The 277,448-nt window shown below is 38.4% G+C and overlaps 8 protein-coding genes and 1 long non-coding RNA gene across 33 annotated transcripts; 3 read left to right on the top strand and 6 right to left on the bottom strand.

The window, feature by feature from the left end:
- Nucleotides 1-46,564: 46,564 nt before the first annotated feature.
- Nucleotides 46,565-64,754, bottom strand: LOC309640874 (killer cell lectin-like receptor 2). Of its 7 annotated transcripts, none has more exons than XM_082420321.1 (8): nucleotides 63,655-64,715; nucleotides 62,029-62,145; nucleotides 60,051-60,140; nucleotides 58,375-58,617; nucleotides 55,601-55,743; nucleotides 53,604-53,710; nucleotides 50,787-50,935; nucleotides 46,565-46,677 (listed from the first exon to the last, which is right to left on the bottom strand). In XM_082420321.1, the coding sequence occupies exons 2-7, from the start codon at nucleotides 62,141-62,143 to the stop codon at nucleotides 50,803-50,805; spliced, it is 831 nt and encodes a 276-aa protein (XP_082276447.1). In that variant the 5' UTR covers nucleotides 62,144-62,145; nucleotides 63,655-64,715; the 3' UTR covers nucleotides 46,565-46,677; nucleotides 50,787-50,802. The 7 variants fall into 7 exon arrangements, with proteins under 7 accessions (XP_082276447.1, XP_082276444.1, XP_082276443.1 ...); XM_082420318.1 differs by lacking the exons at nucleotides 46,565-46,677; nucleotides 50,787-50,935 and adding exons at nucleotides 49,460-50,719; nucleotides 64,734-64,754 and having other exon boundaries at nucleotides 63,655-63,757; XM_082420319.1 differs by lacking the exon at nucleotides 46,565-46,677 and adding an exon at nucleotides 50,568-50,702.
- An 8-nt stretch (nucleotides 64,755-64,762) lies between these two features.
- Nucleotides 64,763-78,446, bottom strand: MAGOHB (mago homolog B, exon junction complex subunit). Of its 4 annotated transcripts, XM_082420405.1 has the most exons (6): nucleotides 78,269-78,407; nucleotides 77,663-77,870; nucleotides 76,045-76,103; nucleotides 75,252-75,362; nucleotides 72,890-72,972; nucleotides 71,089-71,448 (listed from the first exon to the last, which is right to left on the bottom strand). In XM_082420405.1, the coding sequence occupies exons 3-6, from the start codon at nucleotides 76,057-76,059 to the stop codon at nucleotides 71,349-71,351; spliced, it is 309 nt and encodes a 102-aa protein (XP_082276531.1). In that variant the 5' UTR covers nucleotides 76,060-76,103; nucleotides 77,663-77,870; nucleotides 78,269-78,407; the 3' UTR covers nucleotides 71,089-71,348. The 4 variants fall into 4 exon arrangements, with proteins under 4 accessions (XP_082276530.1, XP_082276531.1, XP_082276528.1 ...); XM_082420404.1 differs by lacking the exons at nucleotides 71,089-71,448; nucleotides 77,663-77,870 and adding an exon at nucleotides 64,763-64,805 and having other exon boundaries at nucleotides 78,269-78,445; XM_082420402.1 differs by lacking the exon at nucleotides 77,663-77,870 and having other exon boundaries at nucleotides 78,269-78,446.
- Nucleotides 78,421-96,096, top strand: LOC309640946. 2 transcript variants are annotated; one of them, XR_014252451.1, is made up of 3 exons: nucleotides 78,421-78,506; nucleotides 93,514-93,704; nucleotides 95,556-96,096. It is a non-coding gene; the product is annotated as an uncharacterized lncRNA (long non-coding RNA). The 2 variants fall into 2 exon arrangements; XR_014252452.1 differs by having other exon boundaries at nucleotides 95,510-96,096.
- STYK1 (serine/threonine/tyrosine kinase 1) lies at nucleotides 83,265-139,255 on the bottom strand. 6 transcript variants are annotated; one of them, XM_082420273.1, is made up of 12 exons: nucleotides 129,578-133,610; nucleotides 111,089-111,211; nucleotides 110,446-110,580; nucleotides 102,434-102,580; nucleotides 101,888-102,022; nucleotides 98,874-99,140; nucleotides 97,948-98,129; nucleotides 96,103-96,186; nucleotides 91,635-91,843; nucleotides 89,496-89,536; nucleotides 88,722-88,818; nucleotides 83,265-86,198 (listed from the first exon to the last, which is right to left on the bottom strand). In XM_082420273.1, exons 3-12 carry the CDS (start codon nucleotides 110,468-110,470, stop codon nucleotides 85,994-85,996), a joined length of 1,392 nt encoding a protein of 463 aa, XP_082276399.1. In that variant the 5' UTR covers nucleotides 110,471-110,580; nucleotides 111,089-111,211; nucleotides 129,578-133,610; the 3' UTR covers nucleotides 83,265-85,993. The 6 variants fall into 6 exon arrangements, with proteins under 6 accessions (XP_082276399.1, XP_082276400.1, XP_082276402.1 ...); XM_082420274.1 differs by lacking the exon at nucleotides 111,089-111,211; XM_082420276.1 differs by lacking the exons at nucleotides 110,446-110,580; nucleotides 111,089-111,211; nucleotides 129,578-133,610 and adding an exon at nucleotides 133,622-139,255.
- Nucleotides 139,256-142,226: 2,971 nt separating this feature from the next.
- On the bottom strand, nucleotides 142,227-165,316 carry YBX3 (Y-box binding protein 3). Of its 4 annotated transcripts, XM_082420296.1 has the most exons (10): nucleotides 164,857-165,314; nucleotides 161,081-161,144; nucleotides 160,058-160,091; nucleotides 157,589-157,678; nucleotides 155,573-155,695; nucleotides 152,369-152,578; nucleotides 147,766-147,863; nucleotides 145,454-145,625; nucleotides 144,765-144,864; nucleotides 142,227-142,790 (listed from the first exon to the last, which is right to left on the bottom strand). In XM_082420296.1, the coding sequence occupies exons 1-9, from the start codon at nucleotides 165,116-165,118 to the stop codon at nucleotides 144,799-144,801; spliced, it is 1,119 nt and encodes a 372-aa protein (XP_082276422.1). In that variant the 5' UTR covers nucleotides 165,119-165,314; the 3' UTR covers nucleotides 142,227-142,790; nucleotides 144,765-144,798. The 4 variants fall into 4 exon arrangements, with proteins under 4 accessions (XP_082276422.1, XP_082276425.1, XP_082276424.1 ...); XM_082420299.1 differs by lacking the exon at nucleotides 152,369-152,578 and having other exon boundaries at nucleotides 164,857-165,316; XM_082420298.1 differs by lacking the exons at nucleotides 142,227-142,790; nucleotides 144,765-144,864; nucleotides 145,454-145,625 and adding an exon at nucleotides 146,733-146,846 and having other exon boundaries at nucleotides 164,857-165,316.
- LOC309640917 (uncharacterized protein) lies at nucleotides 164,147-245,915 on the top strand. 7 transcript variants are annotated; one of them, XM_082420408.1, is made up of 7 exons: nucleotides 165,480-165,779; nucleotides 188,410-188,525; nucleotides 232,571-232,692; nucleotides 234,368-234,400; nucleotides 235,206-235,244; nucleotides 236,957-237,278; nucleotides 237,699-245,915. In XM_082420408.1, exons 3-6 carry the CDS (start codon nucleotides 232,614-232,616, stop codon nucleotides 237,235-237,237), a joined length of 432 nt encoding a protein of 143 aa, XP_082276534.1. In that variant the 5' UTR covers nucleotides 165,480-165,779; nucleotides 188,410-188,525; nucleotides 232,571-232,613; the 3' UTR covers nucleotides 237,238-237,278; nucleotides 237,699-245,915. The 7 variants fall into 7 exon arrangements, 4 of the variants coding, with proteins under 4 accessions (XP_082276534.1, XP_082276533.1, XP_082276536.1 ...); XM_082420407.1 differs by having other exon boundaries at nucleotides 236,957-245,915; XM_082420410.1 differs by lacking the exons at nucleotides 165,480-165,779; nucleotides 188,410-188,525 and adding an exon at nucleotides 194,664-194,732 and having other exon boundaries at nucleotides 236,957-245,915.
- Nucleotides 245,916-246,935: 1,020 nt separating this feature from the next.
- On the bottom strand, nucleotides 246,936-248,905 carry LOC309640882 (taste receptor type 2 member 50-like). Its single transcript, XM_082420346.1, is given in 3 exon segments — nucleotides 246,936-248,357; nucleotides 248,359-248,452; nucleotides 248,455-248,905. Coding segments are annotated over 3 exon segments (831 nt in total). The 5' UTR covers nucleotides 248,894-248,905; the 3' UTR covers nucleotides 246,936-248,059.
- Nucleotides 248,906-264,702: 15,797 nt separating this feature from the next.
- SMIM10L1 (small integral membrane protein 10 like 1) lies at nucleotides 264,703-266,673 on the top strand (the record flags this gene model as incomplete). The annotated part of the gene is made up of 1 exon (XM_082420419.1): nucleotides 264,703-266,673. One exon carries the CDS (start codon nucleotides 264,703-264,705, stop codon nucleotides 264,907-264,909), a length of 207 nt encoding a protein of 68 aa, XP_082276545.1. The 3' UTR covers nucleotides 264,910-266,673.
- A 1,889-nt stretch (nucleotides 266,674-268,562) lies between these two features.
- Nucleotides 268,563-276,136, bottom strand: TAS2R42 (taste 2 receptor member 42). Its single transcript, XM_082420315.1, has one exon. It carries the CDS (start codon nucleotides 274,434-274,436, stop codon nucleotides 273,507-273,509), a length of 930 nt encoding a protein of 309 aa, XP_082276441.1. The 5' UTR covers nucleotides 274,437-276,136; the 3' UTR covers nucleotides 268,563-273,506.
- Nucleotides 276,137-277,448: the final 1,312 nt, after the last annotated feature.

The following is a 277,448-nucleotide window of genomic DNA, read 5'->3' as shown; positions in this document are numbered from 1 at the left end:
TAGATAAATAGACACTAAGAATCACTCAGTTTTCTGTACTAATCCAATTACCTATATCCTTGGCTTTTAACAACTCAGAAATAGCTATAAAAATATGAACTTGGAAACCATCAAGAAAACAAAGCAAATCTGAACCTGAAAAGAAGACATTCATAGAGTCTGAAATAACCTCCTTTTGACTCCAATAGAAAATGCATGTAGGTAATGAATGTTAACTAGACTTTTGTGGTAATCATTTTGCAATACATACAAATAGCAAGTCATTATATTGTACACCTGAAACTAATATAACCTTATGTCATTTATATCTCTAGTAAAAAAAAGAAAAGAAAACTGTTGTTGATAGGGTAAATTTAAAAATTTGACTTTATTTACAGACAGGTCAGAGAGCTTATATGAAAATATAACATATTTTAAAATAGCCAGGTAAGGGAGCAAATGTGAAATGTGTCTCTGTCCAACATAAATTAATAATCACATTTTAGTGAGAAAATCCCTTATAGTCTTCTTAGGTAAGAACTATAGAATTTATATGGATAATGACCAGATTTTCAGAAGTATTTATGCTGTACCACCCAGAATTATTATAGAAACATTAGGAAAGAGGTGAGAGGTGTTAGCCCATGGAACATTTGGCTTTTCCTATGAGTGTCTGTACCTTAACTTTGTTTACCCGAAGCCTTTTTATAGAATTTTACAGAATTTCAGAGGAACATTGTAAAATATGTGATATTCAATAATCCTCTTATTTTATCCACTGTATCTTTTGACATAAGAAATCTTAACTTGGTGTCCATAGATATACAGAGGGTCCAAGAATTAGTTTCAGAGTCTAGAAGCCCTGATCTTTCATGCAGGGTATCTTCATCAAGAAATAAAAGCATTGGGACTTCCCTAGAGGTCCAGTGGTTGAGACTCCACGCTTCCAATGCAGGGGGCACGTGTTCGATCTCTGGTTGGGGAACTAAGATCCCACATGCCGCATGGCATGGCCAAAAAAAAAAAAAAGAAAGAAAGAAAAGCATTTATGAAACCCTAAAACTGAATGCCAAATTTTATGTCTAGATGTATATATGTAACATTTTTCTAGGTAGATGGACTAAGTTTTTGTCATCTTCTCTATGGGGGAAGAAACAAAAGAAAATAAAAACTAAGGATGAAAATTAAAACAGAATAGGGAAACATAAAATTTACAGTCAGAAACCCTTGCTTTAACTCCCTTTCACACGTTATTTTGTTTGTAATAAAACTGGCTATATTTTCTTTCCAACATATTTAGGAAGATCATGTGAGATAATATATGTGCATACATGTAAAAATTAAGGTACAAGATGAGTATCAAGTAATTTCCAGCCAGCTATAAAAACACCTCATCTGATAGCATAGGGACCACTTCTTCAAGATGCCCACTGCACAAAAAATAAACAGAGTACTTGTGGAACAAAATATAAAACATTCATAGAAATCTCACAGCTATCACACCTGGACCTCAAAGTACAAATCAAACTTTGCTCAGAATTTGTCTTTGAGCTACAGGTATAAGTTTTGAAAGGAAATTTTTAAAATTTCAGTCTAAAGTCTAAATAAAGATAGGTAAACTAAGAGAGTGTTATTTTATGTCTCATTTATGCCACTATAGTTAATAAAATATAACTGAGATTCCATTATTTTATCATTTGAATGGAATCAGGATGAAGTTGATTTTTATACTTTTTGTTATTCAAAATAATAATATTAAGATTATTATTTCATTTCAGAAATATAAAAAGACTTTTTCTCACAGAATATATCCCTTTTTATTGCAGAACTTCATTCAAAGTCAACTATCCTATTTCTATTGGGTTGGATTGTCCCGTAAAGGAACCAGAAGTCCATGGAAGTGGGAAGATAACTTACCACTTTTCCTCAAATTGTAAGTCTCTAGAATAGATAGTAATTAATAAGTTCTGTAATCACAGAATCTGACTTACATTTCTGAAAATATATAGGAAAAATGCACATTCATATATAGACATATATGCATACATGTATAGGCATGTACATGTACATACAGACACACACACACACAAAGAATTTAAGTTCAGGAAATGAGTATATGGAGAGAGGGAGGCTTTTCAACTTCATTCCTGTAATCCTCATAAGGTACCCTTTGGGAAAGGCTAGGGTACCAAGGGATAGTTTCCTATAAGGAAAGAAAAAATATACCACCTTAACTTTGGGCCAATATTTCTTATTATGTCTGCATTAGTGAATGCATGTTTTACATTACTCATATACTTTTATTTTACGTTAAGTGATTGGAAAGAATCAAAGGATGGAAACTGTGCAAGTATAGCAGCGACGAGGATGGCTGTTTCTGACTGTTCCAAATTCATGTACTATATTTGTGAGAAGTAAATTGCTTGTCTTGCTACCTAATGAAACAACAATAACAGAAGACACAATAATTTTTTCTTATGAAAACTCTGACTCTTGGAGGTTCTAGACTATATCTCTCTAATTTCAGAATATCTTTGCTTTGTTATGGGCTGTACCTATATTCTAGCCGCTGAGATACATCGGACCCTCCACTTCTGCCCCTTTCACATGTAGATGCAAGATCACAGAGATTATGAGCACAGGCTGGTGGAGTGAGAGAGTATCAGTGCTTCTCATGAGTGTTAGGAAGCAAAGTTCTGTATACTCTATTTCTGCAAGTCACACAGAGTTAGTAAGTAATCTTGCAAACTTTGTCACTATCATGCACATTTTATCTGGCATTTAATGTCAACAATAATTAAAGTCATTATTATGTATTAATTGTGTACACATTTCCATTTGATTCCTTAATTTTTAGGAGAAAGACAGCATAGTGTACCAGAAAGAGAATAAACAGTATCTTGAATCGATCAGTGTTTGCGACCTGCACCACAACTAATAGCTTTCGTGCTCTCTGGCAAGTCCAAACTTCTGAGTCTGTTTCCTTATCAGTAGGTAGACTACCAACTGTTTTGCAAAGTGGCTGTACCATTTTGCATTCCATTAGCAGTGTGTGACAGTTCCATTTGCTTGTATCCTTCCAACATTTAATATTGTCAATTTTTAACACCATTTTAATAAAGGCATGGTATAAGTTAACTGTGGTTTAAATTTGTATTTCTCTAATGAATAAATGATGTGCACCATCTTTTCATATGTTTTTTGTTAACCGCATATCTCCTATGGTAAAGTATTAATAAAATCTTTTGCCTATTTTTATTGTATTGTTTGTTATTGAGTTCTGAGAGCTCTTTATATATTTTAGATACTGATATTTTATCCAACGTGTTTTATAAAAATTGTCTTCCAGTCTTACCTTGTATTCTCTTAACATTGTCTTTAGAAGTTTTTAGAAGTTTAGATGAGCAGAAGTTTGTAACTTGATGAAGTGCAGTTAATAATTTTTTAAATCATAATTTATGTTTTTGTATTTTAAGAAATCTTTAATTAACCTGAAGTTGAAATTTTTTTCCCTATGCATTCTTTTAGAAACTCTAAGCTTACATTGAATTTTGTACTCCATTTCAAGTTAATTTTTGTATATAGTGCAAGGTATGGATTGAGTTCCTTTCTAAAAATTTTTTGCATAGAGATGTCTGATTATGCCAGCACCACATTTTGAAAACTGTACTCTTCTGTTGAAATATCATGGCACTTTTGTCAAAAATAAATTGGCCAAATATGCATGGATCTATTTCCAAACTCTCTATCCTGTTTCATTGATCTGAATATCTGTCTTCTTTCACGAAAATCTTGATTATTGTGACTATATAGTAAGTCTTGAAGTAATGTGAGTTCTACTGCTTGTTCTTTTTCTAAATCGTTTTGACATTTTTTTGCAAAGAAAAAAATTTCACTTAGTGGGCATTTTTTAATTATAATTCCATTACCCAGTAAATGGAATCAGAGCTCCTTGGAAAAATGACTGATTCTAAGATCCGGGTAGGAAATATATAAGAAGAGCCTGGAGCTTTTCGTAGTTCTAGAAGATGGAGAAGTGTTTAAAACGATAGGGGTATGTCAACAGGATTGAGGAACTAGGTAAAAGAATTCCCAGTGGCCAAAGTTGGAATAGTTTAAGCAGCAAAAACAACAAAAAAAGGTAGTGTTGCATTATAACCCAAAATATAAAATAAATATCCATGAGTCCATAGTAGTATAAATGATTGAATACTTAAATAAATGAGGGAGATGAGACAAATCTCCAGTGCAGAATAATTCCAAATAAATTATGTACATGCTCCTGCCTGAAGGTGTTGGGACCTAACTCCTTACTCCTTTTAAGTGTTTACTGCACATAATGATTTCCTTCCAAAGAAATTGTTATAGAATCATATGGAAAGGGGAAAAAAGAGAAACTTTAGAGTGGAAAACCTGACAGACACCTCCTCAGTGAGCAAAGGTGACATCAACAGTTATGAGTCATATTCACAGTTTGTTCTCTTGATATGATGTGATAAAAATGGCACTCTGTGGTCCTGCTCAAAACTTATAACCCCATCCTACCCATGAGAAAAATGTCAGATAAATTGCAATTGAGGGATATTCGAAAATATACCTACCTAGCGCTCCTCAAAATTATCGGGATCATCAAAAACAAGGGAAGCCTGTAACAGCCACGGGGAGCCGAAGGAGACATGACAACTAAATGTAATATGGTAACCTGGATGGGATCCTGGAATAGAAAAAGGACATAGGTAAAAAATTAAGGAAGCATGAATAAATTATGGCTTGAGGTTAATAAAAATATATCAGTGTTGGTTTATTAATTATAACAAATGTGCAATACTAGTATAACATGTATTATAGAGGAACTGAGTGCAGAGTATATGGGAATTCTATACTACCTTCAAATTTTTCTGTAAATGTATATTGTTCTAAAAACTAAAGTTCATTTAAAAAAATTAATATCAGCATGTAAAATTCTACAAAATAAAACCGTACTGGGTTTCTGATTTTGATTGGCTTAAATTTATAGATCAATTAGGGGAGAAGAGGAATCATCATAATATTTAGACTTCCAGTTCAGGAACATGGTTTCTTTATCAATTTGTCTTCTTCAATTTTTTTTTTAAATTTTATTTATTTATTTATGGCTGTGTTGGGTCTTCGTTTCTGTGTGAGGGCTTTCTCTAGTTGCGGCAAGTGGAGGCCACTCTTCATCGCAGTGCGCGGGCCTCTCACTATCGCGGCCTCTCTTGTTGCGGAGCACAGGCTCCAGACGCGCAGGCTCAGCAGTTGTGGCGCACGGGCCTAGTCGCTCCGCGGCATGTGGGATCTTCCCAGACCAGGGCTCGAACCCGTGTCCCCTGCACCGGCAGGCAGACCCTCAACCACTGTGCCACCAGGGAAGCCCTGTCTTCTTCAATTTTTCTCACTAGTGTTTTATAATTTTCAGCATACAAATGGTGCACATATTTTGGTACATTTATACTATCAAATTAATATTTTTGATACTACTGTAAATGGTACTTTTGTTTATTGCAATTTCCAATAACTTAATTTTAGTATCTAGAAATATAATTGATTTTGATATACTGTTCTTGTATCTGAAACCATGCTTAACTTCCTGATTAGTTTTAGGAGGATTTTGGAGAGACTCTGTAATTTTCTATGCAGACAATTATGTCATTTTGCAAATAAACATAGCTTTGTTTTCTCTTTCCAATCTGTATGACTTTTTTTCTTGCCTTATTGCACTGAAATGACCTCCATTATGATGGTGAATAGGAACAGCGAGAGCAGATATCCTTGTCTTATAACCAATGTTAAGGGGAAAGTACTCATTCTTTCACTGCTTAATATATTATTAGCTGTAGGTTTTCTGATGATCATATGGTCTTTCTTCTTTAGTCAATCAGTTAGGCAAATCACATTGATTGATAAATTTTGCATATGCAGAATAAACCCCAATCAATCATGATGTATAATCTTTTTATAACTTGCTCAATTAGGTGTGTTACTATTTGTAACAAATAGTACAAAATGGGTTGGAACATGTTTGATTCTCTTCTGTCTCCTGGAAGAAGTTTTTTTTTTAATTTTATTCTTTATTCTTTAAATATTTGGTAGAATTCACCAGTGAAGCCATCTGGAATTTCCTCTGGAATATTTTAATTACAAGCTCAGTGTCTTTCTTTAGATATACAACAATTCAGGTTATCAAATTCTTCTTCTGTGTGTTTTGCAAGATCACGTTTTTTCAAGAAATTTCTCTGTCATCTAAGCTTTAGAATTTATTGGCAAAAACTTCTTCATAATATTCTCTTAATATCCTTTTAATACCAATATTATCTGTAGTAATGTTGCTCTTTCATTCCTGGTATTGGTCTTTTATGCCTATTTTTTTCTCTTGATCAGTCTGGCCAGAGGTTTATCAATGTTACTGATCTTTTCAAAACTTCTTGTTACATTTATTTTATTATTTTTATTTCAAATTTCACTAATTTCTGCTCTTAATTTATGATTTCCTCCCTTTACCTGATTTAGTTTTTAATTCCTTTTCTTAGTCTGTGTTCTCAAGGTGGAAGCTGAGATTATTGATTAGAAAAGTTTCTTCCAATATAAGCATTTTATGATACACATTTCCATCTACACACTGATTTAACTTTATCCCACACAGTTTGATCTCGTTTGTCTTCATTCATTTCAAAATATTTTTAAATATCTCTCATGATTTGTCTGACCTTTGCATTATTTCTAAAAGTGTTGTTTAGTTTTCAAATATTTGGAGATTTCTTAAATATTTTTCTATTATTGATTTCTAGATTAAATCCACTGAGGTCAAAAGAACATACTTTGTGTGATTTCATTCTTACACACTTTGTGTAAGTTTGTTGAGGTTTGTTTTATGAACTAAAATAAATTTGATGTTCAAAGTACATTTGATGGAATGTGTGGTCTGCTACTGTTGACTGTGGAATTCCATAAATATTTAGGACAGCTTGGTAGATAATATTGTGCAGGTCTTCAATATCCTTACTGATTTTATGACTATGTATTCTATTGATTACTAAGGGAGGAATGTTTAAGTCTCCAGCCATAACTGTGGTTTTGTTTATTATTTCAGTTCTATCAAGGTTATATTTTATATTTTAGGAATATTTCTAACATACAGAAATAATAAAGAGTAACACAGCCAACATAGGTACCAACTTTAAAGATGTAATAAATGCTGATATTTTATCTACTTGCTTTAGAACCAGATATAGTTGGATAGAATTTTGTACTCCTTCCCAAGCCCATTCCTCTCCTCTATATGGACACCTCCTATTTTGAAGTTTATGTGTATCATTGCCCATGATTTTATATTTGACTACATATTGACAACTTTAATTTTTTTCTTTTAGATTTATTTTGATTGAAATATAGTTGATTTACAATGTTGTGTTAATTTCTGCTATACAGCAAAGTGACTCAGCCATAAAAAAAGAATGAAATAATGCCATTTGCAGCAACATGGATGCAACTAGAGATTATCATGCTAAGTGAAGTAAGTCAGAAAGACAAATACCATATGATATCACTTATATGTAGAATCTAAAATATAGCACAAATGAACTTATCTATGAAACAGAAACAGACTCACAGACATAGAGAACAGACCTGTGGTTGCCAAGGGGGAGGGGTGGATGAGTGGGGGATAGACTGGGAGTTTGGGGTTAGTAAATACACACTATTACATACAGAATGGATAAATAACAAGGTCCTACTATATAGCACAGGGAACTTTATTCAATACCTTGTGATAAACCGTAATGGAAAAGAATATAAAAAGAGTGTGTATATGTGTATAGCTGAAGCTTGTGTCCGTTTTAGAATCAAAAAAGAAATAAAGTTATATTCATTGAAATAAAAGACTCTTCTACCTGCTGTCCCTCCCCACTCTTTCTGGCGAGTAAGGTCTAGTCCTGTAAGTCAGCTAGAGAAGAGATGTTTTTCTGTCTTCCATCTCATCATCTCCACTTCAGGAACCAGTGTGCAAATCCTGTCCTTCCTTCTTTAGAAAAACAAAAGTCCCTAAATGAATCTAGACTGGAAGCATACTGAAAGCTAATAAAATAGGTGAACATCATGTTTATTCGGCAAAGCCCAAAGACAAAATTAAATTGCACACAAGCAGCATCAATTTTAAACTAGGCCTATATCTCTCAGACCCATTCAGTCACCTTGTTCCTGGGTTCAGTTTCATATTTAGATTTCTGATTCCTGTCTTGTTAGGCTTCAATCGTATAACTGATTGGCTAATTATTCCTAGTTTGGAGTCAACTATAAACTTGGTACACTGAGTCTATATTTTCTTATATGCTGTTGATAAAAGTGTAGGTTGACATTTTAAAAAGTTAACAAAAAAAAAAGTGTAGGTCAGATTAAGTCTCTGAGTGACAACTTTAATTTTAATATAATTCTATATATTGACTTATATATTATAATTATGAGTGGACAATATACAGAATGGAAGTATAGCTAAATGGAACTATTATTATACATGATCTACACTGCTATTTTAGTCAGTATTGTGTCTTCCCGTTTCTACCCATATCGATATTAGTGGACCTAGAACTTCATTTTAACCTCAAAATTTTATTTTATGAAATTTTTACAGCTCATTCATTTATTTCTCTGTACTCAGACATCTCCAATATTTCCCATTTTTCTGTACCAATAGTGCTGCAATAAACATCCCTGTTATCAATATGTGGAATTTCCTATTTATACAATTAACCTTTTTTTGACATGCAGGTTATCTTTTTCTTATTATTATTCCAATGAAGTTATTTAAAAATCTGAATACAATCCTTTTATTGTTGTTTTTGTTATATATAATATATCTTCTTCAATTATTGGGGATTTTTTTAACTTTTTGTTTTGAAATAACCATACACTCACAGGAACTTAAAAAAACAGTGCAGAGAGATCCCATGTATCCTACACCCAGATTTCCACAAAGGTAGCATCTTATATAACTTTTTAGTCATTTGCATAACAACTTAAATAAAAATTATGCTACAATATAAAAGCCAGGAAATTGACACTGACATAATCAATAGACTTTATTCAGATTTCACCACTTTTGTTTGTTTATTTAATTTCTAATTGTGGTAAAATACACATAACACAAAATTCATCATCTTAAGTACTTTTAAGTATGTACTTCAGTAGTGTTAAGTATATTTGCATTGTTGGGCAACCAATCTCTAGAACTCTTATCTTGCAAAATGAAACTCTATACCAGTTAATTCCCCATTTCCCCCTCTCCACAAGCCCTGGCAACCACCATTCTACATTTTTTCTCTCTGAATTTGAGTACTTCAGGTACCACCTGTAAGTGGAACTCCTTGAGCTTCATTCATGTTGTAGCATGTGTCAGAATTTACTTTCTGTTTAAGGCTGCATAATATTCCATTGTATGTATATACTATACTTCACCTACCCATTCATCAATTGATGGACACCTGGGGTGCCTCCACCTCTTAGCTAATATGAGCAATGCTGCTATGAACATAGTGTACAAACATCTCTTCAGAACACTGCTTTCGATTCTTTTGGATTCATAGGATCCAGAAGGGAGTTTCTAGATCTATGGTAGTTCTGTTTTTACAGTTTTGAGGAATCACCATACTGTTTTCCACAACAACTTCACCAGTTCACATTCTACCAACAGTGCACAGTGGTTCCAATTTCTCGCCATCTCCGCCAACACTCATTGCTTTCTGGGTTTGTTTGTTTGATTTCCTGTTTTATTGAGATATGACTGATACACAGCTCTGTATAAGTTTAAGGCATACAGAATAATGATTTCACTTACATATACTGTGAAATGATTGCCACAATAAGTTTAGCTAACATCCATCATCTCATATAGATACCAAAAGAAAAAAGAAAAAATGTTTTATCCTTGTGATAAGAACTCAGGATCTAGTCTCTTAACAACTTTCAAATACACCACATATCAGTGTCAAGTGTAGTCATCATGTTGTACATTGTATCCCGAGTACTTATAAATGGAAGTATGTACCTTTGACCAGCTTTATCCAATTCCACCTCCCCCTCACTCCCACTTCTGTTTTTTTCTGTTGTTGTTGTTGTAGCGATCCTAACGTGTGCAAGATATGTTAAACAATATGTTACTGTAACTTTGATTTTTATTTCCCCAATGATTAGGGATGTTGAGTATCTTTTCATATACCTGTCAGGCATTTGTATATATTCCCTTGAGCTATTTCTATTCAATTTTTCTGCCCATTTTAAAATAAAGTTATTTGTTTTGTTGTTTTTGTTGAATTGTAGGAGTGCCCCATATATTCTGGATATAATTTCCTATCAGATATGTGACCTGTCACACTCTCCATTCTGTATATTGTCTTTTCATTCCATTGACTGTGTCTTTTGACAGAGAGAATTTTTCAATTTTGATGTAATCCAATTAACTTACTTTAACTTTTGTTGTCTGTGCTTTGGTAACATATCCAGTAAATCACTGCCAAGTCCAGCATCATGAATATTTTCCCCTATGTTTTCTCCTAAGATTTTTATAACATTATGTCTTACATTTAGGTCTCTGGTCCATTTTGAGTTAATTTTTTATGTGATGTAAGGAAAAGGTCAAATTTCATTCTTTTGCAGGTGAATATCCAGTTTTCCCAGCAACTCTTGTTGAAGAGACTGTCATTTTCCCATTTTATAAAGGTCTTGACATTTTTGTTGAAAATCATTTGACAGTATATGCAAGAATTTATTTCTGGGCTCTCTATTCTATTCCACTGGCCTTATATGTCTGTCTCTATGCCAGTACCACACTGTTCTGATTATTGTAACTTTGTAATAAGTTTTGAAATAAGGAAGTGGAAGACCTCCAATTTTTTCTTTTTCAAGATTGTTTTGACTATTATGGGTCCCTTGACATTCTGTGTTCTGTCCTGGAGAAAGTTCCATGTGTACTTGAGAAAACAGTGTTCTGCTCTTGTTGGGTAGCAGTTTCTTTCCATGCCTGTTAGGCGCAATTGGTCTATAGTGTTGTTTGAATCTTCTATTCCCTTATTGATCGTCTGTCTGGTTGTTCTATCCATTATTGAAAGTGGGGTAATGAAGTCTTCTGCTATTATTGTGGATCTATTTCTCTCTTCAATTTTGTAAATGTTTTCTTACCTATAGTAGCTCTGATATATTTATAATTTTATAATTGTGAATCACATACATCAATCAGTGAATTGACTCCTTTATCATTGTATAGTGTCCTTCTTTGTCTCTTGTACAGTGTTTGATTTTAAATCTATTTTTTTTGCTATTAGTATAACCATCCTTGCTCTCTTTTGGTTACTATTTGCATGGAATATTTTTCCATCTCTTCATTTTCAACATATGCATGTCCTTAGATCTAAAGTGAGTCTTGTAGACAGCATATATTTCAATCTTATTTTTTTCATCCGTTCAGGCAATCAACATACTGTCACTGGGGAGTATAATCCATTTACATTTAAAGTAAGAGCTGATAGGGAAGAACACACTATTATCATTTTGTTATTTGTTTTTTGTATGTGTTACAGCTTTTCTGTTCCTTATTTCCTCCATTACTGATATCCTGCATGTTTAATTGATTTTTTTGTAGTGATATGCTTTGATTCTCTTTTTGTTTTCTGTATACTGTATAGATATTTTATTTGTGGTTACCATACAATTACATAAAACAGCTTAAAGTTATAATAATCTATTTTAGTCTGAAAACAATTTCAATCATATAAAAAACTCTACACCTTTACAGCGCCATCTCTCCACTGTGTGTTACTGATGTCACTACATCTAAATCTATTGTGCACCAAATAACATAGTGTTATAGTTATTTTTATGCTTTTGGCCTATAAATCCTATGAAGGAATTAAAAGTGGAATTTAGGAACCAAATAACAATAAGTAGGTTTTCATATTTATCCATACCTTTATCTTTATCATAGAGCTGTATATTTTTTAGGGTACTGGGTTACTGTCTAGCAGCCTTTCATTTTAACTTGAAAGACTTCCTTTAGCATTTCTTGTTGGGCAGGTCTTATGGTAGTGGACTCCCTCAGCTCTTATTTATCTAGGAGAGCACAAGTTTCTCTATTTTTGAAGGACACTTTTGCAGATCAGTGTTCCTTGTTGACAGTATTTTCTTTCAGCACATGAAATATATAATCCTACTGCCTTCTAGCCTGTAAGGTTTCTGCTGAGAAGTCTACTGATAATCTTACAGAAGTTCCCTTGTATTTATCTGATTAGTCACTTTTCTCTTGTTGCTTCCAAGATTCTCTTTGTCTTTGACTTTAGACAGCTTGATTATAACATGTCTTGGTGTGGATCTTTTTGGATTATCTTACTTGGATTTTGTTGAGCTACTTGTATCTTATATTTATCTCTTTCCTTAAATTTGGGAATTTTTTGGCCATTATTTTTTCAGTTAAACTTTCTGTCCCTTTTTCTCTATCTTCTCTTTCTCGGACTCTCATAATCTATGTGTTGGTCTCATTGATGGTGTTCCATAAGTTCTTTAGGCTCTGTTCACTTTTCCTTATTTTTTTTCTGCCTCAGACTTAACTCTTTCAAATGACTTATCTTTAAGTTCAAGGATTCTTTCTTCTATATGATCAACTCTGTTATTGATTCCTCTTGTTCATTTTTTAATTTAGTTATTATATTTATAAGCTCTAGAATTTGTTACTTTTATGATTTCTGTATGTTTATTGATAATCTCATTTTGTTCATAAGCCCTTTCCTTGATTTTGTTTAGTTTTAGATATGTGTCACTATTCTCCGTTAGCTCACTGAGCAGCATCTTGTTTTTTAGTTTTCTTACATTTCTTGCAAGTAATCAGAGGCCTACCTTTCTTTAATTTCAGTCTCTGAATTTTTTGTTTTGTTATTTTGAGTGGACCATGATTCCCTGTTTCTTTGTATGCCTTGTGAACTATTACTGAGATTTGAGCCATGAAAAAACAATCACCTCTCCCCGTATTTACAGACTACTTTTGTTCAAAGGAAAACCTTCACTAATTAGTCAGACATAAAGGACCAGAGTTCTCTCAACCTTTTCTGGTAATGTGTCTTTTCTGGTTCTGTCTGTGTGTTTTTATTCTAGTTTTCTATATATGTGGCTGCTTTTTAAATGTCTTAATTTCCCTAAGAGTTTTACCACTGCATCTTCTCAGTTGCCTTGGATTTCTATAGCATTCTGCTGCCCATAATCACTTGTCCCCAGGAGCTCACAGCTTTGCAGAGCTCCTGTAGCTCTAAAGTACCACAATGCCTGCCACTATTATACCAACCAGGTGTCCAAACTGTGCGCAATTCTCATCATTGCTCTGAGTCAAGTGAGATGAAAACCAGTTCCTGCAGCAGCCTCCAGACAAACTAGGACTTTACAAGCAAGTGCCATGTTTTTCCTTCTGTCTCAAGGGAGAATCCAGGAATTTGTCAGTTTCCTTCTAACCATTCTGTGCTGCACTAGAGAGGAGGTGAAACAAACGCCATGAAATCTCCTATCATTTTGAATGAAGCTTTATCAGGTTACACATTGTTTGGTTGCTGCAGTTCCTTAACTGGTATCTAGAATCCTCAAAGGCTATTTTGGTTCATGTGTAGTTGTTTATTCAGTGGTTCCATGGGGGAAATTAGGGCCTGGAATTTCCTACCCAGCCATCTTTCTGACCTCATTCCCTCATTAGTTTTTACATGCACTCACTTATACGTGTGTGTGTGTGTGTGTGTGTGTGTGTGTGTGAGACCTTAGATTTCCTGATGATCACTTCCAGCCTCATAGTATTAACACTGTCCCTGCACTGATGCATGAACAGACCTCTCACTTGAACTTGATAAGCGTGTACCAAAATGCCCATGTGACATCCTGTGGATAACTAAATGTTTAATATATTTATCCACCGTATATCTAAAACTGAATTCCAGAAATACCCCATGAAAATTACTGACAACTATTCTTACAACTGCTGACCAAGAACCTTGAAATCTCTTCTTTTTACCTCCATACACAAAAAGGTATTTTGTGATACAGCAAAATGTGTTGGACTGCATATCACTCCATAGCATTTAGCATCCTCTAACATGCTATATAAATTACTTGGCATATTTGGTTTATTATCATTCGCTCCTACTGCCAAAGAATGCAGGAAGCAATAATGCTCTTTGGGTCTGATTATTTGGGGCCTGAGATTTGCATTTGGTTGCCAGTCTGAGGAGTGAGATCAGCTGGAATTAAAGATATTCCCTAAGTCCCCAAGGATCATTTCCTGGTCTTGACCTGTAATCTACGGATCAGGTACTGAGAATGAAAGGGAGGACGGAGACTATAAAATACAAACTTACAGATTCTTAGAAGCACTAGTGCCATCCAGCCACATCCAGGGATGATTAGCTCCTCTTCCCTCTAACCCAACCCAATGATTGTATTTTATTTTTGACTGAATGAAGGTCTGTGGGAAAATTAGAATCACTAGCATTATTCATAATAGCAACAATAACACTTTGCTACAGGAAACTCTCATAAAATACTGGGCATATTTGTCTTCAAATGCCCCTACGATAAATAGAGCTGGCACTAATTTCTTCATGGTGAAGAGAAGAAATGAAAGTGGAAAGGCCTCATGAACGAATCACTCAATTCTTCATGTCTGGATGAAAGATATAAAGGAAGGGACGTGATGGACTTTAAAAAAAAATCACCATGTATAACAGAATACATAGGTAAAGATGACTGCTCTAAACATAGAACTTCTCCTCATCAAAAGATACCTGAAAAAACATAAAAAGACAAGCCTGAAATCTGCAGATATCTGTAGTGATTTAGTTTGAAGAACAAATAAAATATCCCTATAAATCAATAAGAAAACAAAATTATGCAATAAGAAAAAAATGGGCAAAAATTAAGAACTTATATTTCAAATAAATAAAACATGTAGCCAATAAATGTGGAGAAGGGACAAGCTCACTAGAGATCAGGGAAATGCAAATCAAAACTACAAAGATATATTGACAGCTATTCAATTGGCAAAAAATAAGAATAACAACACCAAGTTTGTGGGATGGTAGAGAACAAAGGTATCTTTAAAACTGTTGCTAGGGACTTCCCTGGCGGTCCAGTGGTTAGGACTCCATGCTTCCACTGCAAGGTGCATGGGTTCAATCCCTGGTCAGGGAACTAAGATCCCACATGCGGCCAAAACAAAACAAAACAAAACAAAAAACCAAATAAAACTGTTGCTAAAATTATATTGAAAAATAATTTGGAATTATTATATAAAATTGAACTTTTACATACCCAATTACCCAATGATTCCACTCCTAGGGTGATTTGTGATAAAGAAAAGATAGGACACGTGGAAAAATCTTGCAGAGACATGCTTAAGAATGTTTAATGAAGGACAATTCATAACAACAAAAACTGGAAACAACTCAAATTCCCATCATCTAGACTATGGATAGAGTATATCTGCACTATGGAATATTATGCAGCAGTGAAAATGAAGAAACTATACCTACAAGTTTTAAAACAAGTCATCCCATTTACTTGCATGTAAACATAAGCAAATAAACTTTCTTAAGCATTTTCCTTGTCTATAAAATGGGAATCATACTATCTGTTTTGGAGATTTTGTGCACTAAAATAATTCATGCAGTGTCTGAAGCTCCTTTAACATAAAATATTGTTAATTATCTGTAATCATTATTCCAACTGGTATATTTTACTCACGTCAGTTATTTTCGTATGGATGCAAATGTGAAGCAATAAATTCTCTTTCCTAAAAGCAATGTCTCTGTCTCAGTCTCTCTCTCCGTCTCTCTCTCTCACACACACACACATCAATATTTTTACACCATAATTAAATTGTATAAGAGGACTATTATAATAGTTTATTTTTAATGCCTAGGAAAAATGTATGGGTATCATAGAGGCACATCAAAAATATACTTTATTGTTTCTAGGTCTCTGAAAAAGCACTAAAATTAAATGTCCATTAGGTCTTTCATTTATATATTTTTGCTAGTTGTTAGGTGTATACATAAATGTATAAAAGCCAATCTCTGTTTTCATATATCAGTGGATTTACGTCACTTCTCTAATTACATTCTTATGCTCTGTAATGCAGCAAAAGACTGAAAATCTTAAGCCATTATTGTGAGAGTAATGCTGTCCCAGGACAAAATCTGTCCCAGAGTTTGCAGAGTGTATAGTGTATAGTTTTAGATACTGACAGCAAGGCTATCATCAAATGAGGTAACAGAGTATGAAGCATGGCTTTCACTCTAAACAATGTCAAAAGTTTTCAGAAACTTCAAAGGAACTAAAATAGTTCATGGAAATACAGCGATAACAGCAATAAGCAGATTCATTGAAGCTCTAAGTCCAGAAACTTCAACGGCGGGAATAAAACTGAAGAGAACAGAATTGGAAATTACAAGAAAAAGGTGGATTAAAATAAAGTTAAACTCCTGAGAGTAAAATAAAACTCATATCACTTAGGAACTGATTGATCACAGCTGAGGTTTAAATTGATCAGGAACTTGTAATCTGTATCTGGATATTTGTATTTCTTTGACTTCATATTCTACTACTTAGTTCATTCAGTTTTTATAGTAAAGAATGACTCATTCATATTATTTTGATAATATAAATTTTATAAACAAGAAAACATAGGGCTTTAACCCATGCTTTATAAGACACTAATAGAAATAACATTGCTGGGACTAAATATCATAAATGAAGCTCAGGGCCTAAATTGAATCATTAGAAGGAAATCTACAAAATCTGTTAGATTGGCTTTATGTTCCCAAACCTTATAAGTGATGGCAAATGTGATCTAGATTTTCTCTTCCAGGAAGGAGAAGCTTCCTCTGTCATTCAGGATTACGAGTAAAACAAAAATCATTTTTGAAGAATCATTCCAGCTAAATTCATTCTCTTTATTTTTCATTCTATATTTTCTATGGTCATGAAAGTGAAAAACTCATCCTCCCTTAGAAATGTGATCCCTCCCAAATACTGAGGGTGGAAGAATAGAATTCAATACAATGAGATGTTGCCTCTTTTAGACTGCTCATATCATAGAAGGCAGTTTTTCTTTTGCCCCGAATTAGCCCCCAGAGTCTAAATACTGAACAGTCTGATGTATACTAAAATGTCAAGATGCAACACACATAATCAAAAGACTGAAAATCATTCCATGGCCCCAACACCCACAGAAAAGCTATTTCTCTTGGTTTCAAAAATCATTCTTCCAGGTCTCTGTTACACCTATGTCCCCTCCTCTGCAGGTAAATCTACACCAGTCTGTACAAGGGCTTCAAACCGAATTGGCCAAATAATATTGGAAGAAAGCCTACACAATCATCCTAACGCATATGAACTTCTCTTAAAGCACCTACTCAGGTTTAATAAACATACCTGCTCCTTTCGGTCATCAATCTTAATGCGATTAGAACCCAGGTCTTGGCATGACTTCTTACTCTCACTCCAACTTATCTCTTCTTTTGAAAAATAGTAACAGTTTTTTCCACAGCAGGACCATTTTCCTTGACATGTGTCAGAGCCTTTATTTTGAAAACAAAAACCACCATCATCCACAACCTCAAGACCATTTAGAGACCTGTACTTTTTCTGTACTTCATTGCTGAGACTGATTGATCAGACAATAGATGATTCCCCCGCATCCCCAAACTTATATGTTAGGAATAGCTCTCCTGCCAAATTCTGTAGGTAAGAATACTGTTGCGTCAGAGACTGTCTCTCACAGACCCAAAGCCATTTAAGATTGTGAAATCTTGACTTCTCAGACACAAATAAACTGCAGCAAAATGGAGCAGTTCTCCCTGAAGGAAGAAATCCATCAAAGTAAATATATGGAAATAGTATTAATGCCAAGGGATCAATTATATATTGGGAAAAATTCATCCACAAGCACAAAATACTCAGATCAATATAATAATCTAACAGAAGCTTCTGTAACGAAGCAAGACCCTATGGGGCCTACCCGGGACAGGCCTTCCCCCATGTCCTCTGCTTTAGCTCCTCTCTGAGTACCTAGATAATAGTATTTGATGCACATTTCCTGAGTTGTTTTGCAGATGTGAAACCCCCCACCAAATGGAAGATGTGAACTACTTGATGACCATGAGCATGTAGCCCCAGGCCTCCTGGAGCCCAAGGACTGATAAAGTTAACCCCGGTGACACCACCTGTTACCTCATCATCAGCCAATCAGAGAACTGTGCACGATCTGACCACGTACCCATCCCCCGCCCCGCACCTGGCTTTTAAAAATGCTTTGCCGAAACCCTTCGGGGAGCTCGAGGTTTTTTAGGGCATGAGCCACCTCGTCTGCTTGCATGGCCTTGCAATAAACCTTTCTCTGCTCCAAATTCCGAAGTTTCAGTTTGGCCTCGGTGTGCATCAGGTACATGAACTTGCATTAACACTTCTTATTTTGTAAATGTCGTGTTCAATTAACTATAATCAATAAAACTGACTCGATAAGAAAGGGTGATACTTACCTGTCCTAGGTGGTAAAACTGAGCCATCCTCAACTTCCGGTACAGAAGTATTTCTTTCTTTTGTGTCTTTCGTACCTTGTATATTGTACTTAAAATCTGTCTGAAAATCTTCAAGCCGTACTATAAAATTAAGATTGTGAATGGCTTTAATAGATCACTTTATTATGACCATTTACTCTATTTCAGAATTACAAAATAAACGATGTTGACTAAATGAAAGTACAATCAGAGAAAATGTAAGGTTAAAATATTTTGAAGTGTCAGAACCTAAAATGGATTTTTATATATAACCATAACTTGCTATACTTATGTTTTAAAGTGTGTAAAACAGTAATCAACATTTATGAAACAGAGCTCTAATATAAACTGGAAATAAAGAACATACTAACTGGTTTTTATGCCATCTACTCTTCAAATAAGGATTTCAAAGTTTGCGAAATTTAGTATTCACTATTTCATTTAGCATTTAGTATTTTCATTTAGGGCTAACCTAAAGGATTTGGCTCTTTTTAATATAATTTTATAATGGATTCACTGAATACCCAAGGGAAAAGAACTCAGAGTGCTACTTTTTTTTTAAACTGGAGTATAATTGCTTTACAATGTTGTGTTAGTTTCTGCTGTACAATGAAGTGAAACAGCTATATGTATACATATGTCCCCTCCTTCCCCACCCCCATCCCACCCATCTAGGTCATCACAGAGCACCAAGCTGAGCTCCCTGTGCTATACAGCAGGTGCCCACTAGCTACCTATTTTACACGTGGTAGTGTATTTATGTCAAACCTAATCTCCCCATTCATCCCACCCTCCCCTTCGCCCACTGTGTCCACATGTCCGTTCTCTACATGTACATCTCTATTCCTGCCCTGCAAATAGGTTCATCTGTACCATTTTTCTAGATTCCACATATATGTGTTAATATACAATATTTGTTTTTCTTTCTGACTTACTTCACTCTGTACGACAGTGTCTAGATCCATCCATGTCTCAACAAATGACTCAATTTCGTTCCTTTTTATGGCTGAGTAATACTCCATTATAGATAGATAGATAGATAGATAGATAGATAGATAGATAGATAGATGATAGATAGATAGATAGATAGATATAGATATAGATATAGATATAGATATAGATATAGATATAGATATAGATATAGATATAGATATATACCACGTCTTCTTTATCCATTCCTCTGCTGATGGACATTTAGGTTGCTTCCATGTCCTGGCTATTGTAAATAGTGCTGCAATGAACATTGGGATACATGTGACTTTTTGAATTACGGTTTTCTCAGGGTATATGCCCAGTAGTGGGATTGCTGGGTCATATGGTAGTTCTATTTTTAGTTTTTTAAGGAACCTCCATACTGTTCTCTGTAGTAGCTGTATCAATTTACATTCCCACCAACAGTGTAGGAGGGTTTCCTTTTCTCCACACCCTCTCCAGCATTTATTGTTTGTAGATTTTTTGATGATGGCCATCCTGGGCTACTTCTAATGTGCAAAAAGAAAGTAAAAAATCTCTGAGAGAAACAGTAATCTTTTCCAAAAATTCATGAACAAAAAAAATGTAAAAGCATGAAGTGTATGGCTCTTTGAGTGTACAAACATTTTTTCAAAACACGTGGAGAATTTGTTGCACAACTGAGAATCTACATTTCAAATTGTGCTACCACTCATCATCATTAAGCCAAATTCAATGTCTACTTGTAAAAATCTAAGAACATCAATTACATAGTCTGTTAATGTCCTCAGTTACAGTCAATATTACCATTGCTCCAAACTCTGCAATCCATTCTAATGTTTACATTCTGGACCTGAATTTAAAAGACACATCAAGACTTCTGGTTTCTAAATACTACCATTTCTTGTGATTAATAGACTCCCTCCTCCTTTCCTTTTTGTCTATCCAAGGCCACACAGTAGAGAACTAATTTGGGCAGGACTTCCAACAAGCTTGCAACATAGTCTTTAGGCACTTCTGAAAATAGCCAACTCTGAAAAACACTCTACCCCTCATCATCTCATTGCCTTCACTCAAACTTTTGAAAGTCACATGACATAAAGGCTCACAAAACTGTTCAGATACAGGTTAATGCTGACCAACATTTATGGTTCTCATCACCAGTCTGCCCCCCAATACTACACAATGTGCTTATTAAGTCACATCCTTTTCTCAGTTTCAACGGCTATTTAATCTTTTCCTAAAATATCTACTGGCACCTCCTGACTCTCCTTCTCAGGAGATGGCTTCATCTGCTACTTCACATAGAAACAGTCACCATCAAGCATAAACTCCCCTCACCTTCTTGCTTCTTCTTGTATAAATACACAGGTATCCATCAATCTATCTCAGAAAAAAAAAGTTTGCTTCCCCTAAACAAGTCTGAAACTCTCACCCTTAGTCTGTGTCAACTGAAAAAATATATATTCACAACCTAAAAGTTGAGAATTATGTTTTACTCAGGTGGAATTTTTAGGACCTCAAGCCCGGAAGGCAGCATCTCAAGGAATCCTGAGAAAACTGTTCCAAGGAGGCAAGGGGGGAGCCAGAATACACAGGACTTTTGCAACAAAGGGCAGGTAGTATGAATGTCAAAAGATTATTGTTAATTAAAGAAAACTATACATCAAGTTAAGGAATTTAACACTTTTCTGTGTGCGGGAAGATGCAAGATTCTGGGCTCACTGAAATCATTTCTTTGATATGCACCTCAGCTTTCTAGGGTCACTATCCTGTGTTTTCACATCCTGAGTTTCCTCAGGGCTCACCGTAGGGAGCCGGTGCAGTCTGATGGCTGCTAGATGGCAGATATTCTTTCCTTCCTGAGTTCCCTCAGGGCTCACCAGCTCACCATAGGCTGTGGCTGCAATCGCTGATGACTGTGACATCCTTTGTTTACTGATATGGCAGGTGTATCATGAAACACTTCCTTCGTGAAACACTCTCAATATTGCTCCAAGAACTTCTTTTCATTTATTTCATTAATTTGTTTGTTAGTTATCCCAAACTCTAGTTAGGTCTTTAACCACTACATTTATGTATTTTTATATTTCTCTCCATTTCATCCTCCTACCTCTTTCAAACAGTGTAGCTGAATCGCATAGCAATCACTCCCTGACACATTTTATATACAGTTTTATTACCACTCTATGTATTTCCTGAGTACAATTCCTGAAATTGTACTACTTATTTTATTGTTTGTAACTTGTTAACCTGATAAAAAGGTACCATAGTGTACAAAAAGGTTTGGAACTTACTCTTTTTCGATTCATATTATCTTGCTAAGATTCATACACATTGCTGCGCACCACTGTAGTTTGTTTGTTTTGACCATTGCATAAATTCCATTTTGTGAATAAATCACAGAGATTTCACTTACTCTCCCACTAATGGTCATTTGAGTAGTTTTGAGATGTTTGGTATTGTGAACAGCACTTCTGTGAGCACTCCTGCAGATGTGTATTGCTGTATATGTATGAATATTTCTGTTGGATATATACTTAACATTAGAATTGCTGAATCATGTTCAGCTTGCGAAGATAATACCAAACGGTTTTAGGAAGTGGTTGTATCAAGTTATACTCCCTTTAACAATGTATAAGAGATCGTGTGGACCCACACATTTTCAACACTTGGTAAATTTTTTGCTTAGCCATAATTTTAAAAAATAATTTTCTGTATTTACTGTCTCTGCCTCCTAATCTTTGAATAAATTTTAGCCATTGTAATCTGGCTTTGACCATACCCACCATTCCACTGAATCTACTTTAGCAAATATCATTAGTGGTCTCTCTCTTGCCAAATTTAATAAAAATACTTTTGACCATTATATTACTTGGGCTTCCTGTACTATTTGGAACAATTAGCTATCTTAACCCACTCTCTATGATGGCATACTGTTTTGGACTCCCTCTTATTTGTCTAACCAAAGCATCATTTTTTTTCACTGTTTGTTCATCTTTCACCTACTTCTAAATATTGATTTATCCTGACAATCATTCTCCCGACCCCTTCTCTTCTAACATAATCTATTCACCCTGGTTTTACAAGGCTTTCCACGGCTTTTCAAATACTTGTCATAATTGATGAATCTGTAATTCATATCGCTAATCTAAGCATCACTCTTTATCCCCAGACATTTAATCCATATGGTAATATGCATGCTGATGGTCTATGTCTACTTCCAAAACCTCACTCTGAAGACACAGACCCATCTAATTCTTTCTGGTCATCAACACTGATATGCCACAGCACCCCAAACTTTACCATTATTAAAAAACAAAAAACACACCCAAAGGATACCCTAATGTTCTTGTGTTTTCTATTACATTTGCTGGAATATAGTCACCAAGGTGTTTAAGCCTGATACTAAATGGTATCACCAATTCCCTTTTCTCCTTCACTCATTCAATCAAATGCACATCCTGGCGATTCTACATCTTAAATATTTCTCATATATTTTGCCTACACTTCATTTCCTCTTTCATGATGCTAATTCAGACAGTCCTTGCCACTAACCCTGGTTCCTGAAACAATCTTCTATCTTATCTCCCTACTCACTTTCCAGTCTACCTTGACTGGCCTTTCCAGAATCCATATCTGCTCATGTGACATGAGCCATATTTTTCCCTCATGTAAGATATTCCAATCATTTCCTTTGTTTTTAGGGCAAATTTAAGATTTCTTAACATGGTACAAAAGATTTTCATGAAGTTACATACCTAGCCAAACGTATTTCTAGCTCCTTTTTTTATTTGCTCAGAAACTGTAATTCTTCTAACATGTAAATGTGTCCTTTTTTCATGTTATTCTCTACCTGGATGAGTCTTCTCTACTCTGAGCCTCCTAATTAATTCTTACCTGCCCTTTGCATCTTATCAATTATTATCTCCTGCAGGAGTGCTTTCTTGACCTTAGCATGCTATATGCCATTCACCTGATATCTTCATGCCATTATCCTTACACTAATAATATTTCCTTTTAAACACTGGTCATTTTTTAAAATATGTCCCTTTAAACTGAGCTCATTGAGAAATTACTTTTTTTTAATTTCTGCATCTTTGGTGCCATACATAGTTCCTGATCCATAAAAGATACTCAAAAATTGTTTGTTGAATTAATGAACCAAAGAATTAATAATCATGAGGCAAAAGTTGTTGAAAGTAAGTGTTGTATACAAATTTTTGAAAATTGATAGGAACTATATGAAAACTGATAACATTTAATAACATAGAAAATAGATCAACTTTATTTTCCTTTGTGATTTAAGCTTTATCACACTATGATAAGAAATATAATATTCAAATAAATATTTTCCCAATTCTCTGGTCATATGGAAAACCCCATCTTACTTGAAAAATAAGTTCGACTATGTATGTAAACAGCACTGTATAATCAGCAAAATTTTTGTGCTATTTTGTGTGGCATAAAATTTTTGTCACACTATTTTATGTGGCATAAAAACTAAGTGATAGCAAAATGATAAAATCATCATCATCAATATTATCATCAACACCATCGTGATTACTAACATTTCTATACAACTTTATATCAGCAGAGGTTCAGTAGCTGTGATATCTCATTTTTCATCCTGGCTCATTGTTCTCATAAGAAACGTGTGTATCTGATACTCACACATATATCCTAAGCCTGTGATTGCCAGTAGGAGAAAAACACATACAATTCCCAGGATTATTGCAGTGATATGCCATGGACATTCTGTACAAAATCAAAAAGCAAAATATACATAATAAGCATCAAGCATAGCAAAACCCGCAGAAGTAGAACAAAATGGAAATTTGTTCTGGAGTTTAAAATTAATATCACTATTTACTGTGACCACAAATCTCATTACTATTACATTTAAATATACCCCTCGGTACATAAAGAACCAGGCATATAATATCAAATATATATGGATACAATTATCGTGATTTCATTTTTTTCTTACTTAGCATTATACAACATTTTCAGAAAACAGGAAAACAAACAGAAAAAACTTTACTTCTCCTTTTGTGAGTTTGATATCTTTTGTCCTTCCGTTTCTTTGAATACAGGAATTTTGGCTCCATATATATCACTTTCTCCTGACTCATTTCTGAGGGCTGAAGCCAAAGAACACAGCAAGAATCCTTTACAATGTTGAATAAGGCATAATTAATAGCACTGAAAAATGGCAACTTTCATCATGAAATAGTAGAGAGAGCTAAATGAATGATAAGCATGATAATCTGAAATAAGGGATTTCAAGTAACCATTGATCTGAGAATATCAGAAAAAAAGTATTTTTAAAATCTCTCTTTGTGATGACTTACAACAGAGGTTCAACACGATTAAATAATGGTCCATTAGAGTTCATAGGCATGTTATGTTAAGCTTGTACTGTTTTTAAAATAATTGAATTCATTGCAACAATTTAGGAATTCGTATGTTTCATACTTACATAAAAATCTAGATTTATAGCGTCTCTTGAAAATTTCTATTTGGTCACTTATTGCCTGTATCATGCCCAAATGGCAACTACATTCTGATACTAAATAGAGTAACCCCCCTTTAGGACAGACACACACGCTCAAATTTGACAAACTCCTCAAACTGCCACGTTGTCTTCAGTCGTTTATTATTACCCCTTGAATCTTATAATCACTGGATTAATGACTCCTCTCTTAGAGTGTGAGAAAAAGGCAGAAATTGTGGGATTCAAGGGAAGGCAGTTTAGGAAATAACATCAAACAACTGAGGCATAACTTGTAATTCTGACAACACTACACAGCCATGACTTTCTTCAATTTATAGACAAGAGACATGGAGCATCAAAGAGTATAAATAATATTCCCAAGGTCAGATAGGTAGTAAATAATAGTATTTAGTTCAAATAAATATATATAAATGTATATTAAAATATATATTTTATATGTAATGTATACTTAGTTCAAATATGTATATTATATAAATCATTTGTATTATTCCAAAAATATGATCCTTCACCTACAGTTAATTAATATAAACACTTCCACAAAAAATACATAATAACCCCTCTTCCCTAGAAATATAAATAAATAAATAATGACCAAAGAGGAGAAACACTTTTCACAAAATAATGTTTTTGGTAACTCTGTAGAAAGAACCAGGTAACTGGTCTTCCTAAATAGATTTGATTCTTGGTCCTTAAAAGATCGTAATATTTCACTATTTAATTACTTTATAATTTGAGGAAACTTGATTTGAACAATCATCAAATAAAGATACAATGTTTAAATACACTACCATTTGTTTTCCAATAAATATTCTTTCTACCACAGTGCCAAATTACAAGGTAAATCCTGTTTTAAGGACATATTTTCCTAGCTAACTGGTCTTTATTTAGTTACTTTTTAATTGAGTAACTGTATACCAAAATAACAAGAAAACACATTTTTAATATAAAACTGGATTTATTTTGATAGAAAAATAATCATATGATCCAAACACTCAAACTTTTTCTATCACATTTCACTTTAGGATAAGGCAATTTAAGCTTTGCATAATTCATTGCTAACCAGTTGGGTAGCACCCATAGGGGTGAGAGAAAAAAACACAGATTAATATTACCTAAAAAAGAATTAAATATTCCCCGAAACATTTGAGGATATTTAAAAACTCATACTCTGCATAGTAAATATTTTGACCCCTTCTCATCCTAATTCATTCTTGTCTTCACCTATAGAATAGGGTTGACATTGGATATTAATTAACATGGACCCCAAGGTGAATTATTTGCTGCAATAATCCAACACCCTTGCAACTTTCTACATAGCTTACCCCTAGCAAATTCTCCTTTATCCTTCTTTGTTCAACAGCGTGATGGTAAAGGCACACCCACACTGACTGATAATACCTGTGTCTGTGCCTTGAGATTTCACCAAGAGGAGAGCAAGCTTGGTCAAGAACGCTGCTTGGATGTGCTTGTTTTGCTGGCCTTTCGCTTCTGCTTTGAGACTAGGCGGTCCTTGCTGCAATGTATGACTGGCCTCAGAGAGACGATGTCAGAAAAAAGACAGCCAATGATCAAATGGCATTCAGTATTTCCACACAGAAAGTTTCCACTTCTGTCAGTATCACATACACTCCACACTCTGTCAGACCAGAGTCACAGAGAACTAAAGTGCCAAATTTTGTGGACATTTGCGCATCAATTCAAACCTGAACTTTAGCAGTTACCATAAATCTTGAATAAAATGGTCATCTCAGAATCTCATAAGATTAGGAAATGGTTAACAACAAAATAAAAAATTATAAAAATAAAAAGGGAAATATCCATATTCTACCTCACATGGTTCATACATTTTTTCTTTTTATAGAATAAAGGTAAATCCCCAATTGTTTTATATATATATATATATGCATATGGTAAAAATAGATAAATGTCAAAATGTGCATAAACAATCTATATTTTTAATACACATCCTAAGGATATCCAGATTGCTTGACAGATTACAGTAATATAAATACATACAATATTGGGTTGACCAATTTGTATAATAGTAAACTTATAGTTATCTCCTGTCTTCTCTTTAAATTGTCTAAACAGACTTTAAATAATAAAAATCAAGACAGAAACAAAGAGGCTTAAAATGTTGAATGAGGGGGGCGGAGTCAAGATGGTGGACCAGGAGGACACGCAATTTGTGTCTCCGCACAACTAGGGCCCCTACCAGGCACCGGTGGGGCCACGGACACCTAAGGGGACGGGAGGAACCCCCAGCGACCGGGTAGGACGTGAGGCGTGGGGGGAGTGAAGGGGGAGGAGAAGTGGAGGCGGGACGGGACTCGCCCCCTGAGTGGTGGCTGGGGGAGGGGAAGGGATCCCATGCCCAAAGGGGGAAATTGGGGAACCATTGGGAGGGCAGAGGCTCAAAAGGGAGTATGGCCAGGTTTCCCCTGCCCACATGGGCCCCCAGGAACCTGCTGAGATCCCAGGCCTGATCCTCTGCCCACCGAGGCCCCCTCCAGCCGCGTGGGTCCTGAGGGAGTGGGAGGGAGGTAAGGGGAAGCAAAAGTAAAGGCCGGACCTCCAGGACCAGCACCCCTGAGGGGCGGCTGGGGGAGGCGAGGTGTTCCTACACCCCGAAGGACCCACCCATGGTTAGGGGTCCAGCGGGGACGGGGGAGACCCTGGGGGTCCATGCAAAAAACATTCATTGAATGAATAAATGAATGATTAAATTAACAAATAAAAATTCATTTGAAAAATATTCATTGAGCACCTATTATGTACCAGACACTATCCTAAGTGCTGATGATAGATGAGTGAACAAATAGAAAATTATCTGGCCTTGTGGAGCTTATTTTGCAATGGGCATGTGATTAATTTTAAGACAATGGAATAGAAATGAGTCAGAGGAAGAGAGGCTTCAAAATGAATATCGATTCACATAACACTATTGCTCTCACACTCAACTTTCCTGTCTTGTTATCCTCCAGAATTAAATTTTGAAGAATAACAGGACTTCTCCATTTAAACCAGGACACTAAGGATATATATATTTTTGACAGGAGTTATATGAACAGAAACTCCAAAGTAAAGATCTTGCGAAGTCTGAAATATATGCAAATATTTACCTTCTCTTTTAGATATCTCAGGTCTCTCATCTGTCTGTGAATTAGGAGCAGTAAGTGCAAGCTTCACATAGGCCATCTTCTCGTCATTGTTTTCTGGGAAACAAAGTGGAACAAAGTTCATTCTCATCATAATAACTGCATAAAATAACAGTCTGTATTGTAATGTAAACAAAGGTTAATAACTAATTTTAAAAGATATCAATAATTTTAAAATATTATCTCTCAATAAAAGACTATAACAATTAATAACCATATAATGTCATGTTTTATGGACAAGAACTTCCTAAGTACTTACTGTTATATGTGTACAGAAAATGAATATTTCAATGCTTCTTTATAAATATAATATTCTGTAACTTCAATTTACCAATTGAATAAAGGTGTTAAAAGAAAGAAAGCTAGGCATATCATAGAGATAAAGAACATTTGAGCTGCTTCCCGTTTTTGGTGATAGTGAAGAAAGTCATAACATTCATGTTATAGGGCTTTGTGTGGATATGTGTTTTCATTTCTCTTGTGTAAATATCTAGGTGTGATTTCTGGGTCATATGGTAAGTGTATATTTAACTTCATAAGAAATTGCTAATTGTTTTCTAAAGTGGCTATACCACTTTACATTCATAGAGGGTTTTCAGATGTCCCACATCCTCATCAGCACTTGGTATTGTCCATATTTTTAATTTTAGCCATTATGGTAGGTGCATAATATCTCACTGTGGTTTTAATTTGCATTCACTAATAACCAATCATTTTTTACCATCTTTTTGCCATCTGTAGATCTTCTTTGGTGAAGTATCTATTCAAATCATTTAACCATTTTTAATTGAGATTTATATAAACATACCATCAGTTTCTTGTCATGTGAGCCTCTCCGTAGGACAGCTCACAACATGGCAGTTGGCTTCCCCCGAAGTGAGTGAGGTAGAGTGAGAGAGAGCACCTAAGATGGAAGCCTAACCACAGAAGTGACATATCATTACTTTTACCATATACTATACTTAGAAAATAATCACAAATCTACACTTGTGAGATTACACAAGGGCAAAAATAGAAGACAGGAATCACGAGAGGCTATTTTAGAGGCTGCATACCACACTCATATAGAAATACAATTATACATTGACTACATATCCTATAAACTAGATACAGTTACTTATTAGTTGTCATAGCTCTTTTGTAGATTCTTTGAGTAAATTCTTTATATACAATCAGCTCCTCTACAAATAAAGAAAATTTTCTTTCATTTTTTCTAATCTGTATGCATCGTATTTCTTATTGATTAACTACATGTGCTGGAGCCAGTACAACATTGAAAAAGGGAGTAAGAGTGGATATCCGGGCTTTGTTTCCAATCTTAGGAGTGAAGTATTCAGTCTTTCACCTTTAAGTATGATGTGGGATATAGCTTTTTTTTTGTATATACGTGTTAGCAGGTTATCTTTTATTCATAGTTTTCTAAGAGCTTTTGTCAAGAATGAATGTTGGATTTTGCCATGTATTTTTCCTGTGAGTATTTAGTTGAATATATGGTTATTCTTTTTTACTGTGTTGAAATAGTGAATTATTTTAATTGGTTTTCAAGTGTTGAAACAACATCGAATTCCTGGGATAAACCCTGATAGATCATGATGTATTAGTCATTTTTTATATTGCTGAATTTGATTTGCTAATATTTTGTTAAGAAATTTCGGTCTATATTCAGAAGGGATATTGGTCTGTTATTTTCTTTCTTTAAAATATCTTTGTTTTTTGTGTTAGACTAACGGTGGTAAATGTTCCATGGACACCTGAAAAAAATATGTTTTCTTCTACTGTTGAGTAGAGGGCTCTATATATGTCAGGTCAATTTGGTTACTAGTGCTCTTTCAGATTTTCCAAATCCTTACTGATTTTTTGTCTAAATATTCTGATAATTACTGATAGAAGTGTGTTGAAGAGTCCAAATGTAATTGAGGATTTTCCTATTTCTCCTTTAGATTCTATCAGTTTTGACTTTTATGTATTTTCAAGTTCTGTTGTTGGGTATATACACATTTAGAATTGTTAGGCATCTTATTGCATTGATTCCTTCAACATTATGTAATATTCTTCTTTATCCCCATACTAGTTAATGGAATTTTCTTTCAGTACTACAAAGATGGCACTTCATCATCTTCTGGTTTGCATACTTTCATATGGGAAATCTATGATTCTTACTGTCCCAAAGCTCTTGGATGATCTGTCAGTTTTCACTCTTTTTTATTCTTTGTGGTTCGGGATATTTCTGTTGATCTGTCTTCAAGTTTACTAGGATTTTTTTGTCTTTCTTGTGTCCAGTTTTCTGATAAGCCCAAGGAAGGAATGATTTATTTCTGATATCATAGTTTTTTCCATCTGATATTTCCATCTGACTCTTTTTTATATAATTCCCATCTCTCTGATGAAATTTCCCCATATGTTCATGTATGTTTTCCTAAGTTTCCACTAGTTTTTTAACACATTAAAAGTTATTTTTAATGTTTCTTGCTGATAATTCCAACATCTTGAACACACCTGAGTTTATTTCAGCTGATTATTTTATCTTTCAGCAAAGGGTCATCTTCTTCCTTTGTGTGCGTGTGTTTCTTAAAATGTTTATTGAAGGGCAAACATTGTATGTCTGTCCAGAAAAAGAGATACCTCTTATTCTGCAAGACTATTAGTATGTGGCCTTGGGCTGGTTTATATTTCATTGTTTCTGAGGTCATCTTCAGTACACTGCAGCCTTCAAATTCTTTCAGCAACGTGCTGCTGCTACTAGTATTTAGGGCGGGGTCTTGGTGGCTGAAGAGTTTTTCCCAGTGTTTTGATTCAACTCTACAATTTCAGCAGACCCTGTACACCTGCACCCAGAAGGGGTTCTCTCTCCAAACTCTCACCCTCCACCATGGTAAGCCCCTACAGCTTGTTACGTCAAGTATGATAGCGTGGGACACAGGAGAAATTCTAAGTTCTCTTGGTCTGTTCTCACTCTTGGACACTTACTGTCTGCCTTGGCCTCAGTGGTGTACTTTTCTCAGCATCCCTGCTCCTCCTCCTCAGTAGTGAAGCTCTTTCTTGTATCTGTCAGGGGTCTTAGGCAGAAAAGAATTTCTTTCTCTTCTATAGGCATGGTAGAACTCTGCTTTATATAAGTATGGGATCCTTGACCCCAGAGGGTTTCCTGCCCCGCTCCCAGGGTTAAAGTTCATTTTATACTATTCTCCCCTCAACAGCAGCAAGTTTTTTGTCTAGGACCAGCAATGGGAGAGTTTCCTGCCCCTCCTTGAGCAGTAGAGTGCTGCTGTTTGTTACTTGGTGCAAGGCTTGTGGTGGTATCAATGGTGGTTTCCTCCCCCTTTTATTAGCTACAAAGAGATTTTGCTTTTAGCCGTGTCCTAACATCACTTTATTTTCTGAGACCAGGAGAGAGAGGTTTATCTTACCTCTTCTAAAGTGGAAGAAAGCTTTTGCTAAATAGCCGTTCCTGGGAGTAGGAGAGTTTCCTGGCCCTCCCTTAGTATCTTAAAGCTTCTGCTCCATGTGAGAAGATCTGGGAAGCAGTGAGGTTTCATGCCTCTCCATCACGAAGGGGCTCGCCTTGCTCTCCTGCTCTGCCCCAGTCTTTCTCATGAGCTCCCACTGGAGGTCTGTTGAAAAGACCTGTTGAAAGAGAATGGACTCCTCTTATGTCTAGGGCTCTCAGGGATTCTAAACTGTCATGATAACCCACATTCATCCTTTAAGAGTTGTTAAAATATCAGCTGTTTTTATCTTATCCACTTTTATGGCAGCCACTGTTTCTCCTCTGCTGCAGATTAAACTCTTGAGTCCCATCTCTCCACAGAGGGGCTTGTCCCTCTTTGGCATTCAGTTTACCTGACTCCTTTTTGATTCTGCTTTGTTATTCTGTTGGGCTCAAATAAAGTTAAAATTTTGTAGATTATCTAGATTTTTCTTGTCAGAGTGAGAGTGACTTTTTCTTGTGGTCTTCTATTTTCTAAGCAAAAGGCTATGAAAGGTGATTTTTTAAAATTCAGCTGGCTCAGTTTCTTTAAAAATTTATTTCTGAGTTAGCATTATAATATTGTTCTCCTAAGATAAAAAACACTTTGTGGAAATAATTACATTTTTTGGATGATTTTTTCAATGATGGCAATCTACTAAGTGAATTGTAGGTTATACTTATATCCTTTACTTTATATATATAAATATTATAAAATAATAAAAAATTCCTGGCAACTTTGCTGAGTCACTGTGGCTCCCATAATAAAAAATTGAATCAAAATAAGGAAATCAAACATAGGAAATTAATTTGAAATAACAGATGGTGATCTTAAATTGACATAAATAAATAATTGATACCACACAAATCTAGAAATTATGATTACAGAATTCAATATGCATTTTCTTTATATATTGACAATCAACCATGTAGCATGTGCCTACTGTTATATGTTCATAGTTGTGTATTCACAATGATTATTTCTCAGTGGTATATAACATTTTTGTATCTTTAAAACTTTATTCTTTGTATTTATCTGCAATTTTAAGTTTTTTGTAAAGAATCTATGATTTTTTTTAAAACTGTCAGTTTAATTAAACAAGAAAATAAACAATAACTAGAGAGGAGTTTAAAAGACTCTTTAAGTGATTATGGATGGCGTAATTTTTCTTCCTTGTACTTTTATGTACTGTATCAATTTCTAATAATTTTAATTGTCATCCAGATTTTTTTTAAGTTATTTATTTTATTTATTTATTTTTGGCTGCATTGAGTCTGTTGCTGCGCACAGGCTTTCTCTAGTTGCGGCGAGCGGGGGCTACTCTTCATTGTGGTGCATGGTCTTCTCATTGCAGTGGCTTCTCTTGTTGCAGAGCACAGGCTCTAGGCGCACGGGCTTCAGTAGTTGTGGCTCACGGGCTCTAGAGCGCAGGCTCAGTAGCTGTGGCTCACGGGCTTAGTTGCTCCATGGCATGTGGGATCTTCCTGGACCAGGGCTCGAACCCGTGTCCCCTGCATTGGCAGGAGGGTTCTTAACCACTGCGCCACCAGGGAAGCCCCATTCAGATGTTTTAACTGTATATTATCATGCATTTAAGAATGTTGAACAAACTCTTTTTTAATTTCAGGTGTCATATTTGTTATCAAGCAGACACTGTAGAGGAATACATACAATAACTGGTGAACATTGTTAAGAAACTCCAGGAATATATTTAATAAAGTGTAGCACTTTAAAACAAAAAAAAATGTATTTTAACTCTTGGTTGATTATGAAATAAAATAAAACTGCATTTATACCAGAGATCACCAGTTCCGTATCATCTTCGATTAGAGAGTAAAAGTAAAACCTATGACACATATATGTTAAACACACTTGACACATATATTAAAATTGTATACATTTAAATATGTTTATTTGCATATACACATTTAATATATGGTTAAATGTACAGCATTTTAATTTAATTAGAAATTAACATGGGGAGGGGAACTAATCTCTTTTAAAAAGTGGTGGTTAGTGCTGATGACAAATGGAAATTATAATGGAGTAACCACTGTTCAGGCATAAAGAATGGAATTGGCAGTAGTTGAGGGTCTGGTCTCAGACACAGCCCTGCACCCCTGAGAACTTGTATTTCCTCTGAACTGAGTTGAACCCAAAGGCACCATCAAGCATATTTAGAACAACATCCGCCAGCTTCAACTTTATGGTCTCAAGGTCCCCCCTTGTAACTGTGCAACCATTTCAGACCCCAACCAATCCTTGTTTAACAAGCACCCTTACATCTTGCCAGCTCCAATTATAATTCTTGACAAACAACTTAAATAACTAACTGTGGCCTTGCAGTTTTTGCCTTTATAAGCTCCCTCCATTTTGTAGTCCAGAAGAACAGAATTCAAGTACTTCTTGAACCTGTGTCTCCTAGGCTGCAGTCCTAACAAACCCCAAATAAATGCCTCTTTATTTCAATCAGGTCTCCATTTCTGAAATTTTGGTGAACGGTGTTAACTGACGTCACACAGGACTCAAATATTTGCTGAATAAAGAATATATGAACGAACTAATGTATATATGATTGAATATACAAATATAAAAACACAGAGTTATAGGGCTATTACCTTGGTTGTTTTCTTGTTCTCTGAGTTTTCCCTCTCTCTCACTCACCCTGAAAGGTACTCTTTCTTGCCCAGCCTGGGTCAAAGCTGACACTACTTTGCAAAGTCCTCTAGGAGGCTGAAGTGAAGGTGTTTATTGAACCTGATGTGTTTCCCCAGCCATTGGGAAAGGGAAAAGGGGAAAAGCAGAGGACAAGACAAAGTGGGAATGGATACTAATAATAGAACCTTTCAACCTAATGGAATAGAAAACAAGAAATAACCCAATTGTCCTGAATCATGCATTTCCAACCACCTGTCTGTCTTCTTTGAGCAATTTACTATCTCAACAGTTCTGAACACTTTTAAGCTCAAGAGAAGGGGGGAAACTTGGATATCTTGTGTGGGGTTGGAATCACAAAGGGATAATTTTGACCCCTGACCAAGATGGAACTGAACTGAATTTCTTGTTTACAAGTGGGATTCCCATGTGAAGAAGAGAATAAGGGGTCTTCTGCTACAGAAGAAAGGAGTGAATCTTAATGAGAGAAAAAATATATACACCTTCCTTCTGAGGGCAGATTCTCCCAGGGAAATAACATTTAATCAGAAAATATGGCTCTGAAATGGAAAGGCTAACGGGGACTTCGAAGAAATATACAGCAGTTTCTCTTGTCAGAGAAAGCAGTTCCAAGGAAGGAATTCTCCGATTGACCAAAGGGTATTGGTAAGCATAATTAACACTTCCACTGTGAAATAACTGAAAATAAACAAGAGCAGAAGTTCTTCAAGCATGGTCCCCAGGGCCAGAAGCATACGCATCACCTGAGAACTGTTAAAAATGCAAATTCTTGGGCCCTACCCCAGAATCACCAAATCAGAAACTCTGCGGTAGGGCCCAACATACTGTATTTTCACAAGCTCTCCAGATGATTCTGATGCAAACTGAAGTTTGAAATCCACTGATACTAACATTGGAAGCAAATGAGTCCCAGCTATTATAAGTTCCTCACATTAAGCCCGTGGGTAGGATAAATAAAAAATGAGAAACTAAAAAGTTAAATAACCAGAGGTTAACCATAATTCAGAAGTAAGGATGTACCTAAAGATAAAATTCTTTCTTAACCTAGATACAAAATGGGAATATGTTGAATCATTTATGCGGCATCCCATTATGTTTTTATGGAATAAAAACCAGGCTGAATTGCACTGTATGTTTTTGCTTTCATCCCAGTTTTTGATACCTGGAAAAGGTCCTCTCCAGGTCCAGGCTAGTGGAGCATCATCCCTCACCTGATGGTAATACACCAAGAGCAGGCACAGTGCTAGCGAGATTCAATTCATAGCCTAGATAGAGATGTAGCCCTGAGCTCACCTTTCAGTGATACATCCTAATGACTTCTCCTCTTAGTGAATTTACGTTTGCAGTTTTTCATAGTCACCCAGTTTCCTGCCAGCACCTCACCCTTCTCGGCCCACCTTCACTGGTTATCAATTGGTTAAAGCTCGGGGAATGTCATCATTGGATATTGCTTTGTCAAAGTGTATGCGAACCAATAGTAAAATACAAAATACAATTAAGTAACACATAAGCGAGTTTTAGATCACCTGCTATTTGTCTATGCCAACTCAATCCTCCGCCATCATGAGGATAATTTAAAAGTCCGTTCCGAAAGGCACAGCAAAATGCTCTATGAAAATAAAACATAAAAATAGACCCAAAGACTTCCTGAGAGGTTGTCAACGTATCTAGCCCAGCAGAGGAAGAAAAGTAGCTAGAGGTACCTCGGGTATTTGAGCCAAAACCACACAGGAAGTCTCAACGTCAAGGAGCTCACTCTACTGCAGGGCTCGGGGTGATGTACCTTTCCCTGTGTGAGGGCAGGGTGACCCCGTCAAGGGCTTCCTCTCTTTTCTCACGTTCATGCAAGGTCTGGGAACAAAGCAAAAGGTAAACTTTTAAAATATTAATTTGAGATCTACCTTTAAATCCTTGGCTTACTTTAAATTTGGCCCCTTGGGCATGGATTCCCCCAGTGTGGTCACAGTAAGAAACATACACGTGAAAATCTGATATTGTATTAAAGCGTCTGATGATTGAAAATGTAGTGTTTGGTCCCAGAAGTTGTCTGTTGTTGTGTTTTTAGAGTATATTTTTTCCTCTTTTCAGAGATGAGTAAGTGTGGGCCAGTTCTTTGTGCTGTCATCTGTATTTTGTTGCTTACTAAGTGAGGCAAACTAACATTTAGAAAATCCACGTGCCAAGCACAGTTTTGGGGAAGTTGGGGAAGTTTTGGTGATTGTTGCTGTTCTACATTAAGTCACTTCATCGACTCCTCAACAAACTGGATAATAGGTTGTTACCTTCATTTTACTGATGAAGAAACTCAGATTTAGGAGCATTAGGTGACTTGCATAAGTGCATATATATATGACTTTGTGTAGTATATTTATATTTACTTTTACAGGTAGAGAATAAGTGAATTACGTGTACATTCTCATCCCACTTTTCTGTTAATAACAGAAAATGTTTTGTCAAATTCCAAAAAAAAAAAAATACTGGACTTTCCACAAAATCATTGTGTTTTTTACATTCGAGGGCTATCATGCACAAAATTTAATTATGAGAGATGGGGACAAAACCGAGGCAGGCTAGATTTTTGCCTCCAGATGGCCAGTGTGATCTCACAGCGATATCAGGAAATGAATGAAGAGCGAGGAAGTAGTTCAGGAGTCCAAAATTAGGTAGATTGGAAGTTTTCCGGAGAACAGTGTGGGGTGAGGAGAGAGCCACTAAGCTCCAGCACCATTTGCAGCCTAAATTAGTGCCAACTAAAACTTGTCGCTCGCCATCTGGTTCTACAAGGATGAAGTCACTAGCCACAGCAATCCCTGACCTTCAACACACCCTAAAAGGGGTTCAAGGTGGAGATCAGGAATGAGGGTCTCTGTGCTCTGGGGAAAGCTGGCAGAACAGGCCTTCAGATAGTTAGATATTTTCAGGAGGAGAGTTTATGAGCCCAATTTCTTGCATCTTCTGATATGTGGAAAAGCACTAAAATCACTCACGTAGGCATCTGCTCCTGGTGACCAGCAGTAACCCTGTGCCAAAATGTGAGCTTGACTGCACGTACCCCCTTCTCTAATATATGTATACTGACCTCCCCCCACCAACTGCCACCTCTTCGGAGCAGTTCCTCACAGTTATCTGAGGGGCTATCTCCCGGGCTATAGTACTCATTTGGCCCCAAATAAAACTTAACTCACAACTCTCACGTTGTGCATTTTTTTTTCAGTCAACATAAGGAAAGATGTGCACTCTCATTACCTTGTTGAAAGAATTTCCATTCACCTTTCTGCCTTCAAAATGATTGTTCAACGTCTCCTTCGTCAGGACTGCATCTTAAACGTTTAGCAAGCAGAGGGCCATGGACCAGACCTTCTGCTATTCTTAGGAAGAAAGATCCCATAATCTCCCTAACACACCCTTAGGTCTGCAGTCCAGCAATACCTTAGCGGGCTATGGGGCTCAGCACTCTTCAAGGCCCGGTGCTTGTCCATACTAATTCAATCCTCTGTTTCTAGAGAGAGGAAGAACTTCCCAAAAGGCAGTTTTTTGAAGAGTAACACCTCTCCAAAAAGAGCTGCCCACGTGTTTTCCTTCTTCACGCATGCACTCTGTTGTGCTAAAACACTGAGTTCCAGAGAAGAGGGAAAATCTTGTGGAAATCTCTTAGTAAAACTCATTTCGGCCTCACAATCCAAATGCTGGTAACCTCAAGCAACCAAGATTTTTTCATAGCATTCTACACCATAATCTACCTTAATACCAGCAGGAACAATCCACTTCTCACAGGTAGATAATATCTTTTCTAACAGAATAATACTTGTAACCACTGGATAGATAATGCAAGTATTATTTACTCATGTATCACGTTTGCTCTTGGAAATTCTTAAACAATGAAAAATATGTACAACGTTCAGTAAATCACAGTCACAAATCAAATATTGGAGAGTGCAAAGTGGAAGAATTAAGGGAATTCCCTGGCAGTCCAGTGGATAGAACTCCACGCTCTCACTGCCGAGGGCCCGGGTTCAATCCATCCCTGTTCTAGGAACTAGGATCCCACAAGCCTCATGCGATGAGGCCAAAAAACCCGAAAACAAAACAAAACAAAAAAACCAAAGAGGGAGAATTGAGACTATCAAATGGGATAAAGTAAACGTATCATACCGTTATTAGTCTTTATCATTGCATCTATCATATTACCTTACAAAATATCTGCTTATATATCTCTCTCTTCAAGTTGACCATATGTTCAGTAAAGACAGAAAATGTGTCTTATTTACTTTCGTGTAACCATCACCCACTTAGATGTCTGGAATATAAAAAACACTAGATAACTATTAAATAAATGGATATTTTTCTGGTTTAACATAGTAGAGGACAGAGAATTTTTAATGATAAGCACAAAAAGGTTTTATTCCCTTCCTTTGTTGTTCTCACACTTGATTTCTGCTTATTGAAAAATACATGATGTTATTTCCAGCTAGTCATTGATGAAAATTGGGGCAAGGAAAATATGAAGAAAAAAATCCTTAAAATCTCCTTATAAAATTATGCCAGTATGTTTCCTTTCCATATTTTCTATGTATATTTTGTGCATAGGAGGAATTACACACTATTTTACAATCCAATTTTTTCAAATAACATCATGTCAGAAGCATTTCTTATATCATTGGATACTTCATAAAAATAATTTTTAAATTTTCGTATTTTTAATTGTATGGTAATATTATATATATTTAACCCTTCTCCTATTGTTGGATACAAGATTTTCGCTAATATTTGTCAAGTCAAATAATGCTGAGGTAAAAATCTAAATGTGTAGCATCTTGTTCACATGTATTATTTCTTGAAGGTAGATCTCTAAAGTAGAATAATTAGCTCAAAAAGTACCACCATTTGTAAAACTACAGATATATTTTGCTAAAGCTATTTGCAGTAATGGTCTACTAACATTCCTAGTAGCAACTTATAAGAACATATTTATTACTTTATTCTTATGAGCAAGACATTTGCAAATTTAAGAACCTTAATTTCAGAGCTTGATTTGTGTGATGATGCCATCTGGTGGCCAAATTACAAAATTACAAAAACAGAAGTACAAAAGACCCGTTGAAAACTAATAAGCAAAATTAAATGTATAAAGAGGCGGCACGAAGTTAGACAGTGTCATAGACATATATACACTACCAAAGGTAAAATAGGTAGCTAGCGGGAAGCAGCCGCATAGCACAGGGAGATCAGCTCGGTGCTTTGTGACCACCTAGAGGGGTGGGGTAGGGAGGGCGGGAGGGAGACGAAGAGGGAAGAGATATGGGGATATATGTATATGTATAGCTGATTCACTTTGTTATACAGCAGAAACTAACACACCATTGTAAAGCAATTATACGCCAATAAAGATGTTAAATAAATAAATAAATAGGCTATAAGCATTCAAAAAAAAAAGAGGCGGCAACTATTATAGATAAGTTTTCAAAAAGCACTCTTGCTATTTGGATTCCTAATCATCCTCAGCAACCATATCAAATAAGGCTTACAAACTGTTTCAAATGATACTTATTAATTTATCTTATTCAACCTGGATTTCCGGAGCACTTTCCACGCTGTGACTAGTCTATCGCGTGCCGAAGACAGGTATGAGTCACAGTGCGTGACCGCAACGGGTTTATAGTTTAATGAGGATACACAAAAGCAAACTGACCATTACAAACCTGACCAAAGGCTTTTGCAAATGGAAAATAATATTTACTAATATTTGTATATTTGAATCATCCTTGTTTTATAAAATACATAATATCTCATTGTGTAAGCAGCCCCTAAAATGACACCCAATCATCATTCCCCACCCCCTGGTATTCATACCATTGTGGAATCCTCTTCCCAGGGGTGTGATCCCCTCTCCATCTCTCTCTCTCTCTCTGTCTCTCTCTGTCTCTCTGTCTCTCTCTGTCTCTCTCTGTCTCTCTCTCTGTCTCTCTCTCTGTCTCTCTCTCTGTCTCTCTCTCTGTCTCTCTCTCTCTCTCTCTCTCTCTCTCTCTCTCTCCCTCCCCACCCCCAGGGGAAACAGACTGCTGTGATGTGAAGAGCCCTATGAAAACGCCCACATGGCAAGGAAATGAGCCTCCAGTCAATACCCAGTGAGGACCTGAGACCAGCCAACACCCATGTGAGCGAGCTTGGAAGCCTTACCTCCCTAGTCAAGCCTTGACCCGAGGCCCCAGCACTGACCCACAACCTGAGGGCAGCTTCGTGAGAAACCCTGAGTCAAAGTCACCCAGCTTATCCATGCCTCGCTGCTGACCCACAAGAAGTGTGAGATTGGGGCTTCCCTGGTGGCGCAGTGGTTGAGAATCTGCCTGGCAATGCAGGGGACACGGGTTCGAGCCCTGGTCTGGGAAGATCCCACATGCCGCAGAGCGGCTAGGCCCGTGAGCCACAACTACTGAGCCTGCGCGTCTGGAGCCTGTGCTCCGCAACAAGAGAGGCCGCGATAGTGAGAGGCCCGCGCACCGCGATGAAGAGTGGCCCCCGCTTGCCGCAACTAGAGAAAGCCCTTGCACAGAAACGAAGACCCAACACAGCCATAAATAAATAAATAAATAAATAAATTTTTAAAACTTTAAAAAAAAAAAAAAACCCAATTGCTGTCCCATCCAATTTAAAAAAAAAAAAAGTGTGAGATAAGTTGTAGGGTAATTTATTACACAGAAATAGCTAGTTCCCTAATAAAGAGAATTTGAACCTATTGAAACATTTCAACATTAATTTCAACTTAAGTACTCAATTAAGTGCTATAAAAAATTTAAACTTCAATTAAAGAGTCTAGCTAAACGCAGTTTAACCACTTGGCAGGCAAGTTATAGAGAGAAATTTACAAATTCAGTGGATTTTTGGACATATAAGATCTTGTTCAAACCTATGACTTCTGATTCTGTGAATCTAGATGCTTACCATAATCATGTTTCCTGTCAGCAGTTCTGGACTGTGTTTTCTTCCTTTTGTCGGGAGATTTCACCTCTGTGTAAATATCCTTCTCAGTCATTTCTGGATAGTAGAGAAACATATGGAGATAATTTGTGGTTGAAAGAGAACTTTCTCCATAAGTTCAAGAAAAAAATCATTACAGTTCACACTTCCCATACAGCGTATGAGAAACAGTTCTCTATAACAATTATGTTTGAGGAGATCTTCTTCCTCTTTTAGGACAATTCCTCTGAAGGGCTGAATTAAGTGTATATTGGAATTTCCCACCATTTGTGGTCTTTTGTAGGTCTGAGGGAGGCTGCTGTGCCAATGATGAATGGAGAACTGGGGGCCGAGGAGCAAAACTGTAAGGTATTCAGACAAAAAACAAATTATCATTTTGAAGAGGCTTGCCTACTATGCTGAAACAGATTAAAGTAATAGGTCAGAATGCATAAAAGCAGAGCTGTCAGGAAAAAGGCAGGCTGAGAAGCTGCAGCTTTGGCTGCCTGAGAGATTTAAGACCCTTTTATTTTTAAACCACAAATCACAAGGGTTTCCTGTTTTGTTTTGCCTTGTTTTAATCTTAAGCGATCTTGCTTTGTAGCATAGCACATCCTCTATATACTGTAATGCTAGATTATAAGAACACAATTTATAGCTACAGTGATAATAAATCCAGAATTATTCTGATTTCTCCATTATTCTGATTTCTCCATCTTGCTTTTCCTAAGTCCATCCTCACTTGTCAAACAACCTGCTTATATTTTTAATTCAGTGTGAGTTCCTTCTTCTGTGTGATGAGGAACCCATTGAAATTGACAGCAACCATGAGTAAGTGGTTCTTAGACATATATCTGGACATACATAACAAAAAATCCAGAGATCAAGAGGCGAAGGACTGGTCCAACAGCTCAGCAACATCATCATCATGCCACTGGCTCTCTAAAGCTTTCAGATCTGCTCTTGGGCATGTTGACAACCTCATGGCCACAACATAGCTGCCACAGCTCCAGGTAACTTGTCAGTATCCAAGGCAACAAAAAGAGAGTAGAGGCAATGCAAGCCATATACCAGAAATCCTCTAGCCAAATTTGTCTTAAGTTTCAATGGCCAAAGGTGGGCCACATGGCCATTCTGGCTACAAGGGGAGCTGGGAAAGTGAGTAACTTGTGTGAAGACCAAGAGAAAAGGTGATTCAGAATGGCTCATGGATTGGTCAACAGTCTTTGGCACCCTAGGCTAGGGCTAACACAAGATTTAATGGACCTCAACAAATTTTTGAGGACTTACTACTTATACCCCCAAATTAATGTACAAGTGATGAATCCAAAAGGGCATTTTAATTCTCAGAAAAGAAAATAGGAGCTATATATACATATATATCACAGTATATAGTGAATTTTAAAAATCTTTTACTACATTACTTGTTTGGTATTGTTATTCTCTGATAGTTTACCTGTTGCAATTACTGGTATTAAAAAAAATAAGAACTTAAAAGCAGAGGAATCTGAATAACTTTTGCCTTTGAGGAAATACAAAAGGTTGAGTTAGAAGGATTCCACCCAAAGGATGTGTCTGGGTTAGTGATACTAAGGGATTCCATAGGTAGTAACAACTTTATATGGAGAAGAAAAGAGGGATGAGTCCCAGAAGGGATCTGCAATCAAAGAAGAAAAGAAAAATAGTTTGGGACTGAACAGAAATCTTCAGGTACTTTTTGATCTCTGTACAATATTCCTTCTTTCACTGATTCTTTAAACAACTGCTCTTTATCTGCCTACTCTGGCTAAATACTATGCTGGTTGTCCGCTTTCACAGCTCCTCCAGCAATGTCCAGTAGCCTACCTTCCATTAGCGCTAATATTCTATGGAAAGTGACACATCTGGGCTACAATCACCTTGAATGCAATGCCATTCTTCATTTTGTCCAACGGGCAAAATATATACTCTTCCTCCAAACCAAGCTGAATGCATTTGTTTGAGAAGTCTCCCCTGTGCCTGAGCAGAGTTACTCCATCCTTCCTATGGGTTCTCAGAGCATCTTCATTATGACCCAGTTACTTACGTTTTCACATTGCATTTTGATTATTTATAGATACTTCTGTCCCCTGAGGTTTGAGCTTCAAGGGGAAGGGTCTGTGACTTTAATTACCTTTAAAATTTCAGTACCAAATATAATGCCTTGGACATAGTGTTAAATAAACAGTTGTTGAACAGATGGATAAAGGAACAAATGAACGCTCTACTGAGGGAGACAATTATGAACAGGGAAAACTAAAAAGAAAGAGCCATTAATTCTCTTTTAAAGTATCTATGGTTCTGAAAAACCTAGGGGCAGGACAGGAATAAAGATGCAGATGTAGAAAATGGACTTGAGGACACGGGGAGGGGGAAGGGTAAGCTGAGATGAAGTGAGAGAGTGCCACGGACGTATATACACTACCAAATGTAAAATAGATAGCTAGTGGGAAGCAGGCACATAGCACAGGGAGATCAGCTCAGTGCTTTGTGACCACCTACAGGGGTGGGATAGGGAGGGTGGGAGGGAGACCCAAGAGGGAGGGGTATGGGGATATATGTATATGTATAGCTGATTCACTTTGTTATAAAGCAGAAACTAACACACCATTGTGAAGCAATTATACTGCAATAAAGATGTTAAAAAAAAAGTATCTATGACAGAACAATTTGATCTCCTTGAATGGCTTTGTCTCTAAACTTAAATACAAAGTGTTTATCTTCAAAAAATGTTCAACTTATAAGGAAAAAAAATCTCATATAGTCATTTGTTTGTATACTTCCTGAAAACAAAATATTCCCTATCTAAATTATTATAGTTTATAACCAAGAGTAAAAGCTAACTAAAAGGATGATACAAAACATTCACAAAAAATACTATTTCTAAAAAACCAAGAAAGGTAAACTTATATCTTCTCTACTTTTCTCAGTCTTCACAATTCACTTTATTCAGTTCTTAAAAAAAAAAAAAAAGAAAAGAAAAAATCTTTGGAGGGCCCAGCATTATTTCATTACCAGAATGGAAATTCTTTCACTCAAAAGACCTCCTTTTAATTCAATATAATTCTAATTGAAAATATTATAATTCAGGGGATTCACTCCCCTTCCCTAAAGTTTCATTACTCTGAGTTTACTCTAGTGTTCTTGAATTTCAAATATCAATCCCCATCAGATAGAATTAAGGATGTTAACAAGATCTCCAGAAACAGAAGCTGATGACACCTTTGACCTTACCAGAAAGTTGCACAGTTTGGTCAGAAATAGAGTTGAGAGGGGTTCACTTTCCCTTCTAAAGCCTGAACGGGAGGAAAAGATCTGATATCCAGAACAACTGAAAATACTCTCAGCAGTGGAATAGGAGATCTTGGCATTTTAGAGACATTCTGAAAGTTTCGGTTCTTGTCAGAATTCTTACATATGTTCACACTTTTTAAAGGACCCTGGCTTCTCTCTTCACCTACAGCATGCAAGCCAAAAATAAGTACCTATGAAGTAAAGAGTTTTGATTGATAAGTGGAGGGGAAAAAATAATACCATGGATGAGTAGACAGTGAAAGGAAGGAAGGGGGAAAAGAAAGGAGAGAGGGGGAAATCTTCTGGACAGGATTCACCATTCTAAATGCCATTAAGAACATTTGTGATTCATGAGAACAGGTCAAAATATCAAAACATACATAGGAATTTGGAAGAAGTTGATCTCAAGCCTCATGGATGACTTTGAGGGGGTTCAAGACTTCAGTGGAGGAAGTAATGGCAGATGTGGTGGAAACAGCAAGAGAGCTAGAATTAGAAGTGGAGCCTGAAGATGTGACTGAATTGCTGCCATCTCATGATAAAACTGTAATGGATGAGGAGTTGCTTCTTAGAGATGAGCAAAGAAAGTGGTTTCCTGAGATGGAATCTACTCCTGGTGAAGATGCAGTGATGATTACCGAAATGACAACAAAGGATTTAGAATATTACATAAACTTAGTTGATAAAGCAGCAGAAGGATTTGAGAAGATTGACTCCAACTTTGAAAGAAGTTCTACCGAGGGGAAAATGCTATCCAACAGCACTGCATGCTACAGAGAACTAATTCCTGAAAGGAAGAATCAATTGATGCGGCACACTTCACTGCTGTCTTAGTTTAAGAAACTGCCACTGCCACCCCAACCTTCAGCAACCATGACCCTGATCAGTCAGCAGCTGTCGTCAAATATCGAGGCAAGACCCTCCAGCAGCAAAAAGATTACAACGCACTGGAGGCTCATATGATGGTTAGCATTTTTTAGCAATGAAGCATTTTTAACTAAGGTATGCACATTGTTTTTTAAGACATAATACTATCGCACATTTAATAGACTACAGCAGAGTGTAAACATAACTTTTATATGCCCCCGGAAACCAAAAAAAGTGTGTGGTTCCCTTTATGGCAACATTCACTCTGTTGCAATTCTGACTTGACTGCAGTGTTCTGGAACCAAACCTGCGATGTCTCCGAGGTGTGCCTGTATTATCTCACAGGATGGTTATAATGAGAAAGTGAGAAAGTATATGTGTATCAACCAGAGTCCGGCAAGGAAAACAAATCTCTCTGAGTTTTTAAAACAGAGGGAATTTTATTCAAGGAACTGATTAAGAAGGTGACAGGGGCTTCCCTGGTGGCGCAGTGGTTAAGAATCTGCCTGCCAATGCAGAGGAGACGGGTTCAAGCCCTGGTCTGGGAAGATCCCACATGCCGCGGAGCAACTAGGCCCGTGAGCCACAGTTACTGAGCCTGCGCGTCTGGAGCCTGTGCGCCGCAACAAGAGAGGCCGCGATAGTGAGAGGCCCGCGCAGAGAGGCCCGCGCACTGCAATGAAGAGTGGCCCCCACTCGCCGCAACTAGAGAAAGCCCTCGCACAGAAATGAAGACCCAGCAGAGCCATAAATAAGTAAATAAATAAATAAATTTAAAAAAAAAAAAAGAAGGTGACAAAGATGCCAAGAAACCACTTAAGAATCAATAAGGAAACTCAGAGTTTAGCAATACCGGGAAGCTTCTACTACCCCCTAAACTAGGGTTAAAAGAAAGAGGTGATTTCCTGGAGTCAGGATCACTGGCAGAAGCTAGAACCATGTAGATCTGTCCAATGAGAGGTAGGAACATAGGAGTAACGTAGCTGTTGCTAGAGATACAACCTAAAGTAGAGAGGGGTTAAGACTACCCTGGCTTCTCCCTTCCTCTCATCCTCCAATTTCCTATCAGCATCTCTTATTGACAAAACCCGCCTAGAATCCGGCAGTCCGGTTGTACGGAACACATCTTGTGCACCTTCTCAGATTCTCAGCCTCAGCTTAACACGCCTCTCAGTTCTTAACGACTTGCTTTTACACAGTGGTCCCTGCAATGATCACGGACAGGTGAGACTGCATGTTTCTACTGTCTGAAGTCTACAACTGACGTGTCCAGCTTGGAACACTGTTTCCAGACTCATAAGCACCAAACCACAGGGTATGAGAGCAGGATATGAGAAGCTGTCCACGCTAGGAGTGCAGGTTATTTGTTTTTTGCTTGGGATGTACTATAACCATTGGGAAGCAAGAGCTAGAAAGAAATTGGCACATAAATTTTTTGTTCTCGTCTCCCTTCCCTTGACTGTTTACACTTCCGGTGTTTCTTTAGAGCCACATTCTCCATGGTCGAGTGACCAGTTTTGTCTCTTCGTGGAGCAGTGGCCATCTCACTTATGCATCATCTTGTATTTATTTCCCATCCTCCTTCACCTCACTTCCCCTTTCCCTCAGTTTCACTGCCCTGTAAAGCATTGATATCACTTAAGTTTTGCCTCAGGCTTTGTTTGGTTAAAGACACTGGGAAATGCAGCTTGGAGGGCTTAGCTTCCCAACACCTGTGCACAAACAGGCCCAGAGGGGCATATTCTAACCTCATTGTTCATTGCCATCTTTATATTCGTATTTAAATTTTATGTAACAACTTCATGCGTCCACCTAATATGAGGCTCCTCATTTCTCTAATAGGTCATGAAGCACAAGAGGAGTTATGCAGAGTCTGAACATCTGCAATGGGGGATGTCCCTCAGTGCAGTTGAGTCTTAGCTCCCTTATATGCCTAGTATGGCAGGATTCATTAATGGGGAGTTAAATAAGTGCAATAGCCCAGAGATCCTAAGGTAAAGGAGGACCTAAGGAAGAGAGGCTAATTAAATAAAACTTGTATGTAAAGTAAAGTAAGAAAGGAACAGTTGGAAGGGGTCATTACACTAGATAAGGGATCCCAATTAGCTGAGGCATTAGCTTCATGAGACAAATGAGTGGTAGAAGTAGAAAGTGATAAATATGAACTATGGCTTCATGACCTATTACAGAGGTGAGGCTATTGGTAGCTATTTTTTACAGGTATTTTTATAGCTATATTTTTTATAGTTATGTCAATATGAGAAGCAATTATATCTTTTTTCTTCTTCCTTTTCCACTGCCACTTTGTGTCAACGTAAGAAGTGATGGTGGAATTTATCATTGTAATTCAGTCTTCCAAACTATGAGGGGCCGCATCTAGAGCTGATGGGGAAGACTGTATCAATTGGAAGCCTGCTACTTGAGGTAGACATGATTAATGAGGCTTTGTGTCTCTCCTTTTGTGGAGAGGGTGAGACCCTCTCTCTTGGTATAGCAGATAGTTGCCTTATATGAGGATGGATACAATCCTTCCTTTCATTAGATGGCACCATCTTAGCCCAGAGTTCCTTGGAAAACAGAGCCTGAGGCAAAAGGCTCAACACCTAATGCCACAACACCTAATGGCGGGAAGAGGTAAAATCCAAAGGAAGCAAGAAGGAGAGGCAAAAGGAAAGGGAGACGATGAGTCAGGGAAAGAAGAAAAGGGAGTACAAGACGGCACATTTTCAGGCTGGCCACAGGTGCACAAGAAATCATTTTTTACTCATTCAAATGGAACATCTCTGAGGGGTCGTTACACAAACCCTGCATCTCCAAACAGTCCATCAGGTTGAAGGACATGGCTATCAACTCACTGGCAGCTTCTTTCCTATCTCCTTTTTCTGGTGAAAATTTGCCATATAGGGCCTCTATATCCCTGCATTTCTGGATTGTGTTAGCTGAAGGCTTCAAGCAACCTCTGGAAAGCCACAGCTTCTGAGGGGTCTGAGCACTGGATCTGCTGTGGCTCCTGCCACTGTAGACATGATGGAGGCCACGCCACAATCTGGCGGTTGTACACGTAATGATAACCTATTTTTACAACCATGGGTACAAAACAAGCATTGCTGGGGCTGCTTTGGCTAGGAAGTTAGGCAAGCATCCAGGAGAGTGAGATAGATGGGACTGAGAGATCAGGAAAAGCACCTAAGCTAGGTCCAGTATGTTGCCCTGTGATGGTAGATGCTTGAATCTTTATATTAAAAGCTTTACAAATGTTCTAGATTTAACTTTGATCTAACACAGGTAAAGACCTAAGTTTGACAAAAGGATATACAAGCCCTTGTTTAAGAAGCCAGGACAATAAAAGAAGTTAAATTCAAAATAAGTAGAAGAGAGGAAATAAGATAAAAATAAAAGATAAATAAGATGGAAAGTGGGCAAACTTTTAAAACTTCAATGAAACAAAAAGCTGATTTCATCAATAAGATTAATAAAGTTGATATAAATCTCTAGCTAGACTGGTCAAGAAAGAAAAACACAGATTCAGTAATATCAGAAATACAAACAATATCAGAAAAGAAAGGACATCATTACAGATCCTACAAACAGGAAACAGATAATAAGGGAATATTATTGTTATGGGTTGAATTGTGTCCTCCACAAAGATATGTTTAAGTCCTAACTCCTGCACCTATAAATGTGACCTTATTTGGAAATAGGGTCTTTGTAGATGTAATCAAGTTAAGATGAGGTCAGTAGAGTGGGCCCTAACACAATATGACTGGTGTCCTGGGCTTCCTTGGTGGCGCAGTGGTTAAGAATCTGCCTGCCAATGCAAGGGATGTGGAACTCTCATATTTTGCTAATGAGAAAGTAAAATGATACAACCACATTGGAAAACAATTTAGAAGTTTCTTATGAAATATGCACTTACCATAGGACTCAGCAATCAAACTCCTAAGTATTTAATAAAAAAGAAATGAAAACATGCGTTCACACAGAGGCTTGCACGTAAACGCTCATAGCAGGTTTATTCATAACAGCCAAAAACTGGAAACACGTCAAATGTCCAAACATGGATGAACAAACTGTGGTATATCTATACAACGGAATACTACTCAGTAACTGAAAGAATGAACTACTGATACATGAAAGAACATGGAATATGTCAAAAACTTGCTGAGCAAAACCAAGCCAGATACAAAGGAATATATGATGTACAAAAATTCTGTAACAAAGCAGACAAAATTAAATTATAGTCACAGAAAGCATATCACTGGTTGCCTGAGACCAGGTGGGTGGTGAGAGGGAGAAAGGAACTTCTGGAGGTGATGGAAATGTTCTGTGCCTTGATCTGATGGTGTTTGAGAGGTGTATATATTTGTTTAAAACCCATTGACCTCATGACTTAAAATGAATGCATTTTATTGCATGAAAATACAACTCAATAGAGTTGATTTTTAAAATGTCAAGGTCAAGAAAGACAAAGAAATCCTGAAGAAGTGTCCCAGATTAAAGGAGACTAAAGAGACCTCCCAACTAAATGTATCACATGATCCTGAACAAAGAGGAAAAACAGGTATAAATGACGTTAGAGCTACAGTTGAGAAAATTCGAATATGGGCTATAGATGAAATCATAGTACTGTATCAGTGCTAAATTTCCTGATTTTGACAATTGTACTATGGTTATAGAAGACAAAGTCCTTGTTCTTGTGAAATATTTAGACAAATAGATGTAATATCCTGAATTTATTATCAAATGAATCAGCAAGGAGAGAGACAGAGAGAAAAAAAAACTATAAAGGGCACACAGAGTAAAATATAAACAAATGGTAACTATGGGTAAAGGTTATATGAAGGTTCCTTGTACTATTGTTTCAACTATTCAGTAAGTTTGAAATTATAGCAAAATTATTTTTTTTTAATGAGAGTCAAGCATCTAGATGGGGTGGGAGGGAAGATAACTACTTTTTGGTTATTAACTGTGATCTCTCAAAGCCAGAGTCTATTGAAATGATTTATCCTATTGATAAGGAAAAGACCGAGGCTATTTATCAGAGCTCTTTAATTGATTCTGTGGGTGTTTCAGGGAAAGAGAGAGTAATTCCTCAAGGCCATTAAAGAGAGGGGTAACTGCTCTCCAAAGACAAAATGATTCTCTCTTCCCCAAGAAGACAGATGGCATCTGATGTCTTTAACCATAGTCCAAAAGAGCATTTTCTTCGTCCTCCATCTCATCTCTGTTTCTACAGTGGACAAAGTCCTGCAGTCAAAAACAAAATTACTACAGGAAACCAACAACAACAGAAAAAGACAAAATTCCATTTCACCTTTTCTCCTTAGTGTCTATTTGAAGCAATCAATTCTCTTCTCACAGATACAGTTATAGGTGTTAGAGCAATCAATATTTGCTATTCTTGTTGAGGTTAAAAATGCACATTCTCCTCTCCCAGAAGAAGAAGTCATTATTGCCAAATTACTGTAGAACAGAAAACATGCATGGCCAGCTGTTTAATTCTGAAGGTTACAATAACATAAATCATATTTTTAAGTCTGTTGCCTAAAGATCTGGAATATGGAAATATTAAACATAACTTTATCACTAAAGATTTTCTACTTCTCTTAGCCCACTGAATAGAATAACATACTCTTGATCACACCCATAACCTCCCGTTTTGTTCCACACTGGGAATTTTTGATCAGAGAGCAATATTGCTATGCTGGGATCATGATACAGCAACCTGCTTTCCTATGTTAATTATTTCAATAAAAGTGAGAGATTTAAAAGGAGAGGAGCTAAATTTCTGTGACACAGATAACAAGGTCTCATGTGCATACACTTTAAACAGAAAAAAGTAGAATTGGAATATAGTCAGAGATGAAGTTGTTTAATTGATGTTTTTATGTGTTTTATTTCTTTTCCTTCCCCACCCTATCGCTAACAGTTATTAACTAAAACACGAAAATTCACTGAAAAACATCTAAAGCAGGACCTCTATTTCAGCAAAGTGGTGGATTAGGTGAGAACTATCTTCCTACTGAAAATACTTTAAAATGCTGAATAAAAACAAATTTTAAAACCTCTTCAATAAGTTAATGAACTGGCAAAAAGCAGATTCACACTCAGGCTGAGGGTTAAGTAAAGATGGAAACCCAGAAGGGTAAGTGAGGCACTGAAGCCAGTTTTTCCCTTAATTGATGTAGCAGGCTGAATAATGAATTCAACCCCAGATGGGGATTCTATACAGAAAATAAGCTACAAAGTGTTGAGACCAAAGGGATATATCTCAGTATAAACCTTAGAACTGTCTTGGACATTGGATTTAAGTAGAAAAGAAAAAGAATAATCCCACCTAACAATCCAAAATCACAAACCACCCCTCATGCAATTTGCATTTGCTGTATTACTTAGGAATATTCGAATCTGCTATAGGTAAAAAGAGAAACAATTAAGGAAGATAAATGAAACTAAGTAGCTTGTGAGGCATAGGCAGAAAGTAGGAGATGTGTTAAGTACAGATAAGTAAGCTAGTAACCTATGTGACATGTTAGGTGTAGATACAGTAAGTAGAGCCCATGTGTGCTCAACACAGAAAAGGAGGAAAGAATCAAATAGATACAAAATATCGTACATAAAATATACATGATGCACATAGATACTCAACATTCATGAGGTCTTAAGTTAGCCACCCACTGGTGACACTCATTCTGGCCCTCTGCCTAAGAAACGCAAGTAAAATCCGTAGCTGCTCATCAGGTTAATTGGAAAGCTGCAACTCTACCCAGGCTTACATGCTCCTGTATCCGCCCAATAGAGAAAATGTGTGTGCTGGCCACGAGAACCTTCTGTCTGTTGAGCCCCCTTTACTCAGCCCCCAAGTCTGGTCCTAGAAACCTTACACCACCGTCAGGGAAGTGTGATGCCACAGAGCCAGGCCATATGAAGAGAGAATAACTCAGGATCCAGGTGATCCTTTTAACCCACTTGCCCCTCATCCTAAGTGTGACAACCTATCCCATCCCATCCAAGTATGATAAGCTATCCCGTGTCTTTCCCCTTGCATAGCGCTACGTGTTTAAAATGGATTTAATTAACTGTGCAATTTGAGCATCTTATTTTAGCCCTGAAAGTGTTCGCCTGAAAGTGTACTCACAGGCTACGGTCACATCAAGGTTATTTCCTGCATGACATCTCTTGTAGGTTTGCGGCCCAGAACTACACTACTGGCAGGGTCCAAATTTAGAATTAAAAATGGCTTAGATTCACAATGCTCCAAGGCATCCAACAAAAGCAAATTCTTTCTTGAGGAAGCCACCTTCATCTAAGTCCTCAAATAATTTCCACAGCAGCTCAAAAAAAAAAAAAATCACTGAACACTACAAAGAAAATGGCATCATGAACAAAAGTCAGTAGAAGTGATAGGTTAGACCCACAAAACTTCAAATATTAAAATTATCAGATACCAAATATAAAAGTAGTGTGATTAATATCTTTCAAGAAATAAAAGACAGCTTGAATATATGAGTAACTAGCAAGAAGATTTGAAAGTGTAAGAGAATTCTTAGAAATAAAAAATGTAACAGTTAAGATTTTTTAAAAAATCATTGAACAGTTCAACGGCAGATTATAACTACATGTAAACCCAAGAGTTTACAAAATACTGCACTTAACAGAAGGACTATAGTGAGGTGTGTGTGTGGGTACGCACGCACGTGTGTATGTTTGGACCTACATTTATGTATATTTATAATTAATATAAACTACTAATTTAAAGGAGTTTCAAATGAATTTTGGGGATACTCAAAACACTCATTCATGGTGGTGGGAGAGATCACCATGGCTAAGTCAGAATGGTCCAATCACATCATATCACCTTACTTTATGATTTGATTTTATTTTGCGTACCTCATAACACATACTTTTGATCATGTGTTTAGCATCATAATTTTATTATTAATAACTCTGTATGACACTTCTCGTCCTTTTTAACTGTACTTCCTGAAACATTTCTTTAATCATTCTCCTTATTCTTACTGATGACCTCTACTTGAAAATGAGTTAAGCCCTGTGAAGCAAGATTCATTTTAGAAACAATCCTTCCAGCCCAACACCAATATTAGAATTTGAATGCATCCCGGAAACTTACAGTCCAGAAGATATGCCATTGTCAATCCATTTCCACTTACTTTCCCTTTCATTAAATGATAAACCAATCCAGTAGGAACTTTGATAAGTCTGGGATTGAAGGAAGATCTATAAAGGAAACAAAACATATCATAGGACTAAATTCCCATCTGTTAGATGAATGAAAATAAGGACAGGTAAAAGACCCAGCTGTTTCTACGACCAGTAGGCTGCTACTTTCTACATGATCCTTCATCCCTCCTTCCTAAAAAAACCCTTCTCCCCTCAACCCCTGTATTTTCATTTTCCAAAGTAATTTTCTTCCAGTAGCTTATTCATTTATGTTACAAATGGCTGCCAGTCTCATAGATTATTTAAAATGTGGAAAAATTTAAAATCTAAATATCTAACAATAGGAGAGTTGTTAAATAATGTATGACACTTTATGAAACCATTCAAAATCATGCTCCAGAAAAAATTTAAAGGTAAAGAAAAATAATCATTACATATTCCAAGTGAAAGAAGGAATCCTCTAAACACATTTATTAAAATAACAAATGTTTGTGGGGACGTGTACATTAGAGCCTTCAGCTTCATAAGAGAAAGACTTGCTGTTGTTCAGTAGTAGGAAGGGGTAAAGGGAAACAGGGCAGTATTTGGAGATATTTACTATGTCCAAAAATGTAATATATCAAAGTGACATAGTACATAATGTCTGATTAAATGACTTAATATATTTTTAAATATAGGTTTAAATTTAACTGTGTTTTACTGCAACAAACATAAAAAATTATTTTATGACTTGACATCATAAATTCTTTTATGTTACAATTTAAAACATCTACTAGATTTGCATATAAATTTTGTGTTGTTTGTCTAAATGATAAGCAGAGATTTCAGAGATCGTTGCAAATATTTCTCTGTAAAAACACATTTTGTGTGTATGGACAGTTTTTATTAGTAATAAATTTAAAAGATAATTTCAATATTATTGTCACTGTATTTTCTCTTTTTTACAATTCTTTTTGAAAGATATACATCTTGATACAATAAATACAAATATTAATCAAGTAAATGTTACCTACAGATGCAATGAAAATCACCATGAAGCTAATTTGTAAAATCGTTACCACTTTTATGTTCCTCATTATTATCTACATTTTGCAAATGGGAAAATTGAGGCCCAGAGAGGTTAAGTAATTTGCCCAAGGTCACCCAGCAAGTAAGTGGCAGAAATGAATTCAGTCCCAGGCAGTTTGGCTCCTGAATTCCTAATAGTAACTACTAGACTATGTTGCCTTTGGGTTCTTAGTTACCGCCTTATAGGAAAAAATAACTGCTGGTTCCAGGCTGCAATTTACCAAAGGGTTAAGTACTTCATCCAAGGAAAGGCATACTTCTCTGTGAGGGGTTCTCCTGCAGAGTCCTAAGAAAAGGAGATGACTGCAAAGACCCCAACTGCATCTTCAAGGGGGTTTCCATTTTGGAAATAACAATGTTCATCATGATAGATAATATGTATTGAATGCTTAGTAAATAGCAAGATCACATGCCCATTAGCAGGCAAGGTCTCCTGGGAGACTTTTTTTTAAATTTTTTTATCTTTGATTCTATGGAAAACAGGAAGGTGTTTGAGAATAGCATTCACCAAGAGGGGAATATTTACTACAGATTTTGATGAAGTCATACTTAGCCCTTCAATTTCAGTGTTCCAGAAGCAATTCCCACTCCCACCCCCTCCAGGAGACAGGGCTTTCTGTATTACAGTCTTCATGTTCTTTGGTTCTTACTTTTAAGTACTTAGCTTAACGAAAGGAAAGACCAAAGATATTTCACCAGGAAAAACTTATTTTTTTTTTGAGACTCTTAACTATACAATTTTTGTTCACTCAACAGACATAACACAAAGAATAACTGAAGGTTCCTCTTTCTAAACTCCCCCATTTCCTCAGTATCTTGGGCCCAAGGGTGAGAGGCAGAGGCCAAGAGAATAAAAGTATGTGTAACCGTCCATGATACCAGTTCCTCTTTATCATCTATCTTCAGAAGAGATGAATTGTAACTTTGGCAAGTCTGTTTACATCCCTTCCAGTCTCTACTTTCAGTGGTAAAGTAGTAACAGTTTACTCCTGGACAGCACCAGTGGCCTTCATTGAGTTTGCCTACAATATACAAGGTGAAACTTTAAATGCCTTTTCATCTGGTATTTTGTTAAGTAGAGCAAGATACTTATCAACTCTCCATAACTAAAAAATCTTAACAGCTATCACTAATGATAATGTGAGGTTCACCAGAAGTTGGGAATGCCAAGAGATATCTGCATTCCCATATTCATCGCAGCACTATTCACAATAGTCGAGAAATGGAAACAACACAAGTGTCCACCGATGGATAAAGAAAATGTGGTCTATTCCTACAAGGGAATATTACTCAGCCTTAAGAAGGAAATCCTGCCATGGGTAACAGCATGGATGAAACTTGAAGATAATTATGCTCAGTGAAATAAGCCAATGACAAAGGGCAAATACTGCATGATTCCACTTATATGAGATATAAAAAGTAGTCAAACTCAGAGAAATAGAAAGTAGAAAAGCGGTAGCTGGGGGAGGGGAAATGGGTTGTTGTTCAATGGGTACACAGTTTCAGTTATGCAAGACGAATAAATTCTAGAGATCTGCTGTACACCATAGTGCTTATAGTCAACAGTACTGAATTGTACACTTAAAAACTTGTTAAAAGGGTAGACCTCACGCTAAGTGTTCTTACCACAAAGAAAAAAGGGACATAAGAAAACTTTTGGAGGTGATGGATATATCTATTACCCTAATTGTGGATAGTTTTACTCATATATACATATGTCTCAACTCATCAAATTGTATACACTAATTATATGCAGCTTTTTGCATATTAATAATACCTCAATAAAACTGTTTTTTAAATAATCAAATTAAATTTAAAAAATTTTTAGGATTCTGTAATGCCTTCTAGATAAAATTAAAATTATTCTTCGGAATTTTTTCTTTTCCTCATACATAATATACCAAATTAAAATATTATTAATCCTTCAAAGTATGTTTACGATTTTTTTTAAATAAATTTATTTATTTTTGGCTGTGTTGGGCCTTCGTTGCTGCACTTGGGTTTTCTCTAGTTGCAGCGAGCGGGGGCTACTCTTCATTGCGGTGCGTGGGCTTCTCATTGTGGTGGCTTCTCTTGTTGCAGAGCTCAGGCTCTAGGTGCACAGGCTTCAGTAGTTGTGGCACGCAGGCTCAGTAGTTGTGGTTCGCGGGCTCTAGAGCACAGGCTCAGTAGTTGCGGCATGCGGACTTAGTTGCTCTGCAGCATGTGGGATCTTCCCGGACCAGGGCTCGAACCCATGTCCTCTGCATTGGCAGGCGGATTGTTAACCACTGTACCACCAGGGAAGTCCCTGTTTATGATTATTTATAGAAGAGAAAAATTGAAAACAGTCTAACAGTCTAATAAAGAAAGCATTTAGGGCTTCCCTGGTGGCGCAGTAGTTGAGAATCTGCCTGCTAATGCAGGGGACACGGGTTCGAGTCCTGGTCTGGGAGGATCCCACATGCCGCGGAGCAACTGGGCCCCGTGCGCCACAGTTGCTGAGCCTGTGTGTCTGGAGCCTGTGCTCCACAACAAGAGAGGCCGCGATAGTGAAGAGGCCCGTGCACCGCGATGAGGAGTGGCCCCCGCTTGCCGCAACTAGAGAAAGCCCTCACGCAGAAACGAAGACCCAACACAGCCAAAAATAAAAAAATATAAAAATAAATAAATAAATAAATAAACATTAAAAAAAAAAAGAAAGCATTTAAATTGTTACAAATATAATGCAATAACACACAACCACTAACAGACATGTTTGTGAGGAGTATTTAAGACTATGGAAAAATGGTCACAGAAGTGAAAAAAACAAGATGTGAACCTTTCTACAGTATGATAACCAATTTTTTTATAGGTAGAGAAAAGTAAAGCTAAAGAAACTAAAAAATAAAATGTTATTAATTCTTCAATAATAGAGACAGTACATTTCTAGTAACTACCACACCTAAATGATATCAAATAAGCAAAATCTCTTTGTAAACGCTAAATACATATTTAGTAGTTGTTGATTAACCAGGGTGATTCATTGCATCTTATGCATGATAACAGAGTTTACTGTATGAGATTTAATATTATTATCTCTTGGATGTTTTTAATAGTATCATCACACAGAGTTGTACAAACATCAACACTCCGGCAGATCTTGCTGATGTACTGGAGGGAGTATATATTGATCACAAATAGACCAAATATCTGAAGTCAGTGCAGAATGGAAACACACACACATACAGTTATCTTTACAACAGCATCCACATGAAAGGCCTTGTGCCCATTTTAGCCTAAGTATATTTTTACTGATAGTCTCCATATTTCATGTCAGCAACAAAGCTGGAGAGCCTGATTTTCCTGCAGGTCCAAAACAATCCAAATTTTCAGGGGTGCTAATATACTATTTCACCTTCTGGGAGCAGAAAGAAAGCAAGAACTGCCATTGACTTTTGGGAAATATAGGGCTCTACTAATCCAAACATGACTCCTGGGGTCTCAATCCCATGTTTGAAATAAGCAAACCCAAATACCCATATTACACCTAAGAGGCACAAATTAAAAGTTATCTAGCAGACCTGGATCCCTAGCATATAACATAAGCCTGTATTAAGCCTCAAAGCTTTTGGAAGGGGAAGAAGTAATGGAAAATTGTGCCATCTTTCATTCAAGATTTCCTCCATACATACCTATATCTCGCCGAAACTTTGAAAAGATCTCCTTTTGTTTATGACATCCCTTCTTTTTTGTAGCAGGTAAGTCCAGTCCCTTTTCTTGCTGAAGGATTTTAGTTTTTAGCATATCATATTCTAAATTCTTATTTATCAAAAGTTGTTCTTTTAAGTAGCTCTCATTTTGCATAACATGGTACTTCTGACTGAGGTTCCGTAGAATTTCCTCCTGTTGATGTTTTTCTTGAATATACTGAAAAACTAAAATTAGTAGTATAGACACAATTTTTAAAGCACTCATAATGCTTAAATGTTGAACTTTAGGACAGGAAAATCTCACTTTGACAACCAACCCATTTCATTCCTTTAATTAGTAGTTTTACATTTAGAAAGTAACACCTCAATAACTTGACCATATAAATTGCAACATCAAATTTCTCACTATAAGCCACCTAAGTGTAGAATAAATAAAGCACGATTTCTGAATAAAATTATGATGGTAACATCTAACCATTCAGTTCAGTTTCTAAGTTAGCACAACATTTACAAATCGGTACCAAAGGACAAACCAGTCAACAGTTAGCAACACATCTTCTGAGTACGAAAATCTGCACTAAACAACATGAAGAAATAGCACCATTATCGTTGGAGCAGATGGAATATCCACAGGAGAAAAGTGAGGAAGATCCAAATAAGTAATTTTGTCTGAGTGCAACATATTGGTAATTTTCCCTAAAGATGTCAAGGAGCTCAAATAAAAGATAAAAGGTTGAATTCAAGGTCATCTAGCATCCATGCATAGAATCACTCTTTTTACTAAATCACTTCTTTATTATATATTTAGAAAAAATTAAGAGTAAGTCATAATTTCTTTTGAACAGTTGTTTCTCAAAGAATTTGTATCTGAGATTCACAGTGATCTAAACTTAGAAGGTGGAATACAATAGTAGTTCCCCCTTATCTGTGGTTTCACTTTCCACGGTTTTAGTTACCCTGTCAACCGCAATCTGAAAATGTTAAATGGAAAATTCCAGAAATAAGTAATTCATAAGTTTTAAATTGCATGCCATTCTGAGTAGTGTGATGAAATCTCGTGCCATCCCTCTTGTCCTCCCCAGGAAGGGGAATCATTCCTTTGTCGAGCATATCCTGCCCTTGTCAGTCACTTAGTAGCCATTATCAGATGACTCTCGAGGTATGCGGTGCTTGTACTCAAGTAACCCTTATTTCACTTAATAATGGTCCAAAAGCACAAGAGTAGTGATGCTGGCAATTCAGATATTCTCTTACTGTGCCTAAATTATAAATTAAACTTTATCATAGGTATGTATGAATAGGAAAAAACATAGTATATACAGGGTTCAGTGCTATCTGCAATTTCAGGCATCCACTGGGGGTCTTAGAAAGTATCTCCCATGGAAAAGGGGTCTACTGTACTAAGTCCTGTATCAGAAGGAATGTTACCATGTCTCATACAGAATGGGACAGCTCATTACAGCTTCAGAGATATTGGAATAGGTAAATAAAATGAAAATGACACTGTGATTATGTCTGGGGAAAAATCACTAAGAAAGAACCACCTGGAACATTCCCTGATTACAGCCATGGAATAATTGATGGAGCATGGTTAATACCTACTCAGTTAGTGGTTATTTCTATGACTAAGACTTGAAGGATGTATTTCAATTACTCACTCTTTGTCCCCAACACTGCGGTTGTCACCAATAGAAGTAAACAGAGGGTCCCAAGAGTCACTGCAATGCCACACCAGGGCACTGAAGACTCTTTAAATAAAGAAGGAAGAAAATGATCATTAGGGATACAGCCTGACCCACTACTCATCTTAACCTGAACACCATTAGAAACATAGAAACAATCGTCTCTGAAAATTTTACAAAAATACATTGTACAAACTGTTTTAATTTGCAATCTAGTAATTATAGTTTTAAAGTTTCAGATTTCTGACTTACAGTCACCCATTTTAGAAATCCTACACACAAGAACAGTCTTGTAAGATTTTTTAAATGCATTCCTTACAAAAGCTCAGATGGCAATAAACACAATACACATGTGAGAATCCACAGTGACATGCATACTTCTTGCTATGATCACAACCAATAATGAAGAGGAAGGAAAAAGCAGTCAATATTCTTGAGAAACTGGTAGCCAATAGTGGGTATTCTGAAGCTGCAAATGTGACTGGGGCCTATCCCTGAAGAACTTTCTAGAAATCGACTTTTCCTTCTTTTTCTTCAATTTTGTTTTTTTCTCTAGCAGTGCTCCATTTTTCCTCCTACTTTTAAGGTCCTCTATATCTGAAAATTGTATCTCTGATGGACACTACATTAAAACAGTAAAAAATTATTCTCAGTTTAGAGTTTGTGACACTATTTGAAGGTACAGAGAGAGAACGGAAAAATTAGAATGCCCCTTTTGATTTGAACATTTTTGTTTCTTCATTGCCATTAAGTTTTGGTAAATATTTAAGACACCTGAAATACCTTTTGTCTAAATAAAAACATTGTTTCTAACGCATATTTTTCATTTCTTCAACATTCTGTAAGACTTTTATTTCTCTAGGATCTGCAATTTTTTTTTTTTTTTTAAGGTTTTTTTAAAATTAATTTATTTATTTTGGCTGCGGACTCTCTCCAGTTGCAGCGAGCGGGAACCATTCCGCCTTGGGGTGCGCGGGCTTCTCACTGCGGTGGCCTCTCTCTTTGCAGAGCACGGGCTCCAGGCGCCAGGCTTCAGGAGTTGTGGCTCACAGGCTCCAGAGCGCAGGCCCAGCATTTGTGGCACACAGGCCCAGTTGCTCCGCGGCATGTGGGATCCTCCCGGACCAGGGCTCGAACCTGTGTCCCCTGCACTGGCAAGCAGATTCTCAACCACTGCACCACCCGGGAAGCCCCTGCAATGTTATCTTGAGACTCTAGTCTGTCTTTTACTTTTAAAATCCTCATGAGGGAATTCCCTGGCAGTCCAGTGGTTAGGACTCCACGCCTCCACTGCTGGGGGCCCAGGTTCCATCCCTGGTCGGGGAACTAAGATCCGGCAAGCCTTTTGGTCCGACCAAAAAAAAAAAAAAAGTCCTCATGAATTTCTCTTGACCAAATTTGAATGAAAACATTCTATTGGGACTTCCCTGGTGGCACAGTGGTTAAGAATCCACCTGCCAATGTAGGGGACACGGGTTCGAGCCCTGGTCTGGGAAGATCCCACATGCTGTGAAGCAACTAAGCCCGTGCGCCACAACTACTGAGCCTGCACTCTAGAGCCCGCGAGCCACATCTACTGAAGCCCACTACTGAAGCCCACGTGCCTAGAGCCCGTGCTCCGCAACAAGAGAAGCCACCGCAATGAGAAGCCCTCGCACGGCAACAAAGAGTAGCCTCCGCTCGCTGCAACCAGAGAAAGCCTACGCACAGCAACAAAGACCCAACATAGCCAAAAATAGATAAATTTATTTTTAAAAAAAATTCTATTACCTTCTCAAATTTAAAAGAATTAATTTCTCCATTCTCACAAAATTAAAAACAAAAAAGATATTAAAGACCATTATGGTTTCATATTACCAAGAACCTAGAATATAGATAGGAACTTTTTATTTCTAATGTCAGAAGTTTGACAATTCATAAGAGATGGGTGAATTTAGACGCTTCAAACATCTACCTTTTCCGTCAGTCTTGCCAGGGCTTTGAGTACTACCAGGCCTTAATCTGTTTTGTGACTCCGAAGGTGACCGAAGAAATCTCAGGACAGAATAAGTCACTTCTTGATCACTCATCTCTAAAGTAAAAAGAGGTATGTATTTTGCATTAAAACTTTGTAACAGAATGATTTCTATCCAAAGAAAAATTAAAAGGTTAGTCTATAGAAACACACCAGGATTAAGATGGATGTGTGTGTGTCTGTGTGTGTGTGTGGACGTGTGTTTATTAACTCCTTCAAGTGCCTAAAGCATGTAGACTGAGCCTGATTTATATAAGAAATGAAAAACTTTCAGTATTTTTGCTAAAGTCATTTGTACTCCTAGTAACTACAGCCATGATTATTAGAAAATACGGAAAGAATTTTTTTAAATTTACCAATAGATTAAATAGGCTGGGTCCTATTCAGTTCAGCTCAAAATGTTCAATGTACATATACACATATGTTAGACAAAGTGATTCCATCCCAAATTACTGAGACACTTTTAAAACTATTAATTCAAAAAACAAAAATTCTATTTTGGGGGGATTCTGAAAAAATATAAATATCTTGGCTTAAAACATATATATATATATACATATATGTGTGTATTCAGGACTACATATCAGTAGTAAAAAGTTCTTACAAGGATTTGAATAGTAAGTCAATGTCAGTTTGAGATAATTATTTCTTGACCCGAATAGATAAATACATTGCATTGTTCTTTTCAACTATAACATGACTCTACCACAGTGTTCCCCAACGTGTATCCCATACACCAGCTGCAAAAAAATTACTGAGGGTTAACACTGAAAATTGGTTAACATTTCAGATTCCAATGTCTCGTGGGAGATGTGCTGAGTAAAAATCTCTCAGGTTAGATCCCAGACACCTGTATTTTTAATCCCCAATGATTATGTGTATATTAAAAGTTTAGAAATAATCTTCTAGTTGCCAGAGAAGCCTATGTGAAAATAAAATTTGTCAGTAGGTAGTCTTTAGTTAATATCCATAAAGGGTTCAATCTATTAGTAGATATCAATATAAAAAATTATTAAATAGTAGATATTTTAAATATACCTTGCTTCTTATATTAATCACTATGAAAAGGTGCTATCCAAGAAACAGGAAATATGGAAAACATATGGCACATGTAACTATATTCTTTAAATTTTTTTAATTTCTAAAAGTTCCTGAACTTGATTATTCACATTTTCCCTAATTTCCTAAGGAAAATGAGTCTTTTCTATTATAGAACCCTCTACGATTGATGAGATATAATATGTAAATCATGAGACCCGAATAAAAAGTAATCCCCTAAATCCCTCTGCTTTATTTTGATAACACAAAGCAAAAATCATAACATATTTTAAAAACAGAAAAAAACCTTCCATGAATGCTGAACTAGTTTTCACATCCTTTAGAGTTAATGCAGTTCTAACCCAATCAATAAAGAATGCTTTCCTATCCATTCCATATTCATGCCAAGTCATTTATAATAAAATGCAATATTCCTAGAATCTTTTTTTCCCTAGAATCTTTTCTTTATAAGTCAGACAAATGAGATATTCAGGTACAAAGATCTGAGGGAATAAAAGCAAATGTTACCTGTATTTGTGCCATGCAGCAAGGCAGGCAGAGAAAGCTGACCCAAAAATTAGGTGAGAGAAGTTGGCCTTTCCAACGCCAGATCCCTTGGGTGCGTGAGTGGCTGAAAGATGGAAGGCAGAAATGAACTGTCTCTGAATGATACTCCAACTCAAAATTTTCTGCCCCTCCTCTTGACCAAAGTGATAAAAGGAAATTGTATGATAAAAGCTGATGTTGACAAGAAAGGAAAACTGGTCATGAGCCATATCTTCCTCCTTTTCAACCAACCAACCACTTGGGTACTCTGCAGAATAGCATTCGAAATCTACATTGGAGGACTGAAAAAATAAAGGAACACAGCTTTGGTGGAAACAAGAAGTAAGATCTTTAACAAAAACTAGCATACTTAAAAGAAACTACTAGCAAAAACTACTGATTAAAATGTATATGCATAAATATAGAGACATCTACACAAGAAATATTATGACTAAACAAATAACCTGTCTCTTAGAAACCTTCTCTTATAGATTGCTATTTGAAAAAAAAATGTTTCTTTTCCCATTGATGTTTAATGCAGATAAATGTATTTTAGAAAGTATTTTAAAACATCCATAATTCCACTATAAAATTTTGGCGTATATGTTTCTAGTTTTTTATCCGTATGTTTACTATCAAAGTTGGTGTCATTCCACACACAATGCTTTTGATCTATTATTTTCTAAGTGTTTCTTCATTTAAAAATATTCATCTAAAATATTATTTTAAAAACAATTGTATAGTTTTTATCCATATAGATTATACCATAATGTATTTAAGCAATCTCGTACTGCTGGACATTTAGGTTGTTTCCAATTTTTTGTGAATATAAAAAAAATTTGTCCTGTACTTACAAATATTTCCTTAGGAAAAAAATTTTTAACAAGAAATTATGGGGCCAAGGGATATATACATTAAAGAACTTTGATACGTATTACCAAATGCCCTCCAGAAAAGTTGTTCCTATTTATACAACACTAGTGTGAAAGTGTTCACATTTGATATTTTTAAGAGATACTGGTGAATTATTCTTCTACTTGAGTTTCATCCACGAATCTTACCTCACATGAAGACCTATAATCTTCCAGTGAAAAGAAATTCATTTCTATAAGTCTGTTCCTATGAGCCAGACCCTGTGGGGGAAGAGGAGTGAGGTGGGAAACACAGGTGAAATTGATTATGCACAGACAAACCCAGCCCTATTTCACCAGGTTCTAATCACATTCCTTGCTTATTCTTTTCTTCCCTTACCAACCTCCAGCCACAACTAACCATCACCCTTTAGAAGGCATCCCCATTCTTCACCTCCCACGTCTCTTCCAAACTACTTTACAAACACAGTCTACTGAATGTTCTGACCACTAGGACCCCCCTAGGTTATGCTGCCTGTTGTCCGGCTGTCAGCTGACCCACTCCTATCCTCCAATGCAATTCTTAATCTCAGAATCACCATTGAGTCTGCCACTTGTCATCACGGGCAGGCAGTCAGCTGAACTACCTCCCAGAGACTAATTTAATTCAGTTGCACAAAGTTTCATGAGTGGAGTCTGGACACTTCAGGAACACTGACTGCTGTGCATTTTCTTCTCTCTTTACCCTCATCCTGGATTGACTTTGTCAATCTCAAAACAGAAAGATCCCGAGCCCTCAATCCCAATGCCAGAAATGAATGAATGAAGTCTGCTGAGAGAACGTAGGGAGTAGGGGTGGGAGAAATAGTAATGGTTGTCAAAAGGTGGCAGAGAGAGATGCCATCATTTGCTGGAGGACTGCTGTGTGTATAACCATATTGAAACCTCCCAACGCTGACAGCTATTTATTGTCACCCCCTCTTACAAATGAAGAAACTAATGTTAAGAAGGTAACTGACTTACCAAAGAACACATTATTGCTAATTCTTGACCCATGTTTAAAATCAGGCCTGATTGAATACATAGAGCACAGATGGGCTTTGGATTCAGAAGAGCCTGGATTTTCAACTAATCTCTTGCCACCAAGCATGAATTCTAGAACCGGGCAGATCTGGCTTGAAATACCAGAAATACTTGAGGCAAGTCACTTCACTTCTTTAAACCTCAGATTCGACGAAAGTAAAATATTGCTTTTGCTTCCCAAGATTGTAGGGTATATAAAGCGCTAACCAGACCTAATGCTAACGTTCATTAAATGTTAAATACTATTATTTGAAGTCCAAGATTCAAATCCTTTCTAGCTGTAAAAATTTGAACTCGTCACTCCAAATCTTCAAGCCTGTTTCTTCACACGTTCAATAAGAATGTCACTCACTTTATGTATCTGGAAGAATTCAATTAGATTAGCACTGCAGCTAGGATTTCTTAGACTTCAAAAATAAGTAAATATTCATTTTTTTCTCTTTCTTCAAGGGGTCTATAAAGAGTGAAAGAGCCAGGACTGCAATCCAGAAATGCTGACACACTGAGCTAGGAGTGCAGATGCTTAGAAGGAAGCGGGGGTGGGCGGGGGGACCGGGGCGGGGGGGAGGCGGTGCGTATTAACACAATTTAGGAGCTGGGAAACATGGCAGCATCCCACTGCCTCTATAGAAAAAGGCATTCCATGACCTCAGATCTGGTTATTTTATATCTTACGCCCCATGGAGATATTGGTGATGTTGAGCTTTTTTTCTCTTTTGTTTTACATGCTCATAGCTGGAAAGAGGGTGGATAGCTCTCATGATGGAGGCTAAGACAGGGGCAGAACATATTTTTACACTTACATAGTCGTCTGTTTCCTCTGTATAAACTCCATACCATGAGAACATCGGTCCCATTCGTTATTCTAACTGTAGCACATGGAAGAGATATGAGGCCTACATGTGCCCTTGATGAACGAGGTGGTTAAAGGTAAGAACTGACTACAAAATCTAGAGTTTTCATAGTTTCGTAGAGAGACATCATGAGATTAATAACGGGAAAGCCAAATTATGTAGCTGCTCCCTCTAAGCTCTAGTTTCTTTTTATTACTAAGCTCTGATTTCTGGGAAAGGCAAATTTCTTCTTAAATGAGAAGACAAACCAGCATCAGAAGATAACAGCAGTAACTTCAGACAGGACTAACTGAAACTCTTAGCATTGTCGTTTGGTCAAAGCACAAAATGGAAGCACTAAACTTCATCTATCACACCCACTCCTTAAGAAAACAGAAAGATGAATAATTTGAAGAATGTTTTGAATGTTCTTGTACATTGTCTTCCGAATTCACCTTTGTGCAAAACACAGATAACATACACAACATGAATACATAAAGCATTCATTTACTTCCTGGCTGCTTAAAGGCGTTCTTCATTTAGGAAACCACACCTTTTACCCGTCCCTTCCTGATGATATTAACTTCGTCAGCCAGAAGCTTAGCACACAGCTTCTAGTCACACCTTCAAACCTCAATGGCTTATCATTTCACAGCAGCAGGCTGTTCTTCCTGTCGCAGCCTAAAGTGAAGGCTTCGAGAATAACCACCAGTTCCCAGGGAAAGATGGTCTTTACTCCTCTTATTGGGAGGAGTAACCTCACCTGGCCAGGTTCCCCCCTCCATGGCTATTTGTCCTAATGCCTCACCTTTATGCCACTGAGCCATATGAAATTTCCTGGCTCTTACAGTAAAAACTCAAAAGAACACCTTGTTTGAGGTTTCCTGTTTCCCTAATTAGCTACTTTATTTGTCCTTCTCTTGACCATAAAAGCTATTCTAATGCTCTAGAGAATTTCTCTATTGTCCCAGCTGGTCTCCAGCAGTCAATCAAACAGGAAGCATCCTTCCTCCAACTTCTAACTAAATGAGAGGAACACCTGAGGACATAAGAAAGCATGAAAAAATAATGGCAAAAAAAAGGATTTTGGATAACTATTCAGACTCTGTGCCACTAAGGGATAAAGCCTATTCACAGGTTGAAAGGGAAAATAGTTCTGTGAAGTAGTGCCATAATGAAGAATTTCAGTTCTTCAGTGTTCTTGCCACTGTATCACATGATTTGGACTCTAAGCTCCTCCTCAAATCATTCATTTACCTTTGTTATTTTTATTAATTTTTTTGGATTTTCAATCTAGCTCATTGCCATATAATGCTAGGAAACCAATTATTAAAATAATCAAAAAACTTAAGGTCCACACAAAAACCTGAACACACATGTTTATAGCAGCTTTATTTAGAATGGCCAAAACTTGGAAGCAACCAAGATGTCCTTCAGTAAGTGAATGGATAAACAAACTGTGGTACATCCAGACAATGGAATATTATTCAGCCTTAAAAAGAAATGAGCTATCAAGCCATGAAAAGACATGGAGGAATCTTAAATGTGTATTACTGAGTGAAAGAAGGCAGTCTGAAAAGGCTACAGACTGTATGATTCCAACTATATGACTTTATTGAAAAGGCAAAACTATGGAGACAGTAAATAGATTAGAAGTTGCTGGCGGTTAGGGGTAGAGAGAAACGAATAGACAGAGGATTTTTAGGGTAGTGAAAATACACTCTATGATACCATAATAATGGATACATCATTATACATTTTTTCCAAACCTACAGAATGTACACGGCCAAGAGTGAAACCTAATAATGTAGGTTCATCAGTTGTAACAAATGTACCACTCTGGTGGGAGATGTTGATAATGGGGGAAGCTATGCATGAGTTGGGGGGCAGGGAATATACAGGAAATCTCTGTACTTCCCTCTCAATTTTGCTGTGAACCTAAAACTGCTCTAAAAAAATAGTTTTAAAAAAAAAATCATATGGATCAGTCGTTGAACTTACAGCACAACCCATGTTCACAGGTTTCACACATTTCAAATGAAAACAAAGTAGTCTAACAATAGGATATATAAAATAATCTCATGTATATTCATATTTTAAATGCCCACATGAATAGACTCAGCCTGATATCAACGAAATATCTACCTGTACTTTTAACAGTAAGAAGAGGCACAAAACCTGGTTTTTCTTTCATATAAAGCACTTTTTTTTTTTTAATCTCTGCCTCATACGTTATTATGGCTAAGAGGAAACATTAAAGATTATTTAGCCCAACCCTTGACTTCAAAGACCAGAGGTTTAAACATTTGACAGCATTAAGCAACTCCTTCCACCATGCCCCGCTATCCTTGACCCTTAGAAAAAGTTCCAGATTTAGCATTGGTTTCATGGCAGAGATACCACCATTTACCCGACTGGTAGTCCTCCCCAGAAGGTCAAATTCCACTAGAGGTTGGTCAGCTTTCAGCTTTCCGTGGGTTATGTCACTCAAAGGCTTTCTTGACCTCAAGCCAAGTTAAGATGGTGTTACTAGGGCAATACTACAGATTTGCACTCCCCAATTTATAATATTAAATATCTATTTCTCTATCTACAATAATTATTGGGGCACAGTAGGAATAGGCACATGTAGGCACAATAGGAAAAGAGAAATATAATAATGCATAGTTTTTATTACATTCATGTAAAAGAGGGACATGTGGGAAACGGGGTGGGGGGCATGTGGGAATTCTTTGTGCTACCTTTTCAATTTTTTGTAAATCTATAATTTAAAAAATAAAGTATATTTTGTAAACAAACAAATATATATATATATATATAAATAAAATAGAATGGTAGAGCCTGGCGGATCATCCCGCTTCTCACCCGTCCTCTTTGCTGTGCTGTATTGGTTGCTTTGACTGAGGAACTCATACTGTACACAGAACTTAGGATCACAGTTGGGCCACATCCAAAAGACACATCCTTATCCACTGTGTTCGAACATACAACTCTGTGGTATGTGCATTTGAAAAATGCATGGTAATGAAAGGTATCCATAGCGACAGAAATGAATCTCTTACACCTCAGACTAAGTTACAAAGACAAATAATCTGAAGGCAGTAAATATAAAAGACAATAAAATGCTGAAAAAATTTTTACAAAGCACCTACTATATAGAAAAGACTGTGTTAGATGATGGGTAGTGACACTCCATCCCATGAAGGGGCAAATGAAGGGATGAGGCACAAAATCAACACTTGAAAAGTAAATTTAGGGCTTCCCTGGTGGTGCAGTGGTTAAGAATCCGCCTGCCAATGCAGGGGACATGAGTTCGAGCCCTGGTCCAGGAAGATCTCACATGCCGCGGAGCAACTAATCCCGTGCACCACAACTACTGAGCCTGCGCTCTACAGCCCACGAGCCACAACTACTGAAGCCCACGCACCTAGAGCCCGTGCTCCGCAACAAGAGAAGCCACCGCAATGAGAAGCCCTCGCACCGCAACGAAGAGTAGCCCCTGCTCGCCGCAACTAGAGAAAGCCCGCGTGCAGCAACAAAGACCCAGCGCAGCCAAAAATGATAAATAAATAAATTTATAAAAAAATAAAAATAAGTCTATTGGCACCAATTATACCAGTTTTTCCACCCATAAGTGAGAAATCAACATGATATGACTTATAATAGAATTATTACAGTAAATGAAAAATGTTAATTATAGAATCTAGATTGGCATATGGGTGTTCATTTTACAATTCTTTCAAGTTTTCTACGTTTGAAATTCTTCATAATAAAATGGTGGAAAATACTATTTTTAATTAAATAGGACTATAAATTCAGTTATATTAGCCACATCTCAAGTACTCAGTAGCCACATGTAGTATCCAGTGGCTACCCTATCGGACTGCTCAGATACAGAACATCTCTATTACCGCACAGAAGTTTACTGGACAGAGCTGCTCAGGAGCCCCGGTGAGCCTTCAGACACCAATTCTTCCACCCTAAGGTCCCTGGGCAAAGTAGATGATGACTAACAGGACTGCATACTTTGAGTGAAGGTTCAGATGGAAAAGTCACAGAATATCAGGGCATTAGCTACTAAGAGGAGAAGTAATCCAGTCTACCAGGAAGAGGTTGAAGGGAACTGAGAAATATGACTGGGACCTGTGTTCATTAGGAGTTAGGATATAAATACACACACACACACACACACACATATATACGTAAGTCTAAATTTTAAGTAATTTTTAGAGCTGAGAACTCACTTACTTCCCACAGATATACAAAATATATACATTGTGAAATAATGGAAAAAGGAGCATAATAAAAGATATGCCTAATTTGGGGTACTGACTTTTATCTTCGTAACCTTGAGGAAATCACTGCTTATACAAAAACATTTAAATGTGAATGACCCCTGAGGGGTTTGTGACAAATGTAAAAAATCCAAAACCTTCTATAAACAACTTCTATAAGCACCAAAAAATTAAATCCCATCAGGTATGGTACAAACAAGGGAAGATCTACAATTGCCTTTAAATGGATGGGAATCTGGCTACATGTTTCTACGTGAAAGACCCTCTGCCATAGAATGCACCTACTAGAACAATTTTCGTCTTTAAAATGAATCAGAGATACAGCCTCATGAAGGAAAAAATGCACTCTCCATCCAGGCTTTGATATATTTTATTGGAGCAAAACTTCAATAAAGGTGGCTTTTATTTAGAGAATTTAATGTGTGTGGGGACTATCCAATCCACTTGGACCCAAGTGAAGATAACCATTAAGCCTGTTTATGTATTTTCTTATTTTCAATTTGCATACAAAAGAAGCTTGCTTCACATTCATAAAAACCCCAACATCATAAATGACAAACCCTCCCTCACCCATCCCTTAATTAAATATAAACAAGTTTCAAAAAACACACACTTTAGATTGGTTTAATCTTGAAATGTAATCCAATAAGACTAAAAACTAAACATTTCAGGTCCTGTACCAAATAGTAAAATACTCGAAGGCCTTCAGGATCCCTAAAATTTAAAAAGATAAAAGTTACTTTTTTCTTCCTAAAATGAAACAACATAATAGTACAAATTAATTCCTAAAACAAAACAAAGACCAAAAACCTAAAACAATTAAGTTAAAGGAATTCTGAGGAGAAAGGAAGCATTTTCTGATAACTAAAATGGATATCCTGAACAATTCCCATCTCTATCTTTTCTGTAAGAAAAAAATACATAAATTTCTTCATCAGTATTCATTTCATATTTAAAGTGTTTATTTCCGTATAAAAAATAATATTTATGCATCACAAAAATGTTTAAGGCAAATAAAATTATAAAGATAGAAAAAAGAAACTCAATACTATATAATGTCATTCCTCATGGAATAATTATAAATATTTTGGTATTTCTCTAATTTTTTTTCATAATTAAAATCATTCACTGTGGCCTTTTAAACATTACTTTTTCCATTACATTAAAAAAAATTCACAAATAATTTTTAATTAATTTAGCAATTCTCTCCTTGTTAGCATTTGGATTGTTTTCCAATTATTAATAAGGTTTTAATGAACATCTTTATGAATAATAAAGTTTTTTCATTATTTCAGAGTATTTCCCAGGATAGATGGATGCTCAGAAATGAAATTAGCTGGACAAAGATAAAAGAAAAATACTAACAGCTTTTGATGCACATTATCAAATTGCTTTCCAAAAAACACTGTTATCAATTTACAATCCCAGTAGGAAACAAATGCCACAGCCTCTCCAACTACAGGAAAACAGATGTGATAGTTTACAAGCATCGCGCCAGTCTTTATGAGCACAGCCACTTGTATCCAGTCGTTATGCATTCATTCCTTTCTCCTTCCTCTATAAACTATAAAGCACCTATTGTGTGCCAGGCATTGCACTAACTCTGAGATACGGCAAGGTTCTCAGGGAGCTTACACTGAAGCCAGTTAAGCAAACAAATAAGTTATTACAATTTAGGGGGATAGGAAAAAGACACTATAAGAACATTTTGAGGGGAAAGAGTGGAAAGAAATAATTGGAGGCAGAGAGATTTTTCAGACAATGGTATATGGTACCGCACTTACAGAGCTTGGGAAGACACAGGTAGCTAAAGCCATACTTAAGCTATACTGGGGCTTTTTCCATTTCTTTCAAGTATTAAATCCAAGGAGGAGAATGATGTTATATGGGACTAATAAGGCTGATAAATCCAATACGGATTTCTTTTAAATTTTGTGACGCTGTGTCCAGATTAAGATTTTTTTTGGCAATCAGTAAAATATACCGCTAACTTCTTTGATAACAAGTCTTCACTACTATAAAAATGAGGATTACATATACATAATAAACTGATACAGGTTGCAATTAAAATAATCTTCCCAAACTGGCTATAGTTCTAAAATGAGCCCCTCTAATAAATTATGTCAATTTAGTCAAAATGCTTTAACATACTCACTTTGACTGATTAACATCAATAAGAGAACCTATTTTTGATGTGGTAAAAGAAATGTGTTCATCTCCAATTACAATTTCAAGCTCCTGAAAAAAATAAAACAGAGAAATGTAGTTAATAAAAAAATCCATCCCACAAGATATATGTATTCTTGCTACCAAGAAGTCCCAATTTTAGCTGCAAGTTTTCTAGCCATCATAGAGGAGGAAAAAAAAACGAAGCGACCTGTTAGCTATGAACTATGTAAAACAAAACCTCACCAGCTCCTCAGGTGTCCCCAGTATTAGGATGAATCAGGAATTGCTCTCCAGGGGCTTCTCTGGCGGCACAGGGGTTAAGAATCCACCTGCCAATGCAGGGGACACAGGTTCGAGTCCTGGTCCGGGAAGATCCCACATGCCGCGGAGCAACTAAGCCCGTGAGCCACAACTACTGAAGCCCATGCTCCGCAACAAGAGAAGCCACAGCAATGTGAAGCCCACGAACCACAACGAAAAGCAGCCCCTGCTCGCCGCAACTAGAGAAAGCCCATGCGCAGCAACGAAGACCCAGCGCAGTCATAAATAAATAAATAGAAAGAAATGTAGATGTTAAAAAAAAAAGGGAAATCACGAAAAAAAGAGAAAAAAAAAAAAGAACTGCTTTCCAGAGATCTCAAAAAGATGATGCTATCAAATGAATGATATGAGTGACACAGAAATGTTTCTTATAGTGTGAGTAAAACTAGTAATATGGGTATAAGCCTATTTTTAATATAATAAATACAAACACATTTATCCTTTCTACCAGGCTCTACAAATAAACTGCATAGTATTAATAATAGCACTACTTAGCACCCACTACGTGTCAGGCCCGGTGCTAGGGACTTTACAAACATTCTCTGTAATCCCTAAAATTGGGCTAATAAAGCCTACCCTTCTCAGGCCAGCTTTATTTGCCTAATTTTACAAATGTGAAATCCAAGACTCATAAAGCAGAGGAAAAAAACTGTTGATGTAGAACCACTAGTAAGTGATGGTACTAATATTTGAATCCTGGACTATAATACTGAAAGATTCATACTCTTTTGACTTCACCAAACAATTAAAATTAAGAACTAGTAAAACAAACATAACATAATATAGACATTTCTAGTGTGCCAAAATTAAGTATAAATTTTTCTCCATATTTTATCTGCAAATCTAAAATGAAAAAGTAAGAGGCTACGTCTGTAGTGATTTTTAAGTTTAAATTAACAGATGACCTTAAAGACACTCCTAGCTATGTATTTGAGCAGAAAATCTAATTATGCACAGTTTATGGCACACACAAAATGGAGAATTAAATAAGACTCTCAAACAATCACAAAATCTTTGACTTAAAGATCCAACAGACAATTTCTGGAGCATGAGTAATCCTCCCCACTAACCAAAACACACGAACACATCACCAAGTGGGTAGATGAAAGCACTGCCCTCTCCCTGAGTCTAAAAGAGAGAACAAAAGGCTTGTTGCTGGTTTTAATGCAAACGTATATATGTATAAAACAAACAGATCTAAATTTACTTCTTAAAAGTGTTTGCAGTGCATAAAATAAATACTGTTAACTATTACCTTTGCTTTCCTAAATAATATTTCTTTAAAGAGAAGTGTTAAGTTACTGCTACAGAGAGTCAGCATCTATTAGATTTCGCCACATTTTCTTCTAGTTAAAGAAGTTGTTATACAGTATAATCCTCGGGAATATACAAAAGCGAAATTAAATGTTTCTTCCTCCTGGGGTCATATCTCATTTCTCCAACAGGTGAAAAGACCCAATTCAGAAATCAAACTGGCTTTCTACAGAGTGAAATTAGGCCTTCAGAGCTCTTCAGCAGCCCATCGATTTTTCTGAAGGGAATATGAGAGGCAAAGGCAACAGTCAGTTGGAACAAAGAAACCAATCAAATCACTCTCTGGGGCATAAAGATGCAAGTAAGAACTTTCAAAGTTATAAATCTGGTGAAAGTGAATTTTACGTAGTCAATGAGAATGCTAATTCTCAAATTTAACAAACACTTGTGTTTTTTCCTATCTATTTTTATTTCCTAATAAAATTAACCAATAATAGCAATTATTCATAACATTGTGAAAACATCTTAACTTTAGCTGGGGTGGCTGCAGAGAAGACTGTTCAGAAAGATGTCTAAACTGATGCCTTCACTACTAGGCGGTAGCACAGAAAATGACGCAAAGTGAAATAAAATTATAGAGTATTTACCAGGTGCCTACTAAATGGAAAACCCAAGACTCAATGAGGAGCTATTCTAAATAAACAAGGAGAAACATAACAATTATATTAACAATTTTTAGTATTTACGCATTTCAAGAATTATTAAATACGAACCTGCCGGCCAACCCTGTCAGGGGGAGGCCACAAAGCATCATCTTCTTTTGTAATTTCACTGTCATCAATAATTCTCTTCAGTTCCTCCATTACACTCTTGTGTACATAAGCCTGAAAACAAGTTATAAAAATTTCAGTGTCTCTCTATTTCTCGACACAACTCAGAAGGAAATAATAAAACAGAGTTACAAACCCTGAGTATTCAAATAGAATATTAAAGAAAAATTTAATTCTGATTCTAAAAGTACAAGATGGGAGAGAATCATTCTTCCTTATGATGTTTCTTCACTCTCTTGCCCTTTCCTTTAAAACATATTTTTCCCTCTTCTCAACACCAGCCCCATCTTAAAACCTTGTATTCTGCCTTTGTAACACAGGACTCAAATACCTGTGGGTGGTCAACACAACATCTATGAGGTGAACAGTGACAAATACAAATACACATCACGGTTAGTGCTTTGAACTTTTTCTTATACCTAACTTTTGAGACTTTCATTTAAAATTCATACTGTGTTTAAAACATAATTATCAATTAGTTTTAAATAATGAATAGAGTAAAAACACAAAGTTAATTATAAAATGAATTAAATGATACACTCGAATGTGGGACTACAACTTAATATATTCAGATGGCTTCTTTTGTTGTTATAGATGCTACAATCAGAAGCCTTTTTCAATCTGTATGTCGGCTTCTTCTTTACAGCCTCAGATGTACTTTAAAGATGTAAATGAAAACATAGACATGAGGGAAACAGGCTTAATATAAAAACTTACACATCTGTAAAAAACTTACCTCCTTTCTGATCATGACATCATTTTTATAATTGCTGTTGTTAGCATATCTAAGTTTTCCTGTGGGAAGTGGAAAAAAATTCAATCTATAACAGCAAAAACTGCTAAAATATAAAGAAATGACATCGTAAGCAATTTTGAAGGTAAAAACCATTTTATACTACTACTTTTATTAATATTTCCTCCCTCCTGACATAAGATCAATGCTGAACATGTATTTGCTGTTAAGTTGGCTGAAGTTGAAGCCAGTCAACTTTTTAAACTCCATGCCTTCAATACAATTCCATATAATGGGAGGGCCATTTTCAAGGCCCATTTTCTTAAGCTATGTCATGATCTAGACAGGGAATCTGAAAAAGGAACTAACATTTCTTCTAAAGTTTACATTACATGTCTTATTGGTGCTGAGTTACCCAGAACATTTAATCTAATCTGTAAGACAACCTTAAAAAGTATGTTTTATTCTCTCACCTATTCACAGTTGAGAAAAGACAGAGTTAGGTAACTTGCCCAGGGTCACACAAGGTTCAGACCTAGATCTACCTTCTTCCAATACACATGCTTTCCCCACTACTCCAAAATGTTCTTTTAATTATTTTCCTTCAAATTAATGTACTATGGCAATGCTACTGTTTTAGAATTGTAATTAGGAAGCACACAAACTATATCTTCTGAATAAAAATTGACCAGTTTGTTACCTGATCTACATTTAATTTTGATGTATTCCCTAATGTATGCTTCTCCTCACGGCTAGTCAGTTGCCCAGATACAGATGTGATGCGATCCTGAGCCTCTAAAATGACAGGTTATCCTAATGAGGAGAACCCGTTAGGAATCACTGTCTTTGGGACTCATCATTACTTATGGAAAGGTTGTGGAATGGTGTGGTGGCAGATGAGAACCAGTGTTCTGGAATGAAATTTCCCTGATAATCTTAGACTACTTAATTTACGTGACTGGCTAAAAGTGACACGGACAAGCTAAAAGTTGTTCACAGGCAAAGGCCCTGAAAACAGTATCACACGAAGAAAGAACAGATGGAGAATTCAGGTAAATTTGGCTCCTTAGCTAAATTTAGAAAAGACTTGGGGAGAACCAGGGAGAGTAAGGTGATTAAGGTTTCTAAATAATTGCAGAGCCGAAGTTACCCTGGCTTCTACATGAAATGTGCGATGTTCTTCCCCTTTCCTAATATGTGATCCTCCCCTAATTTTTCTTTCATGCCTTCACAGAATTTTGTCCAAAGCATGAACACAGCACTTAATATCTATACTGCCTTACGGTTAGTTTCATGTCTATGTCACCCACCAAGGTATAACTCCTTGAGGGGAATTAAAGAGTCTTATGCACTACTGTCCCTTCAATTTTTGTTTTTACATGTTGCCCAGCACATAATATGCATTCAAAAAAGAAAAGTCTATGCAGTTGGACTGTCGTTGTTACAATAAGAATTCAATATACAGTACAACCATCTCAAGAGAATCAGAGCTGTCAAAAGACAGAATTTGCTGCACTTTCCTTGGGCAGCAGGCACTTTCACCTCATAGGGCTCTCAGCAGTCTGACTCCTTTTTTCCCCTCAGAGACCAAGAAAAAAACTACTCTCGTTTCAAGACTCACCTCAACTGTCACCTTCTCTAAAAAGACTGCGACTCTTTCATGTAGAACTAACCACGCCCCTTCTTTATAGTCTTAATGCATCCTATAGGGAACAACTGTATTTAGGCACCCCAAACACGTCATTACACTCATTTTTCTACACGTGGGGCTCCCCGCTTCAGAGCAGGCCTCATTCGTTTTTCTCGACATTTTGCCTTCCATACAGCGCCTGAATGAATAAAAAAGATGAATGGGCAGTCCGAAATTTACTGTTCACCGGAAGATTTTAAGCATCCATGCGCCCACCGCATGGTGGAGATGTTCTCACAAACGTTCAAGTATTAGGTCGATAAACAAGACGGCCTTTAAGGTCCCTTCCGGTGAACTGATGCTAGGTGAACTTTACTATCTGGCAGGATCGGCTTTTCTTAATTAACTGACACCAATTTGCTCTTTTATTCACAAAGCCAATGTACGCTTCCTATTTTCCTTAAGCTCCTCGGCCCTACTACACACTCGCGAGCCCGCGGAGGCTCGCCCACCCACCCCAACTCCTCCGCGGCCTCTCCACGTCGCTTCCCCCTGCTCAGCACCGCGCTTCGTTGCCGCGGCCGCTTTTCTGCTCACCGTCCGGCCGAAACTCAAATTCCAGAAACTCGTGTCCAAACTTGCCCTTGTGCCCTACATAGTAGCGCAGGTAGAAATCGCTGGCCATAGCCATCTTTGTCCCCGAAAAGCCCGCCGAAGGCCCAGCCGACGTGCCGCCGGGCGCCTGCCAGTGACGTCAGTCGCCCAGGATAAACGCGTCACTGCGGCCCTTCCACCTCCCACGACCCCAGAAGAAAGCGGCCGGGCGGAGACTCGAGTGAGAGACCCGGAGGCGCGCGGGGGTGCGGGGCGGGCGGCAGCGACCTAAACTTTGCTTTACTAGGGTTGGAAGCATATTATTTTCAAAATTCAGTAGATCATATTCTATTAGGAAAGCAAAGAAGTGTAGAAATATGAAAGCATTTGTTATGGGCTTGGAACTAAGGTTTGCCAGTCGCTCTGACTTTTCGGGTCTCCAATTCTCGCGGCCTCCGTGAGGTGGGTGTGGCCTTATTCCCCTGATTCGTGGAGTGAGTAAAGACAAAGCCCAGAATCAGAATGGCACATCGGGAAAACAAAACCCTTTTTCCGCTAGATTCCTAACACGGGCCTTTCCCCTTCGGATAATGATGGCTAGTTATCCGACACCTAGAAGCCGGTAATAGTAGAGGCAAAGTAAAAAGAATTCATCAGACATGAGGTCTGAAATTTTGAAAGGCACGTTGAAACTGAAAAATCTCTGGCAGTCATGATATAAAAGAATTCCTTTTAATAGTAAAATTTATTCAGTAAGGGTTACTCTCTAGTGGCCTGTGGAGTTTTGGCAACTTGACTTAAGATCAGATGGTTTAGCCCGCGTTTCTCACCAGATAGAATTACACGGGGGAAGGGAAGGAGTGCTCATCTAGAATAGGTTTTGAAGGATGGAGAAAGGCAAGGTGAGCTTTACACAAAGCCTATTGTTCCGATATTATTCATTACCTTTCTTTTACCAACACACAGAATAATACTGCCTGTTGGATGATATTTAACCTTCAGTGGGATTTGGTAGAAAGAGTGGCAGTCAGAAGACCTGGGATTCGTTCCCATCACGTATCTCTACCTAACCGTGGTTAAGACGCTATCTCTAAGCCTGTTTATTCGTCAGCCAAATGAATAGACTACAATCAACTTTGTCAAGCTCAAAGAACTGTTGAAAAGATCAGATGAGATAATGCATGTAAAATAAGATTTAGAATTTATAAAACATTATATAATGAGTTATAACGGGCATTTCCTACATGCCAGAAATTGTTGGGCACTGGTAATTAAAAAAGAGCCCTTTGCACTTGTAGTCCAGAAAACAAACATGTAGACACATATTAGCCCAAGGAAGCAAATGCTATAAGGAAAAAAAAATTTTTTTAATGCTGGTAATACAGCAGAGGACACAAACCACTTTATTGGGGAAGTTGAAGAAAGGGGAAGTACCAGGGAAGGCTTGTGACAAGACGTGCTATTTGAATTGGACCTTGTTGGATAAATTCAGTATATGTTCAGAGGGACGGAAAAGCAAATAGCCTGAGCAAATGTGCAGTCGTGTTACAATGCATGCCTTGGGAAAGCCAAGAATTTCAGTATAATTAGAACACAAAGTTCATGGAAGTGGAATAACCAGAAAAGCAGACTGGGCAGGTTATGTTGAGTCTGTATTAGCAATTGTATAACTGTCAATATAGAAAACTATATTAACCATTGTATAAATGTTAATATAGAAAAATTATTCAGTTCCAGTATAGGCGGCCATTATGGAAAATATACAAGAAACATAAAGCACCATCCCTCATCACTAGGGTGATGAACCATTCCAGTTTGCCCAGGACCAAGGAGTTTCCTAGGATGTGGGACTTTCAGTCTTAAAACCTGGAACTTCCCAGGCAAACTGGGATACGTCAGTCACTGTACTTACCACAAAAATAATCCACAGAAACTTGATCATAATATTCCATAGTATCTCTGAAAATATAGGCAGTAATCCATTTGTTTTTTGTAGGGAGCCTCATGCAATCTTTGGATTTCCTAATGCATTTCCTTCCCACTTTTGGCAAATGTGCCAAGTGTTCACGCTTACCTAAGTAGAGCTATAGGTACCAGATCTGTGACTGTGTAAATAGAGCTTATGGAATGCACAGAGTTAAGATTTTTATCTGTAACCAATTACTGTCTTTATCCCCTAAAAAGACATCTGAGCTCAAGACTAATCCTCTCTAACCCTATCTGTTTTTAAGATGAAATGTGAAAATATACTTACTTAATCCTTCCTATAATTAGCAGAAAAAAAAAAAGGCAAACTGTACGTCTCTTGTGTCACTGTAAAGATTGGAAAGTGATAAAGCATTTGTGTATTGTGGTCTTCTTGGATGTTATACACCAGAGCTATGGAAACTTTCTGAATGGCTACTGAGCACTTGAAATGTGGCTAGCGAGACTGAGGAACTGAGTTTTTATTTTTAAATATTATTTAATTTGTGTGAACTTAATATTTAAATAGCCAGACATGTCTAGTGGCTATCATTTTGGACAATAAAGTTATATAAGAACCATTTTATATGCTCTTACATGGGCTGGAAACAGAGAAAATATTTTTGGAACATTGAGAAATCTCAATCTCAATGGCTGTAAGCTTCAAATTAGGACATACTTACTGGCAACAGCATAGTTTATTTATAAAAATAAATGTTTGGGCTGCTTAAATGAAGCCAAATGAAGAACTATTTCTGCCTTTGCTAATGCAATCTCTGTGGTTAGCTTCAAAAACCCTTGTGAAGTAATTAAGAAATAAACATTTTATTTTCCAACTCCAGCTGAAATGAAGGCTTAATGATTTAATCAAATACACATTATTCATTGATAAAATAATGATTTCCCATTCAGGTTTTTAAGTTTATTGCTTTCAACTTCATGATGACGAATCAAGTCAGAGGGCTAGGGTCAGAGATGATTATTTCTTCTAAGTGTTAATTTCGTCTTTTAAAATATTCTGATGTTTCCTGTGTCTAAAATTCTCTCTTCCTTTGATCTCTCATGTCTGCTCTGTCCGCACACCTCTTTTGCCTCTTGCCCCGCTATTTAAAATTATCAAATCATTCCTACTTACAATTTCCAGAAATATGTTCTGATTTTCTTGTGATAACTAGAGAAGATAGTTTTGTTTTGTTTTTTCATTTTCATTTATTTATTTATTTGGTTGCATTTGCATTGGGTCTTCGTTGCTGTGCGCAGGCTTTCTCTAGTTGCGGCGAGCAGGGGCTACTCTTTGTTGCAGTGCGCGGACTTCTCATTGTGGTGACTTCTCTTGTTGTGGAGCACAGGCTCTAGGCGCACGGGCTTCAGTTGTTGTGGCATGTCGGCTCAGTAGTTGTGGCTCGCGGGCTCTAGAGTGCAGCCTCAGTAGTTGTGGCGCACAGGCTTAGTTGCTCCGCGGCATGTGGGATCTTCCCGGACCAGGGTTCGAACCCGTGTCCCCTGCATTGGCAGGCGGATTCTTAACCACTGCGCCACCAGGCAAGCCCAAAGATAGTTGTTGTTTTCATTATGTTATCAGTAGCTTTTGAATAGTTTTGATTTTGTATTTACAGACAAAAACTGTTAGGGCTAGCTTATTACATTAAACGGATCAGAGTAGTAAATCAAGAATATTATATGGTCTAACACAATATTCTAAGGTAATTGAAATGTTTTTAAATGTCAGAATGACTATGGTCTATTTCAGTCTTCATTCCATCCACCCACCTTTCTCTCTTCCCTTCTGTAGTAGACTTATCTGTTTTAACCATATATGTCTTTAAAACCAGGGGTCCCCAACCTTTCTGACACCAGGGACCGGTTTTGTGGAAGACAGCTTTTGCCCGGATGTGGGGTTAGGGGGATGGTCAGGCGGTAATGCGCGCAGTGGGGAGCGACGGGGAGCGGCACATGAAGCTTAGCTTGCTCTCCCGTTGCTCACCTCCTGCTGTGCGGCCTGGTTCTTAACAGGAACCGCCCCCCCCACCAGGGGTTGGGGACCCCTGTTTTAAACCACTCAGTGGAGTTACTTTTTTTAATGAGAAAACCACCATCATGCAGAAACACCAAAACTTCCACATCATTGTTTCTCAAATATGTTCATATATGGTGAGCACTTGAAGCTATTGCTAGATTATTATGACATGATATATTCAATTCCATTATTCAAACTAATAATTTATCGAGCATATGACAATATTATATGCTTTTAACACGTAGCATAACCACTAATCCTTATTTCCAATACAAGTAAAACCAGTCTGCTAAATTAAGCATAATAGGTGATTCTCCCAATCTTCTATTGTATTTGATACACATTTGTTTAAATGAGTCATGGTAGAGCAAAAATTTAACAACAGTTGTTACAGCAAGGTTAAGATTTAGAAGATTCTATTCACTAACTTTTTCTTTAGCATGGTGAAAAGTATTATTATTCAATTTTAATAGAAAATACCTAAAACTAGTGCACGAACATGATTTGAGAACTATTGGTTCAGACTATTCTAAGTTGAATTACATTGTCAAGTTTCAATGAGACGTGGTTTCCAGGTGGGCATTTGCTTAGTTCCTAGCTATTTTGCAATTTTTTTTTAACCATAAAGCATACATTGGAAAAGCAAGACTGGGAGAGGAGGGAATCAAAACAGTAAAACAAACCCTAACCCGGATTCAACTTGATTAAATGGTAAATATTTTCATTCTTTTTTCCATTCATTAGCTTGGGAATACCTGGTATGGCTGATAAGTCAAAGATGCCAGAAATATAATTCTCCTTTGGAGAAAGCCTGGCCAAGTGAGGGAAAGACCCAATTTCCTCTGAATAAACAATTACTGTATCCAATGTTCCAGACCTATATCCAGAAAAACAAAGTTTAAAACAGCAATTGTCTGCTTCTTTACCTCCTACCAAAACAAACATTAACATACAATGTGAAACAATTAGCAAAATATTTTAAAAATAAGATTTATTTGAAGCAACTATACTCCAATAAAAATTTAAAAATATTTCTTTATTTTACCAATTTTAATTTATATTGCATTTATTTTATACTGTGTATATTTTATATCTACATATAAATTATATAATTTTATTAGGGTTGAGTGCTCAAAATATTTTTCCTAATAAAGATATGTAATAAAAAAAAAAATGAGGGGCACCAATTTACTACCAAATAAGTGACTTGAGGGCTTGAGTCGTTCAGGATTTGTCTTTATTTCTTCCATAGAAGCTACTTTGAGCTTTGTATGTGGTATACAATGAATAACTATTTGTAGAATTAATATTTTTTTCTCTTACATATTTTAAAAGCTACTCTTTTCCATTGAGTCTCTTTTTGTACATGGCGGGGATTTTGAGAAGTATTCCCTCTTGGATCATCTGATCTATTCCCAGACTGTTGGTAGAGTTGATTTTCATTATTCCTAATTTACCCCTGATGGATGAGTGTCGAGTGCTACTTTGAATATTATTGGTAAAGGTGAATTCATTATTTCCCTTGCAAAAAAAAAATACAGCGTGAAAGAGCAATGCTCCGTTTCATCATGCACCACTCTCCTCCCGCTTCACTATACCTCCCTCCCACTAGCCTCCTTGCAGTTGCTCAAACTGAGTTTTTTCTTGCCTCAGAGTTTTCACATACATAATCCTTCAACTGGAAGGCTCTTCTCCTCACTGTCAGGCTTACTCACCCATCCCTAAGGTCTCAGTCTAAATGCCATTTTTTCAGGGAGGTCCCCATTTTATACTCCCTTCTACTACCCTATACTTTTTCTTCACAGCACTTATCACAATTGTAATTAACAAATACCTACATAAATGTGTATATAGTGTCTCTTGCTTTCTAGACTGTAAGCCAAAGCTCTCCGTTTCTTTTTATCCAACACCTAGCACGGTGTCTGGCACAGTTGGCCTTAACACCCTATTCTTCGAAAATAGTTGAATAAATAAATAAATATTTTGTAAATTTGACTTAAATGAACAGCTGAGAACAGTGAGATTCCATAGGACTTCATCATTTTGTGCTGAGCCATTCTTCCTCCCTTCTCCCTATTGCTGCTTACCACGCATTTAAATTCTGTCTAGTCATTGCGGTATTCCTCGAGGTGCAATAATCATTATTCAGTTGGGCGACTCATCATGACTCCATCAGGATTCTAACTTCTGCAAGTTTTTCAACTGCCAGTCATTTTCCTATAGCAGCCTTGGATGTCCCTTCTAGAGAATCCAAGGTATTGTTTAAAATCACAGACCGCATGTTCAACCGAACTGTCATTATCGTGGTATTTCCAGTATTTTGAACTAGTAGGAGATGACTGTCATCATCCAGACGCTCACACAACAATTATGACTTCCTCATTTTAGTCAAGTGGTATTTGCACCACACCATCATCTTTAAGCATGTCCTCCCTTGCAGTGTGACTGACAGACCGAGGTTCTCTTCTTGGCCACCGTAGGTGTTAAATGAAAAAGATATGAAAGATTCTAGGCTAGTAAGGATGAGAGTAAGGAAATTAACATTTATTGAGCACATAGTATGTGCCAGATACGGTACAAATATATACTCTCATTCAATCCTCATGACAACCCTGTGAGGTAGGTAGTATCCCCTTTTCACGCATGAGGAATCCCTTTTCTGACAACGTAGATTGCCTCTTGAATTTTTCTGTTGACATTAGCTTTCATTTATCTACTGTTATCCTCCCTATTGGAGAGATTTTGGCAACTGTATAACCTGAAAAGCCTACTTTCACTCAATAAATATGAATTTAATGAAATAACTTTCACAGTAGATCATTGGATGATTGAAAATGGGAACCCATCATCCTTCCATCTCAGGTTACATCCTCTTCTAGCCCTTGTTAAAGACGTCCTTGCCTACTAAGCACTTTTGCTTGATTTCCATATTTCCCATTTATTAAATACACAGTGTATTCATCATCGACCCAATTGACCCTCTGGGCTCAGTCTCCCTAGTCTCATAGGGGCCAGGAAGCCAGACTGTTGAAAAGTACAAGTTGAATGTTCTTAAACATGAAATGACCCCTCCAGCTTCTAGTTAAAATGGTACCAACAGGGTTCACCTACCTCAGAATTAGATCAAAGGGGACCATATTTCTCCTATATACACCTTAGGGGGAGCTCAGAAGTCTTCCTTAATGGTTCTCCTTCAGCCCTGCATGAACGGACCAGGAATGAAGTCCTGTATGTCCTTCCTCCCCCTTCTCTCTGAAGGATGACCTTGGTCCTCATCTATACTCCTGAGCAAGTAGAACCTTCAATTTTCTTCTCATCAACTTCTTTATCAGCTTTCTCTTCCCTCATTTGATTCCAATTTTCTGGACCTTATAATAGTCTAGATAAAAGCGTGTTTCAAAGGAAACCAGCCTGTGGTGGGAGGGACCAGCTTATCTGTGCCATGCTGCGACAAACACTGCAGACTTGTAAAACCTCCCTTGCATTGACACGGTCCATCCATCTACCCTGCATCTTCAGGACTGGGATAACAGAAATGAAACTGTACTTCTCAGTCTCGAGGGTGTATGGTGTGTGCAGCCTCATCTAGCATCATTTCAGGTTTCTAGGGAAATGTGTAGGGGAAGATGCAGGATCCATGTCCCGTACCTCCCTTTATGTCCCAGTAGAAAGTCTTTTCTCTGTTCTTGGAGGAATTGGTTCCAAGAGTATATAATCTCCCAAAAATGTGTGTTGCCCCAGGATCTTCAAAGGACGCTATAGCTATAGGAGAGACTCTCCACGCTGACGCCTGCCACAGCTGCGTACAATTCAGGCACCACCAACTCTGGTACTTGCAACACAGCCTTGTCATTTGCAGTTCGAGCGGCAGTTTCCAGGCGTGAGTGTAGCTCTCTAAGTGAGGGGCGGCTGTCCTCACTCCAGCGCCAGCAGGACTTCATGAGACCGTACCTGAAAGGGAAACAAGAGAAACAAGAGAAACTGTCTCCTCTCCTAACAAACCTTAACAAAAGAAACCTACGAGTCTTTAATCTACTTCTCATTGCTGTGTCCCATATGCTTCCCAGAGAATACTGTTCCTTCTCATCCTCCTAATGCTAAGTCTCTTAATAGCATCTTCTCAACAGGACCCTTTTTATAAAAGGAATGACTAAATATTTCTTAAACTACAATCAGTATGACAGAACAGTTGTTTTTTTCCATTAGATTACCAAAAACTCTTAAGTGTTTTCATCTTACATGTTATTAATTTGCATCATTCCAGACCATTGCTATAACTTATCTACCAGTATGAGCTACATTACAGCAAGGAAAATAAGAAGGTATGGAATAATACGATTCATACTAATTTCAGATAATGTAATTAGATGGTTCCTTCCTTTAATCCAGGTCATTTCCCCCCTTTATTACTTGGCTTCTCCAGGAAATTGCCTTAATCGAGATAGAAGTACTTAACCACCTTTAATCTGTCTTTGCTTCAATCCAGTTTCTAGAGAATTTACAACATAGCCTGTTTTCAAACACTCTTCATCAAGTCTCATTCCTGCCCAAGAACCTACCGTGATTTCCCACTGCTCACCATATAAAGTCAACATCCCACCCCCTAGCTTCTTACCACATAGTTCTTGCCTAACTGAAGCCCTCTCCTCCTGACAAGTCAGTGTCTTGCTATGCCCTAGATGTGGTTAGTAACACCCAACTCTGTCTTTGCTCGTGCTCTGCCCAATTCCTTGAATATCCTCTCCATGGTTATCCTTTCCCACAGGTTTAAGTCTCAATTCCTTTCCTTATAAACCTCAGCATGCACTGTGTTTCCCACACTCATTAATGTTGTACGATGAGACTTTGTATAAGATGCTACTTTAATAATACTGCTAACGTTTTACCAAGAACTTACTTATTATAAAAGGCATGGTAGGGAAACTTAACATGCATTATTTCATTGTAGCCTCACAATAATTTTGAGGTAGGATTATCATTATACCTATTTGAAGATAAGTAAACAACGCACAGTAAAGTAGTAGGACTAGGGCTGAACATGTGTCTTTTTGACTCTATGAGATGAATCTGAGCTTTTAACCATTCTACTTATTGCCTCAAACTTTATGTTGATTTTCTTTTTTTTTTTTTTTTTTTTTTTTTAAATCTATTTATTTATTTATTTATTTATGGCTGTGTTGGGTCTTCGTTTCTGTGCGAGGGCTCTCTCTAGTTGTGGCAAGCAGGGGCCACTCTTCATCACGGTGCGCGGGCCTCTCACTATCGCGGCCTCTCTTGTTGCGGAGCACGGGCTCCAGACGCGCAGGCTCAGCAATTGTGGCTCACGGGCCCAGTTGCTCTGCGGCATGTGGGATCTTCCCAGACCAGGGCTCGAACCCGTGTGCCCTGCATTGGCAGGCAGATTCTCAACCACTGCGCCACCAGGGAAGCCCTATGTTGATTTTCATGTTGTTTCTGATATCCTTCTTCAAGACCAGGTACTTTATCAGTTAAATGTCTCTCCCCAGTATCAAGGACAGCCTTTTATACACATAAAGCCTATGAGAAATATTTGTTAACAACTTCATTCTAGTATACCCAGCCAGTATCACTATACTGTGTGTATGTGTGTGTATATACACATAAAAATATATATCAACAGTTATGATATTTAACATTTTTTAACATGCTTGATGCTGTAACTGTTTAATGTTGGGAAACCCAGGTGCTGGAAATTTACCTTTTCAGTGCTGAAAAATTTACAAAATAGCAACAACTTTAATAGAAATGTATATTAATATATTAACTCCTGTCTTCTTAAAAATAATTTAACCTTTTCTTATGTTCTATAACAACCTTTTTTTGTACTTTATTGGTTATAAAATTCTGAGGGTAATTTTTAATTTTTCCATTTTCTGCCTCTACGTTAGTTCACCAACTGTCCCTTTCTGCTGACAATTTGATATCCTCCTTCTCCTGTCTAATTTCTTCTCACCCCCCCCCCTTTTGGTTGGCTTCCAACATGCTTAGAACTGGGAAAACAGATAATCAATATTTTTTTAAGTTAAATATTAAATAGGAACCAGTGAGTAACTGTAGTGCAATGGATTTTATGACAACTATATTAGAACTGAAGCTAGTAGTCTCTAACTGAGACTGACATTTAAATAGATAAAACACTACTGTATTTGCATTGGATTTGGTCTATTTTAAAAGCTTCCAGAAGAACTAAGCTTTAACAACGTTAGCAAACTTAAATTTCTAATATAGTACTCAGTGGTTGCCTCAATATTTTGTGTGTGTGTATGTATACACACATACATACATATGATATACATATACATGTACATCGTATATGTGAGCAGATGTGTTTTACTGCATAGGTTTGGTTTAGGGTTGTACATTAGCACATAAAGGACAGCTGAGGGTCATCTGAGCCACTTTGAAAGGGGCACGACTGATGAAGAGCAAAAAAAGATTTTAAAAACCATTTACATGGTGTGTGTGCAGCTACTGGGTCTCTTCATGATTTTCCTTCTTTGGAGATACTGTAGGACGCTGGTAGGAGGGACTTCAGGATATGGAGGTGCCCCTGTTGGTATGGAAAGAATGAGAGTAGTAAGAGAACTTAAGGGTCCTCTGGAATATAAAGTATAACTAACACTACTCTCCATCCACCTGGGCTAATTGCCTGCAAAAGTATAGCCATAGGAAAAATAATAGATATAATATAATTGCTCCCTGGTGATCAAGTAAGGATATAGCTTAGAGAATTTTGGAAAAAAAGAGACGGGGGGGGGGTGGGTACTGATAACTTATTAGCAGAACGTTGAGTCTTTAGGAAAATAACAAAATAAAGCAAAGTGAGAAATGAGATCTGCCCTCTACTTCCCAAACATGAGAAGGTGCTATAGTTTCTCCATCAAGTGGATTAATAAATCTAAAGACAATATTTTTATGTTTATGCAAGATCGTCCTTGGAATCATCCTTGGAATCATCCTTGGATTTTAAAACATCCCATGGAATTGGTAAAGTCTTAAGGGAAAGAAAGCAAAAGAAAGTTAAAAACAGAAAGAGGGAAGGAGAGAGAGAGGGAGGGAATCAAGACATTACAAGACTATCTCAAAAATCAGGATTCTGTGTCAACTCAGTTCAACCTTCAGAGATTGTACCGAAACCCCTTCCCATAGTAAATGTCATCCACCACCCAAATAAACATCTCTGTATATCTTTGTATAGGTGCACACTACTTTGGGGATCCTCCTTACCTAGCGTCACCATCTCGTAGAGCAGTATCCCAAAAGACCAGCTGTAAAAGAAACAAGGCCATGGATTTAACTTCTATTTCTGCCTTTCGTAAAGACAGCTCACTTAAATACCAGAGGCCTTCAGTAAGAACCCCATTACAAAGGCAATGAAAGGGAATCAAGGGTGACTGATACAATAAGCAATGAGGTAGTGCCATTAGAAAGCAGTTCTGGGCTTCCCTAGTGGCGCAGTGGTTGAGAATCTGCCTGCCAATGCAGGAGACGCGGGTTCAAGCCCTGGTCTGGGAAGATCCCACATGCCGCGGAGCAACTGGGCCCGTGAGCCACAACTACTGAGCCTGCGCGTCTGGAGCCTGTGCTCCGCAACAAGAGAGCCCGCGATAGTGAGAGGCCCGCGCACCGCGATGAGGAGTGGCCCCCGCTTGCCGCAACTAGAGAAAGCCCTCGCACAGAAACGAAGACCCAACACAGCCAAAAATAAAATAATTAATTAATTAATTAATTAATTTAAAAAAAAAAAGAAAGCATTTCTGTCCAATCCCCTTAGAATCTAATCTATTTGAGTACTGAATTTATGTCTCCTTTTTCTATATTACACATTAATAGATATTTACCATTATTTGCTAAATTGTGAGTGTTTGTGCAAACATGCAAAGATATTCACCCAAACATACAGAAATTCCCCTCTGCATCTTTTTCATCCTTTCCATTTCTCCCTGCTGAAATTCTAGCCTTTATTCTTAGCTCAAGGCCAAGCAAGTTTTATCATTTATCTACTATTTCCTCAGTAGATCTAATTGCCCAAACCTAGGAAAAATATTAACAGAACAAGTTTTATACATAATTGGGGTAGGCATTTGCCTAAGCAATATGATTCAAGAGATGTATATTTCACTATTCTATAATATCATCATTAAATGAGCAATATTTCCCAGTTAAGCTTATTATTCCCAGACCTCTATTCAAAAGCAGATGTCAGCGAAGCAGCAATGAAATAAAAAAGCAGTCTTCTGGGGACTTCCCTGGAGGTCCAGTGGTTAAGACTCTGCACTTCCACTGCAGGGGGGCATGGGTTCAATCCCTGGTCAGGGAACTAAGCCCCCCCATGCCACGCGGTGCAGCCAAAAAATAAATAAATAAAATAAAAAAGCAGTCTCTTAATTGACTCACCACATCAACTGATGTTCTAAATTTCCCCCACAACTCGTAACATTCATGGCTAGTAAGATATTCTATATTATGTTTATGTGCTCCTCCGAGCAGTTGAGTTATATGGCTACCAAAAGTCAATCGCAGTTCTTTACAATCCTGTTCATGCCAATCCTATATGTAACTGTAATTATGTAATCAATTAAATATTATGTAAGCTGATTAAATATACATGCCAAAAGCATTAGCTCCCTGAAAACTAGATTGAATGCTTTGAAAATATTCTATAAAACCAAGCTGCTAAAAAGAAAATGTTGTCAAATTGTGTGGGTGAGACAACTATAGAAAACTGGGAAAAAATTAACAATAAATGTCTGTAGTCAAATTGCGTCACAATTGTTTTCAAGTTTCTCTCTCTATTTAGAGTCATCCCAAACTGAAACTCAAAAATAATTCATTATGGGTGCTATTTATACAAGAAACACAACACGTAACTTCATTTAGCATAGCAGGTCTATCCCCTTGGCCCTCCTCCAAAAGATTGATAATTAAATATCTACTTATATGTTTTAAGTTAAAATAAATTGAGTATACACACACACATATGTATTTATTTTAATAAGTCCTAGTTCAACTAAACTTTTGATTAAGCGGACCTACCTCTTTCAGATAAAACTAGATAAACAGATAAAACTCCACAAGATTAAGTCCTCAGATACTAGCATGAATAATCTACTCACTTTTTTTCCGCTCCTAATTAAGGTTTCTAATCTAACACAGAGGGAATACTTCAAAAGGTACTACAAAGGATTGCAGGCAGATGTCAAATATGAGCTCTGCCACATAACACACATTTTTGCTTGAGAGTCCGACTTCTCAGTAGAGATTTCATGTGGAGACATAATTGACAATAGACCCAGTCATGTTCACGAGCTAGAGGACACCTGGGTCAAGAAAGGAAGAAATCCACAGGGCAGGAACAAACCATACATGTCTCCTTTGATGCCAGCCGGTCTCTGCAGAAGCCGTTCTGGCGCGAGCCACTTGAGAGGTACGATGCGAGTAGACGAGATGGCCCCTCGGGAGTGGACTTCATAAGCCAGGCCCAGTCCGCAGAGCTTAGCAGTGAGATCACACTGGATCAGGATATTCCTGGCTGCCACATCCCCATGGAACAGATGCTTATCCTGGAGAAATTCCTGTCAACATGAGATCAAAGATGGATCAGCTCTCTGAGGTCATGGCTTAGGTCACAGATAAAGAGAAACAAATCCTTGAAAAGACAAGGAGATTTTCTACTCTGAACAAGCCTCATTAATAATGACATATTGCTTCCAAGTATTTATTAATTTTTAAATTAATTTTTATTTATTTATTTTTGGCTGTGTTGGGTCTTCGTTGCTACATGAGGACTTTCTCTAGCTGCAGCAAGCAGGGGTTTATTGTGGTGGCTTCTCTTGTTGCAAAGCACGGGATCTAGGCGTGCAGGCTTCAGTAGTTGTGGCACGCGGGCTCAGTAGTTGTGGCTCTTGCGGCATGTGGGCTTAGTTGCTCCACAGTGTGTGGGATCTTCCTGCACCAGGGATCGAACCCGTGTTTCCTGCACTGGCAGGCAGATTCCTAACCACTGTGTCACCAGGGAAGTCCCACTTCCAAGTATTTATAATGAATCAGACATGTTTGCATTGTGTTTAAGATTAGCAAACTGATACCAATACTTCATTCCTCTTTTTAAAAAAATAAAACACTTTATTTTTTTAAGAGTTGTTTTAGGTTGACAGCAAAATTGAGTGGAAAATCCAGAGCACTCCCACATCCCTTCCCTCCCATTTCATAGTTTCCTCTATTATTAACAACTAGCATCAGTGTGATACATTTGTTACAACTGATGAACTGATACTGATACACTATTTTCAACTGAAGTCCAGAGTTTACATCAGGGTTCACTTTTCGCGTTGTACATTCTCTGGGGTTTGACAAATGATTTACACATTTTGGATACATTGATATACCCTTTATATTTTTGAAGACACATTTATTAGTAAATACACTAGCTTTGCTTTAAAACAAACAAAGCTTAGCAAACTGACCAAATAATCCAAATAACATTTGTACTGGGTTTGGAAATTATAATCCCCTACTCTGACCCTGACCCTGGCCTGATTTTCCTCTCAGATAGGACCCAGCTAGACAAGGGGAAGGAGAGTAGGTTTCAAGTTTCTAGCAGCAGTCTCCCAAACAGGGTAATATATACATAGCAAAATTGAGTGTCATAATAATAAATTTATATACAGTTTTACATCATCTCATTTTGTCCCTAAAATAACTAGATGAGGTGAATTAGGGAAGTAACTTTCAGATAAATCTAAATGATTATATAAGGTCACACTGGTACTAAGTAGTAGTGACCAGAACCCAGTATTCTAATTCATAGGAAGTACTACAAATTCTACTAATACTTTTCAGGCCAGGCTGCAAATCAGAATTGCCTGAGAGATTTATAAATTCATAAGGTTTTCTCTCCGGATTTACTTAACCAAAATCTAGGAAGAGGGACCTGATAATCTATATTTTTAAGAAGTATCAAAATGATTATAGCACAGCCAAGAAGACATTTGAGAACCACTGCACCTGAATGACACTGATGTGTTGAAATCATTTCCCCCAACATCAAGGTGTTCAAGGCATACAGAGATGCTGAAAAACTATATGTGACTGAAGTGCTAGAGACTGAGGTCTATGATTACTAAACAAGAATGGTGTGAAAAAATAAAAGGTGAAGGTGGTAACTTCCAGTCATTGATGGTGAAGCAAACAGTGACTAGCAGGGATTTTTTTGGTTTTTTTGTTTTTTGTTTTTTTGTCTCAGGTGGGGTCTCAGAACAAAGATATTATACTCTAATGAGAAGAATTGAAGAATGTACTGATCTTGAGGTTGTTAAGAGTTAGAAAAAATACTATGATGTTGCCTCATAAGTGGTAAACTAGGGCTCTGAGGAATGCTTCAGTGTGATCACTGCATCTCTATGGCACCCCTGCAATTATGGTTCAGAATACAAGGTAAGCTCTGTCCTGATACCCTAACTTTTTATTGAAGTATAGTTGATTTACAGTGTTGTGTTAGTTTCAGATGTACAGCAAAGTGATTCAGATATATATGTATATATATATATACATATACACATATATGTATATATATATCCTTTTTCAGTTTCTTTTCCATTATAGGTTATTACAAGATATTGAATATAGTTTCCTGTGCTATACAGTAGGTCCTTGTTGTTTATCTGTTTTATATATAGTAGTGTGTATCTGTTAATCCCAAACTCCTCACTTATCCCTCCTCTTCCCTTTCCCCTCTGGTAATCATAAGTTTGTTTTCAATGTTGTGAGTCTATTTCTGTTTTTTAAATAGTTCATTTGTCCTGATACCCTAACTTTATCAAGGAAATATACCAACTAGGCCATCCAAACACCATAGTTAACATTTATTTGTATGATGTGCTCTCTCCCTTGCTCCATGAGAACTTCAACTAACTTTTTCTCACTTCATCACCTCTTTTTTCCTAAGCTTTCTCTGATTCCATTTAGATCCTTTGTATATTTCATACCTCAAGGTGGCAAGATATATCAAATACTAAAATAGTAGCTTCACAGAGCCCTGATTTTCCGTAGCTAATTTTAAACACAATTATCTAAATAATTTCATAGGAATAGTCATCTAAATTTCCTGAGTAATTCTGGTAAAGGTAACTTTTTTTTTCTCTTAAACCTTGAGTTCTTTCTCTTCCCTGTTTATTTAGGTTAGTTTAAAATAAAGAAATACTCTCACCTTTTCCCTTTCTTATTCCTCCTCTTCCACTTGTTCCTTGTTCTTTTTAAAGTATCTGTAATTCCTATCACATTCAGTATCAAAGCAAATCTACAACCTAACATGTTCTGAACTAGTATTTCTTGTTTTACAGGTATAAATTATAAGCTTCCTTCTGGTTCTGTAGCCTTTCACCCATTCAGTTTCTATTCCCATTTCTTCTCCCAACTTGCTTCCCCTTTCCCCTTTTACATCTGTTAACATTAGTATATATCTGGAAGTATGTGGACATACAGCTGTTGGCCCTGGTTTTTTACCCTTAAGACTGAGAAACCTTTTAAAACCCTTCCTGTTCCTTCTTTTTTTAAAAAATATAAATTTATTTATTTTATTTATTTATTTTTGGCTGCTTTGGGTCTTCATTGCTGCGCCTGGGCTTTCCCTAGTTGCTGCAAGCGGGGGCTACTCTTCATTGTGGTGCACAGGCCTCTCATCGCAGTGGCGCCTCCGGTTGGGGAGCACAGGCTCGAGGCACACGGGCTTCAGTAGTTGTGGCAGGCAGGCTCAGTAGATGTGGCTCATGGGCTCTAAAACACAGGCTCAGCGATTGTGGCGCATGGGCTTAGTTGCTCCGTGGCATGTGGGATCTTCCCAGGGCTCGAACCTGTGTCCCCTGCATTGGCAAGCAGATTCCCAACCACTGCGCCACCAGGGAAGCCCCCCTGTTCCTTCTAAAAACCCTAAATTGAGACTTCCCTGGTGGCACAGTGGTTGAGACTCTGTGCTCCCAATGCAGGGGGCCTGGGTTTGATCCCTACTCCGGGAACTAGATCCCACATGCATGCTGCAACTAAGAGTTCGCATGCCGCAACTAAGATTTCGCATGCCACAACTAAGGAGCTGGCGAGCTGCAACTAAGGAGCCCGCCTGCTGCAATGAAGAAGCCCACGTAACGCAACTAAGAAGCCAGTGAGCTACAACTAAGGAGCCCGCCTGCCACAACTAAGACCCGATGCAACCAAATAAATAAATATTTTTTAAAAAAACACTTTAGGGCTTCCCTGGTGGCGCAGTGGCTAAGAAACTGCCTGCCAATGCAGGGGACACAGGTTCGAGCCCTGGTCCAGGAAGATCCCACATGCTGCGGAGCAACTAAGCCCGTGCGCCACAACTACTGAGCCTGCGCTCTGGAGCCCACAAGCCACAACTACTGAAACCTGCGTGCCACAACTACTGAAGCCCGGGGGCCTAGAGCCCATGCTCCACAACAAGAGAAGCCACCGCAATGAGAAGCCCACGTACCACAACGAAGAGTAGCCCCCGCTCACTGCAACTAGAGAAAGCCTGCACGCAGCAACGAAGACCCAACGCAGCCAAAAATAAATAAATAAATTTATTTAAAAAAAAACAACACTTCAAACTGACTACTTTCTTCCTAGAATTACCAATCCTGAATTATGTTATCTAAATAATTTCATGAAAGAATTGAAAACAATTTATTGGTGCTTGAGTTTCCGTCCCCTAGCTTCCATCTGATTTCCTTTATAATATATACCCCATTTGAGAGCATAACTGAGAAATATGACATTAAATACCAAGCTAACAAGAAAAATCACTGTCATCTGTTGTCATTTCTCCAAGCCTTACCACAGCCAAAAGGACCTGCTTCCCAATGTGATATATTTGTTTTTCTGTGAGGTCATAGGGAAGGCCATCCATGGTCATCACATCCTAAATAGATAGAGAAAAAAGAAGTATATCAAAATGACATGAACAGATCTGAAAGAAAAAATAGGGGCAGAGATATTCTTAAATGCAGTTATCAAAGCTAAAGAAAATACACAAAAATATAAGGACTATAAGATTCAAGGACAGATGTAATGAGAGATTCTCAGATATGCAGAGAAGTACCATGATTTATCAGACCAGGAAAACAGTAAAGAATGTAGATAAATAGCAGAATGAAGGAAGAACAGAATAGCAGGTAAGAAAGACAAGTATATATAAGACTATCCATTGGATAAAGCAGCAATTTTCCTAGGGCAGAATGTGTGTGTGTGTGTGTGTGTGTGTGTGTGTGTGTGTGTGAGAGAGAGAGAGAGAGATTAATTAAGCACATTAACTCAACACATCTTGACTGAATGCCTACTATGTGCCAGATTCCATCTTAGGAACTCAGAATACAAAAGTGAGCAAAATAAATATGTCTACTGCCTTCTGGAGCTTATACAGTGGCAAACATGTGAATCAAAATAAAATAATCATACATAAATACATGGTTACATATCTATAAGTGCCATGAAAGAAATGTAAAAGAGATCATATGATGGTGGAGGAAAGAGAGCTCATTCAGTTGGAGAAGAAAGGAAAGCTCTTGACGAGATCCGAAGAGTGAGTGGCCATTGACCCTACAAAGAAGGGAAAGGGAGAAGTCTGGTGTAATGAGAAAAGCATGCGAAAACAATCTGAAATAGAGAGGCATGCAGTCTGAAAAATAAAAAGAAACAAGTGAGGTTAGGGCACAGACCAAGTGACAGATGGATCACCTCTTGAAAAGGTTTAAAATCTCATGATGTGCACATTGACCTATTTGCATCACTGGATGGAAGAGGTCAACAAGGTCTCTTTTTCATAAACATTTAGTAATACGATGATCAGCCTACCTAGGAGGCTTGATTAATATTGAACTTTGTTCATCAGCAAGTGACGAGCTAACTAGGAAAACATGGAGCACTTCAAAAAGACGAGTAGATACAGAAGTGGTGAAATTGTAAGGAATAGGACTTGCACTTTAGCATGGAAATTTCTGAACATTAAAATTTTTTTAAATATGAATTGGAGATATACAAACTTGCAGGCTGAATTTCTCCTTAACTCAGCCTCGGCACACTAGGGTGGTGTTACGGAATGGAAAATGTACTTGACACTAACAACCAAATTATTACTAACAGTAGTTAGGTTGTTATGCAATTATCATTAAAGCAGCTACCATTTTGAGTGCTTAATATGTACCAATCACTATGTTTTTCCAGACATAATTTCCTTGAATTTTAATAAGTATTTATCATTACTCCCACTTTACAAATTCCAAAAACTCAGGCTCAGAGAGGTGATTTGCCCAAAGTCACATAGCTTGTAGGAGATAGAGCCCAAAGTCCATTCTCTAAATCTGCACTGCCCAATATGGTAGCCATCACCCACATATGCCTATTTAAACATATATTATTTAAAATTAAATAAATTTGAAAATTCAGTTTCTTAATCATATCAGCCTCATTTCAAGGGTTCTGTAGCCACATGTGATTAGTGGCTACCATATTGGACAGAGCAGATATTCCATCATCACTAAAAATTCTATTGGTTGGTGATAATCACTCTGTTATGCTATTATAATGTCTTTCTAATTTGTCATTTATCGGGCTAATTGACATGTGAACAGCTAATAAGCCAGGTCAAGCCTTTCCTTCCCAACACCTCTACCCTACCACTTACCCGGCGACAGGTCCAGAGAAAGCTGAGCAGGTCCCCCTGGGCCACATCCTCCAACACCATATAGAGCGGCAGCCCTTCTGTGCAGCAGCCTTCCAGCTGTACCAGGTTCTTGTGCTTCCCCAGGTACTGATAGAACCGGATTTGCCCTAAGAACTTCTGCACCTCTTGGAGCCCAGCTGGTTCTGTGGAGGACAGAAGAACCATGGGGAGTGAGCAGTCAGAGTGTCACCAATAAAATGGGGGTTCAAGTCAGGAAGCAACCTCAGATGATAAATTTCAAGGCTCCAAAGGGGAATGAGTATAGACAACAAGTAAAAAGAAAGAGAATCAATTAGAAGATGATCTTCAATGTCACTGATCTTTTGTCAAAGGTAACATAGAACCATAGGTCTTTAGAACTGGATGGGCCTAATAGACAAGTGTTCTGTTCACATTAAAATATTATCACACATTAAAATATTATCACACATTAAAATATTATCACACATTAAAATATTATCACTTCTAGACCTTTTGATTAATATTCTTGCTAATCCTATCCTTGTTCTGTTTTATGTATCCATCATTACTGGTCCATATCATGAGTATCAGCAAAAAGAAGAAAAATGCAGTAACTGGAAAAGATATCAAAACAGTGAAGAAAAATGAAGAAACAACCTCAAAATCCTCATTCAAGTAATATCTAATATGGAAAAATCGGTTTTAACAGCCTTGATAGGCAAGGTTGAGCTAGGGAAAGACCCAAAGAAGAACCTTTCTGTTGCGAGTTTTTACTTTCTATTCCCTTCTTATTCTGTGCCCAATTGTGACCACAACTATCTGTTGATTAACATCTTAATGTCTGCAAAGCCTGTTAGCATTCACTGTTGAGGGCTCACAGTAAACAAGTTAAAAGAGGAAAGGAAGTCCAACACTTCTCCTTTTACCTTTTAAAGCCTTGAGGACAACACTCTTGGGCTTATCAGGGTCCCCAGTATATATCTTGGTTCGGTAGATGGTCCCAAAACTACCATTGTGGATTTGCTCCAGAACTTCAGAGAGGTGCTCCCGGGGCACCTGCAGCTTAGCCAGGGCATGTGTGGAAGTTCGTAGAAGGCTTTCCACTGATGTCTCCTTAAGTGGTACAAACACACTTCCTTCAGGTCTTGCTGCTTCCCAGCTTAGGTCCCTAGATGGAGGCACGTGGGCAACACCTAAAACAAAGAGGTGGCACCAACAAGCTTTTTCCTAGCCTAGGGACTCCAAGAAAGCAGACCCTGGGACAAACCAGCAAGGAGTCCCTTCAGCAATTTTCTCTCTGGCCAATGTGACGATACCTTCTGATGCTTCTCTATGAACCAGCATCAATACAAACCTTGTAGAATTTATGTAATAATCCCATTACTTCTAAGACAACTGAAGATGGACCTCTGAAAATGGGTAATGACATTTCATTTCAGTCTTCCTCAGAATTACAGTTCAGTATGAGTATAGTATGAAGATAATTAAGGAAGTTACTGAATAGGTATTCAAACCACAGACATCTAAAGGTGGTGGTAACTGCCAGTGGAGACTATCATTAAAGTCAACCAAACGGCTTCCCAAGGTGGAGGGTAGGTATGGATAACTACTCAACTCTAAGCTAAAGTTATTCCTCCCTCAAGTTGTCCCCAAAGTCAAATTATTCCATATTTCCAAGAGTCTCAATCAAAAAATTCTTTTGGTACTTTCCCCCTTTCTAAACCAGCTTTTCTCCATTAGAGAAGAGAGATTCATTCTTTTTATTAAATCTTTATTCATTCATTAATTCATCCATTTATTCACCAAATATCACCTCCTCCATGCCAGGCACTGCTCTAGGTGATAGGAATAGGCAAAGTCCAGATTCTTATGAAGATTACCATCTAGTGGTAGGAGAGAGGAAGCAGATAATAATATACTAGATAAGGAGTGTTATGGAGGAAAAGAGGGGAATAAGAAGCATCAGTTATGCAATTTTATGTTTGAAGGTCAGGAAAGGTCTTTCTGAGAAGATGACTTTTGAGAAATACCTGGAAGCAATTAGAGAGCAAACCATACTGGTATCAGGAAGAAGTGCAGAGGTTGAGGAAGGAGCATTCTTGACATATTTGAGGAAGAGTAATGAAATCAGTGCCCCTGGAACCAAGGGGATAACTGGAGGGTTACAGGAGATGAGGCCAGAGAGGGCCCAGATCATGTAAGGCCATTAAAAGAAATTTGTCTTGGACTTCCCTGGCGGCGCAGTGGTTAAGAATCCGCCTGCCCATGCAGGGGACACAGGTTCGATCCCTGGTCCAAGAAGATCCCACATGCCGCGGAGCAACTAACCCTGTGAGCCACAACTACTGAGCCTGCGCTCTAGAGCCTGCGTGCCACGACTACTGAAGCCCGCGTGCCTAGAGCCCGTGCTCCGCAACAAGAGAAGCCACCGCAATGAGAAGCCCGCACACCGCAACAAAGAGTAGCCCCCGCTCACTGCAACTAGAGAAAGCCCACGCGCAGCAACGAAGACCCAACACAGCCAAAAAAATTAATTAATTAATGTTTTTAAAAAAGAATTTTGTCTTTTTTCATTCTAAGTTGAGAAGCAACTGGGAGTTTCATGCAGAGAATTGATAGGACTGACTTATGCCTTAAAAGAATCATTCTGCTGCTCTGAGGAGAATAGAGCATAAAAGGATACAGGCAGAAGCAGGGAAACCATTTAAGAGTGTATTACAGTTATCTATGAGAGGTGAGGGTGGCTTGAGTCTATTTTGAAGACATAGTTAACAGGATTTGCTAATGGATTAGAGACGGAGTGTGACAGAAAGAGGGGTCAAGGACATCTTCAAGATTTTAGACTGAACATATAGGGAGTTGGGCTTGCCATTTACTAAGATAGGGAAGGCTGTTGGGAGAGGACATTGTGAGGGAATTTCAGGACCTTTGTTTTACACACATTACGTATTAGATGTGTACTAGGTCCAAACTGCAAAGTAGGTGGTTTAGTATAAAAATCTGAGTTCAAGGGGACTATAGTCAGAATAGAGAAAGTAATTGAATCCATAAGACTGAAAATGAGATCATTTACGAAGTGACTGTAGATTTAAAAGGAAAGAAAAAAGTGTTTCAAGAAGGAGGAAGTGCAAAATAGTGTCAAATGCTTTTGACAGGTCAAGTAGGATGAAGACCCAACAGAGCTGACACTGGTGATCCTGGAAAGAGTTCTTTTGGTGGATTGGGGGTGGGGGTGGGGGAAGCCTTGTTTTAGTATGTTCAAAAGAGAATGTGACAAGTAGAAGTAGTGAGAGTGAGTTTAAACAAGTTCTTTGAGAAGTTTTTTGTAAGAGTGAATTATAAGAGAATTGGGATACAATTTAGAGAAGGATTAGGGATCAGCCACTGTAGAGTTTCATTTACTGTCAGGATATTGTTTTCCTTCTTTTTTCTCTGAGTTTCCTGTATGAGCTGATTCTCTTCCATTATATGCTCAGTGGTACTCCAGAATAGCACATTATCACCTCCTACCTAATGCTTCAAAGACTATTATGAAGGCTACCCCTTTACATCGTAAATTCCAGAAGCACAGGGTAGGGCTGTAATGCATTGTAGAGTAAAATGTCATCGTTCAAAGCTGGTTACAAAGCCTTGGGCTTTACCCAAGCCTTGCTCCCCAGTCCTTAGACACTCACATGGCCAAAGATTTGATAGTGCAATAGGACGAAGAAGACAGAAACAGGTTACAGGAGGCCTCTCTTGCCTACTCTTCTTTCAGCTAACAAGCATATATTACATTTCCTTGAGAAGAGCTCACCCCCCGCTCAACTACACAGGAGAGGGCCCATACCCACCATCTCATTGCAGGGTCCTCGAGACTTGGGCTCACTGAGGCTTGTGCCTTATTTTCTACAATCTCCATCTTCCCCGAGCCACTGCCCAGCCCCGGTTTGAACTTTACCTTGTAGTCCAGGAGACTGCTGGTGCTCTCTTTGTTCTCGGATGAAAAGCCACAGGATGACCCCAAGGAGAATGAGGAAGATCCCAACCAGAAGGGTTGGGATGATGATGATTTCATACTGCTGCTCCCGGACAACTAGGTAGGAAATCAGGCAAGTAGAGAAGAGACTGAAGAAGCAGCCTCACCTGACTTCCCCTACCCATCAGTCTTCAGCTCACCACACACGATCATCTCTTCCTCCTGGTCCCTCTACCACAACTGGCATCAACTCCCTACTCTGAAATCCCAATGTCCCTGTCTCTTAGCCCATGAAGTATGCTCTGTGCCTCGTCTCTCATTTTTCCTACTGCGATGGAGGATGCAGCACACCTGGATCTATGACTGCCCCTCTCCCCCCTCCGCCCAAAGCCACTAGTGCCAATTCAGTTATCACCATCGTCTTCATTTCTATTAGAAATCAAATGATCTTCCTTCCAGAATCTATTCAGATCTTAATCTCCATCATCCTAAACTCAGAGGGCAGATCTCTATATCATCTGTACTTACTACACAACTTGTCACTGAGACTGCATTCCAACAGCATCCGCGTCATGCGCCTCTCATCCCCCATTGCCACACAGCAGTCCACTTCAGCGCTTGACCACCAGAGGATGCACAGAACAAGAGAGAATAATCCCCAAGGGTTGAGTTGTTCTGAAAAAAATAAGATAAAATGGGCTTCCCTGGTGGCGCAGTGGTTGAGAGTCTGCCTGCCAATGCATGGGACACGGGTTCGAGTCCTGGTCTGGGAAGATCCCACATGCCGCGAAGCAACTGGGCCCGTGAGCCACAATTACTGAGCCTGCGCATCTGGAGCCTGTGCTCCGCAACAAGAGAGGCCGCGATAGTGAGAGGCCCGCGCACCGCGATTAAGAGTGGCCCCCGCTTGCCACAACTAGAGAAAGCCCTGGCACAGAAACGAAGACCCAACACAGCCATAAATAAATAAATAAATAAATAAATAAATAAATAAATAAATAAAAATAAAAATAAAATTCTTATTAAAAAAAAAATAAGATAAAATGGAGCACACAGAGAATTTTAAGACACCTCTCCAAATAACTAGTTATTAAGTACACAGGTACCTGGAACGCTCCAAGCCACCAATTCATCTCTATCCAACTATCTGACATTCAGACTGGAAGAACTTTTTTTTCCTGCCATTTTTCTTATACGGCTAATCCAGCCCTGATCTGGTCTTATCCTTTCATGCCATTGTTTGTTTCTCAAATTATTTTAAAGGCTCCCCTCCTACACTAGACTCCTGCTCCACTGGTCAAGTTCACGAATGGTGCACAATTGTGGTCCATGAGCTATGTAAGAAAGATCGATCTCTCTTACAGTCCTTAAGAAGGTCTAATTTTCTTTTTCTGTGTATCCCCTAATTTTTAAACAAAACACTTCATTTCATTTTTATACAAAACTAATTCAGACAATGAATCAATAGTTGGCAGATTTCAAGAGAGATGAGTTATGCATTTGCTTTCCTTCTCTGAAACATCCCTCTACCGCATTCTCACTACCAATGAGCAGATAGCAGTTATCAATAAAACTATTTAATTCTGCAACTCTTGGAGCTTTCCCTGCCCATCATATACAGATAGACACAGACACTCATTCTTACCAATATTTGGATGAAAGCAAGTGTCAGCACTAAGCCGTCTTCTCTTCCTCTCTTTTTTTTTTAACAAAAATGAAATATGTTCATATGATCCAAAAATAAAAATATAAAATAGTATACCATGAAAATCTTTTCCCCACCCCATCCTTCTCCATCTGTCCAGTTCCCAATTCTCCTCCAAGTAGACTATAGTTGCTAGTTTCTTGCTTACCTGGCCAGAGATTCTTTACAGGATTATATTCTATATCATCAGCATATATTTCTCTATACTTCTATATAATCAGCATATATTTCTATAGAATTCTATATAATCAGCTTATATTTCTATAGAATTCTATATAATCAGCATATATTTCCAAAAAGCCAATTCTTTCTTTCTGAAGAGAACTGGTGGTCATCACACTTCCATGTATATAAAAACTTTATTTTGCCCTTGGTTAACTTGATTCCATGGCCAGCAAAGCCAACTTCTTTAATTCTGATTGATCTGAAACAAATATGGTGATTTTTCACTGCCTAGGTTACTCTGAATATGTGCTCTAGTTCTGTAGTGATTTAATAACAAGGTAAATTTTAGAAAATCATAATTGTAGCTTATATGATATTATACTATATTGTACACATGTGACATTAGCCATATTATGGTCCCGTCTGTTACATTACATGTTGTGTTTTATTATTGATACTAATAACCACTAATACCTTATTGAGGCAGAGTGTCTCAGTGCCGGAAACACATATGTAAAGAAACCTCCCAGCCAGCTGAGTCTTCTTTTCACTATTCCTGGAGTTCCATGAGTTTGTCTGAGGGGATGAGAGTTAAACAATCCCCTGACAACTCAGAAGAGAGACAGGTGTGTGGCTGGTTGACAGAAACCTAAGTAAACAGAGGAGTAGCCAGGAGAAGGAACATCGCAGAGAGAAAGGGAAATTCTTATCTGTGGGCTTGCGCATAGGGAGGGAAGTATGAAGGCAATGAATGGTAAGATAGCAAAGTCCATCTCATCGAGTTTGTAAGCCAAAAAGGCAAGGTGAAAGTTCCCACAACTCCACAAGACTGCATGAAAGGGAAAACACTTGTAAAAGGGCAAGAAACAGAGAGCCTTGAGAGGGTGGAGTGAAGAAGGTCCTAAAAATAAAACATTAGCTCAGCCAGGAGAATTCAAACATAATTTGCAAATGTCATTCTGATTCTTATTTTCCTTTCCTCTTACTTCCTTTTCGGTGCATTATCAGATGTAATTATTTTCGTTCAGGGAGCAGCCAGTTAAACGAGTTTGGCTCTCCAGGGAGTCGGTTCTGTGAGCATAATCTCTCTCACCACAGTACAAAGAACCGAGCATAATCTCTCTCACCACAGTACAAGAGGAGAAAAGCGTCAGCCAGCAGCCAGCGCCAACTCGTGAGCTCTGCCCAGAAACCAAGCCACACACGTGCTGACGCGTACCTGAGCACGAAATGTAAAGCCCTGTGCACACGTCCCCGCGTAGAGCTGCTCAGGTGGCCGCCCACAGTGACAGCACATGGCCAAACATACCTGTGGCCAAGGACCCAAGTCCATGCCTATTCCCTTTCACCTGGGTAACACACTTACTACGGGGCACCCACCTTGGGATACAACATGACCTTCTATTGCGTTTCCTGAGCAAGGTTCTCACCATCAGTTTTAATTGTGCTTAGACAGTTTAAAGAGACTGGGCTTAACAACACGTAGCAGCCCGACGAAACTGGATGCTGAAGCAAGGAAATAAACCTAGAATGTGGCGAGGCCCACTCAATAAATTGCTTTCCAGATGTTTGTATGATAAGCCCTTTCCGATGATTACACTTTGGCTAGAGGCATCTATAATATACCAAATGAATGTAGAATTTTTAAGGAATACGCGCCAGGTATACCCCTATATCCATGAACGCCTACACGGGAAACTTACCACACAGAGCCCTCCAAAGCACTTAGGTCACAAAATTCTTATAATCACTTGTAAGAACAATATTTCTCTCCACATCATTTTTCTCTCTGCAATTAGTTGAATATTAACATTCAATGACCACATGACTTGGCCTGCCCACTCTGTGTCAAGCTAAGAAAAGCCATGGCTAGATGAAAAAACCTTCTGGGCTGACCGTTCTTATGGGTTTGATTCTAACCCATCTGATTATTAGAAGAATGTACCTGACCAGCATTTCTGTACAATATGACCAATACTCTGTCCCCTTCAACTATATCTCACTGGGTTAAAAGAAAAAAATATGTTTGCTACCGCCTGTCTCTTAATTGGACTGTAAAATCCTTAAGTATGCAAAACACAACCCTAGATGCCTTATCCTTTCATGCCATTGTTTCTCAGATTATTTTTAAAGGCTCCCCTCCCACCCAAGACTCCTGCTCCAGGGCCAAAGTAAATGTTCACAGCACCTGTCTGAACAATTGTGGTCCGTGTGTTATGTGGGAAAAGTCCACCTCCCCTATGGTCCTTAAGCAGGTCTAATTTTCTTTGTGTCTCACTTATTTTCTAAACAAAACATTTAATTTTCATTTTTATACAAAGCTAATTCAGACAGCGAATAAAGAGTTGGCAGATTTCAAGTTCTCTCTTTAGTGCCATGTATTGCTACACGCAGGGCACTGGAATCAAGGGTCCAGTGAGGTTGTGAAATTGTTAATTCTGATAACTATATTTGACAGTGGAAAATATGTACATAGCTTGCCTAAAGTTTACACATACGTATGGTGCCAAATCTCTCAGGCAGGGTTCTGATTAAAACAATATTATTGCCTCATTTGTGGTTATCCTTCCTTATTTTTTCTCTTTTCATTTGCTCCTGACTTTCTGTTAGCATATTAAAAGATTTAGTTCCCCCGCCCCCCGAATCGAGAATCTAGAGGGACACAGAGCACTGTGAAGGAGATACAAATAGGAAGAGAATGAGAGTAAAATGGGAGGAGAAATTCACCCCAGATTTTTGCAAGACTGCAGTCTAGAAACCATAGAAGTGAATGATCACAAGTGGAATTGAACTAAGTATTCATATTAGCTCTCCAAAATCTTACACATATTTACAATGTAAGTGCAATGCACACTGCATCTTTGCATCTGTTTTATTACACACAAAGAAAGATAGTTCTGTTTGCAATAATAACACAACTCTGATGAGTGACATTTCTGTTCAGTTAGCATAATAATGTCCCAGACATAAACAGCGATTTACTCGTGAGTGTCCAGAAGAAACTCTTCTTACCAAATTTCATCTACAAATAAAACTTTAAAAATTAGATGCAGGGACTTCCCTGGTGGTCCAGTGGTTAAGACTCCAAGCTTCCACTGCAGGGGACAGGGGTTCCATCCCTGGTCGGGGAACTAAGATCCTGCATGCCACAGGGTGAGGCCAAAAAAAAAAAAAAAAAAAAAAAATTTAGATGCATTCTCCTGTACTCTGTCTGCCTATGTGTTGTGAGAAATTCCTCGAAAGACTGTATGACACATGGTCCCGCTCCCATAAGGTGTGATTAAATCCGCTATGCCTGCCTCACCCTCAATCTTACCACCTGCATCTCTGCACAAGTGGATCTGCCAGCCATGTTCTCTTCATACAGACAAGTGCCCCGCTGCCTAGCTGGGCACGACAGTGGGTCGAGGGGGTTATTAATAGCTGTGGGCTATGGGGCAGAGGACACAAAGACCCAAAGTGAGGAAGATAAAATATATGGAGATGGCACCCCGAGACGGAGACCGTCTGCCTTCTGGCTCTGTCACTCAGCCTTCCCTTCTCTTCCCCCATCATCCTTACCCCTGAGCTGTCTAGCCAAAAAATTCACTTGATGGAGTGACGATGTTAAGTTGGAAGCAAGATAGAAAAGAACTGCTCAGATCTAGAGGATTCCAGAATTACTGATCTCCAACATTCTGAAAACCGAGCTGTCCTTCCTGTTTTCAGATCCAATAAACATATATTGATGAACTACAGTGTACATGTATCAGGCTAGGCTAGCCACTTTCACACACAGGAGGAAACTGAGGCTCAGAGAGATTAAGTTCTGAATTAGGGTTTAAAAAAAAAAAGGCAAGTAAATAAATGTCAGAGAAAGGTTTCATACCCCAGTCTTTTTGTTTTCTTTTGGCCATGCAGTTTGCGGGATCTTAATTTCCCGACCAGGGATTGAACCGGCACCCTCAGCAGTGAAAGCGCAGAGTCTTAACCACTGGAGCACCAGGTAATTTCCCATACCTCAGTCTTTTAACTACAAACCCAATGTTCTTTAAATTACTTCATTGGGACTTCCCTGGTGACGCAGTGGTTAAGAATCCGCCTGCCAATGCAGGGGACACGGATTCGAGCCCTGGTCCGGGAAGATCCCACATGCCGTGGAGCAACTAAGCTCATGCGCCACAACTACTGAGCCTGCACTCTAGAGCCTGCGAGCCACAACTACTGAGCCCACGAGCCACAACTACTGAAGCCTGCACGCCTAGAGCCCATGCAACAAGAGAAACCACTGCAATGAGAAGCCCGTGCACCGCAATGAAGTGTAGCCTCTGCTGGCTGCAACTAGAGAAAGCCCGCGCGCAGCAATGAAAACCCAATGCAGCCAAATAAATAAATAAATAAATAATAAACTACTTCGTTACATGTATGTCCTTGCCATTCAAATGGACAAGACACATAGTGTCAAGAAGGAATTATGTCAGAATCCAAAACAATCATGGAAACCACAATGCTGAAACTAAATTTCACCAAAAAATATACCATAAATTGGAAAGAACAGGTGAGTAGAATCTGTCTGTGTGTTCTCCAAGGTCACCTAGGGGCATGTCTGCATGTCTGTCTTCAAAATGCATTCTGAATATGAGTGTCGAATCAGAAGTGGTTTCCAGTACTCACCAGATGATGGAATCCAGGATCATTTTCTTTATCTGTTCATTTTCCTGGATCTGAGCCCAAGCCTATTTCTATCTTCCATTTTGGGGAAAAGGGCCTGGTTTCCAGGACTAGCAATCTTCCACTGTGAGACCGAGGGTCAGGAAGGGGCCAGAACCCCCAGGGGATAGAGCCCTGGCCTAAGCCTTAGAGTTTCCCTGCCGGGTCTCAGAGCGCCTCAGGCTCTACCCTTCTCCTGCAGGTGCACTCGTGAGAGGACGAGTAGATGAAAGGCCTTGCTCTTTAAACCCAGAGAGTCAGACTTGCACAGATAACTCACCTTATGCCCAGTGATATCTCCTGGTGCAGATAAGGCGGACAGGAGAGGAGGTAGCCAGAGAGAATCCCTCATCCTCCCGTTCTTCTCAGATATGGAACGATTGTGACTGTGCTGCTCTCCACCCTCTTCCACCTTCCCAGAGACCTAAGGCTTGAAATGCACTTTGAACCATAAAAAAAGAGGCCCTGCCATGCTGCCTGGGAGTCCTGGCCATGTTGAAACAAAATCTTTTGACAACAAGACAGAGTGTTACCAGCTCTTCTTGCTTATTTTTACCTGTCAGGAATTTTTACCTCTTTGAGAATTCCTGAAATATACGTGATACACAGTAGAGATGAGGAAGCCTAAATTGTATCCTGGCTTCTCCTGAAAAGCTTGCTCCGTAGGGGAGGACATGGAATGCAAGATAGGCAGCCCCAGGATTCCCAGGCACGAGATGCAGTGCTCACATCACAAACAGCATCAGATTTTAAATATCATTATAGACATGAACACATTTTATGTTCTCTGAGGTGTTATACAAATTCGAGACATTTTATTTTTATTATAATGATCATTTTACTTATCACGTTCCCGATTCCATAACCCTCCATCCACCACGTGCAAATCTCCAAAGCCCGGAAATAATATATATATAATTATATTCTCTCTTGCTGGCTATTTTCTCTTCCTGGGATTACTAACCAACAGCAATTTCCCAAGCCCATAATAAAGATTATTGATAGGAAGGAAAGGCCAATGGCTTTTTAGCTCCTTTGCTGCCTCCCAACATCAACTCCCTGCAAAGTGCTGTCCACTCCTGTATTCATTCATTGAATATCAGTGATATGCTGGGCACTGTGGGTTATTACAAAAAAAAAAAAAAAAAAGGAAAGGCCAAGAACATACAACCACCACCTGCTCTGAAAACAGAGTTGCCTCTGATCCATTTATTCTCTCCTACCTGATGGACACACCAAAGATGTCTGTATGTGCTGCTTGGGGCTTGTTTCAAATACTTTGTCAGTCACACTGCATTTCCAGGGATCAGTCCCCATCTTTATGATTCACCCCGCTTGGCTTTTCCTTCTAAGGGGGAGCTTCTGGTACTTTAAAAATCTTTTGACCATTTCCCCTATAAGCGAGGAGATCTATTTTGTTGTCCTGCCACGCCTCCAGCCTTTTCTAACACACAGCCCTCTGCAGAGAGGAGGGCGGAAAGAAGACAGTCTGATTAATTGCTGAACATGTCTACATTTAACTACTGTATCTTCTTATGAGAGAAAACCTGAAGATGTTTCTGTTCACTGGACAAACACCTTATACCACGTTGAAAGAAATTATGCAATGAGAAAATGTGTATTTGTAGAGGTTGTGGAATATGTTTATAAGCTTGCCAATCAGGAAATGCTAATATGACAAACAGTTCACCGTTAAAAAAAAAAAAGAAAGAAAGAAGGAAGACAGTCTGCAAAAGATTGCGGGAAACACACACACACACACACACACACAGAAGCACACTTTCTCGTTCTCTGATAAATGAGTCCCAGATGCAGGCAGGCAGAGAGACAAATAGACAGGAGACTCCACAATCAGGAAATCAGCTCAGCCTCCGTTCACCTCAGTGCTTTGTCATACAGGGTGTGTCCTTGTCAGGGCTCTATACACAGAAGGTAATTCCAGGTAAACAATAGCAAATGCCTGGCAAGATGAAAAAGGCACCTGTGGGAACACATCGCCACCTCATTCTGCACCTTCAGGAGCAAAGAGTAGATTCCCCGCCTCAGGAGTGGGCCAGCGTGCTTCTGAGCTGAGCCGTCTGGAGTCCGGGGAAGTAGGATCAGCGCTGACCTGGTGCTCGGATTACAGAGCAGAGGTTTGAAGTTCTAAGTCTGGGTTAGTAGGTGATTCACTGAGCATATCACTTGACCTTGTCATTCCTTCTCTTCCTAATTTCGGGACCAAGACACCTGCTTCTCTCCTGAGGGTAGTAAAGGAAATGAATGACACCAGAAAAGGGGCAGGCCGGCCAAGAAGTCCCCACAACCAGGAATTCCCCCTCGCCTCTCTCAAATTCTGAAGGCTCCCTTGGACCTGCATCTTCCTACCCACATCATGGCAGCCCCAGAACCTCACAAGTTTTCATTCCTATCCCTCCCCTGCCTGTAATTTCCTTTGGGGTAATAGTAAGAGAAGGAGCTCTGGAGTAGGGCTTCTATTTGAATCTCAGTTCTACTATTCACCATGACTGTGTATAAGTTATCCTAACTTTCTGAGCCTCTGTTTTTCCACCTGTAAAGTGGAGACAATAATATCTACCTTCCAAGGCTGTTGAAAATTATATGGGATAATTTATGTAAAATACCTGGTGTCGTGCCAGGTCCATTACAGGCAATCCATATACAGTATATTAGTCTCTCCCTTCTTCACCTGTTTTCCAGGTTGGGAGGTAGTCACACAGCTGTACCAATCAGGTAAGCATATACAACTACAAATAAAAAACCAAAACAAAAAAACCATTATCAAAATACTTATAATATTTGTGGATCTAAGTATATGTAGTCCTGTGTTTGAAGAGTGAGTTAAAGTAATCACAAATTAATGTGGGTTTTAAAAATCTGCATACAGGGACTTCCCTGGTGGCGAAGTGGATAAGGCTCCACGCTCCCAATGCAGGGGGCCCAGGTTCAATCCCTGCTCAGGGAACTAGATCCCACATGTATGCCTCAACTAAGAGTTCCCATGCCACAACTAAGTAACCTGTGAGCCACAGCTAAGGAGCCCACCTGCCGCAACTAAGACCCACTGCAACCAAATAAATAAATAAATATTTTTTTAAAATCTGCATACACCAACAAGGTGTGATTTGACAGCCTAAGTATTACACCTGCTAGGAGGCGTCTGAATTTAACAATCATGTTGGGCTTCCCTGGTGGCACAGTGGTTATGAATCCGCCTGCCAATGCAGGGGACACAGGTTTGAGCCCTGGTCCGGGAAGATCCCACATGCTGCGGAGCAACTAAGCCCGTGCGCCACAACTACTGAGCCTGCACTCTAGAGCCCAGAAGCCACAACTACTGAAGCCCACACGCCTAGAGCCCGTGAGCCACAACAAGAGAAGCCACCGCAGTGGGAAGCCTGCGCACCACAACCAGAGAAAGCCCACGCACCAGACGGAAGAGTAGCCCCCGCTCACCACAACCAGAGAAAGCCCGTGTGCAGCAACAAAGACCCAACACAGCCAAAAATAAATAAATAAAATAAATTTTTTAAAAAAAGAAAACACAATCATGTTGAGGAAGGGAGATTTAAACATGGTGGATCAAAGAGCATCATGCTGTGAACAAAGGTACAAAAACAGATAGAATGCTCTAATAAATAGTGATATAATTGACTAGTTAATTAATTAACCTCTGTCTCTAGATTCCTCAACTCCTTCTAGCTGGTTCCATTGATACCATCTATCTGCTGGCTCAATCTTCACCCAGGTCCTGAACCCATCTTGACAGAGGCAGTAAGGAGATCAATAGTGATCAATAGTCTCAGTTCCCTTCTCCCCTTCCTCTCACCATCCTCCCCAGTTTGAGAGGACGAAACCTCGATCCATTTTCACAAGGCATGTCTGGTCACCCGTGCCTTGGATCCAAGCACTGCGCAGCCCGGGGTCCCATCCTGAATCCATCCTCATGGGTGGGCAGGGTCTTACTGTCCTCTCTGCCTAAATGAATCCTCCTTCATGAGATCAGAACTTTGCTCTGTACTCTGGTTACTGAGGTTCTGCTATGAATGGGAAGACATCTCCCCCCAGATAAACACCCCTGCCGGCCTAGAGCCTGAGTCATGGCCAGCAGCCCATCCCTGCTCGATTTCATGTCTACCCACACACCCCGGGACCTCTGGCCCCTGTGTTCTGTTCACGCCACCAAAAACCCAAGTTGCTTATTCTTGCCTGCGTTTGACTCTATAACTGAACTGTCCATCTTTACCTACCGTCTACCTCTGCAACCTAGTTAGTTTATCTCACATCTCTTGCTCAGGCGTTTGGTCGTAAAGCTGATGAAAATTTAGAGAAAAAAGTCACCAGTGGATACAGGCAACATGGAGATCACTCTTGGCCATAGAAAGAGTAGTGTCAGGGCAGCAGCAGAGCCAGAGAGTGGTGTGGTTCAGGGAATAAATAGAAAGTGAGGATGTGGAGAAAATGTGTTTAGGCAGCTTTTTAAAGATGTTTAGCTATGAATGAGAAGACTAAGATAAGGAGTTCAGGGAGAGCTCTTATAGGTGGTTTGTTTGGAAACTTAGGGCTCCAGCAAGATGAGGAAGGGAACTAGCAACATCCCAGCATGAGGTAATCTTTTATTCTAAAAACAAAACAAATCCAACTTTGAGCCCGAGAGGCATGTTCTAAGCCTGAATATATGACAAAGCCTAACACACACATACACACACACACACCTTCCCATAGACACACTCACACACAATGACACCGAAAAATAGAGAGAAGATTAATAGAACATGTAAATATCCTATAAATAAAACACATATTTAGAAATTTAATATAAAGAAGTCAGCATGAGAAAAACAAGCAGATTCTCAAACTTGGGCTGTACACTAGAATCTTTTAGTGAGCTTTTTTAAAAAAATACTAGTACTAGTACTGGAGCTCACCACCTCCCAACTCTGGAAGAGATTATGATGATTATGAATCCAATAGATTATGATTTCACCTATCAGCATTGAAAAAAGGAAGAGTATCTCCATGTTTCCCAGGAGATACTAAACTATAGCTGGTATTGGAAGTACTGAGATAGATTACGCATTATATGAATTATGCATAATATGCATATTATGGGTTACTCATTTGGCAAAAATACTTTAGATCCTTGCTTCACCCCTATGTAAAAATAAATTTTAGTTGGAAAAATGACTGTATGTTTTAAGAAACATAAAAAATAACAGTATAAGTTATATTGGATTGGCAAGGACTTGCTAAATTTTAAAGAAAAGATTCTTTCCAATAGAAAAAAAAAAGAGATCAACCAATGAACAAATAAAAGCATAGAAATTTTATAGCAATAAATAAGAAAATCATTAAGGTGCCAATAAGTAAATGGCCATGGAAAATGAAAAACTGAAGAAAACAAATTCATCAAACCAAAATGTTTAACAAATATGGAACCACGGGGGAGTAAGATTAAAGATATTCAATTTAACTAGTAATTAAATAATACACATTAAAAGAAAAACAAGATGCAATTTTTTTTTTTTTTTTTTTTTTTTTTGCTTATCCACTTAAGAAAAAAATGAAAGAAAGAACTTTGATGCACTGAGGAGCTTTATTAAAAAGCTCACTCTTTTTTAGTTTTTTAAGGAGCCTCCATACTGTTCTCCATAGTGGCTGTATCAATTTACATTCCCACCAACAGTGCAAGAGGGTTTAAAAAAACAAACAAACAAAAGCTCACTCTTTTTTTTGACACGTTATCAAAATTTCAACATTTACAGAAACAAATTTGGCAATATGTAAATGAAGAGCCTTAAGGACATTTATAATTTTGACCCGATAATTTCTATCCTAGGAGTCAATTATAAGAAGATCTTTTTTAAATGGAAGATGTTTCTGAACACAGACAAACATTTTTATTGTACTGTCATCTATTTCTCTTGAAAGCAAAAATATACATTTACTTCAAAATAATCCCAGGACTTGAAGGAGAGTGGGTGGAGATGTAAAAAAAACAAGATTGACCATGTGTTGAAAAGTGTTGAATTAGGGTGATTAATACATCGGTAGCCGTCTTCCCATCCTACCTACTTTTTTCTGTTTTTGTATAGATTTGAAATTTTCTACAAAAAAAGATAAAGAAGATATCTTTTTTCTATAAAAAAGATAAAAATTTAAACAAATTGTCATCAAAAAGAGTGTAATGGTTAATTTTTGTGTCAACTTGGCTAGGCCATGCTACCAAGATATTTGGTCAAACATTATTCTAAATGTTTCTGTGAAGGAATTTTTAAAATGAGATTAACATTTAACTCAGTGAACTTTGAGTAAAACAGATTACCCTCCATAATGTGGGTGGGCTTCATCAAATCAGCTGAAAGTCTTCATAGAAAAAGACTGACCTGCCCAGAAGAAGAGGGAATTCTGCCAGCAGACTACCTTTGGATTCAAACGGCAAATCTTCCCTGGGTTTTCACCTACCCTGAAGATTTTGAACTTGCCAAGTATCCATGGATTTCATATATCTTCATAGATTGGATAGGTAGATATATTGATGACTGATAGATAGCTAGATAAATACACACACACACACACACACACACACACACACACACACTTCTTGCTGATTCTATTTCTCTGGAGAACCCTAACTAATACAAAGAGGGATGTTAAATTTTTCTATAGCTATAGAGTGGAATACTATAAATACATTAACTTTATGTTCATGAAAATTTTTAATAAATGGGGAATTTTAATGGTAGCACATTAAATGATAAAAGCAGATTTTTAAAATATACATATATAAGCGAAGACCACACCAGTACTGGTTAGGGGGAAACACCTGTGCAGGGGAACCCAAAAGAGAAATATATCAGAATGTTACAGCAACAATGGTGACCGTAAGATTGATATTTTTTCCTCCATTTTTTATTTTTCAGATAGTCTGAATTAAGCCTTCATTATTTTATAATAAAAAAATGAAAAGGAAGAAAGTCTGGAAGGCAGAAAAATTTGAAAGCAGAGACATCAAAAGAAAACTGGCTGAGGGTGACAGAAAAGACAGAAGAAAAACTCTTCTTTAAAATCTTCTTCTTAACTAGTGATCAGAATTAAAGATAAGGTAGAATCACTAAGTCAAGATTTATGGCTTCAAAGAGGGCTCTCTTGGCCTAAAGTCAAGGTGAAGCTCTGACGTTTATCAAGTCCTTTCTTATTGCTTGCTGGAGGCATTATCTTTCCTATCTGGGAAACAGACAAGTTGGAACTTTCGGGAACAAAGTTAATATATCATCTTCATCAAACTGTGGTATAGTAGAAAGAACACAGGCACCAGAGGTGGAGATGCAGAATGGATTTATCTCAACCTTGTAAAGCCTTGGTTTTCTAATTTTTACAACTGAGATCATCATGACCACTTAGAGGATTCTAGTGAGAATTAATAAGATTGTAAAAGTGTTCTTCAATGGTAGTAGTTACAAGTTCCTCTTCTAACAAGAATCCATGTGTGTAGCATAATTACTTTTCAGACCAAGGGGTCCAACGTACCGTTCCTGAATAATATACTCTACTTGACGGTCTCTAACACTGATTACTACTGGCCCACCATGATGATCTCAAGAGAGTGTGGCTTTCCTTCAAAGCACTGGCATAAATGTGGATAAAATCCCTTTCTTCTTAACACAGGCACAACATAATGAAAGTGCCAAAAGACTTGCTAAATGTTAAAGGAGAATAGTTGGAAAATAAATTCAGTGAGCAAAAAAACGCAGAACCACCGCGTGTGCGCACGCAAATATAGCGAATGTGGGTGTGGGTGAGTAGGGTGCGTAGGCGTGTATTTTCTTAAATAGAAGTGAGCGATTCTTCTATAGCCGGCCTGTTATCTTAATATAGCCCCAGTGCAGCCCAACAGCTGGCCCCATCTCAGCCATCTGCCTTTGTCCCTTTCTTCCCTGCTCTGAACTTATATGCATGAGGAAGATGCTTTGTTTTTAGATGCTTCTTTCTTTGAGGTCTTTTATATCTTCCACAACAAAGGCCAAAAAGGCATACTCCCAGGCTTCAGCTGCCTTTCAGTTTTTATTACAAGTCTCAGAAGTATAGCCCAATGCATTTCTGAAACCCAATATACCCATTTCTGCTACTAATTAGCTGTGTATTCTTGAGCAAATTACTTAATTTCTCTTAAACCTCATTTGTTTTCACCTGTTAAATTGGGTTTACAGTATTATCTAACTCCAAGAGTCGCTGTAAGAATTAAATGATCCTTAGAACAATACCTAGCACACAGCAAACAGTAGCTATTATTAATTATTCCTATAATAATTATAGAAATAAAAATATTCCTATAATAATAACTATTATTATTATTATTCAAATTATGATATCTTCAAATGACCTCTCCTTTTGGATAAGATTTCATACCAATGTCATGACATAATAGCACAATTAGAATACTCATGCATCTGTGTATCACAGGAATAAGAAAATTATTTCCTGAAATCTAAATTTAATGTATCCTTATAGTAAATATTACCAGGTTTCTACTACAATTTTCTCACCTTCCTTCTGTGAAGTATCTGATTTTTTTAAATCTTAAATTTTCAACTTTTGTGTTCTTTTTTATAAATTGCTTCATAGTTTTAAAATTTAAAACATCATATACTTACAATAAAAGTAGATAAAACTGATTGTAGATTTCCTTTCCCCAACTCTAACCCCCTCCCAGATTTAAACCAGTGTGGCTGAAGGAGCTTTTTGAAAGTTTCAGCGCCCAAGATGCATCAATTAAGTCAGAATCAGAGTCTCTGGGAATGGGAACAAAGTACTGGGATCTGCTAAAGCTCTGAAGGTTAATTCCAGTATGTAACCAAGTTTGGGAACTCTGCCTTAAACCCGCATTATCTTCCTTTCTTACTTAATACAGAGGAAATTCACCAGGCTCTAATTTAATAGATAAGGTTCTGGGACTTCCCTGGTGGCACAGTGGTTAAGAATCCGCCTGCCAATGCAGGGGACACGGGTTTGAGCCCTGGTCCGGGAAGATCCCACATGCCGTGAAGCAACTAAGCCCACAAGCCACAACTACTGAGCCTGTGCTCTAGAGCCCGCGAGCCACAACTACTGAAGACTGCGTGCTTAGAGCCCGTGCTCCACAACAAGAGAAGCCACCGCAATGAGTAGCCTGCGCACCGCAACTAGAGAAAGCTCGTGTGCAGCAACGAAGACCCAACGCAGCCAAAAATGAAAAATATATATTTATTTTTAAAAATACATAAGGTTCTTTTTATTTTTTCATCTTTAGTGGAGTATAATTGCTTTACAATGTTTATTAGCTTCTGCTGTACAACACAGTGAATCAGCTGTACGTATACATGTATCCCGATAGCCCTTCCCTCTTGAACCTCCCTTCCACTTTCCCTATCCAACCACTCTAGGTCATCACAGAGCACCGAGCTGATCACGCTGAATAGATAAGGCTCTAAATTGGCAGCTGTGTTTTAGTACTCTCTCTTTCTCTCTCTTTGGCCAAATATTATCATTCCCCTGTGTTTTAATTCCTAATCTATAACATAATGTATTGTCATTCTTACACTACCTAACCAGAGACATTCTGACAAATGACAAAACATATGAGAGGACATTTACAGTTTTAGAATAAAAGGATTTCAGAATCATGTTCCACCCTCCCGCACCCAACACACACACACACACACACACACACACACACACACACACACACACACCCCACACACGCCCACTGCCATCTCTTCTGAAGTTCCCTTGCTTCCCACAGGTAAAGCTTTTCTATAGTAATAACTTGGGGATCTGTTAAGCTTTGTTAAGGTATTCCAGAGAACTTCAAGCCAACTCTGCTCATTGCCCTATCATTTATTAGTCATACTTTTTCTCATGTATCACTACTAATAATCTTTAGGGAGACAAAGTTCAATGCATCTTAAAAAAGATGATATGAGATTCACCTAGGAGAAAAATCTGATATCGAATGAATTTTAAATAACGCTATACCTGTACCAGCGTGGGTGCCAGTATAATGAGGCCCTGGCATTAATCTTCAGGCTTCGGCTGCCTTCTGCCCTGGAATTCGCCATATTTTCCTCACCCAGATTATTTCTCAATAGAAAGTTCTAGGAGAAATGTACAGTAAAAGGGAAGAAACCTCTCCTAATACAGGCAAAGGAGTCACGAGATCTAAGTAATGATTCTGGGTCAGCAAGTTCTTGTGTGTGACCTTAAACAAGTCAATTAACATCTCTTTGGCAAAGGGTTGTATGTAAAGCACCAAGAAATAATATGTAAAGAGTAAGAATACAAGGCATTATAATTATTTATTGATATCCAATGGAGAATATTCAAGAAAGCAGAACTATGATGAAACCAAGTATGTATAAAACATATTTACATAGTAGAAGAGAATTCAGAAGTGTAAAACCAGAGAAAGATGGACAACAGGGTTTTTCTCTATCCTTCTAAGTAGGGAATTTAATACCTTATATCATTCCCTCAAAAGGGGTATGCAATCCAGTCCTTCTACTAGAATCTCTATTTGGTGTCTGTCAACAGACTGAGATCTACAGAAAAATCAATAACTGTAAAGGCACCCCTACAAAGATGCAGAAAGCAGTTTAAAGCAAAGGGATGCAAAGATTACCTGAAACTCCCGCCACCCTCCTGGGTTCTTGATTTGTCCTGGGAATAAAAATGTGGCAGGGACATGAACTTTAAAGGTTTGCTTGATCTTACATTTTGAAATGAAAGAGCAAAAAAGATCCCAACAAAGATAGGACAAGAGAACAACGATCATGAGGTTAGTGTCTAAATTCCAGAGGAAAACCCTCAGAATTGTTGCCTAACACATTCAACCGAACAACAAAACTATTAAGTACTGTTCACCATCTCTTGCTCTGGTTTTTTCTCTATATATCTCTCCTAACACATTTTGGACCTTTTTCCAGGACCCAGGTAGCAAGATTAAATTCAGGTACTGTATCCTTGGACCCACATTATCTTTCCCTCCTTTTCCACTAAACCCAGGCTCTTTTCACGAGTGAGCATGGAGCAGAGTTCAGACAATAAAGCAAATGAAGCAATCTGCTTTGGACTCCACCCTTAACTGATATTTATGCTCGGCACAGCTTCCTTGATACTGGTTTTTGCTTCCCGCTACTGCCTAGTACATTTTATGGCATATAGTTAACATGACAAACACTTATACAGTGCTCACCATGTGTTCGGCACTGTTCTAAGCACTTTACATATAGATAAAGAAACTGTGTCACAGAGAGGTTAAGTAACTTGCTCTAGATCACACAGCTAGTAAGCAGGGATTTGGAACTTCAACCCAGGTTGCGTGGCTTTAGAATCTGTGTTTCTACATTATACTATATACTGCTTCCATAGCAGATTCTCAAAAACTTTTTTTCTTTTTTGAAAATTAAAATTACCTTTAGGGACTTCCCTGGTGGTGCAGTGGTTAAGAATCCGCCTGCCAATGCAGGGGACATGGGTTCGAGCCCTGGTCCGGGAAGATCCCACATGCCGCGGAGCAACTAAGCCTGTGCCACAACTACTGAGCCTGTGCTGTAGAGCCCTCGAGCCACAACTACTGAGCCCGCGTGCTACAACTACTGAAGCTCACGTGCCTAGAGCCCATGCTTCGCAACAAGAGAAGCCACCGCAATGAGAAGCCCGCGCACCGCAACGAAGAGAAGCCCCCGCTTGCCGCAAGTAGAGAAAGCCTGCGTGCAGCAACAAAGACCCAACGCAGCCAAAAATAAATAAATAAATAAGTTTATATTTTTAAAAATTACCTTTAATATTGCTTTCGGGTTTTTTTTTTAATTGAGATATAATTCGCATACCATAAAATTCACCCTTTTAAAGTATACAATTCAGTGCTTTTTAGCATTTTCAGAAGGTTGTGCAACCACACTGCTAGACTATTTTAATCCCCCTCCACAAAAGAAACCCTGTGCCGGTAGCAGTCACTCCCCAATGCCCACCTTCCCGCTCCAAGTCCCTGGGCAATCACTAATCTATTTTCCGTCTTTAAAGGTTCGCCTATTTGGGATATTTCATATAAATTGAATCATACAATTTGTGACCTTCTGTGTCTGGCTTCTTTCACTCAGCAAGTTTTCAAGTTTCATCCATTGTATTAGTGGGGGTTCTCTGAGAAACAGAACCAACAGGATATATAGAGAAAGACATACATAAGAGGAGATTTATTATAGGAATTGGTTCACAAGGCTATGGAGGCCAAGAAGTCCCACAATTTGACATCTGCAAGCTGGAGAACCAGGAAGTCTGGGGCTAGAATTCAATCTGAGGCTGGAGGCCTGAAAACAGGGGTCCCAGAGTCTGAAGTCCATATTTCTCCTTATGCCAATAATGCATGGTCTTAATTACTGCAGCTGTGTAGTACGTTTTAAAATTATTAAGTCTGGGGAATTTCCCTGGCGGTCCAGTGGTTAGGACTCAGCGCTTTCACTTCTGAGGACCTGGGTTCAATTCAATCCCGGTTCGAGGAACTAAGATCCCACAAGCCGTGTAGCGTGGCCAAAAAAAAAAAAAAAAAAAAAATTAAAATTATTAAGTCTGAGTCCTACAACTTTGTTCTCTTTTTGAAGATTTTTTTGGATACTCTAAAGTCCCTTGCGTTCCCTCTTATATGAATTTTAGAATCAGCTTGACCATTTCTGAAAAAAAAATCTGGAATTTCAGCAGAGACTGCATTAACTGTGCCCATCAACTTGGGAGGACTGCCGTCTTAACAATATTAAGTCTTCCTACTTCCTACAGGATGTCTTTCTATTGATTCAGTTCTTTCATTTCTTTCAATGATATTTTGTAGTTTTCAGTGTACAAGTCTCATTTATTGTTAGCATTTGCAGGTCTATGGCCTCTAAAGGTTAAATCAGAATTTGTGTATGGTTTGGTGATACCACAGAATGTTCTGTGTCTGAGAAAACCAGTTCTAGAACAGGTTGCACAGTACATGTCTCCTAGAAGCTGGCCAGACATGCCTTATATAAGATAATAGAAGCCCACTACTGATCTCTCTCATATCTGGATAAGTACACAGACTATACAGCACCACATTCTGTAGCTCTCAGTGTCAGAAACCAGTTTATTTTCTTTGACCTCCTGAGTTGGTCTCAGTTTCTTAGGTTGCCATGAATTGGCAGGACTAGAGAATGTAACAAAAGAGTCACATCTCTAAATTGCTAGCAACATAAATGTTTCTATAAACCTAACGTACAAAAAAAAATCTGTTCCCTGGGCACCCAAAATTTGTTTGATTAAGGTTGAAATAAAAGCCACAGAGGTGCAGCCTCCAATACAGCTGTTAAACTCAGATATAAAGATATGGGGATTTCCATCTAGCACAGAGTTCTATCCCAAGGTTCAGTGAACTTTTTCAGAGTGATTGATCTCACACACTATCTAGCTCTCTATAAGCCCACAACCTGTGGCCTTGCTGATACTATCAAGTCTTTATTGCCCATCTGTTTGTAGATAACCTAAGCTCATACTTTTATTTGTAAGTCAGCTTGCCTCTAGTTCCCAGTGCATTAACTCAGTGAATTAAAAATAATCAATTTTAATATCAGCCCAAGAAAAGCAGACCTAGAAAGATAAAGGTGGTGGTGATGAAGGGGAGGTGCTTTACAGATAACTACAAAATAGCGTTTGGTTAATCTACATTTCTTTTTTTCCCAATCCTAAAAACTTGGAGTGTTCTTCAGAGTTATTTATTTATTTATTTTTGGCCATGCAGCATGTAGGATCTTAGTTCCCCGACCAGGGATTGAACCCGCGCCCCCTGCAGTGGAAGCGTGGAGTTTTAACCACTGGACCGCCAGGGAAGTCCCTTAAGTTATCTGCATTTTTATGATAGCAAGTCATTCAGAATAATCCATGGCTGTTTTAAGAACTTCCTACTGCATGGGGAAACTAAGATCTAAGTGAAAAGGTGACTCGCCTAGGGTCAGAAAATAAATCAGAGATCTAATCAGATGTGGGACCTTCTGATCATGAATCCATTATTAGACCATCTTAAGAGTGGAACATGGGTGAGGACAAGAAAGACAGGGCATGAAATCGAGGTCACTTGGTGTTAAGGGAGCTATTTGGGCTTCAAGAAGGGACGCAAACGCAGCAGTTTCACCTTTCAGTGCCAAAAAGCCATTCTACTCCCACACCATAAACCACCACTGTATCTCCTGTGCCACTACAGACACAGCTCCCTGCTAAAGAAACTATAAAAACAGCAACGCTGCCTTCCATTTCTTATTCTGCTTTACAGGTACACTGTGAGATGCAACATGAACTCCACAAATGCATTCTAAACATGTACAACCAGAAGGGCCCTTTGAAAGCAACCAAAAAAGCCCTAACCTCCATAAGTAGCAGGTAAGGAAACTGAGGCACAGGATTTCGGTGTCTCCCAACAGCTAATTAGAACTTAAGCTAAGACTAGCCTCGTGTGCCTTGAATGTCCATCTGGTGCTCTTTTACTATAATTTTCCACCCTTCAAGAGGCTGACTGGATATTTGATCTCTTCTTTAAGTTAAGTTTTGTACAGATGAGGATAAGGAGGAAGATCCTAGTTCTTAGAATTCATAATGTGCCTATAGTTTCATAGTTTCTTCTGCCTGCCAGGCCTTTGGGTTGTATATGTGTCTGGATTAACCTCTGGAAATCTACCCCATACGTTTCCAAGGTTTTAGAGACTTTACATTCCAGTTGTATTTTCCTTGCTGGCACTGCAGGGCTTTAAGAATATTCTTGTGAATATTCTGCTTATTTATCCCTCCCCCAAAACTCATTTTGATTCATACTAAGATATCAGCCCCAAGGAACACTCAAGGGGTGAGGCACTGGAACCTATGGGGAAAGACCACGGAGGTAGGAGGCAGGGCAGCTTTAGACCACACTGGTTGGATTTGTGGAATCTGCTTATAAATCCGGGAGAAAACAAGGCAGTCAAGACAGATTTTCAGCATTCCCAAGCTCCCCTCCCCCTTCCTTGAACCACAAGCCAAGCTTGTCACTTCTACTCAGATAAACAAGTCCTTTCCTGCTGCTGTAGCCTCTAACTAGCCAGAGGCAGCACTGACTTTGACTCTCAGCTGGAGGGGCATTGTACAGCACGTAGGCAAGGGTCAGCAGGCGATTTCCTTGTCTGGGTTAAGCTAACCCCATCTGACTTAAAAGGGACTTCGGAGAAGTTGATCCTAATGACACAAACTAGGGGTGGCTGGGTCTACAATTGGTCTTGAAAACTGATTATTCTCAGAAAAAAATAATGCTTAAGATCATCTTCTCTAAGCTCCAAATTATCATCTTTGGCAAATATTTTTCATCATTCAGGTGACAGCATAATATGACTATAACATAAATGGTGTCTCCCGGAGTTGTTCAACCCAACACCCCACATTTATCCAACAAAACAGTACATTTGGTTAAATCATTCAAAACGATGATCGGATGAAAACTAATAATTTTGAAGTCTTCTCCAGGAAGCTAACTGGCTTAACATATGAGTATTATATATGTATTATTGAGATTTTTCTATGGCTACAACATACACTTTGAAACACATTTTTTTCTTAAACTTTAGCATGTGCTACAATTTGTTCTTAGTAGAATTCCAACATAGCCTAGAATTATATACATATAATAATTTTAATTTAGATCAATGTTCTAGAAACAGCAGCATATATCTATGTATTTTGTCACCTGACAACTTTAAGAACCACTGTTAAGTATACAAAGATGGGGCAGTTTACTATGACTGAAGGTATAAGATGTTAACAGCTGTACAAGAAAACAATTGAAGCAGGTTTCCCTTTCATTTATCATTCTTGCCAGTAATTTAGTCCATGAAAGTATAAAAGTGTAGGTCCAAAAAATTCAATCACTATCTTCAAGTTGCTATGATCATGCAATTGTCAAGAATTGGTTTTATTGAGGTGGAGTGGCCAAGAGGGTGGAGTAAAAGACCCTGAGCTCACCTCTGCCCACCAGCACACAAAAATTACAACTGTTTACAGAGCAACTAGAGATGAGAATGACCTGAAGACTAGCAGAAAAGATTTTTCAGGATTAAAGATACAAAGAAGGAATCACAATGAGATGAGTAGGAGGAGCAGAGAAAGGTCTAATCAAGACCCACACCCGCAGCTGGGTGACCCACAAACTGGAGGATAATAACAATTGCAGAGGTTCTCATCAAGGAGTGAGGTTCTGAGTCCCACATTGTTCTCCCAAGCCTGGGGTTCCTGCACCAAGAAGTTGAGCCCCTAGAATGCCTGGCTTTGAAGGTCAGTAGGGCTTGCACAGGGAGAGTTAGAGGGCTTGCATAGGGCGAGTTGCATAGGGAGAGCTGCCTTGGAAAAAGAGACTCACTCTTAAAGGGCTCACACAAAATCTCACATGCTGCAAGACCCAGTGAAGAGTCAGTAGTTTTAAAGGAGCTTGGGTTAAACTCATGTGCTGATCTTGGAGAGCCTCCCAGAGAGGCAGGAAGAAACTGGGATTCCCTCTGGGGACATAGATGCTGACAGAAGCCATTTTGGGAACTCATTCTACTACAAGAACACTGGTGCTGGTGAAACCGAGTGGGGCCTGAGCACGGAGGCCTCCTTTTGTCCACCACTTCTTATAGGCAAGACTCCAGCCTCCATGACCTTCCCTGAGTTCCAAAGGGCAGATTTGAACAGTTGCTAATCTAGGGAGGAGCAGCCAGGAAACCACCTGAGGAAAGATTAAGGGGACCAGAGAAGCCCATCAAGATTAAGAGACGACCACCTGAGATGAGATTATGGGAGGGCAAGCCCTGCTCATACCCTAATCTTGTCAGAGACCCCACCTTTGAACCACTGCTGTAAAACCCTTCATCAAATCCTCTGGGGTTGAGACACACAGTTTTTTGAGGCAGAAGCCCAGTGTGTCTCCCTTTGCCTGGCAGAGTATTGAACAATAAAGCCATCCTTTTCTATTTCACCCAACACTCTGTCTCCAGGATTTGATTCGGCACCAGTGTACAGAGAGGCCGAGCTTTCGGTAACACTGGCAAGCACCGTTTTGGAATCCTCCCTCTAGCCTATTAGCACCAGGGGCTTACCTGCCCACCAGCCAGTAGACACCAGTCCTAGGACCCCACAGGCCAAGAAACCAGCCATATGGGGGGAACCAGCCCTGGGAACCCCCCCACCTAAAGCCCCACAAGCAGTCACCCAAGGACCCAGTTCCACCCTCCAGTGGGCCAGCATCCTCCACATGAGGCAGGGCCTGAGAGCCACTGGCTGGGGGCAAGCCCTGCCTACCAGCACACCTACAGTAGTCAGCTCACCACAACAGAAGGGTCCACACAGCCCACATAGGGGGTACCCTTAGAGCATATGGCTCTGGTGGCCAAAGGAGAGTGTGATGATGGGCCCTATAGGATGTCTCCTGTATAAGCCACTTCTCCAAGATCAGGATATATAACCAACCTAATATATGTGTGTATATATATATATATATATATATATATATATATATATATATATAGGGCTTCCTTGGTGGCGCAGTGGTTGAGAATCTGCCTGCCAATGCAGGGGACATGGGTTCGTAGCCCTGGTCTGGGAAGATCCCACATGCCGCGGAGCAACTAGGCCCGTGAGCCACAACTACTGAGCCTGCGCATTTGGAGCCTGTGCTCCACAACAGGAGAGGCCGCGATAGTGAGAGCGCCACACACCGCGATAAAGAGTGGCCCCCGCTTACTGCAACTAGAGAAAGCCCTCGCACAGAAACGAAGACCCAACACAGCCATAAATAAATAAATAATTAAAAAAAAAAAAGACTGCAAGAGGTAACTCTTCATAGAGCCCATACAGTCAGAGAAAGTTAAGCCAAAAAAAAAAAAAACCCTGAAAAAATAAATAACAAACAGAAATAAACAATTACCAGGTAAAGAATTCAAAGCATTAGTAATAAGGATGTTAACTAAATTAAGGAAAAGAATAGATGAACACCGTGGGAGTTTTAACAAAGAACTAGAATATATTTTTAAAAACTCAATCAAAAATGATGAACTCAATAACAAATAAAAAACACACTAGAAAGAATGAATAGCAGACTAAGTGATACAGAAGAACACATACGCGATCTGGAAGATAGAATAATGGAAATCACCAATCATAACAGCAAAAAGAAAAGCAAATTTTAATAAATGAAGTCAATCTAAGAGATCTCTGGGATAACATTAAGTGCACCAATATTTGCATTAAAGGGGTTATCAAAGGAGGAGACAGAGGGAAGGGCATCAAAACTCATTTATAATCACTTCAAAAAGAATAAAATACCTAGGAATAAACCTACCTAAGGAGGCAGAAGAACTGTACTCTGAAAACTATAAGACACTGATGAAAGAAATTGAAGATGACACAAACAGATGGAAAGATATATCCTGTTCCTGGACTGGAAGAATTAATATTGTTAAAATTACCAGGCTACCCAAGGCAATCTACAGATTCAATGTAACTTCTATTAAAATATCAATGGTATTTTTCACAGAACTAGAACAAATACTTAAGAAAGTTGTATGGAAACACAAAAGACTCCAAATAACCAAAACAATCTTGAGAAAGATGAGCAGAGCTGGAGGAATCACTCTCCCTGACTTCAGACTAGACTACAAAGCTACAGTAATCAAAATAGCACAGTACTGGCACAAAAACATACACACAGATCGATAGAACAGAATAGAAAGCAGAAATAAACCCATGCACTTATGGTCAATTAATCTACAACAAAGGAAGCGAGAATATGCAACAGAGAAAAGACAGTCTCTTCAACAAGTGGTGCTGGGAAAACTGGACAGCTACATAAAACAATGAGATTAGAACATTTCTTTACACCATATACAAGAATAAACTCAAAATGGTTAAAGGACCTAAATGTAAGACCTAAAACCATAAAATTCCTAAAAAAGACCATAGGCAGAACACTCTTTGACATAAATCATAGCAGTATTTTCTTGGATCAGTCTCCTAAGGCAAAAGAAATAAAAGTAAAAATAACCAAATGGGACCTAATTAAACTTAAATGCTTTTGCACAGCAAAGGAAACCACCAACAAAACAAAAAGACAACCTATGGAATGGGAGAAAGTGTTTGCAAATGACACAACCAACAGGGGCTTAATACACAAAATACACAAACAGTTCATCCAACTCAATATTAAAAAAACCCAAACAGGGCTTCCCTGGTGGCGCAGTGGTTGAGAATCTGCCTGCCAATGCAGGGGACACGGGTTCGAGCCCTGGTCTGGAAGATCCCACATGCCACGGAGCAACTGGGCCCGTGAGCCACAATTACTGAGCCTGCGCGTCTGGAGCCTGTGCTCCGCAACAAGAGAGCCGCGACAGTGAGAGGCCCGCGCAACGCGATGAAGAGTGGTCCCCGCTTGCCGCAACTAGAGAAAGCCCTCGCACAGAAACGAAGACCCAACACAGCAATCAATCAATCAATAAAATAAATAAATAAATAAGAACGTGAATTTCTTTAAAAAAAAAAAACCCAAACAACCCAATTAAAAAAATGGCCAGAAGACCTGAATAGACATTTTTCCAAAGAAGACATACAGATGGCTAACAGGCAAATGAAAAGATGCTCAACATCATTAATCAGCAAGGAAATGCAAATCAAAAGCACAATGAGCTATCATCTCACACCTGTCAGAATAGCTTTAAATAACAAATTTTGGAAGGGATGTAGAGATAAGGGAACTCTCGTACTCTAATTGTGGGAATGTAAATTGGTGCAGTTGCTATGGAAAACAGTATGGATGTTCCTCAGAAAATTAAACATAGGATTACCATATGACCCAGCAAATCCACTCCTGGGTGTATATCGGAAACATTAAAACACTTATTTGAAAAGATACATGCACACCAATGTTCAAAGCAGCATTATTTATAATAGCCAAAATATGGAAGCAACCCAAGTGGCCATCAACAGACAAATGGATAAAAAAAGACGTATATACATTATATATGTATATATAATGGAATATTACTCAGCCATAAAAAAAGAATGAAATTCTGCCATTTGCAGCAACATGGATGGACCTAGAGAACAGCATGCGTAGTAAAATAAGTCAGACAGAGAAAGACAAATACTGTATTCACACTTACTTGTGGAATATAAAAAATAAAACAAATGAATGTATATAGCAAAACAGAACAGACCCACAGATATAGAAAACAAATTAGTAGTTACCAGTGGGGAGAGGGAAGGGGGAAGGAGCAAGATACGGGTATGGGATTAAGAGATAACAAACTACTTTGTATAAAATACATAAGCAACAAGGATATATTGCACAGCACAGGGAATAATAGCCATTATTTTGTAATAACTTTTAACAGAGTAAAATCTATAAAAATACTGAATCACTATGCTGTACACCTGAAACTAATATAATATTGTAAATCAACTATACTTCAATAAAAAAGAAAAAGAGAAGACAAATTAAGAAGGAAACCGAAATTCGGTAAACGAAGAACAGCATTATCAGACTGCACAATTTTTAAGCGTGATTACAGATATTATCTCATCTCATTTAAATATCACAACAACCCCGTGAGGTAATTACGTTCTTAATTATGCATAAGAGATGAGGAACTGAAGCTGAGAGCAGGGAGCCCAAGGCGGCACTTCTGAACGACTGTATTGTCCTGTGACAAGTCCTATAATTCCTGTACATGCTTGTTTCTATATATCTCCCCTCTCCTGACGGCCTCCTCTCCAGTAATACACAGAGACCCCCTCATCACTTCGCTTTCTGGCTGCCTCTGTCCTTGCCAAAATTGCTGAGGCAAGTTTAGCCTCTCCTTAAAAAAAGACAGAAGCCAAAACCCACGAGATGCTTGTTCCAAAGAAATACAGATTCATTCACCTGGTGATCGCTGTTCACATAAAATAGAAACAGCCACTCGCAACCATCCCACTTTCGGCCGCCTCCCTTTTTTTCTTCCCAAACATCAAAGTCCACCCAGAGCTGCATCACTGCCATCCCCCTCCCACCCTTAGTACCCCCAAACCCTTTTTACTACCGTGTCCTTCCTCTGGTCACTCTGTATTTCAGATGAAACTGGCCCAGCCAGGAAAAAAAAAAAAAGAAGACTGTTTTGGGTAGGGCAAGCTGTGCCGTCCTCAAGGAAATGCTTTTCAGTCCCTCCTTCCCACTGTGGGGCGTGGCTGCCAGCAAAGGATGGAGTTTGGGCGGGTTCCCCACAAAGGAAAGTCTGCGGGCACTGAGGTTTCCGGGACTCACCACACATGAACCAGCAGGAAACCTCTGCCGAAACTGTAAAAGGTGGACTTGTTGCTGATCAACTTATTCATTTCCTTCACTAGCGATTGCTAGACAGGTATAAAGGAGACGCCTGTCCAGGTGAAATTATAGTCATGATAAAGCGCAACAGCGCCACCTCCTGTGAGACCCAATAACAGCTGCCTTCATTGGTGCTCAGAATGGTCAGGATTTGACTTTAGCTCCAGGGACAATCGCAACCCCAAGTCTTTACTGGGTGCACCAGATTATGTTGACCACTGCTATGATATGAGGCAATAGATATGGGACAAGTGAAAATAAAAATCCCAGGAGTAGGTAATCAATCATTCACAAATGCTTTTTACATAATCCGTGTGCTCGGTTCTCCTCTAGGGATATAGTGATGAACAACTAGTTAGGTTACTGGCCCATATGGAATTTATGTTAACTTTTTAAATTTTTTGTTTATTTATTTATCTATCTATTTATTTATTTATGGCCGTATTGGGTCTTTGTTGCTGCGCCTGGGCTTTCTCTAGTTGCAGCGAGCGGGGACTGTTCTTCGTTTCCGTGCGCGGGCTTCTCATTGCGGTGGCCTCTCTTGTTGCGGATCACGGGCTCTAGGCACACGGGCTCCAGTATTATTTGTGGAATGTGGGCTCATTAGTTGTGGCGCATGGGCTTAGTTGCTCTGCGGCATGTGGGATCTTTCCAGGTCTCGAACCCGTGTCCCCTGCATTGGCAGGCGGATTCTTAACCATTGAGCCACCAGGGAAGTCCCCCCACGTGGATTTTACAATCATAGGAGACACTGAAGAAAATACACAGCTGGGAGAATTCCAAATTAGATACTAACACCTAATACATGTTCTATTCAAGAAATATAGGTCATAGATTGAATAGATGACCAGTTTGCTCAGCATTGTTAACAAACTAAGCAGAAATTGGGCATCATTAGAACAGAAAGAATTTGGGTGCAATGTGATGTGGCACATTTAGAGACTGAGGTACTTCAGTTCTCTAGTCTTTGCTAGTAACAGTTTTATTTCCTTCGGATCTCTTTTAAAATAGGATGAATTGTACTGAATGCCACTGAATTGACATTTAAGAATGGCTGATGGTTAATTCTGTTATGGGAATTTTACCTCAATTTTTAAAAAAAGAATGGATGAAGTCTCATCAGTCAAATGTTCTTCCCATCCTTTATGTCATAATTGATGAATAAAAGACACATGAGGGGCTTCCCTGGTGGTGCAGCGGTTGAGAATCTGCCTGCCAATGCAGGAGACACAGGTTCGAGCCCTGGTCTGGGAAGATCCCACATGCCGCGGAGCAACTAGGCCCGTGAGTCACAACTACTGAGCCTGCGTGTCTGGAGCCTGTGCTCCACAACAGGAGAGGCCGCGATAGTGAGAGGCCCGCGCACCGCGATGAAGAGTGGCCCCCGCTTGCCGCAACTAGAGAAAGCCCTCGCACAGGAACGAAGACCCAACACAGCCAAAAATAAATATAAATAAATAAAAATTTAAAAAGATAGTCGCATTATTAAAAAAAAAAAAAAGGACACATGAACTGATCTGAGCTTTATATTATGTAATCTCCTACTCTACTTCCCCAAAAACCCTGATCTCCTTGAAGGCAGAGACCATGGCTTACTCATTTTTGTAATTCCTGCAGCATCCAACATACTGCTAGATACCCATTCTGATACACAGAATTGTGTTTAAAAATCTAGTTTTTGTAAAGGACCCACTACAGTCATAGAAGTAATAACCTCTAGGACCTAGACATTTTAAAAAATATATACAGATAGAACAAAGGGGGATTCAAAAGTTTATTCTCCAATTTTAATAAACAATTCAAATAAATGATGAATTTTTAAAATTTCTGAGATAGAGAAAACTCTGGAAATAACTGCACAGACACAGAAACACCTACATACATGCTAGATAGAGAATCTTAAACAGAAGCTATAAACAGGAGGCATATATGTATCACTGGTCCCACACATATATGCATGAATAAGGTGTCCAGATATCCCTTATTTCTCTTTTCTCTCCAAGTGTTCATTCCCTTATAATTTCAATTATTACCTCTGCCTCAAATTTCTGTCCCTCTTACTCATTTTCAGCAATGCTTCAGTCCATCCTTCCCTGCCAGATGGCTATTTCGGCCTCGCCATTCGTTCAATCAGCATTTATTGAATGCCCATTTTCCGCTCTGCCCATATTAAGTACTGAACAGCAAGAGGTCACACTGAAATATATACTGGGGACCTCTTCATTCTGCAGTTTAGTCCATACACACCTCTACCAGATCCTCTAAATTCCTACAACAACACTCGTTCCTGTGTTATTTAGTGTATTCTGTCGGATTCTACAAATGTGAGGAGGAATTCCAGCTTGAAGACTGGTGGGGTGGACCCTCCTGAAATCTGTTTACGTGAGGCATGGAGAAAGCCCTAGAAAATTGTTAAGTATAAGGAAAGAGTCAGAGCAAGAAGGTTTTGCCCAATGACAAGAATAGAATGATGTTCAGCGTTGTGTCTGTCTCTTAAAGTCCTTTGGCCTAGACCTCATAACATAACTGAGCCTCAGAAAAGGTGACCGTAAGTACAACTGGGAGAGTTATTTCACAAAACAGAAAAACAAAACAAAGCCAAAAAACTATGATAGACTTTGGGTAGCATTGCTTTGGAACTGTTTCAAAGGAAGTTAACACAAAAGCGAGGCAAATGGATTCTTCCAACTTTATCTGAAAACAATCCAACTTCACCATAGGAGGGCAGCAGGGGACCATACACAGCTTCACAGGCCCAGAGGCTTACAAAGGTTTGCATGGCACATGGAAACAGAACAATGATGCAAGCTGTAAACAGAGTCAGCAATAGACTCGCTGCAGCAATGCCCCCCACCTAAATGGAGCGTCTCAGGAATTGAAAGAACAGTAGATATTGCCAACTAAAAATTGTCACTCGCCATCTGGTTCTACAAGGATGAAGTCACTAGACACAGCAATCCCTGACCTTCAACACACCTTAAAAGGGGTTCAGGGTGGAGATCAGGAATGAGGCACTCTGTGCTCTGGGAAAAACTGGCAGAACAGGCCTTCAGATAGTTAGATATTTTCAGGAGGAGATTTTATGAGCCCAATTTCTTGCATCTTCTGATATGTGGAAAAGCACTAAAATCACTCACGTAGGCATCTGCTCCTGGTGACCAGCAGTAACCCTCTGCCAAAATGTGAGCTTGACTGCACGTACCCCCTTCTCTAATATCTTATATATACTGACATTTCCCCCTACCTCTTCAGAGCAGTGAGGACCATAGCCCAGGAGACATCTTCTCGTTTCCCTGTCTACTAGCTGGATGACAGCAGGACAAGCTGAAACCATGTATTAAAGACAACAGACCCATAGCAAGGAAAGAGATTTTATTCCTAAGAAGCCACTGGGAGGAAAATTGCCCATGGGAACCACTCAACCAAAAGCGTCCATAAGAAAAAAGTGTATTATAGTAAGCCACTGAAATTTACGATGGTTTGTTACAGCAGCTAGAATTAATTACCCTGAGAAATGCAGGCATACCACTTTTTCAGAGCCACTGTTCTCCACATAAATAAAAGGGAAATAAAAAGTCTTGCAGTAAAGGTAAAAGATAATCTATATAGTGCTCGGTACATAGGATACATTAGTGAGATATATGTAAATTGTGAGGAAAATACGAATGTTTGCTTATGTTTTTATCTTGAAGTATATGAAAGTAAGCTTTCTTACTAAAATTCACTGTATTTTTATATAAAAGAGTGACAGTGGAATACTCACTGAATCTGCATGTCAGAGGGTCACGTGTCACGTATGGAAGATGAGGTATCCTGAGAAAAGAAATGCAATTACATGAAAAAAGGGGTTGATAACTTACATTTGTTTATACATGTTTAACATAATGCAATCTATAATGATATCAATGTGGTTTATTTTGTAAAATCAAAACCATTAAATAGTATAATCCTGGCAATACCTTGAAATGAGAAGTAATAAATTGTCCTATATAGATGCACCTGTATACTTAAGAGAATTGTCACATTTAAAATATTATCCACTTTTCTTTTATATGAAGGCAGGTCTCCTAAATTTGCTATTTTTTCTGTGTTCAGTGACTGACAGGAGTATGCTAGCAGATAGTTGTAGAAAAGATGAACACCTTCAAGGTAAAAGTGATATTTTCACAATGTGTAAAAATTGAACTTTTTTGAAAAGAACCCTTGCTATGGGGTTTGAAAACGGGTTTTTGGAGATGTTATTATTCATTATCTTGTATATTTTTGTTGCTGAAATGATATATTTTTCACCTCTGAATTCTCTCATATTTACATATTTCTAAAACTTTTTAAAATTTCTAACCTCTCTAAAAATTATATAAATGAATAGTTTCCACTTACTTTGAAAGCAATTATTATGTAACAATTTCTAACTAGTTTACATAACTGTTTTGATACCAGATAGATGAAAATTTTCTATGCAAATTCCAACAAAACATTTAAATAGTTGGTAGATGGAATTGAAATATATCATGATAGAAGCAAAATGCTTTTCTTCCATTTGGACCCATACATTTTTTTCAGCTATTACAGCCACTGAAATCGACTATCAGGTCAAAGTGAACATATAAAACATATTTTCAAATCACATATCACAAAATATTAAGCCAATACTTTTACAAATAATAAAACAATTTAAATCACTTTACTAGTTATTATTAAAATATCATAGAAAGAAGTTTGTTACATTAATAAACATTTTCTGCATGATATCTTGTCTTTCATTTTTAATTTCTTTTTTATGTTTTATAACAGGTACTATAAGTACATACAAATACATACACAGAGTTTTTGTATTAAAAAACGCATGCATTGGGATACATACTCACTTTTATTTATTTATTTATTTTTAATTGAAGTTCAGTTGAGTTACAATGTGTTAGTTTCAGATGTACTGTAAAGTGACTTGCATACTCATTTTTAAAAATTGACTTAAATCAATTTTTTTAATTAGAATGAATGACTAAAAGAACAGAGACAACTATTCTCAATGGTACCTATAGTATCTGAAATTTAAATAACTTCATTTGAAACCACTAGCATAGTATCATGAGAAAAACTGTACAACTGAGTCTTTTCTTACTTCTTTATTAACATCAGGAAATTTATCCCTGAGGGTTGTGGTAGGGAAAAAAACAAACAAACCTCTGACCACTCTAAGTTATAAGTACACAAACTGGGACATTGTGATGAATAAGATTGGAAAGGGAATCCAGATTGAAAGCATTGGAAAACTCTTCCCGTGGTTCATCTGCAACCTCCCAACTACAGTCATATTTGTAAAGGATGTGACACCAGCAGTAATTGAACCTTAAAATGAATGTCTTAAAAGAAGGAAGAGGAGCGCAAGGACTAAGCAAAGGAAAAGTGGAGGAAAAAAGAAAAGTTCAGAGTCTGTCAAGAAAATGACTTCAGTAGTTCTTAACCGTCACTAGTACCTTTTAACTTCAGCGACTTTAGAGTTATCTCAAACTATACTTGTCAAAAATGGTCTCATATCACAGTTTAAACACACTTCTTTTTTTCCTTTTTTATTTTAAATGAATTTATTTATTTATTTATTTTTGGCTGTGTTGGGTCTTCGTTGCTGCGCGCGGGGTCCCTCTAGTTGTGGCGAGTGGGGGCTACTCTTCGTTTCGGTACGCAGGCTTCTCATTGTGGTGTCTTCTCTTGTTGCGGAGCATGGGCTCTATGTGCGTGGGCTTCAGTAGTTGTGGCACGCGGGCTCAGTAGTTGTAGCTCACGGGCTCTAGAACGCAGGCTCAGTAGCTGTGGTGCACGGGCTTAGTTGTTTCGGGGCATGTGGGATCTTCCTGGACCAGGGCTCAAACCCGTGTCCCCTGCATTGGCAGGCAGATTTTTAACCACTGTGCCACCAGGGAAGTTCCTAAACACACTTCTAAACTGACACTAAGTGAGCAAATTGTCCAATCCTCATTCAGCTTCTCCGTTGCCTGTTCCTGTTTGTTGCCACACGCTTGGAACACTCTACATTGGTTGTTGCCTCTGCTATCATTTCCCCTACAATTATGTGCAGACACAGATTACGAATATCAGCCAGTGAAATATAGTTCTTTGGTGCCATCCCTAGAAGTGATCTTGACAGAGGCACTTACAAAAGGACAATGGCACACTAAAGTTGAGGGAGAGCTGGGGAAAACTCTGCAATTACTTCACCCTGACCCCCAGTTGAAAACCACTGATCCACACAACGTTCTTCCTTTCAGCCAGACATGAAAACCCCACTGCTGAGTGAGTGGCTTGAGATTAAAGATGATGAGAACTTTGGATCTGAACCCAGATCTTCTGATTCCCAGACTCTGTCTCCTCCATTTCCATGGGTTTGAGCCTCCTAGTGAATCTGTGTGACCTGGATCCACAACTTTCTCATTTCCTAAATGGCAACAAAAGCTACTAGCCAGGGTTGGTGTGAAGGTTTAAAACAATGCTGAGAACATTGGCACTTAATGTATTTTTCATTTATGCAAGAAACCTTAAAGATTAAAGAGTCCCTAAGTTAATAATACCATATTTCTTTACTTTTTTTCCATACAATTTTTATCATCTTTGATTTGCCTAACCCAGTTTCTTAAATTTTTGAAGGAGTTAAGATAGGTTTAGCTTAGGTCTACATGAGTTCACAAGACAAGTTTCCAAGTGGGGAAGGTGCTAAGATCTTGCCCCTTCTTCACTCAGTCTGGCTGAAACCACATCTTTTTTTTTTTGAATTTCTGAATTTTACTTTATTTTTTTATACAACAGGTTCTTATTAGTTATCTATTTTATACATATTAGTGTATATATGTCAATCCCAATCTCCCAGTTTGAAACCACATCTTTTGATAAACTCAGTCAGTATATAGCTTTGAAGATTTCCTTTGTCTCCCCCAAAACTCAGCACTACATGTTGATGGAGGAGAAACCAGTGGGTCTAGATGGACAGATGGTCTGTTGGTGCAAGAAAATAGGAAAACTTGACAACAACATCAATCAACAGAATCTTGTTGACATTTATAGAACAGTCCACCCAACAAGAGCAGAAATATTTGTAAGAGCTCATAGAACATGCTATATGATAGACCATATCATGAGCCGTAAAACCAAAATAATACTCAACAAATTTTAAGGAAGTAAAATTATTCAGCATGTTCTCTGACAACAAGGGAATAAAATTAGAAATTAACATCAGGAAGATAACAGAAAAAGCACTAAACACTTGGAAATTAAGCACCACACTTCCAAATGGGTGAACGAGAAAGTCTCAAATTTTAAAATACATTAAACTGTATGAAAATGTAAATACAACATTTGAAATTTGTGGGGCACAGGTAAAGCAGTGCTGAGAGGGACATTTATAGCATTAAAATGCTTATCTTAGAATAGGAGAAAAGTCTCAAGTCAATAAACTAAGCTCCCATCTTAAAAAAAAACAGAAACTGAAGAGCAAAATAAACCCAAAGGAAATAATAATGTGCAGAAATCAATGAAATAAAAACAGAAGTCTTAGCCAACCAGCACAATGAGGCAAGGAGAGGAAATAAAAGGCACACAGACTGGAAAAAAAGGATAAAACTGTCCCTATATTCAGATAATATGATAAAAATCCTGTTTTGTAACTACGGAAAATTCCAATTTACCAAAAAAAAAAAAAATTCCTAGAACTGATAAATGAATTCAGTGAATTTATAGAATACATGGTCAACATATAAAAATCTATTGTATTTCTATATTTTAAGATTTACAGTAATCAAGACAATGTGTTGTTGGCAGAGGGACAGACAAGCTAGACCAATGGAACAGAATAGAGACCCCATAAATAAACCCACATGAGCAGGGCCAACTGGATTTTGGCAAAGGCATAAGCAGTGCAGCCAAGGAAGGATAGTCTTTTCAAGAAATGGTGCTGGGATAATCGGATATTCGTAGGCAAAAAAATGAACCTCAACCTATACCTCACATCCTATACAAAAATTATCTCAGAGGAAAACACAGAAGAAAATCTTCAAGACCTAGGCTACATGAAAAGTTCTTAGACACCACACCAAAAGCACAATTCATACAGGAAAAATAATCAATAAATTGGACTTTATCGAAATCAAAAACTTTTGCTCTAACAAAAGACACCGTTAAGAGGGTGAAAAGATAAGCCACTAACTGGAAGAAAATATTTACAAACCACATATTTGACAAAGGACTCATATCTAAATTATAATACATAAAGAACTGTTTTTTTTTTAATAAATTTTCCCACCAAGGGAGAAAAATAGACTTTATTTACAAGTAATAACATTTAGAAAAGATCCATCCCTGGCCCTTAAAAATCTTCCCAGCACTTTAAATTCAGGGTGTTCCCACAAGGTCAATGCCCAGTCTCAGACTTCAAGAGCAAGGGCCCTGTTCAGCCCAGCCACCAGGACAAAGAAGCAGGGACCAGGGTCTGTTCCTCCAACGGTCCCTTCTAGATCCAGAGGCTGAAAAGATTGGCTGAGCCCAAGGACTCAGCCACTCATAGCCAGCTTAAAAAAAAAAAAAAAAATTGTAAAAGACATGAATAGATGTTTCACCAGAGAATATACACACAACAGATGAGCATATGAAAATATATTCAACATTATTAGCCACTAGGGAAATGCAAATTAAAATCACAATAAATATCACCACACACATTATTTACAGAAGAGCTAAATTTTAAAAAGTGACAATACCAAATGCAGATAAGAACTCTCATACATGGCCGCTATGAATGTAAAATGATACAGCCACTGTATTAGATTGCTAGGGCTGCCACAAAAACACACCACAGACTGGATGGTTTAAACAATTTATTTTCTCAGAGTCCTGGAGCTGGAAGTCCAAGATCAAGGTGCTGGCTGGTTTGGTTTCTCCTGAGGCATCTCGGCTTGCAGATAGCTGCCCTATTGCCTGCCCCTTCACATGGTCATCCTTCAGCACATGTGAGCCCCTGGTGTCTCTTCCTGGTCTTATAAGGGCACCAATCCTATGGAATTGGTCCCCACCCTACTGGCCTCATTAACCTATCTCCAGATATGGTTATATTCTGAGGCACTGGGAGTTAGGGCTTCAACGTAAGAATTTGGAACTTAATTCAGCCCCCAACAACCATTCTGGCAAATAGTTTAGGAATTTCTTAAATAAAATACACACACACGCATGCAATTCCCAATGTTTTTATTGCTTGGTAAATCCTGTTCCCAGTGGTGCCATGTCAATGTAGCAGGTATAGGAGTCACCCAGAACTCCACAGGTGAAATCCTCCATGAATTAAAGTGAGAAGATCAGTGCATGAAAAGATGATACTATGGCAGTAACGAAGTAGCAATTTCTCATTTCTTACATGCTTCCATATGCATGTGAGAGAAGGGTATATGCTCTATACCCTTCTTAACGGAATACTGCCCAAACTACAGGGGCTGGGGGAATATTACATTATCAGTGTGGGTTTCAATTCCATTACAGCTTCCCATCCCCATTCTGAGAACCTGGGTGGCTCTGGAACTAGCTTATCAGTTAAAATGAAATGCTTTCACCCTGAGAAAGTCACAAAGCTGATGAAGTCTTCACCACTGCCACTGACAAGATCACCTAATTTTCAGAGATTTCTATCAGCACCTGCTTCCTTCCTAGACTTTTCCTATTAAACCAGACATTCATGCCATAATATATACAATTATTCCTCTAAAGTCAAGAGATTTTTTTCCCTCTTTTCAGCTGAAACCAAGTAAAAGCTCTTGGATTTAATGTGTCAGTTCTAAGATTCAAAGAACTTTATTACTTCAAAATTTCGAACTATTAGTCTTTATAAATACATTTCTTCAATCCACTAAGGGCAAAAGTACTTTCGAAAATTGCCTCTGTGCAATAAACGCAGGAAGCCCGATAATGCTGTTGCAATTGATATATTTGTGACGTGAAAACACCCAGCGTTACTTGGCACATAGCAGGCAGGCACTCTATCATTTTGAGTTGCATAGGGCTACATTCCCAATAGGTGCTGTTGCAAATATGCAAAACTCCAGAGCTTCAAATGAATACCGATCACAGCTAATGTGTAATCACGGTATAACTGGCTCTAGTTAATCTCTTTAGCTGTGCTCCCACCCAGGGACCGTGTGTCTCTTGGTAAAGTAATTCAAGTCCCTGATTTTGTGCTGTAAAAGAACTTACTTCAGGCCCATCCTCATATCACATCCAATTTGTATTTTCTCCTGTAGCTCCAACCAGTGTGTTTTAGGGTTGTAATTATATACACTACCAAAGTTAAGACTTTTTTTCCCCAACTCTATGCACTCATTGCTACATTTTTTTCTCTAGAAATAGAATAGCTGTAACCCTGATGGATGGTGGTATTTAGAGGTAAGGGTGTTGGAATGACAAAGTGTTTATAATTGCAATGTTGAAAAACCCTCAATACCCAGTAATAGAAGACTGACACAGGTATGGAAAGCTATGCAGTGCAAAGTTATGGAGCCAGTACAAAGGATAAGAGGACTCTACATACACTGATGATGGAACAAGAGGAAAGATATTAGGTGGAAAAAAATCTCAGGGCCCAAATGTATATGGTACATTTTTAAAAAAACATTTTAAAAAGTATGTTGGAGGGCTTCCCTGGTGGCGCAGTGGTTGAGAATCTGCCTGCCAATGCAGGGGACACGGGTTCGAGCCCTGGTCTGGGAAGATCCCACATGCCACGGAGCAACTGGGCCCGTGAGCCACAATTACTGAGCCTGCGCGTCTGGAGCCTGTGCTCCGCAACAAGAGAGGCCGCGATAGTGAGAGGCCCGCGCACCGCGATGAAGAGTGGTCCCCGCTCGCCGCAACTGGAGAAAGCCCTCACACAGAAACGATGACCCAACACAGCCAAGAATAAATAAATTAAAAAAAAAAAAAATCCGTGGACTCCCATATGCCTATGTAATAATCCACGAGATCATTCTATAAAAAAAAAAAAGTATGTTGGAAATACTCCATAATAATAAAATTGCTTTAAAATGAGCAGGGAAAAGGGGAAAGTTAGAAAAGAGAGCAAACAGCTGGGCGGTAAAGTTACCTACAGAATTATAACAACAGATGTATAAGTCTCGTTAGAGACAATTAAGACCCCATCTCCCCGAATTCACATTAGTTGGTCAGACATACACATGCACACAGACTCACGCACAAAAGATATCTGAAATAGATGTATGTTTTAAAAACATGCTAACCAGTTGCCTTGAGGGAACCAGGACTGAGATGGGAGACTTACTTCATAAAATACTTTTTTATACCTTTGAACATTTTTGCCTTGTATATATTACCAATTTTGATTTTTTTAAACTTGCAAAGCAATACAAGGTTCTTGAACAATCCAATTTCTCCAGCTTATGATTTCTCAAACAAGCCACGTATGCTCCCTGCTTAGAGTCTTTGCATCTGCTCCCTCTACCTGGAATGTTCTTCTCTCCAGATAGTCAAATGGTTATCCATCTGTCACCACAAGACTCCATTTATATATCCTCTTATCTTATAGGAAAGACACCCCCCTTTAAAATAAACATACCTCCCACAATTATGCCAATCTCTGCCCCTTACCAGGTTTTATTTTTCTTTATAACATATATTGCCATCTGATATTAAATTTCACATTTGTTTACATATTTGTTGATTCTCTATATTCACTCACTAAAACGCAAACTCAGCGGGACTCGGGTCTTTTGTGGGTTTGTGCCACTCGAACAGTGCTTTGCGCAAGCCTAGGCTCAAGTATGTACTTGATTTAGGGAATAAACAATTTGAAAGGTGCAGTGGATCTGAGAAGTAACTCAACAGAATTGACATATACTGTAGTGTCTCTCAACCTAGGGGCACCATCTGCTCCCTGGGGGAAGAAATTTGTAGTGCGGTTGCAAAGAGGCCCCCTTCCTCTTTTCTGAAAGACACACATATATAAGCACGACACAGCAGTTGGTGCTGAAAACCTCTGCGGTTAGAAGTTCAAGGATATTAGAACTACTAACCCCTTCATTAACCTAAAGGAAGCTGTTAACCGAAATGTAATCAACCATCTCAACCAGGATTAGTCAAGAGCTAAGAGCACCAAACCAAACATGCCTATTGCTGAACTCAGATGTGAACTTGTTCATTCCAAAAACAACCCCATTTCCTATGCTCTCAGCTCATACACCTACATTTACTAAAGAGCGCTATTCCACCTGTACCTTTGGCTCTGAGCTTACTATTCAGCGAACGAAGTGACGAAAAAAGACCAAAAAAAAAAAAGGACAAAACAACTCCAGCTGAGATAGGAAAACATACTTCAGCTATACATCTTTTCCTTTCAAGGGTAAAAATTTTATTTTTGAGGAATTTCATACTGCACATTTTCAAAGAGAGTCACATAAGAAAGCAAACTGTTATCCTCCCCTCATCCTCAAAATAAATAAGAAGGGCATAAAATTTCTTTTTAACTCATGAAAGTTTAGCACCAGCATCCAAAATGAACAAAAAAGGAAAAAAAAGCATTTACTACATATTTTAGATTTCTTTGGTTGGGGGGGGGGGTCTCCCCATGTGGTATTAATATTTCTTCTTTCAATTCATATTACCAAAACAGTAAAAACCAGGAAAAAAATATAAACCTAGTAGCTGCTGAAACCAGGGAGGTTGCTCTCTTGTTGCGTGCAGGCATTCCCAGGATCTCAGCTGCTGGAAAAACTGGCTGACGCTTTCCTTGTATAGCTGTTTGCTTCGTAAAGAATAGTAGTGAGCATTCTAATGTTCACGTCTTGGTTATTAGTCTTCCACTTTATTGCTTGGACGTTTCTTTGGTGTTGGTAAGGTTGCGGTCTGCTTTTTGCTTTATTTTTTGAATGGTCATTAATTCTTTAGGTCACCTGGAAAAAATTCAAATCAAACTTATGAAGAGTGACAAGATGACCAAGAGTTAAAGAATAAAAAGGCAAAAATTATCTGTTTTTTATGTAGTTCAAAAAATCAATTCTCAAAAGCTCTAAACAAAATCTTACACCGTGTATCTTTTATAGATTTGTAAACTGAAACATTAATTTAATGGAAAATTTTTAATAAAACATTTTTATAAACCAGAACAGTCAGTACACAATAGTAAAAATTCTAGAAAATTCTAGAAAATTATCATCATGAAGCCTTTTCAAATAAATGATACTATAGCATTGATAATTCTTCATAATCATTTTAGTGGCTGTACAATATCTCCTAATATGGATATACCACAGTATTTAACCACTTCTCCAACATTAGATTGTAAATAGAAATTTTTTCCCCCTATATTTTGGATTATTTCTTTAGGAACAATACCTAAAAATAATGTTACCAAGTAAAAGTTTATGGCCAAATGATTAATATATAATTCCGTCAGTTAATGTGAGCAAGTGTGAATACGGAATTTATTTCTATAATAAACTGTCCATGCTACCCAGAGATAAAACAGAATATTCTCAGCATAGCAATTGTCTACCTAGTGAAAGGATAATTGAAATCCCAAACCTCTGCATATAAAAGCAGATGGCATTTAAAAAGTAGAAACTTAAAATGATCTCAAAATTTTACAAAATCTGAACAATTTTTGGAAAAATAACACTGCTGCTATGAGCTTTACAACCTGTCTTTCAACTAAAAGCGAAGTCCTTATTTATGTAGTGAAAAGGGCAACAACCAAGAAATACTAAAAACTTAAACTTTCAGGACTTATTAGATGAAAAACCCAGAATGAAACCAACTATGGTTTATAAATTCTTGTAAGACTCGCTGAGCCAGTCTTTCTAGTATATTTCTACCTGTATAAATACAATTTCCAGGATCTTTAACAAGAAGACAGAAAAAAAGCAGGAAGCAACAATGAAGAAAAACAAGCTAACTTTTTTTTTTTCTTCTGGCTGCGTTGGGTCTTTGTTGCTGCACGCGGGCTTTCTCTAGTTGCGGCGAGGGGGGGCTACTCTTCGTTGCGGTGCGTGGGCTCTAGGCACACGGGCTCAGTAGTTGTGGCACACGGGCTCAGTAGTTGTGGCACACGGGCTCAGTAGTTGTGGCGCACGGGCTTAGTTGCTCTGCGGCATGTGGGATCTTCCGGGACCAGGGCTCAAACCCGTGTCCCCTGCATTGGCAGGCGGGTTCTTAACCACGGCGCCACCAGGAAAGCCCAAAACAAGCTAACTTTTATGGAGAGGTTACTCTTTGCCGCGTCCTGCTTAAGCACCTCATATGTGTTATCTCACTAAGTCTTTGCAGCAACCCTAGTGGGGAATCTAGCCAGTATCCTCATTTTACCAGCAGCCGACAGTACCGCTGCAGAGGATAAATCAACTGCTCAAGATCATTCAAGCAAATGACTACTAGCTCCTGCACTGGATATATAAACCCACTGGCTCTCACGTACTACACATACTGCCTCAAAATAATGTTGGTTATCAAAGGGAAAAGGGCAGGAAAAAAACACATTCTTGTTTACTCTACAGATCAGTCTCTGTTATTCAAATGAGGCCTTGTCAGGCACTTTAAAATTATCAAATTGGCCACGAGGTGTCACAAAAGTGAAACTTTCAAAAGTTTTCTGAGGTGGTGATAATAGTTAACAACTGTCTATCTAGAAAAATGAATTTGACTCTCATTAACTCTGTCTGCATATTTGCGTCCCCAATGCCTAGCAAAATAAGATCAGCCTCAGAGATATTTCACCACCAAAGCCGCTCTTTCTCCAGAATCCTGATGGAGATCAGAAAGTTGGCCCAGATGAATTACAGAACTAGTTGAGACTGATCTGTGCTACTGTTGAGAAATCAGTGCTATTTAAAGAGAATATCAGCTCCTGTGCCAGCCGCCCGAGCTCCTACCTGCTGATGGTGAAGGTGCCTGGGGAGCCGGATGTTACTCGACACTGCTCTGCTCGGGGGCTGGAGCCGGGTTCTCAGATGGTGCTTCACCTGCCTTGGTCTGAAACACACAACAAAACCACAAACCAGAAACTAATTGATTCATACGGCAGTGGAAAGTTCAAGACTGAAAGGTCTCACAAGTCGGGATCTGTGAAGGTAAGTCACTGTGCAAAATCTTAACTACTCTTAAAGTATGAGGAAAAAATTAGAACCACAGAAGAATGGCCTCCAGATGGCAACTAAACACCACCACTCTCCATAGCAAAAAGCCATAAAAAATATACAGTTGCTTCCAACATGTGCTGAGAAGCAGGTTCCTCTCTCTAAACGCTGTCTTTTGTTTGGAAAGCTCTAAACGTTCTAGCTAGAATGCTAACTGGTTGAATTCAAATATTTGGTTTGTGATATGTGCAGGGCATTCTCTCTCTCTGTCTCTCTCTATATATATTTATACACACACACACACACACACACACACATGCACACATATATAAATGAACAATGTTATACACAAAAATATATGATACATATTATACATATTTTAAGTCTCAGTTTTCAGATTATAAAACCACTCTTAGAAGGGAATACTAAAGCTTGACATGATTAAGGATGATCTGGCAGCATCCCCTCCAGCTGGCTGGACTCACCTCTTTGCCATCTTGTGCAGGAGCATTAGAAGGACGGGGGCGACGCCGATAGTTATAGGGGCGCCGGTATCCACGGCGAGCAGGTGGCTGGTTTGGACCATTGGCCGCTTGTTGATTCTCTTTATCTTCAGCCTCTCCAACCGCTGGGGCAGGTCGTGGGCGAGGAGGGCCCCTAGAGCAGAGAACACAGGAGAAAAGAGAACAGATGCCCTCAAGAACATCAGGTTTTATTTATTTATTTATTTATTTTTTGGCTGCGCTGCGCAGCTTGTGGGATCTTAGTTCCCCAACCAGGGACTGAACCCGGGCCCTCAGCAGTGAGAGGGCGGAGTCCTAACCACTGGACCGCCAGGAAATTCCCAGGTTTTATTTTTAAAGATTAAAAAGTGAAGGGATCAAGACTTACTGTTAGAATTATGCACAGGCAAGTGGAACAAAGATGTGGTGAAAAAACCCTATCTTTCTGTCATCTTCCCCCTTCACCTGAACACCGTGAACAAACATATACCGAACATACACTATGATCCTACCAGGCACTTTGACAGGCACTGAGGATGGAAAAATTAAAAAAGAAAAGCGCTCCCATATCTGCCCTCCATGGACAGCATGCAGTGGAGTCTAAGGGGATTCGACATGGGAGGCAAACGAACATCGCTCACTGTGTGCCAAAGCCTGTGCTGGTGTGTTTTCACGTTAATTATCTAATTTAATTTCAGGGCTAATTCTGTGAGTTTAAAATTTACAGTAAGAAAACCAAGGGGTTTAAAGAGGGTAAGTATTTGGTTGAACCATAAAGGACTGCTGCTTTTATAGGTCAAAAAAGGTCAAATGCAACTTTGATCACACAGCTAGAGATTGACAGAGCTGGGGTTCACATACACTACTGTCTTTTTTCTGTTTTTCTGAAGACATTTCTATGAAGCCTCTTTTATTTCCAAAGTCCCTTGTAATGAATCATTAGAATGACTATGTCTAACTCTGAAACAAATCTTGGGAGAAAAGAAGACGTAGAGTGTTACAAATCCTTCCCCAAATAATATACTTACTCGCCTCCCAACAAACCCATATTGCCACACTTCAGGGTGGTATGAACGTCATTCGGGAATGAAGCTCCTCAAGGACAGGGTAAAGCAACAGGAAGGCTTATAATATAAAAAGCTTAAAAAGAATCTTAGGGAGTCTAGCCCAATCCAGTCTTCACAAGGGATAAAGCAGCAATAAAATAACACTCCTGCACTAATCTTTTTTTTTTTTTTAAATAAATTTATTTATTTTATGTATTTATGTTTGGCTGCGTTGGGTCTTCATTGCTGCACGTGGATTTTCTCTAGTTGCTGAGAGCAGGGGCTACTCTTCGCTGTGGTGTGCAGGCTTCTCATGGCGGTGGCTTCTCCTGCTGCAGAGCACAGGCTTTAGGCACACAGGCTTCAGCAGTTGTGGCTCGTGGGCTCCAGTAGCTGTGGCTCGCAGGCTCTAGAGTGCGGGCTCAGTAGTTGTGGCGCACAGGTTTAGTTGCTCCGCGGCATGTGGGATCTTCCCGGACCAGGGCTCGAACCCATGTCCCCTGCATTGGCAGGCGGATTCTTAACCACTGCGCCACCGGGGAAGTCCCTCCTTCACTAACCTTAACAATGTTGGTAGTAGTACTAATCGATTGATTTATTGAGGGCTTACTATACCAGGCATCACACTGATTACCTGAAACGCCTTAGTATATCTAACCCTATGACAGCGGTAGGTAGAATATCCCTTACTGTCCACTGCATAAGCTGGTGACTAAGTCTAAGAGGAGTCCTGAAACTTGCCGGAGGAGATACAGCTACACAGGGGCTGCTAATCGTAGGGTGGGGATTTAAACACAGACGATATGATCTGTAGGCTGATTTAACCCCCGCATTAGACCGCCCCGGTTATCAGAATATTCAGTGTCCCAAACACTCGCTGGCAGCCAACTCTCCCTCCATTCATAGCACCACCACCGAATGAATGACCCATCAATTCATTTCCGCTTATCTCGTTCAATATAATAAAAATCCAGTATGACTTTACATCATGGGAAAGTACTCAGAAGTAAATGCTGCTCTGGTACAGGGATAACTAAAAATCCTAATTGTTAAGCAGGGGGAATGCCACACAGCCGTGTGAAAACACAGATCGCAGAGCCCCTCCCACAACTTGGACATACGGTCCAAACAGCCACATCTTCTCATTACATAAGAAATCCACAAAACAGACCTGCAACGTCCTCTTCCATCCTGCTGTCGCTCACAAGTTCTGCAATCGGTCATTAGCTCTTAGAAAACGTTACCTACCTACGGTACCTTGCGCGGTAAGTCGGATTTCGATGAACTGGTCCCTGAAGTTGTGCTCCCTCTGGGACTCCATCCTTCATCTCTCCAATCTCACCCGCCTAGGAGGAGGCAAGGAGAGCTGAAGATGAGTGTCAGGCTACAGGATATGAGACACGGCACACAGTTGCCTTCAGAAATTTTTTTAAAAGGAGAAAATGAAAGGCTTCATTACAGAGCTGGGAACTCTCAATTCTAACAGTGAACTATGTACTGATTAGATCTGTGTGAATGACAGGAAAGAAAGAAAGACTCATTCTCACTAGACAGTCTTTTGCCTTAGACAGTCTTTTGCCTTATCCCAGTACACCTAAATTTATTTTACAATATTAAAAATTTTGAAGTGTTCCATTCACCTCTTGAAAGAAAACCTCTATTACAAAAGGAAATGGAATGATGTACTACACTGGAGCAAAGAGAATCTTTTCAGTCTTTTCAAACTCAGATCCACTCATTCTACAGACTGGGTATCCCTTCAATACGGTAATGGTTTCTACATTCAAAGTTTCCACCACACCTTCACCTCTGATTTCTTCCTTTCACAATTTTTTCCTTTCATCTGTTTGCATTATTTATTGAAGTATAGCATTAAAAAAATAAAATATCCTTCCTTGAGAAATTTATTTTAAGCTGGGGAAATAATATATCGCAGAACTTCAAGGGAAGAAAGAGCTAAAAACTAACAAACAAAAAAACCCACCAACAATCTCTGAAATTCTTTATAATACAGCCACATCTCAATCTTTATTTTTCCCCCTCAAAAGTAATATCCCTTCCTTCTCCGTACTTCACTAAGAAAAGAGAAGCAATTAGAGAAGAATCTGCACGTTCTTTCACCATCAAATCTACCAACCTACTGCATTTGCTTTTTCTTCTCGCATTACACTGATTAAGTGGTCCATGCTCATAGCCAAAGCCAGCCCCTCTTTCTGGCCTGCTAGGGCACTTGAACTCTCAATCCCCCACCCCCTTCTCTCCTCCATCATTTCCTTCCAGGCATATAAACATGTTGAAATAGCACCCATCTTCTCCAACTTTTTTCTTTAAATAATCACAAACTTACAGGACAGCTGGAAGTATAGACTCTAATCCTCAGACTCCATTCGAGTTTCACCAGTTGTCCCAGTAACGTTCTTTACAGCAAAGGGACTCATTTGGAACCATGCCTTGAATCTAGTTGTCTCTTTATCTGAACAGTTCTTCAATCTTTACTTGGTTTTCACAACCTTGACACTTTTAAAGGTTACAGGAGCAGTTATTTTGTAAAACATCCCTCAGTTGGGGCTGTTTGGTGTCTTCTCATGATTTAGCTTATGCACCTTTGGAAGGGAAGCCACAAAAGTGGCACTGGATTCTTCTCACTGCATCCTGTCAGACGGCATATGGTTTCAATCCGTACCGTTACGGACAGTGTTCACTTTGAGAAGCAGTACGGCTCCTCCAGGGTAAGTTTACTCTATCCCCCTTTGTAATTTATGAGGATTTTGTGAAGAAGTACTTTCAAAGTCTATAAATATTTCACTCCTTATCAAATTCAATATATTTGTTTGTCTATATCTGTAAAGACTCATGGTTTTCTATGCTATTCAATGAGTTATAATCTGTTACTATCATTAGTGGCCAATGGGAACCCTTTCCAGCTGGCTCATGGCCTACTGGACGTGTCTCCAGCATTCTTTGAGCACTTCCTTGCTTTCTGGCACAGCAAGATGTTCCAGGCTCATATTGTACTCTCTCTGGCCTGGCTCTGAAATCAGCCGTTTCTCCAGAGGGGCTTCTTTTTATTGGAGAATGGTATTTATAAATGAAAAATCGAGGGCCAGACATGCTCAATGCTATTAACGTGTCATTGACTTCAGGCCATTTTAGTAGGCAGAAATAAGGAACACACACACACACACACACACACAAATACATAGGCACATACACACACTGTAAGTTACACATGCGTAAATGTGTGTATATGTGTGTGTGTGTGTGTGTGGCATATTTGATCTGCCCAAGAGAAGATCTCCAAATGACTTCTGTGTTTCCGCCCAAACCTGGCCTCTCTTCACAAAGGTACCCTTCACTCCTCACACCACACGTTCACTCCATCATCACATGTTGCCCCTTCCATGCTGAAAACATTTCCTAAATCTGACCACTCCTCACACCTCCACTGCTAGCACTCTAATCCGTGCCCGCCTGATCCCCTCTCCACGGGGGAAGTACGTTAGCTGGTCTCCCTACTTCTGCTGCTGCCCCCCGGGGTCTAGCCTCCTTAAACTGTCCAGTGATTCCTCAAATACGTTCCTCCCCTATTTAGATCCCTTAACTGGTTTTTCAGCACATTTGGGGTAGGTCAATAGTTCTTATCTTGGTCTACCCAGCATGCTTGACCTGCCCTAAGACAGCACCTTAATCTCACCTCACCCCTCTCTTCACTCACACCATCCCAAACACATGAGCCTCCCTTACTTCTCTGAACAAGCTGCTGCTTCCTCAGGAACTTTGATACACACACACACACGCACACACACACACACAGAAACAGCAACGAACATGTATAAAGGATAAGCCTTTACTGGAATGACAGAATGGGAAGAGACTGGACAGACAGACTGAGTTTAAACCAAGCTCTACCACTTCTTGCCCGTGTAACCTTAGGTAAAAGTTGCTAATTTTTTAAACTACTCAAATCCCTTCATTTGTAACAACAACAACAAAAATCTGGATACCACTGCCAACTCCAAAAAGCTGTAGGGAAAACTAAGAACTGATTTCAAACATCTGTCCCTTGGTGGATGCCAAACAATGTTGCTCCTTTTCCTCTGTCATATAATTCTTTTCTCACAGACTACAAACAGCTGATTTAGCTCAGTAACCAATTCGACTTATTTTTCAAATATCTAGAATTATTATCTTTAAAAAAATGGAAGTCATCTGGACACTGATATATCATGCTATATTACGTCCTCGGTACAGAAGGGAAATACTATTGGCCTTCATATTTTCATTTTTTTCCTGTTGTGTCCAATAAATTTCACAGTTTTGTATATACAATAGTAGAAAATGTTGGCAAAGACTTTTCCATTTGACCTCAACAATCTCTACCATCTCAGAGATCTCTCTATAGTTTTAAGCCATTACATGGACAACCTGGAAGTAGCCTAAACTATACAGAAGAAAGTTCTACAAATTTTTGTTTGGTGCTGTTGGTTGGCTTAAGCCGACTTCTGTCACTGAACCTTAAACATGGTATGTATTAGAAGGGTTCTAAGGAAAAACTGTTGAAGATTTCATGTTAGCTATTAAATGAGTAAGAATTTCAACCCAAGTTAAGAGAACTAAATGTGGTTACCAGAATATGCACATTTTCAAAATTAGTTTTCAACTTGCTCTTCTGCATCGCACCAAAGAACCCCTTTGCTCTGAACCTCCCATTCCTAAGGTGAAATATACTTTATTTCAAACGATCTAGAAGATAATCATCATATTCTCAAAAAAGTATGATACACACGTATATGCTAATACTAAGAAGGATTATTTCAGGAAGGTACTACTAATGCCCTAAAAATAAATGTGTATTCCAATCTCCCTGACTCTCCCTGTCCTCATTTCCTAGAGGCCCAGGGTGCTGCCCTCTAAAGAAACCTACTATGCCTCATGTACCCAATCTCTCCATATATGTAAGGCTACTTGTTATTTTTAGCACATTTGTCAGGGACAGCTGTTAAAGAGTAGAAGGGGAAAAAAAACAAGAAGCCATGTAGAAAGAACACAGTCATGCATGATAGGAAGGGAAAAGGGCAGCAAAGAACAGACTGAACATAATGTTCAGTCAAAACACTTAGTAAAAAAACAAAAACCAAGGATAGTAAGAGGAAGAAGTTGTAGCTGGTAGTAACTAACAAAAGTGATGTCCTATCCCGAGATTTCCAAGTTTCCTGGGAACTGCAAAGCTGTTAAAAGGCTTATTACTTACAGGTCAAGTTCATGATAGTTGTATCAATATTTTGCAGTAAAAAGGAGAACCAATCGAGAATCAACAATCTCTACTCTGTGTTAGGTTTTCTTAATAATCAACACTATTTCATCTAAATTAAGGACTTTATATAGACATTCTCCAACCTGAGGCATCACACTAAGGTCTTTACCTTTGATTTAATCATCACAACCCCACAGTGAGGCAATTATCTCCATTCAATGGATGGCCAAGTTAACCTCAAAAGCTCACACACGGAGGCAAGATTCAAATCCAGGCCCGCCTGGCTTCAGAGTTCAGTGCTTACACGTACCAGCTGTCTCTACTTTACGTCTCTCTTCCATAAACTAGAACTGTACCCTGTCCACCCAGCGTCCCCGGTTATAGGCACGGCCCAGGTGGTCGTGCTTGTAGAAGTGTGACTAGCATGACTGCTCTGAGAAGGCCGCCTAGTCTACTTTGGAAGCATCGGGAAGGCAAAAGCAAGGTTTGATTTCCGGCCACTGGTGCTGGAGGAGGAGGAGGAGGAGGAGGAGGAGGAGGAGGAGGAAGGACGGAGGGGCGAGGACTGCTGAAGAGGAGCCCCCGGTGCAAGTTTACCTGCGTTCCGTTGGGATGGGGAAAGACCCGGGAGCGGCGGTCAGAGGTCTGTCCCACGTGGTAAGGCGGGAAGCGCCGCGGGTACTGGGGGCGGTACTGGGGGCGGTACTGGGGGCGGCGCCGCTGACTCAGGGCCCCAGCGAGCTGCCCGTCAGCGGCGGAGGCGCCAAATCCTTCGCTGCCGCTCCCTTCCTCCTCCTCCCCAGCGCACTAGCGAGGCAAGGAAACAGAGGTTCAGAAGACTCTTCGGCAAGATGAGAACCAAAGAGTACCATGTAGGGTGAATGTCAACGGAAGAAAACAATCTCTCCCCCAAAGGGACAATCCCGTCTATTAGACGGACAAAAATGCATTTAACCCAGATTATCAGGTGATTACCTGGGATAAACCACATTTAGATTCAAGTAGATCTGCGCACATAAAATACCAAGAAGCAGAAAGGCAAGTGCAATCAATCTCTAACGAATTTAGTTCCCATCTAATTAGAATTGGTGAATACCAGTTGACCAGCCACCCAAAAAACATATACAAGTTTAGAATATTTAGTTCCACCAAATGTGTCTCCCCCAACATTGGCCATCCACTGGGGCAAAGGCAAGAAAAATATGTTTTGTGGTGTTATCAACAGGTTGGTCCTAAGTGGTTTGCTTCCTGGAGCAGTTCTCAAAGTAGGGATGGGGGGCTCTCTGAAACCCTTCCCAGGGGGTTATTGAGATCAAACTATTCTCATAATGCTGGTAAGATGCTATCTGTCTTTTCCCCTCTCATTCTCTCATGAGTTGGAGGGGGAGGGGAATCACCCAGAAACTACAGTGACACGTGGCTTCTTGGCAGCCCCAATGCAGAAGGAGCTGTGAGAATCCAGTTGTCTTCTATTAAACCGGAGCTCAGTGATTTACAAAAACATAAAGCAACACCACTCTTCTCAGTTAAAAAATATACTTTTCATGAAAAAAATGTTATTTATGTTTATAAACAATGAGCTTATTTTAAATAAACTAAATCTTTTAAATTTCTGCTTTACTTTCTAATACAATAAATATTAATAGGTATAAACACACATAAACAAAAACTCTGGGATCCCATATTTAAGCATATAAATGTGTCCAAAAACCAAAAGAGAACCACTGACTTATGGCATGATTCTCTTTATATGTTTAGGAATAAAGTTTTAATTGCACTTTAATAGACAGTAGTAAGTAATAAATACAGTTTCTGAATATAATAAACCTTATTAACAAAGGGAAGTACTGACTCATTTTATATTTTTTCCTGTATTTAAACTACCCTATCATATACTAATATTTTATATAAAAAAAAAAATAAGCAAACAGCTAAATATCCCTCAAAGAATTTTTTATTTCAAATCCTACTTTACAGGGGGATTGCTATGCCAAAGGTAGTCTTAAGGGAAGCAACTATAATTTTAAAAAATGAACAAATTTAAAATGAACAAAATAAAATGACTGACATTGGGGTTGAGGATATTTAAGATTTAGAGCCCTCCAGAACAAAGCTCACATGGGCAACCCAATTCCCAAAGAGGAAAAGCTTCAACTACGGCCTCAACTAGTCTAATTTCAGAAAAACCAAGCCATTCTACAATTTAGAAAGCCTGTATCAGGTACAATCCCCAAATATGTAAAGACATATTAGCATAGAAAATGTTCACCAAAATAGTAAGGTTTTCTCTTTAGGTTTTCTGTATCTCTTGAGTCTTCTATAGCCAGATCTTTTGTTAAGAGTTTTACAAAATAAGAACAATGGCACCACCACTACCAAACATACTCAATAAGCTGTTAGGACTTAAAGACAGCACAACAGAAAACCTTCATTTATGTTTACTTTCAGAATTTTGATAATTTTATTTCTAAATAACTTTCACATGCATGACTTCAGAATTTCCAGCTGAGGAGAAAAGCCTTCAAAGGAAAAGTTTTCACTAAAGGTTTTCGCCCACTTTTACTTCTGAATTAACCTAGAAATCAAAATAATTACAACTAGAACTCCGTGAATCTGGTGAACTTGAAAGACTAAATGCTATGGTAGCTCATTTCTACCACCCCCTACACAGCTTATTTTTAAAAATCACATAGGATAAGCAAAACATGGGTAAGAGAAATATAGAAATAGAAAAACAAGATGTCACAAGGAATCTGATAAAAATCAGTTTGGGCTGTGTGTGAAGATGACAGAATGAAGAGAGGAAGCATTTAGGTAAGCAGAAAGATATTAATCTATCAAAGTGTAGAGATAAATCATTCTCAATCTGCAAATACTTTCTTCCGGTGAGATTTTTCCAAAGTTTCCCTTGGATGTTATACATAGCCACAATCCTGTGCTCACAAAGCATCTTGTGATGCTAAACCTTCTTCTTATCCTTCAGACAGACTTAGCGTTCGGATTTCATTCCACAGTACCAATCCCAGGTACTAACTCTAGAAACATCAAAAAATGACTCGCATAAAATAGGATCCTCACGACCACAAACTGGACGGGAGTCTTTTTGGGTGCCTTGAGAATACTTTAAACTGAGCCTCCTAAGAAAACTCCAGCCGGACTTGGTTGTAAGCCCTTCCACCTGGATTGTTACCAATCTAAAGAACTAAAAATCCAGAGCATTACTTATTGCTTCTTTACTTTGAAATGATGGGAAATGCAATGCTAAATAAAATAGCTACGTAACTGAGGCAAATTACTTGATATTTCTGTGGCCAGCACTGTTCATCACTTATTCCCGAGCCATTCCCCATTCCTCCTTGCCAACCAAAGGCTGACTTTCTTAGACGTTAACAAGGTAGGAACAACAGATTCAAGCCAGTCACAGGAATCCCGGTCCCCTTTCCCAGTGAATGCTGCACGACGCGGTTCTGGCTGGGTAAAAGAGCCAAAGAAAGAGAAAACCTTTTTGACAACCTTGGCACAGCAACCTTCATTAAGCCTTCTTGTTACAAGATAATTAAATGACTGTTCCTTGCAGCCAAATACATACAAACTGATACAACTGCTGAATGGCAAGTTTCCCATAAGACCAGTAGATACAGATAAATTCTGGACATGAAAAATTTCCCGTCTCCGCCCCCCGGCCAAAAAAACCAGTGTGTCTCCAGGAGAAGATACAGCATTTATGTGCTCCAAGGATACACACTTGAGTTTAGATGTGTGCATTTCTTCAATCACTGATTAGGGAGACAGACAACGTACATTACGGGGCGGTCCACGGCGTCTGCCGTAGTAGCCGCGTCTGTAGCGGCGCCGATCTGCAGCATATCGGCTCCCTTCCACGGGAACACCGTCCGGGCCAGTCACGTTGGCTGCTTCTGCACCCTGAGAAAGGGAAGAAGCAAAGACAGCCTCGGAGTTAAAAAGAAGCCAAAAGCACAGCCTTAGATAGCCAGAGGGTTGAAGACTGGCAGAACATACTAGAGATTCCTTCGGTGACCTAAAAAACACACCCATGTTTTAATAAGGTGAGCAAGGTGCTTGACGTCCTGATTTAAATGGTATACAGCTTGACACCTGAAACTAACACGACACTGCTAATCAACTATACTCTAACATAAAATAAAAAGTTAAAGAAATAGTAATAATAAATGTATACAGCTTGTCTGCTTCCACAACCTTTGCCTTCTTGTTTGATTCAAGAGCAGTATATATCTGTTTAAGGAACACAAACTGGTAAATATAATGCAACTGTAACAAAGGAATGCTAGACCAGGAGGAATATTCCTCACTGGAAAATAACTGAGATAATGTTCTCTTCCTAGAAAATGTTGAAACCTGTGTTACTCTGCGAGGTACTAAGAGAATCCACTCGTGGGCTCACATGGCTCTGTCCAGCACTGAGCTACTGAGAGGGAAACTTCTCCCAGCTTGGCAGCAGCAGGAATGAACGGTCCTTGACTTAGCGTCCGCATATATACACAGTGTCCACAAATGTAGTCCCTCTCTAAACCTTCTTCTTATCCTTGAAACAGACTTAGCGTTCGGATTCTCATATGGACAAATGGATAAAGTAATGCTTCAAAAGTATAAAAAGTTCGGACAAAGGAGATTCAAAAGAGCGCATTTCCCACTCTACATCAATTTGTATAACCTCAAATTCTGAAAATATACAGAGGTAAAATTAACCTGGCAAAACAAAATTTTAAGAGTTGGGTGAGACATTAGAGATCATTACAGGCCAGCATTTGCAGGTAGATAATTTGAAACTCCAAGAGGTTTGCAAGATAACCTGGGGATCACATTGGTAAAGAAATCATTTAAATTTCTACATTAGGTGGAATAAAGTTGTTGTTCTTTCAAAGCAGAAAACAGTTTGAGAGCTGCGAAGAATATGGACTATGGAATGAATGGTGTATATGTGAAAACAGCACTCATTTGGGAGTGAACTAGTCATTCACTCAGCTTGTAGTTCAGCTGCCACGATCAGCCTCCATGGCAACAGTACCATATATGGCTTTAAAATGTTTTTATTCTTATCCTATATTGTTTTACTGATACCTAGAATATGCTGTTGATTAAAAACAAAGCATAAAGGACACTACTAATATTGGAATTAAGTATATAACAGTATAAAAAAAAAAATCTGTAGATGCGCATCAAGATGACCCATTAGCTTCTTGGCCTGTTCTTCATCTGAAGACGGTTGTTATACGCTCTCTCAAGATGCCTCTGGCTTTCCAAAACCCAAGCCAAAGAGAAAACACAATGATTATATTTGATTTGAATCTTCTTTTATTGAGATTAAAACATTCTTTACTGTGTATTATTTGTGCAGAAGTGCTTATAAATCACAGCCTAAAAACTTTACTCTTAGAAAAAGATATCCTTGTTTTTTGCTTCTTGTGTTTTTTGGTTTCCTATTATGCACATGTTAACTTTTAAGAAATAAATGTTATTTTAAAAACCCTAAAAAGAGATATCTTTTGCCCCAAAGCAGCTTTTATCTATTTTTAATACTATAAAACAGTTTAATTTTAAACTGCACTTGAATATACATTTGGTACCAAAATAAAATGTCATCTTATACCTTGAGAAATTAGCTTTTCCTTCCATGATTAAATAGGGTTCATCGTTTATTAAAATAGAAATTAAGATGTTCTTTTGTACTACATCAAACAATGCACATAATGACAAATTCATAAAGGGCTGAGAGACCGTTTACTATGCAAGAGAGTTGTGCCAGCACCCTGGATACCCAGCCACAATTCCTCTCACCTTCTCTCCTTCAACCACATCGAACTCCACAGTTTCTCCATCTCCTACACTGCGCAGATATTTCCGTGGGTTATTCTTCTTGATGGCAGTCTGTCAAGAGAACAGAAAATTTTAAATGAAGTATGTGTCAAAACTGGCCACAGATTTCATTGCTCTCAAGTTTACTGGCTATACCGAAGAAATTGTTGATCTAACATTACTTTTAAAAATTACTCTCCCAACTAACCTGGATCTCCAAAACAACAAAAACGAAACAAAAAACAGTATAAAACTATGTTCCACATTACTGTCTTGATTCATGTTAGCCTTCAAAATTCATCTTGGTAGTTGGGTTAAACAGAATGTGCAGTTGCAGCCTGATGAACTAGTCGTGATACTGGATAGATGAGCTCCCTCACTCTGTTAAGTGTCTTAGATTCAGACTATATCTCCATCAGTGCAGGGGGCTGGTGGCGGGATGCCTTCATGAAATCTTACATACACACATAAACACAAAAATACGGGGACACAGATCTCTGTACACAAGAGAAACTGCTAACCTCGAAGAAATTTTAAAAATGCCAAGGGGATAAATATTTCCGTCAGAATATACGAAATTACCTCAAGAACAAAACATTGCTGATCGCCTTCTCCCCTCCCATTTTACGGATGAGGAAACCAACTGGAGGCTGATAAGGGACTTATCTGAGGTTATAAAAATACAGCCCGGCGGAAGAGGAGGGGAGATGGGGGACATTTATACCCCTTGTACTGTAACTCTATGATATTTATTCAAATTTTTCTCATCACACCATTAGTATGTCAACTTATCCCTACACACTCCCTGATAATACATTAAAAGTTAATGAAGATGTTATCCTGCATTGAACATCTGCACCTAAATATCTGCTTATGACTAGGCCTCTCTTCTTCATTCAGTGGAGGGAAGAGAATAATTCCTGCAACGAATTCCCCATTTCTTTAGCTGGTATCTCTAAATAGTTAAAGGGGCTCTGAGTTTCTATGGAACTAGGTCAACCTTATTTTATAAAGCGATTAGGCATGTGTAATCCAGCCCTTCCCTTACTCTGAGTAGGAGGGAGGAAAAAAAAAAAAAAGAAATGAGCCAATAGGGCAGAGACCTCACCCAGAGAGGAAAAAGGCAGCTCAGGACAGGATATACTCGCAGGCCTTGAACCCTCAGCCGGTCCAAAAACAGCCCCTCCCTGCCGGCTCTTCCCTTTTTCCTGTTAAACTGGGCAAGCCTCAACACACTGAGGTGACTCACCGCCCAGCTTCACAGGGGGCTGGAATCAGGTCAGTGAAGCTGGCCGTGGGCACAGAAACTTGTGAGGTCCTTTTACTCCAGCAGTCACCAAAAGGCAGCGTTCTTACCCCAAAAGGTCTATTAACCCCTAGGTGTTATAAGCAACACTCCCCTTAGGTCTGTTATGACTTTAAAAGTCCTTGTGTCTGAACCAATCTACTCCAGTTACCCAGGAGCAACTGAAATATAACTGATAGAAACCACAACCAGAGAGCTTTTTCTTAGCTATCACTCTCGCCAGTCACCAAACTCCACCCCATTATGCACACGATCCTGAAAAGAAGGAAACAAAAACACAGAAAACCAGACGCTTGACAGAGCCCTGGAGGTGAACATGCTGGTATTGGTACCTGCCTCTGCACTTCTTTGTTGTTATACACTGAGAACTGCACACGTACGCGAGACAATTCACTGAACACTAAATATACAAAAAGAACAGTAAGTGCACATAATGCTTCTTTTAACCTATTTTTCCAAGCAAGTCCAGGATACAGAACAACAGAATAACATCCTAGGCTAAGAATGTAAAGAAAGACTGAGCTTCCTGTACAGAGAAGCCCATGTTTTCCATATTTTACCCATTTTCTACATTTCCTTTGAATCTAGGGGGCTGCGGGCCTTCCTGACCTGGACATGAGCTAAGCGTGTCTCGTTCTCGCAGGAGAGAGGACTATCCTGGGAGTTGGGAGTTTCCTAATGTCTTAGATACACACACCCTAACCATCTGCTTCACTGTGCTATTTACTTCAAGTTCAAGCTGCTCTGATGGAGGAGCCTTAACCAATACACAGCCAGGCGCAAGGAAGACGGGGTCCAGCCCAACACAAGGAAGAACCACAGTCAGGGAGCATAGGATGCTAACATGGAAACAGAAGGGCTTTAGCTAAAGACTCAAAGGCATTAAAAATTAGAAAGTGGTCTGATTATTACTTCATGAGACTGCAAAAATAAAAACTGTCTGGAAACAGTTAATATGATGGGACAGAAGAGCTTATGTGCAAATCTTAAAATGTAGAACTGGGCTCTCTTGCCAAAATAAAGTCCCAGAAAGAGTTTTGAGTAGAACAATAATGCGTAGGACTTCACTTTGGGAAAGGGATAATAGCACATTACAGACGCCCCTCTCCTCACAGAGCAAATGTCACACTTATCATCACTCTTACCTGATGTACGAATACATCTTCTTTGGTATCATTTCTGTTGGAAGACAAAAAGCTCACAATTAAAGGGACTAGGTATGTGGAAAAACTTAAAAGAACAGTTTAGATCCTAAGACCTCAAAACACAGCATAAATGTTTGTTTCTCCTCTAAACTCAACTCAGATGCCTCAGATCAATCCTCCTTAAAAACTTCTAAACCCAAAAGCTATCCATCTCACTCCTCCATACGACCACAGTGCTTGGACCCAAGCATACAGATTCAACCTACAGAAACATCCCTTTCCTCTCATCTCTCTCTAAATCACATGGTGTGTAACCAGAGCCCTAGATTTCCCTCCCAGCGAAAGCAAAGCAAGACAGCTAAAAGGACAGGGCACAGCTGTGAACTAGGCTCTCCTTACACTGAAACCTAAAACACCCCCCCCCCAAACTGCCACCACCCACCAAAACATACAAGGAAGAAACTGGAGGAATTTTTTTAAAAAGGGGGGCCTGGGAGGGGGAATAGAGAAAAGGATGGTATCATATAAAAACATCAGAATACCCCCATAGCTTACAGCTGTGTTCTCATTCCTATATGGTTAGAAGTTACCATGGTTTAAAGAAAACACTACGGTTTCTACAGGACTTGGACCAGACCTGGGTTACAGATCCAGCTCAGTTACTCACTAGTTGTGCGACCTTAGGAAAGTTGCTTACCCAGTCTAAGACTCCACTTCTCCATCTGTGAAACTGTGGATACCAACTCAATTATCCTGAGGCCCTTCCCATTTCCCATTCATCCTCCCCACCGCCACCTTTTTTTTCTTTTAATGACTAGATTGTATAAAATAAGTACTTAACAATGTTTTAGAAAGGTATTTTAATTAATGTTTAATGATCAGTAGCTTAGAAATGAGAATATTTACGGTGCTCAGAAATCTGAAAACTTACACAAGCCATTCATAAAGTATGGGAAAAGACACCAACAGCAGGTGCCACAGCATGAGTAGGTATTTAAAACATGTAGAGGTGCACACACCTACCGATTTATAAATCCGTATCCATTTCTGACGTTGAACCATTTGACAGTGCCAAGGACTTTGGTGGCTAAAATAGGATTAAACAGATAAATTAGTATCTGACCTACAAAAAGATAAAGCTCATACCACTAAGGTCTTGATAGCATTATTTAAAGCCTAAACATACCCGAGGAAACCATTAAAAGCTTAACTCAAAGTATACTGGGAGAAGAAAATGGAGCAAGTGAAGCTATCACAGGGAAATACTTTTCAGAAAGAATAAACCTTTCTTCCTCATGAAACTTTTCAATAAAGTCCTAAGATAAGGAGTGGTCATAAGTCTATACAATTCTGCCATAATTAAAACTGAAAAACACTGCTTAAAGAAAAACGAAGCAAAACACACTCTTTAAAGCTTTACAACAGAAAAATGTTCTAAGTGCAAAAGAAGGGTCACAACGAAAACAACTGTAGACACATGAACAAGGTAAGTACCGACCACCTAACACATCACTTTCATCACACTTTGAAATAGCCGGCAAACTACATAGTGAAATAGTAGCTCCTTGTTAATAGCTCATCTACAGGGACCTGAAGAAACTTGTCTGGGTGCCAGATGGGGGCCTATCAAAGAAGTGGAGAGTAATAATAGAACTGAGGCCGGCTCAGCCCAGTTCTGTACTTACCACCCTGAGACATGATGTAACAGGCCTCTTCAAACCAGTGATGAATTTGGGATTCTGTTTCATTGTTTACCCTACTCTCTCCATTTGGTGGGAATCAAACCCTCAGCATTTTCTTATCACCTCCTCCCCTTTAACTTGATTATTGTCTCTACTTTCCCTCATGAGTAGGACCATTTCTGTAGAATGCCAGATCTTAATAGAACTCAAGAGAAGGAATCTAAACAAACAGTATGGTCATAGAGTTTATACTTCGTAGATTCATATTTGTTTCAGCCATTTATTATTTTAGATGACTCCCCTGAATCAACTGTGAATACCAAATCCAGTACCTCTAGAAATGCCTATGCCTAAATTTAGGAAAGGCATAAAGCAATTATCAAAACTCAGTGCAACAGGAAATGTGACAATAGAGTACCTTTAAAGAAGAAAAAAGCTTAGTAGAAAATAAAAGTAACAATTAACATTAATGCATGCTACCTTTCTATGCGATATAGAGTGTTTAATTTCCAAGGATAAACAATGAAGATTTGGCTTTTAAATTCAAGACTAAAACAGTAATTAGGACTTACTTTGCTGTGGGCAGGGTTAGTTCTGAGTTTTGCTAGATTGATATGCTTGGGGAAGTATTTTAGCTCTTTGTAAAAAAAAAGAAAAACAAAAAACTCTTTATGCCTTCAAAGTCATTCAGCCCACCATTTACTGAGGAATCTCCAGCTCTTAGGCTAAGTAAGGAAGATCTCTCCAATGAAGAGATTAAACTATTAAAATCTTCAGTTTTAGGTCATTTAAATTAGAGCAGCAGGGCAAAGAGGAAAAAAACATTCTATGCTTTGGATCCAAATGTACACAGAAGACTGGTTTTGATAAATCATATGCTTTTAAATCGCACATTATTTCAAATGATATGCTTTTTGTGTCTCCCTTCATTTGCCCCAAAATTAATGACCTAGAAAAATATAAGGAAAATATAAAGTTAGGAACTCTTTTTGATTCATTTTCATATAGTTAATGTCTATAGGCACTGTCAAAGGCATAATCTTGATTAAAAAAGCAACACTAAGAGCGAGAAAGGTGAAAGTGATTTTCAAGTATAACTTCAATCCAGGCTGAAGGTTATTTTTACTCCCACTGTAGTTTTAAAAAATTTCCTAATTCCACAAATATTGCTAATGACTTCATAAGGCCAAACACATCCATGCATTCTTCTTGCTTTAAAACCATAAACTCACTTTATATACACAGAACGGGAAGTGGGGACGGAGGAAGACCATCAGGCTTCATTAGGAGGGAAGTTTTCCTTCAGTCCTGTCAACTACTTTCCCTGGCCTGTGGCTATGCACTGAAGTTTAGAACCATTTGTAAAAACTAGAATGTGAGAATCCCAAACCAGAATTCCATTTCAGTCAGCACTGTGCCTGGCACATTTTAGGTACCATGTGCTTGCTTGGCTAAGGAAAGGAGATGGCAGAACACACTGGACAGAGATAGTATTGAAATGTCATGCAGAAGGCTGTCCTTGCTTTTGAGAGTTGGAATGACAGTGGAAAGATCCAAGACCTCCAGACTCATCATCACCACGGATGTGCCTTAAGAGCAGTTGGTGGTTGAGGAAATTGATTGATCTGGTTCTTTCATCTTTAAAGATATCTTCTTCAGTTTAAAATTCAGGAGTTTAGTTAGATCCAGAAAGGTACAAGGATCAAGCGAAAAACTGCAAAATTTCCTTTATGCGAAAATCAGTCAAATTAAGAATATATCCTAACACTGCTTTGGATAAGCCAAGGTTGTCTCTCTGACATTTTGCATGGAAGTGTTCCAAGACACACTTGTTGCAAACAATATCACAATAGGACACGGACTGGACTGAAGCAACTTTTAGCCCAGCGAAATGAGGCTTATTTTGTTTCTTAACCTGCGCATGTTACATTTAGCACGTTGTTTGACAGTAACTGAGTAAAATTCAGCCCTGTGGGGAGGAGGAAAAAACAAAAAAACATGAAAACAGCCCTCTCAAGGCAGGAAACATGGAATCATATTAAACTTTCTTCACGTTATTCCCCCAATTTTCTTCCTAGAAAATTGCGCAGGCAAGGCTCAGAGAGATCAAACACGCCCCATCCAAAATACTGAAAATTTCTCGGAAGCATCCTACACCATCTCTGACCTTCCCCGTTTAATAAAAAGAGGGAGTGATAGAGCACACGCCCTCTGTGAGCTTGTTTTAAGGCCTCACACAGGGCGTTACTTAAGGAGAGAAGGCTGAAATACTCGACAAAACCAACAACGACCACAGCCATCCTTTGCGATGCTCTGCGCCCCCCACCCGACCTGAACACCTCAACTTCCGAGCTCCCTCCCTAAGTTACGAGTCCCAAGATAACGCTGTTGTGAACCAACGTCATACCCGCGCTTCCGACGAAGTTTTTTCAGCTGCTGCACCAAAGGCTTTCCCACAATCCAGGAAGAAGAGAGTGATTGGTAAACACTTCAGTGGTTCACTGCAGCAGCGGGCACAGAGAGGGAGGAGGACGCAGGACTAAGACCCAAGTTTCCCGGAGAGGATTGCAACACCTCTCCGCCGGCAAGTGGCCGACAGAAGCATGGCCTCGTTCCCGCGCCCCCGTGGGAAGGGCGTCAGGGACAGACACCTGAGCCTTCCCAGCAAGAAGCCTTTCCACTTTTCCCTCCCCCGTCTCCTCTGAGCGCCTTCCTCTCCCCGAAGGAAATGCTCTCCTCACCCAGATACTACGCGAAGACTCCAAAGTCCCCGTCCCACGTGGGTGCCTGTCCCATCCCTACATCCACATCCATCCCAACCCCGTGTCCTCTCTCTCGACTGCCGCTCCTCTCCCCGTCGCACCGACGGATGCTTCGCCGCGGGATGCGACAGGGCCCGCCTAAGGGGCCCGAGTTAAGAACCCAATCTCCGGGCCCAGGACCAGGAGGAACATGCTCGGGCGGCCGGGAGCGCAGGGCGCCGCGCGCTCGCTCAGCAGCGCCTGCGGGACCGCGGCCACCGGCGGCGGGGACCCGACGTCCCCGGGGACCCCGTGCTGTCAGCGATTCCCCCCCCCCCCGTCCCGGGCAGCCCCCACCCTCCCGGGCCTGACTCACCGAGAACTTTCTTCTCCGCGTCTTCACTGCCCGCGGCGGCCGAAGAGGCGGGGGCCGCGGTGCCCGGGGCCGCGGGGGCTGCGTCCCCGCCGGGGTTGCCCGCGACCAGGGCGGCGGGCGCCGGGGCCGGGGCCTGGGGCGCGCCGCCGCCGCCGCCCGCCGGGCTCTTGGGCGCGGGGTCCTGGGGGGCCGCGGCGGCCGCCTCCGCCGGAGCCTGCGGGAGGGTGGTAGTGGTGGTGGTGGCCTCGCCCGCCTCGCTCATGCCGCCTCCTCCGCTCTCCCTCGGGCGCCTCGGTGGCGGTTGGTCGGCGGTTAGCGCGGCTGGAGGTCGCGGCGGCCGGGGCTCGCTCTTCGGGAGGCCGGTGCGGATCTCGAGGCGCTGGCGGCGGAGGCGGCTCGAGCTCTCGGGCTGCGCGCTCGCTCTTGGGCTCCTCGTTGGATCTTACTGCCCCAAAAATGGCCCCGCTCAAGTTTTTCTAGGCGGCGCACGGGCCGGGGAGGGAAGAGGGTGGGGAGAGTTGGCTACGGAGTTGGGCATCGACTTCATTAGCATTTAAAGGCGCCCGCTGCCCTTTCCGCCCGCCTAGCGGCGCGGGAGGGAGCGCCGGGGCCGAGGGGCCGGGGAAAGGAAGGCAAGGGTGGATCTGAGCTTTGGCAGGCTGCTCTGGAGTCTTCTGCGGAGCACGCGCTGCCGTCCCTTTGTTGGAGCGAGGCAGCGGGGCTCTCCCTCCTCGCCACATCTTCCAGGAGGGGCAAACTAGGGCATCCAAATGACGGGGCGCTTGTCTCTCCCAAACGCTCGTTCTTAAATCCTTTCTAGTTACCCATTCAACGTTATGAAGCACCAGAAACCGTTTCTGATACAGCAATGAGGAGCTGGAATACTACAATCTTAAGGCTATTTGGCTACTTCCTCCTGAAAGGTAAGTTACGGATGATTTCGTCTATGAGCCACAGGTGAGGAAACTGAAGTTCAAACCTCCGAGAATTAATGTCAATATCAGTTTACGGCAATGTAACCGGCAGCAAGTAACGAGCTGTTAATATGCATATAAGAATATTAGGGGAAAAAATGAATAAATCCACATCCCACCTTCTGCTCTAATTACCTCTGCCAGCTGGTGAAAACTTAAGCAATTGAGCTCTCTGAGCCTCAGGGAGGAGAGCTACCGAGAAACAGATTACCCAATAAACGGTATCCTGAGTCTGAAGCGCCCACATGGCCTTTAGAGAATGGACTGGATTATGCTAAACACCGGCCAGAGGGACTGTGCCCTGCACTCAACAACTACTGTGATACAGGGCTGTTAAGTGCTGCTCTTAGTTAACGGAGTCAACTTGGACTAGGTGTTCAACGTCCCAACGTCAGTTTCCTCCTTTATGAGAGTTTCTCCAAGGTACCACGGAAAGTAGACGGGATTATCATATGTAACTCCAATGTCTGATCCAACAAAAGCTCCTTGTTTTCATTCCCTATTCTCCTAAACCATTTACCCTGTTTTTTCCCCCTGTAATTATGTGTTATGTGGCTACATCAGGAGGCTATCTACCAAGTGTATTTCCTCACTGTATCTACACTTGTTACCACTGTATCCATCACAGAGCTAGAACACAGTAAATGTTTCCAACACTTTCCAAACTCAATTACTTGTCAACAATTCATTATCAATAATTATAAAACTATCCTGCCTTATTACTTTCTTACTCCATCCATGAAAAATAAAACCTAAACAAAATTCTTAGGAAAAAATTAGCAAAATATGGAATATCTGACTTTTCCATGTAACTCATCTATATTTTTAAAATTACAAAGAGGTAAATGTTAGATTCATATTTTAGTTTGACTTCAATATGGACCATACAGTGAAAATTACATAGGTGTGTAAAAAAATTTTTTTTTAATTTAAAAATGCTGGTCCAGTTCTAAGTGTGATTAAATTATTTCTTAATTTTAAAGAGTGTAGTCTTAATTACGATTAAATAATATGCATGATTTATTCTGGTGAGGACTGGCCATTGACTTTCTTATCTAACAAAATGGTTATCATTGCTATGCAGAACTGGATTGCAAGGGGAAAAAATGAGAGGACTTGAATTCTTCAAACTCCAATCTAATAGCCAAGCCCTTAAAAAATATATGTATAAATCCCACTACTGGGCATATACCCTGAGAAAAACCATAATTCAAAGGAGTCATGTACCACAATGTTCATTGCAGCTCTATTTACAATAGCCAGAACATGGAAGCAACCTAAGTGTCCATCGAAAGATGACTGGATAAAGAAGATGTGGCACATATATACAATGGAATATTCCTCAGCCATAAAAAGAAATGAAATTGAGTTATTTGTAGTGAGGTGGATGGACCTAGAGTCTGTCCTACAGAGTGAAGTAAGTCAGAAAGAGAAAAACAAATACCGTATGCTAACACATATATATGGAATCTAAAAAAAAAAATTAAAATGGTTCTGAAGAACCTAGGGGCAGGACAGGAATAAAGACGCAGACGTAGAGGACACGGGGAGAGGGAAGGTTAAGCTGGGACGAAGTGAGAGGGTGGCATGGACATATATACACTACCAAATGTAAAATAGATAGCTAGTGGGAAGCAGCCACATAGCACAGGGATATCAGCTCGGTGCTTTGTGACCACCTAGAGGGGTGGGATAGGGAGGGTGGGAGGCAGACGCAAGAGGGAGGAGATATGGGGATATATGTATATGTATAGCTGATTCACTTTGTTATAATATATATATCCACACTTGGAAAATAATTCATAAGTAACAGGTGTGGTCTCCAACCTCTGGAAGACCCTAAAATAATTACAGATGCATCCTGGGATTTCCTAGAATTTTGTGCTGGAATGGCTCCCAAAACTAGTCATCATTTTCATCCAAAAAAAAAAGCAGTGAGCAGCTGGGAGTTCTTGGTACTGTGCTAAATAAATCTAGAGAGAATTAACTAGACCAAACATGATCTATGTTGTTTCAATAATCATAATCAAAGAGCAACTTTGATACAGATGCACACGAAGTCTTCCATCCCTTTGCTCACTCATTAGCACATATTTACTAAACTACACACTATGTGTGTCAAAGTGCTACATTATGAGTATCCGATGTTGATCAAAATGAAGCTTCCGCTAAGGTTTTTTTCCTGTGAAATCACTTTTTTCACATCATTTACACCGAAGGAAAGCATCATGTCTTAAATTTGAGATTAGGTGGAACAACAATGAAAAAGAATCATAATCTAATTGTTGACAGCTATCATTTTTAAGCTATGACTGGTTTGGGCATGAAAACAAAAGGCACTCTGTTCCTAGTATGAAAGAAGTTAGAGCTTCCGCAACTGTTGGAAGGGCTGTGGGAGAGCAAGTCAGAGAGCACCACTGAGGATCTCAGAGTCCAGCCCCATCAGGGCGGTACTTCTCAAGAGCTTTCCTGAAACCACCGGAGTCACAGGGTCCCTGGCAGTCTCCCAACTATTCAGGGCTAGAGCCAGGTTTCGTGAGACTTAAAGTTTACACGATTTAGAGAGCTGACTTTGAGAATAAATAAAAGTGTGAAAACAAAATTGCTAGCCACTTCCAGACTCTTAGAAAGAGCCCATGCAAGAAAGGAGCCCCAAAGTTTAAACTTCATTAGCTTCACCTTGAGTCCACCCGCACCAGCTATCCAAGTCGGCAATGAAGATGCTGGAGTTCCTCAATAAGTTTATCTGGAAGCAGCTTTGAACCTCCATCTGCCCATGCATCTTCCTGTAACTGACTGGAAAAAAAATGCTGTCCTCTTCTGCCTTCTAAATCTTGAACTGTTGACTCCCATTGAGTTTCCAACCTGGAACCATACAGGAAAGGAGATTCTGGGAAATGTAGTGCCTGCCTTTGAGGGGGCTTAAGGATGACGCTGAGTTGACAAGAGACTACCCAGCATATCACCCTAAGGAAGACAGTGCAATTAATTGACTAAAGAGATTAAGGAGAGTTTAAACCATTCAAGAGACTAAAGCTTAAGTATGGAAGCATTGCTATATGAGCATATCTAAAACTGGAAAACAGCGAAATATTAATCTACACCTGGTTGATTCTAAAACAACACAGAATTTGGAATAAAAAAAGTAGAGGAATAAGAGATCAAAGGTGTGTCATGGTCTCGAGCAACGTTCATGGGAGAAGGTACCCTGACAAGTCTCTGTCATTCACTAATAATGCATTCAATGCATTTATTGATTAGTCACATTAGGTGCCAAGGATATACAAATCAAGACCAGACTGGCCCTGTATTCAAGGAGCTTATGGTCTAGACAAGCACTGTCCAAAGGAAATATAACTTGAACCCCAAATATGATCCACATGTGTAATTTTAAAATTTCTGGCAGCCACAACACATAAAAATAAACAGATGAAATTAATTTTAATACATTTTACTTAACCCAATATATCCAAAATACATATTATCATTTCAACATTTAATCAATATAAAAATTATTAACAATGTATTTCATTCATTTTTTTTCTTTTGGTACCACCTTTAAACTCTGGTGTGTATTTTAAACTGATAGCATGTCTCAATTTGGACTTGCCACATTTAAAGTGCTCAATGTGGCTAGTGGCTACCGTATTGCCACTAGAAGAGTTATACAAGTCTTCTAGACAACTAGAAGTTTTAGCATGAATAATTCTCCAGAAGCCCATCATGGAAAACGTCCTGGCCCTTCAATCTGGACCATGCATCAGTCTGTGGTAACTCATCAGGGTAATGCTACCTATAACACACTTGAGCTTCCTCATGATGTATAATACCCAAAGAATTTACACGAATAATAATTCTGAAGAGCTGTAGAGTATGTATTGATAAAGTTAATCTACAGTATCCATTCCATGTCATCACTGCCTTTGCAAACATACACTCTCCTTCTTTAACTTTAATATATATTGGTACCAAAGTGAAGATATATTGTGGGCTTTCTTCATTTTCATTAAGAGAACTAAGAGTAGGTGTAAGATTGTGACTTATCTCTCTCCATTGGGAAACTGGATTTAGGATTTGGAAAATGTTGCACTTCTAGATCTGAGATTATTGAGAGAGGAGAAGCAATTACTGAGAACTTTCAAAAGCAGGTTTAAAAAAATCTGATTACTTCAGCATATGCTGATTTTATATAAAAATTCTGGCTTCTAAAAGACTTCGTTAATAAATTTTAAAAGTTCTCATCACAAGAAAAGAATTGTAACTTTGTACGGTGACAGATGTAACTAGACTTATTGTGGTGATTCTTTTACAATGTATACAAATATTGAATCATTATATCATACATGTAGAGCTAACATAATGTATGTCAATTATACTTTAATTAAAAAAGAAGCTAGTCAAAAAATAAATAAAAGACTTCGTTGCGTTGGTTTTGCTTTCGTTGGTTTTTCCTGAACTACTTAGCTAATGTTTCTCTAAAGACTAGCAAATTGGTGTACTTTTGGTTGAAGAACTTGAAAAGATTTTCTGATAGATAAATAAGAACCAGAAAGAAATCTTAGAAATTACCCATTTCAACCCCACTCATTTTACAAATGAGACTCAGAGAGATTAACCAACTTTCTCAAACTCATTCATCTATTTAATGGCAAAGCTAGAACCCAAACCTGAGTCTCCTTACACTCAATCCAGTGCTCTTTCTACTGTATATATAACTCTGGTTGAAAAAATCCTCCTGGTCTGGCACTGAGTCTAGTGGTGTTTCAACTCTCCTCTTTGATTAAGTACATAATAATCGGAATCTGGTAAAATGTAAGAAACATGCAGAGAAATCTGTAAACACTCTGAACTCACTTCAGAAATAGACTGAACTGAGCAGGTTCTCTGGATACTGGAAGATGTTCATATCTTCCCAATTAGGAGCCCTGGATAGGAAAACAAGCAGCTGTGTGCAATTTTATTTTATAGCATTTTGGAGCTAACTCTCTGAAACAATGAATAAAATGTATTCTCCTCTTCCTGAAAAAGCTTCCTTCTGTCTCTTTCTGCAGGTTACTTCTCTCTCTTTTTTTTTTCTTCCTGTTTTAATCTGCTTTCTCTATTTGTTTTCATCTTCTTCATTACTTCCCTATATGTCCTCACTTGTTTAGGAATTAAATCTCAAGGGATATCTAATCTAAATTCTTGTCTATGAAATCTAATGTCTTATGTTTCTTGGTGGATATGATAATTCTGGGAAATAAGTCTTCAACCAGCAAAGGGAAAAAGGAAAAGCTGCCAAAAGATCTCTTTTTCAATTTTTGCTCTTCAAAATTCTTTCCCCTCTCCTCTTTAATCTGAAATCTTCCTCTTAGTCAGACTTCCATTTTACCTCTATTAGCATCCCTAACTGCTCACTATAATGATCCATTTAGTACTCATTTTTTGGAGACATCTGTTTAGTTTGATTTTGATACTCCCCCCAACATGGGAACTTTAGGGTAGAAATTGAGAATGAGAAAATTTGGAAGAGTAAGGAAGAAACTAGCTCCTAATAAGACTGCAAGAGAGAAGGATAAGTCAAGTCCCATCAGAGTTTTGACTTCTGTATGACAAGGGCATAATATTGAAGGGAAAAAAAATATGTGTATATATATATATATATATATATATATATATGCAAAAAAATTACCATAAACTAGCAATATTTGCTAGTGTAGTTCTGAGTATGTACCTATTTTGATATTACGAACTAAATATAAACAAGGAGAGTAGTATCTACCTCTTCCAAGTACTTAGATCTCTAGAAATCTTACTGCACTCTGAGCAAATTTTTCTAGTCCTCTTTCTTTTATTCTGCCTTTGCTGAATCCCTTGCATCCATCACTATTGGCCTTGATCTTCTAATACATATAGGATGCTGGAGAGCAGAGTGTGAGCAAAAAGAAGTATAATAGTAGGACACCTGTGTCCTTACTAAGTTGTATTGTACTGCAATTTGTAATTACAGATAAGTTTGTTGCAAATTTCCAGAAACACATCCACCTAGTACTGTTTTGGATTAAGCCATGAAATACATTTTCAAAAATAGTTTTAGTAAAATAATCTTTCCTTTATTTGTATTCTTGCTTAGGCAATTTAGAGTAATTTTCAACATCATGACTCTCAAGCCAGTTTTTTCTTCTCTTTGGCTTATTATGCCATTTCAGGTGAAAAGGAGTAATAAATAAAATGGTTTAATTGATAAAGATGGAGCAATTTTAGAGCTTTTAAAGATGAAAGCAGAACGTTTAGAGTTTAAGCTATACCACAGTAGGAGTCCCTACAGCGAGAACTTACATGGATGGAAAATGAAAAAATCTAGGAGTTGTAAAATATCAACAGGGAAATTTAAATTTGGATAGGCTAATTTTTAAAAACAAGATTGCAAGAATCAAGTGGAGTGGTTTTGTTTGTTTTTTGAGAAGGTTACTTTATTTTGGTGGTGGTTAGGTGTGATGATTTTTTTGTGTGTATGTGTTACTATTATTATTATTTTGCCACTGTAAAAAAAAAACCAACTAAGCTAAAATCCTGTTTTCAGGATGATGGACCATATAAAGAAGTATTTTACAGTAAAGACATATATTACACTGTTTCACTGTGGCTACTCCTATTCTCCTGTATCTCAATTTCATGAGTTTCTATACAGATTCAAGGTCCATAATCTATAACTATAATAAAATGAAATATTGTCCTAAAGCTAAAGTATGGAGCCTGACATTTAAAAAGACCTGAAAGGTGTGTCAGGGTCTAAGAAAATAGAAGAATGCCATTTTCTTTGAATTTCACTAATGTATAATAATGCTAGCCAGCTATTTCTTTATCTTTAACAAGAGTAAACTAAAAGAACCCACATTAAGTTGTACCAAGAAGGATGTCAGTTTAATAACATCTGACAGTGAGGTGGTGAGAAATTCAGTCATGTGAAAAATGACTTTGAGGCAGCCCTGACTGGAAAGGTTCTAAAGTCAATCTTTGCGGGCAGGAGGTTGTTTGGTGTCTGGATGTAGTCTTGACTTACTGTGAAAAGCCCAGAGGGATGGCTTTTTATTTTTTTAATAATTTTTATTGGAGTATAGTTGATTTACAATGTTATGGTAGTTTCAGGTGTGGAGAAAAGTGAATCAGTTATACATGTACATATATCCACTCTTTTTTAGATTCTTTTCCCATTATAGGTCGTTATAGAGTATTGAGTAGAGTTCCCTGTGCTATACAGTAGGTCCTTATTAGTTATCTATATATAGTAGTGTGTATATGTCAATCCCAATCTTCCAATTTATCCCTCCCCCCCTTCCCACCTGGTTTTGTTTTCTATATCTGTGACTCCATTTCTGTTTTGTAAATAAGTTCATTTGTACCATTTTTTTTAGATTCCACATATAAATGACATCATATGATATTTGTCTTTCTCTGTCTGACTTACTTCACTCAGTATGACAATCTCTGGGTCCATCCATGTTGCTGCAAATGGTATTATTTCGTTCTTTTTTATGGCTGAGTAATATTCCATGGTATATATGCACCACATCTTCTTTATCCACTCCTCTGTCGATGGACATTTAGGTTGCTTCCAAGTCTTGGCTATTGTAAACAGTGCTGCAATGAACATTGGAGTGCATGTATCTTTTCAAATTATGGTTTTCTGCAGATATATGCCCAGAGTGGGATTGCTGGATCATATGGTAGTTCTAAATTTAGTTTTTTAAGGAACTTCCATACTATTCTCCATAATGGTTGTACAATTTTACATTCCCACCAACAGTGTAGGACAATTCCCTTTTCTCCACACCAGAGAGATGGTCTTAATTGGTATTTTAGTACCTGGATTTGACAGGAGCAGGAGTCTGCTCTGGAGGGTGATACTCACTTCAGTTCATCACTCAACTCTTCTTTACAGCTTAGGAAGATTTACTATGGCTGTTCAACGGGTATAACTGGGCACACTTTAGCCTTACTTTCTGATCTCAATGTATTCTGGTCCCTCAAGACTAGTTGATACTTTCTTGACCTCTTTTATGGCTGAAACTCTTAATCAAGCTGTACATACCTACAGAAATAGGCCATAGTGGTGTTTGAAATAGAAGTCTGTCAAGAAAGTGCTGGATTGGGATTACTGATGCCTTTTCCTCCAGATGGGGACCAAACTCATATTGAGAGCAAGTTCTGTAATCAGAGGATTCCCTGATTCCTCAAATAAAAACAGGAAAAAAGAGACAAAAATATCTCCTAGGTAAAGACTTCTTATTCTCTTCACTTGACCCTTTCCAGTTGCCATTGTTATAATTTCATTTGTCCTTAACTCTAGTCCAGTTCACATTTGAATCCATCAGATTCTAAGATCTTTCTCTCATTTGCTGTTTTCTATAGTACTGAGGGTGGCACAGCTACCTGAATACTAATAGAGGTATCATTTATCTGGTATCTCTCATGGTCTAGGTACTAAACAGGGGCCTCACAGTTATTATTTCTAACCCTTACCCCAGCTCTGCAAGATTAGTATCATGACCCTAATTTTACAGATGAAGAAACCAAAACTTAGAGTGGTTATGTGACTTGTCTAAGGTCATAGAGCCAGTAGATCACAGAACAGAGATTCAAACTCAGGTCTTTCAAGGTCCAAAGTCAGGACCATCTCCTCAACTCTACCCTGATGCTTCCTCCCACCCTTATCCATACACAGTATGTGAGGCTACCAACTCTATAAAATTATCTACCGTTCATTCAGAGAGTTAAGTTTGCTTGAAAATTATAGAGGAAGTCATCACTATTTGCTTACCTTTATCCTCCCAAGTCCCTCCATTTCTATCAAACTCAAAGGCTTAGACGCATGGAAGCAAAGTGAGGAAGAGGAAAGGAGAGATACGAGTAAAATAAATGGTGAGGCTATGGCTGTTTTCTGTCTTTTTATACACTAGTTTTCTTTTTTTTAGTATATTTTTTCTTGTTTCTGTCTTACATGCTAGAATTAATCTCAATTTCCCCTTTTCTGTAGTACCCCAACATCGTTTAAATTTCCAGTTTGATTTATGCAAATTAAGTTGCATTTATTTACGTCGCAATAAAAGAATTAGGAAGAATTCTGAACAACTGGGTTTGTTTCTGGGATTTTCTTTTGCCTTATTCCAAAAAGAAAGCCAAGATTTTGGCTGTTAGGTCTATAGGACCGAAGGCAGAAGCTGACCCAAGACCTCTCTTTCTATCATGAATATCCAAACTGACTAAAGATAATGCTCTAGAGTGTTCTGAATGGTAAGGGCAGAAGAGCTAGTGTCTTTGTCAGGAGATATGCAAAAGCAGAAGCCAAGACAAGAAGATTCTGAAGCCTGGGAGAGGGACGTTAGGTTACTGTGGGCGACTGGGACCGTGACCTGCTCCCTCTGGTGCCCCCGTAGGGACTTCATCATGTGGGGATGTCTGCATGGTGGGCACATTGGGGTTGCATCATGTTCCCTGGCATCTTCGACTCTGCTAAAGATTCCCATGGACACTGTGGCATAGAGCCAAGGGACCACCAGACTTGGACGTTCTCACAAGCTTGGACAATGCCCATCTCAGCAGCAAGCATGAATACACTTTGCTCTATGTAATATGTACGTAGGCTGAATATTTTTGTTTGTCTCTTACAGCTAGTCTCCACCTTTCTCTTCCCTGCTCTGTGCCTAGGGGGGTTAACTTTCTGGATCGTTTCTACAGACTTCTTTGACCTCTGGATTCCAATTGTGTCCAGCCATTGAGAGGCACTGGCAGGAGATCAGAGAAAGGGAGGAGAATAAATTGGGACATTTATTTCCAAAGATCTTTCCCTATGGGTTGACTGGGTCCCTTTACTGAAGACAGCAGATCCTTTCTCGCTGTATCTGGAGGTCGTGGGCAGGTCCCTCGGATACATGAGCTCTGCAACTTTTGCATTATGAGCTCTCAGACTTAGAGTATTTCTTTTACCAGACTGGGTCCAGAGTTGGACTGCATCCCTCCTAAATCAGACTGGGTCTGGGGTCGAACTGGATCTAGTTTAAACCAGACTGGGTCCAGTTTTAGGTCTCAGGTTAATAAGAAAAATTTAAAGGGGAAAAAAAGAGAAAAAGCGTTCCTTCAAGTCCAGAGAATCTGGGACTCCTCCATCTGGGACTCTGGCTAACTATATGTATGAAAATTATGGGCCCAGAAGTTGCGTTTCTTTGAACAAGTAGGTTAATCTTATGAAACATAATCTTGAATTACAGTGGCCAGAGTGGAAAACTTTTAACCTAGATAAGCTTACCCATTTATGAGGTGCCCTAGAGGAAAAGGAGTCTCGGCCAAGAACTCAAAAGGGCAGAGGGAAAATTATTTTTCTTCCCCTACAGTTTCTGATCATCCAGATGGGACCTGCTGGGACACCCTTCTCACTCTGGAGCCTGCAGATGGGATCCTAGGAAAACTGGTGGAAGCTGACAAAGGGCAAGAATTCTTACCAAAGTCAGCTTTCTGGATCTCTGTCTGTAGTGCTTGGTCGAGAAAGAGACGTAAAGTCTCATATTGTTCCTTCCTTTCCAAATTCAGACTCTTGTGAATTTAGTTTTGGAGTACCTATTGATTATCAATTCTTTCCCTCCCAGGGACCGCTATTGCTTTCATTTGTCTTGTTTTGTGTCCCGGCTTTCCTCCCTTTAGGGCATGCAGGTGGTCAGTTCTTGTGTGTGCAGGCAGCTCAACCATCAGGTTTGGGACCCCAATATGGCTGGATAGGAATGTGGGTTGCACTCCATTTGCAGTAGCATCCTACTGACTGTTGCCAGGTCTCATGAGAATTGTCTAAACCTTTCTTCCTTTTGGTTATCTTTGGGAGTGGTTCTGGATCTTGGGAGGGGTATCTTTCAAACCCTCTTTGGAGACACATCTTGTGTCCATGGTTAAGCCATAAAAGGCTTATTGGTTTTGGTTCTGAGTCACTTTATAGGTATGCCTTTGGTTTAAAAGGAAAAAGGAAAAAAAAATTTAAGGTGTTCAATACAGCCAGAAATATTTACTGTTTGTCCTGGTTAAACCAGATAATAAGATATTTGAAAGCATTTTTAATTTTTTATATTTTCTACAGTACTGTACTGTATTTATTGATACCATAAGTTTACATCATCTGTTTACAAGATGAATCATCTGTCAGCACCTATATCAGTATTGTCTTATCTGACACAAAACATGGTAGATGTTATATGTATTACTAACACTGAACATCAAAAAATGAAAAGGTAATGTGAAAAATAAATTGACAGACTTTTTAAAATGAGCTCTATGATCAGATGATGGAAGCTGATATTCAGAGCTTGATAGAAACTTTTCTTAAGGCCTTCTTTTCTAAGCTAAAATGGAACAATGTACTCAGAAGGAAAGAAAATATCCTGAAGCTATTGTGGAAGGACTTAGTAAAACAGTCCAAAGACACACAGCTCCACATCTAGAACACAGGATTCTTTTGATTTCCATCTTTATTGGAAATCTTCTCCCTAATATAAAGCAACAAGTTAAAAGGCTGCATCAGTTCCTTGATATCTTTGAGGTTGCAACTCAATTCTTTCAGGAATTAGAAACAACTGTATTTTGTTTTACAATAATAGAAATGCAGCACTAGAAGCAATTCAAAGTCCACCAATCCTTTTTAACAATCCTCAAACCTTTCACATTCATCTCAAAAGGCTTACAGACATTGTAAAAGATCAGGACACTGGAAACAAAACTCCTTCTTGGAGAAAAACTTAACCTCTATTCTCTGTGCCTTTGAGGTATAAATTTTTGACCCTCTCTTCTCTAGGAACCCAGGGCCATCTTTTTGAAATACAAACTTCAGGGAGATAATCCTTTCCAGAAGAAAAATAAAAGTACCTATCTCATGGCTGAAATTTTTTAATTTTAATTTTAATTTTTTTGAATTTTATTTATTTTTTTATACAGCAGGTTCTTATTATTTATTTATTTTATACATATTAGTGTATACATGTCAATCCCAATCTCCCAATTCATCCCACCACCACCACCTCCACCGCCACTTTCCCCCCTTGGTGTCCATACATTTGTTCTCTACGTCTGTATCTCTATTTCTGCCCTGCAAACCAGTGCATCTGTACAACTTTTCTAGATTCCACATATATGCGTTAATATACGATATCTCTTTTTCTCTTTCTGACTTACTTCACTCTGTATGACAGTCTCTAGATCCATCCACGTCTCTACAAATGACCCGATTTTGTTCCTTTTTATGGCTGAGTAATATTCCATTGTATATATGTACCACATCTTCTTTATCCATTCGTCTGTCGATTGGCATTTAGGGTGCTTCCATGACCTGGCTATTGTAAATAGTGCTGCAATGAACATTGGGCTGCATGTGTATTTTTGAATTATGGTTTTCTCTGGGTATATGCCCAGTAGTAGGATTGCTAGGTCATACAGTAATTCTATTTTTTGTTTTTTAAGGAACCTACTACTGTTCTCCATAGTGGCTATATCAATTTACATTCCCACCAACAGTGCAAGAGGGTTCCCTTTTCTCCACACCCTCTCCAGCATTTGTTGTTTGTAGATTTTCTGGTGATGCCCATTCTACCTGGTGTGAGGTGATACCTCGTTGTAGTTTTGATTTACATTTCTCTAATAATTAGTGATGTTGAGCAGCTTTTCACGTGCCTCTTGGCCATCTGTATGTCTTCTTTGGAGAAATGTCTATTTAGGTCTTCTGCCCATTTTTTGATTGGGTTGTTTGTTTTTTAATATTGAGCAGCATGAGCTGTTTATATATTTTGGAGATTAATCCTTTGTCCGTTGATTCGTTTGCAAATATTTTCTCCCATTCTGAGGGTTGTCTTTTCGTCTTGTTTGTAGTCTGCTTTGCAAAAGCTTTGAAGTTTCATTAGATCCCATTTGTTTATTTTTGTTTTTATTTCCGTTTCTCTGGGAGGTGGGTCAAAAAGGATCTTGCTGTGATTTATGTCAAAGAGTGTTCCTCCTATGTTTTCCTCTAAGAGTTTTATAGTGTCTGGTCTTTTACATTTAGGTCTCTAATCCATTTTGAGTTTATTTTTGTGTATGGTGTTAAGGAGTGTTCTAATTTCACTCTTTCACATGTAGCTGTCCAGTTTTCCCAGCACCATTTACTGAAGAGACTGTCTTTTCTCCATTGTATATCCTTGACTCCTTTGTCATAGATTAGTTGACCATAGGTGCGTGGGTTTATCTCTGGGCTTTCTATCCTGTTCCACTGATCTATATTTCTGTTTTTGTGCCAGTACCATATTGTCTTGATTACTGTAGCTTTGTAGTGTAGTCTGAAGTCAGGGAGTCTGATTACTCCAGCTCCGTTTTTTTCCCTCAAGACTGCTTTGGCTATTCAGGGTCTTTTTTGTCTCCACACAAATTTTAAGATTTTTTTGTTCTAGTTCTGTAAAAAATGCCACTGGTAATTTGATAGGGATTGCATTGAATCTGTAGATTGCTTTGGGTATATAGCCATTTTCACAATATTGATTCTTCCAATACAAGAACATTGTATATCTCTACATCTGTTTGTGTCATCTTTGATTTATTTCATCAGTGTCTTATAGTTTTCTGAGTACAGGTCTCTTACCTCCTTAGGTAGGTTTATTCCTAGGTATTTTATTCTTTTTGTTGCAATGGTGAATGGGAATGTTTCCTTAATTTCTCTGTCTGATCTTTTGTTGTTAGTGTATAGGAATGCAAGAGATTTCATTTTTTTTCCCCACACACACACACACTATATTTTATTTTTACGAGAGATAAATAAACTGACACCAAACATTGTAAATGGATGACCACAACAGAAGCAACAGTGATTGTAATTACCAAACATGAAAGAATGCAAGAGATTTCTGTGCATTAATTTTGTACCCTGCAACTTTATCAAATTCATTGATTAGCTCTAGTAGTTTTCTGGTGGCATCTTTAGGATTTCTATACATAGTATCATGTCATCTGCAAACAGTGACAGTTTTACTTCTTCTTTTCCAATTTGTATTCCTTTTATTTCTTTTTCTTCTCTGATTGCCGTGGCTAGGACTTCCAAAACTATGTTGAATAACAGTGGTGAGAGTGGACATCCTTTTCTTGTTCCTGATCTTAGAGGAAATGCTTTCAGTTTTTCACCATTGAGAATGACGTTTGCTGTGGGTTTGTCGTATATGGCCTTTATTATGTTGAGGTAGCGTGCCTCTATGCCCACTTTCTGGAAAGTTTTTATCATAAATGGGTGTTGAATTTTGTCAAAAGCTTTTTCTGCATCTATTGAGATGATCACATGGTTTTTCATCTTCAATTTGTTAATATGGTGTATCATGTTGATTGATTTGCATATATTGAAGAATCCTTGCATCCCTGGGATGTCTCACTTGATCATGGTGTATGATCCTTTTAATGTGTTACTGGATTCTGTTTGCTAGTATTTTGTTGAGGATTTTTGCATCTATATTCATCAGTGATATTGGTCTGTAATTTTCTTTTTTTTTTGTAGTATCTCAATCTGGTTTTGGTATCAGGTGGCTTCATAGAATGAGTTTGGGAGTGTTCCTTCCTCTGCAATATTTTGGAAGAGTTTGAGAAGGATGGGTGTTAGCTCTTCTCTAAATGTTTGATGAATTCACCTGTGAAGCTATCTGGTCCTGGACTTTTGTTTGTTGGAAGATTTTTAATCACAGTTTCAATTTTATTACTTGTGATTGGTCTGTTCATGTTTTCTATTTCTTCATTCAGTCTTGGAAGGTTATACCTTTCTAAGAGTTTGTCCATTTCTTCCAGGTTGTCCATTTTATTGGCATAGAGTTGCTTGTAGTAGTCTCTTAGGACTCTTTGTATTTCTGCGATGTCCATTGTAACATCTCCTTTTTCAATTCTAATTTTATTGATTTGAGTCCTCTCCCTCTTTTTTTTTTTTTTTTTTAAAGATTTATTTATTTTTTATTGATTGCTTGATTGCTATGTTGGGTCTTCGTTTCTGTGTTAGGGCTTTCTCTAGTTGTGGCAAGCGGGGGCCACTCTTCATCGCGGTGCGCGGGCCTCTCACCATCGTGGCCTCTCTTGCTGCGGAGCACAGGCTCCAGACGCGCAGGCTCCGTAGTTGTGGCTCACGGGCCTAGTTGCTCCGCGGCATGTGGGATCTTCCCAGAGCAGGGCTTGAACCCGTGTCCCCTGCATTAGCAGGCAGATTCTCAACCACTGCGCCACCAGGGAAGCCCCCTCCCTCTTTTTCTTGATGAGTCTGGCTAAAGGTTTATCAATTTTGTTTATCTTCTCAAAGAACCAGCTTTTAGTTTTATTGATCTTTGCTATTGTTTTCTTTGTTTCTATTTCATTTATTTCTGCTCTGATCTTTATGATTTCTTTCCTTCTACTAACTTTGGGTTTTGTTTGTTCTTCTTTCTCTAGTTCCTTTAGATGTAAGGTTAGATTGTTTATTTGAGATTTTTCTTGTTTACTGAGGTAGGCTTGTATTGCTATAAACTTCCCTCTTAGAACTGCTTTTGCTGCATCCCATAGGTTTTGGATTGTCATGTTTTCATTGTCATCTGTCTCTAGGTATTTTATATATATATATATATATAAATTTATTTATTTATTTATTTTTGGCTGCATGGGGTCTTCGCTGCTGTGCACGGGCTTTCTCTATTTGCAGCGAGCAGGGGCTACTCTTCATTGCGGTGCATGGGTTTCTCATTGCGGCGGCTTCTACTGCCATGGAGCATGGGCTCTAGGTGCATGGGCTTCAGTAGTTGTGGCACGTGGGCTCAGTAGTTGTGGTGCATGGGCTTAGCTGCTCCACGGCATGTGGGATCTTCCCAGACCAGGGCTTGAACCCGTGTCCCCTGCATTGGCAGTCGGATTCTTAACCACTGTGCCAGCAGGGAAGTCCCTCTAGGTATTTTTTGATTTCCTCTTTGATTTCTTCAGTGATCTCTTGGTTACTTAGTAACATATTGTTTAGCATCCATGTGTTTGTGTTTTTTACATTTTTTTTCCCTGTAATTCATTTCTAATCTCATAGCAATGTGGTCGGAAAAGATGCCTGACATGATTTCAACTTTCTTAAATTTACCGAGGGTTGATTTGTGATCCAAGATGTGATCAATCCTGGAGAATGTTCCGTGTGCACTTGAGAAGAAAGTGTAATCTGCTGTTTTGGATGGAATGTCCTATCAATATCAATTAAATCAATCTGGTCTATTGTGTCATTAAAAGCTTCTGTTTCCTTATTTATTTTCATTTCGGATGATCTGTCCATTGGTGTAAGTGAGGTGTTAAAGTCTCCCACTATTATGGTGTTACTGTCGATTTCCTCTTTTATAGCTGTTAGCAGTTGCCTTATGTATTGAGGTGCTCCTATGTTTGGGGCATATATATTTATAATTACTATATCTTCTTCTCAGATTGATACCTTGATTATTATGTAGTGTCCTTCCTTGTCTCTTATAACATTCTTTATTTTAAATTCTTTTATCTGATATGAGTATTGCTACTCCGGCTTTCTTTTGATTTGCATGGAGTATCTTTTTCCATCCCCTCACTTTCAGTCTGTATGTGTCCCTAGGTCTGAAGTGGGTCTCTTGTAGACAACATATATATGGGTCTTGTTTTTATATCCATTCAGCAAGCCTGTGTCTTTTGGTTGGAGCATTTAATCCATTCACATTTACAGTAATTATTGCTATGTATGTTCCTATCAACATTTTCTTAATTGTTATGGGTTTGTTTTTTAGGTCCTTTTCTTCTCTTGTGTCTCCCACTTAGAGAAGTTCCTTTAGCATTTACTGTAGAGTTGGTTTGGTGGTGCTGAATTCTCTTAGCTTTTGCTTGTCTGTAAAGCTTTTGATTTCTCCATCGAATCTGAATGAGATCCTTGCCGGGTAGAGTAATCTTGGTTGTAGGTTCTTCCCTTTCATGACTTTAAATATATCATTCCACTCCCTTCTGGCTTGTAGAGTTTCTGCTGAGAAATCAGCGGTTAACCTTATGGGAGTTTCCTTTTATGTCATTTGTCATTTTTCCCTTGTTGCTTTCAATAATTTTTCTTTGTCTTTAATTTTTGTCAATTTGATTACTATGTGTCTCAGCATGTTTCTCCGTGGGTTTATCCTGCCTGGAACTCTCTGTGCTTCCTGGACTTGGGTGGCTATTTACTTAGCCATGTTAGGAAAGTTTTCGACTATAATCTCTTCAAATATTTTCTCGGGTCCTTTCTCTCTCTCTTCTCCTTCTGGGACCCCTATAAGGCGAATGTTGATGTATTTAATGTTGTCCCAGAGGTCTCTTAGGCTGTCTTCATTTCTTTTCATTCTTTTTTCTTTATTCTGTTCCATGGCAGTGAATTCCACCATTATGTCTTCCAGGTCATTTATCCATTCTTCTGCCTCAGTTATTCTGCTATTGATTCCTTCTAGTGTATTTTTCATTTCAGTTATTGTATTGTTCATCTCTGTTTGTTTGTTCTTTAATTCTTCTAGGTCTTTGTTAAACATTTCTTGCATCTTCTTGATCTTTGCCTCCATTCTTTTTCCGAGGTCCTGGATCATCTTCATTATCATTATTCTGAATTCTTTTTCTGGAAGGTTGCCTATCTCCACTTCATTTAGTTGTTTTTCTGGGGTTTTATTTTGTTCTTTCATCTGGTACAAAGTCCTCTGCCTTTTCATTTTGTCTATCTTTCTGTGAATGTGGTTTTCCTTCTACAGGCTGCAGGATTGTAGTTTTTCTTGCTTCTGCTGTCTGCCCTCTGGTGGATGAGGCTATCTAAGAGGCTTGTGCAAGCTTCCTGATGGGAGAGACTGGTGGTGGGTAGAGCTGGGTGTTGCTCTGGTGGGCAGAGCTCAGTAAAACTTTAATCTGCTTGTCTGCTGATGGGTGGGGCTCGGTAACCACCCTGTTGGTTTTTTGGTCTGAGGCGACCCAGCACTGAGCCTTTCCAGCTCTTTGGTGGGGCTAATGGCGGTCTCTGGGAGGGCTCACGCCAAGGAGTACTTCCCAGAACTTCTGCTGCCACGGTCCTTGTCACCACGGTGAGCCACAGCCACCGCCCACCCCTGCAGGAGACCCTCCAACACTAGCAGGTAGGTCCTGTTCAGTCTCCTATGGGGTCACTGCTCCCTCCCCTGGGTCCTGATGCGCACACTACCTTGTGTGTGCCGTCCAAGAGTGGAGTCCCTGTTTCCCCAAGTACCGTCAAAGTCCTGCAGTCAAATCCCACTAGCCTTCAAAGTCTGATACTCTACGAATTCCTCCTCCCATTGCCGGACCCCCAGGTTGGGAAGCCTGATGTGGGGCTCAGAACCTTCACTCCAGTGGATGGACTTCTGTGGTATAAGTGTTCTCCAGTTTGTGAGTCACCCACCCAGCAGTTATGGGACCTGATTTTATTGTGATTGCACCTCTCCTACCATCTCATTGTGGCTTCTCCTTTGTCTTTGGATGTGGGGTATCTTTTTTTGGTGAGTTCCAGAGTCTTAATGTTGATGATTGTTCAGCAGTTGTGATTCTGGTGCTCTCACAAAAGGGAGTGAGCGCACGTCCTTCTACTCTGCCATCTTGAACCAATCCTCTCCCATGGCTGTAATTTAAAAATTAAAACTATAAGATCTCTGGGACTTCCCTGGTGGCACAGTGGTTAAGAATCCACCTGCTAGTGCAGAGGACATGGGTTTGAGCCCTGGTCCGGGAAGATCCCACATGCTGTGGAGCAACTAAGCCTGTGTGCCACAACTACTGAGCCTGCGCTCTAGAGCCCATGAGCCACAACTACTGAGCCCATGTGCCACAACTACTGAAGCCGTGCGCCTAGAGCCCATGATCTGCAACAAGAGAAGCCACCACAATTAGAAGCCCATGCACCGCAACGAAGAGTAGCCACCGTTCGCCGCAATGATAGAAAGCCTGCGCGCAGCAACGAAGACCCAATACAGAAAAAAATAAATAATAAAATAAAATAAATAAATTAAAAAAAACTATAAGATCTCTGTATCTGTCTGTATGTTTATGTATATTTATATACATATGGATAGATGTGTGATTTTTCTACCGTAGAGGGTATTGCCAAAATTAATTTGTTAAAGAGCTCTATTTAATTAGCTTGATGAAAAATAAGTGTTTATACAAATCAAGTATTCTCTCAGAAATATAGAAACTAACCCAAAAGTGTTTCAAGTTCAAGTGATACAGGATAATCTTCAATAAATAAAAGCTACTTGAAGTTTTGTTGGTTTAGTTAAAATGAACATGTCTTCAGAACTATTCACATTAAATGTAATGCAAACATACAACTTTTATTCTACCTAGGTTTACTAAAAGTCAAATAAGCCCATGTTATCACTGTTCCAGAATCTGTCAGCAAGAAAAATAACTTAAGAAGATGGCTAGCTGTTTAATGTCTTGTGAAATTTTCATGAGTAATCTAAACATAATTGTTTAAAAATAGTTTCCAAAATCTTTTTGTTAGCTTGAAACCTTAAAGTTAAGTTAAATGATGGATAGTCATTGAATATCTAGATCATTTCCAAATAAAATATAACACTGAAGTGTTAATAACTGAATATAAGTTCATCTACTTTTGGATTCTTATTACAGAGGAATTAAAGATGTTTGGGTCTAATAGTAAACATGTCTTCTGCCACATTAAAAAGTTGACTGAGAAAGAGTGTACTTCTAGAAATTACTGAGCATTTATAAATTTGCTGGTGCACAGAATGCTGGTGTAACAACCAGCCCATAATTGCTTACCTCTCAGTTTTCACTAGAAACTAAGGCTTCTAAGGGTTAAGAATTCTAATCAATACATTTAATTAAAAACTCTAGAAGTAATAAGAGTGAAAGAAAACAACTGTGTATAAAAAGTAGGTAAGGAAAGTAGAATTTTTTTTATAGATTCTTATTTTATTCAAGGAGTTATATTGCATTACTGTCATTAATTATTATTTATTTTTTTAACATCTTTATTGGAAAATAATTGCTTTACAATGGTGTGTTAGTTTCTGCTGTATAACAGCATGAGTCAGCTATACGTATACATATATCTCATATCTCCTCCCTCTTTGTCTCCCTCCCACCCTCCCTATCCCACCCTTCTAGGTGGCCACAAAGCACTGAGCTGATCTCCCTGTGCTATGCGGCTGCTTCCCACTAGCTATCTATTTTATGTTTGGTAGTGTATATATGTCCATGCCACTCTCTCACTTCGTCCCAGCTTACCCTTCTCCCTCCCCGTGTCCTCAAGTCCATTCTCTATGTCTGCATCTTTATTCCTGTCCTGCCCCTAGGTTCTTCAGAACCATTTTTATTTTTTATTTTTAGATTCCATATATATGTGTTAGCATACGGTATTTGTTTTTCTCTTTCTGACTTACTTCACTCTGTAGGACAGACTCTAGGTCCATCCACCTCACTACAAATAACTCAATTTCGTTTCTTTTTATGGCTGAGTAATATTCCATTGTATATATGTGCCACATCTTCTTTATCCAGTCATCTGTCAATGGACACTTAGGTTGCTTCCATGTCCTGGCTATTGTAAATAGAGCTGCAATGAACATTGTGGTACATGACTCTTTTTGAATTATGGTTCTCTCAGGGTATATGCCCAGTAGTGGGATTGCTGAGTCGTATGGTAGTTCTAAGAATATGTTTTTAGGATAAGGAAAGGTATAAAGAACATACTTCTGTTAAGAGGAAAAGAAAGTAATTTTGTCCAGAAGTGGAATGACTGGCTGATGAAGAATGAGTAAGGACAAATATAAGACAAAACCTGAGGGGATACAAAAAAACCTTGTAGAAGGTTTGTGGAAAAGGAATCCTGGAAATGAATTTTATGTGTGGTCAAGCTGGCTATGATCGGAATTATATTTTTAAAGAATGAGCCTTAATATCAAAAGTACACTGGTGCAGAATTAGAATATGTTTTTGTTTCTGTTAAAAAGACAGTTTTATTGGACTATTAGTCTGCTCTTGATAGGAGATGGGGAAAGCTTTTTGTTTTTGTTTTTGTTTTGTTGCCTTTTGGGTAATCTGCCAGGAAAGCAAAGATTTTGTGTCTTACCAAAATAATTTCCTGTGCTTCATGTTTTATTTATTAGATCTTTGATTACCTTGGAGAACTGAGTCTTCTCAATACTAAAAGAGCTAAATTTTGTTCACAACAATGTAACCTTCCGTATTTGCTTTTAATATCTTCTATTGTCACTCCTGCTAAATAAGCATTATTTCATAATGACATGTGATCCTACTTAGTCAAATGTTCAAACCTTTTGACATTTTTTACAACTTCCCAGATCAAATCTAAATGGAGTCTTTTTGACCTCAAACTAACTTTGAGATTTCCCAGAGGGCCCCTGGAAATTCCCAAAAGATTTGTCTCTCACCTTATACAGGAGATGTTAAACTAATTAAGTTTATTTGGCATGTTAAATTACATGGGAAACATTGTCAAATAAGAAGTGATAATAAACCTTCTTAGGTTATATATATATGGATATAAGTTTTCTGATATAGGTATTCCAGAAATTGAAGTTCAGAGAAATTTATCAATATCCTCATTATCCAATTATTGTCTTAAATTGTTGTATGCCACAAAAATAACTGAATTTCTTATCAAATGAACTCTTATCAGATCTTGAACCACAGCCATTTTAAAAGTCTTTTGGTGACTTCCCTGGTGGCACAGTGGTTAAGAATCCACCTGCCAATGCAAGGGACATGGGTTAGAGCACTGGTCCGGGAAGATCCCATGTGCTGTGGAGCAACTAAGCCCATGCGCCACAAATACTGAGCCTGTGCTCTAGAGCCCGTGAGCCACAGCTACTGAGCCTGCGTGCCACAACTACTGAAGCCCGAGCTCCTAGAGCCTGTGCTCTGCAACAAGAGAAGCCACCGTAATGAGAAGCCCGTGCACCACAACAAAGAGTAGCCCCTGCTTGTCGCAACTAGAGAAAGTCCGTGCACAGCAATGAAGACCCAACACAGCCAAAAATAAATAAATAAATTAACTAATTTTAAAAAATAAAAGGAGGCTAAAGAGACATGAAATACAGCACTAGACTGGTTATGTGTGCTAGAGGGGGCAAAAAATGCTGTAAAACACACTGTTGGTTTAATTCACGACATTGGAATTCGGACAGTAGATTAGATAAGTACTGTGTCAGTGTTAGATGTCCTGAAGTTGATAATTGAGTTGTCGTTATGTAAGAGACTGTTGTGATTCTTAGGAAAGACACACTGAAAAGTTTAGGGGTAAAAGGCCATAATGGGTGTAACTTACCCTCAAACGGTTCAGGCAAAAAGAGAGAGAGTGACAAAGCAAATGGGGTAAAATGTTATTAAGCAAACCTGAGTAAAGGTATGTGGATTTTTTTTGCATTATTCTTATAGTTGCAGCCTTTCTGAATGTTTGAAATTATCTACTTAAAAAAAGTTAAAATAATTTTTAAGACATGCTTTTTATCCTTTCTGGCTTTTTATATACATTTACAATGTTTGTATATGTATATGTATACCATACACTCAAATACACTTTTCTGTCATTACAAATCAAATACAGGTTTTAAAATTTATTCAACTATCAACTGCTATGGAAGAAAATCACAGAGATAGGCACCGCTGAAGAGGACTTGGAGCAGAAGGAGAAGGCCTAGAAGCAGACCCTGTGGCATCTTTGTAATTGATTATGATTATTATGGTCATGGGGCAGGGCGGGGAAGGGATCAAAATGACATTGATGAAGAGAAGAGCCTGATGTGAATATCTTACCACACCTAAGCACCCAAATTAAAATCTACAACACACTATAGACAATATACATGGGCCGTTATACATTTGACATATTGTGTCACTTATCCATCTTACTATGTGTCAGAGTTGTAATCTGTGTAACAACTGACATATTGTGGAGATTTAATAAAAGTCCAAGCAATTCCAAGATCACTAAGAAAATAACATTATTTTATCAACGCCTGCTGGCCGATTACAATGTTCATGACCAAAAGGCAAAAGAGATTCTAGATTCTGTTTATAAGAAAGACTTTGCATTGATTGTCAGTCCTTCAGAAAATAACCTGTAAACTGAGACCTCTTCTTTCAATCTGTAAAATCCATGACAATGCTGACCCGTTTCTCAGTGTTGCTCCGAGAGCAGCTTGCAAACGAGTGTAAAAGACTTCAATAACTTAGGAGTACCTCATAAAACTAAGGTAATAATGACAGGGTGTCTCTGCTCCACACAGCACAGTAGTCTCTGAATGTCAAGTGTGGAGTAAAGGGGTGTTCTGAAGACCCACCTACCAGAGACAATAAAGAGCTTTATGCAATATTGTATGTGAACATTGTGACAGTAAAGATGTAAGTTACTGTTATTATTTAGGGACATAATTGCTGGAGCAACTGTACAATGTATCTAAGCAGAATCAAATGAATAATGCAACAAAAAAATCAAAACAGTTATTCAAAGGCAGGTGATCAAATAGCCCAGAAAGGTTGTTATCATTTATATCACTGACAGTACCATACAAACTAGTTTATGCCATAAAACAGACTCCTTTGTACCGCATAGTCAGAGAGGATGAGCAACTATATGCTGTAGAAGTACAGGGTCAGATTTTTCCCGACTGGTAGCAGACTCTAATAGCAGATAGACTAAAGAGTTACTCAAGCAATGTAGGAAAAAGCTGGAGACTAGATTATGAAAAATAAAATTTCCTCACATCTTAGTTTTCCCTAATTAGGTCTGCCAACAAGATCTTGATGAATTAAGATATGAGAGTAGTGAACATTACTTAGAGAGAGGAAAGTTAAAGGCAAGGTATGGGAAATCAACTAAATGAGGAAATTGTTCTCGCATAAGAACATCTGGTTCATAACTGCAGCCAGGGAACTTGGGAAGAGAATGATAAGGGGGATTAGACAACTCATCTTTGTAGAAAGGCAAGCATTGGGGACTTCCCTGGTGGTCCAATGGTTAAGACTCCACGCTTCCACTGCAGGGGGCCTGGGTTCGATCCCTGGTCAGGGAAGATCCCGCATGCCACGTAGCCAAAAAATAAAATAAAATTTAAAAAGTTTAAGACATCTTTGGGAAATAAAGGTGGAGATATTAAAAAATAAAAAAGCTTAAAAAAAAAAAAGGTAAGCATTTGGTCTCAAGCTGTTGGGGGTTTGCTTTGACTTTTTGCCTAAGTGACTTGGGATTCTGTTTTCTTGTTTGCGAAGTGGGAATGATGATGGTGATGATGATGATGACAACTCAAGGGGCTCTTATGAGGATTAGACAAGCTAATGCACCTAGTTGAGTGCCTTGCACATAATAGGACTCTAATATATGGTGGCTGTTATTTTTGAATGCCTACTATGTGCTAGACATTTTAATATATGTTACCTGATAGTGTTCTCAACATCACTTTTAATAGGTATTATGAAAACCAGTATACCAGATTGCATACTTGGTAAATGGCAGATCTAGGTCTTAAACTCTGGATAGCCTGACAACAAAATCTGTAATGATTCCATTATACCATGATCCTTCACAAACATGTGACAATCTGAACACATATTTCTTTGTCTTTCATTTTGTCTAGTACTAGCCTTGACTACAGCTTTTGAGCTTTCATTCATCTTTGAGAGCTTATGAGATGTCATTTGTGAACGCGTCTATAGATTTAACTCTCCCAACCACCGTTATCTACATCTGCAATTGGGATAAACCAGGACCCTGAGAAGTAAGCCAGTAAAGTATTTTCCTGTTTTTTTTTGTTTGTTTACAGTTTTTGGTGCCTTTGGTTGTGTTTGGTATAACTCTGCATGAACCCAGAAAAATATTAGTTAGAGATGGGTCTTCTGTTCTGAGCTTAGAACAAGAGTTCTTAAAGTTCTCAAAGCTTCTTGACATCAGTCTTGGCAATAAATTTTTGGATTTGACACCAAAAGCAAAGGCAAAAATAAATCAGTGGGACTACACCGAACTAAAAAGCTTCTGCACAGCAAAGGAAACCATCAAAATGAAAAGGCAACCTATGGAAGAGAAAACAGAGTAGAAAAGTGGTTGACAGGGGCTGGGCATGGGGGAAATAGGGAGAGGTTGGTAAAAGGGTGCAAGCTTTCAGCTATAACTGAATAAGGTCTGAGGATCTAATGTATAACATGGTGACTATAGTGACAACACCTGTATCGGATGGTTGAAATTTGCTAAGGGAGGAAAACTTACATGTTCTCACATACACCAAAAAATATGTGAGAAGGAAAGGAAGGAAGGAAGGAAGGAAGGAGGCAGGGAGGGAAGAAGGGAGGGAGGGAGGGAGGAAGGAAGGAAAGGAGAAAGAAAGAAAAGAAGGAAAGAAAGAAAGAAACAGAAAGAAAAGAAGGGAGGAAGGAAGGAAGAAGAAATGGTTCTTCTGTCCTGAGTTTAGAGCAGGAAGTTTCAAAGCGCAATCCCTAAACCAGCAGCATCAATGCCATCTGGGAACTTTTAGAAATGCAAATTATAAATTATCAGACCCTAGACAGACCTAGACAATCGGAAACTGGAGGAGGAGGGACAGGCAGCAATTCTTGTTTTAACAAGACTTCCAGGCAATTCTGAAGTGCACTACACTTTGAAAATCACTGATGTAGAGTATAAACAGCATTTAATTTAGCTTTTGATAATAGTGCACATTTGTAACGTATTGATTAACTTTTACATTCTCTTTTGCTAAATAGACTAAATGTTGGTTGTTAAAACTTAAGGGTGTCACTTAAAAATTTTTTTTCACTGACTTGGTTCTAATCAGGATATTAAATACCCTTGCTAGATCCACTTTATTATTTGAGGGTCATTCTCCAGGAAAGATGTGTTTGCTGTAAATGACAACCTATTTCAGTGACGCACCCTTAGACAGAAGTCTTTCTGTACGTCAAATTTAAATTACTCTTTTGTCATTTTAAGTGTATTGCTACTTGATCTATCATCAAAGTACATCTTAATTTTTACAATCCATTTTTAAATGGGTAGGCTGAGGTATAGATGTTGTAAGTGAAAATTTTCAAATTTTCTAATTTTGATCTAACTTTAAATATCCTGAAAAATTATCAAAATCTGTATCCTAAATTATGGTTTGAGAGTTATCACCATTAGCATAGGGGGACGTGTGGAAATGCCAAATGGCTTAGAATTTCATCCTGATATTCTTTCAAATTCCCCAGAAAGTTACTTAGCCACTGGTAACATACATTTTCTAGGGTGGCTGCTTGGCTCAGAACATCCCTCTTAGATAATCATCACCCTTGTTTGTGCTTAATTACTTACGCCATAGCCATAGCCCAACCAAGTTGGATTCTTTCTCTCAGAGGTTAGGAATCTGGATTGAAAGATGTGGGCCAGTCTCTGCTAGCCACTGGAGCTGAGGGTGTGTGAACCCAGGAGCTGTGGCATCTAGAGAAGAAGACAAAGCCAGTCATTAGAAAGAGGCAATAGCCCAGACATGCCAAGAAATCCATGGGCTAGAGAACCTGGAGAGAAAGAGAGAATGAGTATGACGGCAATTGCCATAATTCCTAATGGTTTTCTGGTTCTTGATTCTAAACCTTCTGTATCACCTAAAGAAACTTCTCGTCTTTGGATTCTTTGAAATGCACCTTTATTCCACTGAAAAATTATCCTTTTTTTCCCCTTTAGCCAAGTTTGAATGAAATTCTGTTATGTGTAACTCACAGTGCCTTGATTAAATTTATGGCCAATGAAAAAAAGTGTTCCTGCTCCATCTAAGTGGCAGGAAAGAAATATGAGTGATTCAAATAAACCCTAAAGTTGAAAATTGCTATAGCAATCACTACACTATTTAATAGTGTCTGGGAAAGTTATATGTATTGTCCTGTGCTCAGACGGAATCAAATATTTTAAGTGCCCCTTAGTTATAAAGAAAAGAGCAAACATCTCATTTCTGTATCAGTGAAGGGTGGTTAGGAAGGAAGGTCCCTTTGTCAATCAAATCGGTTTTCTTCAGCTCCCCCAGCAAGTGTGGCGAAGGGACCATGGACTTTGACCATGGTCAAATTTTGAATTTTGAATTCTGGCTGGATCACTTACTATCTCTGCTACCTTAGATAATATTTCTCTCTTCCTAGTTTCTTATGTAAAATGAGGATGAGGACGGTAAAGTCTCCTTCGTAGGACTGGGACAGCCTTTGTTCTCCCAGCTTCTCTGGCCTTGGTGACATCATAAAGGCGGGGGAAGAGAACTGTGTCAACATTAGCCACTGAAGAAGCCTGTTAGAATTCAACTGTGAATTTACTTTTCACTCAGTGTTATTGCCACCCCGTGGATTTCTTGGGTAATGAAGCTCAGTCTGAGCCAGCGAAAGAGGGGGATTACAGTTACTTTAGTAAATTTCAGTTGTCAGTGTGAGTGCCCTCTTCTGGGCATTGAAGGAAATACCACACTCATCATTCCATTTGTAGAGTTGTGGCGTTTGTAGGTTTGCAGAGTTGAAGGTAGTGCTGCAGCATGAATAAGATCGTGCATTAACCTGCCCTCCTCCATGGACACACCCCCTCCCCCAATTTTCAAATATTAAAGCTGAATCCCAAATAATCTGAATTTCAAGGCTGGGCAGTAGTAAAGCTAGGAAGAGAATTTTGGGTCTTCACTTCCAACTGACCGTTCTTCCCACTTACACAGTTGGATAACAGAGCCTTGTTTTTACAATTAGCTGGTGGTCATTTTTTCATTATTTACTTATTTTATAAGCAGGCTTTAATTGATCAATTAATTAGTTTGCTTTATAGCACTGTATATACATGTGTTTTTCCTCTCTTCTAGTCTGTTTCCTGGGTGCTGCCGATTTTCTTCCTTTAGAAGCATTTTCTTGCCATTCTTTTCTGTGGAAGTATCTGGTGATAGTTTAAGAGCCTATCTGTATTCGCTGTAGAATTTCCATCTTTGTGTTTCCTCCTACTTCCTGAAAAATCTCTCCACTTCTCTGATACTATGCAAATCCTATTTCTTCTGGGCACAACTGAAGTTCCTCAACCTGCTTCTTCTGAGCCTTGCAGGCCACAGTGGTCCATGCTACATCTTTTTGGGGCTCATATCTCTGACTTATATGTTATTTTAACACGTGCATTATTATTTCTTTAGCTCGACTATGATCTCTTTGAAAGCAAAGATGTCTTCATTGTATTACTCAGGGCACCTGAATTCCCAACGGATATGTAATTAATACATATTTCTTGATCCATCCTAGGTGTCCCTGCTTCCATTTCCCTTTTCTATCATGTTTCCATATTTCCAAGCACAGGAAAACAAAAACAAAACAAAAACACTACATACTAGCAGATTATTGCCTTTTGTTTCCACTGGGTTTTACTTGTGGCAACCAGGTTCCTCATTTGTACGTGCATGGTGTGTGTGTGTGTGTGTGTGTGTGTGTGTGTGTGTGTGTGTGTGTGTGTGTGATTTCTCCCATAACTTCCAGTGCCGAGCAATTTATCTATGGGTCTTCTCTGGCATCTGTGTTCAAGTTACTTTCTTCCACAGAGGTTCTCTTTTTTGTTTATTAGAGGCAACTGATGTTATTGCTTTAAAACAAATTCTCGGTTTGAGGTTTTGAGGACTAACTGTAGCAAATGTGTTTGAAAGCTGGTTTATGGTTATGAATTCTCAGTGGAGATTATTTTCCCTCTCTCCTCTCATTTCCTATAATAAGTCATTCTTTTTCTGAGGAGGGGTTTTTTTGTCTTTGTTTTGTTTGCTTTTTAATTTGTTTGTTTTTTGCAGTTCACCCTCATAATGAGAGTGTAGCCTTCCTGTATTTCAGATGCATGTATGTGTGGAGGGGTTGGTTTCCGTTAACTCATCTCCAACTTGACTCCTGATTTTTCACTAGTGAATTTAAGTGAGTACTTGCTTTTGTGTCGGTCCTTTTCTCTCATGGGCTATAAAATGGAAGCTCAAGTTTCTCCTGGTTGGACAGATCCCCTTAGGGCAGACACCAATTTCAGGCTTTACTTCTCTCCATGGAGTATTGCTTTCACTTTATTTGGTTAAATCTCTGAGCATATCCTTTGATTTTTTGCTAGCTCAGCAAGGCACTGAAATCGATTTTTTCATGTCCTATCTAGAATTCTCAGTTCTTTGAACTGGGGTGGCTGTTCTTGATGGGCCCCATGACCACTCACTTAATCTCTTAGATACATTTTGGGCTTAATTTGTAAATTTCAAGGAACAATTCTGGTATGATTTTGGATTGAGATTTCACCGAATTTATAGAAGAATTCAGGAAGACAATATCTTTACAATATTTGTTCTTCTCATTCTTAAACATGGTTTATCATTCCATTTATTACATCTTCATTATGTCCTTCGGTAACACTTATGTTTTTCTTTTAAAGATCTTACACTGAGGTTTTGTAAACAGTTTTTTTAACTTGCATTTTCTATTGGTCACTGCTGTATAAAAGGGTAAGATTTACATAGTACTTACCATGTACAGGGTGTTATTTTAAATCCTTTAGTAATCTTTTATCTGGTGAACTTGTTTATTAACTCGGCTGGTCTGTCGCTTAACTGCTCTTGAATTTTCAATAAAAGCAATCATATCACCTATAGTTAATGATCCTTTCCTTGCTTTCTTTTCAATATCTGTGCTTTTTATTTGTTCGTTTTTCCTTATTGCTGTCCTATTTGGACCCTCTCTGTAACAAAATTGTTTTTTCCCTGTGTGTTTTGTTAGTCTTGGTTGCAGGCTTATCTTTCCATTTGCGAATTCCTCTTTCCCTGACTGTGGACACTTTTTAAATTTATTCCTGAGTGCTTCCACTGTTGCAGTGGAGAGGGTTGGAATCTGCTAGCACAGAATCTTCCAGCTGTCTCTATTAGGATTTTTCCATTCCTTTTGGGTGTTGCCAGCCACCTGCAAGGCTGTATTGCCTCTGTGACCCAGTTATTCATACTGACTTCTTCAGTCTGAAAGCAGATGCCGAACTGTTTACTGCTTGGCTCTGTGTGTGTGTGGGTGTGTGGGTGTGTGAATGTTTGTGTTTGTTTGTGTAGAAGGGGTGGAAGCAGGACCAACCTGCTTGACTGTTTTACATTCCATCTCTAAGCAGTCACCCTAATCCTTGGCTCCTTATTCCTTATTATTTTCATTGATTATGAGATAGAAGAGTCTCCAGAACTAATCTCACCATATCAGCCATTATATCTAGTGTCTACCTTTCAGCCAATTTTCCTTCCTCAATTCAATCCTGTCAGATTTCTATCTTTTAGATGTATGTAAACATTTCTGTTTTCCTAATGACATCTTTTTTTCCAGTATGGCTAAGGATTTATTCCTTATTTCTAAATTCATTTTCAAAAATTTGTTGGGAGGTCAGGTTTGTTGCATTCGCCCATTCTGTTAGTAATGCCCACTAATTAATTGTTTTCGTTATTTCAAGCTATTTCTTATTGGCTCGACTGATAGTAAAACACGTATTAACAATACCAGTAATGGAAGAATATTTGTATTCAGCAACTTCTGATCAATAGATAGATCAGTGAAGCACTGAACTGAGTAAACATGAATAATTATCATAGGCTACCCTGTATAAACTGACATCATTTTGCAATCTCCAAAAAGTTTATAAATTATATCACCAAATTCTCTCCACAAGTCTGAGATAATCATTATAATTTCAAGTTGAGAAAACTATGTCCAAGGATTAACTGAGATTCACACCATTAGCGTGAAGCAGAGAAAGATTCAACGCCCAGGGAGGGATAGCTGTTAAAGGTACAAAATCTACACTGGGTGCAAATTTCACCTCAATTACCAACTAGTTGTGTCACATTTGAAAAAGTTTTAATTTTCCCATCTTTTAGTTTCTCATCTGCAAATGTTATCAATTACAGTACTGCTCTCAAAATATTATAGTGAGAATTACATTTAAAGAGCTTAGAACTGTTCCAGTCACATAATATGCACTCAATAAATAGTAATTGTTGTTGTTATTATTATTATTGCTACTATTTTGAACTCGTGTCCAGCATCTTTTACTACAGTATATCATTATATGTAAGACCAATTTTTAAAGTCCTACTGAATTTAGGGATAAGCTCAGAAAAAAAGAAGAGAACTCTCCAAAAATGCAAACACACACACACACACACACACACACACACACACACACACACACACACATGCTCACACATATATATAAGTACTGTCTAACCATTTGCAGTGGTAACTCCACATGATGCTTTCTAGGTTCTAGAGAACACAAAATGTGTCAGGAAATAGTGTTGAACAAAACAGATACAATCCTCTCTCGTGGAGCTTACAAACCAGAAGAGGAGACAGATGTTAAAGGAGTGATTATACTAAAACAAAGTCATTTCAACTGTACTAAGGGCTTTAAAGCAAGAAATCACTTGGCAACTATAGCTCAAAAGACTTAGAAATACTCAAGTTCAACTACAATGACTGGAATTTTATCTCCCTGAAGACATGAATGAAAAATAACTGTTTTTTAAATTGTTGAAAAAATGTTGTGGTAGAATATCCATGACTTTTATTAAAAGAATTGAAAACAAAACTTTAATCATTTTCATCTTTTACTATTCAAGTGCAGGAAACAAAGAATCTGACAGGCAGAATAATTCAGTTCTTTGGAGACATGTACTCTATTATGAAGAGAAGGACAGATCTTCTGTTGTTACAAGGTTCTCCGGGGAGGTGGCTAAAACAGAAAAAAAGAGCATCAATGGGTTCATTGAATTGTAAGTAGTACGTTAGGAAATTGCTACGGTCTGAATGTTTGTGTCCCCCCAAATTTCATATGTTAAAATTCTAACCCCAAAGAGGATGGTATTAGGAGGTGGAGCCTTTGGGAGGTGCTTGGGCCATGAGGGTAGAGCCTTCAGGAATGGGATTAATGTTATAAAAGAGACCCATCAGAGATCCCTCGACCCTTCCATCCCATGAGCACACAGTGAGATACTGGCAGTCTGCAATCTGGAAGAGGGCCTTCGCCCAACCATGCTGGCACCACCCTCCGGAACTGTGAAAAACAAATTTCTGTTGCCTGTAAGTTACCCAGTCTGTGATTTTTTGTTAGAGCAGCCTGAACAAACTAAGACAAAATAAATAATCCAAAGTAAAAACTGCCTCTGTACTGATCAGAGATCACTGAATAAAAAAATTCTTTCGTTATTTTTGCCGTTAATCTATGTTTTATTCCCAGTCGAACCAGTAAGAAATAGCCTTCAAGTTCTAATGATTAACATTACATAAAACTATCAGATACATACTGACTGCTCACTGTGTCCCAGGAACATTTCTAGGCATTTGGGGCATATTAGTGAGCAAAACAGGTAGAGATCTCTGACCTTGGGGTCCTTTAAATAATTCAATAGAAAGTATCCACCTACCCTGTCTTTGTGGGAGGAGACAAGGAGGACAGGAGCCTTCTTCTGACAATAGAACTGAGGGCAAACTAAAACTAACTGAGTTCCAGTCAAGGAAAGAGACAGCTGAGATGCTCCTCTTGCTTGTCTTCATGATGTTTGATGACCCCAGGTATCTTCACAGTTTACCCCTCACAAGCAACTACAGCTGTGGGCCCATTTGCAGCTAGGTGTTTTGTTCAGGCAGTCAGTATCCATCCCAAGCATCACAGGTCATCTTTATTTCCAGGCGGAATATTCATGGCATGCAGAGAGGATGGATCCAGAGTAATGTTGTAGAGTAATGGGAGTCGAAGCCAGTACAATAGATTGAAAAGGGAAAGATTGTTAAGGAAGTCTTCTTAAATAATGCTATTTGCAGCAACATGGATGGACCTAGAGACTGTCATACTGAGTGAAGTGAGTCAGACAGAGAAACACAAATATCATATGATATTGTTTATATGTGGAATCTAAAAAAAGGTACAAATGAACTTATTTACAAAACAGAAATAGAGTCAGATGTAGAAAACAAACATGGTTACCAAGGGGGAAAGGGGGAAGATAAATTGGAAGACTGGGATTGACATATACACTCTATTATATATAAAATAGATAACTGATAAGAACCTAGTGTACAGCACAAGGAACTCTACTCAATACTCTGTAATGATCTATATAGGAAAAGAATGTAAAAAAGAGTGGATATATGTATATGTATAACTGATTCATTTTGCTGTGCAGTAGAAACTAACACAACATTGTAAATCAACTATACTCCAATAAAAATTAATTTTAAAAAAACAGAACAAAAAGGAAGTCTTCTTAGAAGGCAGAGTGAGATTTGGTGGCTTTGGATGTCCTTCAACAGTTATCCTGGATCCTGCCACTCAGATTTTTGCCTCAGGGTTCCTGACTAAGGAGTTTACATGAAAGGAACAGTGGAAAAAAGAAAAACACACTGCAGTGGAGCGGCATCTGACACCAAGTTAAGAACCAAAGTTGGAACACAAGGTGAAAAATCATGTATTGCCAGAATTACCCATGGAAATACCCTAATCAGCCCAAGTTAAAGTGCTTGGCCCCTGTTTTTGTTTTTATAACTAGATATCAGGTCCTATAACCCTTTGTTAGTCTATGCTTTTTTATGCCCTTAGTTAATTCTTCCATCTCTCCTTCAAAAATGTTGACACATCCATCACTAGTCACGTGTCTGGCCACATGAACTGTGCATTTCTTTTTTTTTTTTTTTAATTTATTTATTTATTTTTGACTGCATTGGGTCTTCTTTGCTGTGCACAGGATTTCTCTAGTTGCAGCGAGCAGGGGCTGCTCTTCATTGCAGTGGGCGGGCTTCTCACTGCAGTGGCTTCTCTTGTTATGAAGCACGGGCTCTAGGCGCACGGGCTTCAGTAGTTGTGACACACAGGCTCAGTAGTTGTGGCTTGCGCACCGTGGCATATGGGATCTTCCCGGCCCAGGGCTCGAACCCATGTCCCCTGCATTAGCAGGTGGATTCTTAACTACTACCAGGGAAGTCCCTGTGCATTTCTTTTTCTCTTTCTTTCTATCTCAAAAATCCTTTGAATCCGTTGTGTATTATTTCCTCAGGTTTGCTTACACATGTCAACTCTTTTCAGCTTAACCAAACTTAGTGTAAGTGATGACCAATGTATACACAATATTTCAGTAAGTTAAACGGATGGAAAGCTTTCATTGTAATATTTGAAATTATCTGGGTAGGCACAGGGTTATGTAGCACTATTTGGTATAAACTGGATTGGAAGTACAGAAGTGGGGCCTCTGACTCTCTGTTTCTCTCTCAAGAAGGCTGAGCACAGAGGGGACCCTTACCTACTTACTGACTTAACCAAGTGACTTAGTGTCCTAGCCAAATGGTGGGGAGAGAAGGGGCAGTCAGCTGCCTCAAGAGAGCGAGCCTGGCTAGGGTTTACTCCAGGAGGCGGATGGACAAGAGCGTCCTCTCCTGGATTCTGACACAGCAAACCTGCCCTAAAATAGAGCACAGTTAATAGCCTCATATCCTTGGTTCTGAACAAGCAGATTAGCAAATTCTCCTCTCCTGAGAGGAAGCAGAAAGGAAAGTGGGAAGAAAGGAGAAAGGATGGGGAAAAGGACTGGAAACATGGGAAGGAGGTCAAAAGTGTATGGAGAAGGGTAAAGATGCCTCTCTCCCCATAAGTCCCCCATTGCAAATCCACTGTCCTATAGTTACAAAATGAACCCAAAAGTTACAATGAAAAACACCACCAAAGGAAATGCCTCCTATTATTAATTTTTCAAAGAAATATTCCTATCCTTTACAAATTAAAATCCTAAAAAAACTAAATTCCAAAATGCTCTGCTCTCCAATTTCATCTTCTGTTCACCTTTCTTAAGCCATTCAGATACCTCGTTAGATTCTATTTGCCTTTAGCTGTAACAGAGCTTAAGCCATTTTTCACTTGAGTAATTATAGGTCCTTGACTCTCCAAAGTCGAAAAAATATCCCCTTGCTTTCCACCCACAGTGTCTTATATGTCCCATTTTCCAAAGAATGAAAAGGATAATTGCATATAAAAGAATATTACAAAAATATCTCTATACATAAGTTTAGAAAATTTGCCCAGAGCAATAACATTTAAAGAGCAAAAGCAATGTGCCTGCATTACTATTGCAAGCCACCGAGGTAGGGAAATGGAAAAAGAAAAACAAAAACAAGGAGAAAATTATTGTTTTCAACTTAGACTATCAGTGAATTTCTACCAGATGTCTATAGTCCACGAATTGTGAGCTAAAAACTCAACTAGAAGAAATATCTCCTTTAAGAAGTTAATAGTGATTTTATGCCTTATGTAAATATTCTCTGTCATAGGGTGGAACGTGAAACTCTCTGTCTGAAGTGTTATAAACATTGTCTAAAGTTTACTTAAGGAATTCTTCCCATTGGTTGATGAGAAACCTCTAAATTTCCTTTTCTTTTTTTGAACCCCATGTTCCTAGCATCACAAATAAATGGAGTCTTTCTTCTACAACACTTTTTAAGCAGGGTACCATTATTTGTAATAGGCAATTCTAGACACCTTGACCTTCACTCAAGTCTTCTGCTCTGGAAGATGTATGTTTTCATCCCCAGCAGGAGCCTCAGACCTTTTATCCTTACATTAAAGTCTGTCACTGTGACCTCCTGTAGTGACATTCTTGATGCCTATGAATCTTGTCTCCTAGAGGAGGTTTCTTTCTTGCTCCCAAGATCATTTCACCTGGAGAATTACTCTTACCTTATGCTTTTAACAAATTAAGGGTTTTTTGCGAGCCTAACTATACATACTGTATAGTGCACAGATCTTAATTCTATAGCTTAATGAAATTTTACGTATAAATATAATTGTATGTATATTTGTATGTATGTACATACAAATCTACTTCCCAGATTGAGATAAAGAACATTTCAGTTAACTTGTTCTTGAGTTGGGCTCTTGATGTTTTGGGAGCAACTGCCCTTAGGTCCTGGTAAGGAACAGTGTACCCCTTTTCATCAACTTGCTCTTTTCCACAAGCATCCTTTTTTTTCAGCTTCTGAATTTTTCAGGCCATAAGTAAACTGCACTATTTCAAGAGCAGCAAAAATATCTCTCTATTCCAAATCCTATCCTGAAGAAGTGGACTAGGTGTCTCAATGAAAAACATGTTGCCTGCCATGTCAGTAAACAAAGGATGTTGCAGCCATCAAGCCATCACGTTACAGCTGCCCTGACTGTGAGCTCTGAGGGAACTCAGGATAGAAACAGGATGCCCGCCACCTAGCAGTCAACTGCGGCGCCCTCCCCCAACAGCGCACCCTGAGGAGACTCAGGATGAGAAAGCGTCAGATACTAGCCCCAGATAACTGAGATCCATATCAAAGGAACGATTTCAGTGAGCCCAGACTTCTGTATCTTCCCATATATAAAAAAGCACTAAATTCCTTGAGATATCTGACTTTCTTTAATTAACAGTAAACTTTTGATGTTCCGACTACCTGGTCTTTGTTGCAAAAACTCCTATGTATCCTGGCTTCTCCCTTACCTCTCAGAGCTATCTGAGATGCTGTGTCCCAGGCTTAAGTCCTTGATTTTGTCCGACAAGTAAAACATAATTCTCAGCTTTTAGGTTGTGCCCTTTTTTCAGTTGACAGGTGTCTAGTGTTTCTTTTTTTTTTTCACATGTGCTTCTATTTTTTCTCTAACGTAATAGTTTCCATTGCATTTTCATGATGACTAATGAAGTTGAGCATCCTTTCTTATGTTTTTGGCCATTTACTATTTCATACAGAGTCTGTTCAAATTCTACGTATTATTGTATGGGTTTTCTCATTTTTTTGTATTGATTTGCAGGAGTTTTTTCTAACTTCTGGATACAAGCCCTTATCAAAGACTTGTGTTGCAAATATCTTTATTTTTTCTTTCTTGGTTAATACTTTTGGTGTCAATTGCTGGCTTTATGATTTCCTGTCATACTTTGAATAATTTCTGAAACCAGCTACTACTGGGAAAATGATTCCCCTTTGTTATGTAGGCTCTTGCTTTTCATTCTCCGTTAAGTCAGTCTTGAGTCTCTCTCTCTCCTTTTTAGCCCAGCCTTTAAAAGCCATAGGTACAGGTATAAAGCTCCTTTTCTGTTGTATATCTGTTTCAACTTGCTTCTAAGTTCTCGAATTTTTCTTGCAAGTAAGTTTTCTTGGGTTTATTCTGCAGCAAGCCTCAAATCTTAAGAGAATAGGTTTTCTTCTTCTTTTTTTTTGGTTTGTTTTTTCCCTCCTCACATAAAGCTCATTGTGGGTCTGAAAGCTTCTCTGCTCTGCATGCAGCTGCTCAGTGATCCTGGCTGCTTTGGTCTTATGGTCCCACCAACTGACCCTGAGGCCGGCACATTTGCCTGGAGACTCACAAAAGGCTTTTCGCTGCCTCAAACCAGAAATGACACATGTCACTTGTTCTCATATTCATTGCCCAGGATTGGTCACATGGCTCCAGCCAACTACTTGGGGGACTGGGAAGTAGTTTTCCTTGTTCCAAGGGAGGACAAGCACTAGAAGGGATTTGGTGAACTCACAGCATTATCTCCGTCAGAGCAAGAATGCCTCCTTCTTCTCATTTCTTACTTTTTAAAGTTTGAACAAACCTGATTCTTAGAGACAAGGTGTTCCAAATAAAAGTCTTTTAAATTTCTTTGCTGGCCTTCATTTTTGAATCATTCTGTTAAATAGCCAGTACTTCACTCCAACACCAGGCTCTCCCTCTTTCTCAACATATGTAAATGGTCACTGCTACTATGTCAGATAAGCTGATTCGGTTCTCTCAGTGAAAAATAACAAGAAACAAAACCAAATAAAGCTGAGACAAGATCCCTCTGCTATCAAAGTAAGCAAAGTTCTACTTAAAATGTAATATAGGAACACTGCACATAATTTTTAAAATAAAATGTCATAGTGGCATCATGAAGAATTAATGATAAATAAAAGAATCTGACAATTGTGCCATAATGAAGGTTGTTCATTCTAGAATACAAAAGGGTGAAGAATCTATGTGTTTGTATGTCATAAATAAGAATAAATATATCTGAGTCAGCATGAAGGAGTATAATGATTTTAAGGCAAGGGAACAGACCACAAGAAGCTATTGCATTGTTCCTTTATATCTTTGATGCTAAGTGTCTTCATTCAAAGAGGAACTATAACTCCCTAGAAATAAGACTTGAGACCTTTAGATTAAGAAGTTGTTGAAACAACAACAGCAACAAAACTGGGAAGACATACATATCTAACTTAAATGGATATTGGCCTCAGTAAAAGAATTGCATTTGCTCTTAAAATTCTAATCCCTTTAAACAACAAATTTTGTTAATCAGCAAAAATAATCACAGTCCCTTTACTTTCTTTTTTAAAAAATGTTATTGAAGTGTAGTTGATTTACAATGTTGTGTTAATTTCTGCTGCACAGCAAAGTGATTCAGTTATACATACATATATTCTTTTTCATATTCTTTTCCATTATGGTTTATCACAGGATATTGAATATAGTTCCCTGTGCTATACAGTAAGACCTTGTTGTTTATCCATCCTATATATAATAGTTTGCATCTGCTAATCCCAACTCCCAATCTTCCCCCTCCACCATAGTCCCTTTATTTTCTATTTGCTTGTTGGAGGAATATGATGGTTAGCTCTGAAGCTCTGAAGAAACTCACAGAAGCTCTGTGTGGTCTAAGCACAAAGTGATGAAAATACAAGATGAACTTGGATAGCTACCTCATGTATGCAGGGACAGAAGCCTAACACAGATCATCAACTAAGTGAAGGCTTATTATGCCCTTTAGAACATTCCTCTCTCAACTAGGAATATCAGACTGCCTAGAGTGGCTGTTAGTGGCTGTCTTTCTGTTCCACCTGGTGTTATTGACTCTTGTACTTTATTCTTTCCTGACATATTTATCTTTCCTGCCAATCTCAACAACCATTCAGGAAATCTGAATGAGGAACCCTTTCTAAATCCTGAGTTGGAAAACTTTCATAATGAGGAGGCATCACACATCATTGAGAATGAGACCATCTAGCATAATTGATCCACGACAGCAAAAGTACAAGGATGATTACTCTTTGCCTTCATCTCAGCCTTCTCGTGTTTTGAGACACTTTGCTGGACTCAATTCAGTGTCCAGAAATAGGTAATAGTTCACGGATTATTTCTGTGTACCCACAAATTCCGTAAGGCCTGTGATGGAGACAACATTTTTAAATGAAAGACAGAGCAAAGGTTTTTTTTAAAAATAAATTTATTTATTTTATTTATTTATTTTTGGCTGCTTGGGTCTTCGTTGCTGCCCGCGGGCTTTCTCTAGTTGCGATGAGCAGGGGCTACTCTTCAGTGTGGTGCGCGGGCTTCTCATTGTCGTGGCTTCTCTTGTTGCAGAGCACGGGCTTTTGGCACACGGGCTTCAGTAGTTGTGGCGCACGGGCTTAGTTGCTCCGTGGCATGTGGGCTCTTCCCGGACCAGGGTTCGAACCCGTGTCCCCTGCATTGTCAGGTGGATTCCCAACCACTGTGCCATCACGGAACTCCCGGCAGGATAAGCATTTTATATTTGTAATTTTACTTAGTTCCCACAAAATGTTACGTTAGTTACTACTATTTCTCTTTTATAGATAAAGAGGCTTAGAGAGGTTAATTAGTTTGCCCAAATTACACAACCAATAAGTGATAAAGACAGATTTTGAAACCACATCTGACTTCAGGACACAAACACTTAACTTCTATAGTTTATTGCTTAGAACCAACGGAAAGTTTTCGTTTTTAGGTGTACTCTTTCAAGCAGGCATTTTCCTACTGCCTATAAAATGGCCTTTCTTTTGGTAATTTTTCAGAGAATTGATAAAATAGCAGTTTCTATCCTTAAAACTCTGTTCAGACTCCCTGCATGAAGACAAGCATGGCTTTAGAGAACATTTAGTTCAGCTGTTTCAGTTTTAATGTTCAAGGTCAAAGAGATAATAAAAGGAAGAGTCAAGTCCTGAGTTCCCGGAAATCATTTGACTTGACCTTTCATGTTTGTACAAGAAAGCCAATTCTTTCTTAACTCCCTGATTCCCCTCCACTGAGGCCAGTTTGTCTTAAATTCCCTTCCAAGTTGCAGCGGCAAGTGCCGTTCCCACCAAATCACTCTCCAAATCCTTCCCACAGCTTCTAGCTCCTCACTTGCAGTATTTCTGCTAAGGGAATCTGATGTTGTAAATTTTATCTTCACTTCTTGTCAATTTTCTGTGAACTAAATCAACCCTAAAGCAGCTATAGTATATTAAAGTGGGTCTCTTCTTTGTAGACTTTCCCCTGGCACTACCTAGCAATTCCTCTGGTTCTGCCAACAAATCAGAAAGTTCTTTCTAAACCCTCTCCCAAGTAGTTCCTGTGTCATCAAGCAATTACATTTGTGCTTTCTTAATCATTCCTTCTTCTATTTGTCATTCTCATAACAGTTGCGGAAGACAGCAGAAGCTGTACTATCGTGTGACAACTTTAATAACATAGGACACAATGAGATCAGTGATAAATCATGGAAGAAATATTCTGGTTCAAGCAACCTCACAAGAGAAAAGACTGGAGGTCCTTCTTGTGTAGCAGCATAGCTTTTATTGTTCTTTGTAAACTACGCAAGTGAGAAATCCCAAATTTCTCTAGAAGAAAGGGAAGAATAACTGTGATTTAAAGATGCTTTCCTTCTTCCTTTAGCTACCCTGCTGCCTCTGAAAAAAGCCCAGCAAATAGATAAAGACCCAGAGTGGTAAGTCCGATATGATGACAAGTGTGATAAGGTTTTGATGAGCAGACATGTGAGCATTAAGACTATCCTCTAAACACCCAGACCTGGCCCCTTCACTGGGTCTTTGTTTCCTTGGGGGTGCCCATGTCCATGGAACAATCTGTGTGGGTTTCTCCTGTTAATCTGCCTTAGATCGATTTAATTCTCACGCCCAGCTGGAGACCCTAAGAGGGCAGGGGAAAAGTTAGGCCCCCCTAAAATTTGATCTCTTTTCCACTGTCCTTCTCTGAGGCCTTCCTGACCTCCCTGTTTAAAACTGAACCCCCAATGTTCCTTGTCAGCTTCATGTTCCTAGCATTTAAAAGTGGCTGACATCTCCTCCAAAACTTGAAGGCTCATGGTGTGCTCAAAACAAATGTCACTAAAATGCACGCTCCCCCAGGGCCAAGGTCCGTGCTGTGTTTTCTTCTGCTGTTTGTTCCTTCCCAGTACTAGATCGGGCCTGCCACGTGCGAGGCACTCGACAAATGTCTGTTGAATGAATGGACCTGAATGAATAGTTGTGCAACCATTTTACACAATAATCTTACTGGGTTCTGAGAGCCGAATGTTCAAAATAAATGCATAGTGGGTTCCATTTACCTTAAAAAAAAAAAGACTGTCTATTCTCAGTCTTTTTTTTTTTTTTTTTGCTTTCCTTTTCTTTAGAGCAAACAGAGAGCAAAGGGCTTAGGTACAGAGAGGAGAATAATATACGGTATTCCTCTCCCTGATCACAATTATTCAAATAATCTCCACATTCAAAATATACTCTCTTCCTCCCAAGACCATCACGGGGTTCATCTAATCAGAGTATCATGTTTGACATCTAAGATCTTATGATTAGATTAATATTTCAACCCCAATTCCAAAAGAGCAACTCACCAGGAACAATTTACTCAGCAGATAATTTTTTTAAGTAATGATTGCATTTCATGTTTGTTCTTTAAGTCTATTGATCCTTCCATTAATTAGTTAGAATGTCAATTATTCTAATCATTAGTACAGATTAAGAACGAATACAGATGAACATTTCTTAAGTTTCTCTTATTCCTTCCCCAGAGTCATGCCCTACTACTTCTGTTATATGATACTGAAATTTTAGGGAGAGATTTGGTTTATTTTGAGTAGTATTTCCAATAGTTGACTGAATCAATCGATCAAAGACAATTTCTTGTTGATTTACTTGTCACTTTGGCCAATAAAAACCAATTTTTCCAATCTTAAATAATTAATTTGATTGAATAGTTTTTTTAAATATAATTTTAGAAATACAGTCTTCTTCAACCTATTAACTTTAAATTAAAGGTGTGTCTATATAGAGGATAAAAAAGAAATATGTGATATGGTTTACTGTCCTCAAGGAACAATCTTCATGGGAGAGTAAGGCTTGCATACCCTTAGGAAGGTAGTAAATAAATATGTACTAAATTCAACATTTTACTGCTAGACTACGTGATACAAACAAGTGATGCACATTCCCATGGACCTGGAGTACAAAGACAATTAGTAAGTTGTTGGGAATCAAATAAAAAGAGATTAAAAAGAGCTAGATGAAATGAACAACAATGGAGTATACTTGATTGGATGACTCTTCCACAGCTAGGTTTGCAGTTATTATAGTATGTGTGCTATCAGGATGAATATGAAAAAAGTAGTGCTTGAAATAAGATTGAAAATAACTATTGTAATATATTATTTGAACCTCTCTCTAACCTTATGAGTTCCATTATTCTAAAAAATCGTATCATTTTTTTAACAAAGAAACAATGTAACATAATTTCCAAGTTAACCTACTTTACAAGTTAACCTCAGATATCATTATAAGGTTTTCAACGAAATTCTAAAATTGTGTATTTAGGTGTGGTAACCCACTTTTTGATTTTTATAAATTTTTGTGTGCGGAATTGTTCGTTTGGCCTTATATTTTCTTTTAATGTTATGTATTACTCAAAAAGAAACTTAAGATAGGAAGCCATGCTAAGAAAAAACTAAAATAAAAAAGCCATGAAAATTGTTGCAATTGAAATCTAGAAACATAACGATGTATGATATTATAGAAGCTATACTTATAATGACCACAGGGTGGCACCCTAGCATCATGCATGACAATAATACTCGCTCTAGACATGTTATCAGAATACAACGAAAACTAGCTCAAATTATTGTAGGTTCTTCCCTCCAAGAAAGTTGTCAAGAGAAGCCAGGCTTTAAACATCATGTGTTTTTGTGTATATGTTTGATTTTTCTTGACTCATAGCTAGTTTTACCCTTCCCTTGGCAACTGCCCTTTGCCCCTGGTCAAACCTTCCCTCTTCTAAAAAGAAAATCTAATCCTGCCTATTCCTCAAACTAGCTACATATCACCAGCTCATTACTTAATTTCATGAACAAATATCCTTCATTTGTAGAACCCACTTTGTAACTACTCATCAAACTTGCTTTCACCGAGCAAACTCAAAATGAGTTCGTATTTGACACTACTGTTCATTCTCTTCTTTTGGAAACTATTCTGGTTTGGTGATGTTACTGTCTTCTGGATTTATTCTTACTGTTAGGTTGTTTCTATTTAATCTATTTTACTAGTTTATCCTCAGCCCCTTTCTTACATAGTTGCAGCCTTCAGAATTTCGCCACCAAAAGTTCTGTCAGCTAGTAAGTCTTATATACAGAAGCCCAGAGAATGTGTTTTTATCAATCTTTTACCTCAAGTTCAAGGAACGCAATCCAGACAATATTGACTTTTATCAGATAATGGGGTTTGGGGAATGAATACTTGGTCTCCAAGTTCCACCCAAGATTTAAGGTTTTCATCCATGAGAGCACAAGATACAGATGGCAGGGGGCATCCCCCTCTGAATCTTCTTTCTCAGGCCCATCAGAGCCCTCTGTCTTTTTAACTCCCTCACTGGCCCCCACTTGTCCCTTCTTGTGCCTGATCTCTGTGAGTGGACAGTCATTTTCTGCTCTTTTAGATTCTGTTGTTGGGCAGGGAGGGGGATGGGGGAAGGAAGGGTCTTGGAACCTGCATGTGGAGGTGGGGAGGGACTATAAAGAGAAAAAAAACCCAAAGTGATGTATTACCTTAGGTCAGATTCTTTAGAAGTCAGCTCTGAAATGGGAATGTTTTCAAAATGTTTATTCTCCTGGGGGTGGGGTGGGTGAGGGAAGCAGGGGAGGGCAGGGAATTAAGCTAAGCAAGAACGTGGTCTTACATGGAGACTAGCTTAGTCGGACCCCACAGAGAAAGCTCTGGAGCACCAATTGCTCCACAGAGGGTCCTCCCTGAGGCCGGGAGGCTGGCCTCTTGTCCCCTCATGTCAGAAAGTCACTGCTGAGAGCAGTTATCGGGAGAAGGGACAGCTCTGGGTGCTGGCAGCCAGTACTCACAACAAGTGGGCATTGGGGAGCACTGGGCAGTAAAGGGGATCAGGGCAGGGCACCCCGGACATTCGCTGCCTGTTGCCTTCAGATGGAGGGTCTGAGACTCTGTCATACTTTTTCAACACAAAGATACCCCTTGCTAATATGCTGGGGCTAGACAAGTATCTTTGTCTAAATATTGACTCACAGTAAAAAAACTCCGTTCAAGCCTGGAAAACAAAAAGTAGCAGCGCTACAGAGGATAAACCTGGCAGACACCACCTTCACCAAATGATCAGGTTAACATCACCAGTAGCAAGACACAGCGCTATCAGGTCCCCCCAGCGTGATGCAAGCAGAAGAGCACTTCACCTCTGCGGTATTCTTTCCAAATATCTGGGACCTCCAGTCTAATCATAAGAAAGTATCAGATGAATACAAAATGAGGGGCTGTCTGTAAAATACCAGACCCATATTCCTCTAAAGAATCTAGATCATGAAAGGTAGGGAGAGCCTGAGGAACTCTCACAGATTAGAGGAGGCCAAGAAAGGACAATTAAATGCAACGTGTGACCTTGCATTGGATCCTGGAACAGAAAATGAACACTAGTGAAGCAACTAGCGAAATCTGAATAAAGTCTGTAGTTTAGTTAGGAGCATTGTACCAACGTGAATTTCTTAGTTTTGATCACTGTACTATGCTTATGTAAGATGTAAACATAAAGGGAAGCTGGGTGAAGGGCATACAGACACATTCTGTAATATCTTCGCAACTATTCTGAAATCTAAAATTAGTCCAAAATTAAAAGTTTTTTAAAAATGCTGTTCTATTTCCTCAGACTCAGAAGTGTAACATTGGGATGGTGGAGAGGAAAAATCCATTCTGCCATATTATACATGCATGAAATAATATTCTTTATGAACAATGAAAAATAAACAACATAAAAGAATATTTATATCATTCATAACTTCTATGCTATATATTCAGTGAGCTGAATTACCAGAATTAAGGAGACTGATGAAAGAAAATCTTGTAATAAGTACAATTCTTTCATAAAAAAGGATTGTTAAGCTGCTCTCAAACTTTAAATTCTCCAATTCTGTTACTTTCCCTATCCAAGGAAAATAAAGGTTATAAAGAAAAAGGAAGGTGAGTTTTAAGTTGAACTTAATATTTGGCTGATTCTATAATTCTACTATTTTTTCCCCTTTTTCCTTTACAAAGTTAACTCATACTACCAAGTAAGTTTTTTTCTGTTTTTTTGTTTTCTGCCTGCCGTGCCGCATGCGGGATTTTAATTCCCCGATCAGGGATCGAATGCATGTCCCCTGGAGTGGAAGGGTGGAGTCTTAACCACTGGATCGCCAGGGAAGTCCCCACCAAGTTAGTTTAATTTTTTATTTTCTAAAAAAAATTTTTTTACTCTTTTGTGTCTAGTGTTTTTTGTTCTATGGTATGATGACCAATAGGGATTACTATTTTCATACATTAAATTTTATTTTTTATAGTGTCAAAATGCCATAGAATTGTTATGAAAGTTTATAATGCTTCCTGGCATTCATTAATTACTGATAATATTTACTTGCATTTTAATAAACAATCTATATACTAACTGACCTCATGGAAAGTAGAGCATTATTCCGGTTAGCGGTGGTGAAAGTTTGATCAGTGCTTCTTGAATGGTAATGTGTGAATAAACAAGATGTACAGTGTGCAAAAAGTTCTAAAAGCAACTGATTTGTGTAGATAAATACTTAGATATCCAAAATTAAAGAATCAGAGACTTGGGATTGCAAGATATTGTTAGGGATCTCCTTTACTGATTTAGTTATTATCTTTTGCAATACACAGTTTGTTTAATATACTCCATATTTTACTAATTTATTTTTTATTTCCTTTACTAATTTTATTTTCACTAATTTACTTCTATCTTGTCCACACCATGAGAGAAAGAACGTCTGTTCTGTTTACTACTATATCACCAGTGCCAACAACTTTGGCATATGCAGTAGGCACTCAATAAATAGTTCTTAGAAATTAAAAAATGAGTAAATGAACGATTTAAAGATATCTACATCTATTGATCATCCACACTTTAGAATTTCCATACCACATTTCAAGTAAGCCTATGTTTGAACACCTCTGGTGATTTTTTTTAAAATGTATAAATGTACAAAAACATTTTGTTAATCCTATGTAGGACTGTAATAAGATTCTATTAAAATAGACAAACATAAGTTGAAACATCTTTCCCTATTGTGTAATTTCTTGCTTCCAATTTATTTCAAATATATACATTCCAAATATACACATATATTCTAAATGTATATATATTCTGAATATATATTTTCCAAATATGTATGTATATAGAAATATTCCAAATATATATATATATATTCCATATATATGTCATATATCATATATACCAAAGTATTACAGAAACCAGGTTGGAGCTGGTCTAACAGCCAGCTTTAGGTATAATTACACCTTAAATTTACTTGCGTAGTGCTTTATAGTACTTTTAAGCCATGGTTTAAAGGAGAGAAATGAGCTAACAGAAGAGCATAATTAAGGAGACTATGGATATATTTGATTAAATTCCTTGTAGAAATACAGAGGCAGTAAAAAATCTCATCACAGTTTCTTTTTTCTTTTACAGATGAGGAGAGGCCCTATATGTGTCCTGCATATACTTACACAATCTGTTGAGGTAAACCAACAAAGTGACAGTCAAGACACCAGTCAAACCAAATTTAGACACCATTTTGGCAAACAGCACTCTAAGCAACAATCTAATCTTTCCATATGTTGTTCTGACGCTCCTTGTACAAAAGATAATGCCTGGAAGGGTGTTATGAAATGCTGTGGTACCTCTAGGTATGGCCTGAGGTGCACACATCCTCTTATGCTGACCTGTCAATTTCAATCCACCTCCACAATCTAAGGTGTAAGTATCAGGCAACATCACCCCCTCATCATGGCCTCATTTAAAATTCTCTCATCTTAAAACATTTTCTGTGCCTTATATTCTTCTAACACAGACATAGTTTATATCCAGTTACTATAGTATAGAATATATAGTTAGAATGGTCTAGAATTTAGACCACTTTCTCCATGATATATAAAAGGGCATGATGTATCAGAAGAACATTCTAGGTATTCTCCACCTGATTTTATCTATCTATCTATCTATCTATCTATTCAACTGACATTTATTGAAATACCCACAATATGCCAGGCACTGAAAATATAGTGATGGACAGGACAGATGCAACCACTCATGCAGTTGATAATTTCAGAGATGTTCTTTATCCGTCACTAGTAACCAGGACTTTTCCTCTCCTTTGTGTTTCCCTACCTCTCCCCTTCCTTTTCTAACCATCATGAATCCAACCCCATCTGAGAGTTAGAGGTCAGTTTTTTTTTTTTTCATCTTTATCTTTCAGAGGTCAGTTTTCAACTCCTGGTTGAATTATTCCCTTCTCTGTTTTCTCCCCCCTAGATATTGGTTGGAGAAATGGGTTCAGAAGGAGTATCATAGAGCTTTTTATTTTTTTAAATTTTTTAATAGATCTTTATTGGAGTATAATTGCTTCACAATACTGTGTTAGTTTCTGTTGCACAACAAAGTGAATCAGCCATATGCATACACATGTCCCCATATCCCCTTCCTCTCGAGCCTCCCTGCCATCCTCCCTATCCCACCCCTCTAGGTCAGCGCAAAGCACAGAGCAGATCTCCCTGTGCTATGCTGCTGCTTCCCACCAGCCAACTATTTTACATTCGGTAGTGTATATATGTCGATGCTACTCTCACTTTGCCCCAGCTTCTCCCTCCCACCCCATGTCCTCAAGTCCATTCTCTATGTCTGCCTCTTTATTCCTGCCCTGCAACTAGGTTCATCAGTACCATTTTTTTTTTTTTTTTTTAGATTCCATATATATGCATTAGCATACAGTGTTTGTTTTTCTCTTTCTGACTTACTTCACTCTGTAGGACAGACTCTAGGTCCATCCACTTCACTACAAATAACTCAATTTTGTTTCTTTTTATGGCTGAGTACTATTCCATTGTATATATGTGCCACATCTTCTTTATCCATTCATCTGTCGATGGACATTTAGGTTGGTTCCATGTCCTGGCTATTGTAAATAGTGCTGCAATGAACATTGTAGTACATCTCTTTTTGAATTATGGTTTTCTCAGGCTATATGCCTAGTGGGATTGCTGGGTCATATGGTAGTTCTGTTTTTAGTTTTTTAAGGAACCTCCATCCTGTTTTCCATGGTGGTTGTATCAATTTACATTCCCACCAACAGTGCAGGAAGGTTCCCTTTTCTCCACACCCTCTCCAGCATTTATTGTTTCTAGATTTGATAATGGCCATTCTGACCGGCATGGGGTGATACCTCATTGTAGTTTTGATTTGCATTTCTCTAATAGTTAGTGATGTCGAGCATCTTTTCATGTGCCTCTTGGCCATCTGTAAGTCTTCCTTGGTGAAATGTCTATTTAGGTCTTTTGTCCATTTTTTAACTGGATTATTTGTTTTTTTGATAAAGAGCTCCATGAGCTGTTTGTATATCTTGGAGATTAATCCTTTGTCTGTTGTTTCATTTGCAAATATTTTCTCTCATTCTGAGGGTTGCCTTTTTGTCTTGTTTATGGTTTCCTTTGCTGTGCAAAAGCTTTTAAGTTTAATTACGTCCCATTTGTTTATTTTTGTTTTTATTTCCATTACTGTAGGAGGTGGGTCAAAAAAGATCTTTCTGTGGTTTATGTCAAAGAGTGTTTTTCCTATGTTTTCCTCTAAGAGTTTTATAGTGTCTGGTCTTAGATATAAGTCTTTAATCCAATTGGAGTTTATTTTTGTGTATAGTGTTAGGGAGTGTTCTAATTTCATTCTTTTACATGTAGCCATCCAGTTTTCCCAGCACCACTTATTGAAGAGGCTGTCTGTTCTCCACTGTATGTTCTTGCCTCCTTTGTCATAAATTAGGTGCCCATACGTGCATGGGTTTATCTCTGGGCATTCTATCCTTTTCCACTGATCTATATTTCTGTTTTTGTGCCAGTACCATACTGTCTTGATTACTGTAGCTTTGTGGTATAGTTTGAAGTCAGGGAGCCTGATTCCTCCAACTCCATTTTTCTTACTCAAGATTGCTTTGGCTATTCGGGGTCTTTTGTGTTTCCATACGAATTGCAAAATTTTTTGTTCTAATTCTGTGAAGAATGCCATTGGTAGTTTGATAGGGATTGCATTGAATCTGTAGATTGCTTAGGGTAGTATAGTCATTTTCACAATATTGATTCTTCCAATCCAAGAACATAGTATATTTCTCCATCTGTTTATGTCATCTTTCATTTCTTTCATCAATATTTTATACTTTTCTGAGTACAAGTCTCTCACCTCTTTAGGTAGGTTTATTCCTAGGTATTTTATCCTTTTTGTTGCAGTGGTAAATGGGAGTGTTTCCTTAATTTTTCTTTCTGATCTTTCATTGTTGGTGTATATGAATGCCAGAGATTTTTGTGCATTAATTTTGTATCCTGCAACCTTACCAAATTCATTGATTAGTTCTAGTAGTTTTCTGGTGGCATCTTTAGGCAAACAGTGACAGTTTTACTTCTTCTTTTCCAATTTGTATTCCTTTTATTTCTTTTTCTTCTCTGATTGCTGTGGCTAGGACTTCCAAAGCTATGTTGAATAAGAGTGGCAAGAGTGGACATCCTTGTCTTGTTCCTGATTTAGTGGAAATGCTTTCAGTTTTTCACCATTGAATATGATGCTTGCTGTGTGTTTGTCATATATGGCCTTTATTATGTTGAGGGAGGTTCCCTCTATGCCCATTTTCTGAAGAGTTTTTTAAATCATAAATGGGTGTTGAATTTTGTCAAAAGCTTTTTCTGCATCTATTGAGATGACCATATGGTTTTTATTCCTTAATTTGTTAATGTGGTGTATCACATCAATTGATTTGCGTATATTGAAGAATCCTTTCATCCCTGGGATAAATCCCACTTGATCATGGTGTATGATCCTTTTAATATGCTGTTGGATTCTGTTTGCTAGTATTTTGTTCAGGATTTTTGCATCTAGGTTCATCAGTGATATTGGTCTATAATTTTCTTTTTTTGTGATATCTTTTTCTGGTTTTGGTATCAGGTGATGGTGGCTTTGTAGAATGAATTTGGGAGTGTTCCTCCCTCTGCAATTTTTTGGAAGAGTTGGAGAAGGATTGGTGTTAGCTCTTCTCTAAATGTTTGATAGAATTCACCTGTGAAGCCATCTGGTCCTGGACTTCTGTTTGTTGAAAGATTTTTAATTACGGTTTCACTTTCAGTGCTTGTGATAGGTCTGTTTATATTTTCTAATTCTTCCTGGCTCAGTCCTGGAAAATTGTACCTTTCCAGGAATTTGTCCATTTCTTCATGGTTGTCCATTCTATTGGCATATAGTTGTTCGTAGTAGTCTTTTATAATCCTTTGTATTTCTGCAGTGTCGGTTGTGATTTCTCCTTTTTCATTTCTAATTTTATTGATTTTTGTCCTCTCCCTTTTTTTCTTGATGAGTCTGGCTGAGGATTTATCAATTTTGTTTATCTTCTCAAAGAACCAGCTTTTAGTTTATTGATCTTTGCTATTGTTTTCTTCATTTCTATTTCATTTATTTCTGCTCTGATCTTTATGATTTCTTTCCTTCTACTGGCTTTGGATTTTCTTTGTTCTTCTTTCTCTAGTTGTTTTAAGTGTAGGGTTAGATTGTTTATTTGAGATTTTTCTTGTTTCTTGAGGTGAGATTGTATTGCTATAAACTTCCCTCTTAGAACTGCTTTTGCGGCGTCCCATGGGTTTTGGGTCATTGTGTTTTCATTGTCATTTGTTTCTATTTTTTTTTAAATTTCTTCTTTGATTTCTTCAGTGATCTCTTGGTTATTTAGTAGCACACTGTTTAGCCTCCATATATTTGTGTTTTTTACAGTTTTTTTTTTCCTGTAATTGATTTCCAATCTCATAGCGTTGTGGTCAGGAAAGATGTTTTATACAATTTCAATTTTCTTAAATTTTCCAAGGCTTGACTTGTTACACAAGATGTGATCTATCCTGGAGAATGTTCCACGTGCACTTGAGAAGAAAGTGTATTCTGCCACCTTTCGGTGGAATGTTCTATAAATATCAATTAGATCTATCTGGTCTATTGTGTCATTTAAAGCTTGCGTTTCCTTATTCATTTTCTGTTTGGATATCTGTCCATTGGTGTAAGTGGGGTGTTAAAAGTCCCCTACTATTATTGTGCTACTGTCGATTTCTCCTTTCATGGTTGTTAGCATTTGCCTTATATATGGAGGTACTCCTATGTTGGACACATAAACATTTATAATTGTTATATCTTCTTCTTGGATTGATCCTTTGATCATTATGTAGTGTCCTTCCTTATCTCTTGTAACAGTCTTTATTTTAAAGTCTATTTTATCTGATATGAGTATTGCTACTCCAGCTTTCTTTTGATTTCCATTTGCATGGAGTATCTTTTTCCATCCCTTCACTTTCAGTCTGTATGTGTCCCTAGGTCTGAAGTGGGTCCTTTTTAGACACCATATATATGGGTCTTGTTTTTGTATCCATTCAGCCAGTCTGTGTCTTTTGGTTGGGGCATTTAATCCATTTACATTCAAGGTTATTATAGATATGTATGTTCCTATTACCATTTTCTTAATTGTTTTGGGTTTGTTTTTGTGAGTCTTCTTCTTCTCTTGTATTTCCCACTTAGAGAAGTTTCTTTAGCATTTGTTGTAAAGCTGGTTTGGTGGTGCTGAATTCTCTTAGCTTTTGCTTGTCTGAAAAGCTTTTGACTTGTCCATCGAATCTGAATGAGATCCTTGCTGGGTAGAGTAATCTTGGTTGTAGGTTTTTCTCTTTCATCACTTTAAGTATATCCTGCCACTCCCTTCTGGCCTGCAGAGTTTCCCCTGAAAAATCAGCTGATAACCTTATGGGGATTCTGTTGTATGTTATTTTTTTTCCCTTGCTACTTTTAATATTTTTTCTTTGAATTTAATTTTTGTTTGTTGGGTTAATATGTGTTTTGGTGTGTTTTTCCTAGGGTTTATTATGTATGGGACTCTCTGAGCTTCCTGGACTTGGGTGACTATTTCCTTTTCCATGTTAGGGAAGTTTTCAACTATAATCTCTTCAAGTATTTTCTCAGACCCTTTCTTTTTCTCTTCTTCTTCTGGGACCCCTATAATTTGAATGTTGGTGCGTTTAATGTTGTCCCAGAGGTCTCTGAGATTGTCTTCAATTCTTTTCATTCTTTTTTCTTTATTCTGGTCCTTGGCAGTTATTTCCACCATTTTGTCTTCCAGCTCACTTATTCGTTCTTCTGCCTCAGTTATTCTGTTATTGATTCCTTCTAGTGTATTTTTCATTTCAGTTATTGTGTTGTTCATCTCTGTTTGTTTGTTCTTTAGTTCTTCTAGTTCTTTGTTAAACATTGCTTGTATTTTCTCAATCCATGCCTCCATTCTATTTCCGAGATTCTGGATCATCTTTACTATCATTACTCTGAATTCTTTTTCAGGTAGATTGCCTAGTTCCTCTTCATTTATTTGGTCTTGTAGGTTTTTATCTTGCTCCTTCATCTGTGACATATTTTTTTGCCATCTCATTTTTTTTTTTTTTAAATGAGTGGGATTGTGTTCCTGTCTTACTGGTTGTTTGGCCTGAGGCTTCTAACACTGGGGTTTGTAGGCTCTTGGGTAGAGTTGGGTCTTGGTGCTGAGATGAGGAACTCCATGAGACCTCACTCTGATGAATATTTGCTGGGGTCTGTGGTTCTCTGTTAGTCTAATGGTTCAGGCTGGGAGCTCCCACCGCAAGAGCTTCGGCCTGACCCAGGGCTCATGAACCAAGATCCCACAAGCCACCTGGGGGTGGCAAAAAAAAAAGGAAACACACACACATCAATAACAAAGTAAAAAATAAAATTAGACCAGGAAACTAACAGATATGTTAGGAAGAATATAAAAATAAATATACAGATGAATCAACAACCAGAAGGTACATCAGTACCACAATAGTTAAAAAGAGGAGGGAAAAGAAAAAAACAAAAAAGCAGGGGAAAAGGCCTTGGCTGTGGAGGACGGGGCCTAAGCAAGGGCGATGTTTGGGTGGTGGGCGGGGCCAATGCTCAGGACCCACAGGGCTGGAAAAGGCCCTGGGGGCTGTGGGGGGTGGGGCTTAGGGTCAAGGAATGGAAGGGGCCCCGGCGCGCCCCCCACCCCTGGTCTCAGAGGGCAGGGCACCTCACCTGGGAGCCCAGCAGGGTTCCTGGACTCAAGTGGGCAGGGCAAATGCCCTCCTCTCCTCTCCTGCTCTTCCTGTCTGGGAGGGCCCCTCCCGTCTGCCTCTCCTGATCTCCCCAGCCTCCCTCCTATGCCCCCAAGGACCTATGTGGCCTGGAGGGGGCTTTGGAGGGCAGGGGACTGGCCTGGGATCTCAGCAGGCTCCCCGTGCCCCAGTGGGTGGGCAATTGCCCTCTGCTCCTCTCCCGTTCCTCCTGGATGGCTCCTCCCACCTGCCTCTCCTGATCTCCCCAGCCTCCCTCCCCTGCCACCAGGACCCAAGTGGCCTGGATGGGGCTTTGGATGGGAGGAACCGGCCTGGGAGCTCAGCAGGCCTCCCGGCCCGAGTGGACCAGGTGATCGCCCTCTGCTCCTCTCCCGCTTTTCCTGGAAAGTCCCTCCCACCTGCCTCTCCTGATCTCCCCAGCCTCAGGGGCACCGATCCTGTCTGGCCTCTTCTCCTCACCCCTCAGTCCCCCTACGTCATACCAGTTCGCTTTGGGGTTCCTCCCCTCTCCTTGGGCATCAGAGTCCCCCACCAGCAGCCGGCAGGTGCCCTAGTTGTGGGGAGATGCTAATTCCACATCTTCCCACACTGCCATCTTGACTCTGCCTCCATAGAGCTTTTTAAAATGACTCATCTCTACCAAAATATAACTCTCTCAAGTATTATTCTTAAAATTCACATGTCTTTAAAAGCTCAGCATCATCTATATTTGAGCCATGTGTCCAATTTGTGGTTTTAATTATTTTTGAGTTCTAAGGGTACCGGGAGTAACTGGATTGCAAAGCATATGGTTTCTGCTGTCCAGAATGGGGTTCCTTGGGGGCGACTGGATAACTGAAGTTTGTAGAATATGAAATCTAGGGGATCTGGGGACATTTTCAGAAGGCACGCATCTCAATTTGATCACCAAAATGCCTGCAGATAATTCTGACAATTTACATGCTGTACAGGTTCTTTGTTTCTGTTTTGTCTAGTGATGTAATTGGTGTTATTTTAATCTTTCATTTTATATTGATCTAATCTTTTAATGTTTGCTCTGGCAAATATATGGAAGAAATCCAAGGTACTGAGGTTTATTAATTTGCCTAAGTTAAGGCACATAATAGATTTGTGAGATCTATGAGAGTCATTCCTTACAATGTCAACTTCAGTATGATGAAGTTTTCCCCATTTGTATAATTTGAAACTCATTAACTTAAATATTTAGTGAACATTCACCTTTTGCATAGAAATGCTCTGTAATGGCCTGAAAAATGTGTGAATCATGTGCATAGTAACTTGTATGAATTCAGAGAACAAGGAAATCTCTGATGTAAGTTGTAGCTGACTCTCCTGGCAAATATTTAAATTTGTTTTATATTTTACCCAACAGTGGGGAAGAATGAATTCTACAAAGAAGAATTGCCCGTAAATATCTATTAGTATGTTTCTTTTATGTTTTTTTAAGGAAAGGATCTTTGAATTCAAAACTAATTCTCGGCTAATAGGACATTCATAGGTCCTTTCCAGATTTAAAAAAGAAAAAGAAGAAGAAGAAGAAAAAAAAAGAAAAAGAAAACCGTGTTTACTAGAAGTTAGTGGCCACACTTTGTATATAGCTCAGTACTGTGCTGTGTTGCTCAAGACTTCAATGTATTTCTCTGCCAAGCTGTGATTCTGATTTTGCTTTACTGACTTAATTAAGAAAGAGATGCTTCCATTTCTATAGTGCTAAAGTGAACATGAGTTTACAGTTAAGATGATGAGTTAAGCCTAATCTTACTTCTAGTCTCTAGTTGGCCCTAGACATGATGGACTTCAGACACCTTGAATTTTGAAGGGTAGGTTGATCATAATGCTGGTGAAAAGTTTAAATTAGTTATCAATTAAAAACATTTTAAAAATAAATTGTATTTATTTTGAATACAACAAATAATACATGAATTCATTCTCAGTATAAAAATGTTTTTCAAAACTATTGATAAAGTAAAAATCTTTCCTGATTTACCCAGAAGTAACCACTGTAATCTATTTGATTCATCATCTGAACGGGTCTTTTCTTGTATGTGCATTCATGTATAAGAACATTTATAAGTATAGTGTTATTTCATGTACTTTAAACATACAGTGTGTATGGTAGTGTATCTACTGTTTTGCAAATATTTCAGTTTCAATTTCTCGCTTAACGATGTGTCTTGGAGATAATCCCATGTCAGTTTACACAGAACTGCCTCATTTGTTTAAACTGCTGCTTAGGATTTCATTCTATGGACATATTATAATTAATTCCAACATTCCTCTACCAGGGGCCATTTACATTGCTAGGACATTTTTGCTACCTCAAATAATTTTCATGAATATCCTAGTATATACCTGCTTAATATTATTTAGATATAGAGAATAAGGCCAAAAAACCAGGAGATGACTACCATTGAAAAGATAATTTGTTGTACTCACAGATCGCAAGAGAAGGTGGCTGTCTTGCCATGGGTGGCCACACAGGAAAGCCCCAGGGTTGGTCAGGAGGCAGAGAGAGATGGGAAACTGTGGGCAAGAACCTTTATTATGGTTTCAGCAGCAAGGAATGGGAGGGAGTTGCAGGGTAAGCAGGTTTAGGATAGGCTACTTTGAGTAACTTAGCAGGCTCTGGGGCACAAGGGCTGTCCCTAATTGTCTGGTACCTGGCCTTGGGGTGATTAGAGCAGGTGGCTAGTGACCCTGAGTGTAAGGCCTGATAAAGTAGGTGGTTGGAGGTATAGGCTCCAGATGGGTTTGCATTTAAAAACCATGCTCAACAGACAAGTTGTTTACTCTCTCTAGGAATTTGCTTACCCTTGGAGGAGGGGGGAGGTGGTTAGTCCTAATGTCAGCAAGTCCCCAGATGTCAGAGGATCAGAACACAGAAAATAAGACACCTTGTATTTAAATATCCTCCATTTTAACTCCCTGTGCAAGCTTCTAAAGGATTGCACAAGAGAAAACAGATTAAAGATATTCTATGTTAATCACGTTAAACAAATTGTAGTAATGATTTTGAAATTTTATATATAAGATTAAGTGGGCTTCCCGGGTGGTGCAGTGGTTGAGAGTCCGCCTGCCGGTGCAGGGGACACGGGTTCGAGCCCTGGTCTGGGAGGATCCCACATGCCGCGGAGCAACTGGGCCCGTGAGCCACAACTACTGAGCCTGCGCGTCTGGAGCCTGTGTTCCACAACAAGAGAGGCCGCGATAGTGAGAGGCCCGCGCACCGCGATGAAGAGTGGCCCCCACTTGCCGCAACTAGAGAAAGCCCTTGCACAGAAACGAAGACCCAACACAGCCAAAAATAAAAAATAAATAAATAAATAAATAAATAAATAAATAAATAAATAAATAAATAAATAAAAAAGATTAAGTTACCAAGGCGGTTGAATAATCTCCATATTTGAAAGTAGGATTGAACGTAAAGAGTGAATAAGGGACTTCCCTGGTGGCATGGTGGTTAAGAATCCGCCTGCCAATGCAGGGGACATGAGTTCAAGCCCTGGTCCGGGAAGACCCCACATGCCACAGAGCAACTAAGCCTGTGAGCCACAACCACTGAGCCTGCACTCTAGAGCCTGCGAGCCACAACTACCGAGCCCACGTGCCACAACTACTGAAGCCCGCGTGCCTAGAGCCAGTGCTCCACAACCAAGAGAAGCCACCGCAAAGAAGAGTAGCCCCCATTCGCTGCAACTAGAGAAAGCCCATGCGCAGCAACGAAGATCCAACGGAGCCATAAATAAATAAATAAATAAATAAATAAATAAATAAATAAATAAATAAATTTATTAAGAGTGAATAAAACAGGACGTTCCTCCCAACGCAAGGGGATGAAATCGGATCTCACAAATTGCTGGAGATTAGCGTGCTCTGTTTGCTCTGTGACTCTTAATGTTCTTATCAATAAAACGGGAAAGAGGGTCATAGAGAAACCAAGTCCATATAGGCAATGGAGCAGATTCATTTTGGCCAACAAACAAAAAGTGATATTTCTAGATGTATGACGTTCAAAGCATGGATGGCTGGAGATATTAAATCACTGACCAAATCCTTCGGAATGATTTTAGAATATATACTATTTCCTTTTTCTCTGTGGTGCTGGTGGTGGTATCGGATGTCAGGGAGGGGCTTACAGATAGGCTACAATCATTTGCACAGCTGTTCTATGGTAGATAAATGTTTAACTAATTCCCCTATTTTTAGTCCTCTTTTCTCATACCTTCCCTTCATATCTGTTAACTTTTGCCCAGTGGTTTTAAGAAGATCGTGACTCCCACTTCCTCTGAGATACCGCCCCATGCAGCTAGCCCTCTGACTGTTTCAGGGGTTAGCACGCTGCTAACCACTTACTATCTCTTGGACGTTAAAAAAAAATCTCATTAACTAACAGCCTCCTTCCTTTCTCTTCTTTGTTATGGCTTTATTCACTTTTGTATGTCATTGTGATGGGGTCTCAGAGAGGAGGGGGCAGATATCTTTGTTCTATTTGCTTCCTTGAATGAGACTTTCCCACTCTAAAAAATTATTTAGACTGCAAGATTTAGCCATGGTTCATGGAAAATGGAGAATTCAAAACACAATTTAAAAAATTCTGTAATGGTTGGTTCAAAGTGAAAGAAATCTAAAACATATTTTTAATTTTAGTTAAATCTCCACTTTTAAACAGCATACACTGAGCAATAACCCATATTTTCATGTGACCTGCTTAGAGAATAGTATGCCCCAGTGCCTTCAGTCCTGAATTTACAGCTTCTCTGTTTCGGGATTGGCCTGTTTTTCAATACTTTGTACTACTAGAAAGACACATATTGGCAAAGAGCATTCTGCTTCTCCAAGCCTGTTTCTCCAGGCAAATGCATTTTTTCCCTTTTAGCAAAGCTCTGGATTAATAAAATATTACCATACTTTTGAGGTTGTGTTAGTGAATCCACAGTCTCATATAATTAGCAAGCTGATGAATCATTCTTAAATGCAACGCAATATAATACCATCTCATATTGGCAACTTTTTTTTTGGTTTATTATTTCCAGGGGAATGGCAGTGTTGTGCACATGCTACTCTCTCCCTTCTTTCTCTTTCCCTTTCTCTCCCTCTCTCTCTCTCCCCTTCTCTCTTTAAAAATGATCAGAGTTGGGGCTTCCCTGGTGGCGCAGTGGTTGAGAATCTGCCTGCGAATGTAGGGGACACGGGTTCGAGCCCTGGTCTGGGAAGATCCCACATGCCGCGGAGCAACTGGGCCCGTGAGCCACAACTACTGAGCCTGCACGTCTGGAGCCTGTGCTCTGCAACAAGAGAGGCCGCAATAGTGAGAGGCCCGCGCACCGCGATGAAGAGTGGCCCCCGCTTGCCGCAACTAGAGAAAGCCCTCACACAGAAACGAAGACCCAACACAGGCAAAAATAAATAAATAAATTTAAAAAAAAAAAGATCAGAGCTGACCAATCTGGAAAGCTGTAATCACTATGAAATTTCTGATCAGAAAAGTGTATATGAATAGGTGAACCTTTTAGTAGAAAAACTTGCGAATGATGGATTTTTTTTTTTTTTTGAAAATCCTAATTCCTGGTGAGTTGGTGATTCAACATAAAACTTCCCTTCAAGATCCAAATATATTTTGTTTTTTATTTGTTGCTAGCACCTGTTGTCTTTGACTCCTAGATCACTACATTTACCACTTAGCTATTATGGGATGAGATTTAACTGTGGTTGTCTTACGATGATGTATGACCTGACTATAATAGCATCAGCAAATTGCTGTTGCATTAAAACATTTTAAAATCAAGTTCATAAAATAGAAAGAAGTTAGTGAGAACTCAAAAGTGGAAAGCAAATGTGAGGGACTGTCCCCTTACTTGCATGTTCAGTGTTCCAAGAACAATGACTAAATATTAGTAGTTCCTCTGAGAAATTTATAAGCAAATAAGGATATAACACAAATAAAAATATGAAGCAGATGAAAATAAGGGTTGGGCAAAGTCTTACATACAGTCCAATGTAGTAGTTAAAAACATGGATTCCACCTGGGTCAAACAGTCCTCAAGTCAAATCTGAGCTCCAAAATTTATGAGACAAATATAATATATGCCTCGATTTATTTACTTATAATACTGAAATGATAATAGCACCTACTTCCCAAGATTGTTAGGATTAGATTAAATAAGAAAATGACTAAAAGAACTTATACAATGCTTTGGGCATAGAACCCAAGTTTACTAAGACTTAAATATCATTTGATACTGGTTACTGGTCTCAAGGATGGACATGAGACACTGAAACCAAGGTCATGACTATTATTTCTAAAGAGCAGGCGGTGAAAGTAAATTACATCTGGAAGGAAGATCTGAAATTAAGAAATAAAGTGAAGGTCAATTATCAGGTAGAAACAGGTAAATGTCATAGTCAGTCTGATAAGACCAAGTAGAGTGAAGAGTTGAAGTGAGTTAATTGCTGGATGACAGAAAGGAAGGTGCTAAGTGTTGACTGGACCTAGACTTGAGGTTATGATTAAAAGCCAAGATCAGCACCTGGCAGAAGCAAATGAAGAAGCAGGAAGTTGAGGCTTGAAGTAGGTTGTGGGGCGAGCCTCACTCGTGCTGTCAGACTATAGCTTGCTGGCAAGGGTCTTCATTTTCATTAGTATTTTTTAAATATAAAAAAACTACATCATTATAAGAAGTTTAAACAATACAAAAGGATAAAAAGAAAAAAGGTGGCTTTACTCATCACCACATTTCATTTCAGAAAAAAATCACTGGTAAAATTTTGATTATATTTTCGGATATTTTCTGAACATGGCTCTCTGTCTAGATAGATAGATTATATACAGTATGGGACATTATATAAAGACATATATTATATAATAAATTATATATAAAATGTATATATAAATATATAAAATGTTATAGATTATATAATAGATATATATAATATTTTATATATAAAATAGCTATATATATATATAGAGAGAGAGAGAGAGGGAAGATTCCTTTTCTTTTATGTAGAAATGGGATCATACTAACCTTTGTTTTTCACTTAACAATATTGTTTGAATATCTTTTCACATGCATTTCATATGCACGCCATTCATATGTATCTACTGAGTTGTTTTAAATGACTGAATTATATTCCATTGTATTGGTGGTGCATAATTATTTGACCAGTTAGATCGATATTTATATTGTTTCCAGTGTTTTGCTGTTACAAACAGTGCTGCAATAATTTCTCTTATTTATTTATTTATTTATCTACTCATGCAGTAACACATACAGGATAAATTCTAAGAATAAGATTTCTGAATAAAACACCAGGTGCCCTTTGATAAATCAAACAACTTACCCTCTAAATATTGTATAAATTTGAATTCCCCAAAGGTATAATAGAATAGCTTATAGTTTTCTATATCCTTCTCAACATAGTATACATGAACAAATGATATCTAGATTAATAACTTTAAATATTTTTTGTTAAAGTATAACATGCCTGTGGAAAAATGCACAAATTGTTAAGTATGCATATTGATAAATATTTACTAAGAGAACACACCCATAAATTAAAATCCACTCAATAAACAGTATATTAATAATATATTACAGTACCCCAAAGGAATCCTTGTGTCCTTCTTAGACACCCTCCTTTGCTCTTACATACATGTCTTTCCATGATGTTTCATTTTACCATTTTGAGCTTTATATAAAATGTAATAAAACAGTATATACTCTTTGATTTCTTTCCATGAACATTCTGTATGAGGAGCATAGTGGAGTGTTCATTGCTGTATAATATTCCATTCTGAAAACCATTTATTTGCCTGTTTTCCTTTTGACAGACACATGGGTTACTTATAGTTTGGACTATTTCAAATAAGACTGATAATTGTTGCACCTGCCCCATAGTGCACATATTACTGTTGTGTAAGACTAAGATTGCTAGGTCACACAGTGTGTGTATGTTCAGTATTTGTGTACTGCCAAACAATTTTCCAAGGTTCTTGTATCAATTTATAATCACCAAATTTTTAACCGCTAATCTGATGTTTGGAAAAAGGTATCTCTTAGCTTTAATGTACAATTCTTTAATTTTATGTATGGTTGATTATAGTTCCTTTTTTTTTTTTTTTTTTTTAAATTTTTATTTATTTATTTTTATTTATTTATGGCTGTGTCGGGTCTTCGTTTCTGTGCGAGGGCTTTCTCTAGTTGCGGCAAGTGGGGGCACTCTTCATCGCGGTGCGCGGGCCTCTCATTATCGCGGCCTCTCTTGTTGCGGAGCACGGGCTCCAGACGCGCAGGCTCAGTAGTTGTGGCTCACGGGCCCAGTTGCTCCGCGGCATGTGGGATCTTCCCAGACCAGGGCTCGAACCCGTGTCCCCTGCATTGGCAGGCAGATTCTCAACCACTGTGCCACCAGGGAAGCCCTGATTATAGTTTCTTATATTATTAGGCCAGTCTGAATTTTATTTCTTTGTGAGTAACTATACCCATCTCTTTGGGTTACCTGCATACTTTTATGAAATAAGATGATTATATTTGTGGTTTTAAAATTTTAGTGACATGTAAGTAATTTGGACTTTTATTTTTATTGATTTGCTCTTTGAATCTACTTGGCCTTTTTCAACTAAGAAAAACTTTTTTTTCTCCTAATTTAGCTTTGATTACTGCTTCTATGCCAAAATATCTATATGTGGATTGCATGTTGTCTGTCTTGTTCTTTAACTGCATCACAGTAAGAATAAGGCCAGAGAGGCTGAGTAATTTTCCCAAAGTTACATGGTTAGGAAGTGATAGAATCAGGATTTTTTTAAAATAGGAGAGGTAAGTTGCAAAAACAGATTTCTTTTCCCCCCTACACTCCTCAAGCTCCACTCCCCACCAAATATGGAAGCCAGTGCTATAGTTAATTCCCTAAATGGAGATTTCCCCCTATCCCCATTTGGGTTTCTGTTCATAGACCATGGATTCTTAAAAATCAAAACAAACTGACACTTAACACAGTGAAAACCAGTTTTTCTCTGCCTGCCTTCTTTCCCTTATGTACAAATGAGTTTCAATAGTAAAATGGATTGAATTATATTAGAAGCGGGGTGTTTTTTTTAAATTGAGGTATAGTTGATGTACTATATATATGTATATGTGTGTGTGTGTGTATATATATATATATATATATATATATATATATATATATATATTTTTTTTTTTTTTTTTTTTTTTTTTTTTTTGCTATTCCATGCAGCTTATGGGATCTTAGTTCCCTGACCAGGGATCGAACCCAGGTCCATGGCAGTGAAAGCCCACGTCTTAACCACTGGACCACCAGGGAAGTCCCAGATGTACAATATTATATAGGCCAATTATATAGCCAATATTTTTTAATAACTATAAATGGAGTATAACATTTAGAAATTAGGAATCACTATGTTGTACACCTGAATCAGGATTTGAATGCAAGCAATCTGGCTTTGAATTCCTGACTTTATCAACCTTCTACTCTAAACTTAGACATTTTCATTTATAGTCCACAACATGTGCTATTAGAGTGTCTGATGAATCCATTTTGTTCCTTACGGCCTCCACTGTGGATTTTAATTTTACTGTTGTATTTTTACTTTCCATAAAAGCCTTTTTAATTTCCACTTCATCTCATTCTGTTTTCTCCTAGGGGCTGTGCTCCTCATTCTCAATGGCTCCTGTTCATTTCTCACCTTAATTGATTTAGTATTTTCTTCTTCTTCTGTTGATGTCACTGAGACCTTTCTAGTGACTTTTTAGTCTTTTTTTCCCCCTAGGCTCCTTGATTTCTCCTATATCTTAACTCTTGGCTTTCCCCAGGGATTCTTCAGCTGCCTTCTTCCTTCCTTTCTTCTCTGATATACACTTTGCATTCTATCTCATTAATTGCCGTGCCTTTAAGTACCTACATATATGTGACTCCCAAATACATAATTTCACCCCAGGTCTAATCCTGAACTATACAGCAGTATATTGATTCCAGTAATGTTTGTTGAGTACCTGTTTTCCAGGTACATGTGAGACACTAGCCATTTCCACCTGGATCTTACACAAGCACCTTAAACCTTAATCTCACCACATCTTCCTCCAAATCTGCATTTTTAAAAAAAATTCCTGAACCACCTATCCTGGTGAATCCTAATGTCACTAGTTGCATAAGCCAAAAAAGAAAAAGTGAAATTAACTTCAGAAAACTCTATTTACTTTACCTTAAATTCTATCATCTTTATTCTATTTCTGTTGTGTCAGAACTTGATGTGTCAGTTAGGATTGCATTCATTCTGCTGTATTTCTAACTACAAGCAATTTACCCAATTAGTTTTTTTCAAATAACAAGATATTCAAAGGCCAGGACTGGTGCAGAGTTTAGTTATGCTGTCGGGGATTAGGGGTCTTTCTATCACTCTACCAAACTAAACATGTTGAAATCCATTCTTATGTTGTGGCCCCATATTGCAAGATGACTTAAAATTTAAGGCATTGTGTCTGCATTTCAGGCAGTAGGAAGGGGAAAGGCAAATAGTACTCTGGATCGGTCTTTTCCAAAAGAAAATTCAACTAACCTCAAAGAAAATTCAACTAACCTCAAATTTTCTGGAATTATGTGATATGGTCCCACCCAGAAGCAAGGAAGTCTAAAAACAAAATATTTTTAGCTGGACACATTGCCGCCCTAATCAGTACTGTGGTTATGCAAGCTAACTGGTAAAACATGGATAATGAGTAAGAAATTAGCAGTATCTTCCCCACCTGATAGGTAATAGCTTCATTTAAAGATGAAGTTTCAATGAAGCAGACAAAATGATAAAAGGATATAAAAAGAATCAGGAGATTTATTTTCACAGTAGAAAAAGAAAAACAAAAAGACTTTAAGGGGGAATAAATAATTAATAATATAAAAATAAATGTAGTTTAATATAACCTTTTTATAAAATATATATTTATAAAGTTTTATATTTATAAATATATTTAAAATTAAATATAAATATATTAAGAGTAATATTAAAAGTTTGAAAGGTTAAGGATAAAAAGACTAAAGGAAATATTACTGTTTGATAATCAGGGATAAAGTGGGACCTCTCTAGGGGGTAATTTCAGGACAGTTTTAAAGTGAGTGACAGTTGTAATTAGAACAATGGGTAACAACAGCACAATAGGTTAGAAAAGTTCAAGGAAGGTTCTTTTTTTAAGCTAAGGGAGGCTTGAGAATATTTTGGCTTTAAGTCAAGGAGTTAGTGAAGACTGAAGATGCAAGGAAAGGGAAACAAAATTGTAAAAACAAAATACTAGAGGCAGCAGGAGAGAATGAGATCAAAAGCACAACTGGACAGCGTAGCTTAGAATAGGAAAGGATATACTTTTTTTTTCAGATGAGAAATGGGGAAAAGATAATTACAAAATATTTACTAACTTTAAAATTTAACAGTTTAGGGACTTCCCTGCTGGCGCAATGGTTAAGAATCCGCCTGCCAATGCAGGGGACATGGGTTCGAGCCCTGGTCTGGGAAGATCCCACATACCGTGGAGCAACTGAGCCCACGCGCCACAACTACTGAGCCTGTGCTCTGGAGCCGGCAAGCCACAACTACTGAGCCTGCATGCCTAGAGCCTGTGCTCCGCAAAAAGAGAAGCCACCGCAATGAGAAGCCTGTGGACCGCAATGAAGAGTAGCCCCTGCTCGCCGCAAGCAGAGAAAGTCCGTGTGTAGCAACAAAGATCCAACACAGCCAAAAGTAAATAGATAAATAAATAAATTTATTTTTAAAAAAATTTAACAGTTTAATTCAACAGATATTTATTGAGTACTTTCCAGATACCATGTCTTTGTGGAATGCTGGAGATTATAAGATGAATGAGACAAATTTTCTACTCTGAAGGACATTTACAGTCTAATATATATATAACACATGTAGACTGTTATGATAACTATTATAAGATATGTAACAGCTATATCAACAATTTACAAAATTCTTGATTAAATTCTCCCTGATTTGGGGGTTAGGGTCAGGGAGGATTTTATCTTAGCGTGATCAGAAAAGTTGTGTAACTTCTTGAATTTTCATCCAAAGGAAAACAAACCTTTCTTCTATTGAAAACATGTTAAAGAGATAGTTGAATATGAATAATTCTACCCCAATGAGTCTCTACATTTTTTTAATGTTTATTTTTTATTTATTTTTCTTATTAGTCATCCATTTTATACACATCAGTGTATACATGTCAATCCCAATCACCCAATTCATCACACCACCACCCCCACTCTACATTTTTTTTTAACATACTAGTTATAGATCCCTTGATGTCTAAACACATCCAGTGATAAGAAACTAATTTTCCCCTAAAGAACTCAATCTATTGTCTCAGTAATCCCAAGAAACTTATTTTTATGTTATTCTAAGATAATTAAAATTTATCTGAGGAAATTTAAAATTAAATTTAAAATTATCTAAGATAATTAAATAATTATAAGAAATTATTTTACATTATTTTATATTAATTTCAAAATATCCTCCTTTTTAGAGCAATAGCTCTTTTTGTACCTTCCAGAACTATACATGCAAGATCGCTCTTTGTTCTATATAACTAAGTAAAATTATCATACTCAGTCATACTATTTTCTTTCCAAGCTGACCCCCTTAATTCATTCAATGATTGCTTACACAACATTGTTTTCTAACCCACTCATTATTCTGATAATTTTTAGTTTGAAGATTTCACAGTCCATTAACATTATGAACTCGAGTGTATTCTGAATAACTACAGTCTTCTGAGTGTGAAGTTGGTTTTAGTCTCTTACTGGCAACTGCTTTCATTTTTTAAGCCGTGTAAGATAACTTATATTAGTCTTTCTTGACTCCCCCCATTGTTCTTTCATCTTGTAATTATATTTCTGTTATTTAACCTTTCATTTCATAATAACTCGGCTGGCTCACTCTATAGGAAAGGGGCCTGGAGTAATTGACATTTGGACAGCTTGAACAATGTTAGATAGGGTAAGAAAACAGGGAACCATAGTTCTGAACAAAATACTACAAAATAGAAGACAACAGTTAATACTTACAACTAAGAGTTGAGGAGGATGAACAATTATTTTAAAGAATCTGACCAATTTATGGTTTTCCACTGAAGAGCTTGACCAGCCCTTAAACCCAACAGGCTAGCTGAGGCCCAAATGGCAAGTCAGAAACGGGTGAAAGTGTCCAAACCATGGGCTTCAAAGGTGATATTGTTCTTTTTGGTCTTATAAAGCAGTGTGCCTGGGGCTCCTGCAGCATCAGGAGAGAGAGACACCATGGCTTCTACCAAGATGCTGCTGTTCTTGCTCCTGACGGCCTTGCTGGCCCTGAGCTCAGCTCAAGGCACCAATGAAAGTAAGAAGGGGATATGGGGATCATACAAGGGACGATGGGGTTAAGATTCATGTAGAAGAGTAGGGCTGGATTGACCCTTCTCAGAAACTAAGTATTTTACTTCCTAAGAGTAAGTTAATAAAAGAGGAGGCAACATTAGTTTCTGTTTTCCACCAATTGAAAATATCTCTCTGAAAACCTGGGCTTAAGTCCTAAGCCAGCATCTTCATGGTATGAATTTTGCTGTTTTTAAATATATGGACTTTAAATTATTCACTCTGTTTATATAAAAAAGCTCATCTAAATTGAGTGAAAATTCTATAATTCATCTAGATAACTCATTTCTTTAACATCAAACACTTGAACACTCACAAATATTGAGAATTTTGACTGAATTTTCATATAGTTCATCAAAATTTTGACATTAAGTAGGCATTATTAATTTTTTCTCTCCATTACATTACTTACTCTTTTAAAATACTTATAGGTCAGGTGACAACTACTTGGTAGGCCTGCATTTATACTAAATCTAGGGATTCGTAGAAATGGATAATTTCAGGCAATGACGAAGGAATTTATGTATTACAAAAGAAGAAGGTTAATTCTTTCTCAATCGGTGGCTCTTTTAAATAGAGAAGATGGATGGTGTATCTTAATGGTAACAAATATCCAGATACAAAGTTAAAATCCAGGTAATTGTTTAAATGACTGCAAATATCAGACCTTTTGTAAGACAATTGGAAGTTGGAATGAAATTTTATTTACTTATGAAATGTTTGTCTTTATGTAGAAGCAACCTAAGTCAAAAAAATAGAAATATTAAACAAATACACGAAATTCTAATAGATAACCTGAGCTTAAACCTGTTTACACATAGTGAGACAAAGTTGTTGCTCATAGGTAAGGTTAATTCTAAAATGGTAATATTAGATTTCTCTGAAAGACATGTAAGTTTTAATATGGATCTATAAAAGGGTATTTTATGATAAAACTCTTTGAGCCTCAAACTCTGCACTTTGTGGTAGTTTGGATATTAAATGGGGAATAACAGTAAATCTCTGAGGAAAGATTATTTTTTTAAAAAGTATGCACTGGAATTTTGTCTATGCCTGGTCCTGTAAATATATTAATTATTCACTGCAACACTCTGAATTATGAACCTTCACATTTTATGTTTGAAGCGTAACTTTAGAGTTTAAATACTTTGCAGAGCTTACATAATTAGCAGGTGACAAAGCTGTATTATAGACTCAGACCTGTCAGATTTCAAAGCCCATGAATCTTTCCACTTCATTCTGTGACCTCTCTTTTAGCTTTTACTTCATCTAAAATGGCTTGGAATTGTCTTAAATATGTTGAATATTTTCAAGTTTATATCTCCATTCAACACATCAATTCCTTTGCTCCACATCTCTTCTTGTTTCCAAATTGATATCCTTCTTGAGCTCTGTTCCTAATTCACATAGTTCCCAAGTGCAGCACTGCAGTCTAATCAAGTGCCATGCTATGTTTCCCTGAGTATTTCATAAAACATTTGTTTATCAAAATGTGAATGTTTCAAGTAAAAATATAACTTAAAAGATTGTTAAATGTAGGATGCCCCAAAATACCACCAAAACAATCTGTCACTGAGGCAAAGATGAGTTTACTCTTAATCTTTTTTTTTCTCTCTTATTTTTTCCTTTTTAAATCCTAGGTACTGTTTTCGAAGTCTCTCTTGAAGGACCAGGTAAATCTTTGTTCAAGAAAGTATTCCTTTCTTTTTTCTTCAGAACCTTTTTTTGCTTAGTGTTTTGTCTCTTGAAAGCTCTCAAAATTGAGTCTAGAGAAGGGCAAAAAGGAATAACAAATCCATAAGTTTTAGTGATCCTCAGTCTATTGTTAGTTATGAGCCATCTCCTTCCTTTTCACATTGGAATCTCTTGTGTCAGAGATCTAGTGTCTGAACATCAGTAGAACCTGCCGCCCTATTCATTTGTAAATGCTTTTCTCTAAATCCTTTTACAACCAATAGCTAATGAGTGAATAACACAAATTCCTTTACTTTTGTAGGAGCATTAGCTCATGGACATTTAACTAATTTGAATCATAAATATACTATGTAATTTAAAAAGTACTCTAGTTGTTCAATCAATACCTTTGCATCTTATTTATAGCACTAATGATTCATTCCTTTGTTATGAAGCTTTGATATCTGTTTAAATAATAAGCTGTTTGAGAGTAGGTGAAATTTAAAGCTATTATTAGTTGTACATATATCAGATGAAAAATTTGAAATCAGTTTTAATGACGTGTGTGGGAGTGTGTGTAGGAGGAAGGATTTAAGAAAGGAACAGAGTACATGAGAGAGCTAATAAATTATTAGTTATGCCACTAAAGAAGTGGAAGAATTTAGTAAATGAATCAAGCAAAAATTTTGTTGCTTAAAGAAAACCTTTACATGCTTAATGATTTTCCCCAGTTTCTGACTTACCAATGACCCTTCCCTTCAGGTTAGGATGTCCTTTCATACTTCATTCTTATTTTCTTTGCAGAAGCCTCTCAGGAGGAAGAGGAAAGCCTCCAAACGATAAGTGAGTTATTTTGGATTCACTCAACTTATTTAGAATTTTTCTAAATGGATTCTAGGAAGCTCTGGCTCACTGGTCTAATCCAAAATTTCTATGATTTTTTACTTACATTTTAAAAATCACACTTAACCTTTAAAATTTCCTTTCTCAACCATTCCACTATATATATATATAGTTTAATCTTATTAGTTCCACATTGCAGAAGAAGCACAAAAGACAAAAAAAGAAAAAAAAGAAGGAAATGATTTGCTTTAGATTTGAGTTTTCTCAGGCCTAGAAAATACGGTCACTGTTTGCCTTCTGATTTTTTTTTTTTTTTTGCCTAAGTTACCTGGCCTTGGCTGTCTTTATAAGGGCATGCATATTTGAGGATTCCCAAAAGAAATGCTTTGATTATCTACATTCTCTACCCTAACATTAATTCAATAAAATGTACTACTTACCAATAACCATGGCAAGGTCCTATTCTTGGCACGAAGGATACAAAGATAAATGAAGCACTGTTCTTGTCCTTAAGGAACTCAGGATCTAATGGAAGATTTAGCTTGGACATAACAATGATCACTATCAGAAAAGTGGCAAAAGAAAGTATCATGGAAGCTCAGAACAGGGGAGAAAAGGGAAGGCCTCAACAGGAGATGTCATGTGACCTGGACCTTGGAGAGTGGAAGTGTAGGGGAGAGCAGAGTGAAACGCATGGCTAAATCAATACATATAATATTTTCAATGATCTAGGAACACTTAATCCAATAAGGCTGAAGTGAATGTAGGAAGATAAAGTTGAAAATGTGGGTTAGTTCCAGATTGTGAAGGATGCTGTGGATGGCAAACTGAATTTGTAATTTATTCTATGGGCAACAAAGAGATTTGGAACAGAAGAGTGACTCAGCAATTTTTTGTGTGTGAATCTGACAAGAAGGAGTAAGCAGCTTGAGATCACAGGCTGTATCTTTTAAGCTTGGAATCTTAGTGTCTGACATAAGGTGCAATACAGTATACAAGCGTGCAATAAAATATATGTTAAATTCACAAGAGAATGATTATAAGAGTGATGGCCATGAGATCATGAAGAAATAATTGAAAGTTGATGCAAGAGGTGGTGAAGGCTTGGGCTCAGTTATAGGACCAGAAATTTGCAAAAGGAGACAATATAGGCTGGGCTTTACTTTTACTTTCTGTTTGAATACAGACAACAGTCTGCAGAAGGTGACAGAAGAAAGAGGAGAGTGAGTGATACATGATTGCTCTGCTATTGGGAAAGGCAGAGTGGCTGCATAATGTCCCCGCGTTCAATAGATTTGTGTCCAGATATCATGTATTTCTAAAGGCAGATGCAGTGACTCTAATCTGGTGGTTTCTCTCAGACACCATGTGTTATCTGGTAGTTTACAGATGATTTCATGTACACTGCGGCAAGTTCAGGACAGATGGTGGAGTAGAACAGCGGCAGAAACACCAAAAGAGGGGAGATGAAAAACAATGAAAGTAAAAAAGAGGGGAGATGAATGGCCATGTGGCAAACAAGACCTGCTGCCCCTTCTCTTCTAGGTACTGGGCCCTGGTCCGGTCACTACCTAACGCCATTTAAACCAATAATACATTACTTCTAACTAAATTTAGATTACGGTAGTTTCCATACTTGCTTCATTTAATTTTATGGCTGACCTTGCTCTTTACTTGTTCCTTTCTCAATCTGTGTTTTCTTGCCTAAGCAGGTGATGAATCCATTGAAGAAACCCCAGAAGAATCACAACTCAAGCCTCAAGGAGAACATGAAGGTCAACGTGGCAAGAAAGGCAAAAATGGGAAGAAAGGTCATGGTCAGCAGCATAGGCCTTGCAGCCAGAATGTCCAGGGAGGCCAGGAAAGCTCATATAGCAGAGGTGGCCGAGGTGGCCAAGGTTGCAGAGGTGACCAGAATGGCCAGGGAAACCCTGGTGGCCAGAGAGGCCAGCGTGGAAAAGGTGGCCAGGGTGGTCAGCATGGTGACCAGTGACAAGGAAGACCAACTAAAGATGTCCTCCAGTGATTCCCTAGGTATTAATTGTACTTTTATCCACTGATCTAGTGTGTTTCTCTTTAAATTCCTAATTCTCTCTTTTGTTTCTGTCCATTTATCGTTTTTAAATCTTGACTTTAATCCCTCTTAAATTCTTTGTCCAGATTTATCCTTGTCACAAATCTCTTATCTCACACTTACGAATAGAAAAGTCTCCTCCATTCTCATGAAAGCAAGTATTACTTCTACCCTGAGCTTTATTTTCACACCCTTTTCTTCTATTAGCATTGAGCCTTCCCAATTTCCACCTCCCCTCTCTTCCCTTCCCTTCTCTTTCCCCTCCCCTGGCCTCCTCCTGCCTCCTTCTTCTCTTCTCTCTCTTAATGTGATGTCTTGTAATGAGACTATTTAACAGTAGAGATGCCAAGCGTAATTATTACTTCTAATTTTTGTTTCAGAAATTGATAGAGATCTACTGGTGACCATGGACTTTTCAGTGGTCTTGGTATTTCCTTTCTCCAACTTCAAAGCATCAATAAAGTCATCAGCATTAAAGCACTGGCTCTTGTTTTCCTTCTAGGGTCATGGTTCTCAGTAAAGGGACAAGAAGGACAGACTGGGAGATACAAAAACCTGATTGGAATCCAGGTGTTCTGTATTGTGAGGCTTTATAGGTAGCTCAAATTTTAATAATTTTGTTGGACTTAACTACCACAAATATTTCAAAGCAAAACCGTTTCATTCTTGAGACCTGTAAGGGAGTTTTCCAAGTTGAGATTATCAATACACATAGACATTCTCAGCTCAGACAGAGAAAATAATCCTGTAAACTCCCTTGATCTCTGGCAGTCTTTCAACGTATGCGTGTCATATTACTATAGTTCTGCTTATTTCTGGGGTTCGAGAAGGCCCCCAGGACCTGTTAGCCTTCAGCATGCCCTGTTGGAGACAGACTTATCTTTCAGCTGTCAGCCAGACAGGCTTCCTCTTGGTTTAGAGACATACAGATATACTTCACGCACTGCATTTAGCTCATACATGTTGCCTCAACTTATTTCGTCTGCATTTTGCATTTGTAAAAATGGTGTGAAGTAAAATCTGCCAGAAAGTGAATATTATGAGTTGAATGATGTCTCCCAGGAATTCATATGTTGAGGTCCTAATGCCAGTATCTCAGAATACGACCTTATTTAGAAATAGGGCTGTTGCAGATATATTTAGTTAAGATGAGCTCATATGGAAATAGGGTGGGCTCCTCATCCAGTATGACTGGTGTCCTTAAGAAGAGGGAAGATCTGGAGACAGACATGTACACAAGAACACCAAATGAAGATGAAGGCAAGATTGCGGTGATGTAGCAGAAGCTAAGGAATACCAAAGATTGCCAGCAAACCACCAGAAGCTGAGAGGCCAGGAACACATTCTTCTTCACAGCCCTCAGACTGAACCAACACCTTGATCTTGGACTTCTGGTCTGTGAGCAAATAAATTTTGGTTGCTTAAGCCACCCAATTTGTAGTACGTTGTTACAGCAACCCTAGCAAGCTAATAATACAGTGAGAAAATTTACTTACCAGATGTTTTAAATGAATGAGCATATATAGACTAATTACAACACACTATTCCATCTACCTCCAAAGCCTCTGAGTAGAGACCAACAGAGAGAGGTGTTACAGGGAAGCATCCCTCAGCTGGTGGGCTCAGTACAGTCAGGCTAGGAATTGTGCCTAACTGAGAAGTTCTTTGTTTCTCTGAGTGTTAAAATTTGTTTATACCTCCTATGGGGAGTCACGCATGTGAATGTAGGTGGACCAAGCAGATTGACTACAAAATTAGGTGAAGATAAAAATGAAAGCTCTAGTGGACATTTCTAGCAAGCACGTAAGTAGTTTGCTTTTAGTATTAGTATGAATGAAGAATTTACAGGCTAAGGTAACAGAAACAGAAATTAAACATATTTAATTCTGTTTATTCCCACATTCACTACCAGGTTCAGTTCTGGAATCAGATCTAGACCTGGCCTTTTCCTTGGAAGCAGAATTAATCTCTGGTTGTTCTGGCTTTCTCAGTATCCTCATTGACTTTCTTTTGAGTTTCTGAAGTAATGTGATCATTCTGCAGATGGAATTTCACAATGCAAAATGTATGAAAATATACAAGCCTGAGGAGAGGAACATTTGGAAATGACTTGGGTGAGGATTCGGGAAGAAATTAGCAGCTTTTTCTTTACCGCGCAAGCAGGGTAGCAGTCCCATTTGTGATCTTTTCCCATTTTCCACTATTTATTGAAAGCATGGGAGAAAAAAGTAAAAAATAAAAACCAATCAACCTCATAACACTAGACATTAAAAATAATTGACAGTAATTTACTAGATAATGAGTTGCTATCATTTGAATCAAAATACCGGACAGTGAAGCTCATAGTTTCATACCCAAATCAATACAGTTTTGCATAACACAAGCCTAGCAAACAGGCAAGGATGTTCATAAGTAAACTATGTAACGTCATGGGTTTTTCTCTTTCTTTCTTTCTTTTTTTTCCAGAAAGATATTCCAAAACTTGGCTTTCCTGGTTAAAAACTGCATGCTTAGCAATATTATCTTGAGTTCAGAGCTCTACTCCCCATTTCTTCTCTCTGAACGTCATCTGAAAGAGCAGTCTTGCAGCCCACCAGAGGGAGCCTCCAGTTTCCTCGCATTAAAATCAATCTCTTGATGAAGAGGTAGCCCTCCTCCTAAGACAAAACTTTATGTTAACCAATTTATATCCCAGTTTGAAGTATTGGCAAAGAAATGATCATGCTATTCCACTCTCCAAAAATCTTTTTTGTTGCCCACAAAATAAATTACAAATTCAGTTTGCCATTCACAACATCCTTCGCAGTCTGGAACTAATCCACCTATCTCCGAGAGTTTTATCTTCTTGAATTCACTTCAACCTTACTGGATTATTCAGTGTCCCAGACCATTGAAAATGTGATGCTATATGTATAGATTTAGCCATTTCACTCTGCTTTCCCCCAAGCCTCCACTCTCCAAGGTCCAGTTCACATGGCATCTCCTGGATGAGGCCTTCCCTTTTCTCTCCTGCTCTGAGCTTTCCTAATACCTCCTTTTGCCACTTTTCTGAAAGTCATCACTGTAATATCCAACCTAAATCTACCATTAGATCCTGAGCTCCTTAAGAACAGGAACAATGTCTCATTTACCTTCATAGACTCAGAACCAAGAATAGGGACATGCCAAAGTGATTTTTTAAGGACAATAAAGACAATGCAGAAATTATTGATTTGCACATGTTTGACCACCGGGGCTTAATTATATGATCCTAACTGGAACAGAGGGATGCTCCCTAAAAGTGAATTTCTTCTGCCATACTTAGAGTTCTAAGCAGCAAATTTCTAGCAGTTTTGGAATAGCCCTTCCCCCCAACCCCCCACCCCTGCCACATTTAAATGCCAGTCACAGAGAGGATTCTACTACCCAGTCATTTCTTAAGGATAAAAGTGGGCATTTGTATGTAAATTTTAGTTACGTGTTTTAAATCTTACAATACAGATGTTAAATACAGTCAGCCTGTATTTATCTTGTATTTGTAGGTTCCACCTGCAGATGCAACCAACCCCGGCTTGAAAACATTTGAAAAAAAAATTCCAGAAAATTCCAAAAAGCAAACTTGAATTTGATGCATGCTGGCAGCTACTTATATAACATTTACATTGTATTTACAACTGTTTACATAGAATTTACATTGTATTAGGTATTATAAGTAATCTAAAGACGGTTTAAAGTGCAGGAGGATGTGTGTAGGTTATATGCAAATATTATGCCATTTTGTATAAGAAACTTGAGGATCCGTGGATTTTGGTATCTGCGATGGGGGTGGGGGGATCCTGAAACCAATCCTCTTGGATACTGAAGGGCGACTGTACCAGATTATCTGGATCTTTTCTGTATATTTAGAGATCCTAATCAGATTTAGGGAAGAATTTTCTTCACACACGGTGATGACGGGCCTGCACTGAGACTCACAGTTGGTTATCTGTACATGTTTTGTCTTCTGCGATGGAGCCGTACGGTTGGTTCCAAAGCAGGCAGAGAGATGACAGTCACCAATAGTGTCTGCCCAGAGAGGCAAGAATTAGACTGACCAAAAACCTGATCATTCACACCTTACTATGCAAGAACTGCTGTCTGAAGCCAAATCTGTGTGTATTTCTATGTGTATTTCTAGTTTTCTGGCACCCAACTAGTACCTGTCTTTCAACATTTACTCAAAACGTGAATGGTTGAAGACAAAAGCTTGCTGATCTAGTAGATAAGTCATTCTGTCCACCTGAAACTTAAGAGCCTTCAATGCTGTGTTCTGACAGATACTAAGTACATCCGTCCCAATTTTATTCTTGAGAACTAGGGAGATAACCACAGGTAGGTATTTGGACCCTCTGGAAGCACTGAAGAATTTGTCCCCCCTAAGCCTCCATTCTCACTGTAAGATGATGATGACATTTTTGTTGCTCTGGTATTAGCGTCAGGTCAAATTCTATATTTAATAGCTCTCAAAATATCTAATTTCCCCTCTTTCCCCAATTCAAAACTACTCTCTCAAATGAGCACAGTCCCCTTTGAGGAGGGTTGAAGGTTGTGAAAACACCTGCCATGAAAACTTGCAGTGGCTTTGCAAGGTTATTTCTCAATGAAAAACAGCCTCCTCTTCAATGGACTTTTTGTGAAGTGACTCAGAGCTGGAAGCTTGAGAAGGAATAATGACTTTCTATTGCAGTGACTTCTTGGCATTTCATTTTTTCTTACATAATTCAAGAAGTACCTTATTTGACTGTGTATCTGCTCGAATCCTAGGAATACCACTTATATTAGTTCTCACCACAGATTCCTCTGAATCAATGTATGGTGACTAGCACTCTGGCTGGACGTGCTGTCCAATATGGTAATGATGGTTAAGTGCTGCAACTGACAATTCCAATGTACTCATTGACACTAAGGAGCCCAGCAGCCTGGGCAGCCTCTCCCACCAGCCAATTCTGACCTACAGAGAACATCCCATCACTGAGTTCTCAGTGATGCCAGCGCTCCCCTCACCAGAGCATTCATTACTGCCTCAGGGAAAGGAATATCCTCAGGGATCTCCTGCGGAACATAGGTAGGTGGTGGGTTCTTGGATTTTATCTAGTCAATCCTTTCTGACATTACTATATTCCTGAACTTTCTGATTTTTTTTAGTACCCTGTCCAGAAAATTGCAGCAACTCCACCTTATACAGAGGCCATCATTGTGTCCAAGCTATAAACCCACAGACCCAAGAATATCAATATACCCCAAGCATAAGAAACAAAACAAAAATACACCAAGACATATGATAATCAAATTTCTCAAAAGTAGTTTTAATGGGAAAATATTAACATTAGCCAGAGAAAAAGATGCTATGTTCAGAGGAACAAATAAGGATGATAGATTTCCCTTCAGAAATAGTGTGAGCAAGAATTTGCTGTAGCAACATCTTTAAAACACTCAAATAGGGAAAAACCCCAATACTTCTCAACCTAGAATACCCAGACAAAATATTTTTCAAAACTGAAGGAGAAATTTAGACTTTTTCAGACATAAAAAAACAAAGGGAGGCGCAGTGGTTAAGAATCCTCCTGCCAAGGCAGGGGACATGGGTTCAATCCCTGGTCCAGGAAGATCCCACATGCCGCGGAGCAACTAAGCCCGTGCTCCACAACTACTGAGCCTGCCCTCTAGAGCCCGCAAGCCACAACTACTGAGGCTGCGTGCCACATCTACTGAAGCCCGTGCACCTAGAGCCCATGCTTCGCAACAAGAGAAGCCACTGCAATGAGAAGCCTGTGCACCACAACGAAGAGTAGCCCCCGCTTGCCACAACTAGAGAAAGCCCATGCCTAGCAATGAAGACCCAAAGCAGCCAAAAATAAATAAATAAATAAAAACAAAGGGAATGCACACCCGCGACCCACACTACAAGAAATCTTAAAGGACTTCCTCCAGGCAGAAAGAAAATAATACCAGATGGAAATAAGAATCAACACAAAGGACTAAATAGTATTATATATGGAACTACATGGGTAAGTATATAAGATCCTTCTTTTTAAAAATCTTTTTTTAAGATAATTGTCTAAAAACAACAACGGATGGTGGATTTTGGGGTTTTTTTTAATATTTATTTATTGGTTGATTGATTTTTGTCTGCATTAGGTCTTCATTGCTGTGCGCGGGCTTTCTCCAGCCGCGGCTAGCGGGGGCTACTCTTCGTTGTGGTGCGTGGGCTTCTTATTGCTGTGCTTTCTCTTGTTGCAGAGCACGGGCTCTAGGCGCACAGGCTTCAGTAGTTGCAGCACACGGGCTCAGTAGTTGTAGCTCACGGGCTCTAGAGTGCAGGCTCAGTATTTGTGGCACACAGGGTTAGTTGCTCCGTGGCATGTGGGATCTTCCTGGACCAGGGATTGAACCCATGTCCCCTGCATTGGCAGGCAGATTCTCAACCACTGTGCCACCAGGGAAGTCCTGATGGTGGGGTTTTTAATATATGCAAAAGTAAAATATATGATAGCATGTTTTTCTAGAATAAAGTAGCTAATAATAATGATAACACTTTAAAAATAGGATATGATAAACAGGAAGAGAATATATAGTTAAATTCTTCTACATTGCACAGTGATGTTAACACCACCCAAGAAAAAAAAAAAGAAACTCACCATATGCCTCTTCCTGATCACACCACCTGGTTTACTCCCAAACAGAACCCACCATGCTTTGTGGAAGTAATTTCTATCATTTTCTTTGTTGTTTTACTACCTAAATATGATTTCTAGGTATTATACATGCAGACTTTGGAGATATTGCAGGTTCAGTTCCAGACCACAATAAAGCAAGTATCGCAATAAAGTGAGTCACAATAAAGTGGTTTTAAACTAAAACCAATAAAGTTGGTTTTCCAGTGCATAGAAATGTTATGTTTACACTATACTGTAGTCTGTAAAGGGTGCAATTAGTATTATGTCTAAAAAAATGTGCATACCTTAACTTAAAAATACTTTATGGCAAAAAAAATATTCATCCTCATCTGAGCCTTTAGTAAGTAGTAACACCAAAGATCACTGATCACAAATCCCCATAACAAATACTATAATAATGAAAAAGTTTGAAATGTTGTGAGAATTATCCAAGTGTGACACAGAGACATGAAGTGAGCAAGTACTGTTGGAAAAATGACGCTGATAGACTTGCTTGGTACAGGGTTGCCACAACCTTCAATTTGTTAAAAAAATGCAATAAAGTGAAACACAATAAATTAGGCATGCCTGTAGTTTAATTGTGCCAGCAATTGGATTTTAGGGGACTGGAATTACTTATGTTGTTTTATTTTCAAGGGAGTGCACGGGGAAGGTCGAGTTCCTTTTATTTAAAATTTCATTTTATGTGAAACAATCATCCATACGGTGGTATGTAATTGTGGTTTATTTTTGTTGTTGAATAGTGTTCAACTGGATGAATTTAGCACATTTTATTGATCCATTCTACTGCCGATGGAATATACCCTTATCATCAATGCTGTTATAAATATCCTTATACGTGGACCCTGGTGAATATGTAAGCATCACTTTTTAATCTTTATTAAAAGTATTTCATAATTTTAAGATTATTTAGGATAAATTCAGGATATCTATTCTTTATGACTCTCCATAAAAATCCAGTATGCCAATTTAATCAAGTTATTCAGTAAATCATTCCCAAAATGGAGGTTAGCATCTGATTTACATTATTAAAGATGAGCATTATCAGTAAGTTTTTTTTTTATTTCTGTATAATCTCCCATTGTATGTTTCTACTATCATTTGTCTACTTTTTGTCATGTATATTTTCATTGTTTCCAGATTTTTGCTATCACAAAAATTGCTACTGTGAACATTGTTTTATATATTCTTCTGCACAAATTTGTAAACAGTTATTTAACACCCATAATTGGTAAATTAGGGATATGTGAATATTAAGGTAATGGTAACTACTTTCCTAAAGTACATACATCAATTTAGACTCTAACCAAAATGTATTAAAGGTTTCTTTAATCCACATCTTCTCCATTATTTGGTATTATCAGGCTCCTTGTTTGTTGACAGTATAGGGGATATAAAAATGGTGTTCACTGTGGTTTAAATTTGCATTTCCCCAATTAATAATTATGTTGAGAATCTTTCCATAAATTTATTTAATAAGCATGTTTGTCTTCCATGTAGCACTTAGTCTTATGATTTTTTTCCCATTTTTATACTGCATTGTGTTCTTGAATCTAGAAAAATGGTACAGATGAACCTATTTGTAGAGTAGGAATAGAGATGTAGATGTAGAGAACGGACATGTGGATATAGTGGGGGAAGAGGAGGGTGGGATGAATTGGGAGATAAGGTTTGACATAAATACACTATCATGTGTAAAATAGCTAGTGGGAAGCTGCTGTATAGCACAGGGAGCTCAGCTCGGTGCTCTATGATGACCTAGATGGGGGGAAGGGAGGGAGGGAGGTCCAAGAGGGAGGGGATATAGGTATACATATAGCTGATTCACTTCATTGTACAGCAGAAAGTAACACAACATTGTAAAGCAATTTTTCTCCAATAAAAAAAGAAAAAGAAAAAAAATAGAGAGGAAAAAAGAATGACACGAACAAGCTACACCATGCTTCTAAATGGAGAAAATTCTTTTTGTTTTACAGTAACTTGTTGCTATTCCAATTTAAGTGTGAACAAGTGCCCTCCCACTTCCACATCCTCAAGTCCATGTTCTTCTTTCCGGGCTATAAAGTGACCACATTTCCCAGCCTCCCTTACAGATGTTTGTAGCAATGTGATCAAAGTCTGAACAATGTCATGTAAGTGAAAATTATGGGCATTATTTTTAGGCCTGTCCCAAATAATCTCCCCATGCACAGTCCTCCCTATGCCTTTTTCTCCCTTGTCTTGAATGGAAATAACTCCAAGAAATCTTAGAAGCCCCATGTTAAAGATGGCAAACTATTGATCAGCCTGATTCCCTGGATAACTGCCTAAAAAAGGCTGCCAGACATATCAGTGCTCTTAAAAGAGCAATATTAAATGTACATTGTGTTTGAGTCACTATATGCTTGGGAGCCTATATGGGGTAGCAGTTCGTCTACCCAGTCTAATGCAGAAATTGGAATTAAGAGTATGTAGATTTGTGCAGAGGCATTTGAATCGTGAAGAAACAGAACTAGTAAATCCATGTGACCCACAGAGTTTGTGATGAGTTTCATTTTCATTGGTTTCCAGTCCTTATACTTTATTCATCCATTTAGTGACCAGAATATATCATTTGGACAGACTCTTCTATAGACTTACTTTTATGTCCAGGGAGGGGGCAGGAAACAAGATAAACATGATCCCCGCATTGTAGGGCTTATATTCTGCTGGGGCAGACAGATAATTAAAAACAATGAATAAATCAGATGTGGAAATGATTTACCTTAAGGTTTAGATAATGCTGTTACAATTTCCTAACTAAGAATTAATATAGACATATAAATTCAGTTGTCGAACAAGGCTATACATTTCTTTCCTGTAGTGAAACTTGCTATCAATACTATGTCAACCCACTTTCTGTTTCAGCATTGTCCAGAAGATTATAATAAAACAGATCTTGAAGACATTTCCTATAATTATTACATAGATATCACAGATACCACTTTAATACATGCAGAAAAATCACTGAATCATGTACTATAATTTTGTACTACTGAATGTATTTTTAAGATAGGGAAGATCTGAGACTTCTTGTCTGAAGTTTAAAAGGAATTTTTAGGTAGCAAAATGGAGGAGATGATAATTCAGAGGCCCAAAGGTGGTTTGGGGGAAAATAAATAATTTGACATCAGATATCAACTTCAAAAAAGGTCTTCTTAATTAAAAAGTGTAAAAAATGACTTTCCTAACTGCATGTGGAAATATAGCAGCATTGAAAACAAGTCATGATTATTATTTTCCTCTTCATCCCTGTAACAGAACTTGATTTTTTCCTAAGTTTTTTGTCTACATATATTAAATCTAATATTCCTCAGTAGAGCTGATTGTACACATATGTAAAATTTATCTAAATATAATTGTTACTCTTGAATTTTATTGTAGGCATTCTTTTCCCAACAACATTGCTAATTACTCTCTATTAACCATGAAGGAAGTATTCATGATGGGATAACATCTATCCCAAATATACATCCTCAATGTCTGATTTAGAATTGAAAGTCATTACCATACGAACAACTGGAGGCTCAAACAATAAAATCCAAACACACTGTGGTACTAATTAGAGTGGAAAATAGCAATGATTTCTTGAGATAAGTTGTCAGTTCTTTAAAATTCATAACATAAATTTTTCAATTGGAAGGTGATAACACAGAACATGTATGTGAAACACACATTGCTTCATTATCCCGAGGAATTTCACACAATATTTTGTAAAATTAGATTGCTTACCAGGAAAATATTGTTTAATGGTGTGGTAATCTTATATCTTATATCTTTCGTAAACACACACCTATACACTTTTTGTGATAAGCTTAGGTAAAAGATTTTTCTAGGTAAACCTTTGGACATTACTCAATTATATACACATTTTTAAAAAGCAATAGAAAGTATAAAACATTATAGACTTCATCCCTTAATTTTCTGCTAGAAGACATATGTTTCCACTTATTTCCTTTCTTTCAGCCAGCATCTTGGCTGCCACGGAAATGACAAAAAGGCCTGTGTTAATTTCCTGTTTCCCCAAATCAGGATAAATGAGTGGACTGAAGGACAACTGGTTCCAAGAGTGTGGAAAAGCATGAGGACCATTCCTTCTGCAGCTCATTAGGACTCCAAACTGATACGATTAGAGCCAGGAAGTAAATGGCAAATAGCAAAAGAATGGAGATGACAGTTTGCGTGGCTTTTATATGGACCTTGGTGCTGGGATCTTGGGATCCTTTGCCATTGAACTGCATCTTCCGGAGATGTTTCCACAGGGAAAAGATTAGCAGCAGAAAAGTTGTCAGGGACATAGTAAAGGGTGTGAGGTTTGTTAGCGTGAAGAGTCAAATTTGAAAGGTGTAAAATGTCCCTCAATTTGGTCTTCTGAGTGATATTTCTTTCGTGTTCATTTGTCTGGATAGCCTCATTTATGCTACCACCACAACTTGAAAAACCAAAACGAAAGAAGTCCCCAACATCAGCATGAGAACTACACTTCTAACTCTCCACTTCAGGTGAAGAAAAATTAGGCTGGAGAAATTGGTTATCTTGAACAAATAAAATATGCTGAGGCTAGTAGCAAGCCAGATGCTATAATGGTTGCTTACTGTCCAGGCAACATAAACAATAATTCTTACTTTTAAACTATGTAGAACTGGATTAAACATAATTAAATACCAATTTAGTAAAATTACCCAGAGCAAACCAATTCTGGAGACTGCCAGAGCAGTTAGAATTCCATCAGCTGAAGAGACCTTTTGTCTCTTGACCCAGTCAATGCAGTTCACCAGTGCTATGAAGCCATTGGCAAAATTTCCCAGAACAAATTCTGTCATTACTAGAATGGAAAAAATGTTCAGTAGTAAAGTTAACATGTCTAGAAAAAAAAAGAACCAAGTCTTAACATCACTGTTGTGATTCCTTCCATATTCTGACCTTAAATTCTTTGTGCACCTGATTTCTGCATGTGCAGTGAAATTCTTGTTTCTTTTAAATTCCGTGATGAATGTCAAGCAGGAAAGCACCAGGAAATAATAATGGAAGAGCTCAATGCTGTCTTGATGATAAACACTGTTATTCCCTAAAAGCTCAAACTGGCCCTATTCATACACTGTGTCCTTGCCGTGGGATGGATTAATTCATAACTGATGTTGAGGTGAAAGATGAATTCTCATTTGCCAGCATGCAAATAAGGACATATTGTTTTGCAACTTTTCCCCTGTATAACCTTGCCATAATTTGTGTTCATCAACTTTAGTTGTTAGTGAGCAAAATTTTAAAACCCAATATATAGAATGTACAGTGAAAGCCTAAACTATTAGATGGAGCTTGGTCATAACAAGGCTCAACATCACCAGGATCAAAATCACCAGATCGTGAGTTGATGTGTAATACAAAGTCTATAACGCAAAACAGACACCTAATATAGTTATGGAAACTTTCTTTTGTTAGATGGAATGAGGGACTTTTTGTAAATTTTAAATGTGGAGTAAAGGGTGAACATTGGGGAGCTGAATAATTCAAGTGGGAAATATTGGACAATTGCCACTATTTTAAGTCACCCAGGAAATGAATCCTATTCCTGGAACCATGCTTTATGAGATCTAGCTCTCATTTTAGAAAACTAAATTGAAATACTTTCCCAGCCTGCCTTGAAATTACAAAATCTGCCACTTCAACCAAAGAAAAAGAAGATGAAAAAAGGTGGCTATCGTCAGGAGAGAGAAGATGCTGAGGCAGGTGTCAAACCAGACACTGAAGTGGTTGATCATTATGCAAAACAGAATATTAATTTTTCCAGTTTGACCAATGTTATGTGAATCTGCAGAGAGCACCAGTAGAAATTAATCAGTGAGTACCATGATTAAGAAACATATTCTGGTTATGGATAAGCTGGTAAGAATGAAGTTAATGAAGTTGATTTTCCTGTGTCTCACCCAGTTGGTACAGTTCATTATTCCAATCAATCTATTTCCCCAAATACCGATTATGAATTTCACAGATTAAAAAAAACAAAAAGACCTAGTCCTGTGCGCTTCACATTTTTTCTGAGTGAAAAACTACCATCCCAAATACTACTACTGATGAATTAATGGACTGAAAACTAATAGTCTTGAGGTGCTTTTTTGTTTTTATTGTGGCTTCCATTCCTTTCTATTTCAATAAACACCAGCTTCTATTATCACACTGGTCCTCAGCTAACATTGTGAAAAACATTTCAGTTCCTCTAAAATGTCTTAGTTCGTGATTTCCCTGCCAACAAGTATAGATATTTCTTCTTTTATAGTAATGTCTGCTGTGACTTATCATGTTCTAATACGTATGAAAGAATATAGTTTGCTTAGATGCTAATCGGGAAAGATTCTCTTCCAATGTTTCACCTCTGCCCTTCCCTAAAATGCACCATAAAAAAGGATGAAAACCCCCAAGTAGGAGTTTCTAAGATCCATTTGCAGAATTAAAATTGTTGTAGAAAACTGAATTTAGGGATGAAATTTTATCATCATTATAATCAGCAGCATCATTGTCTATAGTACTAAAAAAGAAAACAAATCAAAAGCACCGATAATTCAACTCTACCTAGGCTGAAGGAAGGTAGGTGACTGCAAATAATTCATAAATTAAAAAAACTTGGTACAAATGAATCTCAGTAATTGAAGTTTAAAAGAAATGTATTATTTTTACCAGAATAATCTTTATTTTGATGATTACAGTAATAGTAATCAATATTCTCTAGATATGTGCCTATATATTACAAGGTATTTTTGTCTTTGACATCACATTTGCTTCTCAATAGCATCATTTAGTAGAGATAGAAGACCATTCTATTTTGAAAAATGTGTAACCTGGAGATTACAGAATTTAAATAGTTTGCTCAAGATCATGTAGGCTACCGGTGACACATCAGATCTTAAATGAGGTCTTTGAGCAAGAGTAGCACCTTTACATTCCTACTATATTGTTTCATCCAAACTGACACAGGGTTCATGTGTGAGACCCTAGAAGTTGGAATGGGGATGTATGGGTAGATTTCAAAGAATCTGAGGGATCTTGAACCCCTCAATTTTACTGAGCCTTTGTCAGATGAAGCATCCTCCCTCCCTTCACTGAGGAGGTTAGTCTTCCCTTGCCTTGAAAATCTGTAATGACTTCTCCTGAGTTGGATGCCTTGTGGAGGAATGCTGACCCTCCTCAAGACATAGCCCTACCTCCTCTTCCTCCTCTTAGTGCTTCGACCTACAATCACACTTAACTTCCAGCGCACAAATGATAAAGTACAAAGTGTAATGCATGAGAAGGTAAAATACACACCAAAAGAATTGTAAAATTTTGTAAATTTTATATCAACACACACCTGAAGAGTATGAGTGGGAATGGATCTTAAAGATGAGAGGAATTAAAAACTGCAAGAGGCCAGATATAAAAATATGGGCCACTAATAGATATTTTTTAAAATGCCAAACGAGAGAGTCAAACAGTAGTCTGTGGGCAAAGGAAAATACTGCAATTTTTTTCCTAGTTTAATATCAATATAGAAGTGATATAAAAACCAGTATAAAGTAATTTTTTGATTCTAAAAAATTCATATATGGTACTCAATACAACTAATTCTGGATATAAATTCCTTAGGATAAAGTCACCCAAGGAAATCTGATACTTGAGCTAACTAATGCAATTTATGAGTACTCTCAAACAATTTTCTAAAATTCCTGTAAGGAATTCTCCTAACTCAATCATCAGCAACAATATTGCGCAAATCAACGGAAATCCCTGAAGAGAGAAAAATGCTAATCTCTAAGGATACAGTTAACAGTTTGCTTTGCTTTGTTCCATATCTTGTACAGTGTGGCACATATGTGATGCTTTACTGTAGTTTTAATCTAGAAATCCTTCAGACAAGTTGCGGCAAAACATCTGTATTAACATATGCACGTTGTTGTGCCTTTCAAACAGCTGTGCTAATACAAGCAAGAACACTCTATGAGCACTGATGATAGAAAGGCTGAATTCCATTTGCTTATCATGTGAATGTGAATAAGAGTAACTTGCACTGATTTGCAATTTTCTTTTTGCCCTAAGGTTAGGTCATTGCATCCAAATACCAGCTTTCAGAATTTCCACTCACAAAAAAACAGGTTGGGGCTTCCCAGGTGGCGCAGTGGTTGAGAGTCTGCCTGCCAATGCGGGGGACACGGGTTCGAGCCCTGGTCTGGGAGGATCCCGCGTGCCGCGGAGCGACTGGGCCCGTGAGCCACAACTGCTGAGCCTGCGCGTCTGGAGCCTGTGCTCTGCAGCGGGAGAGGCCGCGATAGTGAGAGGCCCGCGCACTGCGATGAAGAGTGGCCCCCGCTTGCCGCAACTGGAGAAAGCCCTCGCACAGAAACGAAGACCCAACACAGCCAAAAATAAAGAAATAAATTAAAAAAAAAAAAAAAAAAAAAAAAAAAAACAGGTTGAAAACTTGCCAGTATAACTCATGATACAGAGGCTTACATGTGGATTTTCTCACTTGAGGCAAAACCAGGGAAGCATACAGAAGCCTAGAAAAATGCTAACAAGTGTTTTCTAGAATATCCTAAAGCAATTAAATTTTAAAAAATCAAAACTAGAATTCACTGTGAAACACTTAGAGAAGAGGAAAGCAGTTTCAGAACAAAGGCAGAGAGGTGCAAAGTAATTGTTTAGTACAACTGCTGGTGCTGATGTCTGGTTTTTAGGGGAAGGACTGTGTACCTATTATTTAAATGTAAATATTCATGAAGAGAATAGAAACCACAACCATCTAAATTATTCTTTCCCACTCTAACTTTCAACTCTCTAGTTCACCTGGTTATAATTCCTGATGACTTCTATTATGTTCTTGAGGTAAGACTGAAACCACACTCCTTCGGATAGGACTCGGACCCAGTTGTGCCTCAGGTGGGACTTGAACCCACAATCCCTGGCTTAGGCGCAGACTCGAACCCACAGTCTTCCAGCTGAAACCTCACACCTGGTCTCAGGACTTAATGAAGCTCAGGTTCTTTGTCTCAGTGCAGAAGGAATTCAGTAAGAGGCAAAGTGATAGGTAAGAAGTAGATTTATTAATACAGGACGCTTGTGAAGGATACAAGTGGGCAGGCAAGAGAGCTCTGCCCCAAGTACTAAGTGGGCTACATTTTTATAATCAAAGGAAAGTGGGGTGCATGAGGATGGCCATGTCCCAGGTCTCAGGTGAGTTCCTGGGATGGGCCACCAAGTGACAGTCCTTGGCTTCGCACAGGAAAGAGATCAAGAGTGAGCCATAGTAAAGTGAAAGCAGAGATACACGTTCCACAGGCAGATCGTTGTCCGTCTCAAAAGGCAAGAGCAGCCCTGGTAGAAACACACTCTACAGACAGAGTGTGGGCCGTCTCAGAAGGTGAGAGCGGGCCTGGGAGATACACACTCCATAGACTGAGAGTGGGCCGTCTCAGAAGGTGAGAGGCCCTGGGATGCAAGGGTGGTTAGTTTTTATGGGCTGGTAATTACATAGGCTAACAGGTGGGAGGATTATTCCAATGATTTTGGGGAAAGGGCATGGATTTCCAGGAACTGGGCCACTGCCCAGTTTTTGGCCTTTTATGGTTAGCCTCAGAACTGTCAAGGTACCTGTGAGTGTGTCATTTAGATGCTAATGAGCTTATAAATGAGGGTCAAGGTCTACTGGAAGTCGAATTTTCCACCTTCTTGAGCTTAGTTGGTTCTAACCAGTTTTCATCATATCTTCAATGGCTATGTCATTCTTTTAAAGGTTGTACCCTGCCCTCTTCCCTCCTGTCTCAAGTTGGTGTACCAGTCACACAGTTGGTTCAATGTATAGAAATAAAGATAGTCTTGGACATGGTAAATGTGCTCAGTTTGGCTGCAGTTGATCTGCCAATTAACTATAGTAGATGAATAGGTAAATATTCTGGAATTTAACCTGTCCTTTTTAGAAAAAGTTTATACAAAGAACAGAAAACAAGTGTTTAGATAATACATAAATATAGATTAGATTGGATAATTCTGGAGGTCAGAAGCCTGACATGGGTCCTATTGGGCTAAAATGAAGGAGACCTAAAATCAAGGGCTTGGCAGGTATGCATTCCTTCTGAAGGCTTTAGAGGAGAATCCACCCTAGACTTTTCCAGCCCCTAGAGGCTGTCTGCATTCCTTAGCTCACGGCCCCCTTTTTTCTTCAAAGCCGGCAATCATGTTCCTCTGATCTCTGCTTCCATCTTCCCATCTTCTTCATTCATTCTGACTCTCCTGTCTCTCTTCCAATTAAAAGGACCCTTGTGATTCCAATGGGCCCACCTGGATAATCCAGGATACTATCCACATTTCAAGGTCAGCTGACTAGCTGCAATCTTAATTAATTCCATCTGCAATCTTAATTCCACCTTGCCTTGCAACATAACATTATGCGCAGCTTCTAGGGATTAAGATGTAGACTGTTGAGGGGCCATTATTTAATCAATCACAGGAGGGAAGGCTGTTAACTGTAATAAAAAATAACGTCATTGATAGTCTACCTACATGAGTTGAATATAGGGGTCATATTCTGTCAGGCATGTGACTGAATTCATTTTATTGTTACTAATGAGATTGAGAACAAGTATGCTCATTTTCAAGACTTATCTTTGACAGAGCTGTCATGTTCATCTAAATCTAGCCACACAAGAAGGGGCCCTATCCCTGGAATTTTCAGTTGTGTAAGCCATAAGTCTGTTTGAATTTGCTTTTCCCTTACCTAAAACTTAAATATCTCTCACCAATATAAGGAAATCCACACCCTGCAGTTCCATTTAAACGTTAACAGTTACGTAGTGAGATAGACTTACGAAACTCTGCCCAGTTTGGTTCCTGATAAACAATCACTTTTACCTAAATTTAGAGTTAATATTGTGTGATGAAAAGTGCAAAGATTTTGGAGGTAAGATTTTCCTGGGCTTATATACCAGCCTAAATAGAAGATAAGCCTGAATCCCAGTCTTGGCACTGACACTCAAAAACTGTGACTTCTTGGGCCCATATTATTTGCTAAGATGACTACACAAAGCATTAATGGATCATGGAGACATTTCTGGCATTAGTTACTGAATTTCAAGATATACTTGAATGTGGTTCAGAAGTGAAGAATGGCATGCATAAAAATTTATGAAAAAAAAAAGACATTAAAGAAAACTACATAGAAGATGAGAGGAGAACCAGGCAAGATGACAATGAACTAAATTCAGAGTTGGGGTGATGTTTAACTGATAATGGAATATCTTTAGATTATATTACCTATTCGGTGACAAGAAATGGGCTTAATTGATTTAAATAATAGATGGTTTCATAAAAAATGAAATATATTAATACCATGTATCTTACCTTAACAAGGGTCTTCAAAATGCAAAATTTAGAGAAGTAATGATAGGACAGGAAAAATATGAACCAAAAAAATGGCTGCCTAACCAGTATTTTTAATAAAGAAGAAGCAGATTGGCCAGGAAGGCTCCAGGAAAAAAAAAAGTACAATCCCTGGAGGAACTAACAGAATGGAACTGTTGATAAGCAGAAAATTGTGATGATAAATTTACACCTGGGACAAATGTGGGAAATTGTAGGAAACTTCTGCTAAAAACAGAATTTGCATAATTCCAGAAAAGAAGGCAGTGGCAGTCTTCTCTGTAATATAAATCAAAATGAGCTCTCAAAAATCTTATAATTTTACTATAGATAGACAATTCCAGATAGGAGTAGAACACTGAGACTCAGGTATACCCAAGACATAGCTGTTACCTGGAATTGCTTGTGCAATATAGAAGGTAGTATGGTAGACTGCATAAGTTGGTCCCCGTTCTTCAGCCTATAACTTTGCTATACCCTCTCACCCACCTATTTTTCCCCTCACTCTGTGCTCAGCCACATAATTTGTTTTGGCCAATTAGTTGTTAACAAGCAGAGATTTGTATCATTGGGGCTTACATCACTGGTGCTTGCACACTGGGCCTTGTTCACTCTTATAAGTAGTATGATTAATCTACAGAGAGGTGACTGTTGAAAAGAAGTATGAATATGGCTTTTGGCTCATGGAATATATTATAATCAAATACACAGAAAGTACAAATGTTTTTGAGACAGCCTATGATAAAACTGCTGCCAGCCTGGACTAAGACTTTTGTAAATGTAAAAATTATCTGGACCCCAGCTTTCTACCTCAGAAAGCAGGCTGAAAACATTATTCAAAAGGCATATTTTCCAATGCCCTCTTCAAAACTACTCAAAGAGAGTGATGGAAAAACAGGGCTATTCCCAAGGGCAAAGCCAATGGCCATAGAGAACAACTGACTGTAAAGCACGACAAGGACATAATCAAGAAACGTGTCTACTGCCAAAAGAAAATGGTACTAAAATATTTTCCATGTATGATTTCAGAATCTTTATGAGCCAGAATTGCTGTTTTCCTATTCTTCCCCTCTTCTCCTATGGAATTGTTTGTTATGGCTATCCTGCCCTGTTTCAAAGCTGTGTACTACATCTTTGACGTGTTAATAATTTGCCTTTTTTTTTTTTTTTAATTTATTTATGGCTGTGTTGGGTCTTCGTTTCTGTGCGAGGGCTTTCTCTAGTTGTGGCAAGTGGTGCACCACTCTTCATCGCGGTGCGTGGGCCTCTCATTATCGCGGCCTCTCTTGTTGCGGACCACAGGCTCCAGACGCGCAGGCTCAGTAATTGTGGCTCACGGGCCTAGTTGCTCCACGGCACGTGGGATCTTCCCAGACCAGGGCTCGAACCCATGTCCCCTGCATTGGCAGGCAGATTCTCAAACACTGCGCCACCAGGGAAGCCCAAAATTTGCCTTTTTAATTCCTTGTTTTCCAGATGAAAAGGAGCCATTACCTAACAAGATGTAGATCAGAAGATCCTGGAATTCAGGGCTAATGCTATAATTGAATTAGACTTCAGGGGATGCTCAAATGGGGATGAGCATTTTTGTGTATGGGAGGAAACTGAAAAATTGGACTAACGTAGTCTGGCAATTGTTTTTCCTACAATTTCTGCACTTTTTTAATAATCATTTTATCTACACCCTTTGACATGCAATATTGCAGTAACCTCCACTATGGGCACTCTGAACTCAATCATGTAAACTTGCTTTGATGAATGGGGAATTAGTAGACTTGACACAAGTATAAGTTTGAAATGGCGTCCACATCAGGGCTGTCCAAATCTGGCTCTTCTGCAATCACCATGAAAACATGCTCAGGCTAGTGTACTGATTTCAGGAGGAAAATGAGACTCGCGGAGTCAAACTGCTGCAGCAAGATCCAAACTAAGTTGGCCAAACTGCAGCTAGTTCCCAGATATATAACCAAGTCCATTTAAAATCATCAGAGAGGGGCTTCCCTGGTGGCGCAGTGGTTAAGAATCTGCTTGTCAACGCAGGGGACACGGGTTCAATCCCTGGTCTGGGAACATCCCACGTGCCACAGAGCAACTAAGCCTGTGCGCCACAACTACTGAGCCCGCATGCCACAACTAGTGAAGCCCGTGCACCTAGAGGCCATGCTCCACAGCAAGAGAAGCCACTGCAATGAGAAGCCCACACAGCGCAATGAAGAGTAGCCTCCGCTCGGTGCAACTAGAGAGAGCCCGCACGCAGCAACGAAGACCCAATGCAGCCAAAAATAAATAAATAAATCATTTATTAAAAATAATAGTAATAAATAAAAATAAAATCATCAGAGCCATCCAACCAAGTCCAGCCTAAAAATAACTGAATCCTACAGACATGGGACATATAAATAAATATCTACTGTAATTTCACAGTGACGTTTTAGAATGGTTTCTTTTTCAGCAAAAGCTAACAGATACAGATACCCTGTTAACCCAACAGTGTGGAAAATGTGTTTACCACTTACTCTTAATGTGTCAAGAATTCGGAAGCCAAAAGAAAGCCAAAAGAAAAACAGATGAAGTATGTCAAAGTTTTTCTCATGGGAGATGAATAATTAAGGGTCAATGAAAGCTTTTGTAAAAATCTGGGGAAAGTAGGTACCATAATCTCAATTTCTACATGTGCAACTAAAATAAGAAAATTCTCACTTCAACTCTTTTAGACTTCAGTAGTACATATGGAAAGTGGATTTTTCCCCTTAGGTATATAATGAGCACAGTAATGATTAATTTTTATGAGAAATTTCTCCTAATTGTAAGTTTTTATTAAAAATTATAATGCACACTTAGAAACAGCCTATTACGAAGCAAACACACATGTAACTGCTACACAGGTCAAGAAATGGATGCTACAAACAGCTGATAACCACCTCTACCGACTTTCTAAATCACTACACCTTTCTTCACTTCTCCTGAGGTGACCAATATCCATACTTTATGTTGATCATTTCTTTGATTTTCTTTATACTTTACTACCTAAATGTGCAAAACTAAACTGTGTAGCTTTGTTTTGCCTGCTTTGTGAAATTTACATATTTTTCTATTTATGGTTTTTTATTCATCATTATGTTTTGGAAACTTAACATATTGTTGCATATACATGTGGGTCATTCCTTTTCAATTCTCTATATTATTCCATTGAATTAGTTTACTAAAATATTTATCCATTCTTAGTTGGTAGATATTTGGGCTGTTTCTTGTTTTGAGCAACTTAGAGGAATGCTACTATGAGCATTCTTTTACACATTACTTGATACACTTGTCTTGGTATATGCTTAGAAGTAGAATTTTTCTAGGGTTACTAAATCTGAAACTCTGACTTGCCTCACAGAAAAGGAAAGGTTCAAGAAAATAATAATTTAACTAAACGTATCACTTTCATATTCATTCTCAGTCTATATGCTGCTATTCTCATATATTTTATTCATTATATATTTTAACCCAAAATATGATCTTTATACAGTCAACATTCATTTAGACTTACACATATATTTACCATTTCAATTAATTTTCCATCATCTTGCATATACAACTTTGCATTTAGAATAATTTTTCTTATATCTTAAAAATAACATTTTGGGGCTTCCCTGGTGGCGCAGTGGTTAAGAATCCGCCTGCCAATGCAGGGGACATGGGTTCGAGCCCTGGTCCGGGAAGATCCCACATACCGCAAAGCAACTAAGCCCGTGCACCACAACTACTGAGCCTGCACTCTAGAGCCCGCGAGCCACTACTACTGAAGCCCGCACACCTAGAGCCTGTGCTCCGCAACAAGAGAAGACACTGCAGTGAGAAGCCTGCACATCGCAACGAAGAGTAGCCCCAGCTCACTGCAACTAGAGAAAGCCCACGTGCAGCAACGAAGACCCAATGCAGCCAAAAATAAATAAATGTATATATTAAAAAAAGGAAGAAGTACAACTCTTTATTTGCAGATGGCATATTATGTTAAAAAAAAACATAAAAACTCCACCAAATAAACTGCTAGAATAAACAAATTCAGTAAACTTGCAAGATACAAATTCAATATCCAAAATTCAGTTGCATTTCTATACACTAACAATGAACTATCAGAAAGACAAATTAAGAAAACAATCTCATTTATAACTGCATCAAAAAGAATAAAATACCTTGGAATAAATTTAACTAATGAGGTGAAAGATCTGTACTCTGAAAACTGCAAGACATTCAAAGAAATTGAAGAAGGTGAAAAAGACACAAATAAGTGGAAAGCTATTCCATGCTCATGAATCAGAATAATTAATATTGTTTAAATATCCATACCACCCCAAGAGATCTACAGATTGAATGCAAGCTCTATCAAAATTATAATAGCATTTTTCACATAAATAGAAAAAAATCTTAAAATCTGTATGGAACTACAAAAGACCCTGAACAGCCAAAGCAATCTTGAGAAAGAACAAAGCTGGGAGCATCACACATCCTGATTTCAAACCATAGTACAAGCTATAGTAATCAGAACAGATAGTATTGGCATAAAAACAGACACATAGTTCAATGGAACAGAACAGAGAGCCCAGATACAAACATAAGCATGTACACTCAACTAATTTTCAACAAAGATGCCAAGAGTATACGGTGGGGAAAGGACAGTCTCTTCAATAAGTGGTATTGGAAAAACTGAATACACAACTGCAAAAGAATGAACCGAACCCCTATCTTACACCACACACAAAAATCAGTTCAGAATGAATTAAGGACCTGAACTTAAGACCTGAAACTATAAAAATCCTAGAAGAAAGCATAGGGAAAATGTTCCTTGACATTGGTCTTAGCAATGAGTTTTGGGATTTGACACCAAAAACAAAGGCAACAACAGCAAAAATAAACAAGTGGGACTACATCAAACTAAAAAGCTTCCACACAACAAAAGATACCATCAGCAAAATGAAAAGGCCACCTTTGGAACGGGAGTAAATATCTGCAAATCATATACTGATAAGGGGTTAATGTACAAAATATACATGGCACTCATACAATTCAATAGCAAAAAAGAAAACAAAAACAAAAACAAACAAAAAAACTATGAATATGATTTTTAAAATGGGTAAAGGACCTGAAGAGACATTTTGCAAAGAAAACATACAAATGTCCAACAGGTTTATGAAAAGGTGCTCAACGTCACTAATGATCAGGGAAAGGCAAATCAAATGAGATACCACATCTATTAGGATGTCTATATCCAAAAAGCAAGATACAACAAATGCTGGCAAGGATATAAAAAGGGAACCCTAGTGCACCACTGATGGGAATGTAAACTGGTACAGGCAGTTGGAAAAACGTATGGTGGTTCCTCAAGAACTTAACAATAGAGATACCATATGATCCAGCAATCCCACTTCTGGGTATACATCCAGTGGAAACAGAATCATTTTCTTAGAGTTATCTGTACTCCCATGTTCACTGAAGCATTATTCACAATAGCCAACTATGAAAACAATCTAAGTGTCCACAGAAGGATGAATGGATAAAGAAAATGTGAAATAAATAAATATATATGTCTCACAAATATTATTCGGCCACCAAAAAAAAAAAAAAGGAAATCCTGCCGTTTGCAACAACATGAGTAAAACTGGCGGGCGTTTTGCTTAGTGAAATAAGCCATACAGGGAAAGACAAATACTTCATGGTATTACTTATATGGTATCTTACAAAAAAAAAGTCAAATTTACAGAAAGATATGGTGATTGCCAGAGGTTAGGGGAAATGAGAAGAGGTTGGCAAAAGGGTACAGACTTTCAGTTATAACACAAATAAGGTCTGAGGATCTAATGTATAACATGGTGACTATAGTTGATAATACTGTAAATTTGCTAAGAGAGCTGAACTTGTGTTCTCACACAAATAAAAGGGGGGCTGGGTAAATATGTGAAGCAATTTATGTGTTAATTAACTTGATTGTGGGAACCCTTTAACAATGTATACGTATATCAAATCATCACATCATACACCTTAAATATATTATAATTTTGTCAATTATACTTCAATAAAGCTGAAAAAAAAAAGAAAAAATGTGTTGAAATTGGTTAAGCCTTCTTCAGCCTGGGTCTATGAATAACTGCAGAGAGGGGATAAATGGAATAGTATTCAGCAGTAAAAAGGAATGGGCAAGATGTTACAGAGTCCCATGGAGTCATCTCCAGTTATACGTCTAAGTGAAAAACAGCAAGATGCAGAACAATGTGTATAGTGTGCTATCTAGTGCCTAAGGAAGTGCAGAAGGCTTTCTAACTGAAAACTAATTTTTTAAAATGGTTACCTATTTGGAGTGTAACAGAGATGAGGAGACAGGAAAGAAGCCAGACTTCTTTAAATATACTTTGTTTTGAAGTTTTGACTCTGGTACCATGAAAATTTATTACATAATAATAGACAAAATTAAATCAAAAGAACTATCTATCTGTAAAAATCAAATGCAAAATAAAGCAAAGACACTTGTTTGTATAGTTTAATAATAAAGTTGTTTCAAATGATGCTAAGACATGGTAATTTTATTTTTTGTCTCCATTAGGATATATTCTTAAATAAGAGATATCGTAAATTGTTTTTTTAATAATTATGTTGTTAAAATAGCATATTGTTAGTCTGAAACTATTATACACAGAGATGCACACAAATAATTGTTAATTTTTTGTTGTTAGGGACCAAAATTTTCAGCATTAGAAAAAAGAAATAAATGTATACAAAATTAGAATTGGAAACGTCAACATGAACTCACTGAAATTTATTTTAAAAGAATCTATTCTGGTGGTTTTAAGCATAAAGGCATTTATGAGAGAGTATCAAAGTATTACAAGGTCTGCAGAAGGAGATTCAGAGCTAAGCGTCCAGAAACAATGCCTGCATCAGATATTTTTCTAGATGCCTGAAGAGGGAAAAAATCTTAATCTGATGTTGCAGCTAATGGTTTGCTTCAGTATGACACAAATCTGATGCTTGAATGTACAGTCTTGACCCAGAAATTGCAGTGTTACTATGGGATCTAATCATTGCTATCATATGTTACAATTTGTTTTTCTTTCACTGAGTTTACTAAACCTACATAAAGGTTTCCACTAAACATCAAACGGTTCCTGATGTGACGCCTACTGAAAGGCTAAACTCAATCTGTTAGCCTGCAAACGTGGGACAGACTCTTTCACTGAGTTGTAATTTTTCTCTTGTGTTTAGGCTTGGATCGTTTGGATCCAATCCTTGCAGCCTGAATGCATTTTTTTTTTATATAATAGAACATTTACATTGGCAAATTCTTTAAAAAAGGAGCTGAGAATTTGCAGACCTGCTGCAGCTTACCTTAAAACTTTTTCAAAGCATCATTAAACCAAACAAGCCATTAAAAAGTACTAAACTGGGCATATGTATATGTATAACTGATTCACTTTGTTATAAAGCAGAAACACACCATTGTAAAGCAATTATACTCCAATAAAGATGTTAAAAAAAAAAAAAAAAAGAAACGATGCACTTACATTTGATCTTGGTATGATCTCCTCTTAAGGCAGAGCTCTACCAGGAGCTTTAGGTTGCATTCCTGGCCCTACTGATGTGAAACCCAGTGAGATGAACTACTTTTCAGAGCCTGTCTAGGCCTCCTGAAAATGAAATGCAATGTGTGTGATGAAAAGATGAGCATGACCTCTGGGGATTTTAAGCTTCATGATGATTTAATAGCAAATCATTGTAAATGCAGCAGACTTGACTTTCCCAATAAACATTTACTTTAAAGGAGAAAAAAAAAAAAGTACTAAATTGGGAATATAGGGTCAACAATAAGGGGATAAGAAACATTTGGAAAGGAAGGCCAAGTTAAAGAGTCAATGAAGCATCATCTGGAGAAATGGTTTAAGACGTGTTCCTGTTGAAGCTTACTTATGTGTGCCTACTTGGCAAAAAGTGTAGATCAGTCATTCAAATCTAAACATCAAGGGACAGAATAAAAAACACAATCATGTAAAATACTGATCCTATCCCACTCTCCACTGTCACTTTCACCTGATAGAAATCTTTCGTCAGCTCTGCAGCATTAACAAGTAGGAGCTGGAGCTTCATGACTGCTCTTCTTTGCCTATTCCTTTCCAACTGGACAGGATATCAACCTAGCCATGTTATAAATACTGATAAATGGCTGCTGCTTTCCCCGTGGGCTCAGAATGAAAGATCTGGTTTTCATGGAGTTAACAAGAGCTAGGGGGGAGGGAGGGGAGCGAAGAGCAGGAGAATGGTGGAAGAGAACGAGTCCACATAGTTTTACGTAGTTGGAAATGGAAGATTCAGGGACTTAATGACTTCTGTGACCCTGAATACCTCTATTATTCTTTCAACTTTCAGAAAGGATAAATTGTACTCCTATGTGGAAACGATACATCTACTGGTTCTGAGCTGTCATTTATCTTACACTACTCTTCAGTCTCTATACCAGTATTTTAGAAGTTGTCTTGAGTGAGCAGTAATCAGTTCCTCTAGGTGCCGTCTAGTTGCTGGGTTGGTACTGGTAGCAAAGTAGCAAAAGAAATTCTAGTTGGGGATACACAATTGCGTTTTATATAGTTTTATATACGTGGATATGTGTGTGTGTGTTTGCTTAAATAAGTGTGTAATTTCTAACACTTGCACCTGAAATCGTCCCAATACATAGGAAATCCACTGCCTGAGATTGTGATCCTTTAAGTTAAAGCATGTTGTAAACACGGAGACTCTGTGCCCAAACTGGCTTATGTGAGGAGTTCACCTTGCCCTAATATTAAAGCTAATGTTACGGAATCAACTGGTTAAGATTCCTGGCTAGTAGCTCAGATCACAGAGCAGACTAACCCGAGTTTTAATGCAAGCTCCTCGGGCAAGTTCCAGAATTTTACTTAGCTTCCTTTCTTCATTTTAAAGTGAAAACAGTATCAGTAAGGCTGTTCGTATATGCTGTACAAAATAACTGCATGGTATATATGTAAATAAATAACCCGTTCCCGACCTACCAAGAGTTAAAACTCTAAACGCTGAATACCATTTTAAGCAGCAGACAGGAAGGGGCGGAGCGCCAGCCGCAGCCCCCGCCTCACCGCCGTTAGCGAAGCAGCCGCGGCTACGTCAGGCGCAAGTGTGAGGCCAGCTGCTGCTTAGCCCCCGGCCCCTCCCGGTCACCGCCGTCAGTCGGGGGGTCCGCGGGGTCTACGGTCACCCTGCGCTCCAGGCACCACACCGGACGAGCGGCGACACCGCGTCCATGGCCACCGCGGCGGCTCCGTCATCCTTGGCTCTCAAGGCCTCGAGCCTGGCCGCGGCCCCCGGCTCGTACGGGGTCTTCTGCAAGGGGCTCTCCCGCACCCTCCTCGCCTTCTTCGAGCTGGCCTGGCAGCTGCGCATGAACTTCCCGTACTTCTACATCGCGGGCTCCGTGGTCCTCAACATCCGCTTGCAGGTACACTTTTAGAGCCCTGAGGAAGCCGCCGGCATTCCGGGCCTGCATTATGGCCGACTCCCAGGAGGCCCCGCGGCGCCGCGGAGCTGAGGGCGAGGAGTCCCGCTGTCTCGCGAGAGTGCCTGGGCTCCCTCCGCGGCTGTGCTCTCCGCTCTCAGCCGAGCTCCTGGAATGTCACCGAGACTTTGCCGAGATTAGGAAGAGGAAATACGCGATTCCGGCAGCCGAGAAAGAACTTCAGTTAAGACCCACGACAATATTTAAGAAACTGTGCATCCCTAAAACAAAAACGGGACGAACGGGATGTATTACAAAAAGGGAAAGCTACTAAAATTTTCAGGACAAGAATGTACAAGCTCATGGTCCATATTACTTTAATCAGTAAATTTCGGGAGTATGAGACTGGAATATAAGCAGGACGCTGAATGAGTAAGCAGCTGGAGATCTTAAGGATATGCTGTGGAGGGCATATATTTCTTCATCCCACACGAAAAAACAAATGACGATCAGAAGCTTTCAGTGAAAAAAAAACTGTACAGGAAACACATCCTTCAAATACGAAACAATGTAAAATGCTGCAGGATTTTGAACACAGGGAGTGTAAGAAAGTGGACTTTATTTCAGTGTCCCTATGAGTAACATGCAGTTCAAAATCTTGGAGCCAAAGAGAAGGAAATCCAGTCATAGCACAAAGCTTGGCGATTTATTGAATAACATTTAAATAATCATAGTAATGTAAATGCTGTTTATGGTTTTCATCTTTTTAAGAGAATACTTACAGTTACAAAGTTGAATGCACATGTTATCAGCCTTGATGGCGTAAAAGTGAGGGTACCTGGAATGGCAATGGTGTCTTTTAAAGTGGGAAGCTGAGGAAAATTCTGTTGTCGATGGGGGAAGAGGGCATTTTATTATTTAAAGAGTAGCCATAAAGTTGCTAAAATGTAACTATATGAAAGAGAAGAGGAGGGGAGAACAGCATGAGGTCAACAAGAAATGCCTAGAGGTTAGAGTTAGGGTGGAATGTCTCAGATTACCTGATGTATTTAAATATAGAGTCAAGAGATTTTTAGATTTCAGAGAGTCTGGAGATGAATTAGTGGTCTGCAAAATTTTTTCTAATTAGGAAGCAAAGCTGAGGCAATTATGAACCCCGGGAAGAATAAAAAAATTTTCAAGAACTACACTGCATAACTCAACTGTGAAGAATATTACTACTCATCATATAAAGTCAGTTATAATTATATAAACACTGAATACAGATAACAGATTATTAGGTAACATTGGAAGGATTGGAGAAGAGAGAGATGTATATGTAATGGGGGAGAATCAATCAAGATCTGATATAGAAAAGATTTTAAAAAAGCAGTATAACTTGTCACTTAGAGTACAGTAAGAAATAGCTAAGAGTTAAAATTGGTAGTCTCTGGAGAAAGGAAATCAGGGATAGACAGAGAAAGGTGGAGGACTGCTGTTTTTCACTACCAGTCTAACAGTAACGGTGATTTTTCTTAGCCATGTGTGTGTGTGTGGAGAGATATATATCAGGCAGACCTCTGTTAAAATACAAACTAATTTTGCGGTCCAGGTGAGCCCATTAATCTGCCTAAACCCCAGTTTTCTCAATTCTATTAAATGAGAGTAAAAATACCCACCTTGAAAGATCAGTCGGGAATTAAAAGTAAGCCTTAGTGCTTGATACATACTGTACACAGTAAAGAGTATTTGTTATAACAGAATATTTCATTAACTTGTGAATAAAACTTAAAACTCTCATATGGAGTGCCTGCTTTTCCAATGGAGGGTTTTAGTACTGAAGGAGGTTTGTAGATTACTGACAATGGGGGTGTAGGGAAGACCCTCCAGGAAGAGAGATTTGAGCTGAAAGGGGCAATTATTTGCCAAAGTAAAGATTTAAACTATTTGTAGTGTTCCGTATTCCACTAATTGTATCCAACAAACAAGTGTACTCTAGGATTATAAAATAAGTGCCCCCTGTAGCACAATGTCTTGCTTTGAGTAACTTCTTCCTACCCTTCATTCCTTGTCTCCAGCCAAACTAGAGCATCTTCCTCTTTCTACGTACACTTTCTTCTGCCTTCTCTACCTTTTTTTTTTTGGCTTATGGTTACTCTACCTGTGTTTTAAGGCTGAACTTAGACATCACTTTTTCCATTAAGTTTTTCCCAGATGCTCCTGACCAGATTAGAGATCATTTCTTTTAATCCATCTAAAGGGCTGTGTTAATATCAACCTATGCCATTTTCATAGGCTTCCTTATTTGTGCTTAATTGTGCATTATCAGATGTTTTTTAAAGAATATCCAAGAAGACAGGTTTCCTGGACTTTGATCTCTTCCCGTGATAATTACGTATTGCTGTGAAAGTGCAGGGACTAAAACATTTTAGTCTAAAATATCAGAAATGTAATTTGATCAATGAAATAATTCAGTATTGCCAATGGGCTGACAAATGGTGGGCATCACTATTTCCTAGAGGCACTAATGTCCCAATTTGTAACACAGAAGAATGAGGCTGCCATTAGCCCCGGAATGGTGACATACAGGGATGCTCCATTTTGGTGGCTAATGAACGTGTGCCTTCCTCAACCTTTTTTTCTTCATATTAGTGTTTTGCTACACTGAAGAAACTAAGGCACTTTAGCAGATTTATTATTATATCCTCCAACTAGATTAGAAGCCCTGTGAGGGAAGATACTGTATCCTATCGAATTTTACAGCCTGTAATATCAGCAAATATATAGTAGGAGTTGAATGAAAGCTCCATGATTTACCATTTATTCTTAACAATTGCTCTTAAAACCAGATGTGTATTTTTCTTCCTACATGATACAACTCAGTAAAGTTTCCCATGGGAGAAAGCAAGATTTTTGCCCTACTTATTATTAACCACTTACTATTCTAATTTACAAGGAATTTTATTCCTCCTGGCATCCTTCCAGGTCACATCCATGAAGCCAAAGATTTTCTCAACCCCCAGCCTAGAGCATTGCCTAATGTGAGTAAATATTGTTGAATGAATGCCAAATTAGTTGGTTTTTCTACACTTAGTTAGCAGTCAATAAAAGAAAGATGTGTTTGTGTCTGATACTAAAGTCATCTACTTTATTTCTCCCATAAATCAAGCTTTTTCAGGCCATGAAGAATATTGATTGGCCCAGAGATCTCAAACTTGAAGAAGCAAAGAGGTGGCATAATTCTGATCAATAAAGAAAAAAACTTGTTTATGCAGTGCAACTGACAAGAATGCTGGGGGAATGCAGACTCTTGTAGTTTAAAGGGAAATAGTGATCATAGTAAACACATAACCTAAGGGTTAGGGAGCAAGATTTTTTTTTTAAGAATTTAAAAATTGAGGGTAAAAATACTTATGATTAGTTGGCTAAAAGAATGTATCATCAGGACTTCCCTGGTGGTCCAGTGGTTAAGGCTTTGCCTTCCAATGCAGGGGGTGTGGTTTCGATCCCTGGTCAGGGAGCTAATATCCCACATGCCTTGCGGCCAAAAAACCAAAACATAAAACAGAAGCAATATTGTAACAAATTCAATAAAGACTTTAAAAATGGTCCACATCAAAAAAAAAAAAAAAAAAACTTGAAAAAAAAAAGAACATATCACTATCAGCATGTTTTTAAAATTTTATTGAGATTTTAATACCAGGAACTATGAAAAGTTATTTACTTACATGATCATAATCCTCACGTGTACCCTATGAGAAAGATATTTTCATCATCATTTTTTCAGGTAAGGAAACTAGGATTTAGTGAGGTTAAGTAACTTTCCCAAGGTCATAGTAACTGGCCAAACCACAAGTGCATCTCAAGTTTATTACTAAAGATACATTTGATGAGGGATTCAATTTTTTTTACATGTATAGGTAATTCTGAATAATCCCGTCACTTTTCTCAAATTCTCAAACGTAAGTATTACCTGAGTAATACTTGAGGATATCTCTTTTTAATATAATTATTGAGGGCCTTTTGTATTAGAATATAAATATTTAACATTATTTGATATGTAAATTCGAGTATTTTATACTCTGATGCCTAATTTGTGGGGAAATTTGGCCTATTTGTGGGGAAGAGGGGTGAAGGCGATGGAGGACACAGAGGAAAGGACATTCATTTCCCCTAGGATGGAAAGAAAACACTTTCCTTCCCATGACGGAGTGGAGATCAGGTAAAAACATGAATTTTGAAGCTAAGTCATTGCTGTTCTGAGGAGGCCTAACTAAATTCCCGGTTACAAAATTCTGCATTAAAGTCTCTTTAATGGAGACTTTTCTTGGAGCATCAATAGCATTCGATAGAGTCAAGAAGAAAACAGAACTTACATATGGAGACATAAAGTGGTGGCGGAATAGAAAGTTTATGAATATAGGTACAAAAGAAGGAGAGGAAAATCCTAATGCCCGGAAGGTAGTCTGAGGAGTAGATTTGGAAGATTCCAAACACAGTGGACCAAGGAAAGAACCTCTTCAATAGCTATCAGAATTTCCAACACTTGGGCTGGATTGAGTCACATCAGTCTATTTCTTGAATTACCCTAAGTGAGGGAACTTCCTTGCAATTTCAGCAAGAACAGATGATAGCCTATTGCCCAGCAGGATTACCACCAGGTCAGGTCATGAATCTTTTGCAGCTGAAACCAACTCCTCCCCACCCCCACTCCTCACTAATACAAATCTCAGCAATGCTCTTGGCAGAACTGAAAGGCCAAAGGACATTGCTGGTGCCTACAACAAATGAAGAAACACTGGAATTCTTAGTAAAGTACATCTTAGTTGCAGTACATCTGAGGGCACTCCTGCCAGTTTCTGTCCTAATTAGGGATCTGCAGTGAACATGAGAAATTCTTGCTCATCCTTATGGCTTTCAAGCACCCAGTGGATTTATTCACAGTAAGGTGGTGGAGTGCCATCAGTGAAAAATAAAGCGGAATGGAGATCTTTCATATACTGGGTGAGGGAGAGTGGGTATACTTTTTCATATGAACCAAAATGAGGAAAAATAAATCATCACACAACGAAAAAGCAAAAACCACTAAGGAAATACTGTACTTAGAACATCTTGGCTCTAAAATCATTGGCACAGTAATAGAGATTGTGTCCAACAGATAAAGAAACAAAAAGATGTTTAATTTGAAAAAAGAGCTGTTTTTCAAAAGACTGTTTTAGCTTTTTAATTGATAAAAAGCATCTCAAACTGCAGTCAAAGACGAGTACAATTAATAGAAGCCTTAAAATTTAGAGGTCAGGTTAGATCCATATGGAAGGGAAAAGAAGTTATTTTAAAACTAACTCATTTAAACCTGGGGCTAAGAAACAGAGGTACTAACATACAAGTTAAGATAGTGCCTTAGTCTTCTGAAGCCGTTATCTACGTTGGTGTCCCTCCAAATTGCTAAAGTCGAAAATAACCCATCTGTCACCCGAGCTTTTATTCCTTCAAATAATCCCCCTCCAAAAAAAAAATAGTCTTTTTTTTAATTGATCAAACCAACCATCTGATCCATTTTTAAATGGTTTATTCTGGGCAATCCAGCACATGGCATAGATCTCGATAGACAGCCCTAACCAATGTTAAGGTGGGTGGACTGTGGAAGAATGGGTTTTGCAGGTGCCCCCCTGATTTCTGTACTTCTGTTATGAAAGCCCCTGCTTTGGAGAACATGAGGTTTAATCAAGAGCAGCAGATAGAACACCTGAACCATCAGAGATTCAACATTATCACGTTCTGTATTCACCCGTGCGTATTTCTACTGGGACCTTTTCAGTAAAGTTCAAGACAACATGGCTTGAACACTAAAATATCTTCTCAGTTTAAGTTCTAGGCCTAGGGCAGAGCTCAGGCATAAGCCTCTTTTGAGATTAGAAACAGGTTATTTGCAACACTCCTGATCTCAGGTGTGGGCAAGCTGAAAAAAACCCCCAAAAAACTCATTACTTCGACTATAAAAAGTTTATTTTGGAGGGAAGTGATCAGCAAGAAAGCATGGACAATCATTTTATTTTCCCAATAATTTGGTCCCAGAATAGGATCCAGTTCTCTCCAGATTGCATGAGACTAGCTATGGATGTGATACTAGTAGCTTTTCTTGGATCAAGGCTGGGATCTCTAACACAGGCTTCTTCTTATGGAAGGGAGAGGCACAGAACTTAATCTCTAAATGCCATTTTAATAGGGAGAAGACAATAAATACATTGGTAGACAATGCCCAGCCCATAACCCAGACTTCACCTTTTTATAGTCATTTTCTGTGCTTCTATTATGTGGAATAGGCCCCTACTTCTTTTTTTTTTTACTTTATTTTTTTTTAATTTAATTTTTTATTTTTGGCTGCATTGGGTCTTTGCTGCTGCACGCAGGCTGTCTCTAGTTGCGGCAAGCAGGGGCTACTCTTCGTTGCGGTGCGCGGGCTTCATTGCAGTGGCTTCTCTTGTTGTGGAGCATGGACTCTAGGCGTGCGGGCTTCAGTAGTTGTGGCTCACAGGCGTTAGAGCGCAGGCTCAGTAGTTGTGGCACAGGGACCTAGTTGCTCCGGGGCATGTGGGATCCTCCCGGAGCAGGGCTCGAACCTGTGCGCCTTGCATTGGCAGGTGGATTCTTAACCACTGCACCACCAGGGAAGTTCCCAGGCCCCTACTTCTTATAGCTTCACCTCTCCAAGATTAGTACATGAGTAGGGAGAACTTAATCCTAATGAGACATTTACTGCTAAATTCCTCATAAGCACCCAGGGCTATGCATAGTTGCCTAAATCTTTTTTTATCTTATAGGTCATTAAAGAAAAGTTTAGTAACACTGAAATGTAAATCTAAAAACTAAAACTATGCTTACTTCTAATAAGCACAAAGTAATTTTTAATTTTTTTACTGAAAGGGATTCTAAATCAAATTATCCTCAGTACTGAATCTAAATATAACCAGTATAATTAGAATTTCACCTTTCCTAAAACAAGATAATCCCAGTGACAGCCATTAGGAAATTTATTTTTTCTTTCAGTTTTATTGAGATATAATTGACACACAGCACTGTATAAGTTTAAGGTGTACACATAACAATTTGATTTACATGTATTGCAAAATGATTACCACAATAAGTTTAGTTAACATCCATCATCTAGTATGAATACCAAAAAAAAGATGTCTTTTTCCTTGTGATGAGAACTTTTACAAACAACTCTCTTAGCAACTTTCAAATATACCATACAGCAATGTTAATTATAGTCGTCACACTGTACATTACTTCCCCAGTACTATTTATCTTATAACTGGAAGTTTGTATCTTTTGACCACCTTCATGTAATTCCCCCTACCCCCACCCAGGAAATTTCTTATATAGTGTCCAACATAATGAATGCAGCTTAGAAATCTAAATCTTTACGGAGATCTGCATATACATGTATCATTATCATCATGGATACATCAGAGTACCCCACAGCCCTGTTCCCTGGAGTAAAGGCACGCTTTACAAAGCTCTTAGGGTTCTTACATTCTTCCTAGTGTCAGACTTGGCCTACTGCTCCATCAAAATTAATTTATAACCCACATATTTTCAAAGTTGTTTTTGGGTTTTTTTGTTTGTTTGCTTCTACCACTGAATAATTATGGCAACTATAAATCCTAACAAAAATTTCTTAATTTTCTATGGTTTTAAAAAATGTTTACAATTGTAATCTCTAAAATTACTAGCAAAATTATGAACTATTGTATTCAAAATTGTAATATCATTAGCAAGCACAATTTTGCCACCTGCTGGCCTTAAGATGTATATACATTTTCAGCTGCTTTTACTTTAATTACTATAAATGTCAACTCAGCACTATATATGCACACAAACATGTCCAAAAATTCTACAAATATGTGATATTCTCTTGTAAACTTTGTTTTTATCTCTGGTGAGTTGGTTGTTTTTATCCTCTCTGACCAGGGACATTACTGTTCATATAATCCGTAGATGCACACACACACCCCATACAAATTCCATGTCAAAGTAGACACATAAGTATTATTATACACTTAGAGATAATTATTCAGTACCTTTTTAGAAATTCAGTTGATTTTTTTTTTATTCTAGAAAGGTAGTGGCTAGTCTAGCTTGGATCCCTAATGATAGATAGTCTGATCCTCTGTTTTCAAAGTTACGTCTGCCATTTTAAGATGCCATGCTTACAAAATTTTTATTCCTTGATTTATTTTTAACTTAATATTGTACAAATATTTCACCTACTCTACCTTGGAAAGGATTTTCATGTCTAAATAATCATGGGTTTTTTTTCCTGACATATGACTGTAGTAAATATTTTCCAGCATATATAAAAGAATACATATTGCATTATATATTTTATATTCATAGTGTCTCTAATATTTTCTTGTTACTAGAAAGTGTTACGATGACAATGATGTTCGCTTTTAAAAAATCTACTCACCTATGTGAGTAGATTGTTAGTTTGTAGGCCATTCTAGGGAAAATTTGTGAGGCAAAATAGTATCTCAAAGAATCCAGTGAGAAAAACAGAAGTTAAAATGGATCTTCAATGTCTCTTCATTAATTCAGTTCTCTTGGAATATAGAAAATTCTGGAAAAGTCTATGAAGCTAAAGGTTTCACTCTTTTCAGGTGGCAGTTAAGATACCACAGTAGTCCTAAGGCATTTTGTCTCACCTTGCTGTTTGCCAAAACTAGGATAAATGAGTGGCTTGAAGGAAAAAGAGTCAAAGTTAACATGACAACCAAATTGGCTTGATGTTTCTGCAGTTTAAGGAAAACCCAACCTGTTAATAGGACAGAAGAAACGTGAACCATGAAGAGGAGGAGGAAAGACATCACCATTTTCATGGCTCTTTCATGGGCCTCTATGCTGAAGTCCTTTGCGCTGGGGTTGAGCTGCAAATTCCTGGTGTGTCTCATCAAGGAGAGGAATAAACGGAGCAATGAGGTCAGGGACAGAAGAAAGGGGATTAGGCAGATGAAGGTGAAAACAATCAACATGTCAAGATACAGAGTTTTACTTACATCTGAGGGCCATGTTGAGTTTCTTTCATATATTTTGTAGACATTAGTCCAGACACCATTAAACGCATCTACTAATTCAAAGTTCAAAAACAGTAAGAGCAAAGACCCCAACAGAAGCACAAGTACCACTCTACAAATTTGCCACCGCAGCCAGGTGAAGCAGGGGTGGGAGGAACTGGCTACTTTAAAGAGGCAGAAAACACTTAGACAGGTAGCAAACCAGGTAGCTAGGTGATTGGACAGGGTCCAAAAAATTTTTGCCAGTTTATCAATGGCATATAGATGTGGCCATAACACCAGTACAAACGAGTCAAATAGCATTTTCCAACGTTGACTGATTCTGGAGCTTGCCAGTCCGGTGAGGTTGCAGTCAGCTGATGAGAACTTCGGTCTCTTCACCCAGTCAATGCAGTTAACTAGTACAATGAACCCATTCCCCAGCATTCCAATCATGAATTCTCCTATTACCTCTACCAGAAAAGTATTTTCAACTCCAGATGGCATTGCTGTAGAAAGAATCCAGAAAGCTAACACTATTTTTCACTGATTTTTTTGGCGGTCAAAGTGTTGTATGATATCCAGTTTGATACTTTTCACTTTTGTACTAAAAAATGCTCAGTGAAACTCAGATACCATCTCACTTATCTTCATAGAGAACTTCCTCTTTTATTCCAGCCATAGGTCTGAAATTTGTGCAAGGAGATCTAGTCTCACAGCTCTAAATGAAAAACTTAACATTACTTTCAATCAGCTACTGATTCCCAAATTAAACAGTAAATGTGCCCACTCATCATTGGCACTGGCAGCAATTTTCCAGTTGTGAGGACATCTGGAAAAGTCAAACATGCAAATATGAGACAGATTTCTTTATACTGATTTGTACTTTCTTTTTCAACAGAAACTCAATACCATTTAGATTCAAGTTTCTTAATTTTAATAGAGTTCTCTAAAAATAACCTCTACAATACAAGCATTATTCATCAATTTCATTTAATAAAATCCGTAACGTTTCAGATACTGTTATAGATGAAACAAGTGTAATAAAGAGAAGCAATATCAAGGAGCTCACAGAGTAGTGGAAAAAGCAACATTAAATAAAATATTACTATTGAATATGACAAAAGTTTGACCAAAATACAATTACAACATTTTGGTGCTACGAGGAGGGTGCTACGAAATCTATTGTCTATAATTAATTCTAGTTTCCTGCGGATAGTGACAACTGGCATAGGTCTTGAAGCTTTTTAGGACTTTTTGAAGAAATAGATAAAAATGGAAATGATTTTACAGAATGATGTAAAAGCATATGGAAAGGTACCAAAATCATACCTCTACCTGAGCTACTACTCTGAATTTTTTAGCTTTGTTTCCAACGAGTTCCTGCCTATTTGATTCTGAATTAGCTATTGTCAGCTGAGACAAAAAAAACAGTAAGAAAAAAAATAAGGTAGAAAAAAAGAAAAAAAAGGCAGTGGGTGGATGGGTAGGAGGGAGGTTCTCCTTTTCATTAATTCTGCTTTTGATAACATTCTTCATCTCATAAAAAATTAATTTACAGTAAAATATATTTTCGCTTGTTTTTTTTGCTTTAACAAACAGGTAACTCTAATACAATGGTTTTCAACCTTGACTGTAAAGAGGAGTTACCTAGGGAGCTATACATATATATAAATGCCTGTGAGCCGCTCTTAGGGATTCTGACTTAATTGGTCTGGGGTACACTGTCGGCGCTCACTGAGAGCTCCTTGATGTGTGCTGCACAGTGCCTCCTAAACCCAGGCAAAACATCTTTCTACCCACAAGATGCAAATCTATGAAGGTTCTCCAGGAACAAGACAGGATTTTGCCCACTGTCCTCTGACAATGCATTTCCCATTCAGCCGATTCTGATTCTGGTTGACTAACAACCTGTCTCATGTCGGTCTCAGCCTCTCTATAGAGATGCTATTGGCTAGGAATGCCTGAGGCACTCACCTGGGCCCAAACTACCTGTAGGAGCCCCCAGAGACACTTTCCCACCAGAGCCAGTGCTGTGGCTGGACCTGCTGCTGTGGTTCTTATTAAGAATGCAAGACCCACCTCCGCAATAACCATCAGGAAAAAACAAGGTTTATTACTCACAGGTCCTGGAGGGTACACAGCACAGCAAGGGCCATACAGTGAAGTCAGGAGGAGAGAGAGAGAGAGAGAAGAAAGCCCCTGGGGCTCTGCCTTTACTGGGGTTGAGGGTAGGGTGCCTAGGGTTTCACAGGTTCACTCTTTAATGGCGAATTTAAAACATAAGGGGGTGGGGGGGCTTCCCTGGTGGTGCAGTGGTTGAGAATCCGCCTGCCAATGCAGGGGACACGGGTTCGAGCCCTGGTCTGGGAAGATCCCACATGCCGCGGAGCAACTGGGCCCGTGAGCCACAACTACTGAGCCTGCGCGTTTGGAGCCTGTGCTCTGCAACAAGAGAGGCCGCGATAGTGAGAGGCCCGCGCACCGCGATGAAGAGTGGCCCCCGCTCGCCGCAACTGGAGAAAGCCCTCGCACAGAAACGAAGACCCAACACAGCCAAAAATAAATAAATAAATAAATTTATTTAAAAAAAAAAATCTATTCTAAAAAAAAAAAACATAAGAGGGGGAATTAGGGCTTGGAAAGGGAGAAATGGAGTCACTTGAGTGAACAGTCTGTTATCTAGTTTACCTGGCATCTTCTAAACGGGAAACTTCAAGGGTGGGGGCAACCTGGCTTCTTATCCAGGTGTTTTAGTAGTAGCTGTAGACAGCTGGCAATGTCTAGTCAAGATGGAGGCCCTTGGGAAATACCTGGCGGTCCAGCGGTTTCACTGCCTCAGGCGCAGGTTCAATCCCCTGTGGGGGAACTAAGATCCCACAAGCCTTACAGCACGGCCAAAAAAAAAAAGATGGAGGTCCTTGAAATGGATGCCTCTGCAATCAAAAGCTTGTTGTCAGGCACTTACACTACACAACCTTAGCCACGTTGGCAATCACGTATGCTCCATCAGGAAAGGGACTATTTTTTGTCTCCACTGATATATTTCCAATTCCTAGAACAAGGAGGGACTGCAGGCCCTCAATTACTATATGTCAAGTGAATGAGTGCTAACTTGGTTGGTAATTTTATTGGGAATACTGAAAAAGAGAAAATGAGTAAGACCTGACTGTGAAACTAGTATTAGAGCAAGAAAAGATGGTAACCCCTTAAAACTAGAGACAATTTTATAACGTGTATGAATTCATGAGAGGTTTCTGTACTAACCTTGAAATAACCAACACTGCTCTCTAGTCTCCTGGTTCAAATCAGAAGTCATACTGAATCACAAAAACATACACATCAGGCAACCAAGATGTGGAAGCCTTTGTATTTTTCTTCATGAAAAAGAACTACTTCTAGGAACCCTCTTGCACTGTTGGTGGGAATGTAAATTGATACAGCCACTATGGAGAACAGTATGAGGTTCCTTAAAAAACTAAAAATAGAACTACCATACGACCCAGGAATCCCAATACT

This window comes from Balaenoptera physalus, assembly GCF_965194825.1.
Source record: "Balaenoptera physalus genome assembly, chromosome: 13".
Classification (NCBI taxonomy): domain Eukaryota; kingdom Metazoa; phylum Chordata; class Mammalia; order Artiodactyla; family Balaenopteridae; genus Balaenoptera; species Balaenoptera physalus.
The sequence above is the reverse complement of the archived record's forward strand: the minus strand, read 5'-3'. Positions and strand labels throughout refer to the sequence as shown.

What these genes read in the sequence shown, in the direction of transcription:
- LOC309640874 (XM_082420318.1), bottom strand. Translation starts at nt 62,143, where the DNA reads ATGAGTGATCAAGAAGTGACTTATTCTGTCCTGAGATTTCTTCGGTCA. An exon ending in AAAGTTTCGGCGAGATATAG is followed by an intron (nt 55,744 to 58,374) that starts GTATGTATGGAG and finishes TGTATATTGTAG; the next exon opens with GCAAACTCAATGAAGGCCAC. An exon ending in AATGGCATATCTTCTGGACT is followed by an intron (nt 50,720 to 53,603) that starts GTAAGTTTCCGG and finishes TTTTGACTGCAG; the next exon opens with GACTTTGTCCACTGTAGAAA.
- MAGOHB (XM_082420402.1), bottom strand. Translation starts at nt 78,362, where the DNA reads ATGGCTATGGCCAGCGATTTCTACCTGCGCTACTATGTAGGGCACAAG. An exon ending in CTGACAGGGTTGGCCGGCAG is followed by an intron (nt 72,973 to 75,251) that starts GTTCGTATTTAA and finishes TATTTTTTTCAG; the next exon opens with GAGCTTGAAATTGTAATTGG. An exon ending in ATTGATGTTAATCAGTCAAA is followed by an intron (nt 71,449 to 72,889) that starts GTGAGTATGTTA and finishes TTTAAATTTTAG; the next exon opens with GGATCCTGAAGGCCTTCGAG.
- STYK1 (XM_082420273.1), bottom strand. Translation starts at nt 110,470, where the DNA reads ATGAGGTGGCGATGTGTTCCCACAG. An exon ending in AGCAGGTCCTTTTGGCTGTG is followed by an intron (nt 91,844 to 96,102) that starts GTAAGGCTTGGA and finishes TCATGTTGACAG; the next exon opens with GAATTTCTCCAGGATAAGCA. An exon ending in GCTGGCATCAAAGGAGACAT is followed by an intron (nt 89,537 to 91,634) that starts GTATGGTTTGTT and finishes TTTCTTTTACAG; the next exon opens with CTGGTCTTTTGGGATACTGC.
- YBX3 (XM_082420296.1), bottom strand. Translation starts at nt 165,118, where the DNA reads ATGAGCGAGGCGGGCGAGGCCACCACCACCACTACCACCCTCCCGCAG. An exon ending in AAGATGTATTCGTACATCAG is followed by an intron (nt 157,679 to 160,057) that starts GTAAGAGTGATG and finishes TTCTCTTGACAG; the next exon opens with ACTGCCATCAAGAAGAATAA. An exon ending in CTGCACAAGATGGCAAAGAG is followed by an intron (nt 144,865 to 145,453) that starts GTGAGTCCAGCC and finishes TGTGTGTTTCAG; the next exon opens with ACCAAGGCAGGTGAAGCACC.
- LOC309640917 (XM_082420408.1), top strand. Translation starts at nt 232,614, where the DNA reads ATGGCTTCTACCAAGATGCTGCTGTTCTTGCTCCTGACGGCCTTGCTG. An exon ending in AGCTCAAGGCACCAATGAAA is followed by an intron (nt 232,693 to 234,367) that starts GTAAGAAGGGGA and finishes TTTAAATCCTAG; the next exon opens with GTACTGTTTTCGAAGTCTCT. An exon ending in GGAAAGCCTCCAAACGATAA is followed by an intron (nt 235,245 to 236,956) that starts GTGAGTTATTTT and finishes TTGCCTAAGCAG; the next exon opens with GTGATGAATCCATTGAAGAA.
- TAS2R42 (XM_082420315.1), bottom strand. Translation starts at nt 274,436, where the DNA reads ATGCCATCTGGAGTTGAAAATACTTTTCTGGTAGAGGTAATAGGAGAA.